A 245,751-nucleotide genomic window follows, 5' to 3' on the forward strand; every position below is an offset into this window, starting at 1 on the left:
TGCCACCACTGCAGGATGGGATGCGATGGGACTCTGGGTCCCCACAGGAGCAGGGCTCCCCTGCTGTTTGGGTGCCAAGAGCTGTGATGCCCTCTGCCCCCTAAAGTGCCACTTTCCCATTCAGGTGGTCCCACACACATCCAAGCCTCATTTCAGCAAGTTCTGGAGTGCTTTGCTGGAGCTGCAGCAATTGAGCTCTGGCTGGGGACTCCCTCTGCTGTGAAGCCCTCCGCTCCTCACCCAGTGAGACAGCCAGTATGAGTGCAGGAGGCAAGGGCAGAGGGAGCAGAGCATCCCACTCTGTCCCTTGTTGCCGACATTGATACACAAATAACCAGTAACATCAAACTACTGGGAGGAGGGAGTTTTGTACAGCAGAATGCAGACTGCCTAAATAATGAATTAAGAATCATCAAATAATGAGTATGTAAAAGGATAGAGAGGGAAGGTCTGATATTTTAGACTATGCTAGACCACAATGAATAAATTATAAGAAAGGATGAATACTTTACTAAGTATAAGGATGCCTAGCAAAGAAAAGTTCCTACACTTCTCATCCCTCACTGGGTCCCAAATGAAGACAGAGCTGATGGCTTAGCCAGTCCCATGAGGCTTTTATTCCACCTAGGTTTTCCTCCAGACTGAGGCATCTTTGTTTAACAGCATCCATTCTGTCTTTGAGCCTTTTACACCAGAGACAAGCTTGCTTATTTCTCTGATGCCGCTGAAGTTCTCCCAGTCATAACAAACTAAGAACACCCAGTCAGTTTGACAGAGATGAAGTGATAGGTAGGAGGCACATTTCATTACACTATCAAGGCTTTGGCGCGGTAATTGGTGAAGAAACAATTCAGAGCTGTCAGCTCGATACACACGCCTTTCCACTGAGCGCTGTGCTGAGTCCTTGATGGGTAATGAATGATGGCCAATGGCGGATACCGCCACAATCACACCCTCGTACCCAGCACCCTTGCGACCATCCCTTCCCCACCACCACCTGCACATCTTAAGGGCCAGGCACATTCTTGTACCTGATATGTGACTATGATGAGGATTTTAGTTATCTGCATGATGAATGAAATCAAAGGCTGGACAGGGATAAGCCCCGCTGCAGTCTCTGCACGCTCAGGACCTGTCTGTGTTTCTCACCTGACACAAACCCATGGACGATAATGGAGAAATGCCAAAAAGTCGTTGACTTTCACATCCACTGCAGCCTTCCTCTTTCCACAGGCTCTGTCCCACCCCATGCCACTGAAAGGAAAATGATAGTTTCCAGGTTTCATCACATACACCCACAGAGGGACTCTAGAGCTCTAGTTCAAACACCACAGGTAATGATGGATGTGCTGCTCTTGTGCCACTGGAATGGAGAGCGTCTGCCTTCTTTCAATACTTGTATCATATTACAGTACTCTTCTGCTTTCCATCCTTCTTGCACGGTAACACAATTACTACCCTGTATTAACTTTTAAAGCTTTTATTTTGCTCAGCTGTCTAAAGCTGGATCTTAGGCAGCAGAGAAATTAGCTCCACGGCTCTAACCAACACTCAAGCGCAGCACCCCTCTCTGGGCAGCCACTGGTTAACTGTGGGATACATCTGGAAAAGGGGTAATCTGCACAACTCAAGTATTTGTCTTTGAAAACAAATATCCTCATGGTAATTGTTGGGTTTTTTAAACAGAAAAACTCCACTATTTTCCAGTATTTTCGTACTATTTCCTGAGTGTCAGTAGTCTACATTTTCAACAACTCCAGATGCACACAAACACACACCCAGTGAAATAAATGGCAGAAGTAAGTAGGTAGTGAAATGTGCAGGATAAATTGCAAGACTGCGTAATGTATTAAGTGAAAACCCAGACTTTGCAGCAGAACAGGAATTGCATTAACTGCTAAAAAGAGACACTTTAGTAGGGCATTTTTTTTTACAGGAAAATAAGAAAGAGCATTTGGTACCCAAGATTAACTGAAAATTATTTTCCAACACCAACTAAGTAAGTTGCTTAAAGAAAAGCTGAAGAAAATGATTCTGATATTATAGAATCTGAGTAATCCCACGCTAAAGCCTAAAATCTCCCTGGATTAATCTTTCTTTCCAGGCATTCCCTTCTACAAACAAGAAGGAGGAAAACCGAAATCATCATCTGCAGGAGCAGTTGCTTTATTGCGCTCCTAGTGAGCATCTTGCATTTGAAATGAGACTCCATTTGCGCAGACAAGAGAACATTGGAAAGGGCTCTAGTGCCATCTACTGCACTCCTATCAATCAGATGTTAAGTGCTGCTCTGCCTTACCTGGAAATTGGGTGTCCAACACAATGTAAGAGAAGATTCCAGGCAAGGGACATCCAGGACAAGCAGCTGACACGGAAGCAAGTATGAGATCTCCCAGCACGGAGCTGGATGCGAGTAGGCTCTGGTGAAGAGCTGAGATCAATGAGACTTACTCACATAGAATCATAGAATGGTTTAGGTTGGAAGGGACCTTCAAAGGCCATCTAGTCCAACCCCTTGCAGTGAGCCGGGACAGCCTGAACTAACTCAGGTTGCCCAAAGAAACCCAAACTATGACTAATGGGATAGCTGAGCTCCATACAACTAATTTCTCACCCTCTACTCAAAAGCTTTTCACATTTTGGGTACTATATTGTTTCAAACACTCTTCTAAGGGCCAAAGCCAAATCTGATTTTAAGCAGATATAAGTCAAAAAACAAAGCCATTTCTGAAGTGATACATGTTCGAAGTAAATTCAGGTGCTTCACTTCTCATTAATAGTGTCATTTTTCTTTTTTGCTACTTCTCCTAATTTTTCATTTTCTGTGGAGAGATAGGAAAGAGAAGGAAAACCAAGAAAATATAAAGGAAAGTAAGAGATACAGTCTGCTCTTTATTTTTGTGTTTTATTCCCCACTCCAAAAGGCAATGGTAAAACACAAAAAGTTGTATTTTATATATTATTCATTATATTTTATTTATACACAAACATTTTTATGTTTTATCTATATTTTTATGCTATAAAAATATTTCATCTTTCTAAGGAAAAAGAGCTCCCTACTAAAAAAAAAAATACATTTGAGCATGCACTGTCAGCCCTAGCCCTTCTCCCCAAAAGCCTACCCTGGCTGGGGACACTGCTCCCCTCCTTGCCTGGCTGGGACTCCAGCAACATGGGTCCTTCCCTTTGTCCCTCCTGCATCTCACAACATAACATTTTCAATACCCTCATTTTTTTTGCTCTGTCCCAGTGGGGTTTCCACACACTTTGCTGCAGTGTCCTGGGTTTAGCAGTGGCAGTCATTTTTCTCTTTCTTGGTAGCTGGTGCAGGGCTGTGTTTTGACTTTCAGCTGTGAACAGAGCTGAAAAACACTGATGTTTTGGTTTGGCCAAGGACTTTGTGGGCCTCATGCTCTGCCAGGGAGGAGGGAAGCTGGGAGGAAGCAGAGACAGGACACCTGACCCAAACTGACCAAAGAGGTATTCCATACCACAGCACGTCATGCCCAGGAGGTAACTTGGGAGTTAGCCGGAAGGGCTAGGTGGACTGCAAGGTTGGAGGAGGTATCGGTTGGTGCTTGATCGGGCTGGGGGGCAAGTTATCGGTCGCCTGGTGATGGGGTGTTATATTCTCTTCCCTTGTTATTTCCTATATCATTACTATTATTGGTGGTAGCAGTAGTGATTTGTGTTATACCTTAGTTACTAAACTGTTCTTATCTCAACCCGTGGGAGTTTCATTTCTTTTTGATTCTCCTCTCCATTCCCCCAGGAGTAGGGGGAGGGCAAGAAGGGGGGGAGTGGGTAACAAGCTGTCTGGCTGTGGGTTAAACCACGACATGCAGTTATAACTGTGTTCATGAGGTCTTTTGAGCCTCAGCCTTGGGAATGACACTGCCCATTTTACCCCTCCGCAGCCTTTACACATACTTGTTTCTCCTTCCTCCTCTTCACCCTTCTTCATTCCCTCTGCACATCTCCCTCCTTACCTCCACAAAGCACTTTGATCAGCTGCACTGAGATACCCCCACCATAAAGTGCACATCACCAACACAGAAGGGGCTTAGACCTCACCAAGACTGACACAGTAATTTTTTCCAGCTCTTGTTTAATGCAAACATGACCCCAGCCACCAAGACCTGTCTGTCTGCCTGCTCCCAGGTATTGTACACCAGAGGAGCAGCTCACACAACCATCCCTCACATAACAGATAAAACAAGCCTGCGGCCAACAGTCTGAAGTGCAGGCTTCTGCTAAGGCAGCTGACTTTGGCCAAAGTGAGTTGGAGAGCCCTCACATCAGCTGATCCATGCAGTCCTGATGGAGCAACACCCATTCGGACTAGGAGGCTGGTACTTCAGTAGCTGCAGGCTTTGCATCCCTCATGCCCACACTGACAGGTGAGGAACTACAATGCGAGAGGTGTGATGAGAGTTGATAACTACACAAGGAAGAGCCAACCTCTTCTGGATTTTCAGGGCCAAAGCCAGAAGAGTATTTAGTAGTATATACTAAAAAATATGAGAAACCCATGTTCAAAGGGGTGGAAGTAAGAGCTCAACTTCATGGCAAACACTGCAAATTGAAACAGTTATTCAATGCTGAAATCAAAGAAAATTATCCCGTCACATTTTACCCTTCCGAGCAGATGAAAAGCTCTCAAGGAGAACATTCCCTTCAGTTTCTCTCCTTAAAAAAATAAAGTAAAATATTAAGAGACATTCTAAACCCTGAGTTATCTCCGTAATGGTACAAGTGGTAAGATTAACAGCAAGAATTAAACCACTTCATTATTATTTAATTGCTTTTAAAAATGTATTGCCTTAATATTTATAATTGTACCATTCAGATTAATAACCCCGATTTTCCACCTCCCCACCACAAACCATTTCTCACACTCGCCCAACTTCCACAGAACTTCACAAAGTGAAAACTGAAAACACATCTTGAAGACTTTTGATGTAAAAAGGAACGACACTGTGTGCTTCCATAAATTAAGGTTTATTTCAAATCCAGCTCTCAGGTTACACTGTACATGAAACACAGGCAATCCTGTATGCATCCACGATTGGCAACGTTCATTAAGCCCCACTAAATTCCTCATGCCAGTGACAATGTGCCAGCTAAACACAGACTCTAAACTTAAGAAAAAACAAAACAAAACAGAAGGAGCAAGGAACAAAATTCCTATGGTCTGCTAAGAAAATACAACCCAGACCTATACCCTGCCTAAAGAACAAGTGGCCCAAAAGTCTCCTGGATCCTTCAAATTCCAATTTCCAGACTCAGACCCTCTTTACGAAAAGTCACAAGCCAGATCTTTGCTGTTACCCAAACTGTCCCTCAGGATTTATTGGCAAAATCCCATTAATCCAACCCAACCTCCTGCTGCTGCTAAGATAATTTTGTGACTATTTGTAAAGCTAATCAACCAAAATAGTATTTTCATCCCAATAATGTTAAGCCATAAAGGGTGAAGAGTATGTTGGCCATCAACTGTTGATGCTGCACTCAAATTTGCTGAAAGTGCTGAATGTTGGCAGAATATTTCACCCTTGGATTAAGTCCCCACAGCCTCTCCTTAGCACATTCAGGCATATGTTCGACCACTTGCTCTAGCGAGTCCTAACACCACTTGAAAGAGAATCTCCTCATTAGCTGCTTCTGTACAGATCCAAGCACACGCCTGCATCCACACACTGGCTTCAGCAGCATCATCTGCAGCACAAGAAGTTGAATGTACACAAAGGTTTTCACAACCCAGTCTTAAAATGCCTGAAAACAAAGCCAGCAAAGCAATGCAAGATGAAAGAGTTACCTCTGAGAGACCCCCAGGTAAATAAACCTGAGTATCAGTTTGGACCTCAGAACACCAGCCTGTCACAGCAAGGAAAAGCAGACATAACTCTATGCAGTAACAGTGTTTCAAATGTTTGCCTCTAAAACCTGGCAAAGTTTTACACTTGTTTCTTAAATAAAGGCTTTTTATTTAAAAAAGTTATCAAATATCTGTGCACAGTTCATAGTCAAATGTCTTCTTTATTTCTAATTGGTTTCATTCAAACTCAGACATTTCACTGATTTCAGTTTTATACACTTTTTCTTTCAAAATCCAACAAGGTAAAAAAAGCAACCCCAAACACATACACACACAAATAGAGGAAACTGTATTTCAAGGGCTTTTTTTTTTCCCATGTCAAGAAGTGCAATTTTGCTTCTATGGTTCTTTAAACAGTTTTATTCATCAGTAAAACAATGCACTACACTAAGAATTGCACCAGATACCTTAGAATATCTTACGTATCAGCTATACCTAACTTCTCCTATGCACTGCTTAAGGTTGTGAGAAATCTGTATGAACGTTACACTTTTAGTAACTCAAGCTTTACCAGTATAGGCAGGTCAGTAAATGTACCCACACTCTGTGAAACTGCCTATCACTGCTGGAGAATGGAAGTCAATTACACCAGTGAAATGTTTGCATTTACAGTAACTATCTTGCTTTTGCATATAAATGTATGCTCTGCTTCAAGCCACTGAGACTGTATCATTATATTGCAAGCCTATCACAGGAATACATTCCCCAAAAAATCCGTAACACAGAACTCTGTTTTGTCTCACTGAACGTGATTCCACACATCCTTCTGGCCCCACTTAAAACAACAGAATTAGTCCCTTTTTTTCAGCCCCCTCTAGCAGAAGCATGTTAACTCTGGGGGAATTTCACAAAGAACTTAGCTTTGGCTTAGTACTTCCTTCACTCTAAACTATGAACCATGTGAACTATGCTACTGGCTTTGGAAGCGTTTTCAAAAGTTTTCTAGATTGACTCTTCACCATTCTGAGAAAACAAGAATATTGACAGATCAGGCTTTTAATGACTCCAGGAACAAGGTTCCTCATGACTTCATTTCCTTCCATCTGCAGCTGAAAGACACCCTCTACATCTTACCATTTGTCATGAAAAAACAGAAGCTGATTCCCTTCAGGATCTTCAACAAGACTCAAGTTTTACTCCAATTTGCTCAGGTTTTCCATTGCACAGTGCTGTTCTATGTGATGAAGTAGGAAACACCCAAAGTTTTAAGTGTTCATTTTGGAAAAGACTTATCTGCTTTGAGATAGGAGACTGACTAAACCTACTGAGGAGGCCTCTTAGATTTTAGCATTTAAAACTACAGGGAGAAGAGTCAAAAGTTTGTATTTAGATGCACAAACATGGGACTGCTTTCTAAGTTGAAACTGTTTTGAAACTTCAAATAAAAGTCTTCAGTGTCCATTGAATCAAACAACAAAAGTTAAAGCTTACTTAACCACGTCATTCTTACAACCACTATTTTACAAAGGAAGATCTTCAAACCTAGAAACAACACGGGGGCAAGCACAGCAAGGACATGGATGTTGATAGAAAGGAATTAACAAACCAGCCTGGAACAACTACGTCATGTAACCCAGCTGCAAATGACACGCTGGGAAGTGTAATTCCTATTCTGATTTTTACTTACAGGTACAGACCTATAGTATAAAAACATCTAGCTTCTTAAAAAAGATGAACTGAGGAGCCTGACAGGCCTATTTCATGCCCACAGAGACTATACTGAGAGACCCGAATAAAAACTGCACCTAAGTTATAGCTTGGTCTTTCAGTTTAGTCCCTCCATCTCTATGTAACTACCCATCCTCTAGCATTTTGTCACATAATGGTAGGCATAAATCATTACAACATCAGTATCTACCCCAGAAAACCTTATATGAAATGGATGGACAAATCTTTATACAAAGACAAGTTTTTTAGAATTTGGAATGAAAAAATACAGAGCAAAAAAACCCCAAAAAAGAGTTCTGAAAAATAGTTTACGTAGAAAAACCTCCCCAAAATAAAGAGAGGGATTATAAAGGTAAGCTACGGTGCTAAGAAGTGGTTGGAGTAATAACAGGCTACTTCCCTCGCAGAGGTTTACACGTTTCACACCAGCATTTTGCTTTATGTTGTTACAATAGTTTTATGGAGCATTATTTAAAAATAATATTTCAGTCAGAAACCTAATTCAGAGTTCATCATGTTTTACCCTAAACGGCCACTTGGAATGCTGTGAAACATGATTTGCAGCCAGAAGCACCAAGTACATAAATTCTTCCACATCAAAGGAGTAGTTTGTAAATTTTGGATGCTCTCCCAGTGTTGGGTGGTGTCCCTAGAAAATGAAATAAGGCCTTTTAGATAGGAAAAAACCTCAATACATCTTCCATTAAAAAAGCAAGAAAAATACTAATCATCTGCCATTTTTATTTATTATTTCTTATCCGCTGAGGCAAAAGAGTCAGCAAAGTACCTGCATAACAGAGATGCTGTGGATGGCTTGAATTAATGGCCAATTCATTTCATTTCTCTTCTTCCCTCAGCATTAATATAAATGATCTCTTAATCACAACAGGGAAGTTAATTTGGTCTAAAGAATGAAAACCATATTTCAAATATCGTAATGTAGATAGGTGAAGGAAGCTAAATGTTAAATGCTTCAAGTTACAGCACGCCACCCTTCAGCAGTGGCCATCATTACCTGATCTTGAGGAAACACTTTATTCCTTTTTCGCCAAGTGATGTAGTGAATGCCTCTCAGCCTTGCCAAATCCAGGTAACAACGTTCATCTTCACAGTTGTATCTAGGGACAGGCATAAGAAAATCATATTTATCTACAGAGATTGTGCTCAAGTTTACCAGGGTGGAACAGGAAAAAAACCCTGCAAGCTGAAATGTTTGTTGTCCAGTTCTAAGGCACTGAAGCCATGGACAGTTTCTGCTCTGTTGAAAACAAGGGGCTTCAAGCAGGATTTCCCAGGACACATAATTCAGTGCTTTTCTGACAAATATCTTATTTTTTTGTTTAGCTCTATAGAACTGGAATGCCTGTTAACATCCACAATTTATAACAAAGTATGTTTAAAAAGAAAGCTACTAGAGAAGTTTAGGTAAAAGAGAATGACACACAGCTGAGCTTGGCCAGCAAGCTGGTGCTCATGTCCTCAGCACAGAAAGGAGTATATAAATAACCCTCAGGGGGATCTGTAATACTTTGGGCATGTACCTCATGCAAACAGTTTACCTGGATCACCAAAATACTAGTATATTTCAGACTCACTGGGCAGGATCTGACCACTGAGGCTTTCTTGCTTTTTGCCATTTAACCTGCACCATTGTTGACCAGGCTGCATTGTATTTATACCACAGCATCTTAAGAAATCCCAGACTAAACCTGTATGATATAGTTACACTATATTTTGTAATCAAAGCTTCCTCATTTTCAATCCCCAGAAAAGGAGGCTGACAAAAATGAAGTCTGGATGAGGACGTAAGGCAAGCATGAATAGTCAAATACAGGCAAGGAAGAGTGCTTCACTAACATGCAAGAACAGACATAAGCAGTTGTATAATAGAGGGGAAAGAGAGAAACAAACTTACAGTTCAAAAACAACAGCCCAGTCTGGTAGAAAGAGCAAATGGGTAAGTCCAGCTCCATGCATCCCAATGAATATATCAGAGTTGTGGGTAATCCTCAACTGCTCTGAAAATTCAAGTTCCCTGCAGACAACACAACAAAGATGGTGACCTGGCACGCCTGCCCATCTCAGCAAGAGTCAGCAACATGCAGAAAGCACAAAATTAACTTAAGGGAATGCTGAAAGATAGAAATAATTTTTCAAGGAACAATACCAAGAATCATAAATGCTGCATCCAGAAAAAACTCAGCACAGAATTAAAACAAATGCAGGCATATTTCAAAACTTCACAAGAGTTTTCCAAAAATTTGAGGGTTTTCTTTAAAGTTTTTGCAAGATTGGGGTTTTTTACTTAAAAAAAAAAAAAAAGAGGCATCACTTCCTATAACCCCCCCTAACAACTCAACATAAAAGACCTAAACTTTTCTAATGTAATGTAGAAGTACACAATTCATAATCGTATCACAGGATTCTGCCTAAAGATGTAGATATCCAACCTTAACTTATGCACAGTGCATCATGAAGAAATAAGGAGACCAGGCTTTTTTCAGCTCCTGGAACTGTCACTCTCTCCCATCATTTGCCTGTAAACTCCAAATAAGGCATTCTCTTTATATGACCAGGTGTTCCCTGAGTGCACAAGGAAATTGACTAAAGACACTTTATTGTTAAGAGAAGACTGACAACTGCAAAGGGAAATTACAACATGCTTCATTTGGGTATGAACAGTTCATACACTGAAAAGGAAGAGAATAACCAAAAGGAAGAGAATGACTATTTGGAAGAGAGTAGAAAGAAACTGGCTTAAACACAGTTCTTAGCTACTTAAACTGCTACAAGGGCAGACACCAGGGAAACCCTCCTAACCATGATAGTGATGCCACAGGAGAGCTGTGGAAATCTGCAATACTGAAAGGTACTACACACAGTTTGACAAGCATGGGAGTTGTGGAAGTACTACTTGGCCAAGCTTTCATGTAGGATGGCCTAGATGGCCACTCAGTGGTGTCCACCCCTTTTCTTATTAGACTGCTCAAGTGCTCTCATTGACAGGGGAATTGGAGGCAACTCTTGACTCCCTCACATTGTCACTGCTTTGGTCAAAACACCCATCTCTCAGTACTGCTTTAATTTCTCATGCCTCCTGCATGACCCATGACGGCATCATTGAGTAGATGGGAGCTGCTGTCATTTGGCACAGGCATACACCACTTGGAAACTTTTTCTTCAAGACATTTTTCCCTGACACAGTGCCTACTACATCTGAGCATCACAAACTGACCTCAAGTGGTGTCTTCAGGGGCTACTACAGCAGCAAATAAGCTCAGTCATTATTCATTACCAAACTAACGGTCATATAATATAAAACACTACCTTCATACAAGAGAAATCCCTGTTGGACCCATAGTTACTGCAGGGCATTAGCAAATTCAGAGTGATGGGAACACAGCTTGTTATGGAGATGGGAGGAAAGAAGAAGAAAAGTGATTTCAAACTTGTTCATCACATAGTAGCTTTAACCTGAGCCTACTAACCCTAGAGACTCATTCCTAAGCAGTGCATCATAGGATGGGAGTGTTTAACTAGCTCACCCATCACTCCCTGAACACTCCCATAGGATGGGAGTGTTTAACTAGCTCACCCACCACTCACCCCACCATTCTGCCTTTCTTACCAGTTCTTGGATTTTTAACACGTTAGACACTGGGGCACATACAGCTGTGTCTGCAAACAGCTTTCCCCAGCAATAGGCAGCATGAGATCACACTAGGTTCTTCTGTCAACTTACGTACTTGTATTTGTAGTCTACCACTTTGACCTCCAGAGTTGATAATGTTTTCAAAGCATTCACAAGCTAAGGAAGAGAATAAAAAGACAATGATTTGGAGATCTCCTTCAATGAACTCCTCCCCTGCACTCCTGACCATCATTACACACTCCTCCTACTCAGCAGGGAATGACAATGAGTGAGACAGAACATACTGTCACCGCCACATAAAGGAGCAGTTCCCCTCCTCTTGTGCCTTCCCACCTAAGATACGTGAGTTATTCTTGACAGAGCAACCCCTGGAGAGCAGATGCAGATCTCCTGCACTCTCACAGAGAGCTTCTGTTGACCTTTACATGCTCCAGGACCCAATCCTAAACCACTCAGACTAGGAGGAGCAGTGGGAAGATGTGGTTGGATTTCCAAAATATATTTCAATACCTAAAGAAGCAAATTGGTAGCTAAGAAGGATTTTCAAAAATACCTTACTAGGTCCTACACATGAGAAGTGAAACCAGGATAGAGCCAGGCCTTCCAAACTAAAATGGCTTTCTGTAAATCTCCAGTCCATAGCCAGCAGTAGAGTCAAGTATTCTCTCTCTTACAAAAGTGTAGTAAAGGTAGGACTAACATCTCCTTTTCTGTCATGTGCTTATCACCAGAAAACACAATACATGTAGCACTGTGGACAGCCAAGCAGATAAGGCACATATCTAACCATTTGCACTCTGTCTATTCTACCACTGAGCTATTGCATCAAACAAGCCTCAATTTCTCCCCCCATACAGTGGGGAATGATAATCCCAATTCATTTTTGTCAGGCACTAACAGCTAAGAATGAAGACAGATATGAAAACATTAGATTTTATCATTTTACCACAAGAGAACCTACACCACAAGCCCACTAAGTTGTATGATTCAAAAACATGAATCAATATGAAATTTCATTAAGTTTTGAATGCACATACTCAGATACAATAGCTTCTGCATTTTAATCTGCAAGCGTAACAAAGGTTTTTGTTAGAGTCGTCAGCACTGGGGATGTTATAAATACAAGAGATAGTCTGAAAGTGAAATAATTTAATTTTATCAGCAGCTCTGCAGTGTCTGTTTGTTAAAGGGAAATGCTTTTAGTATTACATCTGCAGTCTTCTATTGGATACTTAAAAAAGGGCAGCAAGGTTCAGTGTCTTGTATACAGAAACAGAGACTGGCTAGAAGACACAGTAGAAGAAATTAATACCAGTACTGAACATGTTTGCTCAAGATTTGTCAGCAGACAGATGTCTTGGCTACACCCCTAGGAAAAAAAATATCAATTCAATGAGCAAAATACAACTTCTGATAAATATTTTAAAAATAAAAGCGACCCCACCTCATTCTGGTTTAAGATTTTCCGGTAATCTGTGCTGCGTGCAAGTATTGTGACCCGGATTTTCCCATCCTAAAAAGAAAGGAGCTTCAGTGGAATGCTATGAGGCAGACTCCAAACACTTCCATATTTACTTTCGGTAGTTATTTGAGCAACATAACAAGTCCCTTCTCCATGTAACAGATGATGTAACCACCTTAAAATTCACATTGTATTTTCCAACAGATGTCAAGTGTCAAAAACTTTGCAAAAGTCTGACTATTAACAAAGAATAAAACATTTTCTGAGAGATTTTTTTATTCAGTACAAAAGAGCCTCTGTATTACTCAGTATACAGAAGTTTTTTAAAGTAGGGAAGCAGCTTTTGAGATGGCTTGTGCACAAGATCTTTGGGAAAAAATATTTCACTTATGTAACAGTTCCTCCTTTTACCTCTTTAAATTAATTGGACTCACAGGGGTAAGTGTTCCAAGTGAAATAAAGAGATTTAACTGCATGACTCCCATTAGCATCAGCAGGAGAAGCATAACTAAATGCCTGTGCAGTGCTTTGAATGTGTGCCCCTCAGCGATAATACATAGGCTACTCTCTAGCAAACACTTCAAGAAGCTCAGAACTGCTGTATCCACCAGTGCAGCCATTGCAACAATTTGCATAGACTAACAGTGGGTGCAAGAGAGACGGACAGAGAGATGGTACTGGGCAAGGGTCAGGACTAGATTCAACCACTGTCTCCTCTGATCCAAGCTCGGCAGTATCTACACTGGAATGGGTTGCCCAGGGAGGTTGTGAATGCTCCATCCCTGGCAGTGTTCAAGGCCAGGCTGGTGTCATGGTTTAGTGTGAGGTGTCCCTGCCCATGGCAGGGGGGGCTGGACCTAGATGATCTTAAGGTCCTTTCCAACCCTAACTATTCTATGACTCTATGAAGAACAAGCTCACTGCATTGCTCAGTGGGATCCCCTCTTGCTGCACTGCAAGGACAGCACCTTGTCAGTCTGCTCCAGAAGAGACCATGTGCCACATATCTTGCATAACTAGAAAGGACACAAAGGCCTTGGGACCAGAGAATAGAGACTGGGAAGAGATCCCAGGGTTGGAAGGAGGATGTTCTAAAGTATGTCCTATGTAAATAAGACACGAAGGCGAGTTTCACAAATATACACAAGTGTTTGCTGAAGGCCTTCACAGAACAGATTGATATACTGGAAAAAAAATCACAAGCATCACGGGAAGGAACAAGAAGTTCACGATATGCTCTTATTTCCCCACTGGGTCCAGCTTGCTAATGCCATTTCTCTGGCAAAAGCCATTAGCTCCATGTTACAACTTTATTATTCAGTTACCATACCTTGGGTCCTTCTTGTGTGATATTTAATCTGTGTAACACATGCTGAGAAAATGCTCTAAACAGCCCCGTACCATGACAGCCAGAGATCTGAAATTTAAAAAAAAACAATTGTTAATACAAAAATTTATTTTGCTCAGAAAAACCTCTTTGTGACCAGTCTTTTGCCATTCTTGTGAAACAAAAACCCAGTATCATGCACTGTGCTAAACATGGCAGTATTCATTGCAATGCAAGTGAGACTTTCATTGAGGAAGAAGCACAACTCTCTCTACAGTGTTAGAGCCTGAATGCATGAGCTAATACCCTCAGGAAAGTCTGTCAGTGTGCAAGCTCTTGTGCTCTGCAAAAATACCAGTTAAGTTCACAGTGCCCACCCATTAAAGAGGAATAATATCACATCTCATGAGCTGTGACACAGGACATTGCACCCAAGCACTTACTATCAACCAGCTAACTTCAAAATTCTAATCTTTAGGGAAGAGCATCTCATTTGGAGCTGCACAGACCTTCAGTGCAGTACATGGCACGGTAACTCAGCTGGATACTTGAGGGATTCATTAGCTCAGATTTTATACTGTCACACATGCACCTAGTTAACACAGTGGAGAGATAAAAAAGACTCACCAATGGTGTGTTATAAAACAAGCCATATCGCATTCGAGGCAGTAATGAGAAGACTGCTTCTTTAAAGCATACCTGCAAAGGAAGATCACAGGAAGTTACACTGCTCTGCTACCTTCCACTGGCACATCCCAGGCTCATTCAGTGGGATCACTGCTTATAATGAGATAGCAATTACATGCTTCTGTCAAGAGCACCTTCACTTCCTTGATTGCGCAAATGAATAGAACAAAGACAATCCTGATCCCAAAAGAGCCCTCACTTCGGATGTAAGTGTGGGAAGAGGTAAAAACCAAAACACCCCCAAGACAGAACAAACATGAATGAAATAAAGAAAACCAGTTAGAGAGTAAAGAGTTTAAGACAGGCTTTAGGAGACTAAAATGAGCTCTGAATGAATGGTTACTTTAATGAAAGGTATTAATGAAAGGTATTAATGCTTTTTTCTGAAACACCCATATCCACAAGCAGCTTGAGAAGCTGTCGTATTTGCTACCTAATGACTGAATGAAAACAAAATATAAAATTCCATACCCTTTTAGAGTCAAAGGTTTTCAAGTGTATTATTTCATAGTTGGTAAATGCCTTCCACGTCTCACTGAACAGGTCACCATAGCCATATGAGCTCTAGGAGAAAAGGGAAAAACCATAAGGTCATAATTAATACATAAATGCACATGAACACTCTCTTTATGATTTACAAGTTCTGTATACAAGTTTTAATACACGGTTAATATACCTAGTCACCACCACGGGACCAGAGACAGCTTAGCACAGAACGGACATCACAGAACACCAAACCCTGCATTTACAATAGTAGCTAATTCTAAATCACTGTCAGGTAGCTAATGTTTAATAAAATGCTTTTATAAATTAGCAATCTAGACAAGTTTTCAAGCAGTAGATTAGAATTTGAGTTGGGAACAAGAAGTACCTACTACTTTCCTCAGACACAACAGAACACAAGTTAAATTTCAATTAACAGCCACACAGGGATGGTAAAAGGCATGAACCTCAACTCCCGAGACTGATAAAAACACCTGGGAATTCAAGTGCTGCAGTAATGTTCGAAGTCAAAAGTCACAATGAGTTTATTTCACATTCACCTCCGTTTTGTTGTCACTTGCATATTGCATATGGATCATAAATCGAAGGAAATGATCTGATTTGATGTAAGAAATGGCCAGGAAACTATGTTTTGCATTACTCTGACAAGCTAATGAGAAGTTTCTCTACAGGGCAGTATAAAACTTCGCCCTCTGCAGCAAAGGTCTTTTAAGAACAATCTAAATTCCTACAACATTGGCCCAGCAGTAGAGGCTCTTGCCTTCAAGTTTGTAACACTTCCTACACACCCAAAGGCTAAGAGTCACCATCTCTTGTTCTCTGAATGCAATTAAGTATGACCTTGGTAGTCCTGGTGCAGATTCTCACTTAAAGCTTCCTTTTGACTCTGGAGCTGGCTCAGGCTACTTGGAAAGTTATGTGGAAACACTCTCCACAAGAAATTTGAAATTAAGACTACAAATGACAGCAGTTGATCTTCCAGATTAGAAGTAATCTTTGTTTAGCCAGAGTTATAGCAGAAAATGAGTAGGAAATCCACTGGGTGTTGGCTTGCAGGCTGCCTCTGCAAGAGCAGGAGAGCAATGTTTGTAAAGCATTTTTAAGGAAAGCAGGTAAGGTTGGAAAGTAATACCTTCAGCTTTGAAAATCAGGTCTCTACTTGTAATCTGGAAGATCATCTGCGATCATTCATAGTCTTAATTTCAAATGTGTATGGCCAAATCTAATTACATAAAGAAAAAGAGGGAATGACTAATAAGCTCAAGACCATCTTTCAATCAGCACAGACAGTTCAGAAGCAGTTAGCTGGTGCCATCATCTGGTTGTACATGGTAATGAACTCAAGCAGTCTGATGAGTTAAGACACTTAAAATGATAGAGCATTGTGACATATACTTTGAATGCTACATTTGAAAGAGCTATTTGATTCAACAATGTGATACAAGAAAAAAAGTTGCTTCTCAAGGTAATTTACAATGCATTTGACATCTGACTTTTTCAGAAAGGCATCAGAGCCAGAATAACAGGTACCTCCATAACATCTAGAGAGCTTGCTTTTCTGGCAGGTGCATTTATTTTAGCTTTCAAAATGTAAGACAATTAGAAAAGGGGGTCTCTTCTGGCCAGAGGCTTCTCATTAAATAGTGAGCAGGGGATAGCTGCAGTTTTCTGCTGAGTATTAGTTGTCCTACAGTAAATACTCAGAAAGAAAACCTAGGATTTTATGAGAAAAAGACAGGTGTGGGACAATACCATAGTCTGGAACTGTGCTATTTCTGGTCCCTATTACACACGTTATGTGGCATATTTCAAGTTGCATAGTTTGTTATTTAGTTTAACCCCAGTTTGTTATTTAGTTTAACACCTTCAATACTGGCCAGTAAAACTAGTATTAAACAGTTATGGTTTCAAATCAGCAGTACAGCAGAAATATCCCTACTTAAAAACTTCTTTTATATGTCATCGTGGCATCCTAAGAGGTGATTGAGAGAAACAACTGCAAGAAGGCTGTTTAAAGGAATTAAATATTATACCCTGTTTTAATATATATACAAGGATTTAATTTAGTTGTTTTCTCCGTTACAGGCTGCACCTTACTGATTCAGAAAGATGCCAGGCAGCTTTTCTTTTTAAATACAGAAGAAAGTTTTGAGTAAATCTACTTCAAAACTCTCAGAGAAAAGAAGCATAAAGAAAACAGCATGAAATGTTTAAAAGCCACATACTGGGAATATAGGTCATGTTATGTTTGAGATCACACCAAAAAAAAAGGCATAATTATGTACTAGCAAAAGATGAGCTACGAAGTAGTGTTCAAACAGCACATGATTTATTGTGGAAAATCTGTTCCCCAAGTATTGTTTATGCACCTGTATTAGCAGGATCCAAAAACTTACCAGTTCCACATGGCTAAGCCCACAAGAAAGCTAAGGACTGGCTACTAAAATCTTCAGTCTCTATAAAGCAGAAATAAACCCACTGCAAACATATTAGAAGCACAGATGACTTACGGTGTCCCACATGACTATGTTGACATCAGTACTGAAGGAATTATTGATATGCTGTGTGATATAAAGATTGACGAAATCACAGAAGTGATGATACATATTAACACCTGGGAAAGAAAGAATTGTTAGCAAAATACCACATTACTCCCTTCACTTTTAACTGGTTCATGCATTTGTTCCTTATTAGTATCCTGCATTTTATATTACTTTTCCCTTGCTTCTGACCAAATGCTTTTTATACACTCTAAACAGGCAAATTTCTAAAGGGAAGGAATTGAGGTAAGAAACCTGAAGTAAAGATGTGTTTTTAAAAAGTTCAGAGAAATAGAAGAGTGGCAAAAAAACAGCATAAGAAAAAGATAGTTTCACAAGCTATTTCTCATTACAGTCTGCAGCTGCTTGCTGAAGTATATGAAAGCAACTTCTCCTTTAACAACAGCTAGTTAGACATACAGGAAACATTAAAAACAGGCCCTCAGCACTGATCTTAGTGTTGCTTTACTAGGCTTAAGGGAAGCTCTGTCTGCAGGACTACAAGATAGAACTTGTACTTGCACATGAGCCAAAGCCCCAGTAATTCCTCAGTTTTTCTTGTCAGAGCATTCTTGTTCATTCTTGGTTTCTTAAGATAATACCTTAAGACCATGTAGCATAAAAACCACCATGAAACAGACGAGGTAACATAGCCCCATTTTCTTGGTAATGAAGACCAGATCTCAGGTTTGGAACCATGTGTACACAGTCCCTGTTTCTAAGCTTCTGACCAAAAAGAGCTTCTATGACGGGAATCAGCTGCCTTTACTGCTCACACTGCAATTTCCCCTGCCTCCCCTAAAACAATGGAGCTGAGCACAATCACCTCCTGAGTCACACCTACACCACCCTACTTAAAGGTACAAACTGACAGCACAGAAACGCTTCCCCAGTAACTACTCGGCGGCCTGCAGCAACTTTGCTTAAAATGTAAGATACTGGTTTGCAGGGGAAGGGGGGTAATTCAGTTCACAGTTGCAGTGTGTCACAGGCAGCTATCCAGTTTAACCATAGCTTACCCACAGCAGCTTGTTTGTATGTCTAAATGCTGAACACCCTCTTTCATTCACATATATCTGCAGAATATGCTGCATGAACAAAAAGGTTGGTGAACTTCAAAAACTGGCTGGTTCCTAAAGAAGCTTGGGTGCTGACCCTCTCTGAATATCACTTCCTCTTCCATAACACTCAATACGCAGAGAATCCTCAATTCCTGAACACTTACAACAAAACACATATACCCATGCTCGTGTTCCATGGTATAAAACCTGTCATCCAAAAACACTGCCTAAATCAAAGGCTATGCTAAAGAATCTTCTGTACAGCAAGTAAAAGAATGTCAAAACACAGCCAGCAGAATGTGTGAGACAAGTGGCAGGAAATTTCTCTTTTGTTTAATTTTATTTTATTCATTTGTGGGGAAATGTAAAAATTTTAAATTTCAGTTTCCAAGTTCATCAATGGAACTACAGGGGAAAAAAAAGGGAATAAAAAAAAAAAATCACATCATTTTTCAAAGGTAAAAATATATTACAAATGAACTTGACAGTCATAAAGGGATAATGTAGACGGGCAGGGTAGATATGGGCTATTTTTACTGCATGAAGATACCAATTACCTGCATCTAATTTCATGAAGTATGTTGGCTTTTCAATAACAACGTCACACTTCCCATCTTCTAGAGGCCTGAAGTTTAATGCAGTAAACGTCTGGAGTTCTGCAAACCTACAAAGATTTAATCACATAGAACATGCTTTGTCATTAGCATACTTAAGCAAATGTACTTCATCTAAGTACATCCAAGATTTAGTAACTGTTCATCCAGTCCATTTGATTTAACAGGGCTGCTGAAAACTGATAGAGTCTGACAATTAAAATGATTTGAAATTGTAATGGAAGGTTCTTCAGGTTATAAGCTTCAAGAGGTTAAACACCACCTTTGATCTCAGGAGTGAACAGCGTCTTTGATCTACAAATCAAGGCAGTAGAGACATAACAAAGAGCCGTAGAGGCCAGATCTGTGGGTATAAGCAACTTGATCTGCATTGTCAAAGACACTTCAGCAAGATCTTCATGCTTTGGTCAGAATAATGAACGTGGATGCAGTATTTATTATTCCTGGATCTAAACAAGAATGAGCAGTTGAGATGACAATAGCAGGCAAAAGAAAAGTCTTTTCCTCCGGTACCACTATTCTTAACTGAAACTGACCATCAATGCAAAACGAGGGGGGAAAAAAAACAAGCAACATGAGAAAAGAATAAAAACGAATTCTTATATAGACCTTAATGGTTTCAACTCCTGCATGTGTCATCAACTAACTGGCAATGCAGCTTTGAAGTGCTAACATGCAACTTGTGATACTTCATCACCTACTACAAAGGACCCTCTGCACTTCCTACTCAGCCTCTCAACTGTTGCCCATTTCACACTCCAAACACAGGCTCCTTGGGAGCACCACGTGAATGTATATCCAGACCAGGCACTGCTGCGGCCCCAGTGTCATCAAAGACCATGTGAACTAGGACACAAGTGCAAACTTCAAGACATTTCACAATAAAACAGTTGCCTCCTCCTATAAGCAGATCTGGCATAGGACCAGCATCTTGTCCAGAAAACACCTGAAGGTTTGAACTTCAAATTAAAAGACATTTTCAGATCATTTGCTTCTGTCAATTAGGCAAGGCACAATTACACACAGCATATTCCAGAACATTCTGCATAGATGTAATTACCCAAGGTATCGAATATGAATCCTCAAATTGACCTTAGAAAGGAAAAAACATTTCCTCAGTATTAAATCCCTTACACACAGCTGCTAACACCAATGAAAAAGAATAAAGAATTACTAAGAGAACTTGGAAGCAGCCTTGACAAGTGATTCTTACCAAGACTGCAGAGGGCTCTTGCGTTGACCTTCAGCCAAAAATGCCTTAACGTCAAGGGTGCAGTGACCTCCAATTTCTCCCTTCTGTAAAAAGTCTTCTTTGAATCTAATGCCAATTAATAAAAGTCTATTAGCTTTTGTGCAACACTGCTATAAGCGCTCTGTGATCTCAACCACATACTCCATTCAGCCAAGTGCTTCATACACATTTAAAACCTCAATATTTTCTTTAGCATAAATCCCACAATTCCCAAATAAAGACAGCGGTGTCCGTGGAGTTATACACATCAATTTAGAAACCAGCACTAATCTATCCAGAATGTTATTAGGAATCATTTTCACATACAAAAATGAGTAACTTAATTAGGTATTTCTACATGATTACTTACAGGCACATCATTAGCTGTTTGAGGGGAGGGGGTTGTTTGTTCTTAACAACAATTCCTCACTGAAATTCACCTCAGATTTCACAACCCATGTCTTCACAACATAAGAGTGATGTGCAAGACCAGGTTTCATGAGAACAAACTGCCAACTAAAAGCACTGTCAAGATCAAGAAAGGATGAGACTGAGGATGTAGAAAGGTTTTTCTTTCTTCCATCAGAGGAGAGGATTTCAATCACCCATCATCATTCCATAAAACTGGGAGTTTAGGTTTTTAAATAACCTGCACTGCTGATAGCAGCAGCAGATAGCAATCATGAGGTGTAGATCTCAACAGGAGCTCAGCAACAAGTCTCTTATCAGCAGTGAAGCCCATGGCAACAAGCACACCACTTTGCTAAACAAATTCTGAACTCCCTTCCCCTGCCATCCCCTGGTTTTACTATAACAAAAGCAAATCAGAGACCTGTCGTGGTTCCTCTTTACAGTTCGTAAGTCAATGTACAAGTTTGTGGCTCTGCAATGCTGAAGGTATTGAGAACAGGTCAGAGATGAATCTCCCTGTTAAGAACAAGTAGGATTTAGTCAGTAACAAAAATTACATGTAAAACCAAGTGAAAAGTATCACATCTATTAGAAATACCTACTGTTGCTGCAGGCTTACAATGGGTTTTCATTTCATTGAGCCTCTCATGAATGTAACCAAAGTCAGCTTGTTTCCAGAATATCTGTTGGGCTGTCTCAATGTCACTTGCCCTGAAAAAATCAAGGTCCATTGCCCAGTTCTAGTAATAATTTTAACAAATAACATTTTTCCTGCTGAAAGTGGAACAGAAGAACCAGCCAGTTGCTTTATTGACATGTAAAATGCAAAACAGGAAGCAACTCGCCAGCTGTTTGTAAGTGAAAACACCAATGACAGTTTAAAGTTACTCTCCCGTAAAAGGGTATAAAATCTTTTTTAACATTTTTTCCCTCTGCTTTTAAAGCTAAGAAAGGAAATACTCAGTTATTTTCAGAATCTGAATTCAAGGCTAAATAAGAATAATGAAAACATTGTGGCAAGAAGCATTTCAAATGGTATTTTCTTCCTTAAAAAGTTAAATCTTTCATGCCACGTTGAAAGACATATGTTACATATAAACACACATATACGTATATACACATGTCCACATCTCCTTTAAACTCTAAACATCACAGTAACACTTCACAGCTAATATGAATGTGGGCACTACACGCTGGGTTTTTTTTATACATTGAAAATGAAACTTACCATCCAGTTTCGACGTAATCACACACTGGGTAACTGAACCTGTGATCTGATTTACAAGATTTCTCATAACCCCAGCAGGATTTTAGCTTCTTCAAGTATTTCTGTAACACAGAATGAGTGAATCAGGTTACACAACAGTAAAATGGAAAATTACTTAAGTTGGTTGTCAGCTTATAAACTACCTCTCACTAATAAATCTTGCATGAAAGGCTTTCAGTTTGGTCTGTTCTCAGTTTCAGAAAGAACACCCAGATTCCTTATGCACAGCTGTGCTCCAAAGAGGACACATGTGAACAGCAAAATTATCCTTGTCTTTAACATGTCTATCCCAGGACAAACATTTTTCCTGACCCAGTTGGTAGGATTCCAAAATGTCCACATCACTGATAGATACAGATAACAAAGTTAAGCTTACATGAAGCACAGTGCTCCAAGCTCCAGTCTGTGCGTACTATTGCTCCCTAAGCAAATCTGTAGACATGGCCTTCTGCAGTGCTGTAGGAAGCCAGAGAAAGGGAGCACAACCCTTAGCGCTGCAAAGCAGCTCCCGTCTGAGAGACACAAGAAGTGTTCCCAGGCCACACGTAGCCCAGATCCTCAGGTTCACTGTCCCTCCTTCAGGTAAATGAATTACATGCAACCACAGTAAGACTGAATCAGTGTTTCATTGATTTGCCTATACTCTTGGCTCTTCTGCAAAAGCACTACAGCATGCTGAAGATCACAGGCCCAGAAATTACTAACAGTCCTTAGTTAAACACCTTTCACATGCACAAGATTTACATGGATGAAGATCATCATTCCAGCTCTGTGACAATTAAAAGAAGGGGGATACAAATCTTGCAAACCAGTAGATACAAAATCCAGTTTTATGACAGCATGAGATGCAGGAAGAGCTCTGTACAACTATTCCAAAAGCCCAATTCCAATTCCCAGTGGAACTGACTAATCAGCAAGGAAAACAGTTCATCCCCATCTTTAACTGCTGTGACTCCAAGAAAAGAACACCCCAATATTACATTTGATTAAACAGAAAAAGCAAACCTACTTTATATGGGCAATGAGAGTCCTGCTGACAGATGCCAGCAATATGCTGGTTATTGTGCAGAAAGTAGGGAACGTGCTCATCTGGCAGGTTGATAGCACTGTAGCTATATAATGGCTCTTCTGGAGTGTTTTTGAATGCAGTAAGGTTTTCAGCCAGAATTCCTTGCAGTAGCAATCCAAACACAAGCAGCATGAACATGGCAACCTGTGAGCTCTGTACTTATTAAACAAATAAACATAAAAGACACTTAATGTTTCTGCATCATAGCACATTTCAAGCATACGAGACAATATTCAGCCATATAGTCAAAGAATTTGTACTTGTATTTCTGGGACGATTTCTTTTTCCTAGGGAAAGTAAAACCTTCACTAAGAGACTAGATTGTACAACCTCAGGATTATCTTTGAGTCATTAGTCATTGAGGGCTATTACCAACTGGCAGTCAAACTAAAATGGGTGTGTTTACTTTAGCTGAATCCCATGGGATCCTGAGAGTTCAAATGTGGAAACTAAGTATAGACCATATAATATCCAGCCAGCAGGAAGAAAATGTAGAAGTCCTGGGGGGAGGGGTGAGAAGAGGAAGAACTTTAGTTTAAAAATAAGCATAAAAAGAATTACATTCTCCACTTTGGAAGAAACTAATCATAAGCTGCAGGAAAACTATGCAGTCACAAATAAATGGTCAAAATTAAGTCTGTTTCAGGGCGCTCATTTTTAGTAGTTTACATCATGCTAAAGAAACTTTGAATACTAAGTTACTAAATTAACTGCAGTTAATTTTACATATACATATCTATATACTCTAAACCAGACTAGGTACCTTTCGGGTAATGCAGCCTTCTCATCAAACACCCCTCCTTTGAACCATCAAACTTCCTGAGAAAAGAAGAGGATGGCCTGTATCTAAAAAAACCCTTTTTTGGCATTGTAATTTGCCAAAATTTGCATGCTTGCTTGCAACTGAAGCCTTTAGCAATATTCCTACAACATAAGTAGTTTTACCTGTTTGGTTCCAGGAGAACTGCTTCAGATTTCCCAAGTACGGAAACCTGGTGGGGGGTGAGGAAAGCCGAGTTAAATACGTCCTGCTTCTTGAGAAACGCTCATAGCAAGGAGAGCAACCCTCTAACAGCCGGGGAGGGTGTCTGACCGCGCTGGGTGCGCGGATCCCTGCAAGAACGCACTCTGCTTCCCTTTCTTTCCCCATGGCAGGCACCCAGGGCAGAGGCCGAATTTCGGGAGGGTCCCACCGCACTCCATCCCCAGTGCTGCGATGCCCGGCTCCCCGGAGCGGCACCCTGGCTGCGGATCGGTCACTTGAGGCAGGCACCAACACCCAGAGCCAGACGCAGCCTCTGGCCCACTCTGGACCCGGTGCTGGTCCCACGATACTAAGACATGTCTTGGACCCGGCCCCCATCCCGCGATAAACCCTGTGCTGGGCCCATAGCGAGTCCCATCCCGCCCCGCCCTGAGCCCACGGCGGGCACCTCAGCTCACCTCCGCTCAGCCCCGCTGGCCCCAGGGAGCCCCGGGGCCCATGGGACCGGCAGCTCCTCCCGTTACCCGCTGGCCGACGGCCTTAATCCTCATGCCGCCGCGGCTGCTGTCATGGGGGGAGCAAGAACGGCCAGGCCCGGCGGTGGAAAGCGCCCGCCGTGAGAGGGCTGCTCCCGCCCCTCCTTCACACCCGCGGGCAGCAGAGCGGAGCGGGGCCGGGCGGGCGGCGCCGCCACACCCCACCCTGTCCCGTCCCGTCCCGTCCCGTCCCCCTCAGAGAGGCGCAACCGCGCCCGGAGCGCTGCCGCTGGAGCCCGCCCCACCTGGAGGCGGTGGGAACGCGGAGGGAGGAGCCCGGCCAGGCCGTGCGGCACCTGCCCGGGGCCTTGGCCCTGGAGGGAGAGCGGCGCTGCCTTCCTCCCGCTGCCGGAAATCAAGCGCTGCCGCCGCGGGAGCGGCGTTCTCAGGCTGCGGAGGAAAAGGCCTTTTCCTGCCTCCGCTCAGCAGGAAGCGCAGCCTCCTGGCACCCCATTGTGTGAGGCGGCTCCCCGGAGACCCCGGCCTCCCCTTCCCGCCGCCTTCGGAAGCGGATTTATGGATCCCCGCTTGGCCGGGCACAGGGATCCGGCTCCCGCGCTGCCAGCACGCAGGAGTTCGCTCCCGGTTCTACTCGGTCGCTGCTTTGACAAGCTCCGCAGGGGTCGCAGGCACCAACACGGGGGTGCTGGGATCAGTCCACCACCGGACAGACCGCCTCTCACCTCGTTTACAGGTGGGGAACGGTGGACAAGAGCCCAGCCGCGGGAGGACAAAGGGTGACCCCCTGCACCGATACTGCCGGCTCCGACGGTGCCCTGCTTGAATACAGGAAATTGGTCTAAATGTGACAGTGTCTTTAATCCCATTACTGCAGTGCGCTTATAAATAAACCAGCCTCTCACACCTCAACACCCGTAGCAGCGTAGGAGTTTCACTGATACTTGTAATTCTAAATTCAAACTGCATGTATCTTCTGACTTGAGCAGTATTCTTTTATAGCACCTGGTTCATGCACATCTACCCCTCACAAAACTATGTTTAAGTCTTTTTCTCAAGAGAACCAGAGCACACTCTTAGCACAAAGTTTTATTTCACCCTGCCCCATGCTTTTTACAGTTTTATACACATTTTACAACTAGAAAGCCAGGGGTCCAATTTAACCGTGGGACAACCCATTTCATTCCATACTCAGGATCATTATAGCCCTTCATAAAACATACATATATGAACTGCAACAAACTTGGAGAATGACAAAAAAAATAAAGAGCAAACCTTACATATGAACATGTAGGATATTGAACATCATCTCCTGCATCTATCAAGGATGCAGCAGTGCCCCAAGAAGCGAGTACCAGTGCATTCTACACCTCATCCAAACCCACTGACCCCACGTTCCATTACTTCCCACAGACTGAGAAATAAGCCCTCTCTACAGAGTATACATTGAATAAACCTTTAGATAGCATTACTTCACACTTGCATATGCAGTGAAATTGAGGTATAACTTAGTTGCTTTCAGAAGGAATATTCTAAACCAATACATTTAAACAGCACCAGACCCAACTCCTTTCATTTTGCAATCTCAGTAGTAGCAATGACCTTAAGGTGGCCAAACAGACATTAATGTTTCTTCAAAACAAGCATCCAAGATTTATACCGAAGATGATTCAACCAGATTACAAGTCTATGTTAGCACTTTGTTCTCTAAGGCTTTGATGATGAAGACACCATAGGCCATCTGATTCTCATGTGATAGTAAAGGTTGCATTGAATGAGAGTAAGAATCAAAAAACAGTCAGTATAACTATTTACATCTACTTTTGTAAAATTAAAAATCTAGAACTCTGACAACCGCTTTTGTACCTAAACCACTTAATGCTGACTGCATGTTAAAAGCTCCTATTTACCTAAGCTCTTCTAGAAAACCCAAGATAGCCACAACTGTACCTGTGTCAGACCTGAAGCTACTCACACCTTACATGGGAAATGTTACCTTTAAAAGCACTGGCAGCAATAGATAAATTCCTTAAGTGCTCTATTTGTCTATCAAGACTGTAACAAAATGGTCAAAATCGGTATTTTACTGATTCACTGCAGTAGATAAAAGCTGAATAGGATTTCTAACCTTTGAGCATCGTAACAGGTTGGGTTTGGTTTTTAAGAAAAGGCTGAACATCTCACATTTGCACATCATAATTCCAGCACCTAGCAAATCAGTAAGTTCCAACAAGTGATTTTATATGTAGTGGGGTTTGGGGTTTTTTGGGGGGAAGTGGGAGTTGAAACTTAAAGTGATCAACCATGCTTCAAATATGAAGGCAAAGTGTTAAATTCTGAGCTTTTAGAAGAAAAATGGTTTTGAAGAAAAATGGTTTCCACAACTGAAATGAAGGCAGTAAAAGGGCAGCTCCTTCCTACCTCCCCATGAAAAGAAGAGAAAAAGGGTTTCTATGACAAATAGGGGGTTAAGACAAATTTTAGTGTTCTTGCTCTCTGGCTTTATGGAAATCTTCAGAATGCATACCTGAACCTCAAACTGAACGAAGCTTTTCCATGAACATACCCTTGCCTGTGTAACTTCAGTGACTGATGGTTCTCACAGTGAGGAATAAATTCCCAGCACTCATAGAAACATCGTATTACTGAGCAGCTCTTCTCCAGAAGCAATTTCTCATCATTCACATCCTTTGTCTCTCTCTCAGGCCACTGAACACATAAGCAGGAACAGACTTCTCTAACACAAATTAGAAACTGCACAGATGTGAAAAAAACCCTCTCCCAGTAGAGGCAATGGTATGATAACCAAGGAATTTTGACTGCTGAGTAGCTCACCAGAGTACCCATCATGGCTACAATTCTGAGATGCAGTTAAGTATTTGCTGTCTGGAATGCAGAGAGGAAGACACAAGCGTCTTCCCCTGATTCTCAACATTCCCAAGGGACTAATTCAAATGTTTCCTTAGACATTACTGAAAATGCAGCTAAGCTTCAAGCCATGTGGATGCTATTTGACCAGTACCTTGCTCAAGGAATGGCATGAGAAATACGTTGCATCCACTGGAGACTTATATGAAAACTATATTAAGTCACAGTACAATTTTGCAGCAACTTTAAACCGTGCCACTTACATACAAGGAACCATGAGAGCAGCAGCAAGTAACAGAAAGAAAAAATAACCCTCATTTTCTGCATTCTTCTGAACTGTCTTAACTACTGCTAAAAAATCAGCATCCAAACCTAGAATAAATACTGAATAGTTCAGCTTTCTGATGTTAAACACATGCAAGTTACAACCAGAGCTGCTGTCTCTAGACAGCTCATGAGACAACACAATATGCAAGATGAAGATGTAAGTTATAGTCTCATCTGAGCCTCAGGCTCTGCTTTAGAGGACTCAGTGTAAAATAGACTAATCTGATTTGGCTAAAGGCAGAGAATTATCATCCTAAGGTTAAGATGTTGCAAGTATGGGTTTTCCTGCCATAAAAACATCTATCAGTTCTGCTTCAAACAGCAAGCCACTGCTATTTTGTTATTAAAAATTAACTGATGAGGTTTTAGAAAAACTCCTATTAAGAACACTTAAGAAAAACTCCTAATGTCATTTTCATAGATACAGAGTTTATGAATCAAGGGCTGCTTTAGTAAAACTCCTGCCTTCCAGTGCTGTCTCATGAGGTAACAATCATCATTGCTGCTACTGTTTACAAGTAAAATGATCCACCCATCAGCAGAAACTTAAATAAAGGGATGACTGAAAAAAAAATTAAATATTGTACAAATAATTTAACTGCAGACAGTACAAGACACTTGAAGCATTGATTTTTGTCAGCATATGAACTCTATTATATAGTAACATTTTCTATAATACAGTTGGGTTTTTTACAAGACATTTAAATTCAGCATTTACATAAACAATTATCTTTACAGTCTGTTATCATATAATGTTAAAGAGTTCCAGCAGGACTTAATTTTGTCTCTGTTTTAAAAGTTCATCTATCTGAGTCTTGTACATGTTTTTCACATCTTCGAGGTCTAGCCGGAGTTCTTCAGCTTCCTCTGCTTTCTCTCCATACATCTGAAGAATTGTGTTGTATCTTTGATCCAGATCCTGCAAGGACATGTTGTTTGTTATCTGACTATTTTTCACCTTTAAGAAGTTGCTGCTATGGTAATGTTTTACACTACTAGGGAAAACAAGTGTAGTGTTATGTTATCAAAGTATAAATACTTTAGAGTGAAGCATAGAGTAAATGCCTCAAAAAACCCTTTATGTTTTGACTCTCTGAACATGGCTAAATTTATACTCCAGATATAAGAGGAAGACTTTCCAACAACAAAGATCCTTGATGATGAAGAATTAGTGTGGATTCAGACAATGTACTGAAACACCTTGAAATTCAACTATTATAAGCATTAAAACAGTAAGTAAACAGCCAACAGTTTTACTACAGGAATAACCACATTTAGTAAAGTGTTTCACTGGGAAATCTAATATTCTGTATTTATAAAACAACTACAATTTCCAAAATTATTCCAAAACTATTTCCAGTATTTAAGTTCCTACACATTCAGAGGATCAAAATATCTGTCTATTACTACTGCACAATCATTCATCTGCATCAATCTCTAATAAATCCATGCTATTTATCAAAACAGCCCCTTTACTAAAAGACCACTTCCAGACTTCAGTGAGATAAACAAAAACCCAAAGTTCTCTCCCTGATAGAACATGCAATCTTACGCACTACACACGTTTCTAACAACTGCGTTTTGAAGTGACTACTTAGTCATGGAGGAGGCATTTTCGCATTCTACTACATAAAACTCCCCACCAGGCTCTTCAGGCATTCATGACTAGGGACAGACTTGAATATAATCCTAAATCAACAGGGGTATTGCTAAGAAAACACCACAACTACAAATATGCCCATTTTACATCAGACTTCCAATAAAGATACACTTACCTTTAACTGGGCACGTAATTTTGGTATTTCCTTTACTTTTTCTTCAAGTTCATCATTTTGATTTGTTAATTTAACCAGTTCTTCTGCCATTATTGATCGAGTTTTCTCAAGGTTTACAATTTCCAGCTAAGATAAACACTTTAACAATTAGGAGGAAAGAACTTATCATATTTATAAAACACTACATCAAAGTATTTTGATATGGTAATTAAGGCGTTTTCTTAAGCCAGCACCTTGGGAGCGCTCAAATCTGACCAGTGGTTTGGGATTTGCTCTTTTGCAGGCAGACAAATTAAGTTTTCTGGATAGGTCCTTGTCAAAACAAAAAAGGAAGCATGAAATTCTTTTCTTGGTCATCCCTACACATACCTCCAGTGGCTGTTTTGGACATGACAATAACAGAATTGTCATGAAAGGGAAACAGTGAATGCACTCTACTGTGGGGAGAGGAGCTGAGCTTCTTGCATGTAAAACCAGCAATATAATACTGACTGCATTAGTGTTTACACTTAAAAATTATGTGTTCTGTTATGTACAAATAACTACAGTACCTGTAGATGTGAAATCTCTCCTTCTCTTAGTTTTAGCTGGGATTGAAGGTTTTCAATTATACTTGAACCTGCTCCCATCCTTATAGCGTCATAAAGATTGCTCCCACTAGTAGCTACTGGCCCAAAGGAGTGATCATGAGGATCATCCTACAAACAGAAGGTTAGAGAAGCTTAAAATCAGACAAAAATGTGCACACTTTGGAATCTTCCTTGTCCTGAAGTACTGCATCATTTAAGGTTTAAAATTATACTGCTAGTAGGCAAATATTTCAATGCTTGAAGCTTGGTTTTAAAACAAAAGTTTAAGGTGAATAGGTACAATCTGAGATAGCTCCTTAGTGGCCAGTTCTCGTGTCACCTATACAACTTCCATTCGATGTGGACATCGATAACTATCCACAGGAAAGCAGCAGATGCAATAGACTCCACAAAGACCACAACAAGCTGTGATACCACCTCAGAGCAGGGTTGTGCCCTAAGCCAGGATTCCTACTAAAACTAAACCAATTGATTTGACTCCTACTAGTGTTAGTAAGTTCTTCTAGATGTGAGCTCAGCACCACCACACATATAATGTTACCCTGCAATAAAAGCTGTAGTTTCACATTGTCTTTCACAGATGTTTTAATATAACAGACATAAGCAGGTTTTAGATGTTTCCGCATAGGAATTACCTTGTCTAAGGTCAATATACATTTTTTACATTAATAAAACTTCCTAATGAGAAAAGAAAGCAATCTGTAAAAAAAAAAAAAAAAAAAAAGCACCAATATAATTGATAGATGATACCTGAGAGAGGAAAGATGTCTGAAGTCCTGCCATGTCAACTCCACTTATGGAACTAGAACGTGACATAGTTGGGGTACTCGAAACTGTTTCAACTGTAAATGACTTTCGATCCTTCAGAAACACCCACAAAACATCACCAGTGAGATAAAAAACAATCGTTACAAGATGGTGAAAGACAGATTCCGTGAAGGATTAAGTGCCCTTTTCCACCACCACCACATAGAACACAATGTGACAGATAACATTTCCCCTTCCCCCATCCCTAAAACATGAAAGTTTAACAATGAAGAATTTCTGTGCTACAAACACTTAAAGCCTACGTTCAGTTTTTCCTCAGAAAATGAAGACAAGTTGCAAATCACATCAAAGGATTCTCTTTAAAGTAGCCAGGGGAGACTCAGAGGCAGTTCTGTATGTCCAAAGTTATCACAGGAATGTCCTAAACCCAGAAGTATGTCTCCTTTTAGAATTTTCTTTGGGTTTTTTTTATTCTATGAATTAAATTCCAAGATTTCTCACATACTAATACTTTACTGGTACACTTCCAAATAGAGTAACCTCCTTGTACTGGCAGTATCTGAAAGTATGCTAGCCTCTGAAGGACAAAGCACTTAGATTTTAGAACATGAGATGGTAAAAAACAGTAATAGAAAGAGTTTTACTTAAGTATCAAGTGCTAATTAGCAGTAACAAAGTTACTGACTATTGAGGACTGTTCTGTGACATGTGACTTAGCTGGAGAGCAGGTAGTACATTATACATAGTCATGTGAAACACAAAGCAGGAATCCAGCCAAGTCCTTAAAGCCCAAGCTCAGAGCACACACTGTACTCCTCTAAAGTGCACTTTGCTGCTTGTGACAGTTTTAGGTTTCATATATCTACTAAAATAATGACAGTATCAATAAGATTGAACTGAAATGTTAGGTTTTGGTACCTTCTCCTTTGCTGCTTCTTGCACATAAAGTGCCTTCTTTCTTTCCTGTTCAACTTTCATCTTCTCCATTTCTAACTGAGTAGCCAGAAGTGTCTACAACAATAAATACAGTCTGTTAAACCTCCTGCTACCTAAGATTTCAACAGTAACACAGATTAAACGTGAAGTAGGCAATACCTTTTCTTTCTTTGCATCTTCCAAGGTTTTTGCATACTCATCTTTGAGCCCTTCTAGTTCAACCTCATACCTACATTGAGGAAAGAAAAGAGGCAGAGAAAGTCATTAAATAAGCATTCGGTGTTTACTTTAGATTTATATGCTTCTAAAACAAACACAGCTTCAAGACTTTAAACAGTATAAAAGTAACATGCTTTAATCTTTAGCATGCAACAAAATACCCCTAGCAAGTTGGGCAACTCTACCAACAGAGGTCAACGTTTTGCATAGCAGCACTCAAAAGAGCCTTCCATAGTAGCAAAAGAGCCTTGCATAGTAGCACTCAAAAGAGCCTTCCAACTTCCAAGGAGATCTGATGTAGACAGTTACACAAAACAAGGCTTACTGCACTTCACTATAATTTGTTAACCAAAAATGCAACTCACCTACTGTTTTCATTTTCCACTTTCTTCAATCTATTTCTCTCCACTTCCAGCTGAGCCTGAAGACGTGTATTTTCTTGCCTTAAACGACTATTCTGAGATTCAGTAGAAGACATCTGAATTTTATTAGAAAGAAGTTCTTCTGTAGCTGCCCGTTCTCTCTCAGCAGCTGCTGCTAGAAGAGTTTGAGACTCACCTAATATTAAGTCAAGAAAAACATGAAATTTAATTTTTTTGATCAAACATCTAGAGGACGTGTCCAAGAATCTTGACAAAATACCCCACACACCATCTCCTTACAGGAAGGCATTTAGTGCTCATCTCTCTTGATCCGCCATCTGCACTTTGGACAAGTGTTAAGCCCTTTTCAGTTACCTTCAGCTATCTCACATCTCCAAGAGCCTCACAGTTCAGTAAAAGCTAAAAACATCTTACCAAGTCTGTCAGAAAGGTTCTTTTCAAGCTTTTCCCATGCAGAGGTTTGTGCTCCCAGCGTGGCTTGCAGGTTTTCTATCTGCCGGAGAAGTGGCCGTGTAGCTGATGTAACACTTTGACTTAGTTCTTGGTTCCGGCTCTCTGCTTCTTGGAGTCTCTGAAATCACAGATTAATTATATTTAAGCTTTAAAATCATATGATAGATTGAAAAATTAATACAGAATTCAGCTAAACACAGAGCAGTTGCTTTACATTCCAAAATTACTGCTTTACAATTGCTTTACGCTTTAATATCCATTTGTTCAAATTGTAATAAAGTATGAAATTCCAAGATAGAAGCTTAAGATTTTTAGACATGTGATGGAGCAACAGTCCAAAAATATCCAGTCCTCTGGACATCTCTTGAAACATTTTGGCAGCAATCTATCTTCTGAACATTAAGAACAGTAAAAATATTCTGAGAAACAGCTACAGAGTCTTTCAAAACGTATATGCTAGCAATTTTAGAGGTCTATCACAAACGTAACAGCTTATACTAGAAGGACAGCATTCCACTTATGAGCCATCATAAAAAAATATGATTTTGGTTTCACTATGTGACTAAAAAAACATTTTTTACATTTTCATTGTTATTCTACAAAGGACAAATATCGCAGGTAACAGGAAGACCAAGCCTCTCTTTCAGGCTATTAATGTCACCACAGCATTTTATTTTCAGTTTTTAGAAGCCCTCCTTGCAAATACAATTTGGATCACCTATTTGCTATAGTACCTGTTGTAATTCACCAATTTCCTGACGTAAATAGTCTTCTTTCCTTGCTGCCTGCTGTTCTGCACGTTGCAGCGCGAGCCTCAGGTCCGCCACCTAAATAAACAAGACATTGTCACCAATTTTTTCCAGAAGTTATAGTACCACCTATTCACTGCTACAGTCCTGTACCAGTTTAAGCACTGCCAGACAGGTTATGTCTCTTCACAAGGTAAGGCTTAAGTTTTGCATGCATATAAATATTTACACAGATTTATCTACTATTGCAAATTTTGTCTAACTAAATGCCTTGAACTTTGCATCATGGTAAGAGCACTACAAACTCAACATAGAGCCTCTCCAAATACATTCATTTAGACAAATTAAATGTATTTTTAAATAAAATGAATACTTTGAAGCTTAGTACAACTACCACTAGGCTGAACAAGTTAATAGGAAAGATATCCACTGGGTATTTGCTAAGTACACAAACACAAGTTCCTCCTTATACTGCATCTGATTCATTATGTCAGGTGCACACACCATGCAAACATTCATTTCTTTAATGACAAAGTTTTATTCACTGCATTTCGGACTCACCTGAATTGCCAAAGCTTCTTGTTGCTGCCGAGCCTCCTCTTGGGCCTTCTCCAGAGCTAGCCCAAGCTCTTCCTTTGCCTTCATTTCCCGACTTAGGGCTGCTTCTTGTGCCTCACTGTCCTTTGTAGCATTAGCTTTATGAAGATCTGCAAGTTCCCTAGGGAGAAAAAAAAAAAAAAAACAAGCCAAAATAAAACAATGCATTTACAGTTTACACAATGCCAACAGTGACTTTGCAAACAGCTTTACTTTATATTTACATTTCACAAAAACTGAATGTATGGTTGAAGAAGGGCATGCAAATATTTGCTTACTTATATGCACTGTCAAGTGCTGCCTGGACGCTTCTGTTGCGTTCTTCAAGGTCTCCCACTTCTGCCTGAAGTTTAGCAAGATCCTTTTCTTGTCGCTCCACAACACTGTTTAGTTGTTTAATGCTGTCCCGATGTTGCTTCTCAAGCTCTTCCTTGCCATCAAGCACCTATTAAGAGTGCAAACAAGAAGCATGAGACTAATCCCAGTAGAAAGGGTACACAATGCCAACCAAGGACAATGTCAACTGTGGCAGTTGTCAGACTGGGTCTCCTGCTTGTTTAGTCTTTATTCAATCACTGAACAAGCAAGGAAACCCTACCCAAATTTTGCTGGTATAGGTTTTCCAACTAAAATTTCATGTACTGAATCTGGTCAGCCCACCTGATAACCAGCAGTGCAAGTGCAAACAAGCAGCTGGAAAGACATACATGACCTTAGTTTTAAACTGCTCTGAAAACATATACAGAGATCACACCCCAGTGTTCCAATAATATGAAACAGAGAAGCCTCCAAGAAAACAAAACAGTATCAATCAAGAACCTCCCCCAAAGGGCTACTCTGCAGATCACGGAAAAAGCTGGAAAAAAACCCAACAAGCCCAAAAGAAACAAACATCTCGCCTGTTTTAAATGCTGCAACTCCTCTTCCATCTCCTTAATCTTTTTGGTCTGTTTTGTGTTAATATTTTCTCTCTCTTTCTCTTTGGCTCTTAATTTCTTAATAATGGTGGAATTATGCAGCTGCTGTTTGGAAAGCTTTTCTCCTGTGAAAAAAGTTAACATTAAGCTAGTGCACATTGTTCTTATTCTATGAACTCTCTTTACTCACACCTCTCCCTGCTCTTTAATCCCATGAAAATACTAATCAAATGTGTATGGAAACACTTCTACATTTTTCCATGCAAGTTCTTACGTTTTAAATCTACCTTATCCCAAGATGACCTTGGTACACTAAGCTACACTGAGAGAAGATGGGCAATTAAAGGCTTTGAAAGTAAAGCAAATGAACTCACCACTATCGGGGAAAAAAACCCAAACCAAAAATGGCCTGTTCATTTAGTGACTGCATTTTGTTCCAAACCTAAATGGCATTAAGGGAGACACTGCAGAAATGCCCTGAGCAATTCCCTAGTTAAATTTCTGATGAATGGAACACTCAGTGTTGCGCTGCATGCTGGTTTTATCTCACAGCACCTTTTCGTGCACACTGCAGGAAGTACCCCCTAGACATCGGTATTTGACTGATGTTGTTCTTTGCTATTAACTAAGTCGTTCAAATGTTCAGAAACATCTAACATGCTTCATAGGTTGTCTTTTTCCCCACATAAAGGATGCTCATATGTGAAGGCAGCACGTTTCAAAATATTCCACAAAGTTTTACTACTGAAATACTTTAATTCTCACCTTCCTCCATTAATCCTTTGATTTGTTCTTCTTTTTCTTTGAGCAATTCAGCAGTTTCATTGGTATTAAGTCTAGTTGCCAATTCTTCTTTAACAGTCTTCATTTCCTAAATAATAGGATAAAATACTTAGGATCATTTATTAAAATATATTTAGGGAGGAACACACAGTAAGTTATTGATCACCTTTTCTTTCTCCACTTCCTCTCAAAAGAATTTTCTCTGAAAACAATTTAGGTTGGAAGGGAATTCTGGAGATTATCTGATCAAACCAGATTGGTTAGAGCCTTATTCCATCAAGTTTTAAAGCCTCCAAGGACTGAGACTCCATAAAATCTCTGTATAACTTGTTCCAACTCCTCCTTTCATTTATGTTTCTGTACTTTAAACTTTCACAATACAGTAAAAACAAGCTTCTATTCACACAGACATATCAGATCATTTTTCTGTTTCAATGTACTACTGTGCAAATATAGTGACAGAAACAGTGACCAAACAACTGTTAAAAATGTGGGTTTTTTTCCAGTTGCAGACTGGAGTTTGCTTTTTGCAGACTAGCAATAAGATCAAGAAATGTAATACTGCCATACCAGGTCAAGAACATTTAAACTCTATAAACTTTGCTGCTGCAGACTTCTTTGCTCATTCCAAACCAATCTGTCATCAGTCATTAATTTTCCTCCCGGTTAATCCTCTAAAGAAGCCAATCTCTTTCTTCTCCACCTCTCCACATCCCCACGCCATTCTTCTCCCTTACCCCAATGCAAATGCCTTACAGGTACAAGGTAAATGAGAGAAAATGTTAAAACCTTCTTCTTCCCAAACCAGACTAACTTTGACTTCACTGTATTCCTTAACTTGATTCACAACATGGCTGCAGGAATTTATGTGTCAACACAAGGAAACAACAAGCAGTCTGGAAGGCTAGAATCAGCTTACAGCTGTACTAATACCGTGAGACAGCACCTGTTGGTCACATGCTTTTCCCTAGCTTAATTTCTTATTAATTTACCTCAAGAAATGTGTGTCCTAAAATAAAAAAATTAATTTCACTATGAAGCCAAATTACCTTTTTAGCAGCATCTCGTTCTTTGCAGGCCAGCTGGAGCTTCTTCTCAGCATCAGCAATCCGCTGAGCAAACTCCTCTTTGAGAGATGAAAGGCTACTGCTCTCTTCTTTCATTCTAAACATTTCACTACATTTAAAATTCACATTTCAGAACAGTTGCATGATTATGGGACATTCCAAGAAGTTTGCAACATCTAAGTTTGCAATTATCCTAAATGCATTTATAAATGTGTTTCGTTTTGTTTGTTTTAATGTTAACCAGAAGTCAAAAAAACCCACATCCATATTAGAAGTACTAATCAAAGATCTTCATTAATTCAGTAATTTACCCATGAAAGTAATTAAATGTTTTATCTACCTTAAATGCTTTGCCCCTTAATCAAGTTCTATCTGATTAACCATAGTCTGGATCATATACAAGGCAAATGATTAAATGTATTTTTAAGACCAATTTAGTCATTAATAACTTCACATATTATCTGTACATTTCTAAACTTGGTATTTCATCAGTAAACTAACTGGTAAACCCAACTTTTGTTTTATTTTCCCTTTTAATTTTAACAGAATTAAATAATCAATTCAGGCTTTTCCCTACAACCAGCCACACTTCCACTGCTTATATTTTAGTTGGCAAATTACTCAGTAAATCTGGTTCATCCATCTGTATCAGAAAAGTCAGTCTCCCTTAATAGCTGAATCTAGTCTTAAAACAAAGACCTTTATTAAAAACCAAGACTGACTCTACACATCTGTTTGTCATTCCAATCCTTACTTACTGAAAAACCTTTCACTAGCCTCATCCCAAAAGAGATTTTGGCCCCAAGAAACAATGTGTCTTCAAAAAAAACAATCCCATCACAGCACATGCAATCATTATTCCCACCTTTCCCAAACAGTGCACATCCCCTGCAACCTTTGTTCTAGTTATACAGCTACTTGTTTTACAATATTGTCTAGCAATTGCATTACAGTAAAATTACAGCTACACCCACTACTGTGTGTATTTTCATACTTACTCTTTTAGGTTATCATAAGCTTCTTCCAGGCATGCCTTTTCTTTACTAGTACTTAATAACTGTATTTCCCTCTTCTCCAGTTTCTCAGTTAATGAATCAATCATCTGGACAATGTTTTTAAAGATAAAGATCAGATGAATGGCACAATTAAAACATAAGAGGGACAGGCTTCCCCTGTCCCCCCCTCTTCCCCAAGACTATTTAAAGCTGAACTTGTCAATGTTTTTAGGAATTAAAGGTAAAAGTCACTGAAGATTACCATGTTTCTGCCACATTCATTTAGAACTAAGCAATATCTAAACAAAAGACAACCTATACAACTAGAGGTAACATTAACCATTAAGACTCCCAGTGCTCTTTGCACCACTCTTTACAGAATCACAGAATAATTGACATTGGAAGGTCTCTTATGTGAAAAGTTAGCGCACATTAGCAAAATAGCATCAGATGAGGGAAGAAAACTTTCAGAATCAAGAGCTCTTAGATCACACCATCAATATAATTTCTTAATACTAAATTTTGTAAAGCTAAATACAGAGAAATAACACACAAACATATGTAAATATGATATAAACAAATGAAACATATTCTCTAAGTGTAGCTTAACATGGCCACTGAAAGACAGAATTTACACGGGTCCATTATTACTACTGTGCACAATGTGTAACCATTTACATTAGGAAAACTTAGAGATAACTGTTCATAGAGCTCCTTAAAGAATTTACACTGACATTCTGTATAATTTTCACACAAAAAAAATGCCTTCCTTAAAACACAGACTGCATTGGGGTTTTATGAACTCCCATAAGCAATTGCTTTTCCCTTATTACTACCATAAGCAGCATCAGTATTGCAAACACGCCTAGAGCGTAAGGCCATCCATACCACACATCAGGCACACAGACTATGAGCAAAGCAGCATGTGAAGGAACAGAACAAAACATAGGTCAAAAGAGCTCAAATTAAAAATAGGAATAGAGGGACAGGAAGGTGACAAAGGAAACGGAAGAAAGATAGCGCACACAATACACTGGGAGAACTGGACAAAAAACACTGCTTCAAAGCTATAGTTTTAGCCTTCCATACACTTGAGTATCCTACTTTGCCACATTTGTAGTTGTCTATCTAAACTAGCCATACAAATTTCTTTTAATCTACTCACTATTCATAAGTATGCTTATCTTCTTCATTAACAAGCCTAGGGCACCTTCTCTTTAAAAGTAAAGATTATTTCTGCTAAAAGCAAACATTAATTTACCAGTAAAAAGGTCTTATTTACACTAACCACTGATATCCTCAAAGAACATGCATAATGTCCTGCAATGTAATCAGATTTTGACAGTTTGTTAAGTCTGGTGGGACTACAAAATATTATCTTGATTATTGCTGAAATCCTCAAGGCTTGTAGTTTCATGATTGAAATCTAAATACTCAAAGGAATCTCTTCCACCTTTCACACCAAAGAATTAAAATAACACATTTGATCTATCAAGGCTTCCTGTTTGCTAGTGTTACTCATGATCTACAGCAATGACAACTAGATGGATTAGGCGAAACCCAAAATGATCTGCCCAGAAAATTCACCAGTATTATTCCACTCCAGAATACCAAGGACAGTTTTTTATGAGGTAAGGTAGCTCAGCATCAATTACTTCATTCAAATAAGGTGCAGCTAAATACCTGTGTAGGGCAGGAGCTTCATTTGTAATTAAAGAGTGTGATTGCAAAACATATTTTGCAGTTACCTTTTTGAGTTTTTGCTTTTCAGTGTCCTCTTCTGACGCTTCATCAGCAGCATCCAGCTGCAGCTCTGTCTCCTCTTTCACAACTTGCTCTTCAGCAGTTTGCACAGCAGCAACCAAAACATCTGGCTGCTCAGAGTTAACAGGGGTCGCACTTCTCCCACTCTCTTCCATCTCAGCTTCCTCAGCATGTAAAACAGGAGCATCATCCAAGTTTTCAGATGTGTTTTTCAGGGCATCAGCCATTTCTGTCTTTGGCGCAGAAGGGCTGACAGCGACAGATGCTGAAGCAGAAGCCCTGCCTGATAACTCATCATCTGAATTTATTTCACTTACACTTCTACTATCTAAAGACTGTACACTAAAGGAATCAATTCTTTCAAAAGCATCAGAAGAGCTGCAGCTCTCGGTCATTTTTTGAAAGTCATCTAAACGATTATAATCTGCACAGGCAGACGTAGATAAAAGCTGAAATGATGTTTGCATTAAATGGAGACTGGATTTTGAATCTGCAGCTTCTTGTCTCGAACTTACTGAGCTCTCACTTATTACACTTTCATGGTCCAGAACTTCAATATCACTAGTTGTGGATGTCCCCGAGGAGAAAGTGCTAACGGGAGGTGAGGGTGTATTGCTTTGCCTGTCCTCAGTCTTTCGCTCCCGGGTTTCCAAACCCGTGTCTTTTGTACCTGCATTAAGAGGCTGCAAAGTGCTATCTGGTGCACTTCCTGTTCCATCCCCTTCTACACTGGATTTTTCATTTATAGGTTCTTCAGGTACTTCCAAATTTAGAGCAGACACCTTTTTGTCAGTAACTTCATTTGTGCTTTCTTCATGCTTAACATTAGATTCAAGCACAGAATTCTCTTCTAACTCCTCCTTGGGAACATCAAGGTTTTTCAAGTCTTCCAGGCCAGCTACAGAGGAATCCTTCACTTCTGTCTCTGTCATCACTGGTACTTCCACCTGACTGGGGTGCTGAGGCTCCTTTAAAGTGCTTTTCACCTCCTCTTTGGGTCGCTGTGATTTGGCTGGAGGTTTGGACACCACTGGATTTTTCTGTATGCTCTGAACATCTGTTGGAGAGAGAAAGGCACTGAAGAAGCTTTCAGATTCGTCTACTACCGTCCTCCTCACTGGCTTAGTGATTGCTGTTGGTGATGCTGGCTGATTCTGTGGTTCTGCATTTGAACTTAAGCCCCAGGAAGATGTATCCCATCCTCCACTTATGAGAGAATTTGTTCCTAGAACAGTGAAAAAAAAAAAAAGATAGGCAAAGAACACTTAAAATGTATTATTTTGCAGTATTTGTAACTTTAGATACAACAGTTCAGGAAAAAAATGATTTTAATAACATTTAACTTCGAATGAATATTATATATCATCACAATTAGCACAATTTTCCTTACTAATTCCTTAAAAAGGTTGGAACTGATTTTTAAATAAAGCAAAAGAAGCTTAAGGGAGACACAAAGTAATTCTAAAATTTTAGGTGGACAAAGACACCTCTAGAAAGTAGGACCTAAACAGAACCAACTTGCTCCTTCCCTCTTAAACAGTAACTTAAGCAAAGACCGAAAGAAACCATACACAAAATACACTATACACAATCACAGTAAATTCCAAGAGTGACAATTTCAGAAAGAAGATGGAGAGAAGTGTCTAGGAAGGTGGAACAAGCAACACAGCATTCCTAAAGCAATTCTGAAGTCTATCTGGGCACAGAAAGCAAGAATTTCCTTTGCAAAGGGAAAAAGAGAGAAGGAATGTGGCCTCCGGCTCCCTGAAGTGAGAGAAGGCTGGGCAAAACAGTCCGTAAAACTGGGGCTTAAAAGGAAGTAATTATACAGATTACAAAGGGATGAAACAACTACTGGGTCTTAGAAGTTACCTGCCAGTAACAGATAACACAAACACTTTGCACACCATTACAGAAAACACGGGGAGAAAAAAAGCTTCAACTATCTGCAGAATTTACACTATAAGAGTTGTTCTTGCCCTTTCATGTTTTTCCTCACACACCAAGCAAGAGCACAAAGCTGACAACACACACTCTCAGCAGGCCAGCTGATAGTTTTGTTCTCCTGTGGAGAAATACCAAACTGGTCAGTTCTGAAGCTGCCCCAAGCTAACATCAACAGTTCCTATTGTATTTCTTGCAGGTTTTCCAGGACTTGTCAACAGCAAGGGTAATAAGAATTTCAGCATCAAATTTCAGCAGCATCCCAAGTAAGAAAGATAAATCAAAAAATAATATCCAATTTGATTATGTACCTACAAACATACTCTGGATAACATACTACAGGCTACTTCAAAATAAGCTTACTTTATACAGCAGCATCTATTAAAACCCACCGAGTTATAATACTTCAAGCAGACTACCACTATCAGAAACTACTGATAGCTGTTGGCCTCAAGATCCCAAATTCAGATAATTACTGCTCTCAGTGCCAAAAATACTACAAATATCTGATTCATTACTACCTTGTCCATGCACCAATAGCTTCAAGAAAAAACTCTGAGTGAACTGTAACACTCATTACATTTTGACCTCTTTCAAAAACAAATGCTTTCCCTTAAGAACAGATGCAGACTGATCATTGCTGCTTTCCTTATTAAGTACAGAACTGCTATATATGCTAAGGTATAAGTGAAATTGAAAACTGTTTTAGAAAAGTCTAAAGTTTTAAGAAACAAAACACAACACAGTCTTTATTATAAACAATTCCTATCACTTAAGATTACTCTGGACTACTGAAACGACTGCCAAGTCCCTGCTCCTGCAAACGGACAAAGACATAAAACCAGGCCAGAAACACTTTTGGTTGTTACAGCTTTCAATTTTCAGAAATCTAATTCTGCTGTGCGTATACCTGGAAACAGCCTCCTCCTACAAATAAATACATTTCTTCTAGATACAACTGCAATAAAGGCGTTGGTTCCAGATGACCTGGTTTCCTATCCTTTTCTTTGTTCATTCTTATCTTTAAAGTAGAAGTAAGATTCCAAGGAGAGGGCCCTTTCTTGCCCTTTCATTTCCAAACAGCAGCTCAGGACTGGTCACTTTTTTCAGGTCCTACATCAGCACACGTACAGACACTTCCTCATAACCAAACCATGACGATTCTCCCACCAACACATTCCTTTCTACAGATGTTAGAGGATTATGAACTTAACAACACTAAAATTGGAAACTTCATTTAGTTTAGAAGGACTAGACTTTCAGCTTTTACTGTCACAACGAATAACCCTATGCATGCCTCAGAAAAAAAGCGCAATTTTCCCTTTTTTTATTAACTAAGCGGGTTCTAACACCTATTAGCCCCTCAGCAAAGAAAAATACCGCCTTGAGAAATACAGGAATGAAGCCTAGTGCTGCCTATGCAACAAGAGCATGACACACTGGCCGCGATAGCCGGGTATGGCCTGTGCTGCCGCCTCCTCCGCTTGCTATCAGCTCTATACCCCCCTCGCCTGTGAGGGACGCCCCACAGCCGCTGCGGGAGGGCCGGTCAAGCCCGCACCACTGCAACCCCCAGCCGGGCTGAGGGGGGAAAGCGGGCAAAGAGCGAGCCGGCTCCGCCCCACTGCGGGGACAAGACGGGTCAGGCCGCCTCACATGGGGTCTAGGGCACGACCTGGGCCGCCCACCGCCCCACACTCACCGTCTCCGTAATCGGGGATGACGGCGTCTGGCCAGGGGGTCTCCTCAGCCTGGATGTCCAGCACCCTGTCGATAGACTTTTGGGCCTGCGACAGTGCCTGCTTGGCGAAGCTGGACAGCTGCGAGGCGTTGAACCAGCTCATCCTCCGGGCCCGCGCGGAGGCGGCGGCACCGGGCCACAAGCAGAGAGCCGGCAGAGCCCTCGGCCTCCGGGCAGGCAGTGGAAGCGGGCCCCGCCGCCAGGCTCCACGTCGCAAACAAGGCCGCACGCAGCCGCGCTCCGGCCGCCGCGCGTCAGGAGGGGCGGGCCCAGGTTGCTGGCATGGCGGCGGGGCCTGCTCGGCGCATCACCGTCAGCGGCTGAAAGCGCAGCTTTGGTGCCCGGTTCTTCAGCTGCTCGACGCAAACAAGGAAGAAGGCCGTTCTCTTCTAGACCTCAGCTCACTGCTTTAAGCCCCACAGCTTACGTGGGGCCGTTTCACCCTTACAAACGTGCGGCTGCTGGTTAAGTATCGGTGTCCCCGAGTTCAAGCACAAGGCTGGAATATGGGAAGTTTAAACACAGTCTGTAGTTTAAAAGATGGAAATTTTAAACCCAGCTCGCATGCATCAAGTAAACTCAAGAACTTCAGGTATTTGGCACTGCTTACTGGAAGGTGAAGCAGCCAAACACCCTAGGTGTTTTAACCAATGTTAAATGTCCACAGATAAGCCACAAACTAAGGTGTTTTTATGATTTTTTTATTAATAAATACCTTAACAGCACCAATGATACTTGAACAATCCTGCAATGCTGTGCACAGCAGCTGCCTGGGGACTGCAAGGAGATGTATCCATGTATCCAGGTATGGTTTTGTCCTTTCATGTTTGCTTGTAAACGAAGTAATCTCTTCCATACTTGACACCTTTCATAGAACTGATCAAATCAATACCAAATAAGAGGAAAATGCTCATTTTAATCTACTAGCCTCTTCTGGTTTCAAGGTAATTCACAAAGTGTACCGGAGTGCTGCAATTTAAAACCACATTCTGTACTGCCTTTTAAAAAGTCACCTCTTCGCGTATACATATGCACACGTGTTGAAAATAAGGTTTGGCCACCTTAAAGCTTCCATGTATCTGAAAGTATGCCAACACTAAGATTTTGACAATGAAAACTGGAAAAAAACTGTATTCCTATACATCAGAATTCTGTACATTAATAAGCATTTATACAAATATAACCCACCAAATATTGGCTTCTGTGTACAATTCTGAAACATGGCGATTCATATGCATTCCCTAACCTCCAACAATGCTAGTACTAACAGGAACAATTCAGGCTGCTTTAGCACCCACAGGGCACGTTTATTTTACAAGGTGGGTGCAGATTTCTCACACTGTATATGCAGTTTACTTATGAATAAATTAAGTGGTAAAGTGAAGCTTGAACAACATAGTTTGTGGTGTAGTAACATCAGCAACTGCAAGTTCCTGGCCATCCACAAGCCCCAATTCTGAAACAGAAAAAAGAAGTTTAAGTACAGCAAACCCATGTGACTTGTCTTTCTTTTAAATTAAAAGAAAGTTATGAATGCCATTCCCATAAACCGTAAGTATGATGAACTGAGGCTGCAAACACTTCACTAGCTAAACCAATATTCACCTAATTCAACTAGAAAACCAATAGACCTTGACAAGAAATAATAAAACACTGCCGAAGCATGTTTCGTTTTACATCAGTTCAATTTTGTTGCAATGTTTTTCTCTGTATCTGCCCATGTTTCACATTTAAGCAATTCAAAGCTCAGCCATGAGCAAACTGAGAAAAGAGTATTGTACATACAAGGATAATGAAGCACGTTCTAGTGTATAGTGCAAAATAAAGTTAAACATGCCACAGTGAGGGATAAAACTGACTTTCTGTTTAGAGCAGTATCATGAAAATCTACACATGACAAGTGTAAGATACCTTTTAGTGTCTTGGAAAGATTTGGCCTTGTACGTTCTTCGATTGAAGCTACCGTCTGAAGAAAAACAGGTAAAGACAAGTCAAAACATTTCCCTTCAAATTCAGGAAAGTAAATTTAATTAAATAAAGATTATTAAAGATAATTACATATATTCAGGTTACCTGTAAGTAAAGTGTTTTATTTCCCCCATACATAGTTGCTGTGATTGCAGGAGATTTCATTTGCCTATATATAAAACATTTTAAAGAAAAACCAGACAATCAGGTAAAAATCCATTTAGAAAGTGCCTTCTTGAAACTGAACTACAAAAAATTATCAAATAAATCGTAATAGCTGCACACTTACAATGAAGCATTATTTGTCAAGTAATCCAAGATCTCCTGCAGTTTAGCTGATGGGGAAATCTCTATGTTTTGGGGAAGTTGGCTGCAAGCTGGACAGTTCTCCTGCACAGGAATGCATGTTACATTAGTGTTTCAAAAATGCTGCTAGTAAGGTCTCAAAACTATTTGTGTGTTTGTGGGGTTTTATCTCTAGAAATATTAATACTGCTGCAAGTATTAGTGACAAAACCCAGCTCCTCATGAGGTTTGTCACTGTTTGACTGGCTCCCAACAGCAACAAAGTATTTATGAATTACAAATTCCACCTGACATATAAAATTTAATACTACAAACTTACAAATCAATTGCTGTCACAACCTCTTTTGGGGAAGATTTGCTTATGAGTCTTCTTAAGATTGTATATCTTATTTTGTAAACCATATTTCCCATATGACAGGGGAAGTCTTCAGGATTCACTTTCAGTAAAGTCAGGTATTGTTTCTTCTGCAGGTAATACCGCAGGTAGCACAGCAGAAACAGTTGTCTGAAGAACATGTACTCCCACGTTGCACCAGCAGACACCAGAAATAGCTGTCTGAAGGAACTCCCTATACCAGAAGCTACTTTTCTAAGTATTAAGAAACTTTGGCTAAACATGCAAAAGTTAAATATTTATCTATTATATACACTATGTAATAGGTTTTGGTAAACTGATGGGTAGAAGAAAAGGTTTCATTACCAGGATACCAAATAAAACATCTGTTCATCTGCAGGCAAAGAGCCCTGCTACTCTGCATGGACAGACCACCACTGTCATCACTCTTAGACCCCAGAACCACAGAAAATTTAACAGAACAGAAACTCCTACAAACTAAAACCAATGTCTGGAGAAGTAGCAGACAAGAAACACTGTAGTTTCTGCTTTTAAAACTTCAGAAATACAATTATTCAGTGCTAGGGCTGAAGAGGTTCAATACTGGGTTTCAGAAATAGACACAAACTGTCTAAATTCAATAAAGATCAAAATCAAGAAAACAACCCTGCAAGACTTTAACAGCACTAACCTTCCTCTCAGCTTCAAATGTGTGTGTGTATAATCCATCCACATCATTAAACACCAAGTAGTTGTTAAGAGGAATGTATGCACTGTAAATACAAATATGTTTGTGTTAGTATGTGCCATTATGTTAAATATCATGTAAGTTATTAATATGAAATGAAATACCTTGTGGCTATTTTAAAAACTTCAGTGGCGCAAACAGCTGCAATAAGGGAAAAAAACAAGTTTCTTCATTCTAGCTCAGAACATACAGAGACATCAGTGCACAGAGATGTGCCAAAAGTGACAAGAAGTAAATCAAGTACAACAATTTGTAAAGAGAAAAATAAACATCTAAAGGTAGCTGGTAGTTCTATGCATTAATACCACAGATTCAGCATTGAGCTGATATACTGTGGGGGTTTTCCCCATTCTTAAATGCTTTTGATCACTCCCAGAGTCATACACAAGTTTAAAATGTATAGTCACATACTCTGTCGAATACAGAAATGAGACCATAAGAATAAATCAAACTCATTTAAAAAGTTCTCAATTCCAAACTGTTGCCTTACAAAACTCAGAAGTGTGGAAAGCAGAAGTGAAATGAGTTCTTGTAGCATACCTGCAATTACTGCATTTGTAGAAGCTACTGCTGGAATAATTCGTTTAACCACCCCTGTAAAAACAGAACATACAGCTTTGTCTTTTCCAAGGAGAGGCAACTGAGATACGGCTTTTTAGCCAGAATAATTATAGAAGGGGGTACTCAAAAGTACTTTAAGCATTCCAGGAGCTTCTCTAATAATAAGGTATGATGGCGTGTTGCTCAAGTATTTGGGCGTTTCTTTATTTTAGGAATGGATCAAACACATTGAGAAAAATAAGGTATTGCATAAAGATAACTAATAAACTAATTCTAAAACCAAGTATTCTGTATTTACCACTGAAAATTAATTTCAAACCCAGTCCTAGTCTTGCTTAACTGGAAAAATGCAGGAAGGAAAGATATTTGAGTTTGGAATTCCTTCTGCAAGAACAGGCTTGCCAAACTGTACTGGCATCTGTAGCCAACTCTTCTTCCATCCAGCTAAACAGCCATACACCAATATGAAGCAAGATTTATGCATACAAGTTTGTACACCAGTAACAAGGAGGTTCACTCTTTCTCATGCCTGCCAAAACACAGCAAATTCCTAAGTAATCTGAAGTTCCTCTGGCTTCTCATTATTCACTTGTCCCCTCCATACCTGAGAAAACATGCATAAAGCTTTTATCTTTGCCATCTTTCTTCTATGTACTTTATAATTAAGCCACCTTCAAACACTGAAAACCATGCTGCCATGTGCATGCACATTATATTTAATAATTGGAGTTCACATTTATCTGTACCAAAAAATACTACTAGAGAAGCCAGTATAAACTGCTGCAAAGACAATGACTATCTGCAATACACTAGGGGGAATCTGAGGAAGATACACAACAATCAGTTTGCCCTTTCTTGATAGAAAGGCACACACTGAGGTTCAAGTGTGGCATTTCAAGCTCAGCATTTCAAACGTATTCTCAGTACTACAAGCCAACAAACAAAAGTTATTACAAATTCCAGAAATACTGTATGAGACTCTCCACTTTTCTATTTGGTTAGTGTTTAAAATGCTCAATGAGTGGCAGCATCCTGCATCTGCACCTGAACAGAGGCACGCACAGCAGTGAAGAATAGATGCTATACTCATAACCAGCCTAAACTGGCATAAAATGTTCTTGCTTAAAAGAAGCAATCTCATTCTCCTACTCTTTGACCCAGCAAAAGTGGTCACAGTGTAATGTAAACCATGGAGCTGCTCCAGGCTAAAAATAAAATGACAAAAATAATGTTCAGTTTTGTCCCAATTAAGTTCCTCTGATTCATCACAAACATCTGATTCATCATAAAAATATTTGTGCTGGTACAGAAAACAAGCTGTTTCTGTTTTAAGATGTTAAGGGAGAAAAGAACTATTTCTTTCTCAGCAGAGCTGCCAACTTAGTCATAACAAACACAAGGAATACTAATCCAGACTAATTGCAAATGCCATAAACTTAGTGAAATGCCATACCCTTACCTTGGGTGAGTCTGTATGTGACACCTTTAATTTTAAATTGTGATGCTCTTTCTAATGACTTCTGGTAAATCCACTGGATATGTTCAGGGTCATCTCCATCCAACGCAACACCTTCTACAGCAGGGTTAAGAATTTATAAGTAAGTTAGTCACAAGATTCTTCAGAAATGTTCTTTTTGTCTAAAAAATACCTTTCATTAAGATTAAAATGAATACCCCATTAAGCCATTCAAACTTGATACTTTAAACAAATACTGTTTCTACAAACATTGTAAATTCTAACATTCTATACACAAACTATCTTAACTTTGCAGATTTATAGAGCTGTTAGAAGTTACATTTTGAATCAGGAAAGTCACTGTGCAGTATGACAGAGATAAACACATCATCAAATTTGGAACTTGAAAGCAAGTCCGAGCAGAGAAAATCCATCACCAGCTCAGAGGAGCCTCAGACTGACTACAACGAGCTACCTAAGGTTAAAAGGTAGGATTGTTCTATTAAAAGTAGCTGTGTATACCTAACTCAAAACAAATCAGTTAAAAAGAGAACTGTCAGTTTAGCACCAGTGCAATATACTCATTACCTCCAAAAGGTTGCTCCTTGGGCCACAGCAATATCCTGACATACTCAATACAGTGCTCTGGTAGCCTGGGCATAGATGCAATTGTACACATGGGAAAATTGACCTGGTGTGGGCAGGGGAGGAAAACCAGAAGAAAGTGTGTAATACATTATGTATAGTGCTAGGAAAAAAAATAAGCTAATCAGAGGAATATAAAGGAAGTATCACTAGTTGCAATTACCTGTGGTGGGTAAAGCTCAAGCGTGCATTCAACACAAGCTGTCATACCAGGAATAATCACACGAACATTTCCTTTAAAACCTTCTGTCCCTCCATCGATTAAAGGTATGATGGAACTTGGATCCAGTACACCATCTTCATAGTGTAAAAATGACATCTAACGAATAAATGGGGGGAGGAAGAGGGATTGTTGGATTTTGGTTTTCCAAACAAGTTGCAGGGAGGAAAACAAAAAACCCCTAAAAATGTTATTCTTAATAGTATACCAAGGCTGAATGCTTAATATACAGTTTATTTTAAGAGCACCTAGTGTATAAGACACTACTTATCAGTGCACAGGACTTATCAACCACCTTCACCCTCCTCCTCCCTTACCCCCCAGTGAATGCTGTTTTCCCCTTATACTATACCAAAACAAATGACTAATTGGTTTGCAGGATTTGGGGGGTTAATTCTTGGTTTGTTGTTTTGTTAGGGTTTTTTTGTTGTTTTGTTTTGTAGATACTGGTAAATACTCAAGCCTTCTACTACTGTGTAGCACCAGGGCTCCAAGAGATGACATTTACAAGTTGCAGCATGGTAAGTACTGTTTGGCTAATGAGAAAAACCCAACCGTTCACAATGAGAGCATCCAGAGAAGCTGTGGAACTTCCCTTCTTATGCTTTTCAAAAGCTGACTGCACAAGGCCACACAAATGTGATCTAAATTTGAAACTACCCCTGCAGGGCACTGCACAAATGTTATCTAACACTCCTCAAGAAAAAGGCAGCTAAGAAAACATGCATTTTATCCTGTTCACAAAGACAAAAGAAAACAGATGCAGAAAGCTGAAGTTTCAACAGCCCTCACTTCATTTTAATAACACATTCTACACAAATCTGTTCAATTCTAGTTAGCTATACTCAAGCAATAACTAGGCTTTAAAAAAGATTGAATTAAAAAAGACTTTACCAGCATGCCATTTATCCATCTTCTGGCAATTATAGAGTCCAGCCCACAAACAATAATATGAAATTCTAGAGGGAAAAAGAGTTTAAAGTCCACACTAAATCATACTTCTTAAGACAAGCAAAATATTCTGTTGATAACAGTCCAGAGGAACTGACTGCAGTTTAACTATCTCCCTTAGATCCCCTATATTACAGATGCGTTTGTCTATTTCATAGAATCATAGAAGAGTTAGGATTGGAAAGGACCTTAAGATCATCTAGTTCCAACCCCCCTGCCATGGGCAGGGACATCTCACACTAGACTATGTCACCCAAGGCTTCGTCCAACCTGGCCTTCAGCACCACCAGGGATGGAGCATTCACAACTTCACCACCCTTACAGTAAAGAACTTCTTCCTCATATCCAATCTGAACTTCCCCTGTTTAAGTTTTAATCTGTTACCCCTTGTCCTATCACTACAGTCCCTAATGAAGAGTCCATCCCCACCATCCCTATAGGCCCCCTTCAGATACTGGAAGGCTGCTATGAGGTCTCCACGCAGCCTTCTCTTCTCCAGGCTGAACAGCCCCAACTTTCTCAGACGATCTTCATGCAGGAGGTGCTCCAGTCCCCTGATCATCCTCGTGGCCTCCTCTGCACTTGTTCCAACAGTTCCATGTCCTTTTTATGCTGAGGACACCAGAACTGCACACAATACTCCAAGTGAGGTCTCACAAGAGCAGAGTAGAGGGGCAGGATCACCTCCTTCGACCTGCTGGTCACACTCCTTTTGATGCAGCCCAGGATACGGTTGGCTTTCTGGGCTGTGAGCACACACTGCCAGCTCATGTTCATTTTCTCATCAACCAACACCCCGAAGTCTTTCTCCACAGGGCTGCTTTGAATCTTTTCTCCACCCAACCTGTAGCTGTGCCTGGGATTGCTCTGACCCATATGCAGAACCTTGCACTTGGCATGGTTAAACTTCATAAGGCTGGCATCAGCCCACCTCACAAGCGTGTCAAGGTCCCTCTGGATGGCATTCCTTCCCTCCAGTGTATCAACCAAACCAATACTTCATAGTTCTACTTCCAGTACAGTATACTGTAGAAGACTAAAGTAGTTAGCTATCTAACCACCAGGAAAAGTAGGTGCAACTGCCAGGTTTCCCTGAAGGACCAGTGTGTGCTTGGCAGGGAAACAAATAGCACTTACGTCGATAGAAGCTTTCGTCCATGTCTTGAATCTTTTTAAAATATCTGAATGTAGGCCCAGTAAAGGAATATATTTATAAAGTAGATGAGTTTACTGTTTTCTATTTGCTACCCTAAAGCAAAAACATTGTCTATTTTGTTACTATTTGTTATAAAAAGTAGTATATAAAATTAAGATTGAAAATTCCCGCAGCTGAATCTGTGGCATCTGAAAAAAAACCACCCAAAAGTAAGGGACACAACATAATAGTTCACAGAGGAGAAAGCTCAGTAGGCAAACTAGGAAGCTCTAAACATGTGCTCTCACAAAGTCCTGTGTCAGTAAGTGCTGCTCCATGTTTATAAACTAATGTCTGCTACCAGTACATACTCAAAAGACTGATGAATAAACCTGATATTTTAATATTTTAGTGAAAAATTGAATACTGTTTTTGAATAAAAAGACTCAATAGAAGGAAAGATACAAAAGAGTTTCTTAAAGCTTAGTCTTCTTTCCCCAATGCATACTTCCTGTATGCCAGTGTCACTGAGAAAGAATTCCTAGTCACCAGCTGAATGAATCTGTTCTTTATTGTATGAAAAAGAGAGGATGGCAGCAAATTACTTTTGATAGTCTTACCGCCTACAGAGTTTTCTAGGTTTTTTGAAGCTTTCAGGGCTACTACTTCCCTGCAAAAGGATACGCTACGACAGCACAGTTGGGAATGCGGTTGTTTAGGAATTCTGCTGCAACTTCTGCTTTTGGTCGCCCAACATCCTTTGGACTGGAAGAAACCAAGCAATTTCAAACACATTTTTTAGTAGATTCAATCTTTCCAGACCCCACACATTGCAATACTGAATTAAATGACTAATTGTTACTGGAAAACAATTTATTGATATGGATAGTATCACATACAATAGAATAGTTTGAGTTGGAAGGGACCTTCAAGAGACATCTAGTTCAACCCCCTGCAATAAGCAGGGACATCTTCAATTAAATCAAGTTTTCCTAATCAAGGCATCCTTGTAAAGCACCAGATATAAGAACCCGTTATTTAAATATGTCCATGTACCTAAAGTACCAAAACCATACAATTTTTCACTTAGCTTGGAAGAAAAGGGCACCAGAAAGATTGATATGTCAATCTGTGTGCATTATTCTTTGGTGTCGCTTTTTCATTAGTCATTAGCTGTATCTGAATGGTAAGGAACCTACGTTAATTTTCTTCACACCACAGATCCTGAACAAGGAGGAATCATACACAACATTTAGTTAATTATGAATATTATTGTGATATGAAAGTTCAGTAACATTTAATGATATCTTGTTCAACCAAAATAATGACCAGTCACATATTTTAAGTACATTTAAAAAACCAAAAGTTGAATAGTGAAAATATCACTTACCGAAACAGAAACTGTCGGTTCAGATTAGAAACATCTATAGTATCCATGTCAATAACATGGATGTGTCTGAAGCCAGACAGTGCCTGTGAAAAGAGAGTGTAAACTTCATTTAGCAGGAAACGAAATGCTTACAGTGCTCCAGAATTCATTCCGTGTGCCAGAGAAACAACCTTTGGAGGTACAAACCTATTTGCTTTTCATTCCCTGTGCAGACAGGTACATTGTTATTCTTCGTTAAAAGAATATCCTTTGTTGGGTTAGTAATGATGATGTTTACACAGATGGAATTAGCCACCTTTCAATGATCAAAGACAATGCTCTACTGAACAAAAAATATTGCTTTATGCTAGTCATAACACAGGGAAGAAAACAGTAGGCTGATCCATAAGGGGAATTTGTAGTATTCCCTCACAACTGGAGTAAATCAAAAGCCTCTATTATGGGGAAAAAAAGGTAAAGAATTTGAAGAAATACCAATGCTTGGCAGGAAGAGAAAACCAAAGTTTAATTCCTCTAAAATGTTAAGGTTTTGAACATTCACTATTTTCACAGTTGGCATAAATGAGCCTGGCATATCCACCTTCAAATCACAGTTCAAAATAAGCCAAAGCAAACACATAAAGTTCCCTCCCTATCAAAGGATGCACCGAACCTCTGGCAGAGGTTCTGCCTCATCTCCGTTTGCATGCAGTCCATCACCAGACTGGGCAAATAACTTTGAAGTAAAATTGTCTTAAAACTGGCTTGCAGGTCTGATCTGATAAAACAATAATGTCTGTCAGACGCAAAGAAACTATGTGAATTGTAGTTGAAGTGAAATAAATGATGTAAAACACTGGTTTTAGAGATAGGAAATGTGTTGTGATGTTCTGAAGTGACTTAAAAAACTTGAAGTCCTGTACCTTATGCGTTTTCCTTTAAGACCCAATCTTGTTATATAATAAAGACTTTCAGACTTTACATTTTCTGAATAAACAGAGCCACCCCATGCATAATAAGCATTGAAAACGCTGTACTGGGGAACGGATTAAACAACTGCAAAACAGGACTGAAGTCCTCCAGAATAGAAACTGATTCTTATAAGAAAAGCAGCAAGACTCTCTCTCTGTTACACTGGATACCCTTGATGCAGAGCAATCATTCTGTTTCCTTGATAAATGTTCAGCTTTTGTTCAATATTATCAAAGCAGACTTGGAGAGCCTGCTAAAAAGAAGAGTGAGTCTGGGGCATCAGAACATACAGTCTTTATAAAGCTTAGATTCATTGTCCCAGAGACATGAATACATGTGAACAGAATCTAGGTTTGCTTACTGTTCTGAAAATCATAAAAACAAATCATGACAACTTAAAACTGTACTGATGGGAATTATGCACACACAGCAGACTTATGAAGTTCCTTATTACATACAAGTCCTCCACCTCAACAAGCTGTCAACAGATGGAATTTGTTATGTCTCAATGAAGACATAAAACAGGAGCTCTGTGCAGAGGTTAAATTCACCAGGACTAAATTCCCAAAGAAAGAAAACCCTCTTGGAGCTGTCATAGTCTCTCCAAGTAAAATCTTGCCCAAGCATTGCAGCAGCAAACCAGCAACCAGAATAAGAGCACATGTTAAGTGCTGGAACTGTAAAACCCCTAAGTTAATGGATCTGGGATGCCTGGCTTTAAATGAGGCTATTGATTTATCAATGATCTCAAGCTTGGAGGAAGCCTGTGCAAATACTGAACTAGCAGTATATAAATTCTATAGTGAAGTGGACTAATGCACAACTGTTAGCATAAATTAAGGAATTTATTTTATGATAACTTATTATCAATCCACACATTTTCCATGGAATTTATAAGGACAGAAATTCTTCTTATTATATACAACCATAGAAATGTACAGTATTAGTCTAAACTATCAAACTCAAACAGTATGGTAACAGTGACACATTGATAAATACGAGTGCCTGTGAGGATAAAACCATCTATAAAATAATTAAATTCATACACATTTATTGGGTAAATATCTGACTGCACATGATCCCATAACTGCATTTTATATGCTTAAAAACTGCTTTTTGAAATACATAGTGAATCCATCATGAACTAACACCATAGTAAGAAAACTACAGAATACCTTCTGGTAATCCATACACCAAGTACTGTAATATTCCTTCTCTCTTCTTATACTAGTATCTATTCCTCCTTAGCCATTTCCAACAGGATATTGCATCTTGGTCTGGCTCAATAAAGCTGCCATTATATAGGCTGAATTCAGCCATACATATGTCCCTCTGAGGGATAAGGCTCTGTAGACAATCTCCAATTTACTGATCCTGAGGAACTGGAAAACCTGAGAGCCAGTGCTCAGGAAAGCCAAATGGATTCCAGAGTTGTGAAGGTCACCACAGACACAGTCAGTCTGGCTCCACCCATCTCACTATGAAAGAACATAAATAATTTGAACCTGACTTTGAATCCAAAGATGTAAAATAAACTGGAATTAAGTTCAACTATGACTGTTAATACTAAATGTTGTAGCAGCTACTTATGGCAGTTTAAAGCATCACTTTTCATCTGAAAAGAAACATTTTAGCTAGTATCAGGCTACCTGGAAGAAAACGTAACTGTTACTGCTGAAACCAGGATACCATTGTACCCCAAACACCATCTCCCTGTATCATTAGGAGCCAGTTTGTTCTTAGTTTACTTCATCTTCCTAGATCCAGTAATTAGGGGAAATTGCCAACACTGGACCATATCTAAGGCTGCAAGTGAACTTTGTCTACACTTCACAAAGAGCACCATATTGTCCTCCACGACAAGGTTTAAGAGCCAAGTAACATGAAACATATTAGACTACCACCGTCTAAGCTTTCTGTCAAGGTCTTCAAGTCCGTCTTCTGTCTTCAAGTTTATTGTCTGTGTCATCACATATTTTATGTATTTTGATTAGAACTTAAAGATTCAGTAGCTATATACTATCGAAAATGACAAATAAACAAAGTAAAAAATATGATTTACTCAAGGAAAAAAGACTGTAAGACACAAAGGGTAAAAACTGAGTAATTACCAGGTTTTTCAGGAGTTCGCATCCTAATCCTCCCGCTCCAATAACCAGCACTTTACACGTGTTCAACAAAAAATCAAGAGCCTGTGGAAAATATAAAACAAAATATTAATACAATAAATATGAAAAAGCATGATTTGTCCTTTACTTTATGACCCTTATAAATGAGTTACTGTACATTTTCAGTGCCTAATAAAAGTTTCACATAAAACAACTTCTATCAATGAAACAGTTTGTGCTTGCAGGGCTAAGCACATACCAGACTTTTAATGTGCTGTTAAGTTCACACAACTTCTATGCCCCAGCTTACAGAAAAGCAAGACCTTTGACGTATTGTTACTCTCTTCATATTAATTTTGGCCATGAAAAAAGCAAGTTCCACCTTTATTATTCCATTTACGGAGATGATATTCTCTTCCTCCAAATATTTTACTGATATAAAATATCCCTCTGCCTCTGGGAGCTCCCCAGCATAAAGACACTGGAGTTCAAAGCCCATGACGGGCAGAGGGAAGATATTGCACTGGGCCCTGACAACAAGGTGGTGATGGCAGGATGGGACTTCCAGTGCTGTGTGTGGCAGCAGGACCAGCTGGTGACGGGGCTGCGCTGGAATGAGAACCTGCACGGCATCCCTGACAACTCTTACCGCTACCAGGCCTGCCGGTCTGTGGCAGTGGAGGACAATGCTGGGCCACTGCCGCTCTACACTGTTCAGGTGCCCCACAAGTGAAAGTGCTGCCCCCCACCCTGCTACCTGACCAAGTGGGATGGGAAGAGCTTCCTGACACTGCTCACCTGGCCCTATGGCACTGAGGTCATCTGCCTCTGCATAAGTGACTCAGGTACCTTCCTGGGACTAGGCACGGTGACAGGCTCTGTTGCCATCCACATCACCTTCTCATTGCAGAGGCTGTACTATGTGAAGGCCCATGGCATCGTAATGACAGACATGGCTTTTGTCCCTGAGAGCCAGCACCGATGGGTTCCCTGCTGCTGGCAGGGAACGAGGATGCCCTGCTCAGTGTGGCTATTAACAGCCCCTGCAAGCTGCACCTTCTGCCCAGCCAACACTCCCTCCCTGTCTGGCTGCTGCTGCTGCTGTGTGCTGGGCTCATTGTAGCTGCCATTCTGCTGCTGCAACTCACCTTCCTGGGCTTCCTGCAGACCCCCAGCCCGGGATGGGCAGACTCTGCCGGACCAGGCCCACCCCCTGCAGGCTGTGAAGAGGATGAGGGACTGGAGTGTGAACGGGGGGGGGGAGGGGGGGAAGGGGGTGGGGACCCCAGGATGGTGCTGGCAGCCATGTGGGGCAGACACCAGCAAAGAGGGGTCCCCCTGCCCCACTGCCGCTATGAAAACTGGAGGGGAAAAAATGTATTGGGGGGGGGGCAGGGGGTAGGGTGTTTCTTTTTGTTTGTCCATGGCAGGGGGGTTGGAACTTGATGATCTTAAGGGCCTTCCCAACCCTAACTATTCTATTCTATTCTATGATTCTATACAACACAAAATAAATATAAACATACAAACAACATTGCTGGCTCAAAGAATTGATTTTTTAACTATATAACTGCTTTCAGTGGATTGTTCTACTAGACCCCAGTGTCAAACTAGTCAATAACGGAACAGTACATTAAAAAGGTTAACAGCAAAATACATTCAACTGTAAGCTCTGAATCAAAATGTACTAAGAAAAGAAAGCAGAAAAAATATATTAAACAGTCTAGATTTTGGTTTTGCCTACTAAACATCTTTCCCGATTCTTCAAGTATTCATACTAACCTTAATTCCTCCTTTAAGTACAAGAAATTCCTTACCATATCTAATTACTTAAAAACAGAGAGAGAAATGCTGCTATTTCTCACGTGAAACTCAAAAGACAGAGCATAATTCATATGCTGTTACACATTTTTATATATGATGACAGCAAGCTTGTAGCTGACAGTGTACAATTTAGAAACACAAGCTTATGAAAAGAATACAAGTTCTTCTAGAACCATAATGTTCAACTGATTAAACACAACCTTTTCATGCACTTTTAGTATTCATACACTCCTGGTGATCAATTAATGAAACTTTACATCAGCCTGCAACACACACTAGATTTATTTAAAGTAAGTGTTTCTCACTTGAGTGCCTGGCTCGAAATCAGGATGTGTGAATGGTCCAGATCGCTCGAGAAACTTCCTTACATGGTTCCAGCGACCTTCCCAGTCTCCAGTGTCCCCACACCCACCATCAACAGCCATTCTGCACAGAACACAGTAAATTCAGCTGCAAAATCATAGAGAAAAAGCCACGCCTCCAAAATGTTTTACTTCTTTATATAGCTTAAAAACACCTAAATTATTGACCATTCATACAAATGCATCTGCATATTCTTTAAGCACATAAGTTATGCACATGAACATTTGCATGAGTGGGTTTTATTTGCAGAACTAGAAAGCAACAATACAAATATGCATAGAGGGGAAAACCACAGGCATTTCAATAAACCCCACTGATTCTGCTTTTACTAGTAAAAGTTGACCTGAAGTGAAAAAAGGGTCTAGCCGTTTTGCTTTAATTTCCCTCATATTTAAAGAGGACACAGAAAAAGAGGTTGTCCCTTTAGATTTTGAGGGTGTCAAGTCCTGTATCCTTTTTCTGACAGATTGTTGAAGTTCATAAATCATATTTAGAATTATCAGTGTGTAACCAGAATTGTGAGGCATTGAATAAATAACAGTAAAATGCTCCAACACTGGCCTCTGAGTCTTCACAGTTAAATGAGTGTTACCGAAAGTAAGAATCTACCCTTTTTTCTGCTTTTGCAGGTCACTTTTAGCAGTATATAAATTTAAACTCTTTAGAGACTTATTGGAATAGTTCAACATCAGCTCTCATAAGCAACTTTCTAACATAGGATCATCACCTACACAGAACAAGCCCTTTCTTAAAGCAGCACACTTCCCTTCTTAAATAGGAGCACCACTCAATGTGTACGTACAATTACGTTCTATGTTAATAAAAAACTAAGCTTGTTACAAAAGAACTTACGAAGTATGAAAGGTTGTGTCATCATTGATAAGGTGCATTATTTGCTTCCTACTCTGAAGTAACAGGAAGAACACTCGGATCAATAACTGTTGAGTAATGTTTAGAATTTATTATTACTTCCTGGTGACATATCTCAGAAGGAAAATGTAGTAAAAATATGTTAACAATGAGTGCCTTTATCCTTACAGAATTCAGAAGATGGACAACACAGTATGTCCAGAGTAACTTTAATTTACAGGCAATTAGTTTTGCAAGAATTTCAGTAACAGGGAAAACTTCACTAAACTGCAGGAATAAATACCTCATAATTCGCTTGTGTTTTGGCTGCAGACTGAACTCATTCCTCATTAACTGCTGGCTTCAGGTAAGTTACTGAATTAACAGTTGAAGATCTAAAACATTTATTTCAGCTCATAAAGGTCTTTTGACCTCCGACTTGCACTCTGAATCTTCCCCAGTTTCCACAGTAATTTGAAAATACATGTATTTCACATCATGGGAGATAGTGTGAATAAATACAGCACTCCCTCTGCTGAACCCTGGGCTCATCTGCTGGATACATTAAGCACTGTCTTATACAAATAAAATGGGCCAATACACATCACAATTACTTCTATGGATTATATCATAATTCTTAACTTTTCTGGAAACAAGTGCAGAAGTGCTACTTAGTGACATTAATTTTTTTTATATAGTCCCTATAAACAGCTATTAAGTAGTAGTACTCCCTTTAGATGTGCTTTTCCTTTATAAGTGATAAAATGGTAAGCTCTAGCTTCATTTTTGTGATTATACTACAGTTTGGTTTTTTACAAGGTTGGACATCGTGGAGATCCAAAAAACATCAATAACTCCACCTGAGATTTTATGTTTAACTTCAGAGACAGGTTTCTAAAGTGTTTACGTTGATGCTGTTACAGCGCTACCAGGTATCTGTTATGAGAGCTTAAAAAATTCTTGTTTATTTCATCGAATTACTTTAATTTGACAATTTAATATATCAGAGCAGCACAGTGCTTATGTTGCTTTAGGCCCAGACTTTCCCTTCTCATCTTCAAAGCTCCATGTGTATGAGGGACTTGGCATGCACCCCTCCCCATCCAACATGCACAGGGATGTTTGTGACCCTCACTCCAACACACACATGCACTGCCTGTGAGTCCACCACTCAGACAGGCAGGTCTGCTTTGTGATCTCTGGGAAGAGGGACACAAGCAGATGGAAGGGAACAGTTAAGGGATGAAAGCAGATGAGGTTAAAGATTACTGAGCATTAGATTTCAAGGCTGTTAAGACAGATGCATAGTATTTAGGGTTTTAATAAGCAGAGGCAACTATTCTGTAGCCTAAACTTTTAATTTTCAGCCAAAATTTAGTCACCTGCTTCTAGCTTAGAGGCCCTCCCCAGGACCCTGACAGGCAATGCAGCTCTTCCCACTCCTGTCACAAAGCTCTCCAGCACACCAGCCTTTACTCATGCCAAGCTCCAAGCCCGCGATTCCCATCCCCACTCCGGGTGAGCCCCTTGGTCCTCTCCCCAGGTAGATTCCTCTTCCCCAGTCCTTGCTATTCAAGCGCCCTTTCGCGTCCCCCTTCCTCATTCTGGCCCCTCTAACACCTCTCCTCCAGCTCCCTTCACCGCAAGGCTCCGGGCCGCTCACGCACAGTCGCCGCAGCCAACGCCTCTCCATCGGGCTCCACAACTAACCCGCAGCCTCCTCCCAGCCCATACCTCTCCTGCGGGGCTGCGGCTCACCCTGACCTACCAGCCACCCCTCAGCAAGCGCTGCCTGCCCCTGCCCCGGGCCGGGAGCCCGCTCGCCCACAGCCCCGCACTAACCCATCCGCCAGCAGCTCCTCTAGCCTCCTTCTTTTCTTCTCCCTAAAAGAGAGAGAATAAAAGAAGGGTCAGTATCGCGCTACAGAGACCGGGGAGGAGAGAGAGGGGACCCCGGAGCCCACCCGTCCCCGGGAAGCGGGGAAAGGGCCGGCCAAGCACACACATACATGGCACTTACGGTTCTTCGCTATCCGCCATATTTCCCTCTGCTTCCCACGTTGCTCCGCGGCGCCCCAATGGGCGGTGCTTCCCCAGCGCGCCGCCGCAGTTGCAGGCCTAGAGAGTCGGGGAGGGGACAGAGCGCCCTGGTCGGGGTACCCCTGGGTCTGGAGGGTAGACCGGGCAGCCCAAGCCGCACCTGGCTCACGCCGCCACTTCCCTCCCTCTATCCGGCCCCAAGCGCCTGCCCCCGGGTCCCCAAGGCTCTCCCGACACCCATATCCCCGATGCTTGCCAGTAGCTCGGGACGGCGTCCTTTAAAGCCCACGGGAAGACCGGAGACCCGAACGTGGCCTCTGCCTGGCCAGGTGACTCCTGCACCAAAGCTGCGTTATCAAATAGCTTTCGCCTCGCAGCGCTCCCCGGGCAGAGTCAGATCCATGGGCTGCATCAACCAGAGCCTGCACACAGAAGCCTGTGGTCCCACAGCTAACGCAAGGAGTGGCCTTCAAGCACTGGGTGGGAGGCAGATGGGCCGATGGAGTGTGAAAGCTGGAGGAGCAACTGTTCTACATGGACTGATGGGGTTCAAGCCACTGTGGCTGCTGGCAATGACCCTCCCCTTCAAAGCCAGAAGGTTTAGGGCCCAATCATACCATCACAGCATCACCCTGTGATGGCTTGACATCCCCCCAGTGCTTCCTTAGCTGGGGCAGCCATTCCATGATCCCCTCCTCTATGCTAGGCCCCCAACAGAGGATGTGAACTGGATCTGTCACTGAATGTTAAATGTGTGACATGTTTTTCTGAGGGAACTATGTTGGGATGAGTCCAGAAGAGGTCGTGGAGGTGCTTCGAGGGCTGAAGCACCTCTGCTATGGTGAGAGAGCACAGACTAAGAGAGCTGGGCTTCAGCTGTTCAGCCTGGAGAAGAGAGTGCTCTGGGGAGACCTTAGTGCAGTGCCTAAAGGGGCCGACAGGAAAGCTGGAGAGGGGCTTTTGACATGTAGAGAGGGACAAGTAGAAATAGCTTGAAACTGACAGAGAGGAGATTTAGATTGTACGTTAGAAAAACAAAATCTTCCCTGTGAGGGTGCTGAGGCGCTGGCACAGGGTGCCCAGGGAAGCTGTGGCTGCCCCATCCCTGGCAGTGTTCAAGGGCCGGCTGGACGGGGCTTGAAGCTACCTGCTCTGGTGGAAAGGTGGGTGGAAACTGGATGAGCTTTAAGGTCCCTCCCTAACGCAAACCCTGCCGCGATCCCATGACCGCACAGCGGCCACTGCTGGCAGCAGCTGCCTCTCCTGGGCAGCAGCGCTACACACGCCTCTCGCTTGCTCTGCCGCTCGCTCCTGCGCGGTTTCCGCGGCAGGCGAAGGCAGGGTCGGGGCCGCCCCGGGGCGGTGCCGCTGCGCTCTTAGGCCTGCGCGGCGGGGCGTGCCGGCAGCCATGGAGGTGCAGGTGGCGCCGCTGCGGGCCTGGGACGACTTCTTTCCCGGCTCGGACCGCTTCGCCCGGCCCGACTTCAAGGACATCTCGAAATGGAACAACCGGGTGGTCAGCAACCTGCTCTACTACCAGACCAATTACCTGATGGTGGCCGCCGCTGTCGTCTCCATCGTGGGGTCAGTGCGTGAGCTCGGATCTCCCTCCGGCAGCGGCGGGCGGGGAGGGGCCGGGCCTGGCCGGGCAGGCCCCGTTCCCTGGGGGGACGCCTCATTCCCCGCGCGGGTGGCGCTGCATCTCGGCCCGGTGACATGGAAAAGGGCTGGGCCCTGCGCGCTGCGCTGCGCTGCCGGGTGGGATGCTGGGGTATAGGGAGCTGCCTTTCTCCGCCGCTCCTTAAGCCTCTGATTTACCTTGTGTCGCTTAAAATATTAAGGCCTTGGTTACAGCCTCTCTTGTAGAAATGAGGCGTGTTGGGTTGGGAGGAGGGTATAGGACTTACTTATTGGTGGGTCGGAGGGCCTCCTCTTTTTTTCCCTCTTGTGCGGACTGCTCATCATTCCCTTTGCCCACGGGAACGGGCGCCAGGCACCCCCAGCTTGTCCCTGGCAGAAAGTAGCAATGGGTTTGCGTGCGAATGCTGCTGCTGTCTGCAAAACTGAGCTGCATCTTGCGCAGTGATGTGTGCTTTCTCACTAAATCTGTCCAGTGGGGCTGCTCAAGCTGAGAGCAACATATCCTCAACAAAATTAAGAAGAAAGCCCATGCCACTATGCAAACCTCAGCTACTATATGAATCAAGAAGAAAAAGCAGCATTCTCAGCCTGTTCTTTAATGGATCACAGGCCAAAGCTCCCTGCAACCCAGAGAATCTTCATTAACTTAGATACTGGGTCAGCAGCTTCAGGAGCCCTATCAAGATGCTGACTGCTTAGCAAAAAGAAAAAGAATGGATTTAGAAGAAGAATTTTAAGCCTCTGCAGGATAAGATAAGATGCAGTACAGCCAAAACCACTCTGGCCTAATGGCTGGGCAACTCTCCAATTTAAGCATTTGCATTTGTGCATTGTTTGTTGTTAAAAGTGAAGTATTCCAGTTGCTATATTAAAAGCTTAATCATCAGCTTCTGCTGCATGTCTGGTTTAAGAGCTTTCTCACCAAAGACCCTAAAGCAATACTTGAAGAAAAGTCACATAGGCTTTGACTCAAAGGATGATTATAAGGTTATTTCTCTGTTCTCTTCAGGAAACCTGAGCCTGACAGAACAGGCTAATAAGAATGAGATTTACAGTCTTCCTGCTCTTATAACATCTTGGTCCAAAATACTGTGTTCATCTACAATTGTTTAGCAGCACAGTGCTGCAGCCAGCTCTCAATGAATTGATAATTCACAGTGGGCTTGGAAAGTAGGGGAACAGCTCTTCTCCCCAAGGTGGGGGAAAGAATGTAAACAGTTTTGATATCTCTGCTTGGAAAACAGTGATGGCAGCAGCTTTTATTCACTCTCCTAAATTCCTCCTTATAAACTTCGATCTCTTCAGATCAAGGGTAATATATCTTCAAATTATTTCCCACTGTTTTCCTGGATTGGGAGATGGAGGAGGAAGAGAGACACAGGAGATGAAGAATAATATCAGAACTGCAATTCTAATATCTTAACATTGAGAGGTAACCCTCTGAACTGAAAACTTGCAGATGAGGAAAACCTGCAGTGGGATTTTTGTCTTAGAGCTTTTTTTATGTGATGAATTCAATTCTTATAACACTGAAGTAAAAAAAATGGTGGGAGAAGAACTCTAAAGGAAACAGGATAACAGAAACTATCCTGTTTTAAATTAGATTTTTCACTTGCCTTTGGGAGAATGGTAAAGTTTTCCCGATATATTTAAATTGATGACTAAGTTGCTGTCTTGCACTTCATTCTGCAATAGGCAGGAATCCCTGAGTGATCAATGATGAATCATGGCTTTTTAGGAACTCTGGTGCTGTACATAAGCCTAACAGCAGGATTATTGAAACTGCTGATGGAATGGTCTTCCTGTGATCAGAACTAAACTTACCCTGTGACCAACTGTACCTGGTTTTAAACCATCTAATTATATACACAGACTTGTAACAGAGAGATGGTATTTTCAGCTATTGTAATACTTGGTAGCTGTGGTGGTGTTAGCTGACGTGGAAATCATAGCCTAGAGTGTTCTTAATACTGGAAGTACAGTGTTTATTGCCACAGCTTCAGTTTACTGCCTCTGTTACTACAAAGTTCACCTCTCCAGCTTTTTACTGTCTCTCTACATCGTATGGAATAACCTTACCACGAGTGAGTGGAATTGTAATGGTCTCTGCTGTATCGTTTGCCTGCCTTTCTCCTTCCATCCACCTTCTCTGATAGCTCCTGTTACATGTAAATGATGTTCTGTGCTTTGCAATAATGTAGATTTTACTTTCAGCCTACAGGACTAGGTAAAAAATAAATCAGTGAACAAGAAACTTAGTGCTAACACAGGCTGGTGGTAGCAGCCTTGTCTCTTCCACCCACCCCACCCTCCAAATTCCTTTAGGAATGAATCTTAACTAGCATGTTATTCCCTCTTCCCCTTCCCCAGTTCTTTTGCAACAGACTGCTATCAACCCAAGATTTTTACTAAGTCCAATTGTGCTCTTTCTCCCATCTGCACAGGACCTGGTTTGCCTGTTCTTACCCTGAGCCAGGGCCCTGTCATTGTGTGCTGTACAGATACTAAAATGAGTGCCTCCCACAGCAGTGTGCAGCTCGCCTCGAACAATCACTTTGGTTAATAAGTGGAATTTGTCTGTGCTTTCACCTACTCCAACAAGGCAGCTCTGTCTTGCAGTTCAAACTTAAGTAGTTAAATTGATGGTATTTCTTCTAGGCTTTTGTTGCCATGTAGTTGCTAAAAATTAGTTTCTAAATCTGACAGTATTAAAAGGTGGACTTCAGAGTGCTGCATCTAAGAAACTCTTCATTCTCTTCTGACATGTCTTTGCACAGCCTGAGGTTTGGTGGCTCTTACCTTTGCCACTTCTCTAAAACACCTTCTGTCCATCTTCACAAACCCATAGCAATGAGTGTGTGTCTCTTTATTTTTCCTTCCCAAGACCACTACCTCAGCTGATAATGCTTGTAGCAATTCCCTTGCCAAAACAAAGACACCAGATCAGCAAAATGCTCCGTTTCTAGATGAAAGATTAAGAATGAGTGACCAGAACACATTGCTTTAAAACATACATTGTCTAATGATATTAGTACATGACTTCATGAAGATCTGGGAATTCTGCAGGAAGGAAGCTGGCTCCTCAAAGCAATGCAAGTGAGCAACAGTAAGTACAGAAGCATTGCTGTATCTGTGGATGCTGAGGGCCATCACCTGGGACAATGTGCCATATATAGTTTTAGTGCTACCTCCAGTTACAGTTATATAACTGCAGTGAAGCCAAAGTTTGAAGAGAGAGGAGGCAGAACATTATCTTTAAAGCTATTTAAATGAATACAAATGGGGAAGGAAGCATTTAAGTGCTCCAGCCTGCCCTCTGCTCAAACATGGTGGAGAAAAAGGTCTTCTAAAAGTGAATTTTAATGCTTGTTTGGTATAATGGCCTAACGGAGCTGCTCTGTGTAAAAATATGATGTTATCAATGACTGCAAGTCTTCTGTTTAGGGCTTTTGTTCAGACTTGCGTGGTCACATGCAAGAGAAAGAGATGTGGCAGCAGCTGCTGAATAGTTACCCAGAGACAGTCATCCCAAATGGAGATGATTTAAGTTAGCTTGCTTTTGCTTTTTATGTGGTCTGTCCTATTTCTGGGCTCGTGCTGTAGGAAGCTTCGTGTCTTGCATGAAGGCTGTGTCTTGCCTAGCTCTTTTTCTTCCCCTGTGCTGTAGCCATATATTCCTCTAATAACTTGCCACTTTTTCTGCTCTAAAGCTGTGCACAGGTGTGCAGACCTGAAATTACGTGACAAAAAGAGGCGATGTGACAAGTCGCTGAAAGCAGGGCTTCTATGGGCTTTCCTGCACCTACCAAATTTAACCCATCTGGCGATACAAGTAAGGGCAGAATACAGAAATATGAAGCCAGTAAAAAAAGGTATTTCATCTTAATCTGTTTTACTGGCCAGAGGTATCTGTCAGTACTTCTTCCCACCCAACTGCACCCCCAGGTGCTAGCATCTCTGCCATCTTCTGCTCCTAATTCCCACACACAGTATCCTATGTTCCTACTTGGCGTAGGACAAGGCCTGTGTCCCTGCAGCCAGGCAGGATGTTTCTTTTATTTATCTTCCCCATCTCTTTACTTTGTACCAAAGCAGATGCCAAAGGGAACCTGATCTCTGAAGGGCAGCAGGGGTGCAATTGCAGGTTGCCCTGCAGCATTGCTGGAACTGAACCTAGGTGACAGCTTTTCCTTGTCAGTTTGTCTCAGCTCTACTGGAGGTCACCACATCCTACCAGGGTTCTAACCTGGCTTACACAGAAGCCAGGGAAGGAGATCATCCCACTAAGATGCTCTGGGCTGTTAGCACCCCAAATACTACTTAGTCCTGTCATACTGAGTCCTTTCAGAGTCATAAAAGTAGTGGTTTTCTTCTTCAACCCCAAAAGAGTTTTTCTACCCCTAAGTCATCCGAGCAATGTAAACTCAGGTTACCACACCATTGCCATGCTAATAGTGCCGTGCACTGCATTTTTAGGGTTCTGAGAGGTCTCGAATTCCTCCTAAGGGGAATTATATTTAGAAAGTATCTTGTAACATATGTAATGGCTGGTCACTTACCTTGTCTCTGCAGCTCTGAAAGCCTTCCAGCCTTCTTGCCTGAGCATAAATTTGGCATATTGTATTCTGATCTCTACATAAGTAAGGCTAATAGCAGTTTGGTGGTTCAACTATAAGGTGACTCCCGGGCTGCTGTACAGCTCTTTTTCCCCCAGACACTGGTGTTCTAAAACGTGTTTTTTCCTTGTTTGTCCTTAGCTATTGTGTTATTGAGAGCAGTGTGCCAACAGAGCTGAGCAAAACTGGATAATGGAAGTCTGCCTTCTCAGAAAATGCCATTGCTGGAGAAGTTTCTATATATGAATTTCTATGAGAATCTTAGCGCTGTGAGTTACGCTGTGGGCGAGTCAAGCAGTAAAGGAGCCTGGTGTATGACACCCTATCCAGTACCATAATCAACAGTATTGAAGTCTGTGGACACATGGCTGATAACCTGAATACCAGTTTTTAGTGGCAACTGCTATCCCCATCTGCTTTCATGTGGCTCTGAATAACTTCATTTGATACTTATGTTCACTGTTTCCTTGTACCCGTTGGAATGCAGCCCACTTCAGAAAACATGTAATTCAAATAACTTTCCCCAGCAAAGTGTGAACTTTCGAACGTGTGCTGGGTTTTTGGTTGATTATTGGGTTGTTTTTCTTCATAGCCCAGTCAGTTATACAGAACCTGTGTAATGCCAGTAAGAAGCATAGAACAGATAAGTCTGTGGTTTCTTTCTTATAAATACAGAGGAATTACTCTTCACCACCAGTTTCTGAAGTTGTAATGAGAGTAGGGAAAATAAAGTTTTGATAGTATTTAACAGACACGGGAAAATTGTAGAGGGGAGCTCAGCTTATTCCTTTGTTGCTTCCAGGGTTATCTTTTGCACAGATTTTTGGGAACAAAGAATTGGTTGTGAGTTGCCTGGGCAAGTTTAGCCATTTCTGCTCCAAGACAGCAGTGATGTGGAGGTGAGCTTTGCCTTAAGAATCTCATACGTCCTGTACTGTGTATATAGTCCAGGCGCTAGTGTGGTCCAGTCATGAGTCACCCTCCTTCTGCAGAGGAGCACAGATGAAACCGATTTCCTTCCAGAGCAATGCTGTTCACTTTTTCCAGCCTGGAAAATTTAGATTGACAATTCAGAGCTAAATATAATCTGGCTGGCTACGGGGAGTGACTCAGATGCAACGAGCAAGTCTGCCCTGTCACCACTTCCAAAAAGCCCTGTTGGCTTTTCAGCATGAGTAGCAGAAGCAGGTGGGGAACTAGTCTGAATTTTAATCTCTTTCTATGCAGTTGTCCTGTCTCCTGTTGGCACAACTGACATAAAGAATCAAGAGCCAGTCTGTCTTCTGAAACAGTGCTTTGGGGTTCTTCCTTCTCTAGGAGAATGCTCTCTGGTGCTGCAGGTAGGGTGTTGGCATACCAGTCTAGCAGCAGATTTCTTTTGCTGGTGCCGGATATGAAGCACAGACCACAAACCAGAGCATCCTCCTCCACAGTGGGGTGGAGTGGTGAGTCACTGTGCCTGTTAGCTTTGGAACAGTAAAGTCTACAAGAGGAGATCTTGACTACATCTGGCTTGATCAGGGCAGTGTTATGCTACTGTCATAGTAGCAACTCAGAGCCCTCCGCTGCTGTGTAATTAAATCTGTGCACGTATAAGCAAATAAATCAGAATGCACATGAAATCACATCACTTATTACAGCGTAAGTAAATACAATAGAGCCTGGACTTTATGCGAGTACCGCTAAGCAAAGTCATTGCTGAAAGCTTAACTCTCAACGAGCTCTGAATATTTGGGAAGTGGTTTGAGCAGGTGATGTTCTTGCCCTGGCCCAAAAAAGGGACTTGCTGTTTATAGTCCAGAGCTGATCCACTTGGTGGCTTGGTTTGCTTGGTAACTATAATAGAACACAAACCTCAGCAATGACTCTCTTGCCAGGCCTGGCTCCACTTTTGACCCGTACTCCAGTTCCTTCTGACTCTTAGGCATGCTTGCTTGGGACAGGGCTGCAACTGTTGTGCTGACAGTGGTAAGCTCCTTCTGCAGGTTCGCAAAATCATTTTGTTTGGGTGTAAAGCAAAAAGGCTTATTCAGAAATAAGAAATGGTAGAGTAACTTGTTTCTTTTTTACTCGGTGTTTCCCTACTTTTCCCATTGTGCAAACCCAGATGAGATAATCTGAAAAGCTAGTTCACCTGAAGGTCTGGGCTGAACCTGATTTTGGTCATGTGTAGGAAGAGCAATCCCTTGAGAAGCTGATTGTTGGCTCCATCTGCTTGTGGGATTTGTTGGGTCTGATATCAAACGAATGTATTGATTGCACAGGTAGGAGGGGTCCTGGTGGTGATTGCTGCTATCAGTGAGGTGCTGCAGAAACTCTCATTATCCTCAGCTATGCTGAGGATGAGAACATAAAGACAAAATATTATCTAAACTTCTAAATTCACTGCTAAGGGTTGCTTGATCAGTTGCACTTGTTGCCTTATTTGGCTTCTGCCTAAAAATTTGATGCTGATAAAGGTCTTGACAGCAACAACTGAATTCCTAATGCCCTACCTCCCTAGTAGCAGGTTACTAGTGAACTAGATGTTTGCTTATATGAACACAGGTCATGAAGACTCTGAAATGAGACACTTACTTCTGTTTTCTTATTTCTCCTCTCCAGATTTCTGAGTCCCCTGAATATGCTCATTGGTGGTACTGTGGTGGTGCTGGTGTTCATGGGGTTTGTGTGGGTATCGCACAACAAGGATATCCTCCGCAAGCTGAAGAAGCAGTACCCAACTTCATTTGTAGTGGTCATTATGCTGTCTAGCTACTTCTTGATCTCCTACCTGGGAGATGTCATGGTGTTCATGTTTGGGATCACACTTCCTCTCCTCTGTAAGTGTTCTTTTGCTCTGGGGGCCTAAGGGGATGTGACTTGGGCTTTCTCAGTTAAGTCCGCAGAGTTTAAATTGGCTGTTGCCCTCACTACCTCTATTTATATGACCTCAAAACAAACCTGGGCAGGGAGGGATGCAAAACAGCACAAGCCATCTTTAATGTCATTATTAAGTGGGTACCTGTGATTATTTAAGTGGTCACTGAGGCTTCCTCTTCTTCCAGTGCTGTCATGGTGCTGGCGTGCTGCAAGAACTATGCATTCCTTGAGCATTAATTATTAATAATTGTTTCTGTCATGCAGTGATGTTTGTCCATGCTTCTCTGAGGCTTCGGAACATAAAGAACAAGCTGGAGAACAAGATGGAAGGAATAGGCTTGAAGAAGACCCCAATGGGCATCATACTGGATGCTCTAGAACAGCAAGAGGATAGCATCAACAAACTGGCTGACTACATATCTAAAGCAAAGGAGTAAGCAGCTGCAACGTAGCATTTTTACCTGTTGCAGGAGTGTAGTTGCTATTTACTATTGTTCAAGCTTGCTTTCAGTTTGTGTACAAAACAGGAAATGCACGTGGTACAGATTAATAATTGCAGGATACAGGTATTCCAGTGTCTTCAGGGCTCCTCTAAGAACATAAAAGCAGCAGTCTTTTTGTATTGTATAGCAAAATGTTCTGGTGTTTACACAAATACATACTAACTTAAAAGCATTTGCTTGTCTCTTCTTCTGGAGGGTAGAAGAAGAAGAGACGGAAACCTATGGAATGCAGTCTCTCCAACTGTCCTGTAGCAAATTTGTCTATTAGAAGTACACCCTTTTCACCTCAGATCTACAAGTTGGCAGTTTAGGCAGTTTTTGCTGGGTAGCACCTTCAAGCTGGCAATGCTCAAAAGTGAGCTGGAGTGTCTCAAGTAGGTCTCTTGCATCCTCCATATCCCTCACTTGAGTGGTCTGAATTGAGACCATGTTGCTAGTTGAACTGGTTGTAAAACCATGAAGCACTTGTAACGAGAATGGGTTCCTGCCCTCAGCTCACATTCCTCTGTTAGCAGCTGGGAAACAACCTAAATAGATCTGAGCATAAAGAGGCACTGTGCCTCTGTTGGTTCCAGTAAAACACATCTCTTGTCTCTCTGAAATCTGGATCTATAGAAGCTGCTTCTCTCTGCAGGAGAGCCAAACCACCTAACATACCAGCTAAACTATGGCCAGGCATGGGAGGGGAAAAAAGGCTTCAGATTTGTTGGATGAGCTGGGTTTCTACCCTACTGATGTTTTGAAATACTGCTACTTTAAGACTTACCTTGTTCTGCTTTAGTCTGTATAGGTTATTCTGTAGATGGAGGTTTATGTGTGTTCTCAAGTGTGGGTCTTTTTCTTTCTTCTTAGCCAGAATGCAAAGATACAAGTAAAACATACATCTTACTGACTCTGTACTTCTGACACTCTTCAAAGGAATAAACTGGATTTCAGGTTTACAAGTAAAAGCAATAAATGTCAAGATATGGTTTTTGAAAACCCATTCCAAATTCATGAATATATCTGCCTGCAACAACTACTGAAAATGGTGGGGGGGATTCTTTTATATATTTTAACTTAACTGCCAGCTCTGGAAATTAATCTTGATGACAGGAGCTTACCAACAATGGGGAGGGAAAGTTGTCCAGGTGACACTTCATTTCAAATGATCTTGCATTTCTCTTTTCTATCAATCAGTCATTAATTTAACAAAGAAAACCAGGATCCTTAAAGTTTAAGCTTTTCTGTAACTTTACCATGCTGTTTTCATAGTGAACTGTGTAGAAATCTGAACGTGTCATTCCATTTAAGTGTTAAAGTGATCAGTATTTATTGAACATGTCTGTATATTCCAGCTGAAGAGTCAATGGCCTGTTCCTCACTTGTAGCGCATGGTCTTTGTTATTTGCAAACTGTTTCCACACTTCAAGAACGTAGTAGCCTGACTTCATCATTACTGTAGAATTTTAAAAACTACACAGTTACAAAGAAAAATAAATTCTAATGGTGATTACTGAGTGTGTTTATTTCAGGTTGGGAGAAATGGGTGGAAGCTTGAGCTTGGATCTATTGCCATGATTGGTGGAACTCCACTGAGTGGTTGTGGGAGATGTGTCACCCTGCAGCTTGTGCTTCAAGCCTGTGCTTGTGGTTAAAGCTGCTGGGTTTGAGTGACCTGTATCTATATTAACTTTGTTGAAGCACAAGGCATCTCTGAGTTGCAGGAATGTTGTGGCCTTGCTCTTGCATCCTTATGCAGGCTGCTCAACAGAGGTGGAGTACTTCAGACATTTGTTCTTGCTGTTTCAGTCTCTTACACAACTCTAATAAAGTGGGATTTTATATTGCTTTTAATTACCCGAGAGGGATTTCTGCTTGTAGGATTACTGGGAGCTGTGCCACAAGCAGTACAAGGAGCCCAGTTCTGCTGCAGTCAGACTTAACAGTGTGATCTCTGTATCTGGCTGCCTCCCTCCCCTCCTGTGATCACTCAAGAAGCTTCTCGGTGGGAGAACATGGATCAGACAGAGCAGGGCTTCCTGCCTGTACCCTGGTAATATGTTTCAGCTTCTGCAGCACGGCTGCTCCTGGGTGTAGGAGTCATCTGGACCTGGCAGCTTGAGTTGAAGACTGTGAAGCACTGTTATCCCTAGTACTTCCCTGTCCCAGCTGCTGGAGTCTCAGCCTGCCCTTGAAGCCTGTATGGAGAGCTGCACGCTCAAAGTGCTTTCTGGCAGAGCTGCTTTTTGCACTTGTCATTTGCTGCTGTGCTCCAAGATTGTACGTACCAAGTTCCTTCCCTTTCCTACTTTTATGCTTTACAACAAGAGAGGGCGGGATGAAATGGGCCCAGTGAAAATGTTACTTCTTTTTTTACATCTCTGCCATGCAGAAATAGCTCTCCCCTTCCCCTTATGTGATATTTTAAAACCACCAGCTATGTCTTAGGCAATACATTACCCAGGTTTCCCAAGTCTGAGGCATTACAGTTGCAGACAGAAAGAGCTCAGAAGGAGCTTTACAAACTGGGAAGAGGGAGAGTTGCAAGACAGCAGGTGATAGATGCAGAAAGGACAAGGATAAATGAAAACTTGAACTACCTTGGATTCAAAGAGATCCTGGATATTGCTGGTATGACAGGATTAGTGCAATAAATTGGGAAGTGGAAGCAGGGTGGGACTGGGATTGCTAAGAGTTACAGGCAGGAGCCGGGAGAAACTTTCCTGAAGGAAATCCGGCAAAGTGTGCCTTTTAACAAGTGTTTCAGCCACAGGAATGCAGGGGAGCTGCATGTTAGCAAAGGGAAAGGCTTTGTTCTTTCCCTGTGCCTTTTAGCTTCAGAAAAACAAAAACTCCCAAAGCATCTGGTCTCTTGTGGATGTGTGACTTGACTTACCTGTAGCTGCTTTACAAACAAGGCTTGTAGCAAAAAAAGCGATTAAAAAAGGGGAGAAAAAACAAATCACAAAAACATTAAGGAAGAAACCAAGTTGTGTACACGAAGGTTTAACCCCAACTCATCCAGCCCTGCTAGGAGTGTGACATGCTATTCACACTCTGTACTAAGAGGAATGAGGAGTTTGTTGCATCCCTGGCAAAGAGAGGTGGGGCTCATCCTCATGCCACAAGAGCAGTGTGGAGAGAGACCTGAAGTGGGATTTCAGTGTGCTCCAAGGCAGCTGTAGTTAGGGAATACATCACAGCCAAAGGTGAATCGTGGGGAGTGAAGATTACAGCTCTCAAAGCAGAGCACAGCATCACCTTCTACATGCTGATCAGGTACAATGCCAACTAGACTATGTTCTGAAATAGAGGTAGCTTGAGGAGTTTGATGTACCAGAGCAGTTGTTCTGTTCTGTGAGTGCCTTGTTAGCCATGGAAGTGCCGCACACATCTTACAGAGAGCTTTATTTCAATCCTGTTTCCTTAACTAAAAAATGGAGCTGTATACATGGAAACCAAATAACATTTCTCATGGACAAGAGGATAATAAAGGAGCATGTGTGTGAAAAGAAAGATAAGATGAAGCACACAGCATTTCCTGCAGAATCTGGCAGCAGAAGGACAATGTGGAAGCAAAACAGTTTGCTGACAATCTAGAAAGACAAGGTTACTGATGCCTCTGAGAAAATACTCCCACAACAAACTGGAGCCTCATATCCACTTGGGAGACAGATGGCACTGGGACTGTTTGATACCTGATGGAAATGCTTAGCACTGACTTTTCCCATGCCAGCCATTTTCACCACACTTAGAAAGTTACGTATCACAAGCTTTGTTCCCAAAGTTGTATATACCACCTGGGTTCTGCAGAAAACATCTGCTGAAAGACTTGTAAGCAAAACTTGAATAGTCTTTATTCCAGTTTGTTTTCTTCGGGGCAGTCTGGTCTCTCACTCCAGCTGCTTTGGCAGAGGCACCTGGACAATGACAGTAAAAATTAGGAGGAGGAAATTTATCAGTCTTACTTCCCAAGCCAGATTAGTTTAATAGAAACCTCCAGAAACTGTAAAAAGATCAAAATAGAACAGCTGGGAGATCCAAGGAGCTCTGGTTGGGAATTCCTGTTTGTAATTCCCCACTTGCTATTCGCAGTGCTTAATGCCTGGTAAATCAATTTGCAAGTGATGTATCCCACCACAGAGCAACCAAACACCCAGCTCTGCTCAACCACTAAAATCCCTTTTTAGAGATGAAGACAAGGATATTAAGACAAATAAGGAGTTACCAAGATCATGCAGGCAGGTGAGAATAACACCCTAATGCCCCAAATCCAAGCCATGTGGCACAATAACAGGGGACCAGAAAGAAAACAACCCCCACAAATGACCAAACAAAACCCAACCCCAAACGTGTCCATCACTTTATATTTCCATTTGCCCTGATAGCAGTTGTTCCCTGGCCCTTCTGGGATTCAGCATCAGTTGATCCCTCTGTCCCAAACCCCACAGCCCTCATTCATAAAAACCTCCCGAGGATTCTGGGGGCATAGCTGGGGTTCATTATTGCTCCCTTGTACATTTCAGCATGAGGGTCTCTTAATCATTGCTGTGTAAAGTGAGGGCTGTGCCCAGCAGAGCATCAGCACCATTATCTTCCATCTTCCTGAGGAAGGAACAGCAGCAGACCTTGTGGCCATGAAGAACCAGCCTCCCATCACACACCAATAAATCATAGAATGGTTTGGGTTGGAAAAGACCTTAAGATCATCCAGTTCCAATCCCGTGCCATGGTCAGGGATGCCTCACACTAGACCATGTTGCCCAAAGGCTCTGTTCAGCCTGGCCTTGAACACTGCCAGGGATGGAGCATTTAGCACTTCTTTGGGCAAGCTGTTCCAGTGCCTCACCACCCTCACAGTAAAGAACTTCTTTATCTAACCTCAATTTCCCCTTTTTAAGTTTAAACCCATCACCCCTTGTCCTATTGCTACAGTCCCTGATGAAACCACGACCTTTGCAAGAGCAGGTCTCGTTGGCTTAGACATGGGACTGAAATGCAAAATCTAGATTGGCCTAGAAAGCCCAGAAGTGCCCTGAGGAGAGGCCCTGGCTGCAGGGCTGGCCAGCGAAACTACAACCCCAAAACTTGGCTTGGCAGCAGAATGGTCACATTAAACCTGGACCAGCATCAGAGGTCACTGCAGGACCTGCCCCTGCCGAAATTTCAGGATAATCTACTCTCTCTGGAATGACTGAGGGGATAATTGTTTCTGTGTAGGTATGGATGAAAGCAGAATGTGGCCCACTGTATTAAAATGTTCATATTAAACAGAATATGAATTACAATGTACTACTGACCACTTTTAGTTGAAAAGGATTTTCTGTCCTCTTCCTCTAGCCTTAGCAATACAAAGAGATGCATCAACATCACTAGCTACAAATACATCACTTGGCTTTCAGCATTACTTGAATAAAGGTACAAGGCAAGGAAGTACAACATTTAAGAAAAGCAAAAGGTTAAATCTGGTGGCCAGCATTTGGAGAAGTGGCCCATGAATTTGGTACTCAAGCAGGAGCATCACCAAGGGGCAGTTATCACAGTTAGGGACTTGGATTCTCAAACCCATGAGCTCACATTTGTTCTTGAGTTATGACTACTGAGTGCTTTGAGTAGCAAAGATTTACCTGAAACACAAAAACCCCTATGGTACTTTCTTCTTACAACCTTGCTGCATCTTCAGTGCTAATGGATCTAACTTCTTATTAGCAATAGAATTGTGCAGTTGATTTAAATAGAGAGTCACTAAAATAACACACTCCTTCCTACCGGGTGAGGCAGGTGGGAGCAAGTCCACAAGCTGTGTGGCTAGGCCAGATTTCAGATCCTTTCCAAATACAATTGGTACCTTTTGCCTGAAATGTTTTGAGGCAGCTGTAAAAATGTGTTACATATTCAGGCAGCAGAGAAAAAGCATCTTTAACTTATGTTGTTGTTAAAACTCAAAAAGGCTCAAACATGAGGAAAATAATGTTGCAGCAAGGGTTTGTGCATTATCACTGTTATAGAAAGTAGCTCTAGAGAACAAAAATAACTTTAAAAATATGTATTAAATCCCTCCTCACATAAAAGGCTTTAATTTCATTTAAACCAAATCAAATAAAGGCAGTCACAGACCACAACTATACCACAGACCCTTCCCGCAGCCTTGGCCTGGTTTGTGGCAGCACTGAAGGAGCGTGATCCCTGGTAAATTACATTGCTGCCAGTGTTTCTGTTCACCCTTCATTAAATGGGACAAATGATGGTGCTACTCAAAAGAGAAACTTGGGGTTTACGGGGGACTGAGGATAGACTAATGGGAAAAATAATACAGAATGCTCTCCTGAAACAAACATCTTACAATAGCATTTGCCTGTCATAACTAACTGGCTATCACTAGTATGCTAACAGTGAGTTTCTGTGGTTCTATTTACCTCCTGAGTGAATCTCCTTTCTTTTACCTTCATGGATGCAGACAGGGATGTGCAAGGCTGGAGCCTTAGCTCTTGCTGTCATTACTCTGTGCAAGCCATACCTTTGTGCTACCAAAGGGAAACAACTCCCTGCACCCAGGACTGGCAGCCTGATGCAGAAGGATGATGACACACAGTGCACAGGGTAAGCGTGCACACCCCACTGAACAGCCAACGTGTCAAACAGCAGCTCTGGAGCGCTCTGGGTGATCGCAACTCCCTCCATCACCACCATCATCAAGCACTCACCGGTTTAAGATAAGCGACGTTGCTCTGACGAATGTCGTTTAGTAGCTGATCTCTTGGGGTTATTTCAACCAGGGGAGGTGGCCTTCTCCTGGGGACTGGTTTAAGTGTCTTGATGACGTCTTTGAGGTTGGTTTTCTCGGTGGGTTCCACATAGTCCGGCACAGCAGGTTTGCGCTGAATCTTCTTCAGCTTGACCACTCTGAATTCAACGGGCTTCTCCCTGCATGGCTGCTCTGGGGCTGGCTGCCTTGTGCTCTCCTGCCTTTTGTTCAGAGACATAGCCATGGGGTCGGCTGGTTTCGGGGCTTGTGGGGGTTCTTGCATCCTCAGCTGGGGCAGCGGTCCCCCCAGCATCTCCCACATCCCCGGAGGCAACCCAAGTCCATTTTCCAGCATCGCTATCAACTCTCTCTGCTCTTTCATTTGCTGCTGCCTTTGCTCTTCTTGCCTCTTTTGCCTCTGCTTGTCCAGGTTTCTGCTGAGCAGGTTGGTCACCACCATCCTGGGCCCTGGCAGCTCAAAGTGATACCCCATTTTGAGGAGGGTGGTGTTGGCTTTCAGCAGCCTGGCGATCTCCATTTCTGCCTGGTGGCCCAGCATGCTCCTCTGGTTGTGAAAGCGGAGTTCCGTCAGCGTCTCGTTGTACTGCAGGCACCTCATGATGGCAACGATCCCTTTGCCAGAGATGAAGTTGGAATCGATGTTCAGCGTGGTGATGCTCCTGTTCTCCCGCAGCATGTTCGCCAGTGCAAAAGCCACATTGTCATCGGCCCCCACGTTGGCCAAGCTGAATGTTTTTATGTTCTTATTCTTTTTCATGGCATTGACAAAGTCTATCAGCATTTCTTTGGGGATGTTTTCTATGTTGTTCAGGTTGAGCTCTTTCATGTCTGGGTTGTTTTTTCGGACTTTCTCCAGACTATCTTCTAAATTGGTTTGGTTTCCTGAAGGCCTGGCACTTATCTTCATGAAGCTGGTATCCAGCGCTAATTTTTGGGGGATGTTTAATTTTGATATCTTCTTTTCACTTGGCTTTTCTGTGGCTTCTGCTGATTCTGTACCTGGTTTATTACTTATCTGATTACTGTGACTGTTCTCACTGGTGTGAGTCTCCTTTGTTTCCACTTCGGTCTTACCTTCCTCTTCATCCTCTTCCTCCTCCTCCTCTTCATCATCATCTTCCTCTTCTTCATCCTCACCTTCCTCCTCCTCCTTCTCTCTCTCCACATCACTCCCATCCCTCTTTGTCTCCCCAGATTGTGTTCCTGAGTTGGACAAGTGCTCGTTTTTGTAATGTCTCTCTTGTCCCTCTGCTCCTGGCACCCTCCTGCTGCCGCCTCCGTCCTCTCCTTCCACCTCTTCTGCAGCGCCTCTCTAGGGAGACAAAACCTCACAGCTTAAATAGTCAAACACAGCTTTGTTACGTTACCTTTCTGCTCAAACAAACATGTAGCCACTGGAGTTAGATGCCTCTATTCCCATACGTTACAGAATAATCCTTAAAAGTGCCGTTGCCTGTAAGTCAGAGCTGTCTGGCTTGCTTGGGAACACAAGAATGACTGCTGTTAAAGTGGCTGCAAACCAGTTTCTCATCTTTGCCTATAAAATTAAATCCTGATAATTAAATCCTATATGCATTTAATGCTATATTAAGGTGGTCCTTGAGCCCTTCTGGGGGTTAGGAGTCTTTCATCTAAAGTAACTTTCTGGATTTTGTGTAATTTTTATGGTTGCCTTGATAAGTGAGAAAGTTTATTTTGAATGCCACAAACCGCTGGAAATCAGTGTTAACCACTGACTGTTTGCCCAGCCCCAGGAGGAGCCAGAAGGGTACATTGTAAATGACAGTGGAGTCACCCAGCACATGAGACAACAAAGCCGCCTGCTGTAGTACCTGCCTGAGCATCACAACTAAGGAAGCATGTCACTGCAGATAGAGCAAAATATTAGCTCAGAGATAGGAAACTGGACTCTGCACAGAGCTGATGCAAGGCAATGGGGCTTACAGCATCAAAATAACATCAATTGCAAACATCTCCACAGACCCTCCTGGCTGAGATTTCTTTATAAGCATCTTTTTGCATGTGGTTCCTCTACCACTGAGAAATGCCAATAAAGCACTGATACAGATCAAGATATTTCTATACGAGATTTGCACTACTTCAGGCAGGGCAGTGTCACAGCTTGCGCTTCACCAAGTCAGACAAAGCAGTCACAAGTCATTCCTGCGCTCAGGGCTGCGGGTCCTGCTTGCTGTAGCAGTGGATGGGTTTAGTATGGGGATTGCTTGACCAGTTGCAGCTCTACACTCAAATTCCAGATTTAACCCCAAAAGTGTTAGAAAAGTATTGTCTCTTTGAGGGTAACTGAGTTTTACCCTCATTGAGGGTAAAAAAAGCGTTGCAGGAGGGTAAAACCATCAGATTTCCCACTTTGCCCAAAGACAGCCCATGAAACCTGCCCTGGGAAGTCCGTGATGTGCTGTTGTGCAATAGCAAAACTACTAGTGTTTAAAAACAAACTAAATATTAAGATCAGTTACCTCAGATTCACTTGGGTTTAGGGATGGATACGTTTCATCTGGCCAAGCTTCCATCCTATAAACCTATTTTTAAGTGAGGCCCTCATTCTGAAAAACATCTAAGTGTGACCTTAGAACTTTATTTCAAAGTCATAGGGATAGTAGAATAAGTCTAAGTACTGTGTTGAAAAGGGTTGGAGTGGCTCATGGAGTTAAAATACACGGTTCTGGAGTTTTGTCCACTATGACATTAAATTCTGTTAATTAACTAATTGATACATATAATTAATGTAGTCTTCTATGGAACAGCAGTATGGTGCTGCTCTGTACACACAGTTACATCCTCCAAACTTGCTTTTATGACAATTTCACAGTGGTTTGTTTTACTGCAACAGAATTAGGATTTCCTTATACTAAAAAGCTTAAGTAAGTATTCATGAAAAGCAATTAAAAAATTACTAATCCTGATGTCAGCCCAAGCTGGATGCTGACATCACTGAGGCTTTTAGGATTAATTTCAATTTGTACCGTACTTTATATAAGGGATGGAAGCAGAGGCAGGTTAAGGTATTAAAACTATAAACCAGATCCCACAGCAGATGCATAATAAGTATTAGTGATTTTTGTTTGTTACCTCGGAGGGCAAGAGGGTGACGAGAACTCTCTCATCCTCAAGCATGCGTCTGGATGCCTTCTGCCAGTACAGGTAATCAACCAGGGACCTGTGGTCAAAGCTTCCCGTTGGCGGTTTCTCCGTCTGATCCCTCTGTATCATCCCAGTTGGGACTTTGGGGTCTGGGGCCATAACTTCCATCTCACACTGCAGCTCCTTTAGCTCCTCGGGTGATAGGTTTGCCAGGATTTCATCTTCATCAATGTCCTCAGTGCACACTTGTTCATCATCAGAGTTTTGCCTGAGTGCAGACATGTTCCTTCTCTCCTTCCTCTGTTACTTGTCAAACCTGAAGAGAAAGACCAATTTTAAAGGAATATTTTATTTCCCCACCTCACTAGCAGTAGTTCATTTGGTTAAATCAACAACTTCATGCTTTGGTCATGAGCTGTGGCAGCTCTCAGTCTCTGTGTGGGAGACAGACCGTGCAGCTAAGTCTATATTAAGCTGCACTTGGCTGGATGAAAGGAATTTATGGCGATGCTCCATTTTCAGCAACCTGTCAGCTGTGCAAACCCTTCTGACATTTCAGTGCAGCTGGTGAGTCCCCCATCGAGTAAGGCAGGGGATGGCCATTTTCTAGAGGATTCCTGGAGCACTAAGCCTTAGAGTGCCTCATCCGCACTTGGACTGCTAAGGGAGGGTGGAATGACATTAATGGTACCTGGGAGGTGTGCAGCTGAAATCCTGAACCGTGGGAAGAATCAGCACAAGGTCTTTGTGTCCATAATGCCTTGGATATCTTAAAAAGGAATGCAGGCTCTTCACTACCTTTAGCAAGGTCTAAACCCCATGCACCAGGGAAAAGAGGCTGGTGGAAATGGCTTGGGTGGTGGTCAAAAGCCAGCCAGATAGGAGGGAGCAGTATCTGCTCCCAAGAAACAAGTGACAGGATCAGAGGAAATGCCTTCAAGTGGGAGGTTTAGATGGAGATGAGGAACAATTCCTTCCCCAGAGGGTGCTCAGGCATTGGAACAGGCTGCCCAGGGCAGTGCTGGAGTCATCGTCCCTGCAAGTGTTCACACCCCATGTAGGCGAGGCCCTCAGTGCCATGGGTTAGTGGTGGCCTTGGCAGTGCTGGGGAACGGTTGGACTGGATGAGGTTGAAGGTCTTTCCCAACCTGGTTGATTCCATGGTTCTATGGTTCTATGTGGCACTGACACCATTCACCTCCTGTCATCCCCAGAGGTGCTGCATATGCCGCCAGCCGGGCGCCTCGGTCACCTGCAGAGCCCGGCGCTGTCCCCGCACCTTCCACTACCCCTGCGGCAGCGAGCGGGGCTGCATCTCCCAGTTCTTTGGGGAGTTCAAGTGAGTGTCACCGCCCTGGGGTACCAGAGCCAGGGCCGGGATGGACGAGAGCTGGGGCTGAAGCATCACCTCCGTCCGCAGGTCCTTCTGCTGGAAGCACCGGCTGGTGCAGCAGGACCAGACCCTGTGCCTCATCTGCCAGGAGGCAGTGGCGGGGCAGCCGCGCTATGACACCCTGGTCTGTCCCACCTGCACCAGCACCTGGTTACACCGCTACTGTATTCAGGCAGGCAGCAGCAGCACCTGCGGTCCCCGACGTCATCAACCCTGTGGTCACCCCATCACCAAGTTCCTGGGGAGGGTGAATGGGACCCCAGCACCGCTGGTGCTGATTCTGTGTCTACCCCAGGGCCAGGCGCTGCGCTCTGCCCTGCACTACTTCTGCTGCCCTCTCTACAATGACAAGGTCACCTTCCAGAAAGAGATGTTCCGCCTGGGCATCAAAATCCCGGACAGGTCAGTGCCCTCCCCCTGCCTCCTTCCCCTCTGCGGTGCACCGGCCGATCCCCTCCTGCCTCCCCACATCCCCAGGCCTGAGCGCTCCTCTGGTCCCACAGGGATGATGCCTGGGAGGAGGATGGAGCCTTTGCCAGCCATTATCAGCGGCACAGCTCCTGCGACACCAGCCAGTGCCTGTGCCCCGTGGGACGGGAGGAGGCAGAGGAGAATGGGTGAGTGCTGGTGGTCCCTGAGGTCGCCCCCTTCGAGTGGCGATGGAGATACCAGGCTGGCAACCCACATCCATCTCAGGGGCCTTTGGTTGCAATGGGTCCCATCGGCCCCCCAGGCCCTGGCAACTGCTGCTCTGCCACTCCTGTGGTTCCCAAGGGACCCACCAGCGCTGCTCCAACCTGGGAGAGGAGGTGGATTCCTGGCAATGTTGTGACTGCAGTGACACGGGCACTGGTGAGGGCTGCAAGCTGGGGGGCGGGACACAAGATCCCAAGAGCCATGTGGCCACCACTGCTACTTGCTAGATTTAGATTGGATATAAGGAAGAAGTTCTTTACTGTCAGGGTGGTGAGGCACTGGAATGGGTTGCCCAGCTACGTTGTGAATGCTCCATCCCTGGTGGTGTTGAAGGCCAGGTTGGACAAAGCCTTGGGTGAGATGGTTTAGTGTGAGGTGTCCCTGCCCATGGCAGGGGGATTGGAACTGGATGGCCTTAAGGTCCTTTCCAACCCTAACTATTCTATGATTCTAATGTTGCAGGCGGTTTTGGTGTGATGCAGCCAACATCAGGCCCTGGTTAAGGTAAAATCCTCCAAGGTGGAAAAAGGGTGAACAGTCAGTAAAACACACACCTTGTGCTTGGGACAGGAGTCCATGTGGGGATGGGAACTGGCCCTTTGAACCAACCTGAGTGGTCCCCCAGGCAGCATTTCCCCATGGAATTTCCCACAGCACATCCATGGTCTGCTCCCGTACACTATGCCCAGAGGCAATGCCAGTACCCTGTTTCTTGAGTGGTCTGCCTCTGTCATGGATGTTATTTTCAGTCAAGAGATCTTGGCTGACAGCTCAGCTCAGGTTCATCCTTTTCCCACTTTTTACCACTGTGTTACAGAATAAGCAACTACAAAGATTTAGAACTGATGCAACCATAGATTACCTGAAGGCCATTTCTTCATTAAGTATCCGTTCCACCTAAGAAGTACCTCCTTCTTTGTTCAGAATATTTCATTGGCTTCTAAATCTGTGTATCAATGCAGAAAGCCAAATCTCCGCTGTGCTCATGGCTGCTTTGTAAAAGCAGAGTATCAGGACAGGTAGTTTTTCCACCACAGTGCAGTATCAGTACACCACAGCTTGGGCTGCTCATTGCACCAGGAAGACTTCCTCTTACCATTTCAAGTATTCTTGCAGTGGGTATCAAATCAAATGCATCTTTCACAGGAAAAAAACAAACAAAGAGGAGAGGCTGTGAAACCAAGCCCCATCAATTTTTAAGCCATATTTCTCATTACAGCTTCAACCATGCTCCGCTGGAGTCTGCCAGCAGCAAGATAGTCTCTGCATGAGGATGGTTTCTCTATGCTGTGTTTTGTAACAAGAAACATGGTGATCAAAGCCCTGTTCAGCTCTATTAAGAAGCCATTATCCAAAGGTCCTCATTTAATTAATGCTGTCAAAACAGCAGGGAAGAGAGCAAGACTTTAAGAAGGAAATATGTGGTGAAGGAAAATATAACAAAAACCCAAGCCAATAATGTACTGGCTTCATTTGCCCCTTTGGTATTTCAAGGGACATCCTTATTTTATATTAAGCAGTAGCAAGCACAACAGCAGGCCCACACATCAATCTATCTGGTCTAGCAGATTTAAACCCCAGTGATTGGAGTCCATGATAGAGTCCATAAATGGTTTCCTGGTGTTATCAAATAAATCAGTGCTCTTCAGTAGCTGCTATGTTACTCTCCCAAGTGATGCTGTTTGGACCACAGAAGCTGGCTATTCAGTGGTTACTTATAACTTGCTAATTTCTTGACTGTAAATAAATCCCCTGGCCACCTTCTTGTGTTTCCATGATCCTCAGCCAGGCCATCTTGGGCCTTGGTCTTGTCAGATGTGCTAAGTTAAGTAGGGCTAAGCCCATGAAAGTTCACTTGGGAAGGAAAACACAGATACTGAGAACACCATCAGGTATTCGAAAAGCAGGTTTTCTTCTAACTAGAAATATATCACTTGTCAATACCGTGATGAGGAAATACTACACTGCTGGAGCAATGCCTACTCCGTCAGATGCAAAGCTGAAGGACTGCCTGGTGGCACCTCTCCTGGTGAGAAAGGTGCTAATCCCACAGATTTCCAAGGTGGGTATCACATTCTGCCTACTTTAGGTTTCTCCTCCATAAATTACCTCAGGTTCAGGATTCACTTCCTTTTCTAACATGTTGCGTTGTGTTTTGGCACACTGGAAACGGCACATTACAGCAACAAACAACACCATCAGGCTTGGGACACACGGCTGAATGTAAAAGTCTTCTCCAAGGCAAAACTCCCATCTTCTTCCCAGTAACTTTTGCGGGTATTCCCCTTGGAGCTTTCCAAAACAATCGCTCATTCCTCAGCCTTCACACTAGGACAGGAAATCCACTTCCATCAGTAGCACTTGCTATTTTCACACCAATTAGACACTTGCTCAGGAATATCCGAACTAATAAGCTACTGCATGAGGTGCTCTGTTACCAAACAGCAGAGAGCTGTGCCAGCAGCCACGCTCAAACCATAAGCAGAAGACGAGGTACCTGAACAGCAATCACAAAGAGATTCCTATGGGTAGCAGCTGAAAAAAACATGCTAAATGGGTACCTAACAAGTGGTAAATGAAAGCACTTTAGGAGCAAACTGATAGAGGCAAAGGTCTGCCCTTGGGAATGAACAATTCATACTCGTGGCTCACTGTTCCTAAAGCAGGTACAGATGAACTCTAGCATGAAACCCAGCAGGCTTTCATACAGGATTGTCTCACCTCATTGATTTCTCTCATTTATGCATTTTCTTCAAAACTTCACCTGTTTCTCTCAAAAGCAAAAGGGTTGTCAACTCGAGAGAGGCAGACTCCAGTGTCACCAGTTGACACGAAGCAGGACACCAAGCCATGCTTTAAGTGCCTAAACCATGTTGTATTTTTAAGGTAATACATGGGACACATGTTGATGCCAAATGCTTGGGAACAATTTCTATAATGTCGGCTTTATTTTTTTTCTGCTTATAAAACCCATATGTTTATTCCCCTCTATTACCAATCCATAGCATTTCCAAGTGCCAAGGCCTTAACTGGAAGGAGCTGGAGAATGTGCCTGTGTAACATAACCTTGCATCACTTTTAAGAAACTCATAGGTTTGATGGGGCAGTCTAAAATTGGCAAAGAGTAGCATACACCAAGCATGTCCAGCAATGCACTGTAATGCAATAGGGGGATTATAAAGGGTCAGATGATGGAATCTTAACAATAACAACCACTAGGTAACGAAAGCAATCGTAGAGAGACACCCTGTGGAAAAAACACCAAGGATCATGTTGGGAAAATAACCCACCTGCCCCACCTCCAAATTGCTAGAGATATAAATACATCAGATTAAGTCTGGTGCTTAAATAGAGTACGAACATCTGACTTTCGAGGTACTTGCCCAAGTCTCTTGACAGGGAGGTACAAAGCCAAGCCCCATGTGAAGCAGCAGGCACAGGGGATGGGATGGAGCAGCAGGGATGGGAGCATGAGCCCCTCAGCCCTGTGCTCACTGAATCACTGCATCCCAGTGCAGCACAGTCTCTGACAGGTGCAAGCAGGGCTTTCAGTGGGACCTGGATGCCTCCAATTTGGTCCCCAAAAAAAAGAACACAGTGATTATTTTTTAGTTTCCAATTTCAGAGAAGTCTGATTGCAGCTACACTGGATCCTCCCCACACAGTAAAACACCTCTGTCATCATCCACATTCCCTATTACAGAGAAAAGAAGACATTAAAATGTGTAAGGAGACAGGAGAGCATGGAGGGGACTTTGGTCATTAAATTAAGGATAAATTAAGGACAGAATGTTTTAGCTTGGGTCAGAGTACTGAACCCCCCCTCACTGGTGTGTCCAAAGCAGTCCTGCAGGGAGAAGTACAGGTGAGTCCAACGTATACACCTTGGCTGGCACAAGGCAGTATGGGCAGAGACAGCTCTGACCACAGGTTACCCATGGGCATTACACAGGACGTTTATCCAAATATTACTGTTATTAACCAAGGCCTTATTATTCCAAATCTGTGCCCAAGACTGGCCCAGCCCCAGGCTTGGAGATTCAATACTTCACATTGGAAATGAGAGTTGGGACCCTCAGAGGAGACATTAATTCTCCACACAGTCTGCATAGAAACCTTCTTGTGACTTATCTATACTCTGGGTTTGCACAGCAGAGCCTCAGGAGAGATGAAAGCCTCACAGTAAAACCAGCAGCTAGAATTAAACTTTAAAAGGCTCCCTCCCTTTTCAGCCAAATCTATAGTTTCCCTCCAGATGCTGCAAGGCAGCACTATGAAATCACAACTGCAATAAATCAATGTCAAAGACTCTTCAAGGTGTGACAGCCACCATCGTAACCTTTTGAACAAGCAATCACCTCCACGTTTATATGAAGCACTGAATTCAGCACAAGCCAGATCAGATAAGAAACTGAGTCATTCTAGGAAACAACGTCACCCTTCACACTAAACACAGGGTGTATCTTTCTTTTATACATCCAGACCTATCGCAGCCTCACACCTCCTGTCATCCTGTCACGAAAACATGCCTGTGGGCAATGATGCCGGCAATGATGGGGATTGAGTTGTGTATGCACAGGGTATGTCCTTCCCTAACCTCAGCTTGGAACAGGTGGAAGGGTTTCTTCTAGAGTTACTCCATGAGCCCTAGTTGGCTGCAAACTCTCCTCCATCTGCAGCTCTTTAATGGTATTCTAAACGTTAAATATGAGACTCAACGCCTGCTGTGCTTAACACAGGCAGGAGATGCCCTGGGAGGCGCAGCACATCCCTTTGCAGTCAAGGACTTGCTGAAGGACTTATGGTGATTCCCTTCATGAAGGACAGACACGGATAACAAAGTTGGGTGGATGGCAAGGAGCTTCTTCCTGGTTAAAGGTCTTGCTCCTCTTTCATGATGGGCCCAACATCTCTGTCCTGGGCATGACTCACTCCATCCCTTCTTCCAAGAAGGAGACATCACATCAGGTTTGACTTGCTGCATCAAAGCATGGAGTAATTGTCTTTGATGATAAATCCCATCCTGCCAGGCAATCCACATGGTCCTGAATCTGTGTCTAACAGCTGTGAGGGGAAGGTCCTGCCAGACAAGGCAGGAGGGTGCTGCTAGTAGCATGGGCATCACAGTGATGCTGGGAATGGGAGAAAGTGTCTTTGGGAAGCTCAGCCAGGCACTGCAGATATATTGCCCTGGAACAAAAGGGTGCTTGGACAATTTGTGACAGGGTGGGGCAGGAGGGAGCTAAACGGGAAGGGAAGAGAGTGGATGACAACACAGCAAAGGTACAATTGCTTCTTCTTCCTCTGTCGAGGCCTACAGTGGGGATCAACCCTCAGGTCCCACCCATAGGTCTCAGTGCTGGGGTCAGACTTGGAGAGCAATCAGAGTTTCCAAAGTCCCAACCATGCATCGTTGGAGGGAAGACCATTCCTGGAACCACCGGCCACAAACCCATCTTACACAGTTTACACCTGAAAACACAAATGGCCACCACACACAGCCCTGCCAGGATGCAGGCCCATTTGCTCACTACTTGGTGAAACAGCAAACACTCGTGTGTGCAGAGTCACCCAAACTGCATAAACCCAAATGCTGAGTCTAATGAAGGCTGTGTTGGGTGGGAAAAGGTGGGCTGCTGCCAGATTTCAGCTGTATGTCCCCTTCCCCTGCTCTACACAAACACCACGTTCATTATTTCGCTTGACTGGAAAGCCAAATAACCCCCAACTGATCTAAGGAACAACACTGGGCTCTGCATGCAGTGGTGCCAGAAGCCTGGTGCCTTCAGCTAGAGAACAAGGAGGGGATGCGGCAGCAAGAGACACAATGCCCACCGCAGTGCAATGAGAAAATGCACACAGAGCTGTTTATGTCTTCACATGAAACATCTTCCCTCACTGTATTTATCTCAAACGGCTGCAAAAAGGGAGAACTAACCTATAAATCAGTCCAACAAGACAAAACATTCCTAAGAACATGGATTTTTTTTTCTCCTAGCACAAGATCCCTGGGTAATGAAAAATCCATGGAAAACAGATAGTTGGGCTTAAACTAATAACCATTAAATAAGATAAACACAACGAAGTTTGTTCCTGTTTGCTGTCTGTGTGAGGTGCTGCTATAGCCGAAGCTCTCCGCTTTCTGCCTTAGAAATCTATTAAACATGATAGGAAAGCACAATAGAGACCGCAGAACTCTTCCTACCGGAGACCTGAACTCACCCAGGAAGCGCCCGGCAAGTGCCGGGACAGGCTCGGAGCCGCTCCCCTGCATTAACCCCAACGCCCAGGAGAGGGAGCAAACCTGCAGCCCTCGTAGGATTTACTACAGGCATTTCGGGACCCGCTGGAAGGCTGCTGACGCACCCGGGAGCTGTGCAGCCGGGTACAGACCCCTGCTGCAAGGCTGCTCCCGTTCGAGCTGAACAAGTTCAAACCTGCAGGAGTCACTTCATGCATTGAGCCACCCTGGCCGACAAGTTTCACCTGAGCGCGCTCAGGTTTCTGATCTTGAAACACTTCCTGTGCTCGGGGAAGGGGCCCTGGTCCAAGCTCCATACAATCATAGAATAGTTAGGGCTGGAAAGGTCCTCAAGAACATCCAGTTCCAGTGCCCTGCCATGGGCAGGGACACCTCACACTAAACCATGGCACCCAAGGCTCTGTCCAACCTGGCCTTGAACACCGCCAGGGATGGAGCTTTCACAACTTCCCTGGGCAACCCATTCCAGTGCCTCACCACCCTTACAGAAAAGAACTTCTTCCTTATGTTTGACCTTCACCCCTCTCCAGTCCCTGCACCGGAGGAATGTCAGACTCCAGTGTCCCATAGGGCTCATGGCAGCTCCCATGGGAGTTTGTGCTCCCCTATCTCCAGGTATTTCTGTTCAAAACGGCAGAGAAGCAGGAGGCAGCAATTAAAACCATCAGGCACAGTGCCCTAGTGCCTCAAGGATTCCTGGCAAGGACTGTTTTTTCTTCTTCATCCATCAACTAAAGAGCACTCAGAAATGCTCCATTACATTCCATTTTATGTGGGTTTTTATTTCCCCTCCACTCATCGCTGTCATGTTCTACCTTCTAAAGAGAAACATCTGTAAAACCGAGCACTGTGGGTCTGTGGGTGTTTTACGTTGTGGGCTTTTTCACCTATTGGCTTTGCTCTGGATCGTCCTAAATATGAATTTCAAAGCATTTCTTCAAACTGGAAAGCGCCAGAAGGATTTCAGGAGTGCTCCTCTCGTCAATGGTGCTGGTCAGTCACTAGAGGTCCTCAGTGACCCTGGTGAGGACGCGCTGCGGTTGAGCTACGGAGCACACGGATGAGGCAGGAAGCCAAAGCAAGCACCGGTAATTTGTGTTTCAGCTGTGAACAAATTTAGTACCTCTTCAGCGTCGTTATACAGACCTGATCTCTGGGAACAGTGGTACATACACACACATCAGAACATGGCTCCAGAGATGCAATACAGTAAGCTGGAAGTCTGCAAAAGGTAAAGACAAGGGTCCTGGGGAACAACTGGTAATGATCAGGTGCTGCAGCTGTGCAGCATCACCAGCTCCATTGGTGGTCATGGGCTGGAGGTCCCATTGGGAGGCTGTGCTCTCCCTCTCCTTCCCTGTGACACCCAAAGGCTGATCCAAGCCCTTTACTACCCAATCCAGAAGTTGGATCTTCTCATTTTCTCCTCTTCTGAGCCTCCTTCTTCACTCATGCTTCATCACGGTCTCCAAGGGCAGAGCTCTTGCAGGGCCAGGCATGCAGAGAAGGACAAGTGGAGTTACAAGTGCTGTACCTGCCCCTGTACCGCCCTTCATTTCCAGCTCCTCTGCAGCTCTCCCACTGGAAGCTTCAACCAGGCTCTAAACTGGTTTTATGCTACTATTCCCAAATACAGCAAACCACCCTCAAACCAAACCCACGCCTAATTCCCATCTTCTCAACATCATAATCCAGAATTGTCCTGGCCCTGTCTGAGCAAGCCAGGAGGCCAGGCCAAGTGCCAGTGCTGTGCCAACACGGATGTGTTAGGGTGGAGCTAAATCCTGAAAACTAACAGAAAAGCCAATACAAAACTCAATGGCTACAGCACTAAGGAATTCAAGCAATGCTCTTAACAGGGCACAGACCTTGTTACACACCTCATTTCCTTTCTTAAATGAAAAGCTTTGAGAGTGATGATAAATAACCACCAGCCTGAACCAATACCGTGAGTTCTGGGTAAGGTACTGGACTTTGTACCACTCAAACTCCTGCTCACAACACTGATGTTTTATAACAGCAGCAAGCATGATTCAACAAACAAAGAATATGAGAAAAGATAAACATGGAGAAATGGAGAAGTATGACAACATGGGGGTATTTTCAGTGGGCAAGCTCTTGTTAACAGCTATTTTCACCCCCAACTTGGACATAAGCATAAAATTCAGTGGTGGCGAAGCTCACTGATGGCACAAAAAATAGGGAACGACAAATAACTGAGGAGATGAGAATGAGACTGAATAACCCCAGCTGCTTGGTGACCAGGGTGCAAAGGCAGTTGTACATCTAGAAAGAACTATGTCCAGATACACGAGGCCACCTTGGTCTGTGTATCACTGCCTGGCTGAGGCTGGGCAGCAGGATCCAGGGATACTGACCCTCCTGCAGTGATGCTGAATGATCCCAGCTCCCTCAGGACAGATGTGCAGAGAGGACTCTGCAAAGGCACCAAGCCCCACTCCTCCCTCCCCTTTACCATTAGAGATTCACTTACAGACATGTTTTGGGAGGGTCTGAACTGCCCTGGGCCAAGCTTCCAGCAGCCAAAGCCACTGACCCTCTGAACCCAGCCTAAGTCCACAGGCCAAGATAAATTGGACCACAGTGATTTACCCTCTCTTAAAGCCCTGAAATAACACACACTGCACTTTCCCAAGCATTCGAGTAGAAACAGGAGGAATGCTGAAGTGGTTTTGGTAACACACTTTTCAGTTTATTGACCTATACAAAATAATAGGTCTAAAAAGTTCAGAAGTAGTAAAAGAATAAGCAAAAAGAGCTCTCGCATTTCTAGAAGGCTATACAAATATGCAAAACCAAGGAAATAAGTTATTTTTATTTTGTCTTGTTTGGGTTTTTTTTTGTTTTTTTGTTTTGTTTTGTTTTTGTTCCTTTAACTCCAAATGTCAACTCTAATAATACAAACAACTAAGTACCAGCTTAACAAGTGTGTCCTTTCTGTATATATTACATGCTCTGGAATATTGGTAAAAAACGTCAAAAAAGTTTTATCAGAAACATCTCTGTTCACAATATACACAAGGAGTAACTAACCCTTTGTATAAAAGAAAAGAGCACCATTTATGGAATCCTGAAGCACAGTAGAGCTGAGAAATGAGAGAGAATTCACCCTATGCAAACGAGCTGCTGGAAATCAAGGAAGATAACCCATGCCAATTTGTTCCTACAGGCTGCCCAGGGGGGCTGTGGAGTCTCCTTCTCTGGAGACATTCAAGACCCACCTGGACACGTTCCTGTGTGTAGGTGTTCCTGCTCCAGCAGGGGGATTGGACCAGATGGTCTTTTGAGGTCCCTTCCAATGTCTAATATACTGTGATACTGTGATGAGGTAGGTTTATCCCTCTTAGATCAAGACTGCAGCCGCACTTTTATTTCCTACACAAATGGCTTTGTGGGAATGCTGTTCTGTCACTTAGTGACTCTGCAACGTGCCTGGCAGTTCAGATGACTCGTGGTACAATCCTAATGCCCCTCATTTTAAGGCACCCACTTGGCTGGTTTGTGTTTGCATCCACCTTAAAATACTGGCCGTTAACAATCAAACTGTTCACCATGTGAATGCTGCGGATCCTCCATTCAATTATGGCACATCAAAACGCTGTTGTCACCAGATGAATGGAGGATCACTGTGCAGCCACTGTGAGAAATTGCCTACTCCTTACACAGTGAAGTTGTACCATGTCAACAAATGGGAGGTTATTACTTACAACCTTACCATGGAAAACAGAGTTCAAAGTTTACTGCTTCTGTTGCCAAAATCCACAACTGCCTATTGCTTTACATGACATGTCAGCAAATCCTCTTCTTCCCAGAACTTGCTTGTGGTGCTAACAAACACTCTTAACGACACCTCAAAAATGGACACACTCATTCAAACCTCCATAACAATTATAAACAAAAAAGAACCCAGCCTTCCTTCAAGTAATGTTCCAATACTGGTTAAGTCACCCTTTGCGTCACTCACACACACAGCATCTATCCTTCATAAGCTTATGAAAGTCCTTCCAGGTCATCATAAGCCATGGCAGAATACACTTCTTCCTCTTCTTTCAGACATCAGAATTGTGCTCATAGAATTCCTGTTTTTTCCATAAAAGTCTCCTTTTCACATTTGTTTGTTTGGTTTTTTTCTGAGGTTTGCCTTCAACAGTCTTTCCAAAAAGTGCTTGCTAAGTATAAATACTTCAACCAAGTGCTGCATCAAAGATCAAAATGTGGCTTGTCCTTGCTCATGTAGGCTACCTGGATTCAGAAAGAAACGTCATTCATGGTAAGACTTTGTCATTTCCTGTAGGTCCCTTTTAGCGCTGAATTTTTCTTTCAAAGCAAACAGCCTGCCTCCTTTTGGTTTTTGTTCCTTTTAAAAGTCCCGTCCAAGATCCTTCTCAAGTGTCACAGCATGTTGTGCAAGGCACACAAGGGTACGAGTGTGGGGCTGCCCGTGGGCTACACGAGCGTCCCCGGCTTTGAATCCTCGTGCCAGAATAATCTCTGCTCGCTGCTGGGCAAGTCTTCTTCCAACTGTCTCTCCTCACTACCACCCAGCTGGCTCGTCTCTGCATATGCTCTGAAAGAGACACAGTACCAAGGATCAGTGAGAGCTGAGGTCTTCTCTACACCCCTAAGTGCTGCAGAACACCCTTGGGTTTACAGTAATGCTGTTTACTGCAAATCCACCCCCAGTGTAATCTGGATCCAAACACAAACCCAGTTTTTGTGCTGTAATTGGTAAAATTGTGTGCAACAGGCTCTCAGCTGCTCAGAACTGTCAAGATTGTAGGGCGCATTAATTGCTCATTTGCCATAATCACATTATAACAGAGAATAAAACAGATGATCAGATAAGTGATTCAGAATATGGAAAATTAATACCTAATAAACCTCATTTAGATAAAGCTGCCAAAATAAGCAGAGTTTTCAAAGCCCAATTACAGGAAATTAAGAAATTAGTAGAAACTGTATTTTTAAACCCTGTTGGTGTAGATCTTTTAAATCACTGCAATAAAAAAGCCCCTGGCATTTAGCTTAGATCCAGCAGAAGCTGTTCCATCTTTTACTTACACTTCTATTTATTTTAAAACAACCAAAATCAGAATTTCAGTACTTTCACACAAAGCCTGGCAGCAACCACAAACTGCAAACCACAAAGCAGGAGGCAAACAGGTGGGGTACTTTCTATGGCTGGGTACACTTAGCCTAAGTTTACTTAATGTGATGGCATTTATGGGGGCAGAGCCATTCCCCTGGGCAGGAAGTCTCTGTCCTCACTAGTAATAATCAACATATGACAGTGGGGGTGAAGAGACCAAAAACCACTAAGTAGAAGCAGCAAGAGAACTGCAGGAATCTGTGAAGACAGAGCAAACCCTGGGCTCCCTGATGTCCTCAGGAGAGCCCACATGAACAGGGTGGCTCTGCAAGCAGCAGCGCATCCTGCATGGTTTCTGGGTTAAGCTCTGCTAAGGGAGATGCGGCAGTGCCTTTGAACACCAGCACTCAGACATGAGGTTGAAAGAGGTCTTTCCTTTCCTTGTTTTAACGAAGGTTTATCAGCACAGGCACTACAATAGCACTGTGTCCTGCCACACTGGTGATGAGGTGTGCAGGAGAGACCTCCGGTCACACAGGACAAAAGGGACTGGGGTCAGTGGGTGCTCTGCATCTAACACTGCTCCGAACATCACAGCCACCCAAGTGCAGGATCTTCAATGATCCAGCATCAGCCAAAGGAAAAGACTGTGCAACAAATGAGTTTTTCCTTCACTAGGGCTGCTTCCCTGGTGGTACAGCTGCAAGTCTTCTCTGTGCGAAGTGATCTACTCCACACAGAGCAGAGTTGATCCCACAAAGTCTATTTTGTATTTACTCTTACCCTGGCCCTTTGAAATCAAGCTGATTTTCTCAGAAGTCTTAACAGCCTATGAAACACAGCAGGAAAGGCAGAAAACACTGACAGACTCCACTCACCTGCTCTGCGAAGTAAGGTTGCCATAGACATTCCCATAACAGCTGGGGTAAGAGGAATGAGACAGTGTATCGTAGTCCGAAATTCCCAATGCAAGTGGGTTTCGCCAGTTCCCAGCACTGCCTGAAGATCCTGGAATTAAAAAAAAACAACCAAACAATTGCAGCAAATCAGATCTTTCTCCAGCAACAATTCTCATGAACGATCTCTGTGGGTCTCTGCAGGACACATAAGCTAACAATGCAAACAAGAAAACAGGCTTTTGTGGCAGGGGATGGAACTGAATGATCTTTAAGGTCCCTTCCTACCCAAACCATCCTTGATGTACAAGCCATACAGGGAGACAAGCGCTATGCCGCAAGTGGTATTTTGGATCTAGGGATTCTCTTTTAAAAGACTTTCTGACCAATTCAGTGATGCCCATGGTACTGTATTTCAGAAGCCATCATAGCAACTGCATTTACATGGCATGAAGTTTTGCATATTGCTTTTAGTTGGTAAACAAGCTTCTTTGAAACACATACGGCTCTTTGTGCATCTCTGGACTACTGCCTTTATAAAGGATCAGTTTTACCAACCAGCAAGTCTTTCTTCTCAAGCATAGAAGAAGACCCTATTCAGTTCCTCACCTTTGAGGACAGAGCTCTAGCCTTGTTTCTATTCTTCTGACTTCATCAAGGCAGCAGAGGGGGACAGAATCTGATGCACAACAGGGACTTAGAAAAACACTCAGCACAGAAGAAACCAGACATTACCTGAAGAGAAAGATGACACCCGACTGCTAGGAGAGCATGGAACCTGCAGACCAGCAAAGCCCAAACTCCTCTGGGATCCTCTGTCAGACTCAAAGCCTGCCTGCAGGCTATGACCCTGCTCCTTTAGACTGGAGGCACGTTGGTACCAACCACGGAGATGCTCTGCTACTAAGGCCTTGTGAATGTTTTTGGTTATATGCTCCGTTTTAGCAACTAGCTTCTTTGGAAGCCTCAGGGTTGCATATGGGTTGTGCGGTACTCTGTCCACTTCATCCTCATGGTAGGACCTCAATTCCCTGTTATGGTCATATCCGTAATGTGCCGATGAGCGATAGGAAGAATTGACACTGTACTGTCCCTCCATGTCACTCTCATGAACATGTCCTCCATTGTAGTAAATGTCAGATTCAGTGTATGGGGAGTATCCAGAAATATAGTAACTTGAGGAAGGCTGCTCCTGGCTTTTGTGGTAGACACCATTGCAGATCTCCTTATGGGCAAGATTTGGCATACTTCCTGAATTTGCAGCAGAAATGTTTTGTTTCTTTGACCGTCTTCGACCCCTGGTCCTGTTGTCGAGTGTCTGAGTATTGTAATACGGTTTGGGAGTAGGTGTCAAGCAGTAATACTCTGTGCTTGACTGGCTAGTGTAGGATGAGCCATCATCGAGGATCTCTGTGCTGCTGTTTCGCTGGGACTTTGAGAGGGTGAAGGCTGCCTTTTCAGCAGGAGTCTCGGACATCAGCTGGGTCTGGGATTCTAAACTCCCGCTGCGCTGCCAGCAGTGGCATGGGGAAACATCTGGCCTGAAACAACACAGATGTCTGTTGGTTAAAGGTAGTCACACACACACAGTTTCAGACAGCACGCAAGTCAGGCGTGCTGCCTCCCCAGTCACAGCACAATACAAACCCAGTCTTATCTTTCTACATAGAGTATCTGCACTGCAAGTAATTCAGCTTGGCTGAATTGTAGATTTACTACAACAGTAAGAGATATGGCATATGAAAGTCTCTCATGGTGAGCAAGGTTAATCTGTGACAGCGATACAGCAAAGCTCACAAACTCACACTTTGCAGTGATTTCCAGGAGGGCCCTCTCAGTTTGTAAGTAGGTAAAGTTTACACAAGTAACTGAGCTAGAAGCAGAACACTGGAAGATGGGCTTCCTGTGGCTCTGTCTCTCATGGCTGCACTACGTCAGCCAAATAAACCGTGAGCTTGTGATAACACTAAGATTTATAGCATCTCTCCTTCCCCATTAGACAGCATGGATTCTCAGCTGTCTAATAGTATGGGTGAGCTCTCTTCTCATAGTAAGGGCACTAATCGGGATCTCTCTGCTTTATCTGGCCACTTTTTTAAGAGGCTTGTAGGAATGTAATTCACAGCAGACATCTGTCAGCTCATGAATAAGTTTTGTGGGGAGACCACTAGCTGACAGCACAATTTTATAAGCCTCACTGGCTTAGAAAATGAGGTTACAGTGGAAACGTAAAATAAATTCTGGCCATCTTACAAGTGTTTTACAGAAACCTTTTGAACAAGCATCACTTATTAAAACTCCCTGTGGCTGCCTATTTATAGGGAAGTGACCCTTCTCCTATAGTCTTTCATGATCAGATAGGCAGTATTTGTGAACCAGCTTCCATCTCACTCCTAATTTTGCAGACATCCATCCGTTTGTATATACTATTTGCCCAGGCAGGGTTTGTGCTCACATAAACACATCATAAAGCCGCTGCAGGACTGTGCCAGAAGATGCTGGCTGATATTAACCTTGTACCTCCGATATCCAGAAAAGACATTGTGAGAGCCTGACCCTGCAGCAGGGAAAGCTGTATGGCAAAGGACCCCTTTGACTTCTTAACACCATTTGCCTCTATTCTTCTGCTGCCTAAGATGGACATCACACTTAGAACACACTTAGAACTTAGCCCCCTTACTGTAAGTGGCTGCTACTGTAGGCATTGCGTGTGAGCACGGGGGTTGTAGGCATGCTTCTCCCTCCATGGGGGTGGGGTGGCCGGTCCAGAGTTCGGTAAGGGCTGTTGTGAGTCGAAAGCAGGTCCCTGTAATGAAGAGAACAATCCCAGTTAGGTTAAACACCATGCAAGTCACAGCACACAGAGTACGTGCACCCTAAGTCTTGAAAAAATAAAGTGAAGGGCAGAAAAATGAGGGAAAGGCGTAGCTGCACATGCTTCTCCATAAAAACCCAGAATTGTTAAACAGGAAGAAAAATTCAACCCCTTCTTGTGCTTCAAGGGAGATCTCAGTATGACCGGTAGGACAAGCTGCTGCCAAAGGATAGAAGTATGGAACAGAAGAGGCAGAGCAGCTAAAGAAGCAAAGGAATTGAGTTTTAAAATGAAGCACGTCACAGCTGAGTGGTTACATATGGCTATAATTCAACTTGTGAACTTCCCATGGAAGTACGCTCTGCTTATTTTGAGGGACAGACATGAAAAGTACAAGGACATGACACTGCCAAAAACTTCAACACATTTTTAAAGCATGCCTCCAACAGCCTGTCATGCAAGAGACAGTCTGAGAAATAGGAAGATCAGTGGGAATCCTTAGACTGAGAATAGCCAGCACGGGTATGGTTTGGTGTTACCTGAAGCCATTAAGCTCAGTCATCAGGAAAACTACAAGTTATTTAATACTGAAAATGAACCACAGAAATGGAGACAAAGGGTGACAGTACTGGTGGGCACAAGCAGTTCCTTAAGTACAGCACTTGGTATTGAATTTCTCACCTTAAATCTCTTCACAAAGATTACGCTACCCTACCCTTTCAGAAACCATGACAACTACTTATAAACACTTCAGTTACTAAACAGGAAATGCAGCTTCCATCGCCAAATCCTGTAAGCACAGAGGAGTGTGGAAGCTCCACTGAGTGCCCACAGTACCAGAAGCACGGCAGGGGTAAGACAGATCTGACGCCAGCAAGGCAGAGAGCACAGCAGCCCTGAGATGTGCCCTACCTGGAGTGTCTGGTTTCCAAGAGCTGCTCGTTTATGGATGACTTTCTGAGATGAATTCTCTCTACCTCGAGGGACTTCGGTGGAGGAAGCCTTGAAGAAAGCTGTGCCAAGCTGGGTCTCTGTGGTGTCACAGGAAGCGATTCGATGACTGTTGGAAAGGAATATGTATTCTGTTAGCAAAATCCTTGATATTTTGCCCTATATGCAAACCTGTGGCCCCTAAGCACAAACACTTTGCACTAGAGAGACAAGAGAAGTAGTGACTTTAGAAAGGCTCTCCTCTCCTGCCTGCAACTGAGCTCTCCTCCACAGGGACAGGACACTGTGGAGGCTCGTACAAATGTCAGCACCACTGACTCCTATGGAGATTACACCCAGCTTGGGGCTCTGCCAGATCACATATGGAACTTCCTTGGGAAAACACCTGTTTGGAGCCTTGAAATCCTTGCCAGAGCTGAGCAGGCAAACTCAGCCTCTGCAAAGGCCAGTTCCTCTCCTCACCTTCCAGCTCTTCCAGGTGAAAATGACATTTGAAGAATTAGTTTTGAAATACAGCCTGAAAGGAACTAACTTCAAAAGCGACTGAATGAGCAAAGAACTGACAGACACATTTGGCTGAAGGCAATTGGGAAGATGCTAGTCTGATCCTTGTTCTCACTTTGCTTATGGCATAATCCAGGTCCCATCAGAGCCAACAGGAAACTCCAACTAATACATATAAATGCAGGACGAGCATCACAGAGAACACATTCACAAGCCAGAGCCCTGGGTCTACTTCTACTTGTACAAGCAGGAATCAGCTGTAACACCATTTTTAAAGCACCAGATTGGTTGTACAAGTCTAAAACTAGGACAAACTGAGATCAGAATCAGGCCCTAACTGAAAAGTGAGTAATAATTTAGATAATGCTTGTCCCTAAATGATCATTATCCAGTTTAAGGGAGAGGCAAGCCAAGTCCTTTCCACCTTGTGGAACAGGGCGTGAATGTGTGTGTCTCTGGGTGTGTGTGTGAAATGAGTAAGCTGAGCAAACACTATACCCATGCAAGATGCAAGCTCACCAGGTAACAAATGTAAACAGATTGTTAATATCAGTGACTGTTCTGCTTTTTGTTAAGTTTTATAGTAGCTGTGAGGACAGAAGGGCTGAGCAAATCCTCCCTGCTGCTCATCTGCCTCTGGCCAGGTCCTAGGGATGAAGTGTTTGATGCACACACTAGCCTCAGCTTGCAGGTTGGTCACATTAAAAAGCAACTGCTTTCTCTAGAGATGACTCAGATCAGCTCACAGAGCAGAAACTTTCAATAACTAACCCATTATGAGGAAAGACATTCCTGGTTAAGCTCTCTCTTCCTTTGCTATGAAGTATTTTGTCATTGAAAGCCACCAAAACAGCATACTAAAGGACACGAAGTCAAAGGAATGTCTCCGAACATAGGCAGAAAAGGATAAGCATCATACCATCATCGTAGGTGGTGGTATCGGACAGGGAGCTGCTCTCAGACGGAATTATATCATCTGTGAATGAAAACAAGCACTTTAAGCATAGGAGACCTGACATCAATTTCCAAGTACCCCATGCAGTTCATTTACTACAGCTTCAGAGCCAGATGCTATTTACAATGCTGCTATCTCTATGCTTTAGCTCTTAACAGCCTGAAGACAGTCCTGCTTTGGAGTATAGCATGACTCAGTTGTGTTCACTGCAGCTCAGCAAGCTGCCTATGTAATTATCAAAGGAGAGCTTTCTTTTCCAGCTGCAGCAGAAATTGGGCCAATATTACAAAGGTGCTTTCCACCCAACTTCCAACAGATCTCACAGGGTGTTTCTGTGCTTCATTAGCAGTCAGGAGCCTACACAAACATGTAGATATCTTGGCTGCTAGCACCTAACCTCCTCTAGGTACACCTGAAATTCCACCAGGTAGGTATGAAATGCCTTCCGAAATCTGGCATTCACTTCCGAATGTTTCATCAGCATACAAAATCTGTTTCAACTGAATTAATACCAAACCAGAATAATCCCACTGATTTCTATCAAGTTATTGCAAATTGCAGCAACAACAGAGTGCAGTAACAGTTTTACAGACGTTACACATTTCTTCTGTTTCTTTTAGACTCATTTATTCATAAAGCTTTACTGCACCAGCCTGGCCTCTCACCTTCGTGCAACACACTACCACTTGCTCAGAAACAGCCTGTCCTCGCTCAGGTTTAGAGCAGAGCAGCAGACAAATTAGGCTGGTGATAAAGAGCAGCACTAGAGGTAATTAACCTAGAGGAAAAAAACTGTTCCTAGGCTGTTTCTGACAAGACAGCACTGGGGGGGTGTGGGTGTAAAAAGTCTACATGGACCTCCATGCATGAGGGAAAGGAAGAAAGAAATAAAGACAGTAGCAGCCAGTTTGTGTATGACACTTGCTTCCTCCATCACAGCACATGCAACGTATGTTACTCTCTCGCTGTCACGCTTTGCTGAGAGGAAAGGTCTGGTTACAAGAATGTGGTAAATAAAGCAGCTTTTCAACAGCAGCAAAACATCAGGGCTGGCCCCTGCCCTGAGGGGGGGATTGTCAGACCACCGAGGATGGGCTGCAGCTCTGCCTGCAATCTGATACTGGGAAAAAACCTTCAGGGGAGTTTATTCACGTGAATTTGACCATGTGGTGATGAAATATGGAAGTGGGCCCACTGCAAGGAGGTTAAAAAAGTCCAACTGCCTAAATCTACACTGGAGGATTCATGTGGGGTCTGCAGTGCTGACATATGGGGCAGGTCTGAATTCAAATCTCAGATCTGAGCAATTACCCACAAAAGGGCAATTTTACACCTCTGGATTACAGAGGAGGTAAAAGAGAGTGGAACATCGGAAGCAGGAGACAGTCCAGTATGTCCTTAACTTCCCATCGCTTGGGGGCTGGGATGAGAATGGCTATGGTTTGAGTCAATAAATCAATGCTACTATTTAACATGTTATTTCCAACGAGTCACTCCCCAGATTTACGGATGCAAGTGACTCATCACTGCTCAGCTTTCTGAAACCCTGAGCCCGAGAGTACCTCCAGCAATGGTGAAAACTTTACACCTATAATCAATTATTAAAGCAGAGTTCTGCTTCAGGTAAACAAAGATACACTTCAGTGCAAGTCAGGAACTGGAAGGGAATGCAGCTAACTTATGCTAGCTAAGTATTTGCTGTCTTGCAGTCCCTAGGTGCAGGGAGACCATCCAAGACAGGGAGTCTATTCCTGTCTGTCTGTGTCTTCCCTTCTCAGACAGCAAAGAAGGATGTCATGTTCCAAATGTTGCAAAATGATGGACTAAATGTATAAAGACCAACTCCCAGGTTTCTTGTTTGCACAACAGGGCAAAAAACTGCCTGCAACAAACAAGTGACTGAATGGATGCTGCCTTCAATAGCTTCCTGGTTTTTACTACACATCACATGTCCCAGGTAATACAGGATCTCCCACAATTAGTATCCAGATTGGTGAGCAAGAGACTGTAAAAACCAGATGTTTTCCCTCATCTCTGTCAATCAAGAACTAGCTGGGCCACATTAAATAGCGATCAATTAACCTTTCAGAATAAGCACTCTGTGATGACAGATAGCCCAGTGCTGCCATGGTTTTTGCTGGGTAAGAATCCAAACCAAGCTCTCAGTGGGAATGGGACACAGCAAAGGTTTCTCCAGCATAAACCTGGCAGCATACAGGAGAAGAGTCTCCTCCGGGGAAAATACAAGTTGGCAAGAGGTCTCATCTCAAGGGCCAGTAAGAGGGTATTCAATATAAACAGCAGAAAAATCTGGCATTTTCTTTCCTTCTTAGTAATTCTCAGGAAAAACCCCACTAACCTCACAAAACAGCATTTCCTCTGGGACAAAGGCAGGAGGGGGGGGGGGGGGAAGGAGAAATCAATTAAACATTAACAATTACCCACATACATTCTCCACAGAGAGTAAAACATGTCCTAAACCTGTTAATCCCTACAGAAACTAGATGAGCCTGCAATACCCATGAGCTTTTACCACTCCCAAACTCCTTCAGTTTGAGATGCTAGCAAGTTTTCCATGCTTTTATCCTGTGAAGTAGCAAGAATCTCACCTCTCTTGAGGAAATCACACTTTCAGAATGAAGGGGCCAAAGGTATCTGCTTTCACTGTGCTCATCACTGGCAAATACATCTAGTAAGAAATCTGTTTGCCACTATTTGCATTAATAAACTCTTGAACTTAATTTATCTCTTCCTGGAAATCAGTGATTTTTAATAGAGAAACAAAGCCTTTTGATCTTTATTTCTTCAACCCTATAAAAAAACCCTCACCTGGTCTATTTTTGCTAGAACTGAAGCACTGCAGAAGGGAAAGAACAGAGATCTTGCATGTGGCAGCTTAGACATACAACTGCACTCAATACACTGAGTTCAGACACCACATCAGTTTCAGCTGAGATGCTCTTGCCAGAACCTTCTATGTACAGCACCTTCAGCCCATACCGGTACTGGAACGTGTCTGCACTTGTTAATAGAGCTGCAGCTTATTCTGCCCTTAGCCTATAAGCAATGCACTTAGCATATCAGATGCAGTAATCGCTTCTCTTTTTTTCTTATTTAACTGCTTTGCAGAAGATAAAAGCCATATAGAGAAGATGTAAAAAGAACTTGTAAATGAGCCAACTACTGTTTTTTTAACCCTGTTTTCATCAGAACATGGGGAATTCTCTTGTTTACCTGCTAGAGTAAGAGTTGATTCCTGGGTTGGTTTTTTGCCACACTTGATTCTGTATTCATTTATGGAATTTTCTATCTCTTGCAGCTTTTTTACAGCATCAGCGTACTCCTGCTTTCTTTTCTTCTTCACGTTCTTGCAGAGGTCTGGCTCACTGGCAAGTTTCTTTGCAGCTTCCACCAGCTTCTGCTGTATGATGAAACTGCTCTCCAAGTCCTGTAAAGCAGGGTCCTGCAAATTCATGAGATGAGTTACTTGCTTGCACTCTGGGCAGAAACTACCAACAAAGTTTACTGAACAGAAGACCTGTTTTTGTGGTAATGAAATGAAATCTTGAGCACAAAGCACAACAATACCAGTTTATACACAACACAATCTCAGCATGCCAAATATTTAGATGTTTTTAGTGTAAGATTATGAGATCTCTTGAGAAAACTCCAACGTTTCTCAAGTCTGGGTGACATAAACACCTAAATTCAGGTTTCGACTGCTAAACCGTCTGCTTTGAGTCCAAGCCTGAGAACATCTGGTCAAAATCCCTCTCTGCTGGAAAAAAGGGAATTGGTATCACCATACCTATGTAACAGGGAGTTGGAGGCTTTAATTAATTATTTGTAAACAACTTTGAGAAGCTCAAATGAAAGGCACTGTAAAAGTTCTAAGCAATATGTCATTAAATCTGGTCAGGAGGATTTTGCTTCAATAGCATTTAAGCAGTTTACATAAAATCTGTTTGCTGTGAGCCAGGGCAGCGAATTTTTGGTGAAAGACAGATGCAAAGTGCACAACAGCTACTTACTACTTGGATGATACAGCTTGTTAACAAATCTCACGAGGAATAAGGGGTAATGGGTATGTGTCTAGAAACTGCAGACATCTGAATTACCATATCTCCTGAGTCAGTCTCTGCCAGCAGAGTTCGTATGAGCTTCTTGAGCAATATAGCGAGCTTTTATTTAGGTGGAACTTACATTAAGCCAGAGATAAATCTCCTCCTCCTGTCACCTGTCACACAACTATGGTCAGAACAGATGATTTTGCAAGGGGAAAGTGCACACCCCTGCCACATTCAGGGTTCAAGCGCAATCTCAACACGACACAAATCAATGCTCAAGAACAGCTCATAGCTATAGGTTGCCAAATGGTGTTACACACCTGCTCTTCTCTAATTAACAGCAAAATGGCTATTAAAATTCAAGCAGCGTGGCCAAATCGGGGGTTCTGTTCAGGGGACTTTAAGGCCTTTTAAAACAGCCAATTTCCTGGTCATTTCAAAGGCAGCGTAGCTGAAATAAGGGTAGTACCCATCTACCTTTCCCAGCCTATGCAAGCAGCTGCCTCCTCTTTAACAATCAGGGAAGAACTGGATTATTTACAAGTGGCTTTGGCCACCGGTCTGGCCACCCCACCTCTGCTGAGAAAACAAACTGCAGCGCTCACCTCTTCACTCAGGAGCAGGCTGTCATCCAGCTTGAATGCTGTGCCAACACGTCTCCTGACCTGGGGAGTTTCCTCTCCATCGCTCAGAGGATACTCCTCGGGCATCTTGCCTGTCAGTTCCTAGGAACAGAAAAGGCAGCACATAAAGATCTAGAGGGAGAGAAGGGCTCTCACCCACCCTGGACCCAGTGTAAGGTACAGTTCTCACCGCCTCTCGCAGGCAGATTTTCTTCAGCTCCTCAAGCTTCTGAAGCAGCTCTTCCTGAAGGAGTTTCTCTTTCTTCTTTAGTTCTGTGATTTTCTCCTTCTTTAGTTCCTCACTGACCTCTGAATCCTGAGAGCCTGAAAAATACACGCTCTGTATCAGAGGATTGGCAGGTAAAAGCCATTTTTTTTCTGATCAAGTAAGCCGAGATCTCCCCCAAGGAGCCCAGCAAAACAACACATTATCCAAAGCACAATGTCCAGCTCCTGTGTGATTCAGCAAGCAGGCTTTTAGGACATCTGCACTTTTCCAAACCCCCAATATATAAACTTGCATGGGAAGTCTCAAGTATACACCCCAACCCCACCACCCAAAATACAAATCATTGCATTAGTGGTATTTGCAATATACTTGGTTTTTTGGCTTTGCCTTTGCTATCAAGATAGACGCTTGGGCTTCACATGGAGGCACCTACATGCAGCAGCCAGGTTTCTACCTCCCCTCTTTTCCTCTCCTCCACAGTCAGGGAACAGATCTAAAGTCCATTCCAGAGCTGGGCTTTATTTGGAAACATTTATCTTCTCTGCTCATTTGTGAGGAAGCTCAGGGCAAATCTCCCCTCAGACTTTGATCAGCCACTCAAGGACTGACTGACTGGTAAATGGCATCAAATTATTCATGGACCAAGAGTATATGGGTGCTTATCCAGCCAGCATAATTTTCTTTCCTTTTATTTAGTTACAGGGGAGAAACAGCAGATTATAACACTGATGCCACTCTTCCAGATAGATAACTAATACATGCCTTCACATATGTCATTGTATTTATGGTCAGCTAGCTTCATTTTCCCTTTTAACATACCCAGTCCCCACTGTACTTCACTACCCATGAGGTATTTACCTGATGAGATCAAACTGCCATTGCTGGCCATAATAAGATGGTTCTTTGCCTCTGAAGTCACTAGCTTTGAAACTTTCGTTTTTCCCATGTCTGTCAGATCCATGGCAATGTCATCCAAACTTCTAGCTGAAGGAATTTTTGCCTGCAGGAGTTTGGGAACAAAAAAATCCAGCCTCATCAAGTTACCTCTAATGACCCTCAGAACATGAAGATGACTGTTTCGCACCTCATCTGCCACAAAATGAAGGGCAAAAGCAACGCAGGGAGGTTGTGGTGCACAGGGCTGCACCGGCAGTCCTCTCCCCCTCTGACCCAAAGCCTGAACCATCCCAGCTCAAAATCTCTTTGCTGTTTGCACTGTGTTCAAAATGAACTCCAGACAGAGACAAAAGAAAAAGCAAGATTAAACACTGAGATGTGGGAATTCCCTCTTCTGTGATTACACTTCCATAGCCCTTAACTGCAGGCAGGCTAAAATGGATTAAATAACAATAGTGTCTCTAACAGACTGCTCAAAAAGCCGACAAAAGAAGTGTAGTTTTTCTCTGGAAAGTAGTTCATCTGTGGAAAAACACACACCAGAGGATATACAGGAAAGGTGTTGAAACTTATGCCACAGCAAAATACCTTACAACTTACTTTGCTTTGCTTTCTGTCCAAGTAAAACTGGTGTTGACTGACTGCCATCAGCCAGATGGACTTGATCAGGGACGTGTACGCATACCAGCTCTGCACCAGCAGTCCACTCTGATCAGAGGTCTTTCCTGACACTGAAATTCTGAGAGGGTGAAAAGAAATGCAATTTCAAGACAGGTCTCTGAGGTTTAAAGTCCCAAGTGCCTCTGTTAGAACGAGGCAAGGCTCAGCCTTTATTTCAGAGGTGTGAAAACTCAGATTTCCTTCTTCTCAACCACCACCCAGTGCTGCTGCAAAGCCTCTTTCTTCTTGGGAAGGACCTTGTGGGGAAGACACAGGAAAGCAGCCTGTGGGTGAGCTCCCACTCTAACCAGCAGTGCTCCTGTAGGGCTCTGAAGGCTCATGCTCAGAGGAGGGAGCAGTGCTACCAAAGTGGAGAGGAGAAGGTGAGCACAAAAGTCGTGTCTGGGTCTTGTGTGCTGTGTTCCCAGGTCTCCTGCTGCACAGGCACATTACAGCAGCCTCTCAGGGAAGGGTGTTGCTGTACAGTGAGCAATGACAAATAGCCTTCCCTCTGCTCCAACAAATGCCTCAGTGGACATCACAGGCAAGCTGAGCAAACACGCAGAGCTGTAACACATCAACAGTCACTCCAGGTTGCACACTATGACTGTGACCTTCCATGCAAGCACTAAGCACTACCTGTCCATCACCACAGCTCAGATCCAGCCCCAGTCTGCCCTGCTAAGCGCAGGATCAGGCTCAGTGTCGCAAAGTCCAGAGTAAACTCAGGTCTGTGCTGGATTTCAGAGGCACCTCCCAGCCCATCCGCTAACATGAGATGACAAATCCCCAGTTTGGGTAAAGATTCATCCCACTCCTCCCTCTGCTTCCTCCAGCCTTACCTGCGGGGATCGTGTACTTCCACAGCAAATTTCCTGTTACGGAAATAGAGGTTTTCCAGCTGTTTCCATTGAAAAAACTAGGAGAATTGGGAGAGAGATGCAGAATGCGGTCACTACAAGAATCACCAATCTTCTCCCCAGAAGAATATGCAATTTCAGCCATTACAATTCCCACGTATCTTCATCTATGGCATGGACTCGGCAACAACAACATGCCTAACATCCATTAAAATAAGCACATATACATAAATATATAGGATGCCCCTTGAGTAATGTCACACTTTTAAAGACAATGCACTGCAGACTGAGGATTTTGCCCATGACATCTGCTTCCATCAATAGCACACTTCACTTCACTGCTATGAGCTCACAGAGATCTTGGGAAGACACCTAAAGTCCTTTTGTCTCCAACCAAATGCAAAAATCTCTATACAAGTAATTGCACACACACCTATCTCTTCCCTCAGTCACAACATCCCCAGGGAACAGCAACAACTCAGGGATAACCAAAACCTTTCTCTTGTGAAGACAATGGGTGAGAAATTTAGCATGATCCTTTGGAGCAGGGGTACAACACGTACAGAGACAGAGCAGCTCCGGGAGGCAGCCACCCCCAGTGTGTACTTCTGGATGGAAACCGCAGATTTCCTGCAAAGTGCCAGCCGGGAGAAGAGATCAAAGCCAACCAGGGCTTGGCAGCTGCACCCGTGGGATCGGGACTGCATAGGAATCGGCTCCTTCTGTGCACCGGCATTAGCACCCTCTGGGGATGATCCATTAGGGGCTGCACATTCCCAGTATGGCTTTGGCAGAGCTGCTCCCGGCCCCCTGACGCAGGTTGCTGCAGCAGCAGCATCTCCTGTCTCCTCTCCAGCAGTTAACAGGGTACTCGGGTGCACACCGAGACCTGTCCAGGAGTCCTCAAGGATGTCACCTGAAGCAGCACACTCTGTAGTTCACAGCTGGCTGCTCTCCAGAGCTACAGCCCACACGGAGGTACCTGAGGTACTTCCACCCAGGCTGAGCAGGCAGGGCCAGCGTGAAGTGGGAGAGCTCGGCTTGCAACATCGCTGATGCATCGAGGCACCCAGGCCATCACAGCAACAGCCTTCAGGGGTGCAGCCACCACACCACAAATCCCAGGACACGCGACATTCCCTCCACCAAAACCCGACACGTCCTGCTCCGATTATGGAAGAGCTTCAAGTTGTGTAAAATATTACCTATGACACGGTGCTGCATTTGAAATAATTAATATAGGTTGTAAATTAAACATAACCCAGTGTGTGTGTTTGCGGGGAAGCCTGGCTCTTCCAGTGGCCTTTTCCCTGTGTTTAGTTAAGGCTTTCCTTTCTAGTACTACCATTTATCATTAGATCCTGCTAAATGAGAAATGTAGCAATGGGAAATGACATTTACTTCAACTAATAAGTCATCTTCTTGAAGATCATGGACTCTGCTGCTTAAGTACGTTTACTTTTGTATCAAAGGCACCCTGCCCAGTCACACTGCTTTCAGAAGTACAACTCTTTGCAACTTGGCATTAAACTTTTCAATAAATACTTTAAATTAAAAATAAAAAAATTAAATTATTTTTTTTAATAAATCACAAAGCAAGCAGCTCACCGTCTGTCAGGACACTGAGCAATAATAGCACCCATGGACCCCCGACACGACCCCATCAGCTCATCCTCCCCGCACAACCCATCCCCGCACTCACCTCCCCACATCACCAGCCCCTTCGGGAAGCATCAAGGTCGACATGAGCAGAGCAGAGCATCCCTCCCGGCCGGCGGACACGGCCGTGCCGGTGCCGCTCCGGCTTCACCTCCCACTGCTGACACACGCCTGACATCACCGCCTCTCCCGGCAGCGGCGCCTCCCGACCCGCCCTTTCCCCGGGATAAAGGGAAAACCCAATGGAGGGGAAGAACAGGAGGGGTTGTACCGAGGGGATGCAGCCCTTCAGCACCCCTTGAGGACTTGGGGGATGCTGAGGTGGGAGCCAGCATGGTGAGGGGGCCGCAGAGGGTGGTTAGCCCCCGAGTCCTCACCCTGCCTGCACTGACTCATGCCGAGAGGCAACAGGTTCGACCAGAAGCATCATGCGTGTTCCCGCTCCCACGCTCGTAAAAGCGATGGGCGTGCTTCAAACATGACCTCTGGAGAAGGAACTGCCTCGCTGCCTCTTATCGGGTTGTGGGTGATGACTCCCCCCATCCCCTGTATCACTTCCTCTGGGTTTTTCCCCTCCGGACGCGCTTGGCATTCCCGAGGGCCTCGGGAGAAGGGGTCACCTGTCTCAAGGGCAGTGGGGTGAACAGGGTCACATCTGGCACGGAATAAAACACTGCTCCCCCACCCCCTTAAGCAGCCTTCTGCCCAGGCTGAGGGATACACCAGCAATCCTGCCATGAGGAGCTGCCTGTGCAAACCCAACACCAGCCCCTGGTGAGATGCATCCGTGATCATCCTTGTTGCTAAGAAGGAAAAACTAACCCCCTTTGCATTTGTAAGAAAAACCTGCATGGAATTGCCTCAGGATGTGGGTAGAGCTTTGCCCCATTTCCTCCCCACCCTGTGAGATCCATCCCAGGCCAAGAAGGAGCTGACAGGCGCCCCAAGCATTTGCAACCAGGTACGTTCAACACAGAGACACGTAGGACAGTGATAACTCCAGCTCCCCCCGATGCTGCTCTGAGGCAGGAGAGATGGGGAAGTGGTGTTTGAAATTCCATACAGAGGGCACATTCTGTTCTTACGGACTTAAAAGTGCCCCATCCTTAAGCTATCCCACTTCAGAACAATTCCTTAGCAATCACCTCCTCTAACAAACCCTCCCGCAGTTGGGTCCTTAAAACAAAAGGCCAATGGACTAGTAATATTTATGTAACTACACTTCAAAATAATGAAGAATTAATGTATTAATGAGTTTCGGCCCAACGTGTCTGTGGATTCATGGAGACAAAAGGAAAATAAGGCTTCAATACAAACACGGGCAAAAGAAAGAGCGTAATAAAGAATAAAGCAGAATAAGCCAAATGAAATTCTATAAACTCCCTCCAATAAAATTCTTCTAAATTGCGGTCAAAAGGCAATACTCAAACTGTCACTGCACTAGAATTTTCCTCCTCCCTTCAAAGGCTCCTTAACCCTTCAAATACTCCTTAGGACATGTTTCTAAATCATTCCTAATTTCAACCTTACCTAAACTACATGCATATTAAAAAGACAATAGAGTTGTAAAAAAAATGAAGTCTGAAGCTGGTTTTTGAGGCTGGAAGAACAATTAGGAATAATTGCAATGTTTTTGTGGAAGTCTGGCAATGTACATACTCTTTAACCAGATGATTAGGTCCACCTGAGCTAATGAATGTTTTCTTAATAGCCTTCCCATCCACTGAGATTGCCGGGTCTTTAAAGGCTCCTGAAGACTCCCACTGAGCATAGCTGGGGCTGTTTGTCTGACTGACTCTATAGGCAGAGTTTGCCCTCGCCAAGGTTTGATTTCTGTATCGTTCTGGACAAGGCAGAGGAGGTGCAAAACTCTCTGATCACACCTCATGAAGTTTTAGCTTCCTCTTTTTCACCTGTGATCCTCCCCAAGATACTACAGAACACTGAGAAAAAAGGTATTGCCCTCCTAACCCTCTTTCCCATACAAAAAGAGCTGTAATTGCAGTCTAACGAGACAAAAAGCAGACACAGACAGCTTAAGCAGTGAGACACCTTAATAAAAGAAGCAGCTGGGTTTTTACCTGGCTGATCTTGCATCCAGTTTTGAATAAAAGGCAAGTTTGTCTGGGCCTGACAGCAGGAAAACGGCCCCATCAGTACTGAAGGCAGGAGCTGGAAGAGCCCCTCCCTTGAGAGGCATGTAAAAGGGCTGCTCAGGGGCCCTCTGCTTAATATTCTTATCAGCCTGGTGCGTTTTGTTTGAAAAACACGTATTTTCTTTTCAAGGGGGTGAAAATCCCCTTAAAAGCTGGCTGCAGGGGCTGTGTGTCCAAGCACTGCTGTAGTACCAGCCTCGGGCACCACACGTGCCAGGGTTGTACCTAGGATGTTTCCAAGGCTGATGGCAAACTCTGACCCAAGAGCTAAATTACCCAGATCTCTGCGTTTCCACCCACTGGGTAAGACTGATGTGGAAGCACAAACCATGCTGCAGCATTCACAGCCTCTCCCTCGGGAAGCACATTCAAAGCACCTCGTGGTACGTGCGGTGCCTGTAAGGAGGTTTGCCAACCAGCACCCCAGGAGCAGGCTGGGAACAGCAATCTCCAGACAAATCTGGCAATTCAGACCAAGGAAACATAAAAGATTCCTGCCCACAGGAATGCACCCCACCCCAATGAAGGAAATTACCACCCTGGCGGCAACACTGGAAGAAGGGCTGTGTTTCAGCCCCTCCGCTGCAGTCTGCAGTCCGGTGTGCTACCTTCAACTGCAATACTATTCTATGATATCATTATTAGTATTAACTTTTATTATTTTTCTTGGTTTTTTTTAATTGCTGTGCCTGCCCATGGAGGGAAGCACTGCAGATGGCAGAAGAGCCAAACTGCCCCACCTGCAGCAACTTTAAGAGAAGGCAGACAGCTCCTACCTGTGCCAGCATAAACTGGCAGAGCTTACCCAGAGGCATCCTTCATCTCTTGCATATTAAGCCAGTCCTCTAAGGAAAACTCTTCAATCACATTTTTTCCTAATTGATTATGCCTGGTTCTCACTAGCATTGGCATTAATGAGACCTTTAAGCACAAAACTGCCTCAAAACATGCATATTTTGGGGCAGGTGACACTCAACTTTCCACATATCTGGAAGGAACTGAATTATAGAGCAGTCTTGTAACAGCTCTGTGTTTATTTTAAGTAATCGTGCAAGCTTAGTAACTTACATCTAAATCAATGCCTTCCACTTGGTGAGAAATAAACACTGTAAAAGAAATCTCTGCCTAATGAGATCCACCTGCTGAGAAGCCTGTACAAATACTGTTGTGTTCTGAACCATTCAGCAAAGCAGGACAGCAAATTTACATTAAGCAAATATTCTCCAAGGGAAAACTTTCAGCATCAGCTCTTAGTATATGTAGAATTCAAAGGAAAATGTCATAATACCTCCTCCAAGCTTAGGAGTGATGTATCCCAACAAAGAGGAAGTCAGGCAAAAATACTAGGAGGTTTGTGTGGATGAACAAGGAGGCCCTGGACAAACTCAAACACAAAAAGGAAGCCTACCAAGGGTGAAAACATGGATGTATTGCTTGGGAAGAATGCACAGAAATTGTCTGAGCAGCCAGGGATCAGGTTAGGAAAGCTAAAGCCCTGATGGAATTAAATCTGGCCAAGGACATCATGGGCAACAGGAAAAGCTGCTATATGTACCTTGCTGATAAAAGGAAGACAAGAGAAAATGGGACCTATCTCCATAAGGAAAGGGGAGACCTGTTTACCTGGGGCATGGAACCTGAAGGTCTATGGGATGAGATGAATCCACAGTTCCAAGGAACTAGTGGAAGAAGTGGGTAAGCCACTATCCATCATACTTGAGACGTCATGGCAGTCCAGTGAAATTCCCACTGACAGGAAAAGGGGAAACACAACCCTCATTTTTAAAAAGGGAAAACAAATGAGACTCAGCAAACTACAGACCAGTCAGTCTCACACTGGTGCCTGGCAAGAGCATGGAGAAGATTCTCCCTGAAACTATACTAAGGCACACTGAAAAAAAGGAGGTGACTAGTGACAGCCAACAGGGCTTCACTAAGGACAAATTGTGCCTGACAAATATAGTAGCCTTTTACACTGGGGTTAGTGTTGGTGGGTAAGGGAAAAGCAACTGATGCCATCTGCCTGGACTAATGACTAATGGACCCATGCTGCATGACATCCTTGTCTCTATACTGGAGAGACATCAATTTAATAGATGAACCACTTGGTGGGTAAGGAACAGCCTGGATGGTTGCTCTCCTCAGAGCCCTCTTTTGTCCAGGAAGCACGTAGAGGTGTTCCTCTCCTATGAAGACAGACTGAGAGAGCTGGGCTTGTTTAGCTTATTCAGAGAAGGCTCTGGGGAGACCTTAGTGCAGCTTTTCAGTACCTGAAGTGGGACAGCAAGAAAGCTTTTACAAAGGCATGTAGGGATAAGCAAGGAGGAATGACTTTAAACTGAACGAGGCAGATTTAGATATTAGGAAGATGCTCTTCCCTGTGAGGGTGGTAAGACACTGGCACAGGGTGCCCAGAGAAGCTGTGGCTGCCCCATCCCTGGCAGTGTTCAAGGCCAGGTTGGACAGGGCTTGGAGCAACCTGCTCTACTGAAAGGTGTCCCTGCCTGTGGCAGAGGGCTCGAAATAGATGACCTTTAAGGTCTGTTCCAACCCAAAACATTCTATGATAAATATTACCCATTTCAAAACTAGTGTACTCTAACAAAAACACTTCTGAGAACATAACGTATTCAAGACAACCAGCAGCAGAATTGAAATCTTTGTAAATTTGAAACAATACCATAGCAAGATAAGTCCTTCTTTTCAGATATTATAGCTCGTTTATTACCAGGGAGTTACCCACAGAAACACAATGAAGTGGGAGAACAATTCCAAAAGCCAGCAAGCTGCCTTCTCAAATTCCCATCCCTCAGAGGATCACCACATGTTGGCTGGATGCAGAATAAACTCAATTCATACCCTAGTACATGCTCCATAAACAAGACGACACACTGTTTATCTCACCCATGAGAAGGATAGCGACAGAGATACAAGGGAGATCCATTGTGTTTTGAAACAACAAATGAAGTCCTGGGACCTGCTTTATGCTTTTCCTAATTGATTCAGAGGAGACTGGGGACAGGATCTTGGCATACCACCCCACAGCAAGCAGGAGGCATTTCTCCAAGCAGAAGGCATCTCTGCATCTGAAGGGAGAATGTTTGCAAAGCAGCAGAACTGCAGGGTTAATCCCAGCTGAAATCTGAACATGGCTTGCCAAACCCAGTCTTTCTTATGCCCTATGAGGATTATAGTCAGCTGTGCTCAGTGTAATCTCCAGCCAGTGCAGAGTCACCACTTTTATCTACATAGAAAAAGACAATTTTCATAAATGACACAAAAAATAATTCTTCATTTTCAGTCTATTCCAGAGGTGGAGCACTATCCTTCCTTTGGTGCCTGTCAGCTCGAAGTCTCAGGTGAGGAGTACACCAAGGGCTTGATTTGCTAGAAACCACTTCCAAAGCAATACAAGCTTTCAGCAGTGACTTACTCCTCCAACCCATCTTGGGTCAACCAGCAAAATATTAATAGCCAGGCTCAGACCTCCCCAGCCAGCTTTGCATGGACAGACAGCCATGGCAGGTTCTCCTGGTCCAACCCTGAGTTAACACACTGTCCTCTCCAACAACACACATTCTCCTATGGATGACTGACAGTACATGCGCAAGCACTGGCAAGGCTGGGCGATACCAATCTGGAGATTGCTTCATCCAGGTCTGTCCTACAAGTTGTTTCCTGTGAAGAGTTCTCAGCCTTGGACTTCACACAACACTGTTGATCCAATAACAAAATCTTGGGATAACCACTGCGCTCCAAGGCTCATATTTAGGTCTCTTTGCCTAAAGACCTACTTCGATAAAGCCGAAAGATTCCACTTTTTGTGGAGGATGGTTTTATTTGTTGGGATTCAGCTGACACTGCATTAATGAGTACAGTTAATTTTATATATATTTTTTATTATTATTATGTTTTAAATCTTATTCTGAATATGGACTTGGCTCTTACCAAATGCCTGTGATGAACACATTAAGCAAATTAGCACTACAGAAAATACACAGGGAGCAAAATAAACCCCCCTGGTGTGAACTCAGCTGAAGCACAGTCACCAATTCCTGCTCAAAGCCTCCCACCTGAACCTCAGCAGCTTTCACACTGCAGCTGGTATCAGAGAGGTTTGCACACCCAGAGATCACTTGTATCTTTAAAATTAGGAAAGACCAGCTTAGCCTCCCTTAGACTTGGGACTCAGCCTTTCCCTTTCATTGTGTTAATCAGCTGCTTGTATATTTAAACATCACTAACTGAAAAAATGCACAATAAGGATGCTCTTTCCCAGATGGCTAGGGATAAACAAACAGCACTTTTGATCCACAGTATAAACACCCGGATAACACCAGCACATGGCAGTTATGAGTTCGGCTTCATCTTGCAAAGCAAAGCAAGAAAATTCTGCTAAATCCAGCAGAAGTTGGCATCTCTGCTCCAAGAGACAGGCATAGTTTACATGCCTACTCCTCTCTTGCCTGCTGCTTTGGAAAAGGATTGTGCTTGCTAAACTCCTCAAGAGATTCAGGCAAGCTATACAGACTCTTCTCTCTCTGAAATGTGTTCTGATACAAAACAACACTACTGGTTAAGGGAAACTTCTGTGTGCTGCATCACTGAAATAAACAGCAGCATCTAACATTTTAACTCCAAAACCAAGTCTGAATGTGGGTGTCTCTCTACACCCAGCATCTGCTTTTCCTCTGAAGGTGATCTGATTCCCATTACTTCTATGGATCATGTCAGAAGTGCCTTTTATATTTCAAACCCTGAAACTCATCTTTTGTATAAAGAAATTGTCTGCATATTTAGCCATACATTACAAGTTGTCATGACTCAGGACAACCCATGGGCTTAAGTAATTTCTGTCCCCTCGTGTTGACACCAGACACGAACCCATAAGGATACTACAGCCATATCCAGACCCACTTTTACAACCACATTACTGGCATTAAACATTCCCTTGGCATTCAGGCTCCTCTCTTCCACCTTTCCTTTTAATCACTATTCCCTATTGTATACTACAGTAAAGCAGACAACTGTTATAATTTCCACTGTAACACTTCCACTGCAGAGGTGAGCTTTGGCTTTTATTTTTTTCTTAAACACAGCCCAATTCAAAGGCAACGCCTTGTCACTAACTGTACAGGGTGTGATTTGGCATCTGGGCCCTGCTGACCTTAAAAACTTCTCTTAATCTGCCTGGTTGATGTTGTAAACTGAAATCCCGCAAGCACAAAAACTGCTTGGTGAAGCAATGCTTCTAGCCAGGCAGGCTGCACTTTGTTGGACAGCACTGATGGTCACAGCTGGACAGCTTGGCTAGAGAACGGTATGTGTTTGACCTGACCAGAAAATATTGTAGATGTTGCCTAAAAGCAGTGCTGAAGAGCAAGAGTACCTCCTTGATGCCTTCATTTGACAATCAATGGCTGCATTAACGTTGACTTGGTTTTCTAGGGTTCCCCTTTTGTCATGTGGAACAGGTGTGGTAAACTGGCTTGGGATGAAACTTTCTGCTTTACTAAACAAAGTAAGGACATATGAGTTCAACCTTGGACACACAGGTATATAAATATACCATAAGGAACCAAGTCATAGCCTGCTCTGGAAAAAAAGATGACCAAGCTGGAAGCATGAAGGGGAATTATTCTTAAGAAGGAAGTTTTCTTAATCTGTGTTTTTTGGCACAAACACGCTAAACAATATCATTTTGGAAATGTAAAATTCCCTGGCAGGAAGCACACACTTCATGTGAACTTCTGCCCAGATCATTCCTGGAGAAGAACAACAGCAAAACCCAAGGTCTTCATCTCCTCACACCTCAGACGTTTCAATGAAGACATGACCAGAAAGAAACCACACAGACCAACAGCGTGGCTCCCACACGTGCAGTCCTGGTTCTTACCCACAGCCAAGTGGGTTAGATAGCACTTCAAATACTTTTAGGGCTCAGCCCTGTCACAGGGAGATGAATGCAGCTACAGGACTGGGCAAGCTCCCAACACATCGTGTGCTTGAGCTGCATGATGGGTTTCCAAGACTGGCAGCAGAAGCCTGTAGGGCTTGCTGATGGGGGCTTTGAGGGAGCCAGCAGTGCAATACAAGACCCTCCGCCCTGTTTAAACAACAAAGGAGGCTGCTGGCAGAGCTCACTCTGAAGGAGAGCAAGGGGGTGGAAAAAGAGAAGAGCAACTTCCAGTATTTGTCATTTTCTCTCAATCCTTCTTACAATTCACTGCATCATGGAAACATACAGTTGCCTAAGCAGGCCTGCAGCTTCCAGCAGTTCCCCTTGTATTTCACAGATATCAGTGGAGCCTTTTATCACTTCACACACAAAAAACACCTATGAAAGCCAAGTGAAAACATTGCTTGAGTACAAGACCTTTAGGTTTGGATTTGCAGAAACCCAGTTGCTTCATACTTTGACAGTTATCCCTGCAGGCTGCCAAAATTCCTGTCCAGACTTTCTTGAGACAAACTCAAGACAACACATAAGCCAAAGCTCCCAAAGGGAGTTTTCACTATCTGTGTGAGGGGACTGCTACTGTCTCAGTGCCAGTGGAATTCTCCTTTAGCCTCCAAACCTTGGTCATTTACTCTGACATGTAACACCATCCCACCTACCCCTCAAAAAATAAATCAGATGAAAAGAACTTACTTTTCTGGGTTCAACTTTGTCTTGTAAGTCGTACTGGCCTATTCCTTTGTAATTTATTCCAAGCCACCACAGGATTCTTCGTTTATCCTGAAAAATGGACATCTACATGAACCAAGAGCTACTTAAGAATGACACAATACAGGATTGCAGCCCATTTCTTTCTGTGACAAGTACAAGTAGGTACAGAACACGGATTGTTTTGCAAACAAATCTATATGGAGTGGATTGCTGGAGTGAATGTGGGAACTTTCTCCCCCTGCCTTCTGAGGCAGAGGTAAGAAACTGGGTGGTGGTTGTGCACAGTGGATGAAAGAAAAGCTACAGTGCTGCTGAAACATTGTGGTGTCACTCATTGCAGGAGTGGCTGTGAGGGGGAAAGGATATGGGACAGAAAAAACCGTGGCCAATGACTGCATCCACTAAATTCAGGCACAGACAGCCACAGGAGCAGAGAACAGCACAAAACATCAGCTTCTTGGGTACCCCAGTCATGGCCATGACTTAAAGAAATGAGACATCATCTCTGCTGAGCTCTTCTGCACAAAGCACTTTGGCCCAGGCTCTGCTCTACAAATGGGAATAAACAGTGTGTTTCCATCAGCCTCCAAAAGTATTTCTCAGCATTTCTCCACTAGTTACCTGCCATTCGAAGTTGTCTTTTCTATACTTTATTTTTTTCCTAATCTTGACTAGAAATGTCTCTGGGGAAACTATTAACTGCTTTGTATCTAGCAGTGTAACCCAGTTTAATTAAGACAAGAATTTAGCTCCTGATAGGATTAGAAAAGGTTTTACAAAGATTCCTTTCCATTTTCTGTAGCACATAATATTTTGCTGCTCTCTGGAAACAATTCTTAAAGAATAATGAAAGGGGAAAATTACAGAGGTTGAAAAATGCAGAGTTTAATACTGACAGAAGGGTACTGAATCATCAAACTATTCCTACAGGAGTGTAATCACAGGCAATAAGCTGAGCAATCACACTATCTATGGGCATTTACTAACCTCTACTTTATAGTAATGAATTCCATATGCTGGCAAAGCTTCCACAACTTTCATGTACCTATAGACAGATTTATAGCGTATCAGATCATTTTCTCTGGAGGGAACAACATCTATTAACATATTTTTTTCACACATACATTCAGGACATGTCATTTACCATTTATCATATTTTGAAGATCTTAATAATTGAAGGCCCAAGTTTTCAGATAAAAACTTAGCATCCTGGCTCAAGGAAAGATGTGATATTTTGGCGCAGCTAAAGCAAATGGAAAATCTCTCATACTGCAAAATATTCATTCTCCTATCAGAAGGTCAAAACCAAAGTAAAGACTCTGAACTTAGCAGATGAGCCTTTTGGGAAATATTGATAGTAAAGACTTGCTCATAATTATTCCATTATGGTGCTCTGGTTGCAATGGACAGGCTCCAAATGAAAGTGTTTACGCAGTTGTACCACTGTTTCATGAGGCAATTCAGTCAACTTTTTCCCTTGTTCCTCTTGAAAGAAGCCCCTGAATTATTGAGGCAGTTACAGGCATCGAGGTACATGAGGGAAACAAGTTGCCTACATTGTAGAACCATGGCTATCACCTCAAACACAGCACACTGCATTTGCCTGTAGGAAGTACAGTAATATTAACAGTGAATTAAAAATAAAGTTGCACAGGCTCTGTATGCATCTTGGGAGACCTTGTTCTTCTGAAAGCCAAATTCTGAACATGTCAACAAACATGCATTTGGTTTTTTACTGGGGCTAAAGTAATACCTGCCCTTAAGAGTTTGGTGTGAAAACTAATTGATAAGCAAGCAGGGTACAGAAAAGAGTCTTCCAACAAAGTAAGGTCCAGATAACTGCTTTTATATTTGAGGTATCTGAAAATGTAAAGAGACAACCTTCACTGCCAGCCTGTGAAAATAAAACTTCAAATAACTTCACTTTGCAATATAACTCAATCAGAAACAAACCCCACAGATGCAAATGGTAAAGCTTGCATGCAGTAATGACCAGAACATCCTGTGCTGGCATTACTCAACAAAAACGAAATAAAGGAAAGTAAAAATATCATCTTGACAAGTTAACAAGTGTCATACTCACTGAACAATGGCTTGTCCTCTGGTCAGACCTTTAATTTGTCTGTAATGCTCGATTACCCTGTCCTCACTGCAAACCAAGCACAAAACCCGATTTAGAGCCTCAGTGACTTTTTCATGTGTGGCAGCATCTGTGGAAGCTCAGGCGCCTGCTCAGCATGCAGAGGAGTGCCTCTCTGCACATTTCACACTCTGCTTTACATTCTGCTTCTTACTGATTTCTTTCCCACCCTTCATTAGGCAGCGTGGAGCTGCCTGGATGACCCCCACCATCCCATGCCACGCTCCAGACTAATTACCAAATCGTTTCAGATCAGCTTGTGCTGCTGCAGATGCTGCTGCAGAATAATGGTTCTAATTGTATAAATCTATTTTCACGTTCTAACAGGCCAAAGCTTCAAAGGCTGGTTAATGCTACCCATGTAAGACAAAAGAAGTTAAATCAGGAATGTTTTCAGTCCTGTGTATTTTCTCCTCTGACACTTTATAAGTGGGAAAAAATACAGATTTGTCAGCAATGACCTTTTTGCATTTTTCCCCTCATATACATCAACATTTTGTTTTAGCAGAATGTGAAATAAAATACGCATTTAAGGGTCAGACACTTGAAAGCAAAGAAAAACCTAGCAGGATTTATTCTATTTATTCTGAAAATCATAAGCAGGTACTGGTACACCGGAAAAATCCACCAGGTACACATCAAACATAAAGAAAATGAAACAAACAAGGGAGTCAAACTTGAACAAAGGGCATTGACTCCAAGGAAACAATGTTGATCCATCCCAAATGCTCTGCTCCTTTATAGGAGGTTTAAGCCACAAAACTGGACCTGCCCTTCTTTTTCCAGCTTTTCCAGCTTATTTTCTCCCCCTGTCCTGTTGGGAAGAGCAGCTGGGTGGGCATGTGGCAGCCAGCCAAGGTCAACCCACCACAGAGGCTCCTCTGTGTGATGGGTGAAGAGCAAGGGGCTCTTTGCAAACCCAGGCTTGGCTGGAGTTCAGATTTCAGCTCTTTCTAACGCATGGTCCTCACATATTCTGATCCGTCAGTTTCTGATCCAGCAATTTAATCTGAGCAAACTTTCAATGAGAGATTTGCATCAGATCTTGCCTAATTTATGACCTAGAAACTGGAAATGCTTGAACACAAGAATTTAACTCCAACTCCTATATTATACAGACTGAAAACTCAACAGAGTTGGCAAATTGTTTACAAGTGATCTTGTCATTACCACTTATAACAATGATTGACATTTTAAATTCAATAGCTCACCAGTAAGTAAGTGATGGATGTTCCTGCAGTGTCTTGGTAGGAAAAACAGGCAGTGTCTTCAAGTCTTTCCTAGTGTTTTCATCACTAAAAACCAAAAATGGCAGTCACTGTTAGTGAATCATGGATGCAATCATAAGCTCCAGCAGAAAGAAAGGGTTGTATTTGCTACCCAGGAACACAGTGCATTGCCCCATATCAGGCTGTCACAGCAATGTAACTCTATAGGCCCTCTCACATGGCAGTGATGTATATGGTGTCATGCAGGCTCCTGTTGTAACTCATTATGCAGACACGTGATGCTCAGGCCACTGAGGCGGAAGCACCATATCAATATTTATTTTCCACACACTCACTCTATTTGCTGAGTGCAGAATGAGCCCTGAAAGGGCTGCAAAAAGAAAAACCTCTGTCCAAAAGCAAGTCTAAAAGTGCTAAATTTTGCTCTATCTTCAGCTAAAATCCTACCGCTAGACAATAACTATCAGGAAGCAGTATGGTACTTGTCAAATCTCAGAGTTTAACACCGATCGGCTACAAAACAAAGTTCATACACTTAAATATATTTTCACTGAAAACAGTTCTCCTGGACTGCTCACTCTACAGAAAGGTTAAATATTTTGGACTCCAGACCCTGCCTGGAATGTAATAAAAGGGGTTGAAGCATGCGACTGCAATTTGTCACCAAAACCCAGCTGAATACTGATGCCTGTAAGGAGGTTTTAAATAAAATGGTTAATGTTTTCTCCTTATATGCTCCATTAATTTATCAGCTGAAACTTGCATGCCTCATTTCTGCAGGATTTCTGCGTGCCTTCGCAGCAGCGCCAGCAAGCACCAACATGACTTTTCTATGTGAAGAATGCACCAGTTACATCCATCAGCACCCGCCTCTACTTCTGCATCCAAGCTTTCCTTGAAGATACTTTCCTGCTTCTAACCTTTGTTTTCATCAGGTTCTACTACAAGAGATTCTATCTGAGCTATATTCCCCTCTTCCCTCAAAATGATCATCCTGTGCATCAGCAGAGTGGACCAGAGCACAGAAACCTGCTCTGTGGGCACCACAGACCAAGCTCTGCAGCAAACCACTGCAACGTTTCCATCCCACATGGCAGATGTCACGTGGAAAGCACAGTAAATGAAAGCTTTTTGTTCCTTGGTGAGCACAGGCTAACCGCTCTGCAAGCTTCTTCCCCAGCCCTGACAATGTGCCTTACCCCTGACTAGGAGGGACCACCTCTGGGGACGAGGAAACAGTTCAATCAACAGCCTATTTATTCTTCCATGTCTTTGATGAAGTTGCCAAGAAGGGGGTCAATTAGCACAAGGAGCTGCTTGCCGGGCCAGCACTCTTCTGCCAGGAATATGCACTTTTCTTTGCACGCTGGCCAGCACCCAAGCACCACAAAGGGGGACAGCTGGGTAGAGAATCAGGATCTCTCCTCCCAACGTTCAAATACAGCCAATGCTCACAAAAGCCGAGGGGCTTTTATTCACCCCTTAAAAGCCCATTTTTAAGGGATCAAACGGCTGCAGGACATCTCAGCTTGCAGGGAGAAAGTAGATTATGAGGGTTTTGCAGGGATGCATGAACATGCAGACATTGCACACCCTCCTGAGGCCCGAGAAACCAGAACAAAACACTCCAAACCCAAAGAAACAGTGCCTGAACAACCTGGCTTGATCTCACAGCTGACTCGTCCTGAAACAGAAGATTTGGCCAAATGACCTACTGAGGTTCCTTCCAAATTCAATCATATACTAACAGGATAATCCATTATTAAAATACACATTTCCTCCTGTTTTTAAGCCTGACTCCTAACTGCAATGGCAGGGAAATACTGCAGAGTAGGAAGGAAGCAATAACAAAATAGTTTATTTTCCAAACAAAAGGGCTGCTCCTTCAGATATAGACTCTCAAATTCACAAAATTAACAATTGGAGGTTTAATGCTGACCTTTAAACCTGTATTTAGAAACCTCACTGCCAGCAAACAACAAATCACCCAGGCAAGGGCTGAAGCACTAAGGAAGCTGATACTGGGAGGCAAAGGCTGAGCTCCAGCAGAGGAGCTGGGTGGGGAGATAGGTGATTCCCAAGCTGTTATGACTACAGCCAGGTGGAGAGGTCCCAAGCTCTCCTTCACCAACCATTATGGGTCCAGTAGCATCCCCCTCACTGATACTGAAGAGGTGCCACGGATCCCAGCATCTGCATCCTACCATGCTCTGAAATGCCACCTTTTGCACAGTTCGTGGCTTCCAGCAGGGCTACTCGCCTTCCCATTTGTTTTTTGGGTCCATTACCTCTGGACATGGTAGAGTAGCAACCTACTTTATCCTTGTCACATGCCAAAATGAGGACATCAGTTTAGCCTGAGCGATGAGCAGTAGCTCATCAGTATGGAAATGTCTACCACTGAGTGTAAACTAAGCACCAGCCAGCCAGCACACCAACCTCCCCAAGGTTTGTGGGCTCTGAGCTAGGGCATACAGTGACCAAAGGGCTGCAATCACGTTTATGCCATGTCACTGGGAACGTCCCACCAGCACTGATGCCAAAGCACAGGCTCTGGTGGAGTTCATTAGCAGGCAAGTGACAACTTACAGCAGAGCTGGACCTTCTCTGTTCTTGTGTCAACCTACAAATACATCCAACTTGTAACAACAGCAGAGCATACACTTCTTTAACAAGGCCAAGCTGGCCATTGGGACTTGCATTGTGAAAGGACCCAACCTCATAGCCTGAGGTTCAGACACACCATCCAATCCATCTGCATCTGGAAAGAGTCTATCAAAATGGACTTATAAGGCCTGAAAGTCTCTGAGAAACCAGACGAGGGATGGGCTTTTTTTCCCTGCATAACTGTAAAATAAAGCATGAAATAATCCTAGAAAAATGTAAAAGTCCTGGGAGAAACAGGGCACAGCTCCTTGCACGCTGCATGCCTTCAGACAGAGCAGGCTGGCACACAGCAGCCCGGATCTGCTGACTGTATGCCTGAGGATTAGCATTTGGGATGATTCATGGCTTCAGGGATAATAAAAGCCTCAAATGGTCCTCCCCTCCTTCCACAGAGTTCATTATCATTTCATCTGCACCGAGGAGCCCAAGCACGTCTCCCCTTGACCTTCAGGATCATTTTCCCAAGCCCTCAGAGACCCAGCCGATCCCCAGGGGTGACAACTCCAGATAGCAGGAGCGACGGTTTGAATTATTACCTGTTCCTGTTTGGTTTCACAGCAGCCACAAGATGACACAGAAATCACAGGGCAGGCAGCCCCGGCTCCAGATGTCCAACCGTCTACACTATCTACCAGGCAAACACACCAGTGTTGTATCTGGCGTGTCCATGGTTGGTTCTCATCAGGGCAGGAGGAGGACTTGGCTGTCAGGTCAGAGAGGCCCACTTGCATTTAATCTGAGCTCTGCTAAGGAGGGGGCTTCTTGACTGGTGGTTCTTGGCGTAATTTCAATGCATTAACTTAAATCACCATAGTCGATGGGAGTGAACTTTTTTTGGCAAAAGGTTTGTTTATTCCCCAGGACAATATGGGAAACTCTCATCTCAACTATTTTTCCAGTATGCAGACAGACCCTTTCCTTCCTATTCCACCCTTTAAATGGGATCTTTATCTCCAGCAGATATCAAGCAGAATTTGGATTGATCTGGGCAATGTAACTGAAAACCTGCATCAGCCCTTCCTCATGTTGAACCTCAGTTTAAGTTCTTGATGCTGTTCATATTTAACTCTCTGTCCCAACATGAACAAATGCTGGGCTAGATGCAGCATGCCCTGCTCATCAGTGCCAGCTCTATGGAGATGGAAGGGCAGCCTGTCTAAAATAACTAAAAGTGGCATATAACCATGTACCATACTATGAATAGCAGCAAATTATAGCAGCAAAGCAGGACCAATCCCACATGCTTCCTACAACTGACATTACAGTGAAATTCTAGGCATCTTGCTAAAACCCCACCAGGAATCTGGGAAGGAACCAAGTCAGATTATTATGGCATGCTCTGCCTAAAGCACATTACTCGAAAGACTTACATATTTATGCTCACAGAAAGTGCACCTCCACAGCTTGTACTAAGTGATACAACACCTCCTGCTAGGCAAAGATGCACAGAGCTTTGCTAACTAGGACCATTTGTCAACGGCTGTCCAGGCTTTTTCCTGCACCCACTGTCACAAACAGCTTCTGCCTGTTGCTAATGCAAGTGTGAGCACTTAGATTAATGAGATTAGCATAAAACATGAAGAGGAACAGACACACCCAGAGCAGCAAGAGCAATATACAGGAGTACAACAGAAAAGCTTATCAGTCCACATCTGTGTAAATATTAACAACCGTATGAAAACAGGACTTCAGACAACTTTTAACTGAGGAAGGTGATGGCAGGTGTGTCTGCCCCTGCTAAACTGAATCGATAACACTTTATAAGGCAGGAATTTATCACTGGGTAAGCGCATTGCATGGTGATTCTCCTCTGTTCTCAAAGCCTACCGACCTCCCATAAATACTTTCTCTTGTGTTATGGGACCATTAGAATAAGTCACTCCTGGGTCTTTCTGAATTTCACTATTTTATATTTGATGCTTCAACTGAATTTTAGACATGCCACAGGTGGAATTTAGAGCAGCTTTGGTTTTAGAAAATACCAACTAACCTCTCCTGTTAACTTGAAAGTTGTTTCATGGCCACCTAACAATCAACAGATGCTTCTAAGAAACATATATGAGATACAAGGAAGAGTGGAACTTCCCAGCTGAAGGATAATACAATTATTACCCTGCACCATGAAGATGCTTCAGAAACTTCCCATTAGGCTTTTTCTTCCTATTCTGTTCAAGATATGTAGAGCTAGCAAAATAAACACACAGAAACAGCACACAATTAGACTAGATACTTGAAAGCTTGACAAGGTAGGTTTTCAGAGGCTGGTCAAGTTACTCAGATGATGTTAGTAATGGTCCTGGTTTCTTAAGAATAACCACTGAATTCCTTTGCTATGCAATTACAAGTATATAACAGTACAAGAACACCCCATATTGCTGGCCACAGCTCAGCCTGGTCCTGAAGTGACTTTCTAAAGTGACCAGACTTAGGGTAGCCTCCATCTCCAAGGTGCTCCCTTCTCCACACAATCACAGATGACAGCCAGCAACACAGCCCACCACACTGCAGCCAGACTGCTGCAGTAGCAGGTGCCTTTACTGTGGGCTTTAGTTTGCTCTAAAATAAACGGAAGGGCAGAGCATGGCAACCTCACACTCCATGGAGGCTGGCCTGCCTTTCAAGGTATCACACCAGGCATGAGGAGAACGCAGCAAAAGGCAACAGAGGAGGAAAAAAATGAGCAGGGTTAAAAGTGCAAGAGAAAACATGGGGGATGGAAGACAGAGCAGGGAATGTACAGGAAGAGCCAACGGATTTAGCAGCTTTTGAGTATGTCAGAGCAGCAGGATCTTGGCAGCAGGATTTTGAAGTGTGCTCTCTGACAAATCCTCTTTTGTGACAAATGCCAGACGTTTCCCATCATTTCCCAACCTTTCAGTTTATGGTCTGGTGGCACATTCAATAAAGTTATTTTTCTACTGAAGGAAAACCAGGATGCAGAAAGGCCACGAACAAAGGGCTCCCACTGGCACGGGACAGCCAGAGCTGAACCTTAACCCGCAGCCAACAGGGAGCATTGCCTGGGCCATGGCTGCAAAGTCTGCCTCTTGAATACCAGGTAGGAACCACCTGTTCAGAAAGGTATTTGAAGGAGCATTTCTAAGAGCCTTCCAAACCCTGTACGTGAAAAGGACCATGACAAGCAGTGCGGATGGCTTTTTCAACACCAGGCTTCTTGTGTTTCTAAGCTGTGGCATGCTATGTGCTTCGAACGCTGTGCTTTAGTCCCACAGTTTGAGGGAAATGCATCAAACACATGGTGGGGCTGGGGCTAGGCAACCCTTCCTCACACTTAGCTTAGGCTGGACAACAACTCTGGACCCCAAAACCTGACCTCCAGCTCCAGACCTGCTCCTTTAGGCCAATTTCTCTCTGACATTGAGAGAAGAGTGGCGGCAGTGATCTCACAGGGATTTGGTGACCCTACTTGTTGGCTTTTGGAAGACGGACCAAGGGCACCAAGGAAAAAGCAACGTTTGTCTTATCAGCTATATGCATGCACCACTGTATCTGAGGACATCAGAATCAGACAAGTAAGAACGTGATCTGCTCCCAGAGCCACCTTGGCAGATGAAGCACTGTTCATATTTCCACTTTGCAGAAGAAGAGCAGGGTGCTGAAGAAGCAGCACTCCACAGCCAGTGAAAATCTGCAACCTGAACCTGCCCTAAATTCTCAGGTCTTCTTTTACAGTTCTTGATGTGAAATACGAGTACCCTGAAGATAAAACCCTTTGGTCCTTGAACAACACACCTACCGTGGTGATGGCTCCCAGTCCCACAGATCTGGTACAGTATATCCGCATTTATAGAGCTGCTCAACCATACCAACAGCACATGTTAGCACTGCTTCTCTATCAGACCAGACGGGAAGCAGAAAAGCTCTGCTTTACCTGGGGATTTACTGCAGAGCTGAAGTGACTATTCACAGTTGGTACAATGCTTAAAGGGCCCCAAACCCTTCCTCGCAGCAGCAGATTGTTATTTCTAACATTCACACTTTCTTCCTGTTCACACAAAAGTCAGCTCAGCCATATTAGTTGTGGGGTTTAGCCTGTCTGAGTACAGCAACAGTGTCTAAAGCTTGTTATCACAGCCCTGTGTGCTGATACAGACAGACATGGAACCACAAGAAAAGTAAGTTATCCAAACAACGATAAAGACTTAACAAATCTGCAAAGGCAAAAAAGCTGAGGCTGAAAAGCTATCGTTCCATTTCCTCAAAACACCCTCACGTGATGGATCCCAACCACCACAGGAAGGAAAAGCAAGAGAGGTTTATTTTTGCTTTTTGAAGCAAGGATCTTGTTTGGAGTCAGAGCACAGCCCCAACTCCTGCTCGCAGCTGACAGAGCAAGACTGGAGAAACTCTCCGTGCACCTCACAAAGTTTCCCATTCAGCAGAAGGGAGGTGAACACACTGTGATGCAAAAGCCACGAAGTTTAACTTTAGAACATGAAAAGGCAATGTGTTTTAATGCTGAACCTGTGCTTGAGGGTATTTCTAGGAACAAGGGGGAGAGCATCTTTTACCTACGGCTGCGGATGCCATGATGTGACTCCAAGCATAACAGATATGACAGCAACATGTCTCTGACTTGTCCCCTGCACAGGAGGTGACCTGAGGGATGATGGATTTTCTGGCACCACACTTGCCTTGTCTGTCATCTGCTTTGGATGCAGAGTACACACTGAAGCCCTCCCTAGATGGCTGGACTGTACCCATTCTAGCACTGACTCTCTGAGTTAAAAGTGCCTTAAAGGAAAAGAAAACCAAAGAAAATACAAGATCGTGGGGGGACAACTGAAAGGACTGAACACAACCACCCCTTTGCTGCCCCTCAGTAAACTGCATGAACCTCAGGCATAACAAATCTAAAACGTGTGTTCCTTACTGAACTGCCAGAATTATATGTTAATATGAAAAGTTACATGGCAATATACAAGCAGTAAATCCCATGAGATCAGATTATAAATGAAAACATTCCTTTCATCCATCATTTTTGCTCATTTCACCCACAGTACTTCCACCTAATTCATGTGCTACGTAACAAACATACTGATGAATTCCTTGAGAGCTCTCACAGAACTGCTTTAAAATACAAAATAGTAAAAAACCATTAAAATTACATCACTGCAGAGACTGTATGTGCCTTGGTCTGCCCTGAATTGTAAATTGTATGAATTTACAAGTAGCACCGGTAGGAAAAAAAACCCTCTTGCTGTTAAATTCTAGCAGAAAATTACAGTGCTACCTACATAATTTTTTTAAACTACACGTGGTTTGCACAGTGAATTTCCACTTTTTATTGAAAAATAAAATACCAGGAGAGAACATTTTCATCTCAGACCTGCTGCCCAAGTGCACAGGCAGATGGAGTGTGGCAGCTCTCTGCCCAGCTCCCGTTTGCCTGCTGACTTCCTTCATGGTACATTGGGCTGTATAACCCGCACAACCAAGTGCAGCAACTCATCAAGAAAAGCAAGACATGCACGATGCTAGAGAAAACTCAGTGCAGTTTTCAATCAGCTTTCTCTGAAGAGGGTATAAAATTCACTTATGCAGAGAGCTCTTTGGGAAAGTGGGTATCTGATTCCTGTCAAATAGGAATCATTGTATGAAATATACATCAAACATGACTTTCCCTAAGCTTGTTTATTTACTACCTGGGTTCATTGGATGAGCCTAAATAAAGTGAAATAAATAATCAACCCCCTCAGCAAACAGGCTCTAAATTAATTCTTGCTCATCTTGTCTCAAATTAGCTGCTTATTGCGAAAGAGCAAGCTTAGGAAAGCACAGAGTTTGGTCTGACTGAGACAAGAGTTAATGGTTCACAGGCAAATGCCTAGCAAGGTATTTAAAGAAAAAGTGTGCAGAGTGGCAGCTGAGATAAAATACACAATGACTCACTTGGCAAACAAGAGCTGTGGAGCACAAGGAGTACAACAGCAGCGCCAGCACCGAGCACTGATTTACAGCAGGGCAGACGCAGCCCACACAGAGCAGTGGGTCATGCTAGAGAAAGCCTCTGTAAATGGCATTGCATGGGCATTTACAAAGCACTCTTGCATGGAAAAGAAAACCAAGAACTAAACCACAGTGCTGCTTATGACAGGCACCTGATGGATAACCTGAGTGAACCCACCACCTCTTTTGTATCACCCACTGATATGCATGGAAGGCAATCCTTGAGGGCTAAACAGGCATCCAAGACTGTGCTCAGGTCTTCTGCCTCTGCTTGAGGTCAGCATGAGTGTTCCCTTGTAACTCATCCCCAGTCCCAATGGGCCTGGAAAAGAGCTTCCAGTGAATGGTTCACAATAGGGCTCTTTCCTCCAGCCTAACAGAGGCAGGTCCATGGAGCAAAAGGGTTTGTGCTGGGAAGCCAACACACACATTGTACCCATCTCAGAGCTTTCTTTAGGCCAGTTCTAATCTCACCCCACAGCCTGAGTGCCTGTTAGTGGCTGGCACACACGAGGTGGGCTCCATTCCTGCCACATGGATGCAGCTTGAGCCCTCCAAGACCTCTCCAGGATGCAAACCTGAGGAAGGGGAGTAGGAACAGCTGGGAGATTTGGTTCAGATTCGTGTTTCTGCTCCAACCCCAGTCCTGGACATGGCCACACCTGGAGTTTTGGTCATATGGACCTGGTGAGACTTCCAAAAACAGGCTGGACCAGCTGCCTCCAACACATCTCAGGTGTGTCCTGTTGCTGAAGCTACCTTAACCTTGAGGTACGTAAGCAGCACACTGAGCAGGTGCTTTGCTATCAGACAATTACTAACTTCTTTGGAGCAGCTATTTTACAGCACACGTTATCATCATTACCACATTCTATTCTACCAAGAGATGTTTCCAGTTTATCTGGTAAAATAATCATCTTCCCAAGTAAACACTACCCAAAAATCTAATGCTGAGCACTCACTCTTAATTAGGAGCAAATTGTTAACTCTAGGCCTTTCCCAATCCTAACTATTCTATAATACCAGTTTTCTGCACCTAGACCAAGCACTTCATTTTCTCCTCAGTAAAGCTTTTAAATACAGCAGTTTCTGAGCCAATTATTCCATAGCAGGAGTATCTTTCACACAAACCTTTTCCTTTTACAAACCGTGTTTATCACCCCTATAGCGATAAACCCTGGTGCCTTGCACATGTCAGCTATCAGGAATTCATTATTTTGTCTGTGTTATGTTATACCAGTCCGGAGTTATCTTTGCAGCCCACAGGCCAGAATCAAAACCGAATGCGTCAGCTATTTAAAGAAAATAGAAGCCCTCCTCCAACAATTTAATTAACTTTCAGGGAGCATGGCTGGGTTTCAGTCCTCGGAATGTTACAGGGGAAAATATGATCCAAGATTATCAGTCAGAAAATACACTTTTCCATAGCTAACCTGATTTTAATAGGTGTTTTTCTAACGCTAGAAGGTCAGCATTTAGGACATCTCAGCTAAAAACTCTCATCAAGTCACAAAGAAAAATAATACTATAACTATCGTACAGCATTTTGAGGGCAGATGCTTAGTCTATAAACTCAATAAAGCTACATCATTCATTTCCCAAAGAGGCAACACATTATACATTGCATATTCACACAGGGAATGATTACCAGACTGATCTGTTATTTTGCTTGCCTGCCAAGACACTACGTTTCTTCACAATTCAAATAAAATACCTAAGATAAGTAGAATATGGACTTTTTTCACCCTATACTGAGCCATGCCAGGAGCTGGAACCTGAATCAAGTTCTCTTTCTAAAGCCCTCGAACAGAGTTTTAAAACATCAAGATTTTGTAAAACCAGGCTGGCAGCTTTTTCTGTTTCATTTGCAAACATGAGAGTGGAGGAGTGCAATTAAGTAACGCAGAGTTTCAAAACTCCTATTAATGACTAATACTTTGCTTGGGGTTCCTATTACAGGAGCTAGGGAAAAACTGATGGGAATTCAGTTTAAACAGAGCAGCCGTCAACTGGAAGCCCTGGATGAGTCACAAAAAGCAAACACAAGCAAAGCTTACATCCCTTCTCTCGAGGAAAACCTGCCCAATCATTGCATGGAAAGGCAGAAGGCCAGGGATCTGCAGCATCCCAGACTTGCTGGGAACATCAGAGCTGCAACTCAGGAGAAACAGTCACGACACTGTACCATGTAAGGGGGGAATGGCTCATGGAGCACCCCTGCGATATGCTCTTCATCACACACAGGGGGGTAATTATCTTGGCTGGGATCACCAGTTCAGTCAACAGGAAAAGGAACTGGGTGTGCAGTGAGCTACACTGACTGTGGTCCGCTGCCACCTTTGTTAATCATTCCTTCTGCAGCCCACAGTCATTTGAGGCTGTCTTTGGGAAACCAGAGCTGTCCAAAACAGGCTCACATGCAATGGACACGCTGCCAGCGCAATTCTGAAGCATGTACTTAAGTCTTATCAAGATGTCTTAAAAGCCAAGGTCCTCTTAAAGTAGGACTTGGGTGGTTTATCTTACATAAAGCCACTCTCCAAATGAGAAGGTGCATACCCTTGTCCTAACAGCCCCGCTTAGGGTGCTGGGGTCCTATTGCAAACCACCTGCAACAGCCAAACCCCAAAGATCCTGATACTCACGACATCAGTGCTACCATACTGCACAGCCCCTCCAGAGTGACCTTAGTGGTGTAGAATCAGCAGCTTTTACTTTCTCTGAGCGCTGCAATGTCAGGTTTGCTCACTGAAAATAAATAGGTTTCAAAAGAATGCGCTCACCCACTCTGCATGGGTACGGGAGGGTGGTTCTCAGGAGATTGCTGCTCTGCCATCAAGATGCTATCTGAGATTGGATTGGGAAACGGGTTACTGCAGAGCTGCAGGAGTTAGAAGTGTTTGGACCCTGTACTGATCTACCTGCTCCCAGCTGAAGTCAGGAGAATTCACAAAGTGATCCCATCGTGGGACGCTTCCCCATGGCATATGTGAGAAATCAGCCAGACAAAGATCACCAGTTCTGCCTGCACTGGCCCATTTTTCACTTCCAGAAAGCTAATCTCTAGGACTTCAGGCAATTCCTGTATTTACCATGTTTGTTCAGCACTAATTCAATATAAAGAAATACTAACTGGTAAGTTCTCACGTAAGCAGGAGTGGTGCAAGAGCCACATTCCAAAACGTGATTCAAAGTGGAATAGCTAAATGACAGCAAACAACGGACACACCAAAGCCAAAGCACTGCAAATGGAGGCAACTCACTGCACAAGCAGCAAGGACGTATTCCTGGTATCGCAACAAGTTTGGCAGGGGAGGCCAGTCCTGCAGTATCTATGTGAAGATATCCTGGTAATTAAGCTAGTGCTTTATCAGCGGTGGCCCAAAGGACCACTTGTGATATGTAAAATGAAATTCCTTTGCTTCTGGTGTGCTCACTGTGCCTGAGACAGCTGGCCAGGCTCATTTGCTATGGAGCAGAACATATGTTCTGCTTAACAGAGGAAACAATTGCTGCAGCTACTTTCATGCAACTGTTAGAGGAAGAGCTGCACTTAGAAATCACTCCTGTAGCAGTGCTCTTCCTTCAATTCTCTTCAAATACTTTTAAAGGTAACCACAGGCAATTCACTCCTTGCAATGTGTCTGCAGAGGCATGGAAGATAACCACAGACACAGTTCTTGGCCATGTGAAACAATACTTACAAACCTACTTACAGCACATAAGGAGTCAACATTAAGTTTAAACCACATAAGGGAGGTTTTCACTGCAAAAGTAGTTTTTAACCTTAACCCCTCTTCTTCAGAACTGAGAGCACGTGCCACCAGCTGCTACAGCTTAGTAAGTTAACTCCTGTCAAGTGAACAGTGGTTCTCTTGTTACCTACACCTAAACTGAGTTAAGCTTAAGGTGTCCCTGTGAGATCAGGCAAGATGAGTTGTCTTTCTAGAGAAACGAAATGCAGCACACTGCAGCTATAAGCAATATACTGTGGGTCACAAAGCAGGTCTGCAGCATGAACAGGAAAAGAAATTGTACAGCCAGCCCCAGCTGATCTCAGCCACAAGGACACCTCTTCCTCCCTGCAGGCATGACAGCACACCAACAAAAAGGAAAAGGAGGTTGTGATGGACTTCACAGAGCATGTCCTTCAGTGGAGAAGGGGCTGACGAAGGCATTTGGAGAACCAGGGGTCTTGGGCAGCAGCACTGGCATGCACTTAACTGCACATTGAAGGAAGCACAGTGTGTCACGTTGGCAGGCAGATGTGACTTGACCCCTGCATCTGAGCACACAGCTCTCAACTGAGCATTTTCAAAGCCTGGCTCTTAAAACCTGTCGTAGCCAAAGCATAAAACACTCCTCTCTTCCCATATGGAAACTCAGAAACTAGTAAAACATTAACACGACCAAAACCAACCTTCTTAATTTCTGTTTGCTTAGTGAGCTGTTTCTAATTGAAGGTCTTTTCCCCTGGCTCTAACAGGTCCCAGTGTGACCCTACCTCCTCTGCAGGGCCAGTTACTGTACCCAGTGCATGGTAAGAAGTGACCTTCAAGGACAAACCCCGTCTTTTAAAGCCCAGCAACTGGGTCACACAGCAGCTACAACACAAGTGTCAGGTCAAGTGCAGGAGGGAAGGGAGATGCTCTGCAGGGCAGCTGCACAAGAAAGCAGCTCATTGATCTCCAGTGCGGGCAGCTGACGGGCTCCATATCTGCACATGCTGCCACTATTACAGGCAGGGTCACCCAGATGGACCCAAGCCACAGTTCAAGGAAGTGTGGGAGCTTTCTCCCCCTCCCATGTTCGGGAAGGGGAGCAAAGCGGCATGGCCTGAAAAGCTGTTTTGCCTCAGAGCCTGCTCACAAAAGGCATTACTCACTCAGATTTTATCCAGCCCAGCAGCGCATTTCACTTTCTTCAGCCACTGCTTGCAGCTGGACTTTACCCCTGGTTTTGATTGTTTGCAATACAATGCCAACACAGAAAAACACATCCATCAAGCACACTGGTATTAGAAAGGAAAATGTTATTACCTGGAATAGTCTCCTTTAGCTTCCTACAATTGAAAAACAGTGACAGAGTTAGAACAGGAGCTCTTCAAAAGTCCTCGATTTTCCCAGCATTGTTCACTTCCCCACTCCCACAGCTCCGGGGCCAGATCCTGACCCCAGTTACATGCAATGCAAAGCGTGGAGCCTGCCCACATGCATTCAAGAACAGAACTTGGCCCTTTATGCTTCCAACTGTAGATAATCCGCATACATTATAAATAAAACCATTTCCAAGAGGGGGATGAATTTCACACTGCAAATCAAATCTCCCTTTTACTGCACAAGAAGTGAAATACAATTCTCTCTCCGGCCAACTGCATCGAGCTAAATGTTGGCTTTACAGGCAGGTCAGCAGTTGAGAGGAACTGTGCTCACTCGAGATGAAAACAACAGTGCAGGCAGATGGAGCTGCTACAGCTTTGCCGTGGCACTTTGTCACTGGGAATGCAATAGGGAAAAAATCCTCAGTGTCTTAAAGGCAGAGTTTTATTTCATAGAAACTGATAAATAACCAGAGTGTGAGTACAACAAAACTCGATTAACGAGAACAAAAACTGACATCGCATATTTCAACATAACAGGGGTATCAAACACATATGCTCTAGAAAGATTCACAGGCATAATCAGCAAATTTAGCTACTCCTCCTCCCAGATCTGCAGAACATAAATTAGAATAACTGATAAACTGGATGGAAATCTACCCAAATACATGACTTCCTTTGGTGAGTTTTTCTTCTTTCTTTCAATTTCAAATCCCCCAAATAAACATTTCCCTCACTTGCCCCTGAGGAAGACACTTCCCAAGTTTTCCGCCTTTTCTTCCCCCTTTCCCACCCCTCTCTCCAGCTGCAGAAACTATAAAAACAGCTCCATGTGCATGCTTTCATGTAAACGGGGGGAGGAAAAGAGAAACAGAACACAGTCGGGCTAAACCAAGCCCAAGCCACGGGTGCCCGGGGGGGAACGGCACGGGAAGAGCCGCTTACCTGCAACACCAGCGCTGCCAACTTGAACACGGTGTTGCTCTCCACTTCAATCTGCCCCTGTGCAGGGAGAGAACGGGACATGAGCGCGCCCCGCCCCGCCGCACACCCGCTCCGCTCCGCCCCGCCGCGGGGAGGGACCGGGGGGATCCGAGCGGTGCCCGGGCACAGCGAGCTCCAAAGGGCCGCAGCCGTCCGTGTGCCCCCAGGGGTGCAACCCCCTTCTGCGAGCACGGCCTCCCCCGCAAGGCCTCGGCCCGCCCTCCCTCCCTCCCGGAACACGTTTCTTTCCTTTACTGCGCTTTACCGGGCGCTGCTTTGCGCTATTGCAGCTACCGGGACTTTAGACAAGGGCATGTAGAGGTAGGATAAGGGGAAATGGACCTGAACTGACAGAGGAGAGATTTAGACTAGATACAAAGAAGAAGTTCTTCCCTGTGAGGGTGCTGAGGCGCTGGCACAGGGTGCCCAGAGAAGCTGTGGCTGCCCCATCCCTGGCAGTGTTCAAGGCCAGGTTGGATACAGGGGCTTGGAGCAACCTGCTCTAGTGGAAGGTGTCCCTGCCCATGGCAGGGGGTTGAAGCTGGATGAGCTTTAAGGCCCCTTCTAACGCAAACCAGTCTGGGATTCTATGACTGTGCACACCTCATCAGGGACCTGATCCTGCGTGCTGCAAAAACACGTGAAAAACTTGTCACCAAGCAGGGTTGAGCAAGAGAGATTCTCATGGCTTGAAGCACACCACCCCAGTTCCACAGTGGTACGCACACCTCTGATGCTAGATAAGTAATACTTATCAATCACAAGGCTAACTTAACTAAGCTTCCTTTGGCCCACGGCACCTGGATCTTACAACCTCCAGTTCTCACAAGTACACTGCAGTGTTCAGACAAACTGATGAACCCCTATGCTGGAAACCTCCTTTGTATCTTGACCCTACTCCCAAACCAGACCCATCCTGACAGCACTATGCATCTGCTGACTTAAGCAGTGTGCAGCTGATAAATGCCAAAACATCGAAACTACACAAGAATCCTTTTTTTCCCTTCTTGCAAAGTTAAATGCAGTCTTTCAAAGTTGGTTTCTTATAATCAAAAGTCCCAGTCATGGTTCTACAACACTGTCACCAGCAGTAACACTGGAAAAGTGAAGGAGATGCCCTTACAGTTGGAGTCTTGGGTTATCAAAGCTACTGTGTGCAAAGGATAAAACTGAGGCTATGAACCAGCCCATGAATAGAGATTTATTGTTTCTCATTGACCGTCTGCAAGTGAAGGTGGTGGACACGATGCCAGCCCCGTGCCACCGAGAGCCCAACACATCCTCTGTCCTCATTTGGCTGAATGAGGGGACAAAGCAGACCAAAAGCTGAAACAGTGCCAAACCCAGGGCAGCAGGAAGATCTACAGAATAACATACCAGCACAGGGAAATGACAGCTTAAGATCTATAAGGCACATCTGGAGCTGAGCTGATTTGCCACAGCTGCAGGTCTGGCCCACAGAGACCAAATCCAAAAGTGAGCAAACAAATAATTCAACTTCCATGAAAAGGGAGGTTTTTTTGCCAGCTTTGTCAATAGAACATTCCAGCAGCAGCACTCCCCCAGGCTGCTCCACAACAGCAGACCAAGAGGAATTTCCCCTTCCCAACAGGTGTGGCAACAGCTATGGAGAAGTAGCCTCCAAAGCATTCCCAGACATATTTTATTAGAAGAAAAGGAGGAGCACATCACAAGTTAGGAGGAAAAAAGAGCTTCAAGTTCATCCTTCCTTCCTATCCCTTTCATGTTGATGCTTAAGAAAAAAAGGCAAGGATTACAGCCCAGAAACTCTTCACATAGGTGCAATTTTAAGGCACTTTGTTACTTCCAGGTCTGTATCGGGTTAGTCTTTGTCATGCACATCTGAGCTTCCTTTCTTTAAACTTAAATTGCATCTGCTCAAAGAGCCTCTGAGGCCAACTGTAGCTGTGGGAGGATTACAGAGATCAGGTCATCCCAGCACTGTGCTCAGCAGGAAAAGATGGGCTCTAGCTCAGCAAAGTGGTCCCTGGACCACAGTATCAGGGAAAACAGGGCCAGAAGGGACCTTAAGCTCATCAAGACCATGTCCCTGCCCCAAACTGAATCAGCTACATGCAGCTCATCACCTTTTAAGCATGCAAGAAACTCATCCAGATTTAACTACCTCTGTTGCTGGCTCAAATAAAAACTCAGCAGCACTCTGTGAGCTACTGCAGCACTGAGTCCCTGCTGACCCATAGCAATGCTGTTGCTGGCATTACAGGGGTGTTTGGGACTTACTAATCATGCACCTCTTCACTTTTCATCTTCAAAGCACCTCACAACCATTAACTAATTAGCAATAGTAATTAAGAGGCTGCTCCTCTGTGTATTTAACTTGGTCCTAAATACGAACATTAAGAAACTCTGGTCACTTTACTAGGCTGCTATTGCATGGCCACAAATGTTAGAAGTGATCCCACAAACCACTTCATTTAGGGTTTTAGGAGGCTGAACAGGCTGAAAGGGACCGCCTTCCTCAGGTGATGAAAGTCTGTCTCTGCATTCATAGTGAGGGCTTTGCTGTGCTGATGTCCTCAGCTTTGAATGCATTAGATTAGAAGCTGCATTGAGGAGTGAACAGGTAAGACTGTCCCCCCTAACATGACCTCTTTCAAAAAAGATGCTGAAGGTGGCATGACCAGAGCAAAGGGGACAAACAGGACACCCCAGGCTCAGGGCTGCCACCATGGCTCTCCAGCTTTTGCTAACCTCAGAACAGGGTGGACCAGCCCTAATTATTATCACATATAGCCTTACCAGAACAGGGGCCAATCTGAGGGAGGCTCTGCACCAGAAACACCTTCCAGAGTGCAATCAGGAGAACCCCTACCCTTTGAAGGGGCAAAAAAAAAACAAAGAAAGGGATACAGGGAGGCAAAAGGACTGCTCTGAGGTCATACAGGAGCTAAGCAGCAGTGCAAGGATTTGAACCAAGAGATCCCAAAGCCCAGCTCAGCCTTTATCTAACAGACTAAATTTATACAAGTGAATCTCTTGGACAATTCCTTTGAGCCTGGAATTATTTTCCATCATAATATAACATTATTTGCCATCTGGTCCCCCAATTGCTATAATGCTCTAATGTAATCCATCCCTGCCCTGGGCTGTCAAGGAGTTTGGACAGCCTTGCCTTGACACAAATCCAAATAGCGATACATGTCACTCAGGAGCACAGAGCCGTGACTCTTCCCACTCACTCAGGCAGTGTTTTGATTTTATAACCATCTTTCAGCCCCAAGGCTGTTGGATGGGGGGGTCTCTGTCTTAGCAGCACTTTAACAAGGTCAGATTTCAAAAATAGATGGGGAAAAGGGCTGTGAAAAGATTCATTTGCAATGCCTGCAATTGCCAGGGTAATTTAAGCAGAGACTTCATTGAGGGTGGGGGCCCTGGGAGCCAGGGCAGTGAGTGCTCTCACACGGCTCTGTGTTGGAGATGATGATGGGAGGTTTTCCTAGATTTATCCCAAGTGGATACAAGGTCACCAGCATGAGGTTAAGTAGGTGGATGTAATTCTGATGCTGGAATGAGAGACTTTTACATTTGAGATGTAAATAAGTTTAAACAGACCAGTGGTTGCAGCTCCAGGGAGGGGGTGAAACTGATATTTCTCAATTAGTTTGCACAGGGACCAATCATTTTAACCAGCGAGACAGATTCAGCCCCTTGTGTGGCTTTCCTAAAGGCCACTGGCTTATCTAAACACTGCATTTAGTCCAGTGGATTCAGGTGGTGGCTTTTGTCATCCTGACAAACATCAGAATAATAAAAGGTTGTAGCAGATGTCCAAACCGGGTGGCAATTACTGTAGACCAGAAACAGGTCACTATCTCAGTAGCTAGTAAAGACCAACCCCTGCCTTCAGTGCCTATGGGCAGAATTTAGTCCCTGGTTCAGATATGAGCTCAAGCCTTTTGCTACTTAGACACAGACTTATGAATGTGATAAAAATCACAAGCTTGGTCATGAATAGGGCAGTGAGCCCTCATTAGACACAGCAACAGCACTAGAATTTACTGTCATAGAGATACAAGTCTGAAATCCTAGCAAGACACAGATCAAGAATGATGATAATGAGCATTAACTGTGCTAAGCAAATCTTTGGACTGTAAACTCACATTAAAGCAGACTAAAAAAAAAAAGCAACACACAGGAACTGTCACCTCTAACTCTTTACAGAGAGAGCAAGGCAGGAAAACATACATGGTTTGTTAAAACCATGTGTAACCTCCAGCGGTTAAAGTCTGACAACAAACACATTTCACCTGAAGATTTGAGACTTGAGATACCAACACACCTCTTCCCTCCAACCTTTCAAAAATGTATATTAACCATAGACACCCCCAAACACACACAGTGATTGAATAGACTCAAGACAGCCACAACACTGAGTATAATTACCCACTGAAAGGTGATTAAAAATACTGAGAGAAAGAAGGGTGCAATTAGGCAGAGGGAAAGAAAGGACCCAAATATCTACAACAAGGTGTTCAGACCAAGGGAGGCAATTAGCTGGGTGTGGACACAGCACAAGTGAACAAAGCGATGCCGGCACCACTGTGCCTTTCCCCATGAGACCCAGCATCCCCATGATGTGCCCCAAGAGCCAGAGGATGCAAAGGCAGGTTCCTGCAGTGCAGAAAGCTTTGAAGCCTTTCAGCATCTAAGGGTTCTCTGGGAGCAGCCTGAACTCCTGGGGCAGGGAGTGGTTGTCAGCCACAACCTGTTACACGGCACAGGCTGAGCAGCGCTGAGGAACTAGGTCAGGCAAATGTGGCATCTCGCTCTGGCAGTGTGGCTGTGCTGGGTAATTACACCACAGAGACAAGTAATGGCAGCAAACAAGCAACCCTCCAACTTGAAAGCGCCATCCCAATTCCTGGCATTCACACCTACATCTCAATCCTGCTGGTGTCACCTGCTGTTTGCACTGGGCACCCCATCCCATTCCCTTCTGCAGTAGAAGCTCCAGACTTTGCTGAGCATCTTAACTGGGACCAGTTTCCCAAGGACAGAAAGGCTGGGTTTAGAAAACACAGCAAATGTCTGCCTCCAGCACATTAGGGGGGTAAAGCAAAGCACAAAGCCAGTGGGAGATGCAGAACACAAGCCAATACAAGAGCAAATTAAAGGGTGGTCATTCTGACCCTCCTCAAAAGGGCACTTCAGATTTCTGCTTGTGCTGCATTTACCCCATGGGGGAGTACAGCCTGAATAACTCAGGAGGCCTCACAGCTGCTTCACAGCATTTAGATAGCCCATGGTGTCTTTCATTTCATCTACTGAGCCTCACAGCCCTTCCGACTCAAGAGACCACAGCCTGAGAACAAACACAGCTCAGTGAGTGCACAGCAGCTCTCTCCCAGCAGAATCTGCTGCTTTCCACCTCAGCAGCTTTGTCTGATCCAGCCCAACAAAAGCTGGTAGTGCCTCGTGGTGAGGAACAGCTTCAGGTTTCTGTTACACTCTTTTATTTCGCTGTCTCTGCCAGCCACCCTCATCCATCTCCCTTGTTTGCATTTTGCGCCTGAGCCAATGCTTAGATGAAACTCCAGAGAGAGCAGCAGCTGCTCCGAGACTTGTCTGCACAGTTCAGTGCAACAGGAACACATTTAGTGCTGCTTCTCTTGTGTTAATGTAAGAGTAAAAGCAGAAAATGGAAGAAAGACATAAAGACTTCCCTGTTCGTAAGGCAAGCTGTATGGCAAGCATCATTAGACTTAACATATAATCACAGCCTTTTGCATTCCTATCCTAGCACCACAGTGAGATACCCAGCGCAAACCAGCAACACAAGTGGCTGAGCTGTCACAGCATCTTTACCCTGTGGCCAGGAGAACAAAGATGCAAAAACTCCACTGCAATTAACACCAGTATTTAGACCTGGTAGGAAGTTACTATGCCAAGAGATGCCAGCTATGAAACTTTGGCTGCAAACCAAGTGAACCTTCACATGTGATGGTCCAGCCCAGCTGGGACACATCCTATACCTTCCCTGGCATGAGCCTTAACATGTCCCTGGAGCACCATCACCTGTACAGCAGACAAGCCTTGGACCAACCTCAGCTGTGCTGTAGAGTCCCTTGACTATATCTAAACCATGACCAAGTCCCTCCCCAAGCTGCCATCACAGCCCCATGTGAGGTCTCATGGGGTAATGAGTAGGGGGCTGGAGATCTGCCAGTTTACATCAGCATAGGGGTTCTGCCTCCTCCTCCTGTCACACTGTGTTCACCTCACTCCATCATTCCCATCTACTGACATGCTCCTTAGGGGCTTTGGATCATGAAGGTGACCGTCAGCACCTATGGAAGATAACAGCCCTGAAGGTGCAGAAGGCCAACTGGTCCTGCTGATCCTCATCCTAGGCTTTCCACATGTCAGCAAATACAGGCAATGGGCAGAGCATGTTTAATAGCCTTGGCTAGGATCAGACTATGCTGTGTTAGGAGGCTACATGGGAATGCTCCCCTCTCCCTTGAGGTGGGGGAGAATTAGGAAATCTCTGTTATAAAACTTTCAAGAGCTCTCTAATATATGACCACTTTGCTCTCCATGATCTGGAAACCATCCAGGCTTTATGCTCACACCAGGGGTCTGTTTCAACAGCTCTTCTTGGTAAGCACTGGTCTTAAGGCTGCCAAGTGCTAACAAGCATCGCTGTTCATGAAGCGTTCATGGTTACAGACTCCTTCGAAAATTTCCATTTCCTTTAACTTCTTTTTCTCTTTTTAAAGCAATTCTTACAAGTCCTTGGAACAAATGGGGAAATAAGCCCCCCAACACCCAAATACAGAGAGGAAAAGGGGAACACAGCCAACTTGACCATGATCTTAGTTTACAGAACATATTTTAAGAACTGGCAGAGAGTCAACAGTATGGGCTGCAGAGCTATATGGAGGTTAGCTCTAATGCATAATAAACTTGACAGTGCTTCTCTAGCCAAGTAGGGTGTTATTTTTCCAAACTTGGCTGTTTTGAAAGAAGAAAAGACTAATTTATCTTTCTAAATTTATCATCAACATGTGCGTGACCAGTTCTCACCCACCTCCTTAAAAGTATCCTAGCCATGGTCATGGGTTGTGCAATAACACACTGAACGTGTTAAAGCTTCCCCATTGCTGTGCAAACACATCAATCCTGGGATACCCATTTCATGTGAAACCAAGTGTTAGGCTTTCTCTATGTTAAACTCCAGCTGTACAGTACATTTCAGAAAGAGCTGTACATCTAAACCCAGCTTCTTAAAGTCAATGACATGAGAGAAAGCTTTTAAATTGAAATTGTCACCACACAAGGATTTCAAGCAGCAGTTCTCCAAGCCAAGACAGGCACATAGAAAACAGCCCAGACATACACAAAGCATCTTTCTAGCCTTTGCATTCTATCAAATTGCACATGGATAAATGAGCTTTTAACTAAGTGAATGGGAGGCACTTCCACAGACCTGGAGATCTAAGTTACCAGTTCTCACCTCTCACTCAGTGGCCCAGGCTGTTCCTGGCAGTGGGTATAACTCCTCCAACCTCCAGGACAAAAAGCATGGATTCTGGAAAGCAGGAGCCATGGGTTCTGTGTGGCTGGACCACACTTGACTGAAGGCAGGGGGACTACAGCATCAGACCAGGGAATAAATAGGCAGCTCAACATGAAAGGAGCAGCATGTACACGTCCTGCTCGGTGCATAGCAGTTCTTGTATTTGGGTGCAGAACTGTAACACTGCCACATGATTCCCCAAAGAAAAATGATGTTTCAGCCTTTCTGTGCTTTGAACAAAGGGGCTCCCCCCTGTTCCCCCACTGCTCGAAGGGGCTGAGGGCAAGGCAGAAGTTCTGTCACTATGCAAGGAACAACACAGGTCATAAGTGATACACAAACCTAGCATGTCACAGCAAAAGCCCCAGAGGCACAAAGGAGCTTTGACTGTAGAGCATGGAGGTGGGGGAGTGGGTGGGGAGTAGAAAGAAATACATATTTGGCAGCAGGGATCTTATTGTTATCTTGTCCCTTCCTTGCCAAAACGTCTACAGGGGTTATGAAATGCACAAGCCCCAGATTCCTCCAATCTCTGCCAGAGGAAAGTGGCACCTGATCTGCAGAAAGGAGCAGGGAGGTTTGCAGGAAGGAATGTGGAGTTGAAAGGTGGGGAAGAGCAATGTGGATGTGCACTACAGAGCACCAAGCCAGCCTCTGCCCCTTTCAGAATTCTTATGCAGGTTTTTATTCCATTATTTATAATTCAGAACCTATATTTAATAATATATAGTCATCAGTTAATATATTTAATGTGCTAAATTATTTATTCCAACTTTTTATTCAGCTAGGAGCAAAACCTCTCTGGAATCATCTGGAGCAAGGCAGCCAACACATGCCTGACTTCATTAGGACTTCATTAGGGAAATCATTCTCTTTGATTAGTTATAGCCACCCACAGAATTTCATGTGCAGAATCACCCATAGATTGCTCAAAGAATACAGTAAACACATTCCTGCTGCAGCCTCTGAACCTTATTAAACCATGGATAAATCCCCTACAGAGGTGGCACTGGCTGCGTTTAGCCAAGCCTTTGGCTGGCTCTTGTGGTGCATCCCACATGCCAGCAGAAGCACTGACATGCACCATCTCGTATGCAGGGCAGCATCATCCTCTGCCCAGGAAAACATAATTTTCCTTTAAAGCACACACAGGTACCTACACATTAGTGTGCTATCAACACATGCCAGTACTCAGGAATGTCAAGAGCACAAACACAAACTCCATCAAGCATCAGGCCTTTGCACCACCCTGGATTTGGGCTTTTCACACGCTCTGTCCCCTATGGAGAATGAGCTATTGTGAAAACTTTGGAAAGAGCTTTGTGAAAACAAAAAGCATGACTGGCTTTTAAGCAACCTTATCCATGCAGGTCTTTTCACACCCCTGGTATTGCAGCGTTTATCCTCTGACCCACATTCCTGGCCCACACAGAGCAGAAGCTCCATGAAATGATCCAGGTTGGGATTTGGCCCTGGCAGAGCATCCTCCAGCACACCCTGTGTGTTGAGGAGCAACCCTGAGCACATGGGCTGGGAGTGGGATGCTGCTTTTTGAGACACTGGGGTTTCCTCAGTCCATGAAAGGAAAGGAGATGGGGAAGAGTAGGGGTGGGAAGAAAAGCTAATCTGAGGCAGTTCTAAACCTCCTGGAGCTGGATTAATGACTGAGAAATGCCAGGGAACATTCTTTGCTGTCATCAGCGAGCATCAGCCACTTGTTCCACCAGAGCTGGGGATCTCTCGTATTGCTCATCCTGGAGCCTGTGCCTCCTTTCCTCTGTGTAAGTGCACTCAAGGTGCCTTCGTGCATCTTCCTATCCCCATCCACATGGGCTTAAATAGCAGAGTTGACCCTGTGTGCACTTCATGCACTACTTGAAGCCTAGAGACTGACTGTAAGTTTACCAAGTAGGATCAAATGTTTTTAAAAGAGCTAATTTGAGTCTTAAAACCCACTAGACCAACCCTGAAAGTAAATAAACTGGTTTCTGCTTAAGTGGCTGCAGGCTTCTACCAAAGCTGGGCTGTGGAGCCACCCAGCACAGTGTGCCACAGGCAGAGCAAAGGCTCTCGGCTTTCCTTACATGTGGAATTACCCAGTTCTGCCAAGGTTCCTTCTCCCAGGAGAAAGCAATGTTCCTCATCCCCCTGCTGCCCACAGAAACCGGACACAGCAGAAAGCCCTCTCTGCTTCTGGCAGTTTTCCTTGCAGATACAGGGAAGCTGGCACTTTGGGCTGCTACCAGTTAGAGCACACACCTAACAAGCCATGGGGGGAAACCAGCCATGTTTTCCCCATGGAACCAGCCTTCATCCAAACCTTTCCCAGCTCCTGAAGCCCTGAATTTAACTGGATGATGCACCGCTTATTGTGGCACCCTGTGTGCCATCAGCACTTCATGTGCTATCAGCACTCCATGTCAGTAAGAGGAAGTTATGCTGCTTGAATAATGGTATTTATTCAGGCCAGAAATGACTCCGTATTGGTTTGATTACATGTGTGCCTAAGATCACTGAGGGCAGGTTTTTTACATTTCTCTTATGCTTTTTGCATAAACACATACATTACACCCAAATGTTATAATCGAGTAGCATTTGTTTCAACACATTAATTTTTCACATTCCACCCTAAAACCAGACCTATTTTCCAGTTCCAAAATTACTCGTGCCGTCTGTCTAGTTGAACTACTCCAGTTTCCCCTGAAAGGGTGACTGCGCGTTGCCAAACCCTTCATTTAAAGTGGCAGATATGTCAAATGGAGATTTGCTTTTTACTGATCTTAACCACTGAGGCCTTAAGTTCTTCAAGCATCTTGAAAACTTTAGCGTGTTGTAAAAAGGCCCCAATTTCCTCCACTCTACCAGAAAGCAATTCCTGTGCAAAGCACAGTCATAACTTTGCCATTAACCACTTTTCATGTCAGGTTTCTAATCCCACCATTAAATAATGAACACTGGATACTGAATAAGAATCCTCTAATACCTGAAGCATATTAAAGGTGAAAGCTTTGGCTGGCTACATGGAGCTCCACCACCAGCTAATGGTACAGAACTGGTTTCCAAGGAAAGGCTGTAAGAATCGAGTCTCTCTCTTAGGCTGATTGAACTATGAATAAAATAAAGGCACCAGACGCATAAGTTAATGTCAAACTGGTAAATCCCAGGTGTTGCTGAAGTTCATTAAAGCACAGCTGCTTTGCACCGCTGGTTATAAGGGGCAGAGCAGTGGTGGCTGCCACAAACCTCTTTTTTAAGACCTGCAGCAGAGCTACCTTATTATTTAATATTTTGGCTACTGTATCATGAAATAGCTTTTAAAAATACATACTTTACCAATTTGAACATTTTAAGAAAACAATGGAAGCTTCTTAGGCAGAGAGTAACTACAGAAAGTATTTTAATAACTACCTTTGATTGCTACTTCATAGGGTTTATTACTTTACTACTTGACTGAGTTAAGGCAGGAAATCAGGGAACTAGGAGCCATGTTCACAGCGGGTGCAAGACCTCCCAGGTCTTTTCTTCTTGAGACAAGTCTAACTTGAGTGTTTGCTATGCAGTATAGAAGGATATGCCACTGAGACAGAGCCTACCTGCGAAGTTACAACCCAGATTTCAAACAACTTAAAAGCTTTTGAGTATTTAAGAGTTATTCTAGTGTAGTGAGCACACAGCAGGGCTGAAACAGGACCAGGGAACCATCATCATCCCTATCCACTTGCTTGAAGCATCAGTATTTAAGTAAAAGAGGAGAGTAAACATGCTGAGATCTTAATACTTCAATAAGATCTAGAAATCAGACTCAGCTGCTAAGAAGTTTGCAGGACTGGGTAGGTGAGGTGGGTAGGAGGAGATGCACAAGGAGCTCCAGAGGACACTGAGCCTTACCTGGTGTACACAGGACCTGGCATTCAGGAAGAACAGCTCTATGGTAGTTCTGTCCTTGAGAAAGGAAATGCTTTCAATGTAGAACCTGAAAATTAAATAATAATTAAAAAATGAAGGGTTACTTTCTTGAATAGAAAGATTTTGAATAGATCTTCCTCCCAGATCATTTTATTTCCTCAGTGTTTTGTTCTCTGGCAGTAAGATGGTGCAGAGGAACTATGAGCTACTGCACTTAATTTCCTGGCTATTAGGAGGGAACAAGCAGAAAATCACAGGCCGACAGCACACAGGGAATGACAAACTCCATGTTCAATAGACTGTAGATATCTGATGACTTTTCCTATCATCTGAAAACCCAACCAAACACTAAAGGAGCAAAACCCATCCCTCCTAGGCAGATAAAGCCACAGAAGTGGAAAAGCACGTTGCTGGAGGGAAGGGGCTGGCAGCAGCTCCATAGTACTGTCTTTCCTCCAGGAGCATAGAGCAGCCATGGGCTGAGCCCCATTAACTTTGCTCCAAGCAAACAGGAACAAGATAAAAATGACAAGGAATGCTCTGGGATTGACTCCATCCTACTATGCACATTCACCCTAACAACAATGGGAGCCTCAAAACCAGGGGTTTGCATGAAAGGGATGCAATGGGCTCAACCTCACAAGGCACTATCCTGCCCAGCTCTCACTGCCTTACTCCCCAGCCCAGCCTTGGCTTCCTCACAGGGCCATGGCTGCATCAGAGGCACACACCAACCAGAGCAATCCCACTACTGGTCATTCTGGCCCAGCCAAGGTTGGCAGATGGGTCCCAGTTTGTTATAGTACACCAAACATCACGGATGCCACTGGCACTCTCCAAAAATCAGACACAACCTGTCTGTACACTTCTCTGACTCACCTGGGGCATCAACCCAAACAGTGCTGGGATGCATCAAATGATGCAGAGAAAACATCTATAATTTGGGGAGTGTGGAACTGCCAAGTCAATTTAGAGAGACAAATTTGTGTGAATGTGGTCCTGTCACTCCTCCTTTAGCTGGATCTGCAAGCAGGATGCCTGTTCTGCAGCTCCTTAAGGAGGATGAATGCATTGGGTCCAGACTCTCCCAACCAATGCTAGACAGAAGGTAGACTTTTTCCAGCCAAGTTCAGCCAAGCAAGGACTTGGGCCACCACCACAGACTACACCAGGGCTTCTCAGTGTCTTGCCTTTGATGGTGGCAGGATTGAATGGCCAGCATGAGGCACACAGCCCACTATGTTTATCAGAACCAGGCCAATCCCTCCCACAGCCCCACAGTGCTCCCAAGGCTCCTCAAAGCCGCAGGCTCCAGCCACTCTTGATGTAAATGATTTGTAAGACATCCACAGCAAGAGGTGGAAGAGGTCCACAGCACCAGCATGGAGTGCATGGTAGGAAGCAGTAAAGCTAGCACCTACTGCTCTTGTTAAAACATATGCAGTATTTACGCTTTGACTTAAGACAAGCAATACCTTAAAGAGTAATCATTTTAATACTTCACATTCCTATGGCATGTCCCATCAAATTAATTTTAAAGCACTCCCCAGGATGCCTCTGCAGGATAAGGAAATAATTCACCCATTTCACTGGCATGCAGCCTGTCCAAGGGGCAGACCCAAGCCCAGCAGCCTGCCTCAGACATTGGAAAGGCTACTTTACATTTCCATTACCATTCACCAAGAGCTGTAGGAACCACAGCTATTTCCACCTTCTCTTAATCCCACTTGATGTGTTTTCAGCTTTACTGAACTTCACTTCAAACATAATCGAGTGTTTCTCTCCAGAAATGCAGAGCATCAAAGGGCAGGAGCCTCACTCTCTCCTTTCCCGTGCTGCTGCCAGCCCAGCCCTTCACAGCATGGACCTCCCTCCACGGCACCAAAACTATCATTTTCCTCAACTAATGGCCTCATTTGCATTTGTAGTTTCTCTTAAGTAAGAGTCAGGCATAGCTGTCATCCTCAGAAGCAGGATGGTATTTCTGGCTCTGAAGAGCAGTAGCTCCCAGTCACCAGTGGTACAGAACAGACCATAGGATCTGTGGATTTCAGTTGTCCCCTGCCCCAGCCAGGTCCACAGGCTCCTTTTCTTCCCTGGTACAAGCTGCACATTCTTATCACCATAGTACAGATAGGGAACACTGGACCATAGAGTTATTCAGGGGATGACAGGCATGTTGGGAACGCCATAAAATGTATGTTCTGCTTTTATTTCCGACGCTGTCAGCATCCTTGAAACAAAAATGACACTTTTATGAGTCCTAAATCTCCATTATAGAGCCCTTCACCAGCTGCATGTGGCATATGAAAGCTTACGTGACTGGACTGAGTTTATGCCAGCTGAAGAAAAAGAATTCACATCTGAAAGGATTTGATCGTGTGTTTCATTACTGAACAGCAAAATCTGGTGGATTCCCCCCCCCCCCCCTTCAGTATTGCTACTGGAAACTGTCCAGTGTGGTGCTGAAAGACACTGAGAACTGATGCTGTGGCACATTTCCCACTTGTAAGAGAACAGCAGCACAGCACTCTGCCTCATTACACCTGCATCTCAAACAAAGTGACACTGTAAAGCAGCATTCATTCTGCTCGTGGCTGAGCCTATTTCATCCAGCCTGAGGGATGCCCTGCTCCTGTCACATCGTCCACATCTGGAGACCATCCAGCCCAGGGGCACACGAGCCAAGTGCTGGGGCTCTGCCCATTCCCTCTGTGCCACTTGCCCCACACCCAGCTATGCTTTCCTGTTCAAGCCATGGGTGCACACAACTGTGTAATTCAGCTGCTCCCATGGGAGTTTATAGAAAAGGCTATGACGAGGCAAATGTGTTCACATGAGATAAGTGTCTGAGCTAACCACCCAAAGCACATGCCATGCGGCAAAGACCTGGAGTCACTTACTTACCCAGAAAGTTCTAACAAAGTGGAGCTGCAGGTTTTGAAGTGGCTTTTCTGCTTGAATATCTATTTCCTACAGATCAGCCAGCTTTCATATTGCTAATTATCTCTGCATCCTCCTCCTGCTCTGCTTCTCGCTCAGTGCCCACCTCACTGGCTCCTATTCGCTTGGTCTAGATCTCATAACCCCAGAGTAGTGAGGCTTAAAATTAGCTTCTAAAACTTGATCTTTCCAAGCTCGCTTCTCACACATCAACTCTTGTCCAGGTCTCTGTACAACCTGTCTTGTAGAGGACCATCATGCAACAGGGAGGGCCAAAATGAACATCACGCATTAATCCCAGCCAAAGAAATACTCAAGTCATATGTTTGCCTTCAATATATTCACTCCTACGCCCTCATCAAATACAGTGAATATACTGAAGAGCCCATCATCCCTTTTAAAACAGGATTTTTTTTTCCCTCTTAAAAGTGGGGAAGAGAAGCTCTGAACCCCATCACCAGTAAGCACATATTCAGCCAAAACAAAGTGCAGTTTGTTTGGGCTGTTCCTAAATGACCTAAATGATAAAGGGGGAGTGAGGACATGAGGCAATGGTGCCAACCAACCTAAGTACTCAACTGCTTCTGCCTTGGAAGTGCGTCAAATAATTAAGCACACAAGGCACAAATTTAGTGACATATGAAAAGCAAATGAGGTCAGTCTGCTCTCGTTTTCCTCACAGACTGTAAGGAAAACAGAAACTCCAACAATATTAAGAATATGATGCTTGGTCTTTTTTTGCCAGCACAGCGCTCTCACAGGACATGTTTTTTTCAGGCCCTTAACCAGCAGAGCTTTGCCAGCAAAAGCCCTAAAGTAATGCAATTACATTGGCCAAAATCATCACTTTGCCAGGGATTCTATTCCCTCCTGGGCACTGGCTTAAACTGTGTGAGCAAAGAAGCCATTGGCAATCCCTTTCAAGTACAGGAGAACCTTGAGTAAACAAGGATGAAAAGTAGTACAGTTGTTTAAAACTAGGAAAATTTAGCACGACTGAAGTCAGGCAAAGAAAATGTTTAAAATACAGGGTTTTAAATGCACCAAAAAAAAAAAAAAGAAAAAGAAAAAGGAACAGTACCCTGTTAATAGTTTAAAAACTAGCAGGTTCCAAAGTACTTTATGTCGTAGTTACATACAAAAGAGAGCAGCACTTACCCAGGACTTAAACTCCACCTAAAACTAATACATCACTTTGACATTTATTTCCTTTATCAAACCCGTAATCAGTTCTTTTAAACACCACCACCCCCCACCCCCCCCCGAGGATAAATAAACCCAAGTGATAATTTTTCTTTGTGGAAACAATTACTCACCTAACAGCGAAGTACAATATTACTGGGCCTCGAGTCCTGGGCAAGTCATGGTCCAGGACTCTCTGATCCATCTGCAGCCAGCAACTCTGATTTCTGCAGAAACAGGTTGGGGAGGTGGTTAAAAACTGGGATGGGAAACACAGAAATGGGGTGTTTTCAGTGCTCATGTTTGCTCTACTCCAAAAACATGAGATTCAGTTCTAAGGCAGGCAAACATCTCAAATTATTTCCTTTTCTTGTAACATGCAGATTTTGATGTTAGGTCACTTTTGGATGTTAGAGAATGCTCTCTGCAGTTGTATTTTCAGCTGCAGCACAAAAGCTTAGCACCCAGGAAAGCCAGATCTTACTGAATTACCCTTCTTTGGTATTGATGGGGATGCTTCCATTGACTTCTCATTGCTAGTGTGGGGGGGATCTGATCTGCAGCAGAGGCTGGATGTTTGCCTGCAGTAGAAATCGGTCTGAGCTCTTCCTCTGCATGGCCATATCCCACCTATCCCTCCTGTTCTGCACCATCCCCAGTCCCAGTGTGACAGGAAACCCCAGTTCAGAGCAGACGGGTTTACTGCAGGCACAGTCATTAAATGGGGTAGGTGTTAAAACACTGCTCTCTCTCTGCAGCGGCTTCTCTGACTGAAATGGGAGGGAAGCCAGAAAGAAAGCAAAAAATCCCCAAATCCCAACAACCTCCCTGAGGACCCTGGAGCCAAGGGGGCGCTGCAGAAGCTGGTGGATGCCCAGAAGCCTGGGGTATGGGTGCCCTCCAGAGGCCACATGCTCCCTCCAAGCAGCCAGCCTAGTGCTGTACACCCACAGCAGCCTCTGGAGTCCCACTAGTGCTTCTATGGAAGCCAGCAGCTTTCAGGTAATCCCCTGGGAGCACTTTAAAGCTCACGGTGAAGGACTGCCAGCAACCAAAAACCTGAAGGATTTCACAGCAGCCAAATGCAAACAGCATCCTCAACGGATTCACAGAGGAGCTGGAAGGAAGTGCTTTCCAACAGCTGAAAGGACAAGGATGTGGCAAAAACATTCTTGGAGAGCCCAAGAAGAGAGTGGTTAGTAAAAATAACACACTGCTGCCTGTGGTCAGGGACCCAGAGTGAGCAGCTCCTACTAGCACTGCAACACCAGCCCTTTCCCCAGAGCCTGCAATTGCAGATGGGAACAGCCTTGTCAGAGCAGCCCCAGACATCACTCTGACACGGTTTGTAGGCAGAGGGTTCCATCCAGGACACTATAAAAAGCAGCACTGGAGAGCAGCAGGGACTAAGATCCCCATTAGACATGAAAAGGCTTATTTAGGGGCTGTATTACTGCACAGCTCCGTTTCCCCACTGCCCTAAGCAGCTCTGCTCCAGCTTTTGGGGGGAGCTGCAAGTAACTCTTCTGGAGATGCTTGCCCTGGGGAGCAAACTCTGCACCCAGCAGACACGGGGAAGCATTTCAGTGCCATGCCAACAAATGAGCCTGAACACCAGCTGAGGCTTCAGTTAATCTAGCTAACTCTGAGTTAACACCATGGAAGCAGATCTCCCACATCTCACCCAGCCCGGCAGCAGCTCTGGGTGGCAGGGGATGGGCAGCAGCTGATGGAGCTGCACCATTCCCATCGGTGGTGATGACAAACTGCACCCAACACCGCCACAAGCCTGCAATAGTCCAGCTGCTGGGAAGGGTGCATTGTGCATATCGAGCACGTTCCGCTTTAGCAGCTCTTTGGTTGTCTGCAGAATAGCTCAGATACCTAAAAGTAATAGGGAAGCTAGAGGGAACTTGTTTATGGGAAGGACTAACCTCATATTTCGTTGCTGCTAGGGAAATTCAGGTTTAAAAGACTTAACATATTTGAGATTGAAGTGCAAAGCAATAGGAGCAATTCAGTTTGAAAATAAATGCAAACCCTTTTTGCTGTTACTAACAGTGCAGAGTAGGGAAGCGGAGGGTGTTCACATGGGAAATTATTGCTGAACCATTTTTTTTCACCTTATGAGACGAACATGAGAAGTGCTTGTCATCAGGAAAGTATTTCCAAGTATTCTCTGGTTTGTGCACAGAAGATATTTTCCAAATATTTTCTGCTTTGTGCCTTCCCTTTTCCTAATATTGCTTACTAACAGACTTACGTATAACTAACATACTTACGTATCATCTATAAATTTTATGCCAAAATACTCCTTTTCTTTCAGGTTGAAGTGTGAGGCCACCAGATCCAGTAACTCCTGAGACAAAAGTCTGGGCTATTGGAAGAATAAAAATGATTTAATTCATTTCAGTCTGGGCTTTTTCTGTGTAATAAAATTTTTCTCTGAAAATACTGACATTTAAGTACCCATGGACAACTTAAAACCCTGTTGTGTAACTCAATACAGAAGTGGCTCCATCAGGTTCAAGGCAGTTAGATTCAGTGTATCTATGGAGCACAGAGAAGCAATTATGTACTTAACCCATGACATCAAGCTGAAGTGCACGGACTGACCGCTGCTTTCCTCTTTTCTGAGGGAGAAAGGCAGCAGCTCAGGCTTTCCTGCACTTACAGCAGGAGGGATTTGTGAATTAAGAGAATATCATGTACTACAGGATCTCGTGCCTTGGGTTCTGTTAGGGGAATAAACACATCCCTCAAAAACCAGACTTACTTCTCAACTAACCAAACCACCACTACCACAGGGGGTATTTTTAATACACTTTATGAATTTTTGTCAAAAGCAGGTGGAAAACTGATTGCAGAACTGATGGCATCTGAAAGCAGACCTGTTTATTCCACTTCTATGAGTTACTCTAGTAAGAGATACTTCAAGCATCACTTTCATACGAGCCTCCAGTAACACTGCTGAAGAAAACAAGCAGAGAAATCTGGCACTGTGCTACCAGTGCCCTAAAGAGAAAGGTCTGTACCTGGACCACCAGCTCCAAGGTCCTGTCATCGAGGAGATGCACCTGGCAGTGCCGGCCGTCTGACATCTGCAAAGACAGCAACACAGCCCATGAGGAAGAGTGGGATACCCCGCTTTCCTGGTGTGCACTGGACCATATGAGGCTCAAGGGCAAGGACAACATGTAGCAAGTGTCTAATCTGTACCAGTAAGTGAATCGACTCTACCTGAGCATCCTTCTCCAAGGACTCACTCTGGGGAGCTACCTCAGCACTCAGCTTCCATCAGCTTCAAGCTGGAACTAAGGGTGCTTAGCAGCATTCAGAATCGGACAAAACCAACATTGAGGCTGTAAGAATTTAACTTGAGGATGGACTAGCCTGGCTAATATCACAGCCACAGGCAGCAGCAATGCCCTTTGCTCCAGCGAGGAGCAGACATGACCAGGAACCCATGAAACCTCCATTTATCCAACCCTCCCTGCAATGGGTCAGCCTAGATTTGGTCCATTAACAAAGGACCTGGTCTCCACTCTAGATGGAGTGCCTGCCAGCACATTAATTTTTTTCCTTGGATAGCTTCTTGCAACTGTTAGAAGCCATTGCCTCTATAGGATTCTTATATAGGCGATTGAACTGAATGATTAAGCTTTGCAACCTGTGATGTTATATCTGGACCACCTATTTCATGTCACATTTACCTCTTGCAAACAAAGTGTCTTCCTCTTTAAAAAGAGAGCAATTCAGAAACACAGCACATTAAAAAAGCACATTCTACCCTTTCAGTACTTGCGTTTTGAAATCTAATACATTTCCATGAAAGCTTTTATATTATTTAAAATCTGTTCTAATTCTGGGCCCCTCAGCAGCTTCCTCAAGGACTGGCTTTGCAACACTCTCCAGGCAGGAGCTGGGGAAGGAAACCTGGCTTTTATATTTATTCTCACAGCCTCAGAGTAACTTATTTCCTGACAGCACAAGCTTCCCACTGACTATAAATCCTCAGCTGTGAGCAGAGGCTGAGGGTGGTTTGCTTAGATAGGAGGTCCCACAGGGATTAAACAGCAACACAGTGGTTTGTCCTTTCACATCCCTTTGGCTCTGCAGGGATGGCGACAAAGATAGGGCTGAGCTCTACTGCCACCAGCACCCCCTCATCACCTCCTACCCCAGGATGCCGCACATCCAAACGTTATAGAGTCTTAAAAGTAAGTACAATTTGTATAAGACTGCAGTATAACTGAAAGGAGACCTCTCACCAACCCCAGTGCTGTCCCCATTTCAGCACATGGCTGTTCACACAGCAAGGGCTGCCCAGACACAGCCTCTTCTGTCAGCACTCAGTCGTAAGAAGGAAATTAACAAAGCTTTATTGTTTCAACTAATTGAGCTCATTTCAACCAAAAGCCAAGAGGGAGTCCCCTCCTGAGGAGCTATGCAAGCAGATCAGAAATGAGCAGCTGCGGGAACAACTCTGCCTAGTGTCTGGGAAAACAGGGCTACAGCATCTGTGGCACTGGCAACTAACAGCACTACTAAATATGTACCATCGCATCACTCACCCAAACAGCAGTACTGGTGAAAGGACTGTTCACAGAGCGAGTCTAGCTGGAAGAAATCCCTTCCTTTTCATGTCCATGAACGTGAATCTGTAGAGAAGTGCCAGATGAAGAGCGACCTGCCCTGCAGGCAGAGGTGCACAGCAAAGGATGTAACATCCTCTGTGCAAGCCATGGGTGCGCTCCTTGGTGCTGAATGCTGCACATACATCATCCCAGACATGCACCAGCTCCATGCCCTGTGCTCCCAGCAAGGTAGTATTCCCAGCACTTTATCCTTAGGATTTCGGAAGCAAAGCTGTGCCATCAGAATCCTGGCTTCCCGTGTGCTCCTTGTGATTTATCTTCTCATAGAACATGCTGCCTAAAGCCCTTAAATCCATTACAATCCCATCACAGGTCCATTTGTCCCTGAGAGCCATCACACATTCATAACCAAGTCACATGTTACCATCTATTAATCATTTCATCAGCGCACCCTTCAAGGTGGTGCATATTTCTGGCTCTGACATACTGGTACCAATCTGCCCCTGGTGCAATGTGTCTGATCCAATAGTGTCTTTAAATCATTCCCCATCTGTTGCTCTGAGATAGCACAGGGGTTGCCATTATTTAATTGCTAGCTGCTTTAGCTTTCACCCAGCAAAATCACATTAATCACTTCTGACTGTTTTAATTGCCTCAGTTGTCTGTTGTTAAGTATAAAAGGTTTCTATTATAGCAAACACATCCACAAAGACTTGTGCTGAGCAGAAAGGAAGGTTGGCTGGGAAGATTAAAACATAAAAGAAGTACCAACCACAATCTGTGCTTCTATTCAGCTGTCCAAGGTAATTGTAGAGCACCTTAAAAGTAATTAAATCTCATGACACCTCTGAAGATAGGCAAGATATAATTATCCCTAATTTTATTGATGAGAAAACATAAGGACACAGCTTTTAATCCTGATTTACAGATATAGATACAGATAACATTTAGTACCTGCATCTCCTGGTGTCTCATCACAAGTCATACAGCTGCCTCCCAGAGTACTGGAAAGCTCAATCGAGAAGTTGCAGGAGATGCCAGGGTGCTGGGTGACAAAGCACCATGAAATGCCATTCCTGTGACAAATCTGTCAGCTCCCAGTATCCCCAGAGCTCTATGCAGCCATGGGCCTGCGTCACCCCAGGAACGCTCTGCACATGGTGGGACATAACAGCAATGTCCAGGGCTGTAGCTCAAGGAAGACGGGCTCTGGAGCCATTCCCATTTGCACCCCTCTACCCCCAGCCCATGCACACATCCCTGAGAGCTACATGCTTCCTAAGTGCCTTCCTCACCTGGGAGAAGGATACTCACTGTGTGGCACCACAGCCCAGTCAGGGAACACAAATCTTCCAGGGTGACAACCAGATTTGCATCTGCAGGCTCCAAACCCTAAACAAAGTGGTGCTAAGTAGGGCAGTTCTCTTGCAGACCTGAGGCTTCAGCAACCAGCACCCTGGATCCTGCAGCTGTGCAAGAGCTCACTCCAAGTATCCCCACCCCATTCCTGATGGGGCAGAGAGCACTTCACTTGGCTTACTCTGTACTTACAAACACCCAAGTAAATCATTCCCAGTTACTATCACAGAGCAACACAAGCCCAACCTGCATCAGGAATGCCGCCCACCAGAGAGTTCATCTCCAGGAGGCAACTCTCCTCACATGGAGCTGCCTTGCTGGGCAGGCAGGGCTCCTACATACAAGACAAACCTCACATTTTGCAAGCCTCACTTGCAGAAGGGGCAAAATTGAAAGCTTCAGAGGCTATTGCAGCTACAAGACCACCTCACAAGCTTTGGAGCATCAATCACCTTCCACTAGCCCCATATTGTTGCAGTGCAGTGATGAAGAGGTATGACGTCTACAGTGCAGCACTGCCACGTGCTCCAGCACAGGTATCAATGGTCTGGTCCTCTCCTCTTGAAAAGCTGGAGAGCTTCATACAGAGGACTTCACCACCATGGCACAGAACCACGGAATAGTCAGGGCTGGAAAAGACCTTAATATCATCTAATTCCAGCCCCCTGCCATGGATAGGGATGCATATCACTGGATGCATAAAGGATTTTGGCTATGGAAGAGTGCCTCCAGCCTAGTGACCAGAGACCCTAAGTTCCTGGAGCCAAACCAGCAAAGGACTTGACACCACTGTGATTTATTTCCCCACAGCACATCCGCTCACGGGCCTCTTGTTGGCTTGGGAAAGGGATTTGTACTTGGCTCCCCAGCTCTCAGGCTGTTGGGCTTCCCAAAGACCCAACACCCTGTGGGCCCCTTGCAGATACATTTTCTTTCATCTTTAATTCAGTACGCCTTGCTAATCTGAACAATATAATTGATTTTCTATGTACTTGGACCAGTCCATCACAAGATGAGCACAGCTGCCTGGCTCAGTTAAGAGGTGGCGTGAGCAGTCTTGAGATATATATACACACATCTGTGTTTTCCAGTTTATTCTCATTGATTTTGCATTGTCTGCACAAATGAACAATTTCGTTATATTTTTTGCAACATGCCCCCAAGTTGGTCCTTTCAGCAGTTATTTTTAAAAGCCTGCTAATATTTAAAGCTATTATCCATTAAAAGAAGTAGCGTCATAAAATTCATGAACTATTCCTGTATCTCATTCCCAACAGGAAATTAGGAGAGCGATGCAACTCATGGCCCCATTTTTGGCAAAACCATACTGAGGTACTGGGATGCTTATTGCTTCCCAAAGTCACTTTTATGTTCTGCATACAATAAGCAATAGAAACTTGAAAATGGAGAGGAATGAAAAGGAGACAAGCGCTGTCTGATGCAGAAATGCAGTGATATTAAAATACTGCAACCCTCATCGCTTGCTTTTAGCAAGAACCTGATTCATCCAGATCTTCAGAAAAAAAAGGCAGATCAAGGAGAAGAAACACAATCCCCAGAATATTCATGTGTGGAAATTAAAGCACAGGGTGACGTTGTGGCTCTATAGAGCAGGTTAACATGTTCAAAAAGGTTTCATATAACTGGAAAAGCACATTTTTCCTCCATCTTGCTTCTGACACAAAAACGAAGACGAATTCCCCACCTAAAAGCACTGAGGCAAATTTTCCAAAACATCAGTACTTTAAAAAGAGAAAAATAAGGCAGAGAGAAAAAAAACAAAAACCAACATACTTCTTGGCTACTTCAACTGATTCCCTGCGATATCCTGAGCCTGAATGTTTATTTGAGGAAAAAAACCCATATGCAGGATATTTACACTATTGCTCTTGAGCAGAAACATCCTCCGTGTTTGGAGCTGGTTGTTACGTGCAGTATATTTAGACATCCATGTGTTATCCAGTTAGGGAAAAAACTGAGAAAGAAAAAAGTAATCAGGGTGTAAACAGGAAACCTCAAAAAAACTTAAGCCAAAACCCAGAAGCTGTCAGAATAACAGCTCCTGATATGTAGCTTGATATCTCCTGATGTGTAGCTTCAGAATGGGATGTCATGAAGGGTTTGGATCAGAGGAAACCTGAATGTGATGCACTCCCTTGAGACCAGATTTCAGATCCTAGAACTGGGCAAATCAATTGGCATTGCTGGCTTTATCTGTCACTGACTTCTATTTTTAGGCCCTTTTCTGTTTTAAAAAGGTCTGGACTCCTCACAACTGGGGAAAGCCTAAAACAAACCCCAAACCCTAACAACACTGTGGCCGAAGAAGAGAATTGTACATAAGCTGCACTACTTGAGACAAAACTGGGAGCTGTTTCCTATCATGGAAGTTCTCAGAGGTCTGCACAGGCACCCCAACTGCTCCCATTTGGGACATGCCATGATTTGGAGATCAGCATCCCACACACACATCCATCCTCCCCAGAGGATGCTGTACCAGGTCCTGCAACCACATAAATCCGCAGTGCTGGAAGCTTTAAAACACCCCCCATCCAGCAAGGCTTCACATCTTTAATGCTCAAAAATCTCCATAAGAAATCTTTTGGAAGCAGCAAACCTCCTCCCCCAAGTCTCCTCTTTCTTAAGATAAACTCTTTGGTTCAGGCATGAGTGTTAGTGAGCATCCGCAGGGGCTCTGTCTGGACAACACCAAGCGTGACACCGGGGATGTGGTCCAGATGCACAGAACCATGCACGTTATTTCAGTAAGCCCTTTGCAGGGTATCCACATGAAACTTCTCTGGCAGGTGAGTAAGCTCCAAAGATATTTTACAGGCAGAAAAGAAGAAACTTGCATTGGTGCATCCAGTGATGAGAGAGGAAAAAGAACCATTTTCACTAAATAAATGGCCAGCACACAAAGCCTGAAACCTGCAGTTCTGAAAGTGAGAAATTGGACTGCAGTGCACCATTAGCACAGGGATTGTGAGAACTGGTTCATTTATTCCTGAAACAGGCACATCGGTCCACAATGGCTCAAGCAGTCAGAGTGCTGATGAAAATCATACAGATAACCAAAAAGAGCAATATTCCCACTCACAAGAGGCACATGATCTGTGAGAAAGTGATGTCCCTTTGCCACACCAACTCATCCTCCAAAGTGTGTGGGATGAGGGGGTCCCAAAATCCTGCTATCCTGCTTTTGACTGGTGACTTCAAGGCAGCAGCACTGCTTTGCAGGTGTATGAGCCCAGAGAAACAGCCCTGCACCTAAAAGAGTTTCATCTCAAATCCCCACCTGAGCTGCAGTTAACGAGCTATAAAGCATCACCAATAATTTCCTGTAAGGGTTTGGGTATTTTTCTTCCCTAAACCTCTCTTCTGTAACTCATAAGCCTGTGAGCAATTTCAAAGCTTAATATTGAAGCCCCTATGCTGACCTCAAATTTTAATCAGGGCTCAGGTTATTTTTCCTTTGGTCTTGAAGGCATTTAGGATCAGATACTCAGCTGCCTTAGATCATCACTGCTTCACTGACTGATACGAAGAGGCAGCTTATGTCTCGCCTGTAAACGTGCACAGCCTGATAAAAGTACAAAATAAGATGCAAGAATGTACTGTAATATGGAGCTGCCCTAACCAGGCGCATGTCAGGAAAAGAAAAGCTTTTGCCTGTCCTTCTGGAAGGAAGGGGCCTGCATGCAGCTGAGGGGAAGAGGGAAGAAGTTATAAAGGTTTAAATGACCTCAGAGTTTCCTGGTGCGTCTGTTGGGAGAGCAAAGCTTCATCATGTGCCAGCACTCTGTGCTGCTCAAAGCTTTAAGGAAGAAAAAGCTTGAAGAACGAAAATAACAAACAGGAGTTTAGTTTTACACCAGCTTTTCTATGGAAACTCTGTAATTGATCCACATAGGTCTCCAAAAAGGTTGATGCACACTTCTTGTGAGCCTGTGCGCAAGACAAAGAAACCTTTGGCTGAAGTCTTGGCTTCAATGTAGTCAGTGAATTTTGCCATTAACTTTAATAGGGCCAGGATTTTGCCTTAAATCATTTATTATCTTGCTATTAAACTTAACAGAAGCTAGTATCTGAATAACATTAAATAGCCAGCGATGCACTGAAGTGGCTGGCTACATCTTTCACCCTTTGGTAAGATGCCTTGTAGGACACATCTCTCCTTACAGGGGTGACTGCCAAATACCACTTTGTCCTTCCGAGGGGCTGCAGAGCCCACCCTGGCTCTGCACACTCCCATCCCAAAACTCACGGGCTCTTTACCCACAGCATTTGCAGGGACTGTACAAGTGATTCCTAACCTCCATGTGTCCCTGTGCTTCTTGTCTCAGGACCAGCAAGGCAGGGACGGACACCTGAAGGCCTGACTGAATACAACATGCACAAAACCAGTGTTTTAAGATGAGACAGGTGGGAGAAAACCCACTTAAGAGCAAGCTAGTACCAATACCCCTTTGATGCTTTCCATGGAAATGTTGGCTCTGCTGAAGTTTGGCAAAGAGTTAGAGATAAAACAGAGAGCATGGAACAAGGGTCTGAGAGGCTCTCTGGGGTGCATGGCACCTTCCTAAAATAGCCACACAAACTGAAGATACAATGAAAAACTGGCTCCTGCAGAGCATCAACTGACTTGCATGTAGGCCCCACCAGCTGAGCCAGTAAAAGTCTGGCAAAGCAACAGCTCAAGTGCTCCCCTCTCACTGCAGGCACTGTGGCTTTTCAGGGCCCAGTGCCAACACACTTCCCATGAGATTCTCATTTTCCCCATTTATTCCACTATTTCTCAGTGCACAGGATGGCAAATCTAAAGGACTCTTTCACTTGCTTTACTGATGGCTTGCTGAATTGTCCAAGACAACAGCCACAGCGTCTTGTGGCCGTCGGAAAGATCTCCCTCACTGGAGCGGGCTGTGGGGCTCTAAATGTCATCCTCCTTCCTCTAAATGCTCAAATGCAATGTGCAAAAATAACGAGGAGCACACTGCAATAAAAGGCAAAAGCAAAGAACAGTGATAAATGAAAATCCAGGCAACAAATTAATCCAGTCTTCCTCAAAATTATAAAGACAGTATCTCAGCCAGGAGATAAAGCCCTTTGCCAAGAGCAAACCATAAACAGGAGAGTCGCTGCTTCTTGGTCTCTACCAGCAGCATGCAATGTAAAACCTACCCCTCTTCTCCCCACAGGGAAATTCTGTGCTGTGGCTGCCTTTGCTGCTGCTTCCTCCCATGGAGGGGTTGTTCACCCACGACCTGAACAGCAGCATGAGGATGAACATACTACAAGTGCACAGGCAGCACTGCTTCCCATGGCACAAAGCAGAGGAGCAAACTTCTGCAGAAGAGCCTTTACTGGCTCAGTTTGCCCCATACATTTGAGCTGACAAGCAGCAACCAGACAGCGTTTCATCCCCCTAACACTGCCACACACCACAGGATGGTGCCAACAGTGTTATCAGTGCTGCGAGTCCCTTTGACATAGGGGGAGAGGTTAGCCATCTTCTTGAAGGAGCAGCCCCCTTGTTGCATCAATATTCTCCTTTCATTAAAGCTGTCTCATACCCAAAACTGAGATGTTTCTTGAACAGGTCATGACATTCCATGAGTGCTGATGTTACCATTCCTAGCACTTTGCAACGTATTTAAAATATCAGCAAGAAAAGGACAGGCAAACTATACAGCTAATCCTAAAATACCAGGAAAATTAATAGGAAACAATCAGTACAGATCTGCCACAAATATCAAGTCAATGAAATACTTCATCCAACATCTGCTTTCCTTAGCAGAACACAGCTAATAAGTTAGTGTCTGGTAGAGATGTGCTTATCACCAGCAGTGCTGAGGCACTGCAGTCGGGTTATTACCGCATACAAGCCCATCATAATGCTTTGTTCCAGTGTAACCTCCTGGGAATTCAGCGGAAAAAAAGATCCTGTGGGATCAGATTGCTTTCCTGATGCTATCCAATGGGGCAGATGTGGAGCTGGCCCTGGAAAGGGCAGTGCTTCAAGGCAGCAGCATCCTCTGCCTTTGGACAAGCAGTACCCACCTTGGGGCAGGACTGGACACCTCCCCTCCTATGACTTGTTCTGACCTTCACTCCTTGATCAGGAGGCTGCAGGCAAGTCAGTTAAGCTCCTGCTTCTTTACTTCAGTCTCTATGACACGAGCCTCAGGAGTTATTCTGTGCACAGCTTCTGGTAACTTCCCCTGTGTTTTACCCCACTCCAGAAGCCATCTCTGACCCACCTGAAACAAACTCAGCTTTCCCAGTTATGGGAATAGTTATGGAAGACCAAGAAAATCCCATTAGGAAAGAGTTTCCCATCCCCAGAGACCTGTAGCCCTGTTCTCAATGCCTTTTTGCCTCTCCCCAGCCCTAAAGCTCTCCCCCTCACTTTGATGGCTTCTCACAGGCTTCTCCTCTGTCCCCCCAAATGCACTTCTTACTTCTCAACCACCCCTATGCTCGCACCTGTTTGGGTTTTTGAGGCAAAGCTACTGAGACATGAGACACAGATAGAGCAAGCCTTTACCATTAAATATCTGCCATCCTTTCCAGGCAGCACCACATCTTCTGAGGGCATCCTGCATCTTATCTCCTCCTGCCCCATCAGGGTCCTTACACCCGGTTCATCCCCCATCCTGCCCCCATCCTCTCCATGTACTTTTCCAGTCACTCTCATGCTTGGCATCTGCCCCTCAGGAAAAGCAGACACCAGCCTTGAACAGACATTAGGTAAGCAGGCAATGGAAAAGAACACAAGGCTGTATCACAAGTCCATCTCAACTGCCTTTGAACCTGTAACTCTTCAAATACATGCAAAGAGCAAGGAAATAAACCAAGGAAAGCCTGAAATCCAAGTCTCTCTGGGAGGAGTCAAAGCAGGGATATTGGCTGCAGCAGGCATAGCATGCATCCCACCACCAGCACCCTGCCAGGCACTCGGGCTCTGACAGACTTGGACTGATCCCACACCGTGTTTAAAGCAAAGCAAGCACTTGGCATCAAAGGCTTTTTCTCCACAGCCGTTACCGAGCTCCATGTGCCGCATCCCCAGTGTCAATCTCTTCATGAGGGGTGTTTTTTGGAGCAAGAGGGGTGGGATCTTACTGATGAGACATTTAATAGTTACAAGCTGAAAGGAGCTACTGTACCAGGCACTGGCTGCCTTTTCGCAGGACTTATGAATCTGTGCTTTGTTCAGGTTAAGTCATATCTCAGAGCAGCCTATGCGGGTAATCTCCCAAAATGTTGGTTTTGCTATGACCAAATGTTACAGATCTGCTCCCCAGCTGCAGAGTTACCAGAGTCAAGCTTGGAATTAGCACTTTCCTAAAGCAGCCAAGGCAGCACTTCCAACAAAAGCAGGAAAAAGCAGCTGGAAATGCTGGGAGTAAACAAACAGCCCCTTATCTCCACAATGGAGTGCAAAAAGATGCAAAGAAATTTTTATAGACTGAGCTTTCAGGGTAGAGAAAAGAGCAAGTAAAAAGGTTCCAGCCAGCACTACCACAGTACCCCACACAGCAAACTCACCGCTCCGTGCTGCTCTCCTGTGCTCACAGCTCCAAGCTCTGCATGATGTTTAAGTCAGGACACAATGTAAGAGCACTGAACAACATTATCTGCTGCTGCTAAGCATGAGATGTTAAATTATAGCCTCTTATCTCCAAGTTACAAGCCCTGCTGGTGCAAAAGGACTGGAGAAGCTGAAGGAGTACTCAACAGCACGCATCTGCTAAGCCTTCATGTTCTCTGTATGTTCGAGCTGAAGGAAGGAGGGAGACACGATTCCGGACTTCTTCCGTAGCTATATAATCTCAAGGAAGTGACCTTCGCATTGTTGCTTTGATTACAGATTCAGAAACAAAAGCCTTTCCAGCGTGAGTCAGGGGACACAAGAGGGTGAAACGTGATTGTTAAAAACGGAGGCGAGCTGGGAAAGCATTACAATTGGTTTGGGGTTTCTTGTTATTTGTAATATTAACCCCTTTATCATTAAACAGAGCCAAATAAGAACCAACAGTCACCAACCAAAGGCACAGCACAGGCAGCCAGCCCCAGGGCAGCGTGACACTTAACTGTGGGACCAACCACAGGTCCTCGTGCCACAGTAGCCAGCTGAGGACCTCAGTGCCAACAACTGTGTTTGCTGGGAGCTGCCATCATTCACTGGGCTCTCCCACGCCACACATCCCCATCCAGGGGATGGAAGGGGCCTTTCTGCTAAAACTTGGCACAGTGCTAAAACTTCACACACCCCCACTATAGCGTTTCACTGGATTTCCCAAACCCCTTTCCAAAACACTGGTCTGCTCCCTCCGATATGGCTTACTGCGCATCAGGGAAGGAACCGAGAGCGCAGTTTACACACTTGGCCATCAATCTGAATCTGTTCTGGGGTCAGGGTTGCTCTCCAGGAGTACAGTTTGCTGCTCTAGAGGTGAAGGAGTAAAGCATCTATCTGCTCTTCTGCTGCTCCCTTTGCAGACTTCTGTGTGCAAAACACCGAGTTATACTTCATCTCCTGGATTTCTTCCCTGCTGGTACACCAGCCTACAAGGCTTCACACACAGCTCTGACTGTGTAACTGTGTCAGGCAGAGCACAGGTACCACACAAAGGCACAAAAACTGAGCTTTCCTCCAAAAGAGCATCAAATGTCTACATAGCACAGCTTTTACTGAAAACAGACCAAAAAAATGAAACAGAAAACCAGAGAACTGTGCACCCAAATCCAGGCAGCTGCAACCCCCAGGCAGATACACAAGAGGCACAAAAATCTCAAGTTTACACATGCAGTCACTTCAAAATCTGAAGCACAATCCTTCTTCACACACATTGCTCAGCATTATTCGTTTCCTTTTATGTGACAGGCATACTGGTACCCAAGCTTTTAAATCACACCACTGACTTGCATCTTCTGGCTGCATAAATTATGGTAGGAAGCCCAATGCCAAGGGAACAACACAGCCCAGGAGCACAGCATCCAACATGGAAGATACGGGCCAAGGGAAAAGTCACAGAATGGTACTAGAGCAGGGATGAAGTCTGAACATCCACCAAGACAACTTCACATTGGAGCAAGAACAACCTATTCCCTTTAGCTGAATGCTCTTTGGTTATTTCTGTCCCCAATTGAGCAATCACCATACACAGAGAGGACAGACTATGAAGATTTTTCTACCCCAATTTCATAATCTATGGATCTACTTCAATAGAAAAAAATAAGTTCAGCACCTGGAACAAACTAACTTGCTTCTATCAGAACAACCTTGGGGTGAAACTTTTAAAAGCAACAGATGGCTCCCGCTTCTCAGAGGTACCCAATCCTTCTGGTCCAGCTCAACTCCCCTGAACAGGAGGCTCTGTGTGCTGACTGTCTGAAGCCAGTAACAGGATCCCTTAGGCTGCAGAGCACTGTTAAAGAGAAACTGTGCTACCTTGTCCACACAATCAAGGATAACAGCCAGCCCTGCTCCCTCACACCAGGAGCTACTCTATGGATTGCCACCAATCCAGACACCTGCAAAGGGCAGCTCACCCCAGCTACCCTAGACACCTGGATGCAGTGAGGTGCCAGAACTGTCTTGCCCTCCTTGTTTAAGGCAGAGCAACTACCTTTGATCAAATATCCACCTTTTAAATAGCTGCAGACAAAGAGTTTGAGTTGGCTTTCTTTCCAGAGTTACTTTGTAAGAACTAACACTTTCATAGTCAGACTACAAAAGCTCTCCACATCATGCTCCATATCACAGCTTTCATGAGAAAGCCGTAAGGCAGGAGAGTGCCAAGTCAGGTCCAGCCAGCTGGTCCAGACTGCACCAGCAACCTAGGGGGCGACAGCCGAGACATTTGGGAGTATTTCAGAGCAACAAACATGCATTTGTCTCCAAAACACAGACTCCAAAGCCCAAAAATAAGATGGAAAATAGACAGTGAGTCATATTTCCTTAGAGAGAAATGACGTGAAGGTTTACCTGGGTGGTGCCAACTTCTGCCCTGCTGGGATAACCACAGGGACAGGAATAGCTGGAGGAGGGGAAGAGTACAGCTCCTCAGAGGATCCAGGACTTCCAAACAAATACAGATCTGGGCTGTATGATTCAGCTCTGGGACACAGATAACTTCTCTAAACCAGAAACACTGGAGTTTAAAGGAAATCGAGTGCATCCACAAGAGGTTCCAGGAGGAGGAAGCTGTTGGAGCAGAGAGAGTTGAGCAGGAAGAAGTCTCTGCAACTCAGAGGCCACCAGAACACAGCTCCGAACTGAGGTCTGGGGTTGGCAGTGCTGCCAAAGAGCACATAACCCCATAGTGAATGCAGGACACCCAGCTCTCTGGATAAAGTGAACAGATGCAACATGCTTGGTATTAGAGAGGAACTCTCCCACTTTCACTATGGCTTAGCTCACACCGGCTTGCATGCCTGCTAAGTGCACCTGCCCAGCCAGATTCTTGATGGGCTTCATCCGCACCACCATACTTACACTCCCAAAACAACCGTGGCAACCAGACACATCCAGTCTGGTGGCAGTCAAACATCTACACTCAGCATGATGAGGATATATATGCCTTCCTGGAAAGCTTGCTCCTCTCCTGTTTTTTTTTTTTTTTTCCCTATCTATAACCTGTTTCTCTCTTCTATTGCACTTCTGCCTTTTTCCCCCATTAACTGTTTGTTTTCCCACACTTCCTGGGAAGTTTGGGCTCCATTTGGAGTACTGGGGGTTTTGACACACAGCTGAATTCAGGCAGAATGATTAGTTTTTAATTCCCTGGTGTCACCCCTCTCTTCCCTTGCTTACACCACCAGTACTTTTCATGCTATGTAATTCTTGCACTGCCCTCTCCTGCTCTTTCAGCTTCTTTACTCCCATCCTCCTGTCCTTTGCCTTCCTCACCCATGCACAAGGCAGCAACCTACCTGCACAAGAAACCAAGCACGGCCTTCTCCACTCTGTCCAGCTCACATCACTCTACATAGAAACCACTGATCCAATGAAAGGTAAAACCAGGATGCTCAGAAAACAGCATATAATTAGCAGTGGCCACATGGTCTAAGTGCAGCAATTCCTCCATCACCACTCCCAGCTCTGCTGGCACCACACATCTGCACCCAGTAGTAAGCAGGAAGATGACACTCATCACTGGGACAGCACCTATTCTACATCAGGTGGAAAAGCAACCATGGAAACATCAGTGCCTTAAATCTGACGTTGCTTGGACTGTCAACGATGGCTTTTAATGGCTAAACCAGCACACTCAGGCTGTTCTCAGCATTTTGATGACCCTCACTATCCCCACCTCTCCTTCCCCAACATACAAAATCAATGCACGTTTGTACGTATGGCAGAAAAACCAGCAGGGAAAAGTGTGCATGTGTATTTGTGTGTGGGAGGGTATTTAAGCTAATATATTCTAGCACCGATAGCTTTATCCTCTTTGCAGTCTCTGAGACTGAACTGGCCTCCATCTGTACAGGAGATTAGCAGAATTCCTAATCACTAATTATGACTCAGAGGTTTTAAGAGCAATGCAGACTGCACAAGGGTGGCCTGATTTTTAGAAAGTTGAGGAGACAGTGCAGTGTTATTTTAAGCACACGGACGGTCCATCCACGGTTGCAAAGCACTGCACTGACTTGCTAAAGCGATGGAAAGCTAAGCACTCGGAAGGACGAAAAATGAAGTATGGAAAAACCAGCATGTGCCTGAAACACTTTTAATTTACCTTTTCATAAACCTCTTGTCCAGTCAGAGCAAAGTTGCCAGCCTCAATGCACAAGACCAAAACAGATTTATGCAGGCAGGTTCATACAGTGATACCTTTGTACAGGAGTCTGCTACTGAAAGGCAGCGACATTTGAAATCTAACGTATTTTGTGATCGGTGTCAGATCGAAGAAAAAGAAATATTTATACAGGCTGAAGCTGTTAGTGAATAGGAGGCACTGTTTGCAACTGGCACCGTGACACCCTGAAGGAAATGAGGTGAAGTTCACAGTCTGGTTGTGAAGTTTGTCTGCTAGGGAAAAGGGAGGAGTGGTACAAACCCCGTGGTTTTGTTTGAATTAACTCAAACAGAAAGCGCTATATCATGAGCTCAAATGTGAATATGTCTGGCACAGAGCTTTGGAAAGCGGCTGTTGGCAGTGCGTAAAGCCACTTTAAGCTGTCAGGACGCATTGCCTTGGAGCTGGTCCTGTTCTCTGCTGTGCAAGAGGCTCTCCCAAGCCCCAGCCACAGGGAAGCCTCCACATGCCGTGTTTGGATGTGTTGGGAGTTTCAAGCAGAGCCAAAGCACTGTGTGAGCAGAGTCACAGCATTAGATCAGATGCCTCCAAAAGGAAAACAGCTGGATGAAAGCAGTCAGAGCAAAGCTTTCCCAGAGCATCCAGGAATCCATAGGGCTCAAGTTTAAATCTTTGAAGGGGCACATATTCGTTGCCCTCTATAAAAGGTCTTTAAGCTGCTTTGGAAAACCCTGACCCATGAGGACACCCTAGACCCTCTGAGCATCAGTCCAGGGTCTGTCTGGTGCAGAGGAAGGAAAGCTCTGCCTTGACAACCCACCGCTCATCCTTCATGCTCACCCTCACTTTACCAGCAGCACTTTTCATCGCTCTAAAAGAGAAGGGAAAGAAAAAAAGGCATCTCCAGTTTGCTGTCAGCATTTTTCATAATGAAAACTCCAAGGTGTGGCAGCAGAGGAAACACGGTCCTAGCTATGAAAACCATCAATGTTAGAAGCATGGGAAACAGGAGTCAAACATTTCCTCTTTCACTCCTCCACCCCAACTACATATGGGATGAACACATCTGCAAAGCTTATTTATTGTGCTTCATCAGCAGAATTAATTTCACTTCATACAGGGGAAATGACCTTTCAGATATTAAAAAGCACTCTGTCCATAAAACCCACATGAATTCAGTTTATACTTCTACACCAGATTGTTACCCAAATAACCAGTGTAACTGAATAGCTTAATCAGAGATGCTCCCATACCTGGTTTCACATCCTATCACTCACAGTGTCACTGTATTCTGCAGGGAGTTTGAGGACTGTTTGCCTGGTTTCTCTTTTTCACTTTGCATTAAGCAGACAGATTGACAAGCATTTTAACCATGATACTAAAACATTTACTTGACCAATTTTTAATTTATACGAGGTTAGCTGCATTATTAAATAGTCTTTGATGCAATGTTTCAGTCCTGCTTAAAGCACAGGGGGTAATGAGGACTGACTGTGCTGTGGGATGTATAGGTGAAAACTGGTATTCATACCTCAGGGACAGAGATGCACCAGGATATGGTAGTGTTGACATCCCAGTTAAAGTCAGGCCAGTGGTAATAACTCACTAAACACAGGATAGACATCGATGCTGAAAGGTTTTGGCTTTGCCGCAGCTTATTAACCTCATTTATACGAGTTTCACTTTCTGTTTCAGTGCTCTATAATTAAATATAAGACAGGTGGCCTATAAAACCACCACATGGAGAGCCCTGCCAACAGCTTTATTTTGGAAGACTATCAGGACACCCAGAAGTGCTGCCTGTCCCATAGTGGGCATCCAGAGGGGCTCTGGAAAGACTCCCCAGTGCTCAGCTGGCTGGTCAGAGCACTACGTTCCAGCGCTAAACAACAAAATACAGCCCTTGCTCCTTTCCCTCATAGGAAATGGGTACCCCTACATAAAAGCTTCTGTGCTGATTCTTACCTAGGATTCTTTCCAAGCCCCAATAACCCATCTTGACTTGCTGAAGTTAGAAAGAAGATCTGTGCCAGCTCTTCCATCAGCTGTCTCTGCAAGTCTCTTTCTGCCATGGACAAAGCAATGTTCCCTGGCATACAACCCAAGTGCTCATAGAGAAATTCACATACTGTACAACCCTCCTCCCCTCACATGGGTTCAGAAGTTATTCCAGTGTGAAAGGGGATGCCCCGTCAGCACTTTGGCTCACGATGACTCCAGATGACTAGGCTCCCAGCAAATAGGACATCCCTTCTCTTTTGGCAGATGAGACAGATGATGGCAAGCATCCTGGAGCAGAGACCAGCTTGGCTTGCTGGGCTGGGGCTCAAGTCCCTGCACCGGTGATCAGGTGAAACAACAGCCAGAAAGACCTTGGAAGGTTTCCTACACACATGCTATAAGCAAGATGACTACAGAGAAGGTGGCTGACAAAGGCTGGTTTGTTCTTGCTGGGTTGAGGTTTTTGTACTTAAAGCTGCTAAGGCAGGTAAAGGTTTTATGCTGGCAGAGAGGATTTCAGCGTGCCCTGGCCAGGCGGCTGTGCCCACGTGATAACCTCTGCACCTGCTGGTTTCAAACACATAGGCAAGAGCCCTGCATAGAAGCATGAAGGTGTCATTGGCTTCTCCGTGCTGGGATTCAAGCTCAGGTCTCCCATAAGGCTAGCAAGTATTTTATGTATAAGACCAAAAACCCTCACCACCACAATAACAAACATCGCTGCCCAGGGAAGAAATCCTACTGGCTTCCCTTTCACCACAATAATGTACTGATGATTAAAGAGAGACCTGCTGGCAGTGTCCAACTCACCTGAAAATAGCCACTGACCCACAGAACACGAGCAACAAACATGGATCAAAGAGAACTGATGCCTCCAGGGCTGAGCAGCAGCTCAAGTGCTGTCACCTCTGCTGTCACCATGCTGTTTTCCCTGCATGTCCTTTGCATGTAGCTCAGTGACAAAGTTCTCAATTCATTATGCTGTGCACAGCACAGGGAGGACAAAAGTGTAACTTTAAACCAGAGTGCCTTTATATACAAAATGTGGCACTTATCATAACTGGAATATGAATGGGAAGGAGTTGAAGAAATATGAACATTCTTGGTGAAGACAAAGTGGGAAAGGACTTTGTTAAGCGCCTGTCAAGGTGCCAATATTAATAACAGCACAAGGCAAGAACATGCTTTCATGTGGCTGAATTAACTATAGGACTTGTATCAAAAATCTAAGACAACAAATATCATCCTTGGCAAGTAAGAGAGTGCTGTTAATCCATGTTACAGACAAAAAACAGGGGCACAGAGAAGGAAGACAATTTGCCCAAGGTAATATAGGATCTATGGTGATGACATGACACAAAATCTCATGTCCAAGATCACAGCCTAGTCCCACAGACACTGCAACATCTACCTCCTGGGAAAAACAGCCCCATGGAGAGATCTGCACTGCATGTTTTGCTCCTGCAATGCCAGAGGTGAACAAGTGTAACACAGCAGGGCTCAGAGTACATCCCTGTATGCAAGGATCATCCAGCTGCTGTCTCTACATGTTCCCATGGCTTGAGGTGTTTAAAACATAAATGAAAAATAGTATTTCCTTTAACACTGCTCTGATATCTAAACAGACCAGTCCTGTACTCACCAGACTCACTCAGAATACCACCAGTGGGTTTAACAGCAGAGAGCCAGGATTTGAGCTCAAAAAGCAGTGTGTCTGAAGGAAGCACTACAGGGCATTCTTTCACCATCTCCCATTGGTACACCCCAAATTACCACTATGAAATTCTTGAGTTAAAATGTGAGACTCACCTTGTTCCTACCTGGTTTTATCTCCAAGGGATAACCCCTTCCTTGGAGCAGGGAGCATGGAGCAACAGGTCACTGAATGTCCCATCAGTGCATGCCTCCAGCAGAGTGGCTGCGCTGTCCTCATGGCTGTGACAAGCTGTGAGCAGGAGAGCAGGGAAGGGGACTCCTTGTCCACTACCCTGGCTCAAGGACAATATGGAAGGATGACAGAGGGAGCAGTCCTTTCTTTCTACCCATTTTCACATCCCCACATTAGGATACAGACACAAGTCAGTGATGCTTCTCATAAAGAAATAGATTAATCCATTAACACCCACTAGGAAACAGTAAGTTTGGGCAGAGCTACAGTCACACTTGTTTTGAAAAACCCTCTTTTCACTTTGAGCCAACCGTCAGAGAATCACAGTTAAACAGGCCAAGTAGAGCTGCTGTCAAAGCTGGTCCTTACCAAGCCATTATTCCAGCCCTGGAGTGATGGATTTTGCCTCTGTAGGGATGCAGCAGGGAGCAAAGGCAGTCCAAGATCCATGCTATTTGCATGAATGGAGTCCCTAAATAATACCCACACCATACAGGTGTAGCTGGATTTTATTTATAGAGGAGGAGCCAGGGCTGCAACTGACATTTATTCAGGTGGGCAGGCAGGGAGCAATGGTGCCTGTATTCCTGCATTCCCTAAGTACACAAAAACCAAATTCCTCAAGTGACACATGTGTCATGAAGTGTTCACATCCGTCATCTGTACAAGATGCCAATGTGTATTCTAGCACTTGGAAGCACTTCTATCACTGTAAGGCTGTTCTCCTGCTCTGGGCATACCCTAAAGCTAAATAGCAACAGATCCCTTTGGGATTAAATAGGCACAAATGTCCCTTTAGCATGACTTTCCCATGAAAGTTACAGCCTGATGGTTCTGGTGAGCTGTTTGCTATGAGCTGTTTCATTCTCTGTATTGCAACACATGAGGGAGAGGGGAGAAGCAGCCTTGAAACATTAACATAATTAGTAACCACGCAGGCCAACACTGTGACCAGGCACACATCACAAGTGTGTACGTGAGACAAAAATAAACAGACACAAAAATAAGTAACTGCCAGCAAAAAGACACTTCAAAAAGAGTGACACCCTGAACTGCAACTGGATACCACAGTAACTGCAAGTACCAGGCTGTATTTTCTGCCTGTAGGAAAGGGGAGCCCCCCAGTTGTTTCAGGACCCATTGCAGCCTCCCCTCAAATAGCAAACACTTTGCAACGCAAAGTCCTACCACATTACAGTCTGCCACTATTCAACGAGACAAACACAAACAAGCAACAGAAAAAGCTACAGTGAATCTCTCCCTTGGCAGCACCATGCTCTGGATACTCGATGGCAGCATAGGCTGAGAGAGCTGAGCTCTGTCTCCCAGATCACAAACGCAAGGATGGTGACAGCAGAAAAAGAGCTTCGAGGAGCTGAGATACATGGGGCAGTTGGCTGAAGGGACGCTTACAAACTGTCTGATAAGACACATTTAATATAGAGAGCATGTCCCCCAAGCCCTAAAATTCAAGGCAGACACACAGAGCTGGCTGTTTGAAAGCAGTTGTTGAACTGCTGTTTGAAAGCACTGCTGTCTGAAGCAACAAATTGTTGTTTGAAAGCTGATGCTGAACATCGGCTCAGACTGTAACCTGCCAGTATCCTCTCTCAGCAGGGACGTGCAAGCTAGGTCTGCCTCAATAGATGCTGTTTACTTCACCTGGGCTGTGTGCACTGAGGAATCACACAGGTGAGTGAGCAGCATCCAAGCTGGAGCAGTCCCCAGAGTGTTTTACCTGGTACAAATTTCGGAGGCCGCACCATGCTCGCAGGGTTTCCCGACATGCCCGCAGCCGGCGAGCGGTCCACCTCCTCAGCGCTGCCACCTTCGCTCCCCAGACGAGGCGGCTGATGCTGGGGAGCACACCCTCCATCCCTCACGTGAACATCGAAGCTCCCTCCCTCCTTCAAACGCCCGACATGAGGGCAGCCCGGCTTTATACGGAGGTAGGAGGGCAGGCTCGTTGCGCAGAGCCAAGGTCAAGCCTTAAAACAAACTCCTCTTTCACAGCGCTTCCTGGGCAGATTCCCAACCACACTCCGGCCAGCGGGAGCCAGCGGCTGCAGTAGCTCAGCCCTACCAGCGGCGCACACAGCAAGCAGCCTTGTCGTTCTTAGCAGCTTATATAAAGCTCTGCTAAGCTCCGATAGCTAACACTATGTTCTCTAATTAAGTTTTAACCCTTTTGCCGTGTTGCCCCGACAGCAACAGCCCCGTGTAACCGCTGCAGGACAAGCGAACCAACCGCCGCCAACCGCCGCAGGGAGTGGCCCTTTAGACAGGGTTTGCACCTGTGTGTCCAGGAGCAGCGCCCGCTGCCCGCGCCTAACGGACAGTGTGCCCCCGGCATCTCGTTACCTGCCCGAGAGCGAGCAGAGCTGTCATCGCTTTCTCCCGGCTGATCCCCGCTCAAGTTTACGCCAGGAATCCTGTACTTCAAAAGAGCACCTCTGGGAGCCAGACAGTGGGGAAAACTGGAGTTAAAAAACAGCACCAGAACACCGCTGCTCTAACTTCTTCCTGCTGTGATTGTGGCAGATGCCCACAGCGCAGAGCACTCCTCCCCCTTGGCTGTTGCACCGCACTGGTTAACACCCCCAACACCAGCTGAAGAGATGATTTTGCTCTACTCTCAAACTAACCCCACTAGTGCAGCACTTGCTGCATGAGGAAAACAAAGCTGGTTGTGCTAGCCCAGCTCTTCACAAACAGCCCACAGCAAATAAACACTGAAATAATAGCCCACAAGAGATTGCAGCCTTGCCTCAGTAGCTGGTAGAAAATTAAGTGGCACCCTGCACTTCTGGAGCTTAAACTGTTAATGCCACCAAGCCGCACCTTTGTGAGCTCTGTCATATTAAAAGCTAAGGGAAGGTGGAAATCAAAGGGCAATTAATCTTTTTAAGACCCCCTTCCCCCAGAGGATTTGACACTTCCTAAGACTTTTGGGGCAGAAGATGCAGGAGCCACGCATGGCACCCCTCAGCATCTTGCTGAAAAACTACTCAAAGAGCAGATTTTTGGCTAAACCCATCAGTGACACCAACCTGTAAAAGTAATTTTTCCTGTGCAATGAAATGAATGGAAATGGAGCAAGAACAGCTTGCATAAAGGCTGCATGGGAGAGCTAAATCCCATGGCATGGCTGGTACAGGTTCCCAAAGGGCACTGCCTACAAACAGCCTCTAAATCAGAGCTACAGCATCCCTGCCCCAAAGGCTCTTCACAAGAGGAAAACACCCTGCATGCTCCTAGCACAGTACAAGTATTCACAAAACCCATTTCATTCCATATTAATCAACCTCCTTTGTACTGCAAGAGCCTACACTCATGCACATTGAGCTCCTGTGTCATAGTTGGAATGATTAACTCTGTAGACAGATGCCTGCTTTAGACAGGATTTGGACCTGTGTGTCTCCAAGCATCACGCTCTTTCCTTTTATGCATAGCAAAGCAAAAGCAGCTCTGCTCCTCTTGGTGCTGGTATCTATTGCCTATGCTGCTGCCAAGGAGTTTAAATCTCTCCGAGATATAAGGGAAAACAACTATTTTAGATGTTACTAGAAGTTGTTACAGAGTGAGGCAGTGCAGAAAGATACGGCTTGTTAGAACAAAAGGCAAGTAAAGACTTGGGCTCTACATTGAAATCCAGCATCCATATACCCACCCCAAGAGTTTTATCACCCCTTTGAACACTGTCTTGGAGCCTGTGGTCAACAAGGACCTCTTCCTCCTCCTCTGGTGTTGTCCAGCATCTCTGTTGTGTGATGTGACTAACATCAGCACAAATGTATGAACTGGAAAAAGTTTCCATCTCCCACTGAGAGGGAGTGGTGACAAATATCTACACAGAGTTATTCCAATAGCCTAAGCCAGTGCTAGTGCCAGGCTTGGCAGCGGGTAGTTGCTATTCCCTCAGATAGCACTATTTTGGAGAGGAACAAGCCAGGAAAATCTGCAGTGGCATTTGTGCATTATGGTCAAGTCATACCCAAATTTAAACAGAGATAAAAAAAGAAAATCCAATTTTCAATTTCCACTTCTGAAAGAAAAGGAGCTTTGTATTTAAAGAAACAGTGCAGGGAATGGCCCTGTCCTGAGCCAGGGAAATCCAGCCAAGCCACTGCGTAAGGTTCAAATGTCTCTGCTCTGTGCCTGCTGCCCTCAGTGCCTTTTTGTTTTCCATATCACCTAACTAGATTGAAAATAAAGGATGATGAGGATTCTCTCCTTTAACACAGCACAAGGGATTGGTTTTTAATTGTTTTATGATCCATGGTATCCTTAGATTGAATGAACACATTTTGCAGTTATTCTTTATGCTTCACAAGTTAACTGCATGCCTGAGGGATGGCCTCAGATGGTTCCATCTCAGAAGGCAGAGCCATATGTACTCGGGCCCTCCCTCCTCTGTACTCCTAACTGCTTTGCCCATCAGTATTTCCCTGAGCTTGTGCAGCCTGTATGCTCTTAAAGTTACAGCTCCACATGTAGACTAGAGCAAGGCAAGAACCTTTTCCCCACCTTTACTTAGTCCTTTACATGGACTTCAAGTCTAGTCTCATAATTAAAAGCTTCACACACATCTTGTCATTCCCTCTGCAGATGAAGTAGGTAATGAAATAAATAGCAAACAAGTACTACCTCGACTTCACGTTTACACAAGTACTTGAGGCAGTACAATGAGTGCACATCATAGTGCATGGTCCCTTGAACATGGGGCACAGCATTGAACACCCAAAGAAGAAGAAAGGAAAAAAAGTTTATGATGCACAGAGCAGCTACATGCTCTAGAATAATTCTGGTGTTTTAATATGCAGTTGATGGATTACTCAGTCAAATCAATCTTTATCTTTTACTGACTTCCACTTTCAGAACCTGATTGCAAGGGGGTTAACTTGAAATACCTAAATAATATCCAGGCTCCTTAGAGTCAGAACAGAGATCACAAAATTCCTACTGGAAAGCCTGTGAGATAGCCAGATAGCTTTCAAAGACTGTAGTATCCAGATCTCTATTCTACGGAGGGGGGAGGGAAGGGGGAGATACATGTTTCAGAAAAGGTCTTTGTAGATTGATGTACCACTTTTGAGGGAACACAAGAGACAGCTACTGCAAATCTATTTGATGTGCAGTCACATGAACAACAGGGCATTCGTTTCTGGTAAGGAAAAGCCTACACAACAGGAATCTAAGGAGAAAATCACTTAAAAAGAAGACAGAAAACTTGATGTGAGGCAGATTTGTGCTTTCCCTTACATTATTGATTGTAGTTCCAGAATAATGAGTACCAGATAACAAAGATTTGCTACCAACATAATAGGAAAAGATGATCCCAAGTGGATTCTTGGGCTTCCTTGTATGTTATCTTCTGTGCCAAAATGTACAGAACAATGCTTAGCAGAATTTCTGCTTTCCTTTTCAAAGTAGTTCATATGAAGTTCACATGAACAGAGAATTAATTCATCTACCTGTGAGACCAGAGGACAAGAGCATCAAACTTCTCTTATATCTACAAAGCAGTATCATCCCTAGATGTGACTTTTGATTGGACATACAGGAAAAAAAGAACACAAACACAAAGTCCCTAGTGGCAGGTAATGAAATTAAGGCTTTGATCATTTTTGGTCTCTGAACCTTCAACAGTAAAAGGTGAGCTGTTGTGCAGATGTACAAAATGCATAATTACATGTGGTAGCAGATGTCTGTTCTAACCAGTGCTTTAAACCCCACTTTAATCATAATTTGTTCTCATATACTGACCACACGTGATTGCAGCCAGTGCTCATAATGTTCTATAAAGTTCAAGTGAAGGCTAAAAGAACCCCAGTCATTCAGCCTTCACAAGGTGATGAGAAACAATGCTCTTTCATGGCACTCCCCTATTTAGAAGTCTGCTGTTACCTTAATTCCAAGGGTTCAAATCCTCAAGCCCTGATGGACTGAGGTCCATGCCAGGACCCAAAAGCCTGGGGTAACACCGTCCCCACTGAATTCCCATCAGACACAAGCTGAAGTCCTATGCCCTCCTTCTACACTGATGTTTCTCCTCTCTGCACAAATCTGTGTGCAAATTTTCATCAAAATTATTCAACATAAAAAGGACATGGAACTGTTGGAACAAGTCCAGAGGAGGCCACGAGGATGATCAGGGGACTGGAGCACCTCCCGTATGAAGACAGGCTGAGAAAGTTGGGGCTGTTCAGCCTGGAGAAGAGAAGGCTGCATGGAGACCTCATAGCAGCCTTCCAGTATCTGAAGGGGGCCTATAGGGATGCTGGGGAGGGACTCTTCATTAGGGACTGTAGTGACAGGACAAGGGGTAATGGGTTAAAACTTAAACAGGGAAAATTTAGATTGGATATAAGGAGGAAATTCTTTACTGTTAGGGTGGTGAGGCACTGGAATGGGTTGCCCAAGGAGGCTGTGAATGCTCCATCCCTGGCAGTGTTCAAGGCCAGGTTGGACAGAGCCTTGGGTGACATGGTTTAGTGTGAGGTGTCCCTGCCCACAGCAGAGGGGGCTGGAACTAAATGATCTTAAGGTCCTTTCCAACCCTAACTATTCTATGATTCAAAAATTGTCCCATTTTGCTCCAGTTCAAGCTAACACCACATGATTACACTGCTTTTAAAAATACAGTTTAAAAAATGACCAAAGGTGCTGATTTATAGGAGTTTTCATGAGCACAGACAACAGGATTACTTGGGAATTCGGACTTTCTCAGACAATGCTGAAGCTGCATAGCTCCCTAACAGTTTTCTTTAATTCCTGTCATGAAGCAAGCCTGTCAAGCCGTGAGTATTAATGCAACTAACCCCAAATAAAGATGGAGTGACTTCTCAAGAATCAATTTTGCTACACTCTGGCCCTTAATTACCAACTTAAAGTGAAATACAGTCATCAGGCACCCTCTTTTTGATGTTGTAACCTTTTGGTACGTAAAATGCTTAAAAAGCAGCACCAGTGCATAGGATAAGTCTGTTAATCCAACCTACCCTGATCAAGGGCTTCTAAAGCACGACTCAACTTCTCATAAAAGGTGTTTGCAAACCAATTAGGTTCTTTGAGATTATAGGGGAAAAAACACCACGAAATATTTATAGCCTGCTTTAATCCTTTATATTAGCACAAATTTGGGGGGAACCGTTAAAATAAGCCTACACAAACATTTATTTACTGCTGTTCACATTATCCAACTTTAATTTATGAAGCGCATTAAATCGCATGAAAGGGCCATGCCACTCTCCTTTACAGCTGACAACAGCATCCAATGGAGGTATCTGAACCCCTCCCCAGGTGCTGCAACAGGGATTTAAATTCCCAGCTTTTGCCACCGAACTGCACCTATGTCAAGTGACTGATCTATCTGGAAGCTATAACTACACCCAAATAATACACAACTACAAAGGGAGGCTTCAGTACCTGGTACTCTCCTCTCTGGGTAAGGCACAGCCTTGAATAAGCTTATTTAACAGCAGCTTTACGTACTTCTTAATGAGGTGCTGGTGTTTTTTCTTCTCTCTAAGAGCTTGAGCTGTACGTATATGGCTCTACACTAATAATATAAACATATCACTGTGACAGATAAACACATCTTTAAAGATGAACAGCCGCTGTGCCAGAAACATGAACTTCCAGCAGTCTGTATCCTATAGTAAACTAATTAGCACTTCACATCAGAAATGAAGTGTCACTGTTGTTTAACTTTATAAATGATTAAACAGCTTGTAGCCGAATTCCTCGAATGGCAAACTTTCATACCTGCTATACCTAGAACAGCAAAATCAGGTCAGGTTCAAACCAAGCAGTATATGCTCCAGTTTCACAAGTCAGGGTTTATCATCTTTCACTATCACCATCTGAGCATGTCACCCAGTTTTTGTAACACAAATGTAGCTCCTCCAGTACCTTATGGCCAGTGCATCAGGGGTATAATTTGGCACAGATCTGCTGGCTTCAACGAAACCCCACATGCATACACATATAATCAGGTGAGAATGTAGTTCAGGCAGTCTACGTGCAATTTGGCAGCGGTGAGCACAACTTCTAATGCATGTCCCTATTTAACATATACCTGTATGCAAACTGTATTTAAGTTTGTATACACTTATTTCTAAGTCTTTAGAAGTCTATAGCCTGTAAAGTCTGTTTGCACAGAAAAGATGCATAATAAGGGAAAACACCAACCTAGTATTCTGCTTCAGAGCCCACAGATGCTTTCAGACATAGTGCACCCTTATGCCATTTCTCAATGGCACAGGTGATGGAACACTGAGGACTTACAGGAAGGTTGCCATCTACCTGGGTACCAGCACTGCTGCAACCAGCTCTCCAGGCATGGAGACCTGCCCCAAGGACACAGTACAGCAGGTCAGGATGGTTGTGGGATTAATGTGATACTGCCTTCCCTGTGTGAGCCTGGAGAGCCACCCAGCTCTTCACTGCTTCATGGGAAGGGTTTCCTTCTCAGGGAAGGCTTCATCAAGAGGGAGTTACCACTGGTGACATGGGAAATCATCCTGCACTCGGTGCTACTCCCAAGTCACAGCTGCAGGAAATAAGGGAACAAACGATCACAGGGTGGAAACCCGGGGCATCCTCAGAGAAAGTGACACTACCACCACCACCACCTAACCCAGCAAGGGCTTCACCCAGAGCACACTGTGACCAGGGTGGTGGTTGTGCTGCTGGAGGAAACGACTCCCACTGTGCCAGCCTACTGCTACCAGGCCCTTGCAGAGGGAGGCACCCCTGACCTATGCATTTGGACCCTCTTCCTTGAGGCGCACCCATGGGAAGTGATGGCACGGAGGAGAGGCTGTGGCTGCCTTTGGAAGCTGCAGCAGGATTTCTCTCCAAGCTGCTGGTTTTGCCTCCCTAGTATCCAGAACTGTAATGGGTCACTTGCTCATACGCTTTGTAAACTCTAGTACCTAGCCCATGAAGATGGTTCCCAAACCTGCAAAGAGCCACTATGGAAATGGTGCTGAGACGCTGCAGAACAAAGGGACAAGCAGCTGTCACATGCCATGAAAATAAATGATAGGAAAGGACAAAACCACTTTTTCCCTCTACACCTGAGGTCTCAGCAGTCTCATTCCTCTGTTGCCCCCAAAGTGGCAGGGGACTAACAAAGTGCACCAAGTACTTTTAGGATCCTAGATCTAAAGACAAAGCTATAAAAGCTTCTGTGCACTGATACATTATAATAGTTAGACCATTCTGACCATATTTTCACCTCACATGCCCAAATATTCAGGCCGGTCAGCACAGTCTCCTCCACCTCCATCTTGGACCTGTCACAGCAGCTTCCCAGCAGCTTGGAGCAATGCCACACGCCTCCTTGCTGTTTGCATTTTAGTAGTGGATGTCACTCTTCCTGCCCATCGCAATACTGCAGCCATGAAATGCTTCAGGGTCTTATCAGAGGAGTGGCAGGTTTAAAGTCTGAAGGACGAAGGGCCTGGAGCTCCAGACAGGGCAACAGGTCCAGCCCCACCAGTTTGTCCTGTGTTTCCCATAGCCCTGGCAGTAGGAGGATTTCTTCCCTGGCTCTGCTGACCAGTCACTTAGGCACCACACAGGTACCAAACCTGCTCAGTTTCCCTCAGGCACTGGTCCATGATGGATGCTGGCATCACCATGGCCAAAAATGGGGCAGCGTTTCCTGCATTTTGAATCACAAGGAGTATTGAAGGGAGCCTGAAGAAGCCAGGTAATTACTTTTGGATGAAGTATTTCATGGTAGATATAAATACGTGAGGAACATGAAAATCCAGGGCTGCCCCAGCTCTATGATTATTTTATAGCCTCATTAATCTATGGCAAATGGGGTAGAATTACTACATAACCTAAATACTGGGCAGAGATCTACAACGCTGTAAGAGGAAGCATAAATGAGATCGTAAAGTTTCAGCATTTCACATGATATATATGGCCACAAAGACAAAAATAACAACCCAAACCTATCAGTCTCCTGACAAGAATCTTTTAAAGAGTGAGAATAAATGATGTCTATTATAATTATATCCTCAGTGCATTCATTCTCTCAGGATGAGTAACCCAGGATGCGGTAGCCTCCAGAAAAATCATGACTCAGAGCAATGCTCTGCCCTTGATTAGATAGCCCAGGAAAGTAGTACACTCAGGAAAGGACTTGTCCTTCACTATATACATACTCAGGTAACAGAGTCACTGCATCTTACCAATCATGAAACAAGAGATCACCTTGGACACCTTGGTGTTCCCCCCTACCACCGGTTTCAGACCATAAACCAAGCAGGACAGGATTCATTTCTGTGTCCATTCAGTATGTGGCACACCAGAACACCAATACAGACACAAGCTTTTCATCAAAATCCATATTTAAAGTAACAGAGCTCTCTTCCCCATTGTTGCTGGTTGACAGAGGGCAGCAGGGATGAGGGCAGCAGCATGGCACAAGCAGTCGATGCGCTCCCAGGGCCACAGTATTCACCTCACCTCCAGACCACCAGCATCAAGCCCCACCACTGTGGCATGCTCAAGGAAGGGAATGGTCCTGTGGCCACTTCTATATGGGACTTGATCCAACCTCAAGTCAACAGGTCTTGTTGCACCTGGGCGAGCTCAGATCAGAGCTTTTTGAGGCAGAGCCATGCATTTTCCCAGCCAGTTTTTGCAGGAGGATTACAAATCAGGGGAAAGAGGCAGCACCAGTAAATAAAATAAGCAAAAAGAAATTGATACTGTAAATCTGTATACAAGTTACTGTAAATCTACATAACAAGTTGCCAGCACTCTTGGTGCTATGGAGTGATGTTTTCTAAGATGCAACTGCACTCTGATGCAACTGCACTCCTTGAGCTAGGAAGCAGAAAGCCATCATTTCACAATGCATCATCTGTTGCTACAGCAATTAGTGCCTCATTTTACTATTAAAGTACCTGTAGAGTGCATATTTACCAGCTCTGGACAAACAATTAGGAACTAACCATCTAGAATTTGAAAGGAAGCGAATCAGTATGTTTTGTTGTTACACCAGAGCAGATGGGCTCTGGTATAAGCATCTCTTGAAGGTGAACCTTAGTGCTGAATATTTGACCGTGGAAAAGGAATCAAGCAGCTCACAGCATTTCCCCACAGCAGGACCACATCACTTATACAGGGCACCAAACACTGCTACAAGTGAGACCAAAGCTTTCCAAAGCACATGAGCTTTGTCTGTGCAGAAAGCAGGTGCGTGTCCAATAGCACAGGGTACAAGGAGCAACTGAACCAAAGGAGAAAGAAAAAGAGCAGCCATTGAAAGGATGCTTTTATCCTCAGAAGGCCTCCAAAATAAACAAGCAGCATGCCATGGGCTTGATCCAAAGCCCATTGAAATCAAAGGAAGGACTCCAACTGCCCTCAATGGGCATGCAGCAAGGCTGGGCATGCCACAAGGGCTCCGTGCGCTGCCCCACCAACAGGCTGACCCCAAGCAGTGACTCTTCCCCACCTCGCCCTGCAGATCCTCCTGCCATTACTCAGTTTTCTCCTTGGCCTCAGCAGACATTTTGTGATCATTTGCTACTCAAGTCACCCAAAATGATTAAAAAATACAAATATTTTAATATCATATGGATTTTATTTCCTACCCAAATCTGGGAATATGGGAACATGGGAGGGTCATGAGTCAATCACCTGTGCAGGGTCCACAAGATCCATCTCTGCACTGAAAGCCTGAACCGTAACTCTGCTCTGCGCTTAATCACAGAATCAACCAGGTTGGAAAAGACCTTAAGGCCAAGTCCAACCGTTACCCCAGGACTGCAAGTCCACCACTAAACCATGTCACTAAGGGCCTCATCTAGACTGTGTCTGAGTGCTTCTAGGGATGGTGATTCCACCACTTCATGAGGTGCCTTCCTGCACCACAACACAGACAAGTCCTCCCCCAGCTGCCTGCTTTGATTTGCCTTGAAGTTTTCAGCATCTGGAGAAGAAATCTGCACTGATACTACAGAGAATGAAGTTCATCTTGCCAAGAAAGACAGCCCCAGTTAAGGCAACATGGATCTTGCATGTTCCAGGTGAGCAGAGCCCCTCCAAGAGCAAGAAATCCCTCCCTTTTTTAAAAATAAGAGCACCAAGAAGAGAAAGGCCTGTCCCAGCAGTGGCTGTACCAGATGGGTTGGGAGCAGTAGTGTCAGGAACACAAACAATGGGAAAGGAAGCGGGGAGGGAAGGGCGGAGGGGGCAGTGGGATGGGCAGTGGTGGCTGCAGCCTCAGCTGCTCACTCAGCAGGACCTCTCCCGTCCAGCAAGCCCCCATGCAGGTGTTGGACATGGAGCCTTGCCCCTGCCAGGGAGCTTTCCCCACATCTCACCCCTTTCCACCAGATGTGTGTGGCACAGCACCAGGGTCACTCCTCAGCACATCTGCAGCCACAGCTGGACACAGCAGGCAAAGCTGTGCAACCCCCTATCTCAGTATATGCAGAGGGTGAGGGCATGGGTGCAGAGGGGTGGTTACCCCAGCCCACTGCTAAACCAGAGCACTTGTTTTGTAGCTTACTGGGGAGAACAGGAGCAAAGAGGCAAGGACAGAAAGGGAGAGTGGACTTCACCAAATAGCTGTTGATAACACAGACTGTTAAAAGCTTTTAAATATAGTTTGGATGCAGTGTTTTGTTCTGGTTTTTAACCCCTTTAAACTTTACCCTTGTCACCTTGGCAGAGGGAGAAGCAGAACAGACATGCTGGAGGCAGTGCTTTACCCTGGCCAGGCTCCCCACAGTTTTCTCATCTCTTCTGGCTGTCATGCAACAACATAAACTCCCCAATGGGGGTCAATCTGAGACCATTCATATGGTTAAAAATGCTAGTCCTGCTATAATGGGCACAAATGAGAATTCAGCATTTGTTAACAATTATCCTAGGCAATAACTTCAGTCTCCCCTTGTACTTCAAATGGAAACAACGCAGCAACTGAGTAGTACCTGTTGGCAGGGAAAGTTTTAAATAGATGGACAGGAGTGGCTGAAATGGCTTCCTAAAAGAAAAATTCTCCTTGCTTTTATATTTCCTCATCCTTTGGGATACAAAGCAGGCTTGCAAACTGCCCTTGCCATTATCAGAGCTGTGATTCAATCAGCATTTCATGGTCCTAATTAGCGGGTATTTGTTTTCATGGGCATGATTCCTCATTTGCCAAGACTGCAAAATTATAGTGCATTTTTTCCCCGTCCTCCTTGGAGAGGACATTAGGAGAGCTCAGCCAGGGAAAGGAAGCCATTTAGAGCAGGAAGAGGATGCTTGGAAACAGAGCTGGAGTGCTCATATTAGGCCCTTTCTGAGGTCAGATGATCAAATTGACAACTTTAAAAAATAGCTACGTTTCTCATTGAGGTTAATGGGCAAAACTGTAGCACAAAAAGCCCTTTGCCTGCCTGTGTCAGCAGGTCGTGCCATCCTGCCTCTGCTCCTGGACAACACTTCCCAGGAGCCCTGCTCCCATCCTGCGCATGTGGTTGGACGGGAAGAGGGGACATCAAGCCAGGAAAAGCAGAACACCTGGTCCTCCTCTTTCCCAGTCCTACATCAGGAGGTAGGAGGAAGAATTCCAGCTACTGCTGACTGGGCCCTGCTACACCCAGTTTCATTGCCCCTTGTCCCATAGACTCGTTTCTCAAGTCACACAAGGAACAGAGGGGCCAAACTTTCTTTTCCTTACACACACCTGCCCCCTCTCAGCACAAGACACTGTCTATTACAGCATATCAGGTGGTTCAACCAGGTCCTGCCCCATCTTTTGCATCCACCAAAGCTGAAATTGCTGTATGCCTTTTGCCCCCTATATCCTAAACTTTTTGTTCATTCTTTAGGAAGGCAAACAAGGATATTTGGGCCAGAGTGGGGAATGAGGATTGGAGGAACTGTCAGGAGACATGTAGTAGCTTTAGGGTGGGATAAACTCTAGGATTAGTGTCTTGGGGGTAAAGAAAGCACAGCTGTAGGCTGAAAGGGGCTCCAATGTACCATAGGCTGCTGTAGAGGATAACAACTCTTATTAGGGGCACACATGGAGGGGGGATGGTTTCTCCCCCCCAAAGCCCTGTGCTTCCTACTCCTCCCCATGCACTAACTGGCAGGACACAGGCATCTGCCGCTTCTGCACACACATCACAGCACACAACCCATGCCTAGGATTCACACAGAAATGGCAAGGGGAAGATAAATTCAGGGATTCAAAACCAAATCTGGTGGATGCTACATTTCCAAATCCTCTGGGAGTTAGAAATTACATACAATATCCTTTACCCTTTTCTCCTGCTGATGGTTAAATCAAACAAAAGCCTCCACAAGAATGCAGCAGCCACTGGAATACAATTCCTGTTTCTGTATTGCTAAATTATGCATTGGCCTTACAGCAGGTAAAACTGTAGCACACCACCATCTGTTTCTCAATATGCTTGCTGCCAGCTACCGTAGCAGGGATTTACTCACATATCCCTTTCCATGTTCAGCTGAGCTGATGGGCAGAACATCTGTCATCAGAGAAAGGGATGTGTCACCTGCCCACTGCACATTTGGGATATACCCTACTGAAAAGTGGAGGCAGATCATTTCTTCCCTGACACACAGGGTAGGCTCACAGTGTCAGCTCTAGTGAATAGCCCTTGATGATGCTACATCCTTAAAATACTGCGGGAGATAGCACATTTTCCAGCTGTTTGTGCCTTATGCCAGAGCACGTTTGTATCAGCAATTTCATTTCTACTCCAAGGGTTACTGCAAGTTCTTCCATTGTGACAGAGAACGGGGGAGGAGAAAAGCAGCCAACATTCCCACATCTTTAGATTGAAATTTAAGGCACTTGTACACAAGTGCACATGAAAGTCTCAGCCGTTAATCAGGCAGCCTCCAACTTCTTGTGCCTTTTGGTTTTAAGCAGATCTCAAATAACAACCAAAGAACAGGGAGCTCAGTACAGAGCCGACACTGAACAGTCCCCAGGGGTGTCTGATGGGTACCCATGCTCAGTGATGGGGGTACAGAGCCCTGCTAGTGCTCAACTGAGGATGCAGCTCCCTTGGCTGGGTCTGAAGCTAAACCCACACACTGACTCAGCCCAGATTCCTGCTCCTGTGCTGCAGAGCAGCTGTTGGGGCTCTGTGCTCCTAAAGGGCAGCAAAGCCCACCGCAGTGCTGGCTGCAGGGATGAACGCTTTCAGTCTGTGGTGTTCTTGGTACCTGGCCCAAGGCAAGGCTGCATCCCCACATGGTTAAGACTCCATCCCCACAAAGTCCATGGTGGATATTGCATCCAAATGAATGCCTGACCCACCAGCCAGCCCAGCATCAGGGACTGCACCAGGAGCTGTTTCCACTAGCAACACCCATGCAAAGTAAGCCTGGGAGAAACTTTTGAATACCCTTCATACTCAGTCACCTCTGATCTGAGCTCCCCAGAGCACATCCACCAACCGCAGGAACACACCCCCCCCCCAACTCAAAACACAAGGAGAGCCACCCATGCTCAAGCAACTCATCAGCTCAGAAAGCCAAGTTTCTCTCACCTGAGACTCAGGAGATGGATACTTGTGGAACAGAAAGCTGCCTGCACGCCTTACCCTCTGCCACACGCCATAAACCCCTCTCCCTGACTCCGTATCCAGATGCTCCTCTCAGTCCCCAACCTCAACTGGGTTCTTCTGCAAAGCCTCCTCTATGGGTCCGCCGCTGGTCAGAGGCTGCTGCCACACACCGCAGCTTCCGAGCCGGTGGCTGGAGGCAGGGGAATTCCTGCAGCTCTGGAGTGCAGACCAAGCACCTCCCAGGGTGCCTGGGACAAGAGAGCGCCTGTCAGGAGACGAAAGCAATGAGCAAACTGGTTCAGCCTGTTGCTGCGTATGCTGAAGGCCAGCTCGGCGCAGGAGGTGTTTTAAGTCATGTGTCTGCTCCTGCCCCAGCTTGGAAAGAAATTAAAACAAAGAAAGTGGTTCCGTAGGATTTAAGACTTTCACCCAACGATTTCAAAAGGGATATTTGATCACCAAAAGAATTTCAGTGCCAAAGTCGTAACAAAACAAGCTCTTCCTCCTCCTCCCAAACTTTCTTTTACGTAAGTGCAGCTCCTCTTCCACAGCCGTAGGTTTAATGTTCAGAGTCAAGAATGGGGAGTCTTGTTTCCACTTCTCGCCTGTCTGTTCTCATTTATTACCCAGGCTATAAGGACTCAAGACAATCAGCATCACTTTACAAATGATCAGCCCCAATGTCCCAGCTTCCCATGGAAGGAAAAGAATAGATGCATGGATGTTTCAGGAAGGTTTCTTCTGATCTCAAAGTGCAAGCTGTGATACCTTTCTTATGCCTTAAATATCTCTGTTCACACAGTTACAGGTTTTGGCAGCTGTTTTGTTACATATGGGATGTACCATGCAAATGCATCAAAACACACAGCAACTGGTGAGCAGGCCAGTGTTGTGCCAAGGAAAAGGCTGATCCCAAGCTGAGCCAGCCTGGCTGCAGTGGCTAGCAGAAAACACAGGAGTCACTAGCCCACCCATGGCTGCAGGACTCCCCTCAAGTCCATCAGAAACATGCTTCAGCTCTGCAGGTTGCTCAATGAGCTCAGACTTCAGGTCACTCTTCCTCATTTACCCCAGTAAAATGACTTCCTAGGGAGAAATCAAGCTCTGTTGTCTCATTCTTCACCGCTGCAGCCCTGTCAGTGTCCGTGCTTTGCTGCATTTCAACTGCTGCTGCCCTCCAGTACATAACTGTTACTATTTAGGGAGAAATTCACCTACTTCACTGCACATCCCTAGAGGGTAAGTGTAAAATCAGCACCCTCAAAGGAGCTGCTGGCATGTGCACAGCATCCAGGGTGCTCAAATCAGGGATTCCGACATTCCTGATTTAAACATCTTAAAGCATCTCTGTGTAGCACACCTCTGGTATGCTACTGGACTGCTTCCTAGAAGAAGCAAGCCTTACTTCACACCTGTAGTCCTCCTGCCTTTTTTATCCTCACTTTTCTGCACCACATATGGATTTCATCCTTCTCATGGGACACTACAGAACAACCTCCCCATCCAGGCCTGCTAATAGCAGATGGCAGCACGACTCCCTGATGATGCTCAGGGTGCCCCCCTTTCCAGTAGCTACAGCTGCTTCATGCCTTAGTTCATTACAGATGCAAAGCCAACCTTGCTTAACATCTTTTAGGTTCATCTCTACATAATCCTTCCCTCTATTAGGCTAATGAATGAAGTGTTTCCAAGGAACAGAAATATACATGTTACCTAATTACAGGAGTCAGGCTGAAGCATATCCTTTAAACAAACACATCCTGACTAAGCTCTTCTAACCCTGCTTACCCAATCTTCTCCTCTCTACCCCGTGGGCATCCTCAACAATCAGCTCCTCAAAGCAGCAGCACTTTGCTGCTGCAGGACCGGTCTATCAATGGCCTAGGGCACCGGTGCCTGTTTCAAGCCTGCTCTCATGCGGGAATCCACCCAATTCACCTCCCGGGTGAATTTTGCTACAATGCCCACCCTGCATTCACAAACCCAGATAAGACAACTCTAGCACTAAAACCATCCAACACCAATGAGATCTTCTGCTCTCCTTGGCTTCCCTCCACAGCAGGCTGCAGCAGATGTTGCTTGCAGTTTTGGGGACCTTCACATGTAAGACTCAAGCCCAGAGGAACTGCCCAACACACTTCATCTCAGAAACACAACCTCATATCAGAAACTGCATTTTGAACCCTTGTGATCATGAGGATGATAGCAGCTGTCAGACAGGACCTGTACCAGGTTCTACCCTCCTCAACCACGTACACACCACAACCATTATAATATATAAACAAAGAAATACACAATTACAAAAGCCCATCTAAAGGGATTTGTTTCCTTATGGAAACAAAGCAAAATGTTTCCCAGTGCTTGTATGGCATGGCTGGCATGGAGAGATGTCAGCATGCTTTGGTACCAGTAGCTAGTCCTATAGGGCAGTGGGGTTGAGGGGAAGATGGAGACAGCCACAGCAAGGGCTCTCACCACCAGACACATGTGTCACACACTGGTTTACTCCTGGTTCACGTGGGCCCATCAGCTCACTCCTGAAGCTGTTAGAAGCCACCCTACAGTTTCATTATACAGACAGAAATCTGGTGCAGAAACTTGTCATTCACCTGAGCCAGCAGCTCCTTCCCAGGGTCAGTCCCCAGCAGCACTGCAGTTCACTCCAGTAAGTGCAGGATAACAGAAGCAACAGCTCCACTACCAGTGGAAAGGCAGAGGTTTGGTACCACACCTCAACAGCCACCCTCCCACCCCCTACGGTGGTTATACTCTTCAGAAAAGCAAAATTTACCTCCCCTGGCTTAACACGCACTAATTGGTCTGCAACCACATTCCTACCAGGAAGATGGAGCATCGTCGGGTTGAGATTAAAAGGATTACACTGATCACTGATCACTGTGAATGGCGAGCCGTGATTTATTGTGGGCAGCGACTCACTAGAGGGCAGCCGGCACACGGCTCGGCTCCACCACCCAGACCTCTACAACCAGATAACCTCATTCTGCACAGCCTTAGAGGGCTCAAATGAGCATATAAACAGCACCGTGGAATTTACACAAGTGATGGTGTGGTCAGGGAGAGCTTTAAAAACCCCACCTTATTAACCCCATGCTCTGCATGCAGTGTGGCTCAGACACAGGCTTGGACTCTTGAACAGAAGCACATACCTTGCTCCCAGTGCCCTGACTCCTCAAACCAGACCACCAGCTCCAATATTCAACCCCAGTTTTGACACTTTTCCCCACAAATGTACTAATACTTAGTGAGCAACATAGGATTTTAAGCAAAAGCTCCCAATTTGTCCATACTACGCCAGGAGACAGAAGCATTAAGTTATTCAGATACCTACAAAGATTAAAAAAAAATCCCCAGCAGTTCATAATACAGTTGATATTTTTTTTCTTGCTTACACCAGGCAAATATAAATTGATGAACCAGCAGCATCAGCCACGTCCCCCTATTCCCAGGAATAGGGAATACCCACAACCTCACCTGCTAAGATTCTTCATTCCAGCCAGAAACAGTGAGATCTAACCCCACTGCTGGGAGATTTACTCTGTATTTTGAGTACTAATTCTCTTAGCAGGGTGTAATTGCCTTTGTATACCAATAATCTATTATCCTGTTAGGAAACTCCATGGGAATAGAGACTTAAGGTAGATAGTGTAAATTCTCACCAGGCTTTAGTAACCTCCAGTGGGACTGATTTGCTTATATCAACAGATAACTAGATCGAATGCTCTCAGTGGACCCTTTTCTAACAGCATGTTACTTATGCAGGGACCAGCAACCTGATCCAAACCACATCAGAGACTTTCTATGCTGGATCTGGCCCTCCAATGCCAACAGATGGTTCTGCAGGGGCTTGACCCCAGCACACCTCCACAGATGCACCCTGCTCACCTCAGCAATGACTATCCTTCAAACAGTTCTCCTCAATGCTTTAACTGACCAAATTCAGTTTTGTCATAGCCAAGAGTCTTCACAAACTGAAGCCTAATAGATGAAAATTGCTGTCAGACTAGAAAAGAACATAATTTGAAATACACCACAAAAGAAAATCAATTTTTAGGAAGAGGATTATTTTCCTCCTTATTTTATAACCTGCTTTCAGCAATTCAAGGCCACTGTGGTCCCAATTCCACACCTGTCAGAATCCAAATGTCTCCTTGTATTTAAAGAGTGAAATACGCCATAGCCAAGAAATTCCCTGTGAGAAGTCCATCCTTTCCAGTCTATAGCCACTACATAATTGATGCTTCCCTGCTTTATGGATTTCCAGAACATGCTGGCAAGCTGGAATTTGTTTTGTACACATTTTTTTCCACTGTCTCTTGATCCACCTGAAACCATAGCAAGATGAGAGGACAGAGGTCAGCCTTGACTCTGTTATTGGAAAGTGAGCCCAGTAGAATCACACTGTGGGGAAGAGTTCACAGGGCAGCACACAAAATCACTGCTCAAGACATCTGCAGCGTTTTCAGTACTTGAACAGAATGAAAAATTAGCCCTTTTCTAGGACTGCCTGCTATTATTTTACCTCTCCTTGAACAGGGATTTTCATTCATATACACACTTAGGTATAGCTAAGAAATGAGAGAGCAAGGCAGTTTGAATTAAAGACCATCCTATCACTTTATAAGCAATGCTCACACCTTCCATTTTGTTATATTCTCTAATTCCAGTAATTCACCAGCACCTATTGATTTTGAAAGAACTGACAAAGCCAAGCAAGCAGGATGCAGCGGCAGCCAGGAATAACTGCTGAGCAAAAGGGCTAAGAAAAAACTAAACTCACTTAATCACTGAAAGATCAGAGCAAGAATCCATGTCTTCCCCTGCTTGAATGGCAAAGTTCCCATCAGTTTAGAGAGACTACTTAAAAATAACTCATTCCAGTGGAAGTCTAGGAAAGGCTGGATACAAAAAGAAAACCAGCCCACATTGTTCAGAGTCTCAAAGATTATTTCCGTTTATTCCAAAAGATAATTTTATATAAAAAGTACATTATTTGGGTGGGGGTTTTGTTGGTTTTATTTTGGTTTGTTTTCCCCACTAAAACCACTATATGGCAGTAGCCCAGTGCTTTCATGCCCAGTAGAGGACCACAGCCACAGCTAAGGCTGACACAGGACAGCAGAGTCAGAGACCCATCAGGGAGCCAAAGTCCCTACCAGCAGCACACGGGCTCACCCCCTTCACTAGCGTGAGGCTGCAGTGCCACAGCTGAAGGTCACAGTAATGCTGTTTCATATGTTCTAGATGAGCTTTCCAAAAACCTGACTCCCCAAACATGGACCACTGTGCAAAGCCTCCCCAAGAACAGCACAGCCTTCTCCCTTCTGTAACACAGCAAAACCTTCCCATCCTCTCCTCAAAACAGGACTGTATTCTACTATCTAAAAACCAGAAGCAAAAAGGAACAGTGTATGGGGAAGGGATTAGTGTTAGAAATTAATTAACACATAATGCCCAAACAAATGAGTTTCATCCCAGTTTATTCACTCCATCCCAGAGAGGAAACATCCTTCTTATCAGAGCAGCAGAGAAAGTGAGGAAAAGTCTAATAAAAAGACAAGCTGGGCTTCCATTTTTAACTAATTCTCCCTTTTTGTTCCACATTATTTTAATTAAAGGGTTTGAGATTGTGCTAAGAACCCAGTCTTGCACCAGCACTAATCTGCAGTGCCCTGCAAGGCAACAAGGATCCTAGCTCAAGCTGCTGAGCACGATTTCTAAAGAGGCTGTTTTGATACACAGCACGATTTGACGTCTTTGCTGTGTTACCTCAGGAGAGGAAAACCCCATGTTCCCGCAGAGCTGTGACTGCTGTATTTGTCATGTAGTGTTATATTCTCCAAATGACATTTTCTAATCAGGGACAGAACAAACACGCAGCAACAGGGAGGTTAGGACAACTCTTGCTTCCTTTGGTTACATGAGACATCCAGAGTTCGGATTGGGTTTTGGGTTTTAGGCTTTATTTTGTTGTTGTTTTTTTGGGGGGGTTTTGTTTGGCTTGTTTCTTTTTTTTAATGAAAAATGAAAGGGAAAAGCACAGGATCTGTGTATCTGCACAGGATGAGCATCCCACATCAGCTGGGGATCTAGAGAACAGTGACAAGAGTTCATGTATATGCAGACTTGACACCCTTTGAAGATGTCACATCCTAGCTGCTCCCAGGGTGCACAAAACAGCCCACAGGGACACACTGGGACCCCAGTATTAAGAAGACAGGTTTTCATTTCACAACAGACAGGAAAGCTCAGCAGCCAGGGTTGCCATCCGCAGGACGGGCAACAGTGCCGTTTCCGAGAAGGGACTGCATCATCTGGAGACAGACAAACACCAGCAGAAAGTGCAGTGTTAGAGGAGACCCCTCCTCAGGGGAGTGTCGTCATGGCAAATGGGGGAGACACACAAGGGTAGCAGCTGTGTGCAGGCTGTTCAGAGCTCTTCTCCCTGTGTCTCATCATGTACGAAGGAAACAAGAGTCCTGAAGTTCCAGTCTCCATCCGTTGTCACACACCAGCCAGAAAGGGGCCAAAAAAAGAGTTCCCACTAACAGCAGCCACATCAGCAGGTAACAAATTACATAGAGCAACCCCTACCCTAAAAAAAAACAGGCAAGGGAAGGGTGTGCAAACAGCAGCCAGGCAGGAGGAGCTCAGGGTCCTGCAGGCATCCATTTCTATACTCTTATCTCCAGCCAGCATAGGAAGATTTAATGCGGAGAGCCAGTACGGCTGCCCTGGGAAACCTCCTGCCCAGAGGTGCCCACTTGTATTTATGGGCTGTTACTTTCTTTGCAAGCTGAGAACTTGCCAGGGTGAGTGCTGGGCCAGACCTAGGCTCAGCAATGGCAGAGCAGAGGCTGCAGCAGCACTCCCAGATACCTGGGTGAGTGAAACCAGCCCCTGACAAAGGAAGAAAACTGGACTTGAGTGATTTCAAGGGGTTTTTCCTCACCTGCTACTGCCTCCCCATTGCTCCTGCTTTCACATATTTTTTTCTATCAAGAAGCCATCTTCTAAACATAGCATTGTTCTGCTCCTTTACAGTTAAAAAAAAGCTCACCACAAACCCAAGATTTGGGCTTAGCGAAGATTTAGTGATGAGAAGCTGTGCCTAAAAGCCATGCTGCACTTCAGAGAAAGCAGGGGCTTGCTTGTGTGAGGATGGCAGTAGGGTCCCTCCCCAGAAGACATCCATATGTACCCCCATGGACGGGCCAGTTTGCAGTAGCAGGGGTACCAAACACACAGTTACTGGGGCTAAAGGAAGGGAAAGATATGACATGGGAGTGCAAAGGTTCATCTGGCACCATCCTCCACATGTAGTTTCTACAGCATCATGCATTTCAGGAACAGAGATGCTCTCCTCTCCAAAAAGGAGACTGTGACAGTTTCTCTTCTCCATCTCTGCACCAGCCAAATTAATCCCTGATGCAATCCCATGGGGCTCCTGGCCCTTATAGTTTTCCACCAAACAGGGCTGGCAAGCCTTCAGCCTCTGACAGCCTGCAGGACCCTTGGCAGCACACTGAGGGCTTGCACTGCCAGAGCCTGGGTGCAAGGGGCAGGAGGACCTTGGTGGAGAAACAAGATGACAGCACACAGCACCTTGTGCCTTCGCTAAGCAGTCTCCAGTGAGACTTCTGTCTTCAGTTTTGATCCTGATAAGTTACAATGGTTTTGGGCAGCAATCACTAATCCTGTATGAGACCTTGATGACAGCAGCAGTGAGTGACCCTACATGCATACAAACCCCAATTTCTTTCACTCCCCGTTCCAGGATTTGAATCAAAACAGTCCCATTTCTTCTCTCTTCACTTTAGCCTACAGTTCACAAGCTTGCTGTTTTCCCCCTTTCTTTGGGAAAGGCCACGTACCAGCTTGGGCTGTGGGTTTAAGCAGCAGCTGAGAGGTATGAATGGACATGGTTTCTGTAATTACTGATCTGACCCATCTCTGTTCACTGAATCACATTTCTGAGCCACTCTTTGCAAGTCTTGTCCTGCACAGCTACAGTTGAATTTGGCCTGGAGAAAGATCCATTGCCTCCACCACCTAATAATGTTTGTCTTTTAGTATGAACCATCGCAAACAGTGTGATCTAGAAGATGACAAGCAAAAGAAAGAACAGATATATTATAAACGGCAAAGTGCATGTAAAGAGCAAAATATTAGTTCCAAGGTGAAACAAAATTTCAGCCATAGGATATGTATGAAGTTCAGTGCCTTTTGCAAACAAATGGCAAAAGACCAGGAACTTGGAGAAATCAACTCAACACAGCTTAAACTGAAGGGCAGGTGGGAAGAGGAAGCAGCCTCTCCAGCAGCATGTTAGTTATCCATATCCCTTACAAATACAGATGTGGGCAATCCTGTTAAGCAGGCTCAAAGCTGGTCTCAGTGCAGTTCACTGAAACTACAGGAAATTGCCCTCAAAACTTGCCTTCTAGTACCAATCAGTGTCTACACTTGGAGATCATAAAAAGCATCTAATAGATAAAATTAACATTTTAAATCTCCCTTTACGTTGCCCACAGGGAATCACATAATTAGGGGATGAAAGATAAAGCTTTGTCTGGCATAGACCACGTAAAGCAGAGAGAAATGCATTATAAAGTTACCATCATTTGGGCTTCTTTCCATTTGCCTTCTGAGGTTCGTATCTCCAGGATCTCCTCAGCTGCTCTGAAAGCTACAGACCTACCAAAGGCAGAGCAGCTACTGCAATATCCAGACTCCAGGAGTTTACAATTTAAGATGTAAGAAGAGAACACATACACAAAGGGTCACAGGCTTTTAAGAGCTGTAAACATCATGGAGATAATCATTCCCCATCATTACCAGGGCGGGCTGGAGCTGCAGCAGCATCTAAAAACCCCATGCACAGGCAGTAAGAGCATATAAAAACCCATTCTTAGGGCACAAACCAACCACTAAATGACAGGGGTCAGGATAAAAGCTTCCTCTAAAGACTGGCTAACCCATAGTTGTCCTGAATCAAAATCCAACTGGCTCCTGGCCCTTAAAATTGCTTCCATCTGTCTTTGCCCAGACTGATAGCCAAGCTTCTGGCATAAACAAAACCTGTACAACCAAGCATCTCTCTATCCATGCCCCACCATGCAGGGAAGAGCAGTTGCTGTGCTGCTCTCTAGCTCTGCAAGGAAGCTTAAATGGCCCTGCCTTATTTTTCCAGCATGGAAAAGGATGGGGGCAGTTGTCCTCCAACATAATCTTTCTTCTTGTTATAGGTGGAGAAGTTAAAGGATGGCTCTTCCCTGGGTCCTACCAGCTTCCCTAACAGACAGAGGCCATGCCCCACATCAAAACTTGCAGCAAAGCTATCCAGCACCTAGGAAAGTCCCAGGCATTCTCCGTCTAGGAGCTGCTTACAGCCCATCTCATCTGTTGTCATCCCATTGAGAGGGGATCTTTTCCCCCAGGACCTCTCAGTACACACCAAGGACTCTTGCTGTGTGTTTTAAAGCACTCAGCCAGATTCAGAACAAGAAGAGAGCCCGATTTACTCCAGGATGGCAATCCTGGAGTGCTGGACTTGACACATATAGGGCTGAATTACACAGTGATATTCAGGTTGAATGCTCTGTGAGGATGATTCTCATGAGACTGGATTAGAGTTCGTATATTTTGCAAATGAGTTGTTATAGGTAGAACCGTATTCAACAGCAGCTACTTTTAACAAAGCAATCAAAAAATAAATACTTTCCTACTCCATTTGCCAGTTCAATCATGGGCTGCCCTCCATAAATGCAGAGGTGTAACACAGAGGGACACAGCCACTGCAATTCATATCCCAGTGGCTAGTAACTGGTTTGTAAATCATCCATTTGCCATTCTTCCTACAGCACATCCTGCGGTATTTGACCTACAGCAAGCCAAGGAAGATATAACCCTTTCTACAAATGCAGATGTACTTAGCTTCAGCATATGAAAGTCAGAGTGCACTTTGAAGCCAACATACCAAGCCAGAATAGAACTCACTTCTTGTTTCAAAGCTAGATCATAAATGCTGTTCTACCACTATGGAGACATTCTCATGGACCCCACTCCCTCCTCACAGAGCAAGTGAAGCACAGACCAGTGCCGTGACTTGACGCAAAAGCATGTTTCAGAGCTACACCTCAGCCCAGGGCCCCGGTCACAGCTACACCCCCTCCTCCAAGCAGTTCACTGCACTACACTCAGAGTAGCATGGGAAAAATAAATCCTGCAGTGCTCCTGCTTTTGCAGGTTGTTTCACTGTTGTTACTGTGTGCTCCAAAAGAGACTTCTGATGCAGATGCTAGGTTCATTTCACAATCCAACTAATAATTGTATTTCATTTCTCAGACTATTATCACGTAATGGAGCAGCAGCGGCTTGGGCTCCTGCTGTCTGGGAAGAGAAGGACTTTGTGCCAAGGGGTAAGTGCATTGCCTTGGGTCAGCTGGTCCCTGTGAATCCCACAGCACACCATCCTGGGAGCAGGAATAACCCTGCTCTGCTCCAAGCAGGAATTGGAGCTTCCAGTTGCTTTTCTAAAGATGAAAGGAAAAAAAATACCCATGTGTTTCCCAGTACTTTCTCCCCCTTCTGTAATTCTCCCAAATAACAAAGCCACTTAAATGAGATGAGCACACACAGAGAACAAGTTAATTAATGGTCTTAGCTTAAATTGGTGAAATCAGCATGCCTTAAGCAATGATTTAGCACTTCAGTACTCTGCACTGCCAGACTTTCTCCTCCCAAGTGGTCCTTAATCCCCATACTAACACTTAGCTCCCTGCTGAGGAGCTACTTCCAAAAGTCAAGCTTTTGGGGGATTTTGTTCTCAAGTCAGAAGCATCTCAGATTCCCCACTGACCTTACAAGCTGGAGCACCAGCAGCAGGCTGCAGAGCTGAGCAGGAGCCAGCACAGCACTCTGACAGCAAAGGGATAAATGACTGCTCAGACCAACAGAGATAAACAGGAGAGCATGGAAGAGATGAGTCTCCAATCCCACTGAGACCAGTGAAGTGCCTCAGTTTTGAGGTAACAAAATTTCTACTGATGCAGGTTTAAAAGAAATTCCTTCCTGCTAAATCCTACCTTGATTATGCTTCATCCAGCTGACATCCTCTCTTGCAAGATATATTGTCTTGTCTTATATGAAAGAAGACAACAAAGAAGGGAGGGTTGGAAAAGTGGCAAACATTTCTCAGAGCTACACAGTTATGTTTATCCAGCACGCTCACATTCCAGTTTGCAGCAATTGCTGTACCCAAGCATGCGTCGTGCACACTGGGGCAGACTGATGACAACTCTGAAGACCTGAAAGTCACTGTCGTGGTGACCATCGTTTCTGCAGAGCCAAGCCCAGACTAGGCACAGGGCAGCAGGCAGGGAGATAGGGGTCAGGAGCAGGGAAAGGACTGGAGCCTAGCCAGACCATGTTCAGGCCATCAAGAGGTGAGCTCCTGTCCCTCTTCCACAAGATCCAGATGATTCCTGGACATGCCAGCCCAGCTTCCCATCTGGGGAGGAAGAAGCAAATCAAGGCTCTCCCTGCTCCTCTCTTCCCACGTACCCACTCCCATTTGCTCACTTCATCCTCAGGAAGAGCAGCGTGAGCAGCACACCTCTGCTCTCTGCCCAGCTGCAATACAATCCATCCTCACTGGGACACAACCAGTTAAAGCACTGGGTCAAGGAGGGGACATGGTGATAGCAAACCCCAAGCAATGTAACACAGCATTTTGGTACTGACTAAAGCAAGCCATATAAGTAGTTATGTACAGAAAGCTACTCCAGCACTCACAGTTTTTATCTGGTTGAGATATATTTTTGCTTCCCCAAGAGGATTAAAGCAACAAAGAGGGAACACAAAGGGAGAAGTGGGAGGACTGCAGCAGCATGAGGGAGATGAGAAACCAGGGGCTCCTGCCTTTTAAGTTTGGATGATCGCATCCTTGCAATTACTCTGTCAAGGGCTCTGCTATGTCACTGGTAAATAAATCATCCAAGGAAATTAACTGTGCAAGGAGCTTGCACCACAAGTCACAGCAGGTAAAAATGATAAGAGAAATCAAAGCATTTCAAACAGAGGAAAAACTCCAAAATACTGGCAAAACAAAGTAACATATTTCAAATGATTTCTCTAACAAATACAAAACCTGGGAGATGCCTGCACAGGAAGGATAATAGAGACTTTAGGTTTATCTACTGTTAGCTGGGAAATGAAGCCATCAGTTAATCATGTATACTCTATTGGAGATGCAGAGAAGATGAACTCAGAAATTGTCTTCTCCATCCTACAAGGAAGAATCTGGCACTTGGTTTTCTGGAGATACCTGTCCTGATGCAGCATTAAAAAATACACAATGCACTAATTATCCTTCATCACAGATATACATAGGTTGGTTCTTCTTTCCCTCCCCTGATATCATGATAAATAAGATGATCCATAATACAGGATTACACAGAATTTCATAGCCCACTGTGTTTCAGAGTTATCCAAAATGCCATGGCAAGTACTTAAGGATAATCAGTTTAGTCAAGTTTCCTACTATGGCTGATGCTCATTCCATAGACAAGCAAACAGATCCATGCAAAGATGAAAATACTTAGCAAAGATCACTGGGGCTAGGAGCAGCCAGTGCTTGCACCTACCCTATTCAACCACAGCACCCAACACAAAATACCCCAAAACCCATTGAGCAAACCAAGCATAGGAAACACCACTGGCACAGGCAATGCTTTGAAGTGGATGGAATAGAGCAGGGATAGGCCCACGAACATTTGTCTTCTGCTCTCATTCAGTCTCTCCATGCTCTGCCAAGTCTAATTTCCTCTTAGCTGCTTGCCCTAAGCACCCCCCTCATCCCTCCCTCCATATGCTCCCAGCTCCCACCCCGGAGGTGCAGCTCCAGAAATGCTTTCTAAATGCCTGCTTTGCAATTCAGAACATCCTTAAACTCCTCCATCAGCTCAGTATTTGCCTGTAATCCCCTTTGGATGTGAAGCGTTTATACAGTATTACTTGCAAGATTTAACTCAAAGATGATTAATTCGGTTCTGTAATTTTTTGCTTTATTTTGATTTCAAGGCAGCAACAGAAAGCCTGGTTTTTAACATCTAGTGGACTTTGTCTTGAATCAAAGCACTTATGAATTTGACAAACAGATTCACAGCTCTGAAGAGGAGTTAGCTTTTTAAAGTTCAAAAAAGTTTCCCTTTTATCCCTGTTTTGTTTAAACCCACCTCGCAATGGTGGGAGCACAGGTTCTGCTATCACATTCAGAATAGCTGTATTGTTTATTCCAGAATCCAGCCCATCCCACTTGCAATAATTTAAAGCCCAGAGCTGAAGGAGGAGAGTAAACTGAAATGGGAACAGCAACAAAAGCTATAACACCCACCAAAATGAGCAAGCACAGCACACTATCTGATGCTCTAATGCATACAACCAAATATATTGCTTCTCCAGACCCACACAGGCAAACAGCCCACATGATGCTCCGTGGCAGTGTAGGGACCAAGCTTAGCCCAAGCTTCTGCAAATGCAGTACCTATCTACTCCAGCTGCAAAGTATCTGCTTTATTACAAAAAGTATTATCACTTTGCATTACATGATTAAGCAAGCATCAGTAAACAATTTCAATCTTGACTGCTAAATACATTTTTGCTCAAGCCAAACACAGCTAATGCAGTCTTTCCAGGTAAAGTGCTTTTGTCTTTCAAAATTCTGGGCTTCTTCCTTTTATATTCCTGATATGACAAAGCAGGAAAGCAGGAGCAAAACTAACAGGAGGCTGTTCCAGTTTTGCTTAGTAACTTTGATGTTGTTGTGCTTTCAAGCAGTTAACTCACTTTCTGCTGGTTTTAATCAAAGTCAACAAAAGCTTTATTTACTGGCAGAGACTGCTCATAACATGCAATAGGAACAGTTCCTCTCATTTTAATTTTGCTAATTGAGCTTCTAATCATTCAAGCTATGCTTTTCAGTCTTCAGCAGTATCAATGAAAGCAGAAGTGCTCCAATTTTGAAGGCAGCCTTCAGCTGCTTGCATATTGAAGCACCTATCATTGCATCTACAGCAGCCCCATTTTTCACCACTCTCCTACTCTTTCCCATGAAAGCTGACACTTCATGAAGCCGAAAGGACCTCAATCTGCCTCTCAACAAGAGCCATCAGCCAACACCACATCTTCCCTGCAAGAACTGTGTTTAAAACTGCTACACCTTCAAGCACCTCTAATTTCTGAGAGTGATGCAGCACCAGCTGGAGCAGTGATTCATCTCACCCACATGACCTCACATAATAAAGTGCTCCTAAAAAGTGATCTATCCTCAGAACAGAGTCAAGAAAACCCTCCCTGGAAGAAGCTTTACTGCTTTCAAAGTCAACACCAGTTACATTTCTGCAGCAATAAGGAAACATGGTTTCATCTTAGTAATAGATCACAGATTGCTTTGCAAACATCCATGAATCCTCACAGACCAAACTCCAACCAAATAATGAACCTTTCAGGAGTCAAAAAAGGTAAAATACACCTGACAAGCAAACCAAAGGCATTCAAGATTATTCCTTTCCTACTAGAAGTGATGGGTGGGAAGCTGTACATAGATTTATCCAGTCCTTAAGCCTAAGATATGACACAAACCAACTCCCTCACATCTGTACAGGGTGACTGTATTGTACTAGATCCATAGACACCAACAGTATTGCAGCACAACTTTAGTCCTGTGCAATTGCCAACCAGGGCTTGAGGACCAGCACAACAGACACAAAGTAGCCCAGCTGTAGAACACATTAAAAGCTCCAAGACCCTGGGAATGGCCTTGATCAGTTTTCCCCAAAGGGACTACTTTTGCTGCAGAAAATGGATTTATTATTTATAGCAGAAAGCAAGGTGGCTCCTCTCTGCAGCTGAGGAAACCAATTTCAATTTAATGGATATCTTGATACAGCCCATTATGTAAGTGACATCTAGATGTACACAGGCTACCATTGCCACAGTAAGTTTTCCCTGGTTTCATGATTTAAGGAACAAAAGCTTCTCCATTAATTTCAACAGAACCAGAGTCTGAGCTCTAAGTCTTCTATAAGCTTGATGGGTGACAGCCAAGTTTGCTTCTCTCCACCTGAAGTTCTCAAAGCTCTGCAGGCCACTCCCTCATATCTGGCCACTTCCCAACCAATAAACATGATTTGATTTTCAGCCATTAACTCTTCACACTGGATGTCCAACATCCTCCGGGTTGCACTCCCATGCTATTTACAGTCAGGACACACACAGAGCGGCAAGCGACTGCTTTGATGAAGCACTTTGTCAAATAGTTTAGAAAACCGGGCACCTCAACCTCTCTAGGACTTGACATGAAAGTTCAAGCTGTTTATTTTCCACCAACTTAGTAGGTGGCACCAAGCCATGGCACTTTGCACAGGCTGTGTCACCTCTTGTCATCAACAGTCAGATTTTTAACACATTCTGGGGAATTTAGATCTTTCCACTCACTTATTGCTCAAGAGACATGGTTTTGCTTAAGCACACCAACTCTCCCCAGGACTGCTGTTCCCACAGAAATCAGTTTATATGTCATTCCCTCCTTCAGACAGACCTGGGAACCCAAGAACACTGGTTATTTGAAGGCATTAGGTAGTCTAAATAACTTAGACAAGATTTAGAGTGACTACATGTAGAGTTGTTCCTGGAACAGACAGGACAAGCTTGGAGGATTATTCATTTTCCCCTGAAAAATGATGAGTACTATTTCCTAGGAAAAAAAAAAAAACCTTAAAGATATTTTAAGTTGTACTCTTTACAGAAATATCACAAATAGATCAAGTGATATGAATAAATCCAAATGAATCCAAGAAAAGGTGAAGTCAGAAACAAAATTCTGATCACAACTCTATTAACAGCAACAGGAAGCACTGCACTGATTCGAAGGTGAAGCATGATTTGAGATCCTCACTCTGTAACACATTAACTCCACCAGCAGAGCCCTGGCTATTTACACCAGACACATAGATAGACAGCAATTGAGTTTGTAAGAGTCTGTACCACTAGTTCAAACCTAGTCCCTCTATTTTTGCCAGTTTCTTGGCTCCTGAGACAAAGCTGTGAACTTGTGTGTCTGTTCAGACATTGCCAGCTCAGGCTCTCGGCTGGGTGACCAAGAGCAACCAACTGATGCCCATCAATGCCTCACCTGATGTTGCTACACTTCTGACAACACAGCTCAATAAAGCCTTTGCAAAGGTCCTAAGTAAGGGAACAAGTAAACAAAGAGAACATGAAGGCAGAAATTAAAATATAGCTTTAATAAATTGTTTTCAAGTGTATGCCACAATTAGGCTAACGCAACAGGAGTGCATTGCGGAACTATGCTCCCCATGAGCACACTCTTTGGGAAGATGATGCTCTGAGCTCACATCTTCATTTTCTGTCCTGAGTGGCTCTACTGAAATCAAACCAGGTACAGGCACAAGGTAACTGCAGTCAGGCTCTATTTGCCCCAGTAGGAAACACGGCAGATGAATCCAAAGTTTTTATTGTATTCCCCTTCCAGAGGAAGGGAAGCAAGAGAAGATCCCATTCCATGTATTGCTTTTCTGCATTACTGTCAACAACTGTGTGGTGAAAGTCCTTTAAAAAATTTCCAAGTGTCTATTTCATGAAGTTCTCATCCATCACATAGCATTAGAGATACTCAAGGGACTCTGCTTTGGCATGACCATGCTTTAACATGGAGATTTGCTGCTGCCGCCACCTTCCCTCCATCCCCTCATTTATTTTACAGCCTTGGGTGGCATTACACTTTGAGGTCCAGCAGCTCCAAGGGTGTTTCTATTGAAAACCACCTTTACTGCAGGAAATTATTACATGACCATTTCAAAAATTACTTCTGGAGGAAAACAATAGTGTCAGCCAGCTTACTAATTTCTTGCTCATTGCATTTGCGTGTCTCAGGTACAAATCCTGCTGATTCTCCAGGTGCGACCCAGAAAAAGGCATCCCCTAAAGTTCTGGAACACAGAGCATCAAATCAAGGAGGGGAAAGAAAATCAAGCAAACCACTACAAATCCACAGATACTGGCAAAGGATCAGGGGCAGGGAAGGACAGGTATGACAATGTCATAGTGAAAAAGACAGGAAATTCTCCATTGTGCCTTACATGGGTAACATTAAAATATACACACACAATTACACAGTACTTTCCCCTGGGAAACCCAAACTTATGCCTGGTCTGTACAAGAGGACAGAACAGCTGTGACAGAACAAGCCTGTAATTAGGTCTCTGTTGTGCCATCAACAAATACAGCACTTATGAACATGCATCCCTAGAGATGAATGTCCCACGCATACACAGATGAAAGCTCATACATCTCCTCTTTGCAACCTTACCTTCTTATGCATTTCATTTTGGGTTTGATTATTAGATGCCCACGAGCACCTATTATGTAGGCTGAAGAAACATGGCAGAGCAAATCCCAGCTCTGCAGTCAGACAGGTCCAATAAACCAGGAACAGAGGGAGCCTGCAGCAGCACACACTCTCCATGCCCCTGCTGGGGCATGCACAGATCCAGGAGTGAGGTCTGTGCCAATCCCAGGGAAAAATGGGCACTTGCTTCCCTTGATGCCACACTGAACATCACATTCCTGCTTCAGCACAACTGTGAAAGAACTTACCACTGCTCTCACTACAGGGACAAGGTATGAACCTGTCACGATTGCTGAAGATGCAGTATCTATTGAGCTGTCTTTTAAAAAGCAAACCAGCCAGGGCTCCTGAGGAGGGCTCTTGGGGATACGAGGTTGTCCTTCAGAGAGGAAAATGAAAGCCTACTCCCCTTTCCAACTCAGGGGGAAGAAAGTACAACTGCTAGTATGAACTGGGGATGGGGCACAGCAGCAAGTGAATGCCATAAACCATCCAAAGGAAGGCAGAAGCCAGCTGTCCCAAGGAGGAGTGTGTGGGAGGAGGAGTGGCCAACAACTGGTGCCTGTTAAGCTGCTCATCCATCCAGACCAGGAGCAAATCCCCCGAGCAAGAAAAAGTATCCTGTCTTGAAATGTTATGTCCCCATATGATGCCCAGAAGTCAAGGTGTATGAACAAGTGAAGTCCATTTTCTACAGCTGCAGCATGCTTCTTGTTTCCTACCACCTTTCTAATCTATTTACATGCCAGGGCAATGAATCTCAATTATCAACTAATCAGAGCAGCAATGAGCTTTCTGTCACAACAAACATAACTAGCTCTCCTGTAAAAACCCAGCTCCAAGCTTTGTCTACTGCTTATATTCCTTGCCTACCCTAAATGAAGGAAAGGGGCTGTTAAATGCTTTCTTAGACATGCCTTATAAGCCCAAATCCCCTCTCCCCAAACCCTCCATGCACTGTCATGTGTACAGACACTGCTCCTAGGCCAAGGAGATCTCTAGGATGGGATGATCTGCTCTTCACATTCATTGACATAGGGAGAACATGTGCCACAAACATCCTCCTGAAACAAAACCCTGAACCAAAGCCCAAGAAATGCAAGCAGAATATTGCTCTTGTTCCTGTCCTTGGCAAAGACCTCCCTGGGAATATACCCTACCGACATGCACTGGATTGCCATTGCAAGGCTATAAACTTTCACATTATGTAAATGCACAGCTAGACATGAAAATATCCACCAATTTTGTGTATGTGTTTGTTTTTGCTCTTCCCTTTACAGTCAGCAGCAGTGCAATGGCAATTCAGATGCTGTGATTTCGTATTCCTTTCTTGCAAGTGCCTACACTGATTTTAAACAAGGCAGACTTGGCCTGAAACCAGCCCTACAGGAGGTGGGTTTTTCTTTGTCTTGGCAGCATAGGAAGCAAAGCAGCTACAAGAAGACTCAGAGGCCACATACTGATGGGAATGGGGAGGGAATGCAGGGAGTGAAGAGGAAAAGATTAATCTAAGAATACCTTGTGACAGTTTCCAAAACAGAGACACTGAAACAAGGAAGGAAAAGGTGACACAAGAATGAAGATTGTGAGGAACAAGAAGAGCGAATGGTAAGACTTCAATTGAGTGGATCACTGCAAGTAGGCAGAGCTGCCAAAGAAGCTGTATTCCCACAGCTGTACTTGCCATGGCCAGCAACATCCACTGGAGCAGCACATGTGCCCTGGGATAATGTGGTTGCAACTCACAGAAACATAAGCAAACAGTAGTTTTCCTTCTCACAGCAATAGCTCCTTGTATAATTCAACAAAGACACAAGCACCAGTCTTCCCTCAAAGCAACAGCATCATTTTGAGGGTTATTTTGGAGCTGGCTCAGATATTTTTTAACAGAGAACTATGGATTCATCCACCTTTTTATGAAAGCAGCAGCCCAGGTTTGTTGGTTGAGTGCAGCTCTGAAAGCCAGATAGCTCCAAACAGTTTCAGGTTTCACTAAGCGGCTCAGATGAGAGCACCTTGGCACACATCCCTGTGCAACAGCATCAACATGCCTGGAGAGCCTCAAGAATTCATACTCCACTTAATACTATTGGGCATTTAGTGATCAGCTTTCAGAAATACAGGGACATCAGAAGATGACTGTCTACTGTCTAACAGAACTGCCTGCAGAAATAGCAGATTTATGGGAACTCCTGGGAGCAGACATGCAGTTATTCTTGTATATAGTTATGCTCCTGCACACACTTAAGTTCAGTCCCCATGGAGCAGCTGTGCTATGCATCCTCATCCTGGACACCCCAACAGTAGGTGTTTGCCTGCTAAGAGAAGTTGACTTTAATCTGAGGTAGTGAAAGATATTGTCAAAGTTCAGGGCTTAATCATGGCTCAGAGCCTAGATTTATACATCCCCTTTTAGAAGGGGGGGACGGGACAAAAACCGCTAGGTCTGCTATTCAGACCTAGAATTGACTGCAACTACAGAGTAGCATCGGACAAGTACCTGCCTGTCGATTCAACACTGACATGGGAATTCCTCCTTCTCCATCTTCTCTGCTATTTGCGTTCATCTCATGCAGCACCAATTCACATAAAACTGCTTTACTGCACTTGGATCTGGGGAGCTGCACCCATCTCACATGGCTATTGCCTCCCCATGGCCAGGTTATACTTCCAGGAGTGCCACAACCCCTAAGCAAAAGCTTTGGCCTGCTGGCCTGGGGTCACAGGCAGCTACCTCTAAGGCCACTAAAGGATCATGTGCCATACCTTCTGTAGCACCTCTCCTCTAGCACTTGTCATCTTCCCATTTAAATCTAAGCAAGCAGGAGAGCAGTGCAGAAAGTGCAGGCTCAAATACAGTACTCTGCCTGACATGATGGCTATGAAAGGGATCCAGGTTTACGTGCACAGACTGTCAAAACAAGGGGCAGAAGCATTAGTTTACACTGCAGAGCTGTGCATGCATTTTAAAAGCACACAGCCATAATTATTTTGGCAATTTTTCTTCTTTCAATGAATCTTTATAGAATACAGCTTGGGGGGTTCCACTTTTCTGCCCAGCTGTTGTTTTAAACCAGACCCTCCCTGCTCAGAACTTGCTTAATCCCTAATCACTTACACAGCAAAACCCAGGAGGTGCCCAAAGCCATTTCTAGAAGTGGTACCTCAAATCCTGTCGCAGACAGGCAGCTGTCTCTCTGGACTGACATCTCAACAAGCAGCCCTGTGCTCATGCAGAGGAGCTCCCCTTACCACCTCCTCCACATGCACCCTATTCATCCTACTTGTGTACACAGACAGGAAACAAATTGGGAAGATAAGAATATCCTGGCAGGGGTATTGCCTAGTTTGGTTTTGCAGTATTTCTGTAAGCCAACTGTTTGCTAAGCAATGACAGACTATTTAAATGCTGCTGATTAAAACCACTCAAGACATCATGCCTCTAGAAATACAGACTATGTTTAATTCATGTTACAGCTTCTTTTTTTCCCTTCCCTCAATTCAGCAGTTCAGACTGGCTTCCTCCAGCAACCTAAACACACATTGGATGAAATTCTTGTACCTCCAAAGCATAAAGACGTATCAATATTCCACCTTTTTCAGACCAAGGTCTAAGCAAATCAGAGTTTTACCAGGACTTGAAGCCACTTGGATACTTCAACATGAGCCAGTTTCTAACTGGGAGTCAAGTTGGAAAAACCCATCCCAAAACATAGGACCTTTGAAAGGTCAGCTCCTGAAGGAGCTGGTACTGGCTGCTGTTGGAGATGGGATACTGAGCTACTCAGTTCATTCAGATCATTTCTACACATCACTAGAGACTTGAAATAAAAGTTTTCAGCACCTTCACAGTGACCAAGCCAAAAGAGCATTTAATATGGGAAGCACACAGATTTTATGGTGCACCAATAGAGCAGCACAGAGCTTATAAAAACAAGCATTACAAACTTGTCAAGCCTCACAGGCAATTGTACCGAGTTAAAGGTACTTGCTGCCTCTCATTCAAGTCACCCCCATGGTTTTGTTATCTGGGAAAAGGAATACCTTGCTTTGAGACAGCAATTTCCTGGGAAGCAGAGCACCTCTCCCACAGGTAAAGCAACTCAGATCCATACATTATCACCACATGGACAATAGAGGGACACCCAGTTTAAGGCCCCAACACTCCCTGCCATTGCTCTTCCAAACTTGCCCTCAAACCACCTCACACTTGTTTTATGCAAGCTATCGTTACATGCATTGAAATGCACTACTTGGTCCCAAGGTAGGAGGCTTGTTGCCTCCTAACCAGCCACTAACCCACACCACCAAGGGGACATGCTTATCAATCTTCCAGAAACAAAAAGGCACAACTAGAGCACCCTTGATGACCTATGCTTTAGCCCTTACTGCGGGGCAGCCCCCATTTCCAATTACTCCAGCAGCTCAGAATGGTCCTTCAAGGCTTTTTCTTCAGGAACAACATGAATTTAGTCCCAAGGTAAGTATTTATCTATCCACTGTTTACAGTAGCCTCCCATTTCCATGACCCAATTTTACATCAGTAATGTGCAGCAATCCAAGACACAAGCCTAGGCTGACAACAGTTTGACAGCACTGTTGGAGGAAGAGCTGTGCTCCTGCCACAACCACAGTTAAAAATGACAGCCCTGCACTGAGCCCTTGGTACCGTGCAAGACAAGCTTAACACTGCTGCTTCCCCTGCTCTAGGTTTGATATGGCTGTGCACACAAATAACCACCAACTAGATTACTTCCAGTGTTTTGGAAGGTGGAAGCTCAAACACCAAGGGCCTCAAACTGACTCTGACTTGGGCCAAATCCAGGAGATTAACATGTCAGATAAAGCATTCATGGAGTAACTGGCCCGGAACCTGTGCGACTGTGTCATGCACATCATGCCTGTACTAGAGCCTCTGACCATCTTTGAGGCGTCTCATGCAGGCAGAAAAGCAAAAACAGGAGCAGTACAAAGAGCTTTCAGAAATGTTTTGGCAACAGTTGGGAGCCACCATGCTCTCCTGTTACCTTTAACAAGTCCATCCCAGTCAGCTCCCTCCCTTCTGCCCACAGCAAATGTTATAGCTTTTCCCTTTAAACCCAGTATTTACTATAGGTTAGGAGCTAATTTAAGGCAATTCATTAGGCTACTCTAACCCAGGCAACAACAAATCCTGCTGTAACTTTCCAAAATGAATTCTTCACTAAGACACTACCCCACCCTTGCAAAAAGTTAATTAAGGATTCTTTTACCTGCTCGCAGAAGATCACAGGGCAGATGCTGTCAGACAGGTTTGCTTTCTGTTATTACCAATTTCAGCAGCAATTCATCTCTCCTAGTCCCGTTCTGAATATCAGGTATTCACACAGACATATTAAAATGAAATAAAGAGGTTTATTGTAACCACCCAGGCAGCAGCATCGGTTGGGATGGAGCTTGAAGAGAGGACAAGACAGCCGAGGATGATTTCCTCTTCCTAGATTCTGGAGGACACACTGTTCTGAAGCCCCCAGCCCTCCAAATATTTGCTTGAGGTTTGCTTTACATGCAGAGCTTCCTAGCGGAATGGCGAGCATGCAGAGCACATTCCTCTGCTAAGTGTCTTCTTCAGAATTTGGGTAAATACCAGCACATGCCGGTCCAGCTCACACAAACTATCTGGATCCTAATCACGGGAAGAGTTTCAATGAATGGCTATTGCCTTGCTGCCTGGTTTTCACTAAAATCAAAGACACAACTTAACTGGTTTTATCCTCTGCTAATCAATATCATTAAACACTCAGAATGGACACATTTATCCCAGTAAATTGTTACTCTAAACTGTATTATTTAGACAGAAAGGGTAGCTGTAACCATGCCAGGAGGTTCTAGCCAGTAAAAAAAAGTGTCCTGTATGTAAAGAACTATCCTTTACAGTAATGAGGCCATTGCTAATGTTAGATTACTATCATATCAGTACTGAGAAATTACTGGATAGTGGTAAATTTGAATTTAATTTAATCTTCCTGCCTTTCCCCATCCTCCCCCTGGACATGAGCATCAGCTGCAGAGATTGTTTGCTTGAAAGAATTGCACACTCAAGTGGCAAATGCAAAGCTTTCAGAACACTTTGTGCTCGAGAAGGGCGCAAAGCACCATCAATAAACACCTCTGAATCCTTCCTCCCACTACAGTAGGATGACATGCCTACATGCCTTACCCGACATCGCCATTAAGCTGATCATCAGGATGTAGCATTGTTTCAAGCAAAACCAGTCACAGGAAACCAGAAGATACCAGAAACAGTTACACATGGGCAGATACAAGTACAAAATATATTTCTTATAGCCAAGGCCAGTCACCAGGAATGAGATGTTGAAGTTGAGGAGCTGCATGAAATGATGAAGTCCACCCCCTTGGATCCCATCAGTATGTCTGGCCCAAGCTTAAGCTGCTTTAAAGCCTCAGGTCTGCCTTGAACACTCCTCTGCTCATTTTTCAGCCAACTTCCTAAGGCCTGGCAGGGATTTTTATCTGAGGAATTCCTGAACATGGAGCCACCCCAAAGCAGGCTTTATCTGCTTTCCCTGCTTTCTGTGCTACCACTCCTTGTATCACATTATATTAAGCGGTACACTCCTGCCTTCAGGTTTGCACCAGACATTTGCTATGATGTTTCTTTGCCCTGCCCTGTGCAAACCCCCTCTTGCTTTGATGTTTATTTGCAGACCTGGCCTGTGTTGTGAAGTGCCACTTGACTCAGAATTGCAGGCCTCAAAACCATTTACTCTGGAGTTAGGGTTACAAAAGCCAGCTCACATGAGACCACTGAAACAAGAAAGTATTTCAAGCAAGTCTTTCCAACTCCTCAAAAGAAAATCAGACTGGACTTTGTTTTCAGCTTTCCATGATTTTTCTCCCTGTGCACAAGCACCTTTCACCTTCTTTATCCTTCCATATAGAATCAACCTCCGAATTTAAAGTCACAAGCCTCAGGGATGGCCTGTCACATTCCACCAATGAAGGCACAGGTTGCAAACATGCAGAATTTCTCAGGATAAATAAACCACCTAAGATTAGCTGACCCCAAACAAGCCTCTCCTTTTTAGGGACATATACTACAACAACATGGTAACCAGCAACCCCAGATCCCCAGAGCTTAGAGAGGGTACAGCACAAGTTGCATGAAGCCAAGCAAAGCCTGCAGGAGAGTCAGTGATAGCAGGGACTGAATGTGATGTGCAGCCTTAAAACAAAAGCCCTTCTAGCCCGCAGTGATGGGCATTGCTGCTGAAAGCTACTCTTACACCTGCCTTAGCCCCAGAGGAACAAAGCAGGCTACACACAGGTGTTATGATTCATCTACTACAGACTTCCCAGCCAGACACTACCTCCCCTCCTCCTCCCAGATCTTTCATTCTCTTCCAGCAGCATGATATCAGCTGCTCTGGGCAAAGCAGTACCTACAGCTTTATCAGACATCTTTTTATGTACAACAGGAGTTTCTGCTCCCACCTGCCCCAGACCTGGGAGAGTCCCAGGGTCTGATGGCTCCAGGGTACATACAGGATTGGGAAGCTCTATGAGGAAGAGCTGGAGACAGCATCAGGCAGAGATCCCCCTGTGCTCCATCCAGCACGCACACACATTACAGCAGCACGTCCCCAAGACCTCCGGAGGTCCGGCACTATCATCATGCTGTACCCAGAATGGTTTTGCAGAGGAAGACAACAGGCACCAATGATGAACTGGCAGCAAAATCCGTTGTAACCACAGTATGATCTTCACATCCTGGTGAAGCATCACTGAGAGCCCTTTAGTACCAAACACAGTTTACACACACCGTGTATTTTATAACCACATGCCACTGTCCTGCATGAAGCACACAGGAAACAAAAATCCCATTTTCCTCCAATTCGCTCCAGTTAGTTGTGTAAAACAGTCTACTTCTTTTAGTAGGATGAACAGGCTGCTACAGGAACATCTCAACAGAGCAGCTGATGGTGCCATCAGCAGATGCTGCATTAGGTCTACCAGGAAGTTCTGAATGGAAATGATAGCTTACACCTGTAGCTCCATCTCCTCCTTCCCATTCCAAGGAAGTAAGTGAGATTTTTCCTGTAAGATAGGAACCAGGATTTTAAGGTTTGCAAATAGCTTCATTTGCCATTTCCCTGTTACTTCTGGCAGTCCTTACAGCACCACTTCACAGCCCAAGGGTACAAAACCACATGGGTAGAGGGAAGCTGATACCTAAAATCCAGGTGTGTGAGGACCAGGTCCCACTGCATTGCAGTTGGAAGGGTGTGGAAGATAACACAGCCAGCTCAGACCATAGTCTCCAACCTTCCTCCTTCCCCAGTAACATAACTACATCCTCACTGTGCATTGAAGGCATTTAACAGCTCCACCACCGAGTCAAGTATGCCCACTGTTGTTTAAGATGAGCTGTTACAACACAGGCCAACACACCTAAGTGTTAGCTGGGGACTCTAAGTAGCTTGTAATAAGATTTAAAAGTCTGGAGTGCAACTACAAAAATTATTAACAAGAAAAAGCATTAAATACTGTTTCTGGCACTTCAGCACAGAGGTTTTGGCCTGCAACTACTGCTCCTTCATAAGGCACTTCTCCAGGACTCATCAAGTAAGGGTTGCACCCTTAAACTTAGAGGAACCAGGTCCCACAGAGCAGCCAACCATCCTGCTACCTACTCCCAACAGCCAACATCTCTCCCTGCAGTCTCCACAGTGCAGGTCTCAGCTGAGACAACAGAACACATCTCCCAATCTTATCTTCATGCCTTTGCACAAGTCCAGGAAAGGAATGACACATCTTTACTGAGACAAAGAAAGAGCCATAAAAGCGATGAACACATTTCTCCCCCCCCCCCCCCCCCACCTTCAGCAGGGCTGCACGCAGCACAGCAATGGTCAGAGTATGAATCTCAGATTAAGTGAAACTAACAATACCCTGCCAGGCAGTTCATCCTCGGCAGCAGCATTGCCACACTTGCTGCTCCCCACTGTATTCAGCTAACACCAACTTGCCTTAGTTTCCCCTCTGGCTGCTCTCTCCAATTCAGTCTCACCCATGGCTAGCTGCTCTTACTCCCCCCCCCCCACGTTTTATTTCAGGACAGGCCTGCAGCACACCACCAGTGTGTAAAAACAAAACCAAACAAGCACAGCTCCGCAGAGGAAGTGCCAGACACACAGTCTGCCACACAGCACAACCCACCACCCTGTACTTAAACAGCAGAGCTGGAGACAACAACTGTTAAAGCAAACTGGGAGCCTTATTCCCGGTGCCACGAAAATCCCACGCAGCTATGTTTTAGTCGGGAGCAAAGATGACACGCTCAAATGTATTTGAATAAACATACCGTATCTCAGCTGCTGCACAGCCCAGGCTCCATTCAAGTAGTATGGAGGAGTCAGAAGGAGGGGAAGGGATTTCTCTCGCAAGAAGAGAGGTGCAGCTTGCCCCAACAAGCATATGACGCTGTGACAGGGTGTAACTTCTGAAAGACGAGATGTTAATGCGTTGCTAACAAATCCTCTCTGACGTTAAGCAGCAAAGCTAGTTGTGCTGGGAAAGAAAAAAACAAAGAAGAGAGATTCAGGCTAAGAATGAGGGAGTTAGAATTACTTACACCAGCTCCCCAACGCTCAAAGTGGAAAGAACCAAGTTAGCAGCAAAGTTACCTTTAAGGTAACAAGATACCTTCAATATACTTTAACAAGGGTTAAAGGTGGAGCTTACTTTAGCCTGACTGAATAGCTTTTCCTAAAGATTCCTTCCAATACCTTTGTTATAAAGCTCGTTTAACAGTAGAGATCTGATACATCAGATGCTGCATCAGGACCTTTTTTCTTCCAGGCTCCTTCTTCATCCAGTTTGATTTTTCACATGCAGGTCTACATTACACACACACACATATAACAGACCCTTCTCCTTTGTAAATCCACCACATACCCACACAGCTTTGACCCACATCTCCCCTCCCTAGGGGTGGACAACCAAGAAATGCCCATCCATAAAGATCATTAAAACAAGCAGTTCAGTGCATCACAATAACAGATCTTCCTGCAGGTCTGTAGTACTGAAGCAGCGGTCAGTAATGTTTTTAAGGATGAGCAAGGTTTTAAGGGGGAAGTAGCATCTTTTGTCATACCAGTAATTCCCAGTACGCACACCTGCTGTGAAGCTTATCTGAGAAAGCCTATGGTTCTCCTTTCCTTCCCCCAATGAAAATTCATTTAACTGACCAACTTAAACACACTAGCATCAAGGCTTCCTACCAGGTTCATGCTATCACTTACAAAACCAGCTGTACAAGTTTGCCAGTGTTCCCTGGATGTCCAAAGCTAGTGAGGACACATTCATTAGATTTCAACTTCACCTCCTGTTGGAAACCTGTCACTAGATGACTCCTCTCTTTGTTTCCAGCAGATACTCACAGCCAACCCTTACAGTGATTTACTGAAGTGCAATGAGGGCTAAAACATGGAAAAGGAGATATGCTGTTGCCAAGAGAGGCAGACTCACATGGTCAGCATTAGGAAATACTGACAGATAAGCACGTAACTGCTTTCTCCATGCCAGATAATGCATCAGCCTCAAGGCTGCCAAGCAGACACCTCCTGGAGCTTCCTATTTCTGCCTCCCATGTAAGCAAAATTAGGTGGGGCTGGAGAAGTGATTAGGAAAAGTTACATCGCCAAGCTTTTCCCTCTGCACAAGAACACAGACTATTAAACCAGGTAAAGGTGCAACTGATTTTTAAGATGATGGTTGAGACAAGAGCAAAGTTAGAAAAAATTCAGTTCCCTAGATAAAAGGAATATTCATTTTGGAAGACAGAAGGATGAACCAAGTCCAGGCATTCAGAATCTCTAATACATTGGCAACGCTATATACACATCCCTTCATCCTACCAACAAGGATGTTTGCTAGTGGGATGGAGATGCCAACTGCATTGTAGTTGCTAAAACATTAAATTCTATCAACTTTCTGCTAATTTTTTTGACACTGGAGGGTGAACAAGTAATTCGAAACACTTATTCTATTTTATTGCAAAATTGAGTAATATGGTTCAGATTAGAAAGACTCCTACTGCAGTACATCCTTCTACATTTCCCACGCTTCAACTTTCCACTCCCTATGCAGCTATCATATGTGGTGCAGTCATTTGACTGAAAGAGTATTATAGAAGTCTTGGTTATTTAAGAATTGCTGTCTCACACAGCATTCCTGCAGACAAAGGCATATCCTTCATATTACGCACAAGAGGGAATTATGTGTCAGAGTTAAAATATGCTTAAATTGTTGGATCTGCAACAATCTGGAGGGGTTTGTAGTTTGTTTTCTAAACTAGGAACAGAAGTCTAAGCTTAAAGTGAGGAGAGAAAGTCAGAAGAAAGAAAGAAAGAAAGAAAGAAAGGAAAGCCCCAAATTATTAGACGACTGCAGCTGTCTCTGTGCACTGACTGGGGACAGGTTGGAGATGCTTCCCAAGCTCCAGGTACACATTTGCCCATCATTATTGCCTTCAGGGACAAAAAAGCATGACAGACTAAGTCAAGGTTTATTTTACACACACATATCCCTTTCTTTTTAAATCTTGAGATTTAAACATCCTACGTTTTGTAAGAACTGCTTTCTTTACTAGTTTCAGTCCCAGCTCTCTTGCACAATAGCTACCGAACATGTGTACATCTGCTTTCCATAACATCCAAGCAGCACTGCTAAGATGGATGCAGTAACTGTGTTCGTGTAACCTATACATTTAGCACTGCAATGCCTCTAGAGGTATTATGTCACATAAAATACATCAATATGCTATGATCGCAGCCCAAGGCTGGATTACGGATGGCAGCTGCCTTTTGTGCTGTGCCCAGCCAAAGTCCAGAACTATGATTCTGCCAAACTGCTGTCCTACTCTTCCTCTTGGTTTTCTAGACTCCCATGCCCCTTGCCAAGCTGGGTTTGCTTTCCTCTAAAGTAACCCTCACCCTTCTACATGTATCATCCTCCTCTCCCTTACACGAGCCTTAAACCAAAGCGAGCACATCAAGCATGGCTATACGAAACTACTCCTCAAGATCTGATTACAAGGTGACAGCCTGTGTTCCTGGGACCAGGGCAGGCTGAGCCAAGTGAAAACACTCGCCAAACTATCCACCAATTACTCTTATTACTTTCTGTACTTTAGAAACAAGCCTGACAAGTCTTTATCCAGGACAAAGTGGTCTCTGCCCCAAGATACTTCTAATGTCTTTCCAAGTCCTTGTGTGGAGAGAAAGGAAAGGATGCACAACTTTTGCTGATGCTGTTTAACCTACTATTTAAAAATAATCAAAATATTCCAGGAGTGCTTCCTAATCTTATGCTTCACTTCAGGTGAAAAGAGGGGGAATAATCAGTGGGATCATTTATAAATAAAGCTGGAACATTTGGGAATTGATATTTGAGTAAAACTCTGCAATTCCACATCTCCTAAAAGCACATAAATATGGTATTCCAAGGAAACAGTTAAACTCCACTTGAAGTTCTGGCCTTAAGGTTTCCATTAATCGTGAGAGAGTCAAGCATTCATCATCAATTCTGCATCTTTTGTCACTTGGTTTTCTGTAAGACTCCTTGGGATTGAAAGCCTTGAAAGTAATCTCTTTCTTGGAAAGTTTTTGTGGGGACGATAATTCTCTGGAATCTTTTACTGTAACACCATACAGCAATAATAACCAAAACTGTGCAGAAAAATGTGTCTGTGTTTTTGCTTTGTTTCCGCTTCCATGTAAAAAGGGTTTTGTTTTCTATGCAACACAAGGTAAATGGATTTGTTTCTAAAATCACCTCTCCTACACTGGGATCTGAATAAAAAATAAAGGCTTAATTCTATGAAAGAGATTTATATGGAGATTAACCAGCCTATGGAACTCTAAGGAACTAAAGATAGCTCAGACATTAGCATGAGAAAAACTGTAGGGCTATTTTTTTTAACACATATTAAAAAGGGGTTTAGAACCCATCTCCCACTGTGAAAACACATCCACACAGCAGAGCATGTCCAGGCTGTGATGATTTGAACCGACCACTGCTGATCACCTGTATGCTCTAAGAACAACAAGCAGTGGCTGAAATGGTTCTTTTGGCTCAGTATCTGGACCATAAGACCTCAAAAGGTACCTAAAGGGTGTGAAAAAATTCAGCTTTGAACTAGAGGAGTGTTGCAATGATTCATCCAAACTGGAGGAATTAAAAGAGAAGGAAGGGTGGATTTGGGCTTCATACATTCGAGTTCTGTGTATCTTGGCAAACACTCTTGGGCAACAGTTACTATAATACTTGGATAAACTGACAGATAACTAACAAGATAACCCCAGTAGAACTGCATCTCTCCTCCCCTTTTAGCATCCCCCTTCCTTTGCACTGAAGTTTTGACAACTGCTTAAATCTGAACCTCTTGTCAGCTCTGTGTATAGCCAGCCCACCAGTTTAGTCTCCGAACAAAGAGGCCATCACATAAAAGCATATCCTTTGCTGATTTAGTTCTGTAAACAGACTACACAGAAAACAAAACTCCTGAAATTACAGTTTACATGTTTTCAATACGCAGTCTGTGTTTTCCAAAAATTACTACAATTCTGCAGGAACTATGATTTTATGGTTTGTTGTGTTACTCTAAATAGCAAAGGAAAACAAAAATCCCTTCTTTCCATAACCTATATCATTTAACCACAGAACTGTTAACCATTGCTGAGAGCACTGATGCATTACAACTGGGGGGCAAGAGGAAGGCTTAATGCTTTGAAATGGCTTCAACAAAACAATAGAGCTTTGCCTGTGGCTTTTCACCATTACATCCGATCCAAACTGCTTAGGCTGTTAAAAAAGATATACATGCTCTAAGCCTACCAAGGAATTGTTCTTACAACTAAGCATCACCACACAATGCTGCTGGTGACGTACACAAGATAAAGACATAGCTCATTTATCAGCGATGCCCAGCGACCTATTTAGTGCACCCAGATCTTGACTTAATCATATTCTCAGCAAGTAGTTTTAGGTATTGACCAATCTTACAGCATATGGCATGTGCTGGTTTATCTGAAGCCTGATTACAAACACAGAGGTACCAAGCCCAAGCCTCCCATCCATCGGTCCTTCCTGTGATAATGCAGTGATCTAAAAGCCTTGATCTTTCTCTCGTGTGGTTGTGTGCGTTTTACAGCTGTCCCCAGCTGCTCAGAAACCCTTAAATCAAAATAAGGCTGATCTATGAAAACTGTTGTCTGCAGGCAACTCTTCACATTCACTCCGCAATCAATTTCCATGTTAAGCACAAAAACTGTTTTGCTGTGGTGCTCCAGTTATGAAAAAAACAGAACACGAGTCAAAGCTGTTATTAGCCCCTAAGAGAATTTACTATTTTATATTCTAGGTTTCAGTACATAATCCAAGAAGAGGAGTCTGAAATATGATTTAAGTACAAAGGTTTCATAGCAAATGAGCTCAGGAAGAGACATAATTTTTATTGTCACACTGCCTGAGCACACAAAATCTTTCCTTCCCCATGCCACTCCTGGAAGGGGGGACCAAGAGCATCTCCAAAGTCAGCTCCTCTGGGCTAGCTGTGCCACCCAGCTTGGACCCATAGAAATGCAGATCCTGGTGCTGATGACCAGCCTGTGACTGCTCCTGTGCTGAACCTGTGATCTGAAACCAGCAGATGGGAAGCAGCACTGAACAAGACCAGCACTGTTGAGAAACCACATGAGCAGCCCTGTCTCAGCTCCTCTAACTCTCCTACAGCTAGCTCGAATATATTCCCAATAGAAATGGAAACCTATACAGAAAAGACCAAATATTGGTGCCATCTTTGCATTCATTCAAGTGTTAAGTAAGTCATATGCAGTCAGATGAATAAAGTCAGCATCACTGGCCTTCCTCCTTCTTCAGCTTCACTACTCTAGATTTCACAGCTAGGCACAGGCTTATAGAAAGAGTAGTACCACCTTGACTGTGATGCTGCCTGACAACTTTAGGACTTAGAAATCATTTTACACTATATTATAGCTCCTCCTCTACTTATTTTCCTAGCTTAGCCTCTACGCCACCACACCAAAGTAAAAAGTATCTATTAACCCTGGGATTGTGCAGCTCTGCATGACAGCCAGGGCACACCACATGGAGTTCATGGCTCAAAGACCAGCAACTGTCAGTGGCACTGAGACCTAGAAGACATGGGGTGCAGAGGGTTAATTCACAGCTACCTTACTCTGTCCAAAAATCACACATCAGCCCGCCCTAGGAAGGGTAACCAAGGCTTCCTACCCATGTTGTCTAAATAGCCACAACTCCCACCAATCCATCCCTTTTGCCACTCCTTATATTCATGTAACTGCTCTAAAACAGCATCCTAGGGAGGGGGAAAGGCAAACAAAAGACATTATAGGCAATTTATATAGGAAATCAATTAAATTCAGACATCTCATTAACCTTCTAACCTGTTTATCCCCCAGCTTTAATTTATACTACCACTTGCAAATGGATTTGACACATTGCCCCACCATTTCCCTGGAAAGGTACAACAGGCACGAACAGAGCCCTTGCATCCCAGAATATTCCATTTACCCAGGTCCTCCCCTCCCTACTCCCTGCCATTCAGCAGATGCTAAGAGGCATTGGAGGAAGAAAATAGGATACAGAAAATATGCAAGAGCTCTTTGAAAATGATGCAAGCCCTGCAGTGGGCCTCCTTTTTACCTTTTGCTGCTTTAATTACAAGAAACTAAGAGCAGACTTGCCTACACCAAGAGTGCCCATCCACAGCCACATCAGTGGCAACAGAGCTCACAGGAGTCTTTTCATGCCACACTTCACTTCCTTGGCATTCATAAGACTGAACTGACCAATATGCACTGAAAATAAGTTATAGGTGGAGTGTGGAGTTTTGTTTTTAATGATATATCACAAAGCATGGGAAAGAGCCCTGATTTCTATAGCTGAGATACATTCACAACCTTTGCTCTGGGGAAATTCTATAGCAATTTCACCTCACCAGCCAGGAAACACCCTTGTTTCAGTGAATAAAAGCCCAGCATCCTCACAGTAAATCATATTAAAATGGTCACCAGCAGGTTAGACCCCAGCAGCTCACTCACTCCTAACACACTTTCAAAGTTATGGGATTTCCAGGGCTTGACACACTGTACAATCTCAGTCTTCTAAGATGACATGCATAGTTCTAATATACTGAAGTGCGTGTTCTTAGTAAGGGTTTTGACATGTTTAATACAGCAGAATCAAACCAAAAAGATGAAGTCTGACATAGCTGTACCCATGCAAGTCCAAGGGAATCAGCAAGATGAATGTTTATATGAAAGAGATCATATCAGCAAGATGAATGTTTATATGAAATAGGTCAAACTTTAAAATCTGTGCAGCTTCCCCCAGCAAGCACTGCTAACTTCTGCAGAATGGGCTCTTTTAAAGAGGAAAGAGGCAGCTTCAAGAACATAACCGTTAAAAAGCAGAGAACGCAACTGAAAGCACATACAGTTTTCTAAAGGCATGTTCCTGGCTCTGTGTAAACCAGGAATAACTGAAGCACTGCACCTTCCCCAGCCTGCAGACCCAGCTCTCCAGCCAGTGCCCCTGCAGCTGCTCAAATGTTTCCCAAGTTACAGCCAAGTAAAAACTGATTAAAGACTTGAGCATTTCACTGCAGCTATTGGGAATCCTGCAGAAGGTAAAAGAATGAGCTCAGCTGCTCTTTGCTTCCTATTAGGCAAAACCCTAAATAAAAGCAGAGCTTTAAGAACAAAATCCCCCAAAGGAAAAAACCAACAAGTCCCCCAGACAGCACTGATGTTCTTCCTGTGTCAGCAGAGATATTCCAGCTCTTTCAAATGGATCCAAGGCTGAAACTCAATACACTACAGAAGATGAGGTCTGGATCCTTCTGAAAACACTGTTCTAACAAGCTCCTAATCCAGCCTCTCCCTAAATCTCATCCTCTGGCCGCTACAGCTATTCCAAAACTTTTTCCCAGGAACAGTGTGTTGAATACAACAGTCTTCAGCTAACATTCACAAAGCTACATTCATTTAGCCAAGGATCCACATAGTCCCATGCATAAAAACAAAGGAGGCAGTGATGTCAAAGGTAAAGCATTACGTTACTTTACATCACATTACTGACTGGGTTAGGAAGCCCAGTGTCAAGCAAACAGCGTTTCGTTTAATTTAAACTGATACAAAGCAGTGCACAGGCAACCAGAAATCTCCTCCCGTTTGCAGCCTCAGAGTGAAGTTTATTTCAATTTAGTTCAAACCCAAGCAACAGCAGTTTGAGTCAAACTGAAACACAGCTGTGACACTCGGTGGTAAATGGAGAGTTTTCCCAGAATAGGTAGGTCTGGACTTAAAACTCCATAGGGGAGAGGGGAAACGCGTGTCAGGGTATGGTGTCCGCAGAGAACCTGCGGCTAAGGAGGGGTGGAGGAAGAGAGAGGCGAGAGGAAACACACCGAGAACAATACTGGGAAAAGGGCTATTCTGGGCGACAGGAGGATGCGAGGCTAAGCCGGGCAAGCAGACAAGTGCAACAAAGGCAGAGGAAGAGCCCTGGGCCTCCGCCGCGGGCCTGGACGCGTTCCTGCCCAAATGGGTCCGTCCACAGCCCGGGGGGGACCGGCGCCGTGGCTCAGCACACCGCTCCATGGCTACTGTCTGTGGGGTAAGGGGAGATAACAACGCCGCTGGATTCCCTCCTGCGAGGCAGACAGCATCGGAGCGGGAGGACCTCCCGGACCCCTCGGTCCACAAAGGGCGCTCATTGTCTGAAAGCGAGTATTTGTTATCACCAAGCCGCGAGCGAGTGGCAACCGTGACACTCAATTCCTCATCGCGCTCCACGGGGAATTGAATCCTCCTCGGGCGCTCCCAGGTTCGCTGTCCTTGGCGGCCCTTTCGCTCCGCCAAACACCCAACTTGAACCGAGCGGGATGCGGGGACGGGGCGGGCAGAGATGCGGGGTGTGGGGGGGAAACACCCCGCGAGGGTGTGGCCGCGCGTTTCCCGTCGCCACCACGGGGGGAGCCCCAAGGCTTCGCACCCCCAAAACGCACAACACCCCCCATGGAAGCCCCGCGGTGGGGATGGGCCCTCCTTGTCCCCGCAGCATCCCCGCCGAACCCCACCGGTTCTGCTCGGAGAGCACCGCACTGCTTACCTTGTCCGGGCTGAGCGGAGCGCTGCGGGCAGCGCTGGTGGCGGCCGCCCGCTGAGCGCACGGGGCTGCCGGCGGAGCCCAGCCCGCCTCGCCCGGCCCCCCCGCATGTACCCCTGGCTCCTCACCGCCCGCCCGGCGGGGCAGGGCTTAGCGCCGGCCCCGCTCCCCCCGCATCGCGGCGAGAACGAGGGGCAGCTCCGCCCCCGGCTGCGGAGCCCCCGCTCCCCCCGGGAGGGGAAGGACACACCGAGAGAGCCGCGCAGGATGCGAGGGATGCTCTGGTCGTATCTGTGCGTGTGCGTGTGTGCATGTGCACGGGCAGACGCGGGCTCACCCTTCGCAAAGCGCTGGAGCTGCCCCCGGGAGAGGGGACGCGGGAGAGCGAGAGCATCCTCAGCTCCAGCGAAAGCCGAAGTACCGGAGGGACGTATCCAGCCCCTCTCCCCACAACTGCCAACACCGACAATTCCCCTGGACCCTCTGCAGGTCCTCCCCAGCCTTGGATTTGTTCCCAGCCGTAACTCACAACACAGGCAGAAGATGCATGTCATCCCCTCTGAGGTGATATATGGAAATTTCTACAGGGCAATGAGAAGGGGGCTGGATTTGCCTAAATCCATCTATCTCTGTTCATAAAGGCCCTTTGTCATCCTTGCAGAGTGAAACAGAACAATGTGTTCAAGAATATCCATGCTGGTATGTTACAAACGGCTTCTTATTACCATATGGAAATGGACTGCCTAATGAACAGCAATCTGGCTATTGTTTGGGGGTTGTCAGATAAACTGGAGGTGCTGGCAAACCATGGCTTGCCATATGAAATGAGCAGCACCATAGCAAGTCCTACATATTCCACAGAACAAATCTCTGCAGCTAAAACAGCACTTGGGTTGTGAAGGAATTCACTCTGATATTTTGCTATTAAAGAATATGCTGCTATTTTTGCCTAAATGTCACAAATCCTTGTTCATTCATTTAACCAAAATTAAGAGGATCAAAATCCTCCGAGGTAAAGAGGGCTGTTCTTAACCATCTGTCCTGGATTCAGGACATGTATTTGACATGACATCTCGCATCAAATAATGGTTATTAACCCCAGCAACACCAAGTCTTTCTATTTATCACATCTACAGACTACAAGGCCAAGCTACCTCATACTTTTCTTAAAGAAGAGTAATAAACACAGCTTGACTCGCTTACAGATTTGTAAGTATCTCCATCTATGCTCAAGCAGGATTCCTTGGCTGCACCCACACCAATGCTGTTCATACAGCTTATTCTCTTGCCTCTCCTCTCTCATTTCTGGTTACACCTGAGGGCCCCTACGACGGGATTTTGTTGCCATCTGACTTGTCTGGGTTTCTCTTTCCTCCAGTTCCTCTGTGGCTATGGTTTGGGGACTGAAGTGCTCCCAGATGTTTCCTGTCACCAGGAAGACAGCAACATTTCCCCCCTGCAGCTCTGTGTTGCCACAAATCAAGAGCAAAGCAATAACAACTCCAGGTTGTCATGTTTTGCACATCACCCTCCAAAACTTTCTTCTGTGTTCTCTGCATCTTGTGCATCCTTTCTGCCTGCTGACTCACAGGACTTCATCAGTTTCCTGCACATTCATGTGATGGAGCTCATCTGCCCCCTAGAAGAATCAGATTATTTTAGCTACATGTACTACTACATCAGCAGTCTCATTGCTTCCTAATTTCCAGCCATCACCAACCAACCCACAGTGGACTCTGTACCACAGAAGATGAACCACCACTGTGCAGTCTCCCTAAAAATATTGTTCCATATCAAAAGAAATTCTAACACTACCTACTACTGGATTACAATTCCCCATACCTCCCTTCCTGTATGCAAATACGTGGATAGGGGAAATTACACTGACAGTTTGATGTGATGTATGCATCCATTTACCTCCCACAAATAATCCTAAATCAAGATCTGGAGGCAGGAGTGAGCTCACTTTGAACAGGAAAGGTCAGCCAATTTCTGTACTAGCTGAAATAAGTGTTCTTTATCTCATTTATAACTGCATTATAAGAAAATCAAAATGCTTGCAGAGAGTAGTGCAGATGCACCTAAACCAACGCTGCACAGAGAATGAGTGATAACATTGCATGGCAGCAGAGAAGACCTTCTTATGTGATAGATGAAGGGGTACTTGACCCTAAGATACCAGCCTAGACCAGGACCCCGTTTTGGCAGGTGTCTAACAAATCCACAGGGCCTCTTGCCCTCAGGAGGGGAGAAACCAGACAGATGAAGCACAGACAAATGAACCCAAAGATGTGGTTCGCAGCAAGCCACAAAGTTTTTCCTGCTTTCAACCAAGCTAGCTCACACTATATGTCTCACATCAAAATGCCTCAGCTTTGGTGAGAAACCCCAGTTCCAGTCCCTGATAGGGCACAGAACTCAAAGCAGGACTTAACAATAACGTTAACTTTTGCCTTTCTTGGCCAACAGCTATTTACACAATTCAAAACTCCGGAGATGAAATGCATTGCAGCGCAATTAGTCAACATATCTATTTCCTGAAGGTTGGGCAGTCTGAAACAAAACCCATGCATTCCTAGCCCTGAAACATCACTTTCTGGATAGCAGCTTCTTGAGTAAACATCTAAGGCCTATGGACATGAGAGTCAGATTAAAGATATCTCAGGAAAAATGGCTGAATTTATGCTACTTTCCTAATGTGAAAGGTAGACCCCATCACTGTCCATAGCTCTTGGCAAAATCCCTTTAGAGCAAGGGAGGAATATTGATGTTTAAAAAGGTACTTTGCCTCTCTGCTGAGATCTACCCCGATGTTAATCCGCACCAACTGCCAGAGTGGGTGTCATTTATTATTTAGGATGAACAGCACAATGCCAGGCTAAATGGACTGCTAGTCTAACCCACTGCAGCATTCTTCTGGGAGATCCCAGAACAGACAAGCTCTTCATGTAGTTTGGCACTGACATACACAGAGCCTAAGATGAGCATCACTTGAATGATGGTGAGGGGCACATTTGCTCTATTTCATGCCCTCTGCACAGCCAGGCTTCACCCACATGTGCTAGCAGCAGATATCTAGGTTTCTTACAGGGGCATTGGGGGAAGAGCTGCTGTTTAGGCTGATGCAAAAAATCCTTTCAGATTCTTCTAAACCAGAATATGCAGATTCTGAAAGCTGCTCAATCCTGAAAAACAATTCAGATGCTTCCATCTGAAATAATTTCCCAGCCATAATTTTTTGTCCATTTCAGAACAGATCTGCTGAGCTAGATAACGTCTTTACCATACACAGTTACTCTGTGCTTGTGCAAACTAACTCCCCATGTTTCTATCACGAAGAGGACTGTTGCTTCCAGGACAGAGAAGAGCTTCAGGCAGCTGTACAGGGCCAGGCCAGGCTGACAGCCTCATCCTGTGCACAACCCTGCTCCTCCTATGCACAATTCTTTTTCCTCCCTGAAGAAAAGGAAGCGAAGCTCCCCATCCTTCCTCCTTTCCTTTCTTTGCTTCTCCAAAACCTCTTCCACATCAAGACCTTTTGCAAGTAGTGTCTATGCGTGTGGTTCAAATGAAGAAGTGGAAGACTGGGAATGGGCTGCTGGCTTTTCACTGTTTTCAGATTCATATCAGTGAGTAGTCAACTTCTATATATTTTTAGAAAAGGAAATGAGGTAAATAAAATGCAGAAAGATAAAGTGATGTAATTTAGCTGAACTGCCAAAACACACAAAGTGTTGTTATAAAAATATACCAGCAGACCTGAGGCCTGAGAAAGTCTTTACAAAGCCAACTTCTAGATGCCAGGATTCAAGTCCAAGGTCTAAATTCAGCATGTACATTCATATATGCTTAATCTCAGCTTTCAGTGGGGCTCCCCGGGTATTGTTGGGGCACCAGTGCATCCCTAATGTCAGCAGCCTGTTTGTGCCAGCCAGTTTTACAAAGCTTGATAGGGCTGAAGTGTCTTCCTCCACCTTGGCACCATTATACAACTCCTGTCCTATTTTCAGGTCTAAGTCCATGTGTACTGTCCAAATTAACTGCATTTTCCCAATTGTCTTGTTTCAAGTTGGTTCCCTTCACACCAGTTATCGAATAAAGGGTGTGGGATGCATTCAACACTGGTAACAGTAAGCAAGGAAAATCTTCCTGTATCAGTGCTGCTTTTACCCTTACCTGACAAAGTGTCTTTCCTGCCTTATTTGTGGCTGAAATTAAACCTGTGACATAAAGATTCTCTAACAGGTGTTGGATTATCACTGGGGATAAGGATTTTGTTGGTTGAGATAACAATTCTGGGCACCTTGTCCAGTTTCAATAATGCCTATTATTACTGACACCGGCTTGTGATCTTGTTTTTAAAGGGTTAAAGCTACAACGCTGCTATAGCAGCACCTTGGCTTGTACATATGGTTCAGAGTGACCTGAACTGCTTCACAAAGAAGGTGGTTGTTAGTTTCCCTGGCTTGCAGACAGGAAAAACAGGGAGATGAGAAATAGCATGGTCCAGTCTTATCACACTAGTAGAGAAGTAACTAAAATTGAAGTATTTAAGCAACAGAAAATGGGACTTCAGGCTCTGCCCAGCCTCATTAAACAGAAGTTAACCAGAAGGCATTCTTGCTTTTTATTAAATGATGTGCCCACACACAACTTTCAGAAGTTGTCTTGCCTGTATGTGTGCTTTAAAGAGCTCATTGATCAAACTTGCAGAATGCCCAAATTATTTTTAGTTATCTGTTGCCTTCAATTTAGCTGCACCGATGTCATTTTAAAGCATTAAGCTCTATCAATGTGATGCTTCTTAAAATGGGCAAAAAATAAGGTTGATAATTATGTCCAACAGTAAATAACCTCAAATCTTGCTGCACAATCTTTTTGATTTAAATGTGGTTCTGCTAGCAGATAGTCTAACAATTGTAAGCACCATTAGTCTTGATAATTTGCTCTTTCCTACATGTACATGTGACACTTATACCCAGTGTCCCACCGCCAGTTTTAGTCTCCACGTCTTACAGAAAAGATTTGGTGATGGTCTTTTCTGTCCTTCACCCAGGCTGAATTCAATGCCCAATTTGAAAGACCTAAAATGAGACCAGTGACCTAAGCTTTCCTCATGCTATCACCCTACATCTCCATTCTTTGAGCTTGCAACAATATGTTCCATCTCCCCACATTGTCTGTTAACATTGCAGATGCAATACTGTCTCCTACCCAAGTACCTGGCAATAGCTGAGCTCAGAGTCTGCAGAAGGAGTGGAAGAATTTTCTTTTTTTTTTTGTCTAAGCCCTTAATTTTGCCAGGGTTCCTAAAAAGAGGCAGTTCTGTGGGATAACAGCAGGAAAAGAAATGCACATCCAGGTCCCAAACATGCTCTCACAGATCTTCACTTTATCTATGCTCAGTAATACCAAGAGAAAGCAAGCTAGAGGCATGAGTACTACATGTTTTATCACTAAAACTGCTCCCACAGAAATCATGGTTATTCTGATGGCTGATAGCACAATCTACTGGGCTTTTCTTGCATTTTCCTCTCTTCGTTATTCACTGATCCTATTCCTGTTTCCATAGAATTAAAGACTTCTTAAGGAGTGGCTCATTACAAGTATTGAGTTCAAACACCTTGCACTCCATGCTCCATAGTATTTCACCCAGTGCTTACTGTAGGTCTCCTAAAACATGCTGAGCAAGAGCCTGTCTTTCAAGAGGACACGCTATGTCTGCAGCACCATTAATGCTAGAAGGTGTTTCTTTCTGAGACTATCTCTGCACCCCGATATATTTCATCATAAACTCTGAATTTTTACATTCACATGCCAGTAAATTTGTGCATTCAGACTGACTTGGAATATTCATTAGTTTTTAAAGGTACACTCAGAAAACAATTTTCCAGTTTTCTCATGGAGTCGTATTAACCCCATGAGATTTAAGTTGCATTCCCCCCATATTTCAGAATGTTATCCAAAGTTTAAAAATCTGACTTTCTAGTACCAAGAGGACCTAGAAACCTTGCTATATATTGAAAAACGCTACTCACTGTGTCTCAGCAGGAGATCAAAGGCACAACGCTAAGATTAATATTACCAGCTTTCCTTATTTCTTATAGATGGTGATGGTTGACCAGCAAGAAGTGTACAGGCTGAGTCCCAGAACTCCTCACAGATCCATCCGTTTGTGGAGACACCTTCTTTGTGTCTCTAGCTTAAAACACCTCCAAAACTTTACTTCATTTCCTCTTCAGTCTTTGCTAAGCTGCATTTGAACTCTAGGTGAGAGTCAAACATTAATCATGCCCACTATGGAGTATATGAGGCTAATAAATGAGGCTCTGGGGGGGCTCTTTAATTAGCCCTAAAGGTCTGGAGGATGGGCAAGGCAAGCTGCAAGGACAGCCACTATTACCAGAGTTAGTGGCTGTAATTGCAGCACTTCTGGGTTGCAAGGGAGAAAAGCTGCTTGCATGACACTGTGTAAGCATCCATCCTACCATAAATGGTCTTAGAACTTTTACCTATTTCTCTCACTTTCTACAGAATATTTTACCACATGCCCAAGCCCATTCACCACTTTATTGGGCTGTTACTTTATTTGCTCACTAGAGAAGGGCTGTCAAACTTTCTCTCTGATGCCACAAGAACAGTTTTATAGTTATTTCAGTTCTTGTATATCAGGGCCAGACCTTAAGGCTACTTTGCTTCTCTCTCCAGGCACATTTAACAGCCATAAATCAGAAGCACAGCTACTCTGTTAGGTGCCAGGCATATCTTGATGGCTAAATGGGGGCTTGATGTGAGGACTTTTTGTTTTGCCTTTCTACCAGCCAGTCTAGGAAGACACATTAAGATAGAAAATAGCGTAACACTAGAGACATATAACTAGCTAAAAATACTGCAAGAGGGTCAATGGACATAATTCTGACAGAGTCCTGCTTGTTGGATCCCATTTATTTGATCATATAAGAGCTGAAACTGTACCAAAGGGTTTTGTTATACTGGTGTCAAGAAGGAATAATGACATTTAGCCCATGAGTTTTGCTCTGTCTCTTCAGTAATGCAACCTAGATCAGGGCCTGACCCTGAACCATCTGAAAAGAACTTGCTGACCTTCCATTAGTGCTCTCAGCCTCCAGAGTGCTCTCCATGGCTACTCTGAAATGACTTCTGGTGAATGAGCAAGCTATGCAATTACACTCACAGAGAGTCATGGCCTCTCCATATATCAAGGGACAAAGCCTACAAACATGTCCACCATAAAACTCATCTATGGTTCAAAAGAGAATGCCATGTAGCTCCATAAAGATTAAGCCATACATTAAATGCTCACCCCCCACCCCAAACCCCTGTAAATTCAACTATGGTAAGCTCACCATCTAAGTCACACTTCAGCAGCACATTCACCCTGTGATTCAAATCACACAGAGGTAACCCACACAGCCTCAATAAGAAAACATTAGTACAAAGCTCACCAGGACTACAAGATAAGCTGAACTCCACGATGCCTTCAGACACTGCATCAGCAACACTTATTCAAAAGCTTACTTCTACAGTGCAATAGTAACAAAAACGCTCCCCAGGGTTTAAAAAGCAGATTAGGAAAGTGCTTGCTATGGAGGAAATCAGTATAGATAACCTTACCTTTGGCAAAGGGAACCTCAAGGCAGAGAGGGCCAGCAGATCCCTAAAGCACATGGAGCGGAGCATTGCACCCCAACAGGGAAAGAACCTTGCCAACCAGAGTTCAGCCCTTTGGTATCTGAGCAAAGCAAGCCCAGAGCTGGTACCCAACTTCAACCAGGAGTCCAAATCATGAAACCAATTCATAGACGATACAGATCCATGGTCAAGCAGGGAATTCAGTTCCTGGAATAGGGTACACAGCCAGGAATGGGTGAGCAATTCCAACACAACTCAAGGGCAGAAGGTACTAATACCCCTCAGGTGAGTTTAAATGGTACTCCTGGGCCCATGGGAGTGGGTGGAGGCACCAGGTGGGGCCAATCAGGGCCATTAAGGCTAATTAGTGCCCTTAAGGCTCCATCAGAGACCTTTCCAAAGCAATTCTGGACAATTTCACAGGTGATCTTTAAGCTTGTTTCACAATCACAACAAAGCCTTCACATCCTGCAAGTATTCATCTCCATTGTGAGACGGTGCAGACATTTCCACTTCCAGTACGGGTAAAGAAGAGGTCAGAAAAGTGCTTGGTGCAGAGAATTTAGATAGTACTATTCTTTAGATAGAAGGTGTCTGTGTGTGAGAAAGACAGGGTACAGTAACCTGCATCAGGAAAAAACCTGAAAGCCAGCTGTGATTTTCATAAACTGATTTCAGGGCAGTGTAACTGCTTCACAGAGACAGGAGGCATTGCAATGGGAGTACCTAAGTTAAAGCTTTGTTGTCTTCTCTTCTTGCAATCGAGAATAGAGTTTAAAACCAGAAGGAAGGTTTTGGTTTTTATTTCCAGCTAGCATGGAAGGCTGCTTTCTATGGATTTTTCTGTCTGGAAGAGGAGCAGAATTTACACTTGTTTATATTGTATGAACACACAAAATCTCTAGACCACAGTATAAAGGGGCTTCTAGAAATCATCCACAAGCACCTGACTCATTAAAACTCCAGTTACTGAGCTCCTATGCATGCTTTTGAAAATCCTACCCTGATCATTTAGAACACACTATCCACTACCAGTAGAAAAACGTGCCTGAGAAGGCACTGAAAGTATACAGTATCTCACAGCAGCCAGCCTTTAATTGCCACATGGTAATCACCACAGCGATTAAATCGTCATCAGGTCCTTACTAGTTTCTCCCTAACCTTTATCTATATCAAACTAGTAGGGAGCCTAGATCAAAGGAATGAAAGTAAGGTGGCAACACACTGCCCTTCGTTTCAGGGGCACAGCTGTATTAAATCAGCTTTATTCCTTAGGTATACTTAACATGTTACAGCTTAGAAGATGACGATTTCATGGGAAAGGATTAGAACAGTTTGGGTGGTGTTTAATGAATGGCATCTTAATCTACATTTTCTGCTTTCTTAAACCATAAAAGGTTCCCAGTTCCAGTGTTCTCCACAGTCATTTATTCAAATTGCTGACTATACCTTGCAGCCTGTATGCCACTTTACTATGTTTTTCCATTGACAACTGTACACTTCCCAGATATGGAAATTGTTGTATCTTAATCTTAACTGCAAGTTGATTTGTATTCACCAAAGCATGTGGATAATCCACAAGAGCCTATGCTTAAAAATCGCTGCTAGACTCAGTGCAGCCAATGCAGATGGCTATACAGCAAGGATAATCTCCACGTGGGATTCATCCACGGGAGCAACTGCCCAGTTACAGAGCATCCACTCCCATAGGAATCAACAGGCCACAGGAGGCAAAAAGAGGCACAAATAAATAAATAAATAGACAATCAAACAAACACGATAAATTGGATAGGGAGCCTGCCAAGCAGATTAAGGCAAGAAGGAGCATTAAGTTGTTTGGGTTCCCATTTAAAAATAAACAAATTGAATGTCCCAGTCAATCTGCTTAATGTCTGACTGCCATTAAGCAGATAAGCAGTGATTTAACCTTATGGGATAGATTTCTTTCTATGATGCAGAGGTCCTGTCATACTTGGAAGATGACAAGTGAATTCTGTAATTTCCTGTCCTACTACAGGCCAGTGATGTATTTGCTGGAAGGTCAGGGTGCTCCTTGTTTTTCTATTTCAGATGCTCCTGGGGCATTCTGATATGGGCCAGCAGTGTGAAAACAATGCTGTCAAATAGCACAATGGTGCTGTAAATAATTCCATGCAGGGAAAAGCTCGCCTCGTTTAAGGCAGTATGAAAAGCTTTAATATGGGACATATTCCGTTGGCCATTCAGCATTTTCCATTCATGAGAGCCTTTCTTCATAGGGCCTTGAATTCTTTGCTGGCTACACAGTGCCCCAGAACCCAACATGTAAAATGTCCACACCAGCCACCCAGGTTTACTGCACTGTATTTTACTGTGTTGATTTATCACTCCATTTCCCACAGAATTACTGAGCTTAAATTGGCTGGCACACTCCAGCTTCCCAGCGCTTACCAGGTTCTGCAGGAGGTGATTTTTCACTTTGTGTTCAGATGTCAGCACACATCCCCTACACCAGCACTCGCCTTGGCCTTAACCCCTGTAGTCCCAGGGGATGCTCCCCGCTGATTCCTTCCAAGACCAGGCATCTCTTCCGCCATTACCATGCAAGATTAGCACATGCACATTCCCCATTTGTTTTGCTCTTTTTCCTCTTCCTTCCGTCCTCAAATGAGGAGATACTAAGCCCAAAGTAGAATGTTTGAAATGGCTTTTATGGCCTTGGAGCATTTTTTTTCCTGGGGCACAATTTTCTGGCTTTGTGACAGAAGGGTTTTTTCATTGCTGTTGACAGCTCTCGCCACAAAATCAAACTTCCTCAAATATATATACAGCGATGTTTTCCTTTGTTGATAACTGATGGTCACAATGACAATATAAAGAGATCAGCACAATCCATCCCAATCCTTTATCTCATTTAAATCATCTCTTATATTGATGCTAGGCAGGTACTCTCAGAACCTGCCAATTCAACTGCCAGGGCAGTTGTGCCATCCAGACTGTCTTCTCAGCTGTGCTAGGGTTTTTTGGCAACTAATGAGACTCAATCTAGCTAATATTTTCATGATTTCCATAGCTTGATCCAAACTACTCAGACTGGAGCTTCTGATGTCTCTGCCTGTGGTGAGACCTTGCTGTCACTGAGCTGCTGCATCTCCCACCCCAGTGCCCTGCACTGCAACTGACACCAGCCCCGTGGCAGCAGGCTGGGTTTAATGGCACAGCTCCACTAAAGACATCAGAGTTAGGTGATGTAAGAGCAGAGGAGCATCTCCCTTTTTCTGCCACATCTCCTTGGAAAGCGTTCTCGCAGGAATCCACAGTTGTGTTGCCTTCTTTTCTCTCCTTCCCACAGCAGTTTCTCAAGGTGATTGAGGAGCCCTCCTACTCTCACCTCCTTTAAGCTTTGTTAGTGTCATGTAAACACCCTTTCCACTTCCAGCCTGCTTTCCTGGTGCAAATGCCACTTTCCATCTTATCTTAACCCCTTTTAATTCCAATGCTATTCCCTCACTCTCTGATTCTATAATTCATTCAATGTAAGCCTGCAGTGAGAGGGCTCCCTGCTCTCCCTTCTGAGCTCACTCTGCTGATAGTAAAGATGTTTTTACATCCTCATGTTTACTGCCAGGGAACATCTCTGCTCCATCATCTGCCAGGTTACCTCCTGCAGCCTCCCCCATCATCCCACTGCAGACACAAGGCTGCTTGTGAACCAGGTCCCAAGAAGCTGGGGCTGGTAACACAAAAGGGTAAGAGAGCAGCACTTGGGTTGTCTCAAAAGTGGCGATCTATGAGCCAGCCAGAAACACTTCTGCCCCCTGCACTGCAAAGGGAAGAGGGATGCTGGGGTGTGCTGTCATTTCTCATCTCAGGGAGCCCTGGAAATCCTATCTGTGCCATTTCCCATGGAACGGGGATTGCCCCTGCAACTCCCAGCACTCTTAACATCATGTGTTTGGATCACTGAGTTTCTAAACCTCATGTGGTCTGTAAATGACAAGGAAACACTCCAGTCTACTCATGAGGGTGCAGACACATAACATGACACAGCACATGGAGCTTCAGGATGCAGGGAGCACGTGGACTATAAACACTGTGTAGCTGCTTTGCTTTAGGAAGCACTGATGGGAAATCTGGGGAAGGGGCGAGGAAAATGCTGTTGTAAAAGGGGAAAATTTAGGCCCAACATGAACAGAAGTCTGATTTATAAAAGAAAGGACCATTTAGGACCAGAACTGTCTAATTTGGAAAGGGCAGGAGTGTACAGCATCACATTGATTTCCTATCAAAGCATCCCAAGCAAAGCTACACCCAGTGGCATTTGTCAGTTTTTTTTCAGTAAGAACACTGACATCAAATCTGGGGTGTTTTCATGCAAAACACTTACTTTAACTCCTTAAAAATCATCTTTTGCATGCCTCATTTCACTTTTTCCTCTCTGAAATGCAATGGCCCAACTCCACCAAACTGGAGAGCACAACAAGCAGCAGAGATCAGGAGCTGTGCTGGCACTGGCACCAGTTAGTGCATCACACACAAGCACTAGAGCATCTGCTGGTGGCTGAGGCAGCGAATGCCTATATGGACACAACCCCACTGTTCCCGGTGGCATTTCTGTATCAGTGCCAGAAGGAGAGGGGGCTGAGCAGTGCAAAAAAATCCCATTGCCATGAATATTCATGTGGATTTTCAAGCATGCTTGGTGTGTGTTTGCATGTCCTTTGTGTTCGCTTCGGTTGAATGCACCAGCAAATGAGTTTCTGATGGACAGAAAGAGTATCCTCTGGTGGAAACGTCAGGTTTGATGTTATTATTTATTGCTTGCATTGCGTTGTACCTAGGAGTTACATTGTAAGACGAATGAGCTAAGTGCTACAGACACAACCTCTGTCGCAAGGAGGTTGCATGCTAATGGGAGAGAGGAGAAGATGCTGGTCAGAGAGATCACCGTGATCATAAACACTGATGGTCTGGTCCTTCTGAGTTTTGGCAGGCATGGAGGGATCTGCAAATGACTGTGGAGCCCAAAGATACAGGCTGGAGAAGCAAAGTGGGTGACGATGGATGCCCTCAGAGCTGATGGAGCCTGTGTTGACCTTGGGATGCTGAGTGAGAGGTGGTGGCTGGGGCTGCCTCACCAGACCACTTGCAGCAGGGACTGGTGTTCAGCCAGTGGAGCACAGGTCTATTCCTGCAATCTGTGCTTCCCATCAGAAGGACCTGAAATCTGAATTTCAAATGTCAAATATCTACAATGACTCGGTCACCAGGAAATTACCATGCAAGAAACATTCATGAAAACCATTTGGTAATGCTTTAACAATCACTGTAGCATTTGGGCAAGAACTCAGCCTGTTCTCAGGCGATTTGCAAGTGGAAATAAATTTGCAGGATGAGTAAATGATTCCCTGTGAATTCTTTTTTGCCCAGGCTATTTTGCAGCTATTTAGCTGGAATTCCAAACCACCTATTTTTATTTAACATCCTAACAAAAGAAATATGATTCAGACTTAATGCAGCTAGGAAATGTGTCCTGTGATGGAACTCCTTTATTGAAAATGATGTGATATGTCTTCAGTGACGTGGTCTTTGGTGAATAAAGAACTTTTGTTTCCCTGTAACTGCAAATGTAAGGAAGAGAATTTACCCTGAATGTTGCATGTCTGAGCTCAGCAAACCAGTGACAAAAAAAAAAAATCCCTTCTTTCTGTAAAAATTCAATTATTTACAATGTCTTGAAGGCAGCAAAGCAACAACAAAGAGCAGGACACCAACCGAGGCAAGTGTGGAAATTTCCATCGTAGAGACAGGTTCCCTTGGATGGCCAGGGACATGATTTGTGGCTGGATGAAAAAAACCCACATTGAGAGCATCACGAAAGCTCTTGATTCTCATGCTTGAGGAGCTGAAATTGCCCCTTTCTCCTTGCTTTTCTCCCCACCCTCCATCTCCACTGTACTTCACACGTGTTTAATTTCAAAGGTCCTCTGGGGTCTGGCCTCTGGCACCGTGACTAAAATGAAATGTTCTGGCTGGAAGCTGAGGAGAGGAAGACAGGAGGGATGGGGAACAAAGCCCATGGGCTGTGCTGCTGGGAGAGGCTCCCAGGCTGTCACTGCCCCAGCGTGACCGACTGCAGACAGCTAATTAACAGTAGACACAAATAATTAACATCTGTGCAGCCAGACAGCTTTGCCCCGGGACTGCTAAGAAGTGAACCCGCAGCCGAGCAGCGTGGTCTGTGGGTGTGTGGCAATTGCTCATTGTGAATGTCTTGGAGAGCAGAGATATTCTTACTGGCACGCTCATGATGGACATCACCAGCAAATGCCAGGGTGATTGTTTTAGCATGGGGTTGTAGACACCAAGGCTGTTACGGATGTTACAAGCCAGTGCTACCCTCCTCATTTCTATTAGGTCGCCTTAGACATTGAGGAGGCAGAAATTCCTTCCCCGTTACAAACAGTGAATGGGTTTCGCGCATGGTGAAGAGTAATCAGGTGGGAATCCTGTGATTTCTCCCCAAAAGCCAGTCATGGGTTATCAGTGACCACCTTAGCATATTGGTGACCTCTCCCTTCTCACACCTGACTGCCCCAGTGCTCCCCTTTAGGGCTCAAGGCTTTTACGGTGTAATGCTTCAGCGAGACACTTAAGTAAATTACAGCCCTGTAACACTGAGAATGTTTAGTTTTGATGTTAGATAACATGCAGTTATATCCTTAAAGCTTTATTCACTGAAATGGATACACACTCTGTCACTGAGAGGGCACCTGGCAGACAGGAAAGGTCAGAGATGTAGATTCAGCACACTCCATTAAACTGTGCGTCCTCAAATCCAACCACTGGGGCATGTTTTTCCCCTCACTCTCCAGTATGCAGAACAGCACTGTGATGAAGGTGAATCTGTTGCTCAGTCACCTCTTGCATGACTAACAAGGGTGTATCATTGGAGCTAAACAAGCTGATAACCTCCTCATAGCATGTACCTGCCCTCACCTCCTCAGTGGGCAGGCTGGAAAGCAAGGGGAGGCACAAGACATGTTCAGTATGGATCCTTCTCGAAGACAAACAGTCTTGAAATCCACGGTTCATCCTTCCACACTTGCACTAGTTAAGAAACAGGCAACTTCCCAGTGTAGACATTTTAGCTATGGAAAATTTACCCTTAAAATTCCTTCATGATTGACTAAATATACAGAGTCTTCCTCGAGAAGTGTTTTACTGTCGTATATCCATTTATCTAATAGCCAGGGGCAGCCACAGCTTGGGATGTGACTAGATATGCAAAGTGCAAAACACACAATCTGGGCTGCCAAGCCCCATCGTAGCCAGCGGGGCTGATAAATAAGACCCCTAAATCATAACTCCACAGTAGCATTATTGAAGTACAAATTGCTCTTTGCATGCTCCATGATCATATAATGCAGAAAAGTTCATTTTCATTAGTTTCCAAATAGCTTATAAGACTAGTTAAATAGATATGTTTTTCTCTTGCATACTGAATACTTGCAATATTTGCATACTTAGGTAATTACAGTATTTTTTTTATGACGTAGCTTTGCTTGTGGTCATAAACCCATAATGCACTTCAAGGCTTTATTGTGTCCCCCCCAAATGTGATCTGCTGCAGTTTTTCCAAGTTATGAGCATCCGTCTGCAATTCATTTAGCAACCCAACCAACAAATTTTCCATTTCATAGTCTATCTTTGTATGACCTTTCTGGTCTGATGACTCAAGCATATTTAATAAATTATTAACAGAGATTACATTAGTGAGAGTGGAGCTGTGTAATTACTTGAAAGAGTGCTCAGAATTCGGGTTGTTGGGATCTGCCAAAATCAGAAGGGGAAAGTTGTCACGAAAACTCCATGGCTGGAAGGGAAAAAGCCCAGAAAACTTAAACTCAGATAAAATATTAGTCTCAAATGGTTCTTTCTATGGACTTTAGCTGAATCATGCTGTAAGGACACAAACATCTTTCTGATGCTATGTGGGAAATACAAGATTAAGAGGGAACCAGGTCTTCACTGGCCACTGAGGTATATCTGGGAGCACAGCCAGCAAAAGGCAGAGTGAACCTGTGTTTCAAATCGCAATGGTTACCTTATTCTTCCATTCTGACTAATTCGTTCATGGTTTTCTAGCAACGTCTAGAGGAGAGTCGTTGGCTCTTGGTTTTCAGGTGGATGCTGTGAAAATGATCTATGTCCATAGGTGCAAAGATTGGTGTAAGGCAGATGGAGTAGTCAGTGGGGCTGAAGGACACATACCCCAGTTTGGGATCAGCTGGTCCAGAAAGGACCTGCTGCCTCTGCACTGATGTATTCACTTTCAGAGTTATCTCAGTAGCACAGATATTCTCTACTGCATTTTTCATGTGCTTTGCCTTGTCCAGCTTTAAATGCTGAAGAGTAAATGGGTTCGCTTGGCCATACAGCTTTAGTTTTGTCTAAATCTCACCAGTGAGATGTTTTAGAGTAATAAACATTTAGTGTTCTGATAAATGATAACAGTGTGGCAGAAAAAGCCGTCCATTCCAATCCATAGAAGGCCTCAGCTTCAATCATATCTTATTACTTTCAGACTATTCAATCTTTGTCTCAAATCATTCAGTGGCAGTTTAATCAATACATCAAACTCAGGCACAATTCTTTCTATATACTCAACGCCTTGCATCATAAATGGTTTCTGGGCTGTATTTTGGAATCAGGCAAAGAATTAAATCAAAGACTTAGAGATAGAAATACTCCTGAAAGAACCTCATTATTTTACTTATGATTTATCTACATTTTCTGGCCTCAGTTTGTACATGACACTGAACTTCAAATAATCTTTCAAATCCTTCCCACACATTAATTCTGAGAGCACCACCAAGGTCCACATAAGCATTTGCAGCTATTTCTCAGAGCCAGTAACCACAGCAAAGACAGGGTTTAGCACTGTCCAGCTTGGTCACCATTTTTTGGTTTCACTGTTTTTTGAGACTGCAGAATCATACCTGAAATTCACGTCCTAGTTCTTGACTACTTCAAAATCTTAAATCAACCAGCTACTTTGATAAAGGTGGCCTTAAAAATATGTCTAAGTCCCAGTTCCAACATGCAAATGGCCCTTGTCTCCAGAAGCTTTTTTCCTTTTGTATCAAAGCAACATAATGCAGTCTTTTCTCCTGACACTATTCAGGAATATTTTATCAAGCTGTGATTTTAACACATCAGAGATGAACTAAAAAAATATAATTTCTGTCTTTTTTACTTTTTTTTTTGTCTTTTTTTTCTTTATTTTAATCTCTTGCTTATTTTAATCACAATTCAGATTAGGAGCCATATTGCATACAGGTGTAACCAAATGTGGTCCATAATGGGAAATAGTTATTTATGATGAAGAGCCTTTTTTTTGCATTTAATCTCCCTTCAGATATAATAGTGTATTGTCCTGGTGTGATCTCCTTGCAGCTGTGTTGAGAAGCCACCAAGAACAGCCTGAACAAAGAAATGAAGAAGACCCAGCTGCAGACTGCACCAAATGGTTTTCAGATGGCAAGTGCCTTCGCACAGTATCACCCAACTCCTGTTACCCCGCATCTTCCCTTCAGGTAAAAGTATGATGAGATACACATGCAATTGTAGCCATTGGGAGCATTTACCCTTGTATGAATAGGATGTGTGGTTGTCCTGGGTTTAGCAGTAGCAGTCATTTTTCTCTTTCTTGGTAGCTGGTGCAGGGCTGTGTTTTGACTTTCGGGCTGGGAACAGAGCTAATAAAAATGATGCTTTGGTTTGGCCAAGGACTTGGTGAGCCTCATGCTCTTCCAGGGAGGAAGGGAAGCCAGGAGGAAGCAGGGACAGGACACCTGACCCAAACGGACCAAAGAGGTATTCCATACCACACACGTAATGCCCAGGAGGGAACTGGGAGTTACCTGGAAGGGCTAAGTGGGCTGCTGGGTTGGACTCACTGTTCAATGGGTGGTATTGTACTCTTTTCCCTTGATATTATCTCTTATCATTGTTGTTAGTGGTGGTAGCGGTGGTGATTTGTGTTGTACATTGGTTGCTGGACTGTTCTTATCTCAGCCCCTGGGAGTTGCATTCTTTCGATTCTGCTCCCCATCCCTCTGGGAGCGGGGAAGGTGGGGGAGCCCCTGGGGAGGGGGGGGAACGTGGGCCTCGATTGCTTCCAGCCTGGCACCACTCTTTGGGAGTGAGTGCACAAGCAGTCTGGCTGGGGTTAAACACCACAGTGGTATATAAGCCTGGTCCAATTTTCTTGGCAAACTGAAAAGCATTGTTGGGTGCTGGATGAACCGAGAGAACTCCATTAGGCATCCAGCAGAAAGGTCCCCTTGCTTCCCAGAGCAGCCTTCATTGTGATAATGGCTCAGTTACATTATATATGCCCATAAAAGTCATATTCTGATAGTGATTTAATGGAGAAAAAAAGTCAAAGTAGCAGCTCATCCAGGAAGTGATATGTCACTATGAGTTAGGCGGTACCTCCGTACCTGTCTCAGGAACACATCCTTTGACATGCTGTGAATCACTTACAGATCCGTGACCCATCCAATGGTTTAAACAGGGGGAACGTAAGTAAAATATATTAGTCTTTCACTAGGACTTCATGAAACTGTCACTGATTTAATGAAATTGCCATCTCTCCATTGACTTCAAAGAGAGATGGGCTGGGGCCAGCTGTCAGGTTACCATCAAATTACAATAATCCCGTTCTTCTTCTTATCAGATGTCCTCTTGTGTTTTTAAAGGTGTTGAAGAACACAAGCACCTGAATTCTTCTGAGATCAGGTCACTTGCTTGAAGCAATTTTCTTCTGTACTCAGTGTATTTTTCTTTTCATCTTCAAGTAATTGGCCATCAGAGAGCACTGGCTGCTTTCTTTATCTTTAAATATGTTACATTTTTTTGCATATCAGATTATGCATCATAAGAAAGCTCAGCAATAAGCCTGGTGTGTGATGCACAGGCTGACCTCCAGCAGTGACATGTGCTATATTATAATTGTTTTCTGTTCTGGCATATTACATATAGCAAGAAGTTTTTCAGAAGGCACTGACATTGCTGCAATGTGCTTAAATTGTTTTATGAGAACAACAAGGCTCCTGGGGGGGGGGGGGGGGTGCTGTTGGCATCTTTGGTGCTCTGCTTTTGACAGCACTGTAGGAAGAAAGGCATGTGCTACCCTATTGCCTTGGGTTCCTTCATCACTATGATCCTCACAGGCTGCATCTGATGGTGGTGATGGGAGCCTGTGGAAGCTGTGTGCTTTGCAGGGAGCAGCTTTGCCTTCTCAGAATGCTCTCCTTCAAAAGATGAAGATCACTTGGTTAAAGTGCTCTGTCAAAACTGTATGTTTGACTAAAAACAAAAGAACTTCTTCCTTTGGCAGGAATTCAGATTAAATTATAAATACTAACCTCTGCTCCCCAACACTTAACGCCAGAAGTCAAAGGATTGAATTGTAAAACACTGTGACTCACCTGATGAAGCTTGAGCACCTTAAGGCTTCATAGAATGGTTTGGCTTGGAAGAGATCTTAAAGCTCATCCAGTTCCAACCCCCATGGCAGGGGGTTGGAACCCACTTTCCACTAGAGCAAGTTCCTCCAAGCCCCATCTAACCTGGCCTTGAACACTGCCAGGCACGGGGCATCCCACCTGTGAAATGGGTTTGCTCAGCAGGCTTCCTGCTGCTGGATTTTCAAATCAGCTCTATCTTGGTTTTGCTAAAACTGTTTTTACTCTTAATTTCAAAATACCATTTCCCACTGACCTTCACTTTCTCCAAGGAAAGCCTGTGGCCTCTTTCCCCACGTTCACTCTTTTTTGACAGTGAGATGCTATTAATCCAGATATCCAAACGTTACACCCTTCACCCTCTGGCCTCAAAAGGATGGTTTTAGCAGGCTATTTCATTCTCTGTTTTGTAAAGTCCAATCGTGAACTGCACGTATGTGGCAGAGCGTGTTGGATACAAGATCAAACCCATCATATGAGCTTGAGGAAGAAAGTGGCAGCAGCAAATGTGAATGACCAGCTGTGCATCTCATGGCTTTCAGTGGGACTGGAGTTGTCTGCATTTCATGTTTCTTGGGAAGCAGACTAAATACATCTGCACACAGCAAACCTCACCAGTGGCACCACTCAGCACCCGCTGAGAGCAGAGTAGTAGCTGATGGGAAGAAAATGTCATTTGGGGGTAATAAGATTATTTTTAACCTTGTCAGATGAAACCAACAAAATAGAAAGGGTAATAAGAGCTGTGAAACTGAGATTCGTAACCCCACAGATTATGCATGACCATTTTGTCTGTCTGCCACACTATGACTATCACTACTGTATTATTTTGGCTTTCTGGCTTTTGGACAAATCCTACATGTAGAATGTTAGTGTAGATTAGTATTTTCTTCCCTGGGCTTTGCTGTGGGCAGAGAAAATGGTATAATTCAATGGGATCCTGCAGAAGACAACAGATGAAAAATGAGCAAACTTGTCACAATGGAATCAGTGTGTTCCTCCTTATATGAAAGCCACTTGAGTAGTTAAAGTAAATCGCCCTTGTTTCTCATGGTAAGGCATTCTGACAGGTGTTTTTCCAATTAAATGTGAGTATTTTGGTGGCCTTTGAGTGTAAACCAAGCAAGGTGTTCCAAGGGCTGCATAAATCTAACTTCTATTAAGGCAGATAGTCCGTTCCTCTCCCAGCATCAAACTGGATGAAATCCATTATTTCTTTGTAGAGTAAGCCTCCATCACAAGCAGCAGCTCACGATGTTGCCAGAGGCAGTATTTAATGTGCATCACAGGTACCATGTAAAAGGTTATCTGCTTCAACTGCAATCATTTCATTGCACAAAAGCAGATTCTTGTGAGGATTTTCAAGCCTCCTCCTTGGCTGGAGGGAGGAAGCAAGCACCCTGAGGAGCATGGGGATGTGGCTCCTCTTTGCTCTAGGTAGCACTTGGGGGAAAACCAAGCAAAGAATGCAATAGCTGGAGAAATGCAGTAAATGGGGGAGGATAATAGTAAGTTTGAGGCCATGAGAAGTTTTTAATTCTAAAGGTGAACTTTGATTGATAATTCCCCTCCCCAGTAAACCTCAGAAAGGTGTGGAGTGAAGA

At 44.1% G+C, this 245,751-nt stretch overlaps 7 protein-coding genes across 15 annotated transcripts; 2 read left to right on the forward strand and 5 right to left on the reverse strand.

The window, feature by feature from the left end:
* Nucleotides 1-4,985: 4,985 nt before the first annotated feature.
* Nucleotides 4,986-24,915, reverse strand: EOGT (EGF domain specific O-linked N-acetylglucosamine transferase). Of its 2 annotated transcripts, none has more exons than XM_061362064.1 (17): nt 24,805-24,915; nt 24,317-24,363; nt 23,312-23,529; nt 22,264-22,364; nt 21,638-21,746; nt 21,457-21,551; nt 20,607-20,711; nt 19,337-19,443; nt 17,689-17,792; nt 15,146-15,238; nt 14,615-14,686; nt 13,991-14,077; nt 12,643-12,711; nt 11,293-11,354; nt 9,462-9,581; nt 8,562-8,664; nt 4,986-8,195 (listed from the first exon to the last, which is right to left on the reverse strand). In XM_061362064.1, exons 3-17 carry the CDS (start codon nt 23,507-23,509, stop codon nt 8,049-8,051), a joined length of 1,572 nt encoding a protein of 523 aa, XP_061218048.1. In that variant the 5' UTR covers nt 23,510-23,529; nt 24,317-24,363; nt 24,805-24,915; the 3' UTR covers nt 4,986-8,048. The 2 variants fall into 2 exon arrangements, with proteins under 2 accessions (XP_061218048.1, XP_061218047.1); XM_061362063.1 differs by having other exon boundaries at nt 23,312-23,524; nt 24,805-24,909.
* Nucleotides 24,916-25,923: 1,008 nt separating this feature from the next.
* Nucleotides 25,924-43,959, reverse strand: TMF1 (TATA element modulatory factor 1). Its single transcript, XM_061362062.1, has 17 exons — nt 43,688-43,959; nt 40,026-41,266; nt 38,281-38,384; nt 37,265-37,391; nt 36,198-36,303; nt 35,415-35,557; nt 34,794-34,960; nt 34,480-34,636; nt 33,904-33,996; nt 33,131-33,287; nt 32,699-32,891; nt 32,274-32,343; nt 32,097-32,189; nt 31,161-31,271; nt 30,372-30,518; nt 29,821-29,946; nt 25,924-28,964 (listed from the first exon to the last, which is right to left on the reverse strand). The coding sequence occupies exons 1-17, from the start codon at nt 43,827-43,829 to the stop codon at nt 28,821-28,823; spliced, it is 3,321 nt and encodes a 1,106-aa protein (XP_061218046.1). The 5' UTR covers nt 43,830-43,959; the 3' UTR covers nt 25,924-28,820.
* An 803-nt stretch (nt 43,960-44,762) lies between these two features.
* UBA3 (ubiquitin like modifier activating enzyme 3) lies at nt 44,763-61,654 on the reverse strand. Of its 5 annotated transcripts, none has more exons than XM_061362065.1 (18): nt 61,556-61,654; nt 61,378-61,419; nt 58,629-58,749; nt 56,503-56,583; nt 53,441-53,523; nt 52,735-52,815; nt 52,053-52,096; nt 50,859-50,923; nt 49,908-50,063; nt 49,688-49,790; nt 49,103-49,216; nt 47,623-47,676; nt 47,187-47,223; nt 47,026-47,107; nt 45,984-46,084; nt 45,800-45,863; nt 45,638-45,692; nt 44,763-45,182 (listed from the first exon to the last, which is right to left on the reverse strand). In XM_061362065.1, the coding sequence occupies exons 1-18, from the start codon at nt 61,573-61,575 to the stop codon at nt 45,094-45,096; spliced, it is 1,392 nt and encodes a 463-aa protein (XP_061218049.1). In that variant the 5' UTR covers nt 61,576-61,654; the 3' UTR covers nt 44,763-45,093. The 5 variants fall into 5 exon arrangements, 4 of the variants coding, with proteins under 4 accessions (XP_061218049.1, XP_061218050.1, XP_061218051.1 ...); XM_061362066.1 differs by having other exon boundaries at nt 61,545-61,606; XM_061362067.1 differs by lacking the exon at nt 61,378-61,419 and having other exon boundaries at nt 61,556-61,631.
* Nucleotides 61,655-62,878: 1,224 nt separating this feature from the next.
* Nucleotides 62,879-72,692, forward strand: ARL6IP5 (ADP ribosylation factor like GTPase 6 interacting protein 5). Its single transcript, XM_061362071.1, has 3 exons — nt 62,879-63,159; nt 70,437-70,654; nt 70,959-72,692. Exons 1-3 carry the CDS (start codon nt 62,984-62,986, stop codon nt 71,129-71,131), a joined length of 567 nt encoding a protein of 188 aa, XP_061218055.1. The 5' UTR covers nt 62,879-62,983; the 3' UTR covers nt 71,132-72,692.
* A 1,880-nt stretch (nt 72,693-74,572) lies between these two features.
* On the reverse strand, nt 74,573-85,438 carry LMOD3 (leiomodin 3). The gene is made up of 4 exons (XM_061362070.1): nt 83,578-85,438; nt 81,039-81,848; nt 77,884-79,257; nt 74,573-75,099 (listed from the first exon to the last, which is right to left on the reverse strand). The coding sequence occupies exons 2-4, from the start codon at nt 81,330-81,332 to the stop codon at nt 75,073-75,075; spliced, it is 1,695 nt and encodes a 564-aa protein (XP_061218054.1). The 5' UTR covers nt 81,333-81,848; nt 83,578-85,438; the 3' UTR covers nt 74,573-75,072.
* On the forward strand, nt 82,557-83,366 carry LOC133217013 (PHD finger protein 7-like). The gene is made up of 4 exons (XM_061362142.1): nt 82,557-82,607; nt 82,679-82,845; nt 82,947-83,060; nt 83,177-83,366. Exons 1-4 carry the CDS (start codon nt 82,557-82,559, stop codon nt 83,364-83,366), a joined length of 522 nt encoding a protein of 173 aa, XP_061218126.1.
* Nucleotides 85,439-93,793: 8,355 nt separating the features above from the next.
* On the reverse strand, nt 93,794-232,883 carry FRMD4B (FERM domain containing 4B). Of its 4 annotated transcripts, XM_061362076.1 has the most exons (23): nt 175,489-175,641; nt 155,169-155,234; nt 154,416-154,510; nt 152,268-152,360; nt 147,991-148,075; nt 136,503-136,559; nt 135,499-135,521; nt 121,805-121,888; nt 120,537-120,602; nt 119,441-119,498; nt 118,436-118,522; nt 107,951-108,027; nt 107,049-107,187; nt 106,410-106,551; nt 105,513-105,646; nt 105,305-105,424; nt 103,867-104,095; nt 100,597-100,653; nt 99,135-99,282; nt 98,088-98,213; nt 96,143-96,948; nt 95,390-95,519; nt 93,794-93,989 (listed from the first exon to the last, which is right to left on the reverse strand). In XM_061362076.1, the coding sequence occupies exons 1-23, from the start codon at nt 175,624-175,626 to the stop codon at nt 93,869-93,871; spliced, it is 3,081 nt and encodes a 1,026-aa protein (XP_061218060.1). In that variant the 5' UTR covers nt 175,627-175,641; the 3' UTR covers nt 93,794-93,868. The 4 variants fall into 4 exon arrangements, with proteins under 4 accessions (XP_061218060.1, XP_061218057.1, XP_061218059.1 ...); XM_061362073.1 differs by lacking the exons at nt 93,794-93,989; nt 95,390-95,519; nt 175,489-175,641 and adding exons at nt 216,130-216,335; nt 232,617-232,883 and having other exon boundaries at nt 96,057-96,948; XM_061362075.1 differs by lacking the exons at nt 93,794-93,989; nt 95,390-95,519; nt 175,489-175,641 and adding an exon at nt 212,018-212,038 and having other exon boundaries at nt 96,057-96,948.
* Nucleotides 232,884-245,751: the final 12,868 nt, after the last annotated feature.

Source organism: Neopsephotus bourkii, unplaced genomic scaffold, assembly GCF_033783945.1.
Source record: "Neopsephotus bourkii isolate Nb327-2 ecotype Australia unplaced genomic scaffold, CSIRO-AGI_Nbou_v1 NB_1080, whole genome shotgun sequence".
Classification (NCBI taxonomy): Eukaryota; Metazoa; Chordata; class Aves; order Psittaciformes; family Psittacidae; genus Neopsephotus; species Neopsephotus bourkii.

Excerpts from the sequence above, each read along its gene's own strand:
- EOGT (XM_061362064.1), bottom strand. The coding sequence starts at position 23,509 with ATGTTCATGCTGCTTGTGTTTGGATTGCTACTGCAAGGAATTCTGGCT. Across the intron at positions 22,365-23,311 it reads ACTCTCATTGCCCATATAAA|AAATACTTGAAGAAGCTAAA; the intron begins GTAGGTTTGCTT and ends TCTGTGTTACAG. Across the intron at positions 9,582-11,292 it reads GTGGTAGACTACAAATACAA|GGAACTTGAATTTTCAGAGC; the intron begins GTACGTAAGTTG and ends TGTTGTCTGCAG.
- TMF1 (XM_061362062.1), bottom strand. The coding sequence starts at position 43,829 with ATGAGCTGGTTCAACGCCTCGCAGCTGTCCAGCTTCGCCAAGCAGGCA. Across the intron at positions 34,961-35,414 it reads AGTTGCAGCATTTAAAACAG|GTGCTTGATGGCAAGGAAGA; the intron begins GCGAGATGTTTG and ends CACTCTTAATAG. Across the intron at positions 28,965-29,820 it reads AATTACGTGCCCAGTTAAAG|GATCTGGATCAAAGATACAA; the intron begins GTAAGTGTATCT and ends ATGTCCTTGCAG.
- UBA3 (XM_061362065.1), bottom strand. The coding sequence starts at position 61,575 with ATGGCGGATAGCGAAGAACC. Across the intron at positions 47,677-49,102 it reads CACATACAGACTCACCCAAG|GGGTGGTTAAACGAATTATT; the intron begins GTAAGGGTATGG and ends CTGTTTTTACAG. Across the intron at positions 47,108-47,186 it reads GTTTTTAAAATAGCCACAAG|TGCATACATTCCTCTTAACA; the intron begins GTATTTCATTTC and ends TTGTATTTACAG.
- ARL6IP5 (XM_061362071.1), top strand. The coding sequence starts at position 62,984 with ATGGAGGTGCAGGTGGCGCCGCTGCGGGCCTGGGACGACTTCTTTCCC. Across the intron at positions 63,160-70,436 it reads GCTGTCGTCTCCATCGTGGG|ATTTCTGAGTCCCCTGAATA; the intron begins GTCAGTGCGTGA and ends TCTCCTCTCCAG. Across the intron at positions 70,655-70,958 it reads GATCACACTTCCTCTCCTCT|TGATGTTTGTCCATGCTTCT; the intron begins GTAAGTGTTCTT and ends TCTGTCATGCAG.
- LMOD3 (XM_061362070.1), bottom strand. The coding sequence starts at position 81,332 with ATGTCTGCACTCAGGCAAAACTCTGATGATGAACAAGTGTGCACTGAG. Across the intron at positions 79,258-81,038 it reads TCACCCTCTTGCCCTCCGAG|AGAGGCGCTGCAGAAGAGGT; the intron begins GTAACAAACAAA and ends TTGTCTCCCTAG. Across the intron at positions 75,100-77,883 it reads ACGTCGCTTATCTTAAACCG|GTGCCTCTGCCAAAGCAGCT; the intron begins GTGAGTGCTTGA and ends GTCATTGTCCAG.
- LOC133217013 (XM_061362142.1), top strand. The coding sequence starts at position 82,557 with ATGACACCCTGGTCTGTCCCACCTGCACCAGCACCTGGTTACACCGCT. Across the intron at positions 82,608-82,678 it reads CACCTGGTTACACCGCTACT|TTCCTGGGGAGGGTGAATGG; the intron begins GTATTCAGGCAG and ends CCCATCACCAAG. Across the intron at positions 82,846-82,946 it reads GGCATCAAAATCCCGGACAG|GGATGATGCCTGGGAGGAGG; the intron begins GTCAGTGCCCTC and ends CTGGTCCCACAG.
- FRMD4B (XM_061362076.1), bottom strand. The coding sequence starts at position 175,626 with ATGGAGGGTGTGCTCCCCAGCATCAGCCGCCTCGTCTGGGGAGCGAAG. Across the intron at positions 152,361-154,415 it reads ATAAAATTTATAGATGATAC|AAATCAGAGTTGCTGGCTGC; the intron begins GTAAGTATGTTA and ends CTGTTTCTGCAG. Across the intron at positions 93,990-95,389 it reads AACCTTACTTCGCAGAGCAG|AGCATATGCAGAGACGAGCC; the intron begins GTGAGTGGAGTC and ends TGTCTCTTTCAG.